This window comes from Taudactylus pleione, unplaced genomic scaffold, assembly GCF_031769625.1.
Source record: "Taudactylus pleione unplaced genomic scaffold, aTauple2 ptg000199l, whole genome shotgun sequence".
Lineage (NCBI taxonomy): Eukaryota > Metazoa > Chordata > Amphibia > Anura > Myobatrachidae > Taudactylus > Taudactylus pleione.
This window is the reverse complement of record NW_028284601.1, coordinates 2,660,960-2,901,113: the sequence shown is the minus strand read 5'-3', so window position 1 is coordinate 2,901,113 and position 240,154 is coordinate 2,660,960. Positions and strand designations below refer to the sequence as shown.

Sequence of the window (240,154 nt, the reverse complement as noted above, 5' to 3'; positions counted from 1 at the left end):
TATATGTGACAGGAATGAGACTGGCATCCTGCAATCAGTATCACCATTGAATGGTTCAGCTTCTCATATGTAACAAGTCCAGGATCATGTGTCAGGACCAGGTGTCACAAACCACAGCTACCCAGGTGCAATCCCCAGGCCAATGTAGCTATGTGAGATCTGGGTCAAGAATAATCACTGAAAACAGCTCCTCACTAGATATATACGACGTGTCCTCATACACTGATGCTGAAGTCACTGTGAGTGGTTTTGTTTCGTCTGCGATGCGACTAAGACGCAAACATTTTTAAAAAGTACGGTATGCTACTTCCCTTGGAGCAGCTCCGTTGCGACGGGGATCTCGCACCATATGACCTAGACTCTACATGTCTGAGGACACATCTGTGGGTCTAATTCAGAGATGTGTCTGAATTCGATATTTAAGTACATCTCCGATGTTTGCCAATCTGCCTTTATGTGCAGCCCTAGCAGTTTTTAGGAATTTTTGTGCGTAGCTGCGAAAAACTGCTCAACTACATGAACATCGGCATTGCGTGCGATATGCGGGCCTGATTCAGAGATGGCTGGTAATGCAGCCGCGGCCGCTCTCTCAATAGCGGTTTCAGTAATATGCAAATCATAAACACAGCCTTCAATTTGTGCAGGGCAGTGCGCGAGCGGTGAGATACCCACTTTCAGGCTGCATTGTGTATACATGATTTACGGTGGTTTGGGGTCTACGCTAGTTACTCTCCTCAAATCCAACTAAACATGGCCTCCGAAGCATTGGATTTACGATTGGGTGTACAGCGCACGTTCCCAGACACGCCTGTGACTCTCCCCTAACACGCCCCTTTTTGCAATCACTTTAAGGTCACCTCCCAGTATCCATCCTGATACGCCCAGGGACCGCAAACCCCTTCCCAAGTGTTAGGGATGCCGTACGCAATTGGTTTGCGTGTACGCAATAAATTTTGGAGACTTTTTGCGCATGCTTGATTGCGTAATTATCGCCCTTGTGTTCTTCTCTGAATCAAGCCCTGCGTGCGGCTCTGAATCAGGCCCACCGAGCGATAGAGAGCATATAATAAAGAGGTTTAAGGTTATGTACTAGCTGCTCAAAGGTGCTAACCTGCACTAAATGCATAGCAACCAATCAGACATTTGCTTTTATTGTCAAGCTGATTGCTGACTGGTAGTTTTATTGTCAGTGCAGAAATGTAGTTTCAGTAATGTTAATGAATAGGTGAAAGCAACAAGAGCGTTTGGTTAAGATGTTTAGGAGGTAAAGCTGAACCTGAGACGAAGGATCACACAATCTGATGTAGGTGGGATGATGGCATTGCTGACATTAATGGAACTGTCCAGGATTAAGAGTTTTAGGGCCTGAGTTAGCGGATGACGCAAATCCCGTTGCCGCTGCGTCTTTGTATGAAGCGGATTTGAGAAGATATGCTAATGTCTCAGCCGCTGGGATATGTGCAGAGCCGCCCATCTGCTGCATCTCTGATCTGTCATTTGCATACAAAGACGCACCATCGAACCTCTGAGCAACCATATGGTTTGTCAAAATGTCCGTCGGAACTAAAACGCTGGGGCCAGCACCACTGCAAAAAGGGACGCAGTTGCTTTCTGTGACATGTCCCCGAAACATTCGCAACATGCCTGCATTTGACTTGCCACTCCCACAATTGCTCACTACCTGTCAATCATCCTGCATTTGAATCCACACTACGACCGCCATTTTGAATCCATCGCAGCACAGAGTCTCCAATGCATGCGCTTTAGAAAAAACATTGTCCAACTGCGAAAACATTAGCATTGCATTCACCTCAGAATCAGGTCCTTAGGGGCCCGGTTCAAAATCTGTATAGAATGTTAAAATTAATAAACATTACAAAACTGCAGCACTACTTGTACAGTTGTGTAACCCTTCCATCCAAACCACATTGTACTGTAATTCTAGGTGATATTTATGCACTGATGATCCAGAACAATATGACTGCCTATGATGCTGTTGCTTCTCACCAAAACAGCTCCGAGGCATAGGGGTCAATCCTATTAGGAGCGAACAGGGCTGGATTAAGGGCCACCTTGGCCTGGATCTGAAAATTATCAAGGGCCTATTGTGAGAAGCAGAGGAGGTGTGGCCAGTGTTGCATGGGTGTGGTCAGCCCCATGTGGTTGTGTATACCCCCTACATTATCAGCCCCAATGTCTGACTAAATATGTAAAAGTATAACAATTACAACATTATGTGGGAAAATAGAAATACAATTTGAATACTTTTGATTTATAGGCGATCGTGTGATCATCTGGGTGGCTGGTCATTAACATGCTGTCATGATGATGGGCCTTTTTTTATGTGGAGGCCTGGACAAGGAGCTCCATCCACCTCATTGTTAATCTGGCCCTGGGTGCGAATTGCGAGTAGCGAATTTGTTTCTTGAAACTCGCAGACTTCGCAGCGAAGCGGGCTCCCGAGAATTCTCCAATCCAATTAAAAATCCCTACTCGCACTACTCGCAGCGGAGGGGTGCGAGTTGACTGCCAAATGAGATTTGCGAGAAATGCATGAAAATGTGGGGATACCATTCTGGTTCCCCCAAAATTGATAATTTTGTTAGCAGGACCGTATAGAAGTCTGTTTGTGGGCATTAGGAAGGTAATGTAGGTTTTTAAATGGTGTCAAATGGCTGATTTGTGGGGGTGGGGGGGGGGGGGGATTTATTTAAATGCAAGAAAATGATAAAAAAAAAAAACTTTTTTCGTTTAAACTCGAACGAATTAAATGAAAAATGCAAAAAAAAAAAAGTAGGAAAAAGGTTGATTTTGGGGTACTTTGAGGGCACCTTGAAAATTTTTTAAAGAAATAAGAACAATTATTTTTCAACTAAAAAATTATTGTAATTAAATTTGAGGTGCCTAAACTAATGAAAAAGTTTGATTTTGGGGTAATTTGAGGACATTTTTTTCTTTACCCCAAAAAATAACATGTAATTATTGGATTAATTAAGCTAATTGGAAACTACCAAATGCCTAATTAGTCATTAAGGGGGGTGTCCAAGGGGTTCAGCACAGTATCCCGACATTTTAACCTTAAAATAAAGATTTTCCTTTCCATCTCTCATCCTCAGGGAGGTGCGAGTGGAAAGTTGCGAATTCAGTCTGACTGATTCAGTGCGAGTTGCTAATTGAATTGCAAAGGGAATTCGCTATGCGAATTCGAAATGAAAATAGCAACTTGCAATTCGCACCTAATAGGACTGACCCCTCTACAAGACCTGGGAAGTTGTCCTGTGGTATCAGGTACCAGGGTGTTACCCACAGCTCCTTTAACTGCTTTAAATTGATCGGATTTATTGTTCCAATCCATACCCCAGATTATTATTATCCTTTATTTAAATGACGCCACAAAGGGTCCGCACAGCACCTTACAACGTACAAAAATACAGAAACAGCATGAACAATATAAGGTAAAGGTGACTTACAGTTCAAAATAGTGCAGGACATGGACAAGGGTGGCAGTAGGACAACAGAGCCCAAGGGATAGGTGCCATTGTAGGCAGTGGGGAAGGGATTATGGTAAAAGTGAGAGAAGTAAAAACACATGAGGGAAGAGGGCCCTGCTCGTGAGAGCTTACAATATAAAGAATGCCTGATAAGATTGAGATCTGGAGAATATGGAGGCCAAGGTCACACCTGAAATTCTTCATCATGTTCCTCAGGGATGTAATTATCAGACCGGCGGACGGCATGCTGCCGGTCTGAATCCCGACGCTGAAAGTCCGACATGGGAGTTAAGATACTGTAGGTGTCTAAATACAGACCTCTGTCTTAATCCCAACGACGGAATCCAGAAGGACGCCAGCCCTAACGAGGAAAGTCCGGGGCGCCCTTAGCTGTTAGCCACAGGGGGGAGTGTTAGGTTTGGGCAGCATATCGGGGTTAGGGATAGTTTTTTCTGGGGGGAAGTTAGGGTTAGGCACCACTGGGGGGGGGGGGGGGGGGCGGTTTAGGCACTAATGGGTAGGGTTAGGGTGGGGGGTGTTATGTTTAGGCAGCATATTGGGGTTAGGTTTTGGCTTACGTCTGATTTAATACAAGTCATTATCATCAGTGAAAACTTGCACCTGCGCTAACTAGGTGCAAAAGATAGGGCTTGTAATAAAGAGTTATATTTGATGACGTGCTGGTCTGAATAAGACGCAAATTTGTGAATATGCCCTTCTTAAACCCCCTTCAATACTACATACTGCCTTTCTGGTTGTAAGCGTAGGTGTGATCAAACTGCGTATGACTGTGCATTCTCATACTTGCGTGTATCAATTATCTCAGCGGGCGCACTGCGACTGTACGCAAGTATATGATAGAAGCAGGGAGAGTGCTGTAGAATGGTCTATGAATATGGATGAAGTTGGCCATTATCAAACTCCCAAGTTCCTGGGTTTATTTATTTTTTAAGTGATTTGTTAGGGAAATAGTGCAGGAGTGAAACGCGCACTGTTGAGGCTACGTTTAACCACATTTAATTATTATTATGTTTTAAGGGTCTCAGAACATCTTCAATTAAGAGACAAGAAGATATTTCTATACACAACATAAATGTTGTCATGCAGAAGTAATTACGCAGATGTGGTGTGTGACACGAGAACAGGAAAAGATGAATTATTGTTTGGTGTTTGCAGCAGACACACAGTTACTGTACAGTCACCGTTCCATCTTCCTCCTGCTATTGTCCCCGACAGATCCCTGGCAGGTGTCCCCCTCTCTATTGTGTCGGTCTTTGTCTGTGAAATGCTAGCTGCAGGGGCTCCTGCCTGCCACCTGGGTGACGATGGAAAACTGCCTGGAGCCATGGCATCAGTGTGTTATCAGGAACGCCTTGCTGTCTCCCACATACAGTTGGTTACAGAGTCATATTATGGACTTAATGGTCAGTTCTGAAGTTGTAATATTGCAAATTATGTTTCTATACATCCTAGGTCTATATTCTGCACAAGGACATCTGTTTTTACTGCATGAGTTTGGGCACCTGTTAGAAGGTTCCGGGCAGGTTGGGGTGGTTATTTGCTGAATGCTGGGTAGGCGCATTCATCTCACCATTCAGCCACGTATGGTACATGCAAAAATTAAGTCATTTGGTTTGCTGGACAAGATATCTGAGGATATCTGCTGGACAAGAGATTGTAAAGAATTTGCATTCAAAAGGGAGATCTCTGTATAGTGAGGGATTCATAGGGATAAATTTACTAAAGTGAGAGTTTTTAGAAGTGGAGATATTGCCCATTGCAACCAATCAGATTCTAGCTATTATTTTCTAGAAGGTGCTAGTTAAATGTAAAGTGGAATCTCATTGGTTGGGAATGGGTATGTAATACAGACAGCAGTCGGGTAAATATACTTTACCCTCCTCCCCTTCACCCTACCTTCTTGTAGCCTAACCCTCCCCTTTAGTTCATAAACCTAACCTCCCCTCCCCCCCCCCAAAAAAAAAAAACCTAACGCTAACCCTGCCTACACCTAACACCCCCCCTGCATCTAAATGCTAAGACATCCCTGACTTACCTTGTTCGGGCTGGCATCTGTCTGTATTCCGGCTTCGGGATCAAGATAGGCGTTGGTATTTCCACGCCTATCTTAAGTCCAGTGTCGGGCTTCCACAGTCAGGAACCCAACCGGCGGCATGCAGTCCGCCGATCCGCTAACTACATCCCTATCGGTTGCTATGGGTAACATCTCCACTTCTAAACACGCTCACTTTAGTAAATATACCCCATAGTCTTCTTCCCTCTACAGCAGGACTTTAGTTGAACATTTCTTCGGAGGTGTAATAATTGGTGCTCATACCATCAATGTGCCAAAGTTTGTAGTTTTCAAGAATATATTATACGGAATGGCATTTTTTTACCAAGGCCATTAAAACTTGTGCAATGCACTAGAGTCCCAATATCCCCTCACGTTCATTAATTAAAGACAGGAAGTTCAACCTGAGTAATATAGACTACAAATGGCAAAGTAGAAAGTATTGAAGGGGATGGACCAGAAGTGACTGCCGGCTGGACCTTCAAGTGACCTTTTTACTCTTTCCACCATCTGCAGCAGGACCGGCTATCCTCAAAAAGCAGTATGTAGGCGTACCCCATGGGTTGGCAACTCAGAAAAGGAAGCACATTTGCACAAAATTAAATATAATACAGGGATACATATTTTTCAGGTTTGTAAGGGAAAGAAAAATACATTCTTGCACTTCTAACCTACCTGTGTAGTACAACTCAAATAGTGAGATACTTGTCCAAGTAAGTCAGCTCCCCCACCAGGGACAATGTCATTTCTGTTAGGAGGAGACCTAGCACTGAATTATATGCTACATGATGGTGCGATCAGGTTTTTATATTTCTCATCAATAATCCGCTCCCCTCACGTGAACATTTTTTCCAATCCTTAATCCCAAATTACAACATTCTCAACCAGTATACAGGAAATAAAAAGACAAGACTTCATGCAATCATCTTTCTTTTGTCTATTTCTATTGTCGTTAGCTAGATCCATCACCAAATCCAGGTCACCTATTCCGCCCAATTTCCAAAACACATTGTTTCAACATAATAAAGAAGTCTACAAAACGTCAAATCTGTCTTCCGACAATTAAAAAATTTCACACGGCTGTAACAGCATTAAGTTGGATGTGGACGTGTAGACATCAGGGACGTAACTAGCTATGGGCGACCATTGCTACAGCACAGAGCGCAGCCACTCTATGGGTGGCACTGCCAACCATCCACAATCCCTGTATCTGGCTAGCAGAGTGCTGGAACAGCACCCTGCAGTCAGAAGCAGTGCCGCCTGGAGTGTCCCCTGGACGCTGCAAACGGCAGACTGCAGCCTTAACACACACCCCCCCACCCCCTCCCTGGAGCATCCTGGGAATTCTTAGGGCAGCACTGTTGTTCCGCTCTATTGTGGCCCCACCCCCCCGTGGCCTGATGTGATGAGCTGGGGGGGTGGTGCCAGCACCGGGCACCATAACTCGAAGTTACGGCACTGGTAGACGGAATTCCAGTCCATTCAGGAGGTAGACATGCGCTAAGATGCGTCAATTTCAGATGAATCTTCTGCACCTTCTCCAATGATAAATATAATGGCTGCTCTCAGAAGCTGATGCGTAGGGGTAGTGCATCCACGTAGATGTGAAGACTCAAATACGGGCGGAAATCCACTTAAATTTTGAAGCCTCTGAATCACGACCTCTGTTTGTAACAAGCTGACCTCCTTTTCCTCTCAATCATCAACCTTCCGGCAATAATGAAAATTATTACACAATCAGCCCTTTCATAGTGGTTTCTAATTCACCCACACCCTCCTGTTTGGAAGCAGACGAGGTAGGGGATGGAGAACCACTTTTTAGCACGTTACGCATTCAGTCTTTCCAAATGTCCCATCAGGTTTCCTCTTTCTGTAGTACATACTGGATACAAACTGCGCACCACACCAAGGTTTGCATTTGAGAAGCTTCTGTGCATGCATAAATTGTCCTGGAAACCCTTCTGCACATGCGTCAATGTGAGCATAGAAAGGCAGAGACAATACCATGGGTGTTGCTGGGTGGTGGCATGAAGTGAATGCAAAAAGCGCTGTTTTCTCGGACGCATAAGGCGGTATTCAATTGTTTTCGCGGTGTGGATCTCCCATCTAAAGTGATGGGAGATCGCGGTCCGCTATTCAATTGTTCCTTTTTTTCACCCTGATCGCGCCCAAAGTGGTCGGGTTCAGCCACATAGTCTTCCCCCGACCAAAGTGCTGGGCGCGATCGTGAAAAGTGCTGTTTGGGCGCCCAAACAGGTCACTTTTTGCCCATTTCAGCTTGCAGCCCCCTGGGGCTGCGAGCTGAAATGGAGCACTAGCAGCTGATCGCGAATGACAGGAGCAACAGTTGAATAGCTCCTTCGGGCGCGAAGGGGGCAAGAAACAATTGAATTCCGCCCATAGCCGCTACCACAGAGACAGGATTCAGGCAGAAACACTGAACCTGCCGTATACAGGTGCAAGTGTCGATGGTGGACAGTCTAGAACCACTGGCGGAGTTACGCCATGCAAAGGGAGCATCTCAGGGCTGACACATTCCGGCGCATGATAGTACACAAGGGAAAGGCTGGAACGAGCACTTGCATTTGGACTGACTGCTGTGCACATTAGCTATCCTTATGTCTTAATACTGTATTTTCTACACTACAAGGTAGATTTCTTCAGCACACATTCCTCCTCCAGATCATCACTTATCACCTGCAAGCCTCCTAATTGTCACTTCTATCAATTAACAACTCTCCACCTCTTGCAACAACTGCTGCCCTAAAGGTGGGTACACACTAAACAGATCTATCTACACTGAACGACCAGCATCTTGCACGATCGGCTGACATATTTGTCCTTCAGCTGTGCAGCACAGCCAATGCGATAGGTCTGAACGACGTCTATTCACAGGACAATTAGTCTGTACACGCTGACCGATGGCCAGCAGATATATTGGCCGATCAGTTGATCGGCCAGTGTGTACCCAGCTTTAATATTTCCATTCTCCTCTCCTGATCTGACAGTACCACACGACACCAAATTCTAAATATGGCCCTTGACCAAGTGGTTCCAGCTACTATTATACTCACAGGAAGGAAAACGATTGGGCAGCAAGGTTGGTGTAATGGTTAGTATTACTGCCTCACAGCACTGAGGTCTTCGGTTCAGTTTCCCCTACGGCTTTAATTGTGTGGAGTTGGTATATTCTCCCCAAGCTTTTGTGGGTTTCCTCCAGGTACTCCGGCCTCACCCCCCCCCCCCCCCCCCCCCAATCTAAAACTATACTAATAGGTTAATGGGCTTCCAACAAAAAATAACCAGACGGGCAGGGACTGATATGAATGACCGAATATACTTTGGAATATGTGTGAGCTATATTACTAATAAATAAGAGGTCTTCAAAACATTTCTTTGCAAAGTACAAGGACAATGGCTTACTGAAATATACTGAGGTCTACCACCGTTATGGAAATTGCTTGGGATACAGCCAAACATACTTCCAATCTCTCATCTCCACGCAGACCCCAAGGTGCCCTTTTGATACATTTAATGTTCTTCTCAAGCCTCTCGCATCAAACTCTCGGAAAGGTTCATATGAACTGGTAGCAAAAGAAAGGTATCCTGTTGTCTGCCCCAACCACCAACGTACGCAGATTCATTCCCTGCTCCCTCTGGCTCCTTCTCATTTGATCCCACAAATAAAGATTATGGGGCTTATTCAGATTTGGGAGCAAAGAAAAAATAAGAGTAACTTTGCACCTTGGCTTGGTAATACCATGTTGCACTGCAGGTGGAGATTTGGATTTGGGAGGGGTGTGTCCTAACTCTACTGCTGCTTCTGTCAGTCCCCACATTGGTTGCCTGCATTTTATCAAACCCACTATAAAACACTTCTGCTAACATGCAACAAAACTGCACCAAAATAAATCTCAACTTGTCATTAAGAAGTTTATTTACAAAATATGATATACATCTGGGGCCATCCTTCACCAGCAGATTAACAGAGCTCATCATGGATTCCACCACTGCCTCTATTATCCAGGACGAGGATCCCACCGCAGCCTCTATTGTACAGGATGAGGATACCACCACTGTCTCCATTATCCAGGATGAGGATCCCACCACTGCCTCTATCATCCAGGATGAGGATCCCACCACTGTCTCTATTATCCAGGATGAGGACTCCACCTCTGTCCATTGCACATCCTGATATTTTGTTCGTGCTCCTTCCAACAACCAGGTCATGTTATCTTTCTTTCATATTTCCTCTGATTGGGTCCAATGTATTTCTGTGGAGTGTAGGATGGCTTTCCTATGATGTCAGTGTTCATGAGAGGCTGCAATACCTTAGGAATAAGTACTCTGCCATCCTAAATGAAGATATAAAAATAAGAAATATGGTAAGAACTTACCCTTGTTATCTCTATTTCTACGACGTCCATAGGGTTCCACAGGATACCTTGGGGGTATAGGTGATGACGTCAGGCATCGGGGGCACCACAGAGTTAAGTTTTTCATCCTCCCAGGATGCACTAGGGTCGCTCTCCTATACCCCACCCCCGAGCCTCAGGCACTCAGTTACGTTACAAGTCATAGGCCGGAGGAGGAGAAAAGAGATAGAAGAAAGTCTAGAACACACACAAGAAATCACATTCTCACCAGAAGGAGATTGAAAAACCGCTGACCAAAACAAAGCCCATCTGCAGTACAGGTGCGACAGGGCGGGAGTCCTGTGGAACCGTATGGACTTCGTAGAAATAGGAGATAACAAGGGTAAGTTCTTACCATATCTCTTATTTTCTACTGCAGGGTCCATAGGGTATCCACAGGATACCTTGGGGATGTCCCAAAGCAGTATCCTTTAAGGGTGGGGATACTCCTGTGCTGAAAGGAGAATCCGTCGCCCAAAGGAAGCATCCTGAGAGGCGAAGGTATCAAATGCATAATACCGTACGAAAGTATGGACAGATGACCAGGTGGCTGGCTTGCAAAGCTGAACCGCTGAGGCGCCATGTCTAGCTGCCCATGAAGGACCCACAGATCTAGTGGAATGAGCCCTAACAGAAGATGTAACAAGAAGGCCTGCATGAATATAAGCTTCAGAAATAGCCAGGCAAATCCATCCTGCCAACGTTTGCTTAGTGGAAGGCCAACCCTTCTTCCGGAAGCCATAAAAGGACAAACAAAGAGTCAGACTTCCTAAAAGAAGCAGTGCAGTCAACAAAGTTTTAAGGGCCGCACCACATATAAGGTGGCCTCACCAACCGAAAGGTCCGGTAAATTAAAGGCCGGCACAATAATTTCCTCGTTGATATGGAAACTAGATGCCACCTTCGGGAAAAAACCAGGACAAGTGCGAAGCACAGCCCTGTTTCTATGAAAAATGAGAAATGGAGGTCGACATGAGAGCCCCCCCAATTCAGAGACCCTTCTGGTCGAGGCAATGGCCAGAAGGAATACAGTCTTAATCGTAAGCCATTTCAAATCCACTGAGCCCAATGGTTCAAATGGCGGTCCTTGAAGAGCCCGTAGGACCACAGCCAGATCCCCAGGCATCACAGGTGGAATAAAGGGAGGCTGAATGCGCAGCACACCTTGCATAAAGGTGCAAACATCAGGAAGCGTAGCAATCCAACGATGAAACCATACTGACAGGGCAGATACCTGCACCTTCAAAGTAGCAAGGTGAAGACCATGATCTAAGCCTGCCTGTAGGAAAGCCAATACTCTGGATAGCCTGAACACCTGAGGAGCATAGCCTCTAGGGCGACACCACTTAAAGAAAGTATGCCACACACGATGGTAAATTCTTGCAGATGAGGGTTTCCGAGATCTTAGCATGGTGTTAATTACAGAGCTGGAAAAACCCCTGGACCTCAAGAGGGCAGTCTCAATAGCCACACCGTCAAAGACTGCCGACCCAGGTCCAGATGATGACAAGGACCCTGAGATAACAGGTTCGGACGTGGAGGCAGCAGCATTGGAGTGTCTACCGAGAGACTCCGAAGGTCTGAGTACCAGTGCTGTCTGGGCCATGCTGGAGCTATCATCAGGAGTGTACAGCCTTCTTGCTTGAATTTGCCTATCACTCGAGGAAGAAGGGAGAACGGAGGAAAGAGGTACACATACTGGAAGGTCCACCTGACTGACAGGGCGTCCACTAGACAAGCCCTTGCGTCTCTTGTTCTTGACCCGAACACCGGTAGTTTGTTGTTGTGTCAGGAGGCCACGAGATCTAGTTCTGGAAGGTCCCACCTGTTCACCAGTAGCTGAAACACCTCCTGGTGAAGAGACCACTCTGCTGGATGCACATCTTGACGGCTGAGAAAGTCTGCTTCACAGTTGAGGACTCCTGGTATGAACACTGCCAATATTGCAGTGAGCTTGCCTTCCGCCCAAGCTAGAATGCGAGACACCTCTGTCAGAGCCTCCTGACGGCGGGTCCCTCCTTGGCGGTATATGTAAGCCACCGTGGTGGCTTTGTCTGACTGTACCTGCACGGGTCTTCCGTCCAGGACCTGTCTTGCTTGCTGGAGAGCCTTGTACACTGCCCGAAGTTCCAATATGTTTATTGGAAGAGCAGCTTCTGCTGACTTCCACCTTCCCTGGAAGAAGTGAAGACAGTCACTGCTCCCCAGCCTCGGAGACTGGCGTCCGTCGTCAGAAGGACCCAGTCTCCAATCCAAAAGGGGCGCACTCTGTTCAGGTGAGCCGTCTGCAGCCACCAGGCCAGAGACAGACGTACCTCCGGGGAAAGCACCATTGTCTGTGTCTTTATCCGCTGGGACAACCCATTCCATCTGGAGTGGAACTGGGCGAACTCCACAGTGTTGAACATCGACACCATGGAACCCAGTATCCTCATTGCCGAGTGAATAGACATCAGGCGACTCCGCAGGCAAATGCGAACCTTTGCCTGTAACGCAGAGATCTTTTCCTCTGTCACAAAGATCCTCTGATGTTCAAACAGATCCCATAAATGGAGCATCCTCTGTGATGGCACAAGGGAGGACTTCTTCCAAATTATCAGCCAGCCGTGATTCTGTAACACAGAGACTGTCAATTGCAGATGGCACTGAAGTTTCTCTGGAGACTCCGCCAACAACAGGAGGTTGTCCAGATAGGGTAACAAGCAAACCCCCTGCATCCACAGGTGAGCTGCCATAATTTTGGTAAACACTAGAGGCGCTGTGGCCAGACCAAAAGGCAGAGCCTGAAAATGGAAATGGTCGTTGACCACTGCAAACCTGAGGAAACGCTGGTGCGCTGAGACAATAGGGATATGCAGGTAAGCATCCTGAATATCCAGCGACACCATGAAATCCCCAGGCTCCATCGCTAAGATGATGGAACGCAGGGTCTCCATCCTGAACTGGGGAACCCTCAAAAATTTGTTGAGGGATTTGAGGTTGAGTATTGGCCGGGAGGACCCATTAGGTTTCAGTACCAGAAAAAGATTGGAGTAATACCCCAATCCCCTCTGAGACAAAGGAACCGGCACTATGACCCCAGCCTGGAGCATAGAATGCAATACCTTCTGGAACTCCAGGGCCTTGTCCTGATTGGACTGAAGACCTGTAGTGAAAAACCGTCTGGGAGGCCTCTGCCGGAAGGAGAGGGCGTACCCCTGAGAAACTACTTCTCTTACCCAAGTGTCTGATGTGGTCAGACGCCAACACTGGGCGAATTGAAGAAGTCGGCCTCCCACTTTGGGGTCCCGCAAAGAGAGGCCCACCCCGTCAGGCTGAAGGCTTGTTATCTGACTTGGGAGCCGTACGTCTGGTACTCCAGGCCTGTTTCTTCGGCTTTGCAGTTCTCTTGGCTCCTGTCTGTCTCGGAAAGGACAGTACCTTGGACTTACCCTGGGTTCGGTAAGGCTGACGAACCCGACCCTGATGGGACCGTAGCTGATGGTAAACACGCAGACTTGGCCGCCGCCAGAGTAGCCACAATTTTGTCCAGGTCAGGCCCAAACAGGACTTGTCCATTAAAAGGCAAGCATTCCAAACCCCTTTTGGAATCTGCATCCGCCTTCCAAGAAAGCAAGCATAAGGAACGGCGAGCAGCCACTGCTGCAGAGGAGATCCCTGAAGCAAGGAGACCTATATCCAAGGCTGCCTCATTAATGTATGTAGCCGAGTCTCTTAGATTACCCACTAACTCCACCTGGTCAGGTGACGAGTCAGTGTCCAGAGACTCCTCCAAGCCATCAGCCCAGTGCTCCATGGCTCTAGACACCCAGCACACGGCCATAGCCGGTCTGGACACTCCCCCAGCAAGGGAATAAATGGACTTCAGGCATATTTCAGCCTTGCGATCCGTAGCATCCTTTAAAGACATGGAGGGCATGGAGAATGTAGCACTCTCTTCACAAGGTGTGTGACATGAGAGTCCACTTGTGGAGGAGTTTCCCACTTTGAGAAATAATTATCCGCAAAAGGGTATGCAACGGCCAAACGTCTTTGAGGCTGGTACCGCTCACCCGGATTTTTCCACGCCTCCGCTAAATGGTCCACTAGCTGACCAGATAGGGGAAACACAGTAGAATAACCCTTAATATCCTTGGAGAAGGCTTATTTCGATTTAGTTACGGGGGGGGGGGGGGGGATCGTCCTCATCAATAACAAGGGCCGTACAGACTGCGCGTATAAGGCCCGGTATGTATACCTTAGACTCAGACTCCGCCTCTCTTGTACGGAAAGTCTCCTGGTCAGAAAGGTTTAATATTTCACAGTCATCAGTCGACACATCATCTTGATCATACTGTGCAGGCTGAGACGGCAGGTGTCACTTATGCGGTCGCAATGATGACTCCCCCTGTAAAACATCCGACAGGTGTTGCACCGTAGTGGATAGGAAACAAACCCACGCCGGATCTTGAGCGACCTAAGGGGGCGAGAGTGGGAGACTCTGGTGTACCACCAACTGTCTGGGGAACCCCTGTATGGGAGACGACACCATTGAGTGCTGTGAAAATCCCATCTGGGGCAACACAGGGGGCATCGCTAGCTGGCCCACAAGGGTTGTAAGTGCCTTAGCAAAACAAGCCCAGGGCGGCTCCTGCACAGGTGCAGTGACAGAAATCGGGTGTGAAATTAAAAAAAAAAAAAAAAAAAAAAAAAAAAACACGCCTCACATAGCCCCTCAGAATTTCCATCACCCTCCGCCAATGGTACTTGACATATGGTACACTTTGGCCGCAGAGGAAAATAACGTTCACTGTCAGACATGAGTGAGTGAAATGAGCTGTATGTGACACCTCACAAAAACACTTATTACCTCACTGTACAACACCCTGCAACACCGCACGGGCTTTAGCAGAGAAGAATAGGGATAGTTAAAATGAAAATGAAAGCACAGACAGCAGTACTAGCATTAAGTCACATACAATGCAGAATGACCCTGCACTATCAGCGCTGTGATCAACTACTCAGACTACAGAGCCTGGTAGGAAACAGCACTGCAGACACAGACCTTGCACTGGAAGAGAGGTATGCAGGGGGGACCCGGGACCACGATGCCACAGCTATCAGCGTCCAGCAGCGCTTGCAAAGTTAGAGAAAATGGCCGCCGGGGAGCAGAAAGGAGGCGGGCCCGGGGGAGGAGCACCTACACATAAGCCAGTCCGCGGTGGAAAGGACGTGTGCAGCGGGGGAGGCGCCGGCTGCTGTGCAGGGAAGGCACACTCCCCTGGCCTGCATTTAACCCCCAGGACGCCAGACGTTTCTGCACCACCGCAGCCCGTTATCCCAGGGGAGTAATGGAAGCGCAGGATCAGTACCTGGCTCCACGCTGCGGCCAGTCAACAGGGAGCCCCCTGCCTGGGGACTCAGGACTGTGTTGACCAGCGGGGACCCACCGCGGGACCCCGTCGCTTACCTTTCCCGTGTAGTTCCGGCCACAGTCCTGGTTACCGGGGTCACCGCTAGCTGTGACCCCAGTTACCAACCAGCATCCCCGGATCGGTAACGGCGTTCTGGTACCGGCGGGGTGGAGGAGAGACAACATGGATGTCAGTACTGACTGTCCATGCTGTACACTCAATGTGCAACCACAGCTGCCCGAAAAAAACTTCAGGGGCCTTAACAGACCCCCTCTGATACAGGTGCATTCGACTCCGGGCCAGGCCCCAACGAAAACTGAGTGCTTGAGGCTCGGGGGCGGGGTATAGGAGAGGGACCCTAGTGCATCCTGGGAGGATGAAAAAAACTTAACTCTATGGTGCCCGATGCCTGACGTCATCACCTATACCCCAAGGTACCGGTGGATACCCTATGGAGCCTACAGTAGAAAGTGAATTCGTTAGACTAGAGATTGAAATGGTAGGGGAGCTCAGGCAGTATGCAGGGGTGTGGGGGAGCTCAGGCAGGACGCAGAATCAGGGAGAGTTCAGGCAGATAACATGGGAGAGCTCAGACAGGAAGTAGGATAGGGGGTTCAGGCTACAAGCGAGAGGGGGGGGGGATGAGACACTGTATATGGGGAAGGAAGCAGGGAAGTGCTCAAACAGTAATCCCAGGGGAAGAGGCAGAGAGCGTTATAACAAAGAAGGGGTGGGGAGACTTCAGGTGTTAAACAAGGACGGGGGATGATGAAAGCTCAGGTGGGAGAGCAAGGAAGGTTAAAGGAAAGCTCAGCTTGTTAAAGCAAGGGTGGGATGAGGACAGCTCATGTGGTAAATCAGGAGGGGAAGGGGGAGGGGGAAGGGGGAGGGGGAAGGAGAGCTCAGGCAACAAAAGCAAGAAGGGGATGAGAGCAGCTGGGGTGGTAAAAGCAAAGACAGTGGATGAGGCGAGATCAGGTAGTAAAGCAATGAGGGGGATGAGAATAGCTCTGGTGGTGAAGCATGCAGAAGGATGAAGCAAAATCAGTTAAGCACAGCAAGGAGGGGGATGAGGAGGGCTCCGGGGTATGCAATCGGGAAGCCGACTGCCTAAATACCGGCAGCCGGCTTCCCGACTGTCATATCCCGGCAAGGGTGAAATGCCGGGCATCTAGATGTAGACGCCCGGCATTTCCCTGACGCCGGGAGACCGGCTTCCCGATCGTAGTGATGCCGGGCGGCCGCGAGCGGACAGCCGCGAGGGTTAGGTTTAGGGCTCCCGGGGGGGGGGGGACTTAGGGTTAGGCACCCCCCACAGGAGGGTTTGGGTTAGGCTAGGGGGAGGGAGGGTTAGGCACCCCCCACAGGAAGGTTTGGGTTAGGCTTGGGGGAGGGAGGGTTAGGCACCCCCCACAGGAGGGTTAGGGTTAAGCTAGGGGGAGGGAGGGTTAGGCACCCCCCCGGGGGGACTTAGGTTTAGGCAGCGCGGAAGGGGGTGGTTAGGCACTTTGGGGGGAGGTTAGAGTTAGGCACCCCTAAGGAGGGTTAGGGGGGTTAGGTTAGTAGATACTCACCTATCCACGATCGGGATTTCCAGCGCTGTCGGACTTCCGCTGCCGGGATCTCTGCTGATGTCGGCCTGCCGCTGCCGGGAATTTCATACCGATTCCGGTAGTAAAAGCAAGGAGGGGGATGAGGAGAGCTCTGGTAGTAAAAGCATGGAGGGGGATGAGGAGAGCTCAGGTGGTGAAGCATGGAGGGGGATGAGAAGAGCTCAGGTGGTGAAGCATGGAGGTGGATGAGGAGAGCTCTGGTGGTGAAGCATGGAGGTGGATGAGGAGAGCTCAGGTGGTGAAGCATGGAGGGGGATGAGGAGAGCTCAGGTGGTGAAGCATGGAGGGGGATGAGGAGAGCTCAGGTGGTGAAGCATGGAGGGGGATGAGAAGAGCTCAGGTGGTGAAGCATGGAGGGGGATGAGGAGAGCTCTGGTGGTGAAGCATGGAGGTGGATGAGGAGAGCTCTGGTGGTGAAGCATGGAGGTGGATGAGGAGAGCTCAGGTGGTGAAGCATGGAGGTGGATGAGGAGAGCTCAGGTGGTGAAGCATGGAGGGGGATGAGGAGAGCTCAGGTGGTGAAGCATGGAGGGGGATAAGGAGAGCTCAGGTGGTGAAGCATGGAGGGGGATGAGGAGAGCTCAGGTGGTGTAGCATGGAGGGGGATGAGGAGAGCTCAGGTGGTGTAGCATGGAGGGGGATGAGGAGAGCTCAGGTGGTGAAGCATGGGGGAAATAAGGCGAGATCAAGCGGTAAAGCAAAAAAACAGGTGAGGAAAACACATAGTTGTTTTTGGACAGACACAATAAAACAAAAAGACAAAGGAAGGTTAAAATCCTACTAAAAACATTCACCTTTAACTGGTTGGACTCCAGAATGGCAATGATAAGTCGTGGGACAGCGCAAGCTGTACCATTAACCTGCAAGAATAAAGACCATTTAGTATGAACGCTTTAAATCGCATCACCTAGTAGCAAGTGACTAATCTGTACTGTATACGTGGAAAATCACCATGGAAATATAGGAATATTAGCAATAACTGGGGAATGGCAGGGCAGGTCAGAGAAACTTACAACCCGATGAAATGGACAGAAGGGAAGCGTGTTAGAGACCAGGTTGTGTCCTGGGTCTACTGATTACCTAGATAATACTGACTGTCTCTTTAAAATAAAAATAAACATTTTTTAAAAAGCCTGCACTCGCCAAATTAGTATTTATGTATACATTATACATGCAGGCCTGATTAGTGCGAGATTATCCAGAAAACACATGGTGTATACGCACTGTGTGGGCGTGACGCAGCTCCCCGCCAGGTCTCTGGTACATGATGTTCAGCCTACGGCTTTGGTAGTCGGTGCAGTTTGATGCACTGGAAACCTTGGGGAGGAGAAACTAACGTTAGCATGAAGTGAATGCCAATGAAAACATCCCTTGTATTTAATATAACTAAGGCCGTGATTCAGCGCCCCTGCTTACACTGCTCAGTTACTACACACAGTCATGAAAATATATCACATTATAATATCACATGCATGCACACAGCAATCCTTGTAGCTAGAGCACATCCTCTAATACGTACCTCTCCGTATTTCCCTCGTCCTGGCATCCAAGCCTCTATGTCATACTTCCTGTAGGCTGGCAGCCCTAGTTCCTGAGATGGCATCTCTAGAACCCTGGCACAGAGATATAAAAAGACCATCAGAATAGCAAATGCCGGCAGACTGTCAGATACAATTCTAGGGGAGGATATATACCGCGCAGGGACAGGTGCACACAGTTATAAAGATTTACAAAGACAAAACTATTCAATCCACTGGACTACAAAGACACTCCTTGTAATGCACAGGCAGATGTCTATAAGAAAGTCAAAGGAGGCGTATTCAGTACATAAGCAAATGAATACATGGTCCCAATCACTTAGACAGCTGTAAAGAGACCAAGGTGTACATTTAATAAAGATTAGTTTTGCAAAACGTCTGAGAGCTGGATTTAAAAGGGCAATAGTAATACACACAAAATCAGGCTTGTTTTGCGTGTAGAAGTATTGCCCATTTAATACCAGCCCTAAAAAGGCTTTGAAAAAAAATAAAATAAAAATATCAGTCTTTAGTAAATATACCCCCAACTATACAAAGACAGAACTAATGAATCCATCAGGCAGTTGCAGAAATATTTGCTAGGACAGATGATAAAGCGCAGAGTACTAGATATACAGATATTCTCTGTACTACGAGAAGATCATGAATACGTAGGTTACTCACTTGAAGTGTAAGCCGAGATCAGAGAAAATCTCTTTCTGGATTTGCAGGAATTCATCCAACAACTCCTGGCTTTCATTCCCCCTCTCGTTAGCGGAGACCCCGAACATCTCAACCTGAGGAGGAAAGGAGAGTTGTGACCAATATTCAGCAGTCAGGGCTGCGGCATAACACGCCTCGCGGAGGACTGACCTTGGTAAAATGGTGCACTCGATAGAGCCCCCACGTCTCGCGCCCTGTCTCAGTCTCTGCCCTGTAACAGGTGCTGCAGCAAACAGTCCTGTTACATAATAAAAGTCATCAATACAACTCTCAGCGTACAGGACCATAGCAAACAGGGGGAAGCAGTGTAATGGCAGTGTCTGTTCCTGCATGTAGAGAGGAAGGGTGGGGTAGAACTATAGCGGGGGGCAGGATCGTGTACATCTACAAACATTTGGGAATAACAAGAGATATGGTAAGAACTTACCTTTGTTATCTCTGTTTCTACAAAGTCCATAGGGTCCACAGGGTTGACCTTGGGGTATAGGTTGGGAACCAAATCCGGGCACCACGCAGTTAAAGCTTTTAGCTCCCAGGATGCACTGGGTCCACTCTCCCTATAACCCCACCCCCAAGCCAGAGGCACCTCAGTTTGTAAGTAGCCAAAGGCCGGAGGAGGAGAGAAAAAGAGAGAGAAAACTGGAACACTCAATAACCATACTCACAGAAATGGGAGACGGAAAACCGGTGACCAGCCACACAGCCCATATGAAGCCAGGTGCGTCAGGGCGGGCGCCCTGTGGACCCTATGGACTTCGTAGAAACAGAGATAACAAAGGTAAGTTCTTACCATATCTCTTGTTTTCTACTTCAGGGTCCATAGGGGGTCCACAGGGTTGACCTTGGGGATGTCCCAAAGCAGTTCAACCAAGGGTGGGGACGCTCCTGTGCTGAGAGGAGAATCCGTCGCCAAAAAGGAAGCATCCTGAGAGGCAAAGGAAACCAATGCCTAGAACCTTAAAAAGGTGTGGACAGAAGACCACGTGGCCACCTAGTAAGGCAAAACAGCCGAGGCGCCACAGCGAGCCGCACACGAGGGTCACATGGCCCGAGAAAAAACAAGCATCAACAACAGGAAGGCCTACCCATGGGTAGGCCCCTGAGGAAGACCTACGAGGCCATCCAGCCAACATTTGGTTATAGGCCGGCCATCCTTTCCTGTGAAAACCAGAAATCTCAGACCACCAATAAGGAGTCCGATTTCCGTAAGGAACCTGAACGGATCACATAAATCCAAAGAGGCCAGACCACAGTCAATGAGGCCACACCAGCCGAGAGGACTGGGGACAGAATGGCCGTACCATAAGTTCCAGAATAATATGGAACCTGAAAACCACTAAGAAGAAACACAGGGCGAGAGCAACTCACACCCTGACATGATGCCCTCCAGAAGAGGGAGCCACATGAGAACGCTCCCAATTCAGACACTCTCCTGGTTGATATAAACACCCTGAGAGAAAGAGAGAGCCTAAGCAATAGACCATGTAATGGCTATCACAACCAGCGGTTCCATTGACTGTCCCCGGAGGTAACGAAGAACCACTACTTACTCCCAAGGAGTCCCTAGGGAGGACAAATGGAGGCATAATCAAGAAAACACTCCAAAGGATGAACTGGATACCAGAGTGGAGCAATTCCATATCTTAACCATACTGACAGTGTAGAGATCCGCACTGTCAGGAAGACCAGGCCAAGTGTGAAACCCAAGCCAGCCGGAAGGAATGCCAGAATATCTGGAAATCCTGGACACCGGAGGATTGTATCGACAGGTACAATACCATAAGATTTATGGCTGCCACAGTTTGTGGTAGGTCCCAGCAAAAGCTGATCCATGTGCTCTAATCATTCCAACGATGACAAAGCCAGGGAAGCTGTAAGACCACTGTAAGGACACAGTCAAAGACAAACGACCCAGGTCCAAGGCAAAACCAAGGACCCTGAGACAACAGGTCCGGGCAGTGAAGCATCAGGGATGGAGTATCGATGTAGAGACTCCGAAGATCCAAGTACCCCTGACATCTGGGGCAATCAGGAGCCACCAGCAGGAAAGCATCTCCGTCTCGATTGAAAACACTTCCAAAGACCTCGAGGAAGAAGGGAGACCGGAGAACACAGGTACACAAAGTGGAAGGACCACTTCACCGACAAAGAGTCGCTGAAGGTTGCTTCAGAATCCCCAGAGCTGGACTGTAACACCATAGTGTGATAAAGTCAGAAGGCCATGAGGGTCACCTCAGGGGGGCCCCCCCTGCTCACCAGGAGATGAAACCTCTCTTGGGGAAGAGACTAGTCCCCGGGATGCACGTCGTGACGGCTGAGGACTCCCGCTTCCCAATGGAGAGCTCCTGAAATGAACGCTGCCGAGATGGTCGGGAGGAGACCCTCGGACTATGTCCGAATATGTGACATACCTGTCATTGCCACCCAACGAACAGTGTTGCTAAAAAGGAAGCCACTGTCCTGACCCTGTCGGACTGAACCTTTTCAGGTTCACCGGGAAACCAGAGTTATGCCAGAGTAAGTTAATTGACAGGGTGGAATCGACAGACATCCAACTGCACTGAAAAGGATTCTGTCCATAGCAAAGAAAACCCTGGACGAGATGGCCATAGCCACCCGGACAGGGACCGACTTGCCTCCGGAGAGAGCATCATCGTTTGAACAGTTATCCGACAGAAAAAACTCGTTCCATCTGGAGATGAGCCAATTATGGAAAGGCCTGGAATGGAACTGAGCCCATTCCACCATGCATCCCAGAGTGTAAAGACATCTGTCGACTGCGCAGACAACCATGTACTCCTAATGGAAGAGTGGAGATTCCGTCTTACGCCAGAAGAATTCTCAGATTCTGAGAATCCAGCAGGGATCCTAGATGAAGAATACCCAGAGAGGGATGCAGGGAGGACTTTTTCCCCGTTGATTAAACGTCTGCACCCTGAAGAAGCCACAGTCATCCTGACCTGGCCGTAAAGTACCCCGGTGATCCCGCTAAGAGCAGGAGGCCGTCCAGGTACAGGAGCATTGGGATATACTGAACAGAAGAACTGTCAGAAAATCCAAAACGCTGGTAAACCCCTGTGGGGCTGAGGACAGTCCCAACAGGCAGAGCCCGAAAAATTGTAAGTGTTGCTGTGATACAGCAAACCTCAGCCCATGCTGAGGAAAGGTCTCTGTAAGTACCCGTAGGCACGCGTCCTGTATATCCAGTGATACCATAAAGTCCCCAGGTTCCAAACATCGTATGATGGAGCATAGGGATTTCCTCCTGAGCCCAGGTAGCTTTAGGAACTGGTTCAGGGAATTGAGACAGAGAATAGGCCAAAGAGGACCATTCAGCCACCGCACCAGAAAGAAAGCAGAACAACCAGTCCCTCACTGAGATAGTGGGGATGGCCTAATTAGCTCCGCTTACCGCAACAACTGCATAGCTTTCTGGATCTGTAAGGCCCTTGTAAAGAGGCCGCCTGAGCAAAGAGGGCGTACCCTCCTACCCACGTAGCCGCGGCAACTTGACACTAGTACCGGGCGAACTGAGAAAATCGGTATCTCCCAGTTGTAGGCCTGTCCCGTCAGGCTGAAGAGATATCCGTAGGTTCAGAAGCAGGATCGGCTGGCAGTCCAGGCCTGCTCGGTACTGGATATGTCGGCCCTTGTAGATGCCGACAGTCTACGAAGAAACAGACCTTTAGGCTGACCCAGAGGACAAAAAAGACTTAACAGACTTAGTCTGAGGCCTTGTAGTGGGCATAGCTGAAAGCGGTAAACTTGTCGTTAGTAATACTGCCAATGTTACTACAATCTTGTCAAGGTCAGGACCAAACAATATCAACCCTAAAGATGGTATCTGCACCTCTGCATTCCCAGAGCGCAGCCATAGGGTATTACGGAGGATACAGTCGCAGCCGGAACTCTGAAAGTTAGGAGACTGGTATCCAATATAGGCATTTCCACCTATGACAACTGCATATATTACGTGAGCGACCAAATACATTTGAACCCCCGACGTGTTGGAGGGGAAAAAACGTTACAAATGCATCAACCCAATATGCAATAGTATTAACCAACCATGCTATAGCCATGGTAGGATGGGTAACAACTCCTGAAAGCAAGTATACTGATTTCAGGCAGAGTTACCACCTACGGATCCAAAGAATCCGACCACGCAGGAATGGGAGGCGTAGTAACGTCTGTAATCAGACGAGTAACACGCCCATCCACCCCAGGAGGGGCTCGTGATGACCCTCAGGGAATTTGGGACAGGAGGCCAAACACTGTTGTAACACCTCCTATCTGGCAACAGCCAGAGTCCCGCTATGCGATCCACCCGCTAGTCAGCAACAGGGAACCCGAAGGCACGCAATACTGAGGGTGTATGATACAGGTGCAGGTCAACATTCACTCTAACCAGAATGGACCTGCTACCAGCCCTAAAGCAGGGATAATAATACCTGAAATAGGCTTCCCCCCGTGTAAGAGGGAAAGAGCCCCGAACAGTACCCAGTTCACGGCAGAGCCAACTGGGAAGTAACCACAGGGCGTCAACCACGCCAATTAGCGTTTCGTAGAAAACGACATCCACCCAGGGTGGCTGTTGTGGCAATCCCTGCAAGGGGAATGACAGACTATTGTGGCACCAGGGGGAATTCATATACTGCGAAAAACCCCTGCAGGGAGCGGTAGTCTGTGTCACAGGGGAAGAGTGCAAGAAGCTGCGAGATACCCTGAGATGAAAAGGGCAGTATGGTGAAGTAACCCCAAGTGAGGTACAACAATGGGGCCCGCCCGGCGATCCGCAATTGAGAGGATCCCGAGAAAACAAACCGCCCAAGGGGGTCGTGAAAGAGGCCAGCACCAGATGACGCCACATACAGAGCCCTTTATGAGTCAAATCCTCCGCACTAACACCTGCAGCACATGACTTGCAGGATAGTAAAAATGGGTGCAGTATAACGCTCTATCTCCTGGTCAGACATATCTGACCAATCTTGGTGGAAATATTAAGCAGCGCTATACTGGTCCTGACTGATGCCAAAAATTTGCTGCAGGGACCCATTTTCAGCGTATGCAACACACAGTTCCATCTAAAATATGGCAACGTGCAGCACGCAACAGTATGTGACAAACCACACAAATATTAACAAGTATATAAATGTGAGGTCTCAGAACCACCCTAAGTACAGCTGTATTAGGGCAGATAAAGAAAAGGGATAGATATACACTGACAGGTGAGAGAATAAAGTACAGTCAGCACTAGCACAAGTCACATACAATGCAGATATATACATATATACATAAACATGTCATATAATATACTGCACTATTACACTGCATTCAACTGCCCAGATTCAGTGTCTGGGAAGGCTACAGCGCTGTGTACACTGACCTGATGGTGAGGTACGCAGGGGGACTGGACCAACTGCCATCCTGAGAGATTTCTGCTGCACCACAGAGATAAAATGGCCGCTGGAGACCTCAGAGGAAGCGTGGCCCGCGGAGGAAGCAGCTCAGCGACGCCAGACTATGGATACTGAAAGGCGCGCTGAGCTGAGGGGAGGAGCCGCTGTAACAGGGAAGGCTGCCTCCCCTGGCCGGCTATTAACCCCCGGGACGCCGGCTCCCTGCACCGATCGTTAAGTCCCTGGTGGTCTAGTGGACACACGGGGTATGGGGGGCCCGCCGCCACTGCCGGCGCCTCCGGTCTGTCCCCTGAGACCGGAGGCACAGGACTGCATTTGAAATGCGCGGATCACCGCAAGCGGTGATCCGCGACCTTACCTGCTCCCCGTGGATCCGGCAGCAGTCCTGGGCACCCACAGAGTCCGGCTAGTACAGACTCTGGGGTCCCGCTGAGATCCCCAGATCTGTACTGGCGTCTCAGCGCCAGCGGGGTGACGGAGCAGCAGCTTAGACGTCCTATGGACAGTCCGACGCTGCCGCTCTGAAGAGTCCAAAGTCCATGGAAAAAACTTTGTCCCTAAAAAAATAAAATAAGCTTAGGGGCTGCTAATCAGCTCCCCCTGCGCTAACGGTGACCCGACTCCGGCCGGGCACCAACTGAAACTGAGGTGCCTCTGACTTGGGGGTGGGGTTATAGGGAGAGTGGACCCAGTGCATCCTGGGAGCTAAAAGCTTTAACTGCGTGGTGCCCGGATTTGGTTCCCAACCTATACCCCAAGGTCAACCCTGTGGACCCCCTATGGACCCTGAAGTAGAAATCTGAAGATTCAAGGTTACCATCTCTGAACACTAAGATAGCTGGGTTATGATGAATGGTCAGCAGGTCTAGAATCAGGATGTAGTTATGTGACCAAATCCGGGCGGCAGAATGCCGGCTAGGGATTCATGACAGGCGTCGAGATACCGACGCCTGTCATAATCCCGACGCCGGGGTGCATTTAGGGAGCGGGGGGGGGGGGGGGGTAATCACTAACAGGGGGAGGCTAGGGTTAGGCCCCCTTAAGGGAGGGTGAGGGTTAGGAGAGGGCGGAGGAAGAGGGGAGGGTTAGGGTTGCTTAGCTACGCTGTCGGGATTCCGTCCTGCCGGGATTTGAACCAGCGGCGAAACAGCCACCGGCATAACAATCCCATTCCCTAGAATCACAATGAGGTGCATAGAGCTCTAACGAGTTATCTGAAAAGGGAGGGGGATCAGATGGAAACTTAGCATTTGGGGGCCTATTTATCATGCTGCTGTTCCCGCATGATTAATGGCAGAATAAACGTTGCTAGTATGTAATTAGTAAGTTGAGCATAGAGATATCTCCTGCGCTCCAGCCGATAGCACGCATAGCAGCCGTAGTAGGGGGGAGGCTTTGTAACCACATTCGAGAAGTGTAGTGTTAGCCTGTTACCTTCAGTGGGATCTAGTGATCCCTCTCTGGCGGCTGGAGGAGATCCTGTTGTGCATCGCGTCTTCTTCGCATTCAGCATGCGTAGCTGGAGAGGCTCGCGATGCGTCCGAAAGCTGGAAGTGATCACTTAATGCGATCACTCTGCTTCTTACTGATCGCCAGGACGGGCTCTTATTGGAACAGGTGCCCCGGTAATTAAGGTGTCTATTCACTAAGCCTTGGTGAGGGATAAAATGGAGAAAGATAAGTCCCAGCCAATCAGTTCCTAACTGTAATTTTTCAAACACAGCCCGCAACATGGCAGTTAGGAGCTGATTGGCTGGGACTTAGCCTTGGAGAAAGATCAAATGGAGAAAGATTAGTGAATAGACCCTTAAGATTAGTACATTCCCCAGAAAAGGAAGAATCCTTATTGCTGTGATATGTGGTGACATAGAAACTTATTTTTGGGGGCTGGCTGATTTTATAAAACCCCTTGGTCTAAAATACAGTCCTAGGAAGTGTGAAACGATCTGCAGCACAATCTGTGTAGCTCTCATGCATTAAATGATCTGCAGATATAAAAAAAGTCATTGGCAGCAGATTGATGACATTGCCTGGGTATCATGGCTAAATAGAAGTAAATGTAGATTTGTGGGTGGATATAGTAATACACAACTGAGGTGGGGGAATCAGCAGCTGTACTGTAATAGTAAGACAGGATTAATGCTGCGGAATGATCTGCAGACCCTACAGAAGATAACTGCACTGTTCTAGGACTTGGCAACTAACCCAGAAAGAGCCAGTGGCTCAGTATTAGAGAACAGGATACAATGCAGCATCCTCATGGCACCTTTCCTTCCTTCCCACAGCAGACAAGGCAGTGTTCATGTATGCCCAAAGTCAGGGCGATCAGATACACAGCGCCAAGAGGAGAACCCATAGCGCCAAGGACATATATTGTCCATAGATCGCAGCTATGAGAGAAGTTGTCAGTAAAAGAACAAAAACATAAAAGCAAAGCCAGCTAAATCTGCCATATGAACGGAGGTGTAAGGTCACAGATAGCAGCTCACCTGATGGGGAGATCGGACATTTGCACTGCATGATCCATAAAGTAGCCTGTAATACAGAAGACCGTGTTATAGGACTAATACAGAAGTCGATACCGTTCAGCTTACTCCCATATTGCACTGGATGGGTTGAAGGGGACAATTGATTACGGGTCACAGGGCTCAAGAACTAACTCTCAGGATGTCATATGGAAGTCATTATTCATGAATACAGGTGTTTGTTCATGTAGTTGTTCTTAATAAAACGGTGTGGGTGGAGAGGTTAGTAAATTATAACACTTCTGGGATGACCATCGACTGTTAATTGCTGATGGTTTTGCCGAGTGCCAATGGTTCTCCAACATCGATGCAGAGTGTGACCCGATGGTCTTTTTTTTTTTTTTTTACTGGACGCTTAGCCTCGCCCCAGGCGGATGCAAAGCCCCGTCCCCGATTATCATTGGCTCGTGACCTGCTGTGTCCCCACCAGCGGTGGCCATCAAGGGGTGCAAACCATCAATGGTAATCACTGATGGTGACCATCACTGGACACCCTGCTGATGGCCATCACTATAAGACTCCCAGGAGCAGCAGTGTCATTGGTTCTATATGTACACAAGGCATGAGCATCTGCTTATATATACATAGTATTACCTGCAATGCCGACCTCCGAGGTCCCAGCCAGATGCAAGTCCGGGTGTGTAGCTGGATCCAGGCTGTAAACCTGTGAGCTGTGAGCACTGGGCTGCATACCACATCCTTCCTGGGACACAGGACAGCACAGACGTGGCAGGCAGGATGGAGGCAGCGAGAACGGGAGAAGGAGGAAGGCACATTAGGAGAGTGGTGATAGACATAGGCAGACATTGTACAGATATGGGAGGTCAGTGTGGATAGAAGCTACGTGAAGTGAACTCACAAATACTACTCCTCTCAGCATGTCCGGCACTGACATCGGGATAAATCCCTGCAGGAGACAGAAAGCAAAAGTCAATTTCAAGGAGTCCGGAGACTGGACCGGGGGGAGTGACACACTGGACTGGACCGGGGGGAGTGACACACTGGACTGGACCGGGGGGAGTGACACACTGGACTGGACCGGGGGGAGTGACACACTGGACTGGACCGGGGGGAGTGACACACTGGACTGGACCGGGGGGAGTGACACACTGGACTGGACCGGGGGGAGTGACACACTGGACTGGACCGGGGGGAGTGACACACTGGACTGGACCGGGGGGAGTGACACACTGGACTGGACCGGGGGGAGTGACACACTGGACTGGACCGGGGGGAGTGACACACTGGACTGGACCGGGGGGAGTGACACACTGGACTGGACCGGGGGGAGTGACACACTGGACTGGACCGGGGGGAGTGACACACTGGACTGGACCGGGGGGAGTGACACACTGGACTGGACCGGGGGGAGTGACACACTGGACTGGGGGGGACATGTTGGCTATGATCAGGATAGTCACAGTAAGGGTGTGAGTGTCATAAAGCAAAGAGTGATTCCCTTTACCAGTTTCACTAGTTTCTCCATCGTAAAGCTCACAAGAGCATGCTGCAGCATTGCGCCAGCTCCGCGGAGGTAATAGCAGCGGTTACCAGAGATGTGCGCGAGGCGTCTGGACAAATATGAAGGCAGAAAACAAAGTGTAAGATTCCTTTTACCCAGCGTCACAGCAACCCCATTCCTTTTATTTCTGCATCGTATCCCTTTAAATGTCGCAGCACTAACCCTTGCTGCCGCCGCTGGCCACAATCCACTTTCCCACCAGGGAATAATAATCTCCCACCATCCTGTATTCTAAACAGCGTAATTGTTGTGCATCCATAAATTTGTTGGCCATAGATACAGTAATGGTCTTAACCAACATATAAACAAACATAGGTTGCCTAGCAACATCACAGCAACAATTATGTTCTGAACAAGACATTGCGCTGACGCCCGTTCCCAGAGACAGATTAGGACACAGACAGAATTAACGTAAGACCTGTGGAAAGTGCCTGAGGCGGCCATTACATAATTAGTTAGCAGTTGGCTCACTCATTATTCAGAAGCTTCAGATGTTTACCCGCTATACATCCTATATACATGGTGTAACTGGTTACGTAGCTGGAACAGGGCTAGACGGGTTCAGCTCTGCTTTAGTACCTCTGTCTAATAATATCCAGATCTTCCCCTAGCTCCAGGTGGCCTTGGACATCGAAATCAAACTCTGGGAGAGAAAGAACAGGATTAGAATAAGATCGCCCAGTAGTAATCCCATGTATACAGCTCCACCTGCTACCTGGGCATTATTCTCCAACCCATAGAGGAAGAGGGCACCCACATGCTTTATGCTTTTATTATATAGGGAACGGCAGTGTTACCAATGTCACAATAAAATGTTACATTTTATCCTTTTATACTGATTTGGCATTGCTATATATGGCACTCCCCTGGGTGTCTAGAATAGATTTGCATATGTATCATTTTAGGCTATACCTTGCGCCATTCACTATGTACCCTGGCTCGGGTTACCTGGAGTATAACCAGCATTATGGAAGTCTAACCAACATTAAGAGGTCAGCAGATCGGCATGGCAGTGGTAAAGCATTACTATACCTCGCATCTCTGTAGGAGTGTGCAGTAAAATGAGAAATGTTGGGCGTATGTATTGGCGAGGTGCGCTGCCGCACACTTTGTCCATACATCACACTTATCTGAGCCGCACCCTATCTGTATATTACCGAGGACCATAAAAACAAGTACTTATGGTGTGCAGCATAGTGAAAAGTGAATAAAATAAATTAATGGCAATTCACCAGCTGAAGTTAAGACTGTACACAACACCAAAATATCAACTGTACACGGCCAACATATTAAATATAAGTTTGACAGTTTAGAGATTGTCCTTTCCACCCCAAAAAAACACAACAACCCTCTCTTACTAACTTTCACCCCAACATTCTCCGCCATAAGATGAACTCCCAGTCTCCATCGCTCTATTCCTCACCAGGCTTCACCCCGACAACCTCCAACACTCCAGCGTTGCTCTCATCACCAACAGGCTGGAACAGGGGGAAATGGGAATTCATTAGCTACATGGAATATTGGGCTGTAATTCAAAAATCACCAACTGTCTGACATGGTGAGATCCGGAATAGGTACAACCCCACTAAAAAAAATGAACGTGATTCAAGAGCGTTTAACTGTACTGTAAATGGAATAAACAAAATGAACATACAAGTAAGTGATATATTCTCTATCTTCCTGTATGGAGAACACCTGACTTTTATTTCTGGATAATATAGAATTGCTGATTTTGGGGCGGTCAGACTCTCACCGTATCAGGATGGGTTCTGTTTGGCAACTTCAGTGCCTCCAGGTAAAAGGATTCCTCCTGACTGGTCTCCTGCTGGTAGAGCACTGTGAGCTGCTGGCGGATCTCCTTCCCTCTGTTCCTTATTGCCAGGTACCTGGGGAGCTAAGTCACATGTGATATAATTGGTAACTACTGCCAGGCATAGCATCCTATGGTTCTCCAGCTGCTGTGATACTACAAGCCCCAGCATACCTCCTTCCAGCGCGTAACATTTATGCTTTGTAATTGCTTTCCATTACAAGAATATTATAATGCTAAATTACTTATTTAGACATCAGACATGGTTTAACGTCCCAATAAAACGTTGCTTTTGTAGAATAAACATTTTCTTTTTTACGTATTAGAATAGAGAATTGTTTGCATCCTAAGGGCGGTATCCAATTAGCCCAAAACATAGTTCTGGCGCTAATAGATTGCCGGGATTGGTGATAATAAGGGGATTATCCCCTTTTTGCTGCTTATGGTTTTTTTTTTCACCCGATCCTATTATATCCTATTATTTCGGTCAAAATGATAGGATAACTCTCCCGAAAACACATATGACCCGCGATAAGCGCACAGACCTATGCATTTCTACCATTTAGGTGAACAAACAGCACTTACCGTGGATTTTGTGTCACACATCAGGTCCAGAAAAATATCCATGATAAGTTCCGGCGTCGTGTGGCACTTCGGGGCTAATAGGATAGCACCGCCGCGATCAATTAACATAACTACATTAGCGCTGCTAATTGGATACCCCCCTAAGGCTTTGAATATAGTGTAAAAAAATATGGTCTTTCAATCAGATGTGAGAGCTTTTATAGAAAATCCCACTAATAGGGGTATTTAATATGGGAGTGAAAAGTCCGTGCTGGACTTTTCGCTCCACATCGGAGATTTTCCTGGGATAAAGTATCGGGCGCGTGCCCGCTTTATCCCCGTATTCAATATGAAACCTACGAAAACGGGAAAGTGCGAAGTGAGATCTGCGTAAAAAAATGAATTTTTCCTTGAATAAATTGTAGGGCCCCCCTAAGGCTGTAAAAACATGGGGGATCACTATGGGTACCCCTGTTTTAGCCTGCAAATGAAAGTCGGGGATTTAAATAGCCGCAGCAGGTGTTTTTTCCCGACATTGAAGAAGTGTTGCAGAAGAGCACTTAGGTTATTTTTTTCGTTTTTTTAAGTTGTCCCATCAAATTTGGGGTACATGAAAATGGGTACTAGCATATTTTTATGTACCTAAAGTAAGTTTTAAAAAAATTCTGCAACTATGCACCTGCCGCTAATAGCCTATTCTAGAAAACATCTGCTGCATAGTTGCAGAATAGCCCTGAACCTATTTCCCTATTTTTAAACACTTTTTTCGCATTTTTTTTTTTCACCCTAATTTTAAAATACATTTTTTGGGGTGTCCCTATTTTTTTTTTTTTTTTTTTACTTTTTTTGACAGTTATTTTTAAAATGTCATTCCCAGGGGTGCAGGCTATTTTTTTTTAAGCCTGCACCCCATAACCCCAATTTTGCACTTTTTTTCGCCACCTATTCAGTGGTGAAAAGTTATCCCCGTTTTTTTCCAAAGACTTTTCGAACCTGCGAAAAGTCTTTGAAATTGAATACAGTGTAAAACCAAAACTAGCGAAAATGACGTCGTTTTTTGCGAAATTATCGCAAAAAAAGACTTTTCGCTCCATATTGAATACCCCTCTATGTTCCGAATGCTAAAAATGTAACCATGAGTTCCACAGGACAGTCACCTGCATCAGTGATCGATTAACATTAACAGATTGATGGTATTGTCAGACATGGCACGGTAAACGTAACTGACACCTGCAGTGCTTTAGGATTTTTGAACATTGTCTCATATGGTGGTAAATAGGTTTTTATTTTACGGCGACATGTATAAAAATATACTTTTGAGTTGTCGTGTGCTTTAAACAAAGTAAAAAGCTATATTTAATAGCTGACTATCTGGCAAATATATCTGAGTTTGTGCACAAAGCCGATTCTAAATTTGAGGTCTTGACATGTGTGTCTAATGAGGTTTAAAGCATAGCATTAAGGGAACAAGTAACACTACAATAGACAACACAAGGAGGGCTTTGTAAGAACGTCCATTTTGTGATTTAGCACTGCAGTATCCATTTTGCACATATTCCAGGACATTTTGTGCCACTGAAATAAATATTGGGAAATAACAGAAGCCGTCAGACCAGCATCGATTTTTACAATTACAAATAGATATTTTACAGAATCATGAAGAGAATAAAAATTCTATTTTTCCACAAATTACAAGAAACATTCCAGTCACAAGAAGCACTCAGATCAAACGCACAGAGTCCGGAAGCGATCTCGGAAACACACATAAATGCACGTGTCGCACCTCCAGTATACTTAAGGTTGCCTAAAAGCAGATTATGGGCCGAATTCAGCTTTGGGAATAGAGAAAGACAGAGCAAGTAACGGTGTACCTGGACAAGCCATGTTGCAGTGCAAGGGTTGCAAATACATCATTTTTGCCATGCAGGGTAAATTCCGGCTGCTCTTGCATGTAGCCCACAAATGCTGCACGGCTTTATTCTTATACTGCAATTTAGATTTCAGTGTGGACCCCCCCCCAAAATCCTTATCTCTGCACATTGCAGTGCAGCATGGTTTTACCAAGACGCAGTTACTTGCTCTATTCCCAAAGCTGAATCAGGCCCTATGCAAGATATGTTATAGCAATCTGTGGGCCTGATTCAGAGACGGACGCTCTGAAAGAGCGCTCGCTTTGAATCAGGCTGTTTTTTTTTTTTTGACCACCCACAGCTATGCCGAGCGGCCAGGTTGATTGTTGCGATGGTCAAGCCCATCGCAACCATCAGGCTTTCGATGGTCAAGACCATCGCAACCATCAGGCTTTCGACGAGAACCTTGTGGTAGGGTCTCGTGGCCGCAAGCCCCAGAGAGCTTTCGGCTCTAAAGAGCCGGAAACTCTCCCACTGACATCACTGGTGATGTCAGTGGGGCCGCCCCCAAACGGCAAGCGTTCCATTGGGAACTCCTCTGTTTGGCCAGCCACCCCCCTGGCCTGCCCACCAAACTGGGCGAGCTGTTGCTCACCATCGACAACTCGCCCCCTTTGGTGAGAGACCCGGAGCGACGGAGCACTCGTCGCTAGCCGAGTCTCGCGCATGCGCACGATGGAGCCGGCTCCGTCGTTCGCATGCCCAGTAGGCAAACATCGACCCGGTTGCGAGTGTTCAGCGCTTGCGACCGGGTCTGAATCAAGCCCTGTGTTCAACTTTGATTTTATACCCAACTTGCTGGATCTAATGCACAACCAATATTCTAAAGTAGAAACACCTTTTGACAACATTTTGCATGCAGCAACCTTGCTTACTAGTGCAGTGTTTAATAAAGCTGTTTGGCCACAAATTTTGTAGCCCTCTATTACATATTAATCAATTTAGCTGTGGAGCAACATACACTGTTAAGCTGGCCACACATCTAAAGATTATCTGTCCAACCAGCCAACTAGTTGATTGGTTGGAATGAAAATCTGGTAAGGAATACAATCAGCAATTTGCTCCCAAACGCTGGAAAATGGACCAAAACTGTTGTTTGAACAAATAGTTTAGATCAAACATTTAACAAACTTGTCTGACGACCATTTTCATCTGTTTTCTGGCATTTAGGAGCAAATTGCTGATAATCAGTTACTCCCATACAGCTTTTCATTCCAACCAATCAACAAGTTGGCTGGTTGGATGTAAGTTGGTCTAGTGTGTGGCCAGCTTTAGGGTCGTTTACAAATTGCTGAAAATGCCGGCCCATACTGCTTTATTTGTGTGTAACTGCGTCTAATTGTCCATCTATTGTTATTGCAGAGTGCATGCCTATTTCCCGGTCTTTGGAAACACCCCTGTAACATCAGCGCCAACGTTTGGAGGGTTTGCAGATAACCTAGAAAAAAAATGTTGGAGCAAAAGTCCTCCCAGGCCACCACAAAGCAGCATTTGTACATTTCTAAATCAGCCTTTTCTTGGCAGGTCTATATCATAATACTTCATATGTATACAGGTGGTGTCCTTGTGAATCTTTGCTCAAGTTGCGTCAAACAGCCCCTCTTGGCGTGACGGCTCCCGTGAGACTCTGCTAGCGCCGGGCATCTTTTCTTTTTGCTAAAAATGCATCTGTGTCACAATGTGATGTGACTAGGAAGCACCAGCAGACTGTGCCGATTAATTTAATATGCTATAAATTGTATATCTGTGTGCGACAGTCTCTGAAACTGTACAGGAAGTGCTACAAGTCAGCCCAGTTCCGTCAAGACCACGCCAACTTCCGTTTACAGACTCAGGTGCAAATAGATATACAAGTGTCGCATATCAAATCAATCAGCAGGGTCTCCTGGTGCGTCCTAGTCACAACGCATTTTCAGAAAAAATAAATAAAAAAATACGCCCGGCGCTGAGTTGCACGGGACCTGGCAACACACCGACGCCAGGCATGTCGCGCCACGTTGAGGATAGATGTAGGACGACACATCTGTATAATGCAGCAAGACTGTCAACTTATATTTTGTAGTAGGTACCGTGCTGTGTATAAACACAAACCACAAGATCACCATCCAGCCCACCAAAGACGCACGCTATAGATGACATGAAGGATGTACTTACAGATTGCAGGCTCTGGCGATCGTGTGTTTTCTGTGGGAGAGAGACAGGATTAGGAAGCAGCCACAGGGGAGAGAGAGTCACAGTAGTTTGAATGAAAAAAATCTCATTGGATAAAGCAGAAAGTGACAAACAAAGGCCGATAGTTGAGTCAGCTCCTAGGAGTGATCTGTTTTTGGGGGTCGCGAGAGGAGGGTGGGTACAAATCGCTTCTTAACAAGGCATAAATATCTAGTCTATTTGATGCTAAAGGGAATAGTTTTTTCTTTTGTAAATTGTACAAAAAAAAAACCCCCCAATAAAATAAGTTTGATTTAAAAGAAATAAATTGTGCACAGAATAAAACAGGCTCAAATTCACCAATACAATCCCCTTTTTTCGTATATGAAAATATCAGTGACGGTGATCCACCATTACTGGGGCTTGCTGCATGAGACATAGAACATATGATCAACTAGTTCTGCTTCTGCCCAACTGCACTACAAGAAGTGTTCCTCCAACAATATACTAGTGCAGCAATACAGCGTGTTGTCACACAGACATTTGCAGCAAAACAGATGAAAAAGCTGTGCCGTGTTGTGCATTCCGCAGTGCGTGCTTGGCACCATACAACAGGATAATACTTGCTAGACATGTGTCTTAGGTGACATTCAATTAAATGAGATTCAAATGGTGATTCGGTGTGCTGGGAATAGCTGGTATTTATCACTTTCCTCTGCAATTCATTTCCTAAATCACATTGTGCAAGGGCCAATTCTCTCTATGCATGCCAAGTTTTCATGTGTGACTTATTCTTTGACACCCACGGCCAGTTCAGGGGTTGGTTAAGACCACCCAGCTTCAAATGCTGACCCTTCTCGAACAATAAAACTTGTCCAACAGGAGAGGAGGTTATTAGATCAAATACATATTTGAGGATATTCTAGCTTTTTTTTAATAATCTAACCATCAATATATAAGGAAACACAAATTAAACAATCAAAAAAAAAAATTATTATGTTTGTTTATTATTCATGTATTTTTTCACATATTTTAACCTCTCATTCCACACTTACTAATTACTCGCACACATCTATACTTTACACTGCACTACCACTCCTTTTTCCATTTTCGTGTGATGCCCTGGGGGGGTCCTGGGCTGGATGTTTTTTGGGGTGCACTGCTCCCCGGACGTGAACCCCTTAGTGTTAGGGACTGCTAGTGACAGAGAAGCCGGGGTAAGGCCTAGCAGCTTCCCATGTATTTGCAAATGCATGCAACCAATATCTCTGAAATTCTATTACCAGATAGTCTTCATATATTGTTGCTAGTACAATTCAGTGTGCTGAGGAACAATAGGGGGTTAAAAACCCCCTCTCTTTTCTACAAATTAAACAAAGTACTTTAATAAAATCTTTATGCCAGGGCCAGGTGCCCAGCGAGTCGGGACAATCCCGCACGTGGCACAGGAGTCATGGTGTTACCAGCGCTGAAGTGGAGTGCCCATCACTCCTGTGACAGTCAAGAAACCTTAATATTGCACAGGAAATAATACACCTCCATACCTCTATTTAGGTACCAAGTAAGGTTAAACAGTTTATTTCTACTTGTTCTGTTAATATAGGAGCAATAGGGCTCTAAATTGTGGGATGTTATCTGTGGGAAATAAGGGACTATCCTGAGACAATAAGGAGCCCTATTACTACCACACTATTGTTTTCAGATAATGCAATGTGCTGTACAGGGCTCAGCGCAGATATAAACTAGTAATGTCTTTATTTTGCACAGGCAACATACAGAGAACCCCATGGGAGTAAGCTGGGTACACATTATACTATATATCGCCCACGACGGATCGGAATGACCATCGTATGGTGTGTACCCTGAGAAACACCCGATTTGTTGTACAATGAATTGTGTGGTCGCATCTTCCCATCAGATGGGCTGCACATCCGATGGGCCGATGTGATGGTTGATGCGCCAGTTACATTAATCATGTAACGATATATCGCAGCATCATACAGCGGATCACGAAGTATATGGCTATACGATATATCATTGCATCCAGTTGCAGTCAGGCGAGTACCCAGCTCAAGATTCTGAATCAGTGAGATACCTGCAAGCCAGCAGAAGATTGGCTGATTGCAGGATTCATACATCCCAAATGCCCAAATTTAGGGGGGTCCCGTCACACCTGCTGAGAATGTTGGAAAGTGAAGACCCACTCATACCACACGCACCTACCATTTCTGTACATGGAATTGCAAGGGCCTTTATTAGGGGAGGGTCTTCGGGACGGTCTAGCGTGATATGGCCACACCATTTTTTGTGTACACGTCATGGCGGTGGGTAGAGTGTTCGTTCTTGGCTTTGCGATTAGGCAATAACTGCCTCTGTGCCAGTTCTTATTTGTGGGCATAATTATATTGAAAATAACCTGCATATAACCTAACTTTATACCAGGAGTTCCAGTGTGCACCTGGCTCATATATAAAACTTCCCTTTCATCTATATCAGGGGACCACTAGTGTTGTGTGAGGTCTGATAGATATAACACATATATATATATATATATATGTTATAAGGGTCCCGAACAAAACAAGTCCCTACACGGCACTACTATTTCAAAGTTGTTGTATTAAAGGTAATTAATACATATCAATACTTGCATCACATCTTCAGCATAATAAACGGTACATCCACTGCATAATGTGCAACGTGACGTTTCGGGATCAAAAGACCCCATTCTCAAGCTGCTGTGTTCTGTAAGTGATCAAATGACTGATAAACAAGAAGAAAAAGGTGTCTACTACACTTACCTATATCCTCTTCTAGCTGCGTATGTGCCAAACCCGGAGAACGGCCACGCTGTGTCGTCCGTCGGGTCTCACACCGATGACGTGAGCGTGATGCGTCAGGTAGTTGCTAGGCAACCCTGACGCTGTCTCCGGCTCCGGGATATGGCTACTAAATAACAACAATAATGGGATGACAGGGTGTATGGATACGCTAGTAATTCCTAATGCCTTGTTTTATAATACTATATGTAAGGCAAAGTAACGGCATTATGCCGGGTTAATTGCAAGAGGAAAAATATTTTATAAATGCCGAATGAGAGCCAGATAGAAGCTACCACAATGCATGGGTCATAGTAAATTAATGTGCTAGTCGAGCAAGGGTGTAAAACTGGCAAAGTAAACCGAAAAGAGGTTAATTATAATGCCTAACTAATCGGGCTGTGAAGTGTGTGTCTGACGGCTAGATGCTGCAATGGTGAAATCAACAATTAATAAAGAGACAATTGATGAAAAAAGAAAAACATTTTATATATATATATATATATATATACATATATATACACACACACACACACACACACACAGGATTGCTGAAAAAACCTCAAAAAAAGGTTCAAACTATGTCAGAAATGCTATTGTGCAAACGTCACTAATAGGCATTCCAATTGATTTTTTCGTTCAGTCCCTCCGGTTGCAGAGTATTAAGTCTATATATCCACCGCGATTCCAATCTTAGGAGGATGGTGTTCCTGTCGCCTCCTCTCTTCAAAGGGGGTACTTGATCAATTATTTGATACCTAAGCGATGAGAGGGGGTGTTGTTTCTGTTGGAAATGTTTGGCCACCGGTTGATCCATTTGTCCTCCCGTGATGGCTTTATTAATAGCTGAGCGATGGAGGGCCATGCGTTCTCTAAAAGTCCTGCTGGTCATGCCCACATAAAACAAGCCGCACGGGCACGTAATGTAATAGATGACATATCTGGATGTGCAATTGAGAACATATTTAATGTTGATGGAAACCCCCGTGTGTGGATGGTTAAAACTAGAACCGGTGATCAGATGGTTACATGTAACGCACGATGGACATCGGTAGCATCCCGGTTTCTTCACTTGGCCAAAGATGCCTGTAGGTTGGACATACTGTGTGACATCAGGTTTAACTAAAAAATCCCTTAGGTTTTTGCCCCTTTTATAGCAGGTCATAGGTCTAGTGCGCTGTAAGCTACTCAGTGAGGAATCCGTGGAAATAATGGGCCACAGTGCCTTAGTTGCCCGTGGAGTAATTGGACTGGCTGTGGAAAACAGAGTGCTCCAGATAAATCTTTCCTGCTGCTGTGCTTGATTGGATTTTTGTAAGAGGCTATGCCTGTCCATCTGTAATACTTTGGCTTGATTTTCACGCAGTAAAGATAAACTGTATCCGCGTTGTAGAAATTTATTAACCACCACTTCTAGGGCCCCCGGTAATTCTTTGGGGTCGCTAGTTATTCTGGCCACTCGTAACATCTGTGACAATGGTAGTCCCTTTTTGAGCGCTTGGGGGTGATGGCTGCTTGCTTCCAAAAGGGAATTACGGTCAGTTGTTTTATAATGCACCCTCGTGGATAATTTGCCCCCATTTAACTGTACTGTCACACCCAAAAAATTTATAGATGTTTTACTGTATGTGTAAGTAAATTTTATAGGAGATGGTAATTTGTTGATACTTTCCATCAAGAGTTGAAAGAGTTCCGGCCCTCCCTTCCATAAGATAAATAAGTCGTCTATGAAACGGGTGTACCAAACTATAGGTTGTGAAAAATCCTGTCTCTCAAAAAAGAATTGTTGTTCTTGTTGGAACATGTATATGTTCGCGTAAGAAGGGGCCACGCCGGACCCCATTGCACATCCCGATTTTTGAAGATAGTATTGTCCATTGTACATGAAATAATTCCTCACCAAAATGAGACGTAGTAATTTTAGGAAGGTATCATGATCTAGACCTAATGGTGTATCCAATTGTGAATTAAAACATCGCATTGCCTGGAGACCATCTGTGTGAGGAATAGATGTGTAAAGCGAGGAAACATCCATCGTACACATAATCACTGTATTATCCAGGTTAGTAAAATCTTCCAGTTTTTTTTAAGAATGTGGTAGTATCCTTCAAGTAGGTCCGTTGTTTAGTGACATGCGGCTGCAATAATGCGTCCAGATATTCCGCTGTTGGTTGAAACAGTGATCCCCTGGCAGAGATGATGGGTCTGCCAGGGGGGTTGGATAAGCTCTTGGGAACCGTGTATAAGATAGGCACCACAGGATGCTCTGGATGTAATGCTCTTTGTTCCTTCGCAGTTATGTGGTTGTTGTGATGGGCCTCCTCTAATATGTTGTGCAATTCCTTGGAAAACTTTGCTGTTGGATCACCTGGTAATAGTTCATGTGTGTCCTTCTGTTTCAATTGTCTTTCTATTTCGGCCTTGTAATCAGACATGTTTTGGATCACTATACTTCCTCCCTTATCGGCGGGACGTATGGTGATGGTGTTGTCATTTTTTAATGTAGTTAATGCCGCAAATTCCTGTTGGCTGAGATTCGGATATACCTTAGCTGGTGTCGCTGTGTATCTGCGAACAGAGGCCCTCATACAGAGCCGTACGCTCTGAGCAGAGCGCACGCTCTGAATGAAGGCCGGGCTCCATTTTCATGGAGCGTCCTCCTGGACGCTCGTATAGCTGTGGGTCACCACCCACAGGCTATACGAGCGTGCATTGTGATGGTCGCGATGGTCGAGACCATCGAATTTGCGAGCCGGAGCCTGTGGTTGAGGTTTTCAACCGCAAGCTCCGGAGTGATTTTGGCTCTATCAGAGCCAAAATCACTCCCACTGACATCACTAGTGATGTCAGTGGGCCGGCTTTTGACGGGAGGCGTTCCCGTGGGAACGCCCCCGTCAGGGAGGCACGCCCCTGGCACGCCCAGCAAAGGGGGCGTGCTGTCAATCAACATTGACAGCACGCCCCCTTTGATCGGACACAACGAGCGAAGGACTTTCCTTCGCTCGTCGCGTCTGGCGCATGCGCACGACGGAGCTCCCTCCGTCGTGCGCATGCTCAGTCCATAACATCGACCCACTTGCGAGCGGACAGCCGCTCGCGAGTGGGTCTGAATCAGGCCCAGAGTCATTAAGAAGACGCGTGTATGTTTTTATGGAGGAATTTTACACCCTTGCTCGACTAGCACATTAATTTACTATGACCCATGCATTGTGGTAGCTTCTATCTGGCTCTCATTCGGCATTTATAAAATATTTTTCCTCTTGCAATTAACCCGGCACAATGCCGTTACTTTGCCTTACATATAGTATTATAAAACAAGGCATTAGGAATTACTAGCGTATCCATACACCCTTGAAGGATACTACCACATTCTTAAAAAAAACTGGAAGATTTTACTAACCTGGATAATACAGTGATTATGTGTACGATGGATGTTTCCTCGCTTTACACATCTATTCCTCACACAGATGGTCTCCAGGCAATGCGATGTTTTATTTCACAATTGGATACACCATTAGGTCTAGATCATGATACCTTCCTAAAATTACTACGTCTCATTTTGGTGAGGAATTATTTCATGTACAATGGACAATACTATCTTCAAAAATCGGGATGTGCAATGGGGTCCAGCGTGGCCCCTTCTTACGCGAACATATACATGTTCCAACAAGAACAACCATGACAATTATAATAAAAAATGCATTAAGCATTAGTTCAACTGCATGGACTGTTTGTAGTAACTAACTGGCTATATGCACAAGGAGACTGTCGTTTGCTATAAGGAGAATAATTGATTGCAAAAATAAAAATTGCCAGTGACAAGTTTTGGATAAGAACTGCCTATTTGAATTATATGAGGTGTCTAATAAGACACAGGCTACTGCTTTTTATTAATCAGGAGTAAAGTCCTCACACCGTGTATACTAATCAATTATTTTGATATATATATTGCTTAATGCATTTTTTATTATAATTGTCATGGTATATACAATTAACCATTGAATTGCCGGCTTTTTATATGTGGCCAATTAATTGTTTTTTATGTCATTATAAGTATTTTAATTTTATGTGAATAAATAATTTTTGTATCTCAAACCAATCTAACAGCGCTCTCTGGTAAGGCTTTAGGCCTATTTATACCTTTCTTTTCTAGATGTATATAAAAAAGCCGCTCCCACCTCAATCAGGACCACCAATGATGCACATGTTATGTATACTGCACCTCTCCTTCTATACCAGAAGCCACCAGTGCTGTACATCACCTTTATACCATGTGCAGTAATGCACAGTACCAGTATACCCCTCTACCTCGTACCTCCACTCTAAATATCAGGGGACAGTGGGAAGTAGCACCTTACTCACAGTCATGCCTTTGACTTCGTTGGCTATCTGTACTTTTTCCTCCTCCAGTCTGTGAATGTCCAGTCTCAGCCCCTGCAGCTCTTCCCAGGAGCGGACCTGTGACATCAGGACACCCGGTGATTACAAACAATAAAATAACAGCCTCCCCTTGGCACTACTGTATGACTGGAGAGTGACACAATACACAATCCCCATATGGTCATCTTTTGATTTTCTGATTGTTTGAATAGACTCAGAGGGAGATTTAATTCACTGCGATGGGTGAACGTGCCTCACAGACTGGCAGTTATATCAGTGATAATCCGAAGCACTGCACAGAGGCACGCAGAGCAATTACCAATGTTTGGCTACCGTAACATAGGGAGGAATCGGTATTCAGCTGCCGGATCATATACAGACAGCAAAAGACCGGAGAACCCAAATCCCGACGGGGGCTGGTAAGCACACTAACCCTCCCCTCTCCCTAACCTCACCCCTAGTGCCTAACCCTAACCTCCCCTCCCCGCACCCTAAACCTCCTGGAAATGGGTTGCCTGACTCTAAGTCCCTCAGGGGGTCCCCTAAACCTAACCCTCCCCCCTGTGGCTAGAACCTAAGACACCCGGCTTACCTTCGCTCGGTATGCCGGGTGTCAGGATTTCATAGTGGGGCTAATGATAGGCGTCGGGATTTCAACGCCTATCTTTAGTCCCATGTCAGGCTTTCAGTGTCGGGATATCGGCGGGCGCTATCCTGACTACATACCCATAGGGAGATACGCAGCCATGCACTACGGCAGGACACATTGCTCAGCATAGAAAACATAACCTTAATATATACTTACTTCAAATAAATTTGTTAAACTTGTTAGGATGTTGTGCATGTAGCGTAAAGTAAAAAAAAAAAAAGATAAAAAAAATAAAAAAATTCATATTTATGTACTTACCTGTTAAATCCTTTTCTTCGATTCCATAGGGGACACAGGCTATACGCTGGGTAAAGGTTGGTGGGATGGAGTCTGGGCACCACATAGTTAATACATGAATTCCTCCACCCAGATCCAACCCCCATACCCCACCCACTTCAGTTAACAAGCCTGAAGCTAGGAGAAGGAAGACCAGCACGCACACTGAGATCCAAACACACAACAGTTGTGGACAGGAGAACAAGATGCAGAGCAAAGCCCCGCAAACCAGGTTAGTCAGGGTGGGAGCACAGTGTCCCCTACGGAATCAAAGAAAAGGATTTAACAGGTAAGCAAATAAATCTGCTTTTCTTCTTCCTCCAAAAGCTAAACCCCTAAGAAGGGGACGATCTTGAGCTGCGGTGAGAACTCTTCGTCGGAAAGCCAGGCTGCCCCAGAAGGGAGACAAGCCATTTTAGATGCTGCCACCGCAGCCACTGTCTTGTCCAATTCTGGACCAAAGAGAATATCCACCAAAAAGAAGAGAGCCTCAAGGGCCTTCTGATGGCCAAAACACTCTAGACGATATGTCGTCTGATCTGGCCGGACGACATGTCGGCAACATAGTCTAGTGTTTACACTCAATGTCACTGACATAGTCAGAGAGGGCCATGCTGCCGCGCTGTTGCTCCCGACATCAGCAAGCGTGTATGCATTAGCAGATGCCAGGAACCCTGCCGGAACCCTTGCCAGGAACGAAGCCAGAGGGCTCTCCTAGCTGACACGGAAGACGCCGACACCTTGGAAGTTAGTATACCCGTGTCTATAGCCGTCTCCCCCTAGACATGAAGACGCCTCTCGGATATGCTACACGAGAGACAAAAGCTCATTCCTGCGAGTACGTGAAGTGAGGCCATCTTCCAGGGCATCCGCCCAGCGACTGATGGTCTTGGCAACCCAAGCAGATGCCAGGGCCGGACTTGCAACTGCACCTGCATTATAATAAATAGATTTGAGAAAAGTTTCCAACTTCTGATCCGTCAGATCCTTAAGGGATGCCGTATTAGGGAGAGGAATCGTATTTTTGACAAGGCAGGCAACATGCGCATCTACCGGGGGAGCAGACTCCCATTTAGCCAGATCGGCAGCAGGCAGAGGATAAAAGGAAGTAATGCGCTTAGAAACCTGGAAGCGCCTAATAGGATGGGACCATGCATCCGCCATAAGTTCCTCAAGCTGCGCAGAGGAAGAAAACTCTGAAACGACCTTCTTTTGACGCTTAAATACTGGAGCATTGGGCATACGGGCGGCTCAGCGTCCTTGATTAGCAGCACAGATTTAACCGCTTTAATCAAAGAAACTGCATCTACTTGAGGTGGAGAATCCTCCAGAATAGAAGAGGACTCAACATCAAAGGCTACCGACAAATTTTCCTCACGGTCAGAGGAAACCTCAGAGTCTGAACCAATATCAGACAAGGGTATAGAGCCGTCCCTTCTAGAGGGCTTACGATAAGAAGTACGGTCCCTGTCCAGCATGTTTGATAGATTCTGCCACATGCGCTGAAATCTGTACTGACTACGTAAAGGACTGCATCCAAGGAGACTCTATAACAGAAGGCAGCAAAGGGGACAGCATCATACTGGAAATATGGACCACACTTGAAGGGACACCAACCAAAGGACCCAGGGGATGTGAGCCTATCCACCACCTGCAACATTACCTGGGACAGCGAGGAAACCCAGGCAGGTTCCTGGCTAGCAGGAAATGCTGAAGAAGCCACCTGCTAAGAGGTTGTAAAACAGCGAATACAGAGACCATCGTGGTCCAGGACCTGTGAAGAAAACACAGCAGAACAAGTCCTACAATTACGCAGCACAGAAGCACCCTCCTCCATGGGAGCTTTTCCCCTGGAAGACATAGTATAGAAATCCAAGGTAGTCCCCACACACCAGAGCAAGGAACAGTGATGTGCCAATAAGGGGTAGAGCAATGAATGTTAAAGCACCACAAATAGAAAAATAAGTAGGGATATGCAGAGACCTGAGACTATACAAAGTACACAAAATAGTAACACACATACAGAACATTAAATGCAATAAACACAAGGCAGTAAGTCCTCAACAAACCAGAACCAAGAGGGAGGAAGGAGCTGTATACGGTAGTATAACCTGACCGCTGAGGAATAGGAATACAGGGAGACCAGGAACCTGCACTTGGAGACGAACTGCACTAGCAGGCACTCTGAAAATGTCTGCCCAGCGTCCCTGAAGGAGGGGAGGAGGAAACACCCTGGGATGAAATGCCTCTTAAGGGATAGCACAAGGGGTGGGGGAGGAGCTAAGAGGGAGAGCCTAGCTCCCCCTTCTGGCATGGACCCCAGGGCAAATGGCCACCTACACCACGGTACCCTGGTGGTCTAGTGGGGATGCGGAGAGAACTTAGGCCCCCACAGCTAGCACCTTTGGTGTCTCACTAACTGGCGGTGAAAAGCCACAACCACACAAGCAGGGAGCAGCCTCATCTTTCCCCTACTGCGGCTTACAGCACCATCCTGTGTCTGGAGCTCCGGCCGAAGACGCTAATTCAGTCGCCAGCGCTGCGAGCGCCGGGGTGATGGAGCAGCAGCACGGGCGTCCTTCAGGACACCTAGCGCTGCTCACTCAGTAAAATTTAAAGTAAAAAATAAAGTGAAAATTATGAAGCTGTCTGCACAGCTTACACAGTGTGCCGCTGCCGCAGGTACCAACATAAAACTGAAGTGTTGGTAATCTGGGCTGAGGAAATTCAAGTATTAACTAAGTGGTGCCCAGACTCCATCCCACCAACCTATACCCAGCAAAAAGCCTGTGTCCCCTATGGAGGAAGAAGAAATGGTATAATGCAGAAGTTCTCAATCTCGGTTCTCAGGACCTCACACAGTTCACGTTTTCCAGGTCACCCAGCAGGTGCACAGGTGTATTCATTACTAACTGACACATTTTAAAACTTCCTCTGGTGGAGCTAATTATTTCACTTGTGATTCTGTGAGGAGACATGGAAAACATGCACTGTTTGGGGTCCTGAGGACAAAGTTTGAGAACCTGCGATATAATGCAGTGGTTCTCAAACTCTGTCCTCAGGACCCCACACAGTTCACCTTTTCCAGGTCACACAGCATGTGCACAGGTGTATAAATTACTCACTGACACATTTTAAAAGATCAACAGGTGGAGCTTGTGATTCTGTGAGGAAACCTGGAAATCATGCACTGCATGGGGCACTGAGGACAGAGTTTGAGAACCTGTGGTATAATGCATTCCCTACTGTGGTGAAATATACATAGTATAGGGCCAATTCAATTATTTACAATGTGTGACAGCTGTGCACTTCACAAATAAGAGCAATATTGCACATTTTACTGCATACGCTTATGGAGGTGTGGGGTAAAATGCACAATATGCCATCATTAAGAGTGTTCCCACACTGCACCAATGGCACATTGCCAGCTTTGAGATTAATTGAATTAGGTCCCTAAAGCATTCCATGCCCATATTACAGCACAGGGCTGCCAACCTAGGCTATATACAGGGCACAGAGCACAGAGGTGGCCTCCCACAGCATTAAACTTCCACAGGTAGTACATTATTCCTTATAGAACACAGGTAGCTGGTTTGTTTTGTTTGTCCGCTCTTCGACTTCACCAGTGATCAAAAGCGGAGCTTCCCGTTGGTACATGTGATGGTCAGCCTTTATAAGGTGAGTGCTCTGTGCCTGTCCCGAATGAGTCATTAACACTGAAACGTTGGAATAAGGTCTTTGCCACAGTCTTCATTTTATTATACAGGCTGCATGGTGGGCAATGGACACAGTATTTACCAGCAAGCTAAGTCATAGATATCAATATCTATCTAACTATCTCTACAGAACCGGCCCTAGGCATTGTAAGCAAATGCCTAGGGGCATTCCAGGGTCCTGTGACGCTGCCTAACCACCCCCCCTGCTGCCGCGATCGGAGCTTAGCTCCGATCTGGTAGTGCAGCGATTGGCCGGTCACGTGACTGTGAGCAGCCGCCAGGCCAGGTCAGGTCAGAATGAGCTTCTGGCCAGAAGCTCATTCTAACTCCAGTACTTTGGAGACAACATGGCCGCGGGAAGGCATACTGCACATCCCCAGATGCATCCACTCCACCCGTGGGCCTTTGCGGAGCAAACTCACGGCTCCGCCTCCCTTCTAGCCGTAATGTAGCTAGCTGGGAGAGGGGTGGGCACAGAGTGGTGTTGGCCACTGCTGCATCTGTGTGCGTTTTATATATACACACATGGTTCTGTCAAACTGGCATACTCGAGAGAAAGAGAGAGAGAAAGAGAGAGAGAGAGAGAGAGAGAGAGAGAGAGAGAGAGAGAAAGAAAGAGAGAGAAAGGGAAAGAGAGAGAGAGAAAGAGAGAAAGGGAAAGAGAAAGAGAGAGAAAGAGAAAAAGAGAAAGAGAGAAAGAGAGAGAAAATATTTGGCCATTCACATCAGTCCCTGCCCCAGTGGAGCTTACACTCTATATTCCCTACCACACATACATACTAGGGTTAATTATTGTTGTGAGCCAATAACCTACCAGTATATTTTTTACATTCCTTTATCACTCAGGACGGGAAATGACGACCCCCAGGGTCTCATGTTGCTCCCATTGCAGAGAGACCCACAGCCAGGCGCTACTGAGCATCTGTAAGCCCCTACCCCTGCTCACCACGGCCCGCAGCTCCCCCTCCTGTGGTCTCCCCGGTCTCCTCTCTCCCAGCTCCCGTTCTGCAGCGTCCAGATCCCGGCTCAGCGCTTCCATGTCCAGCTGGGGCCACGCACTGTAGCCGTCCCGCACATGCTCGTACAGCCGGCTGTGGGGACCCTGCTCCCCCTTGCTGCTCAGGGAGCGTCTCCCGGCGGGTCCCCGGTGCAAACAGCGGGCACACAGCCCAGCCAGCATGCGGGCAGCCATCACTTCGGAGTCCTGACCGGGGACACCCCGAACTGGCCAATCATACAGCCGCGGGAGTCACTGTCACCGGGGATACCCAATCAGAGACAAGAGCGCGGTGACTGGCACAGCACTGACCAATCAGAAGAGCGTATGTGTAGCTATAAGGCGGGTTAAACGGGGAAGGGGCAGTAGGAATGCAGGAACCGTAATAAGGGCGTGGCAGTAATTAGACCAATCACTCATTTTTTCAGCCTTTTGATGGGCGGGGCTTACCGCAAGTGACCAGTAAGAGTGTACGGCGATATCTCGTCGGTACGGCTAAGCCACGCCCCAGGCTCTGTGACCCGGAGGTGACTGCACATGTGTTGCTGCCTTTAAGGGAATTTCATTGCGGGGACTGCTCAAGGTGAGTGCGGGGTGCCCTCATCAGGCTGCCCCCTGCTGCTGCAATAGGGGGATGTGTTTCTACTCTTCTGCTGTCTACAGATTGGGTTTGTTTGTTTTCTATAATACAGTATTTCCCTGTACACAGCCTGATTGGCGTAGTGGTTAGCATTGCTGTCTCATAGTACTGGACTTGGGTTCAGTTCCTCCAATAAAGCACTATCTGAGGGGAGATTGCATATGGGGGGGTTCCATTCAAACACACATACATGCCTTAGTGTGTGTCCATCTGTTCGGGAATAGATACTGTAATCTCCTCTGGGACAGGGACTGATGTGAATGATGGAAATGGCTTCTGTACAGCGCTGTGGAATATGTGTGCACTCTATAGCTATGCCTAATAAATATGTGCATACAGCAATGGAGTCATGTAAGCCTCGTCATGATTTTTGCCCTTTGCAGGTAATGTCCGTCTGATCTTCGATGTCTTGTGCTGGGATACGGAATCTTGTCTCCACCGCTTGGAGATGGGGTGAGTCTGATTTTGCTCATTCTTCTGCACAATGTATGTCTGCATTCCTTTCCCAAGTTATACAGGGATGGTAGCGCAGCGGCGGCTTCATGTGTTACCCTGCGCCCTTACACTCTGCACATGCTTCGGAATGAAGAGTACGTAACTACGGCCAATGCAGAGCTGTACATAAATTGAGTCATAATGGGGTATTCTCATGTATGTTAGGTCCAGAGGCGACATGTCGGTAGAACTGCCTGTAATTACGCCTGTGTTCAGACGGATCATATGCACCCAGTGTTCTCCCCAGAAATTTTTTACAGCCGGGTGGCATCCAAAAGTAGCCGGGTGGGGGCCTTCGCAATTATGCGCACGCCGGGAAAAGGGGTATCTCCCTTACCAATCCAGCCCGACAGGTCTCAGACTGCTCCCCCACTGGCTCTCAATCAAAAGTGCCCATTATGCAGTACCCCCTGTAGTTTTCCCTGTAGTATTCCCCTTTATGCATTGCCCCCTGTAGTTTAACTTTGCCCTTATGCATTGCTCCCTGGCTGAAGTAGTGCCCCTATGTAGTGCCCCCAGACTGGTCTCTTATGCAGTGCCCCCAGGCTTAAATAGTGCCCCCAGGTTTAATAGTGTCCCTTATGCAGTGCCCCAAGACTTAAATAGTGCCCTCAGACTGGTCATTGCCCCAGCCCAGCACTTACCTTTACTTGATGGCCATGGCCACTGCCTCGCGCTGACTGGATCTAACTAGATCCAGCAGGCGTGCGGGTAGGCCCCTCACGTCGCGGATGACGTCATGACATCACCCGCGCAGTGCATCACTGGGAATGCTGGCCTCAGAAGCGATCGGAGGCTTCTTTAGCCTCCGGTCACTTCAGAGGCCAGCGTTCCTCAGCGGGGAAAAGTGCCGGGTGGCCAGCTGTTTCTGCCGGGCTATGCGTCCGCAGAACACAGTCTGAGGAGAACACTGTGCACCTCGTATAGGGCTGCTGTAAGTGCGCACTGAAGCGGTCTGGATGTAGAGATGCGCACAACTGGGGCTGATTTAGTCACATGATGCTTCGAATGCTTTACTGCGGAGGTTCCCAAACTTGGCTTTCAAGGTACCCTAGCAGTCCAGGTTTTAAGGATATCCATGTTTGACTTAATACCTCAGTCAATTTGATTAAACCACCTTTGCTTAACCATGGAGCCCTGGGACCGAGTTTAGGAACTTCTACTTTAGATTTTCCTGCGCACCTTTGGGGTACAAGGAATTATCGATAATGTTGATGGTGGAGGGCTGCTGGTCGGAATACAGAAGGATATGAACGCTGGTTCCTGGTGTTATGTATATTAATGTATTTTCTGTCATGCTGTTGTGTCTGGAGTGATTATTCATAGGTCACTGTTTGCATTCATGGTCTCTCTCTGTAGGTTCTTTCCTCTCCCGAGCTGCTCTGCCAACCTGCCCCATCCCTCCCGTCGCGGACTCCCGCAGCATGGCCACCCTGAATCAGATGCACAGAGCAGGACGGCCCAAGAAAAAGCCGACCAAATTAGGAATCTTGGGCAATAACCCTCAGCTGAAAGGGATCGTGCTGAAGACTATTATCCGTAAGCCCAAAAAACCCAACTCTGCCAACCGCAAGTGTGCCCGTGTACGGCTCAGCAACGGCAAGGAAGTAGTTGTCTTTATTCCAGGAGAAGGACACAACCTGCAGGAACACAACATAGTCCTGGTGGAGGGGGGGCGCACACAGGATCTGCCAGGGGTGAAACTTAAGGTTGTCCGGGGAAAATACGACTGTGGCCATGTGAAAAAGAAGTAATAGTACATTTTGCGCTGTTTATCACAAAGGTTATACACCATGTTCTCCTCTAGAGGGCAGTAAAGATTTTGGACTGTGGAAACTGTGCTGCAGATCACAGGGGATTAGGGGGCTTATATACAGGTAAAGGGAAGTTCGTTAAAACAGGAATGAGAACACTTGTCCACATTGTCTGATTTTTGAAGAGCTGTAGCCATAAATATCTCTGTCTCATCTGTTCTGAGTTACAAAAATAAATTGAGTTCATGTTTCTTTATTGATCTGCAGTCTGTGCGCAGGACCCACAAACCGTCCGGTATTTACTTATGAGATGCAAACATACAGTTCCCTCCTACTAGCCAGACACTTGCTTTCATTGGTTACATTGCAACCAATCTATCATAGCTGGTTGTATGCTTTGTTTCTGCACTATTATATTACCATTATATTCTATCTGTCTCTGCACTATTATACTCTATGATCTAGGCAAATGATTACATTGTCATTTAATTGAGATCAGTCTCAGTTTGCATATAGTGTACTAGGGGCCTAATTCATAGATGAACGGTAATGTGATTTTCACGCAGATCGAGTGATTGTTTACCATTGCGCATGCATAAAAGCCGCACTGTGCGTACGCAGTGATCACATTGCGTACAGAGGATTCCATTGCAGAGTGAGTGACAGACTGCCAGCGTTTGGGGTGTGGTGATGAGGGTGTGGCCTGGGAAACGCAGGCGTGTCTGTCCGTTTAAACTTCGTTACATGGGCGTGCATAAATTAGCCTCTGCGAGTGCATACGCAGCTCTGCGTGTCTGACGAGCTCCCAAGGCAGTGGCAGGTCAAGATGGCTGGCAATGTTACCGATATTTACGCAGGCATGCCTTGTCGCACGCAGGTAAGAAGGCAGCAGTGGGCGTCCTTATGCTCGGGTGATCTTTGCAGAAATTAGCAGATTTTTGCTGCTGCGCTGGGTCTGAAGTTGCAGCTGCATTAGCAGATGTCTCTGAATCAGGCCCTAGCTACTTAGGATCAGTATTTTTGCAGCAAAGGAATTGGTATAAGGTTTCATATTAAGCATAACTGTGCATGGCGCGGGTCACTTGTATCCCACCTGTCTTTTACCTTTTTACACTAGATTGTGTACTTCTCCTCCATTGTGCTACTTCTTCCTTTAGTTTTTCGTCGTAGTTCGCTTATAATGCACTAGGTACTTTGGGATTCGTGTTTTGGCACGGCTAATTTTAAGCGATTTGTGGATAGGCATATCTGTACACATCTGTATATGTAAGATCTATTGCCAGTAAACGTAAACGTAAATGTTTATTTTGGAACTGCTGTAGGTTTACGTTGGTAAAATCAAGGTAAGCACATTACAGGTAACATACAGTCTGGGGTTCTGAGAATGAGGAATTAATGTCACTAGTTTCTGGAGGAACGACAGATGCCAGATGGGAGATAGGTTGCAGCCCTCTTACACGTAGGGGAATATAGTATATTAGAGATGTGTAGGGATAGTGAAAACAACTTTTTGTGCTTTTCCTGGCAATTTACAAGGTCTTCAGTCAGTGGCAGAACATGCAAACGGAAGCCCATAGATGAGTGTGGACAGGAGGTTGGCTTTGCTGTTCTCGCCTACCGAGCTCTTTGATCGTGGGACCTTGCACCAGTAGCTATTAGAATACACAGGGCCTGATTCAGACCTGCTCGCAAGCAGGATGCTCGCAAGCGCACAGTGCTCACAAGCAGGTTGATGGTCCCCCACTGCGCACGCCGGAGCTGGCTCCGGCATGCGCGAGACCCGGCCAGTGACAGGCGTTCCGTCGCTACGTGTCTCGAACCAAAACAGGGTGGCTGTCGATTATGATTGAGAGCTCGCCCCGTTTTGGAGGCGGGCATGGGGGGTGGCTGGCCAAACGGAGGCGTTCTTGAAGGAACGCCTGCCATTTGGGGGCGGCCTCAGTAGTGAGCTTCCAGCTCTATTAGAGCCGGAAGCTCACTGGGGCTTGCGATGGACCACAAGGGTCTCGTCGCAAGCCCGACCATCACCTGGTCACCCACAGCTTAGCGAGCGGCCAGGAGGCCGGCTCACACAAAAAAAAACCGCTGCCATGATTCAGAACGAGCGCTTTGAAAGAGCGTCCGGTTCAGCTTTGCACAGATACTCATCTGGAAAGGCCCCTGTACACCCCCAAATATCAGTAACAAAAGCCTATCAAAGCCTGCGTCCATGTGTTTGTACCGAGTTTAGAACATATCTTAACAGTGCGCACGTGACCTAAGACAGAGGCGTGATAGGGGCTCGAAGATATTCGACAGTCTCAGATAACTTCATGGAACATATAGGTATGGATGTGCCAATATAATATGGTTACAGAGTACTAGGGGCCTCATTCAGCAAGGATCGCAACTGCGATTACGCACACCAGCGGCCGCTTGTTGCTTTCTGCACATGCATGGCGCGAACCAGCCACTGCGACCGGGACTGCAATCGCTGAGACCATGCAGATCCATTGCAGAGTGATTGACAGGAAGTGACCGTTTGGTGGTGTTAACGAGGGATGGGGGGGTCAGGAAAAGGTAGGTGTGTCAGTGCGTTAGAACGCCGTTACAGGGACATGCATAAATTATCCATTGCGATGCCCTACGCAGTGTGTGTACTCACTGCGTGCGACGAGGTTAGCAATTCCTGAGTAAGGTCAGAACTTGTGCAAGTGTGCGTGAGGCTGCGATTGTACTTGATGTTAACGATGGTTTCGCAAGTATTATGGATGTGTGTAAGGTAAGGTGGGCGTCCTTATGTTACGACAGCGATCGCAGAGGATTAGCGTATCGCAGTGAGACTGCGTAATCGCTATTGCATTCGCAGTTGCGATCCATAGTAAATCGGGCCCTATATGCATAGCCGCCATATGTTTTGGTGCAAAATGTCGACATAGTGAATGTCGACAATGCAGATTTGTGCTGCCAAGGTGAGTATACCTAACCGCAGCCTAACCCTAAAATTGTTTTAACAGAACAAAAATGGCTGTCGACATTCTAAACCTTATACCATATCTTGTGCATGTAAGTCACATTTATAGTGTTGCATTTATGACTCTTGTTACGAGTCAAATCGTGCTGAGAAAGGTGCCTGGCCTCTGACCTATCGTCCCACCGTCCTTTCTGAATAAGATGCTGCCAAGAGAATCGTATTGAAGACAACCTGTGTGCAGCGCTCGTACCTGTTGTTTGCAGTGTGTGTAATGCATGGTTTCGTCCCTCCCCATTTATTTCCCAATTGCCTAAGTTGATAGTGTAGGTTGTCCCGGTGTACTTAAAGAATAAATCAGAGTCTAGACCAGTGGTTCTCAAACTCTGTCCTCAGGACCCCACACAGTGCATGTTTTCCAGGTCTCCTCACAGAATCGCAAGTGAAATAATTAGCTCCACCTGTGGATCTTTTAAAATGTGTCAGTGAGTAATAACTACACCTGTGCACCTGCTGGGTGACCTGTGTGGGGTCCTGAGGACCGAGTTTGAGAACCCCTGATCTAGACTGTGAAAGTGAGTCTGTGTGACAACTATAGGGGTTTATTGAATTAGAATCTCTCGTACCACTGATGTCATGGCACAATGTAAAGGAGCGGTGCAGTGAGCACAAATCCTGCACATACAGTAGGCTTACAGCATGCATTCCTGCGCACTCCTATGGGGATGTATGTAAAATTAACAATGTAGGGTGCTGATACCTTTGTTCAAACTATCTAACATTATTTCTTCTTCGGGGTCCATAGAGCTCCACCGGGAGACATTGGGGTGTAGGTGGGACTTGGAGGACCGGACACCAACAGCAAAGCTTTCAATCCCCGGATGCTGCGGTCCTTCCCCCTATACCCCGCCAACAGCCTGAGGGCACTTCAGTTTCGTTGGTGTCCGGCAAGGAGCTGGACCACCATTATAATGGATGAAGCTTTTATTTTATGATTTAATTTATTTTATTTTCTATTTTTACTGTAACTGGCGAGCACCAGACTGCCCTCTGGACGACTGTGCTGCCGCCTCATCACCTCTCCGCGGCACCATGACACCAAGCCGTGCTAGGTCCTGCCGGCGGGGCTCCCCGGACCCCAGATTGCAGCTGGAATTCAGGGGACAGGTAAGGAGGAACCTCGTTCACGGGAACCCGCATTTTTGCGCAGTCTTACCTCCGATCTCAGGAGACAGACTGGAGGCGTTGATGTGGACACTGGTGCGCCCATGACTCCACTAGACCACCGGGGCATATAACATACTGGTGCAGGGCATATATAGAGACCAGGGGACCCGGTGGTTAATGTCAGCAAGGGGAGAAGACTCTCTCCCTGCAGCCCCTCCCCCAGTCCAGGGCGCCATTCTACTGTGGTCCTGGTGTTCCCTGGGCAGCTCCTTCCTCACCCTCCGTCCCCTCAGAGATGTGTGGCAGCCATTTTATGCAAGCAAGTCTCCGGGAACACTGGGTCCAGTCTCCCTGTATACCTCTCCCACTGGCCAGGTCATACAGCGCTATATTCTACCAGCCACTGCGCTCTGTGTAGTTGATTTTAGTGCCCATTGCAGACATGTAATGTTTTTCTGCGTTTGTATGTGACTTGTGCTAGCGCTATTCTCTATTTTCTATATTGTCAGTTTATACCTTTTCCTTTTCTACTATACCCTGACATACTAAGGTTCATTGTACCTCACGTCTCCTATATAATTGTGAGGGCTATCACATACTATATAGCGCGGTTGCACACTACACTATGCCATATTATACATACTGCAGGGTGTTCACTGTACTATCATATTGTGTATTTTATTATTTTTGTGGCTATGTCTGGCAGAGGAAAGAATAACAAGCAGCCTGATGCTGCTGCTCATACTCAGTGGGCTTAGCCACAGAGGACCTAATTCAGGATGGTCTTTGCACTAATTGCTACACAGCCCCAGGCCCCTCAGCCCCAGTGTCTCTCCCTCAGGACCCACCCTGGGCTGCCTTATCACCGATGCTGGCAAAACTTGCGGACCACATAGCAGTCCCCGTGGTAGCTGCCCCTGTGGGATGGCCACAGCAGGTACTCCCTGCAAATCCTTTCCCTCCACCACAAGTAAACGTACTGTCTACCTCAGTACAGAGTTTGGCTAATACCTTCACGGTTTATCAGCAAATGCTGCAAATAGAAAAGCCTTTACCTATTAAACCTACTAAACGTGCTGTGTTATCTTCCCATTCCACACAGTTATCTTATTCTGATCTGGCGAGGCAGAAGACGCAGACCTCTCTCACTCTGATTCCGTCTCAGAAGAAGAGGAGCCACCCTCTAAACTAAATATACCTGCTCTTGTGAGAGCTGTTAAAACTATTTTGCAAATAGAAGAGGATGAACCCGCTCCTAAGAAAAAAAACATGCACTTTTTTTAAAATGACAAAAGATTGTTTTACCAGAGTTCCCTCACTTTGACCAGCTATCTGATCACATGAGTGAAGCTTGGAATATGCCCTTTAAAAGGTTTCAAATTCCAAAACTGTTCAGTTCCTTTTACCCTCTTCCAGCTACTGATTGTAATAAATGGGAAGTTCCCCCAGCAATGGATTCTCAAGTAACACGTCTGGTTAAAAATGCCGCCTTACCCATTCATACTGCAACCTCCTTGAAGGAGACCACAGATAGAAGTATAGAGTCTATATACTCTCTTACAGGAGCTATTACTTGTCCTGCTAGGGCTACGGCCTGAGTGGCAAAAGCCATTGAGAGTTGGGCAGAGGCCCTAGAAGAGACATTTCCCTCTGATGCTCCGAGGGAACAGCTGTCCTACATATCTCACATTAGAGATGCAGCCTTCTACTTAGGTGAAGCAGCCATGGATACGGTTCTCCTGGCCTCCAGGATATCTGCCACTTCAGTAGTGACCCGCCGTATTGTTTGGTTATGTTCCTGGAAAGCAGATTCAGACTCTAAACGGGCTCTGGTGTCCCTGCCTGGGGTTCCCAGGGTGGGAGGCCGACTTCTTCAATTCGCCCAGGTATGGCATCAAACCATGTCAGATGCCTAGGTAAGGAAAGTGGTCTCCCACGGATACGCCCTCTGATTCCTGAGGTGACCCCCCCCCAGCAGTTCTTTTGCACAGGACCCAACCAAGGCCCTGCTGCTCCAAAAACTGAATTCTTTACTGAATTCAGGAGTATTTTTTCATGTCCCCTCCACACAACGGGGCAAGGGCTGTTATTCTACTCTTTTCTTAGTTCAGCAGCCCAATGGGTCTCATCGGCCGGAATCCGTATGATACGGTTCAAAGCCTGACAGTGAAGATCCCGACAGTGAAGTATTTTTTCTATTTACTAAACTAACCACCCCAACCCTCCCTTAGGGGTGCCTAACCTCCTCCCCAAGTGCCTAACCCTAACCCCCCCTTCCCCGCAGCCTAACCCTAAGTCTCCCAGGGGATGCCTAACCCTAACCTCCCGGGGGGGTGCCTAACCCTAAGTCCCCCCCCCCCCCGGGATCCCCTAACCTAACCACCTCCCCGCGCTGACTGTCCGCGCCTGGCTTAGCTTCGATTGGTAAGCCGGGTGTTGGGCTCCCGGCGTAGGTCTAATGACAGGTGTTGGAATTTGATGCCGACCAATAGACACTTGCCAGGATTCGACAGTCGGGATGCCGACGGTCAACATTTAGACCGTCGGCATCCCGACTGCATCCCCATCGGCCTATCCTCAACCTCAAATCTCTGAACAAGTTTATCAGGGTGCCCAGGTTTTGTATGGAAACCCTCCATTCCATTATCCTAGCTATGGAGCCTGGGGATTTTATGGTATCTTTAGACATTCAGGACGCTTACCTACATGTACCTTTAGCGCTTTCTCATCAACAATAGCTCCGGTTTGCTATACTACAGCAACATTACTAATTTCAGGCTCTGCCGTTCGGCCTTTCAAAGGCCCCCCAGTCTTTACCAACCTCATGGCAGTTATGGCGACCTCTCTTTGTCGTTAAGGGATCAGACTGCTCCTATAATTGGACGATCTCTTGCTGTTGGCCAGCTCCACAGAGAGACTTCACCGCCATCTACAGGTAACCATTACCTTTCTTCAAATGCATGGTTGGCTGATCAACTGGAAAAAATCTTCCCTAACACCCTATCAAAGGATGGTACATTTGAGAGCCCTCCTGGACTCTCAAGTTCAGAGAATCTTCCTAACAGCGGACAAGATTTCAGCAATCCAGCACAGACTACTCCACAATCGCCAAGTGTCAATTCACTCTGCAATGCAGTCATTGGGATCAATGGTGTCCACCTTCGACATGGTGGAGTTCACCCAGTTTCACTCCAGGCCCCTACAACACCTGATCCTCTCCAGGTGGAATAGGCTAACCCATCTGCTCAAGACCCAGATGATGAGCCTCCCACCAGAGGTTCGCCTGTCCCTAGCCTGGTGGCTACAAACTTCCCATTCGAACAAGGGTCGTCCCTTTTGGATCCCGGACTGGGCTCTCCTCTCCACGAACGCAAGCCTCCGAGGGTGGGGCGCAGTAACTGGCCAGCAGTCCTTCCAGGGCTGATAGTCCCCAGTCGAGGCAGTGTTACCAATCAACATCCTGGAACTTCAAGCCATCTACAGAGCTCTCACTCTGAGTATTCTGTAAAACAGGCCAGTACAAATACAGTTCGACAACGGCACGGCTGTGGCCTACCTCAATCACCAAGTGGGTACTCGAAATCAGTCAGCAATGACAGAAGTGTCCCGCATTCGCACATATGCTGAATGCAATCTCCCAGCCATCTCCGCTGTGTTCATCCCAGGGATTCTCAATTGGGAAGCAGATTTCCTCAGCTGTCACGACATGGATGCATGAGAATGGTCTCTACATCCAGAAGTCTTTCAGCTTCTAGTGGACAAATGGGGTCTTCCGGAAGTGGGACTCATGGCCTCAAGACAACAACAAACTTCCAATTTATGGAGCCATAACATAGGACCCCGACGCGGGCTTCACAGATGCATTGTGGGTGAAATGGAACTTCAATTTGGCATATCTCTTCACTCCAATATCCCCACTTCCTCGAGTGCTTCGAAAGTTCAGACAGGTTGGGGATACAGTCTTGTTCATAGCTCCAGCTTGGCCCAGACGTCATTGGTACTCCGATCTACAAAGGTTCTCCATAGACGTTCCTCTTCAGCTTCCTCTATGAGTAGATCTGTTGTCTTAGGGTCTATGTCTACATCCACACCTAGCCCGTCTGACTTTAATGGCGTGGCTCTTGAGACATCCCTCCTAACGGCTAAGGGTTTCTCCAGCTCTGTGGTCCAAACAATGCTCAGAGCATGTAAACTGGGATTTAATACAGAATATGGCATACATATTTCAGCCAGGATTTAACACAGAATATGGCATACATATTTCCAATGGTGTGCTCCAAGAAACTATGACCTGCAAGTCTTTAAGGTTTCTAGAATTCTTGCCTTTCAGGTTGGACTGGATCTAGGCCTCCGCCTAGCATCTCTGAAAGTGCAGGTCTCTGCTTTGTCTATCTGGTTTTAGTGCAGAATTTCTACTATACCAGAGGTTCACACCTTCATGCAAGGTGTTCTACGTATACAACCTCCCTTTGTCCCTCCTGTTGCTCCATGGGATTTGTCAGTGGTGCTCCAAGCTCTTCAAGAATGTCCATTCGAACCCCTGGAATCAGTGAATGTCAAGTGGCTCACTGGCTATAGCATCTGCTCGCAGGGTATCGGATTTAGGGGCACTTTTATGTCACTCCCCCTTTTTAATATTTCATCAGGACAGGGCTGTTCTTCGTACACGCCCAGGTTTCCTTCGCAAGGTGGTTTCTAGCTTCCACCTGCATGAGGAAATTGTGGTTACAGCATTTAATTCACTAGACCTCTCGGCAGGTGAGGCCTCGTTGGATGTGGTCCATGCTCTGAAGACCTATGTGGACTGCACTACTTTCATCAAGGAATCGGACTACCTCTTTGTCCTATATGGATTCCACAAGAAGGAATGGCCAGCTAACAAAGAGACTCTGGCCAGATGGATTTGCATGCCTATCTCACAGGCTTACACAGACTTCAGTATCTGCTCATTCTACTCGCTCTGTGAGTCCCTCGTGGGCAGCCCGGCTGAAGAGATATGCAAGGCGGCCATCTGGTCTTCTGTCCACACCTTTCTTAGGTTTTATGCCTTTGATACATTTGCCTCAGGATCCTTCTTTCGGGCATAGGGTTTCTCCTATCAGCTTAGGAGCATTCCCGCCCTTGAACAACTGCTTTGGGACATCCCCAATGTCTCCCTGTGGGCCCTGAAGAAGAAAAGGAGTGTTATGGTAAATCTTACCTTGGTTAACTCTTTCTTCGAAGTTCATTCATAGGGTCCACAGGGCACCCACCCTGACTCTCCTATGGATTTCTTCTCCTGGTCACTTGTTTCCTTCTTTGTGTGAGAGTGTGGTTCCTCAGTGTACCAGTCTTCCTCCTCTCCTATCCTGCCTTGGGCTTGTTAACAAAACTGAAGTGCCCTCAAGCTTTGGGCGGGGTATAGGGTGAAGGAGAGGAGCATCCTGGAATTGAAAAGCTTTGCTGTTGATGTCCGGTCCTCCAGCTCCCCTCTCCTTTTTTAATTGAATTGCCCCCATGGTGCGCTGTACATTATAAGGTTAAAAGTTTATTTTATGACGTGTGTGTCTTAGTTTATTGCTGTTACAGTTCGAAAACCCAGCAGTCCCACCCCAGAAAGGATGTCCCTGGCAGGTATTACCCACAATGCAGTGGGTACCAGTTCATTGGTTGGCCATTGTAATCTTGTGATGCCATCATTACGCTGTATGTGCTCATTAGCCAGGATGCAACCAAGCCTAGGAGGCGAAACGATCGTCATCTGCTGCTACACTGATTTGAAATATCACAGCTACATCTGGGATCCGAACCGCTGAAAGCTACATATGCTGAGAGGACGGTTATATCAAAAACATTAGTTAATCCTATATTACAATATCTGATCACGTACCCTTATATATATATATGCTATTTTTAAAATGCCACCGCTACCTCCGGTCAGCTAACTTTGTTATTGTATGGTATACAGGATGCATATTTTGCATTGCTTCCAACCTGGTAATTTACATCTTTGTGTGGCCACAGATAGCACCACACTGCCGGGTGCCATCTTCCTTACCTTCATATTACTTCGGGCTCTCTCATCCGGACTGCCCATTACCCGCAAAGCACTGCCAATTGGTATCGGCACGGACAGCCTGGTTCTTGTCCAGACAGCAGAAATGCCGCTACTATCTTTCACTCCCATTCGGGACCTCGCTCTGCTCGCTCATTTATCACCCTCTGCTGTCAAAGCAAGGTGGTAAGACAGTAGAAGCAGGCCGCTTACCTGATTGGATCTTGTTCACACACAGTAACATTAACTCTCCTAACCATCTTTGTTTACATTGCTCTAAAAAAACAGCTTTTTGAATATCGCGAATTAAAGTAACACTTTGTGTCCACCCATGTTTATTATGTTAATTAAAGCCCATTGGGCTCTAATTGGGTGCTCTTATGCGAGCCATGAAGAGATTGTTAATGAAGTAAACACAATTATGATATAGTATGTGTATTACAATCATTCTGCTTAAATATAGCTATTACACTGTGATTTTGAAAAAGAATTTTCCAGTGCCAGGTTGAGGGCTAATTTGAGCCTATATCACCCGATTCCTGGACAAAAACTGCCGATTATAATCAAGGGACTAAGAAGTGATATACCTAAGTTAGGGTCATATTCAATTAGAAGCGAAAAGTCCGTTTTGGCGATACTTTTTCGCCGATGATGAAAAGCGCGAAACCAGCGATGATGGCGAAAAGTCCGGCAACAGAAGTAGGGATATCGGAGGAAACAGATACGCCAGGTGAAACGTCCATTTCACCGACAGCGCGTCTACCAGACAGGCACCTGCATCTCTTGTCCTTGACCCGTAAACAGGCAACTTGTGATTGTGACGGGAGGCCATCAAGTCCAGCTCCGGCAGCCCCCACCTGTCCACGAGTAGCTGAAACACCTCTGGGTGAAGCGACCATTCCCCGGGATGCACGTCGTGACGGCTGAGGAAGTCCGCCTCCCAATTGAGGACTCCAGGAATGAAGACTGCCGAGATCGCTGGAATGTGACACTCCGCCCAAGCAAGAATGCGAGACACCTCCGACATCGCTGCCCGACTGAGAGTTCCTCCTTGGTGGTTGATGTACGCCACCGTGGTGGCGTTGTCGGACTGCACCTGAACCGCCCTTCCGTGAAGAGCGGGGCCCTGTATACTGCCCGCAGTTCCAGAATGTTGATGGGAAGAGCTTCTTCCGCGGACCAACGACCCTGAAGTGATAATGAGCCGGTCACTGCCCCCCAACTCCTTAGACTGGCATCCGTCGTGAGCAGGATCCAGTCCGGGATCCAAAAGGGGCGCCCCTCAGCAGATGAGCCGTCTGAAGCCACCAAGCCAAAGACTGCCGAACCTCCGGGGACAACACCAGCAACTGAGAGCGGATCCGGTGTGGTAACCCGTTCCATTCTGATAGAATCAGCCCCTGCAGGGGCCGGGAATGGAACTGGGCAAATTCCACCATGTCGAATGTCGACACCATAGACCCCAGAACTCTCATAGCCGAATGGACCGACAGGCGGCAACTGCTCAGGCAACTGTGTATCCGCAGCTGCAGAGAGGAGACCTTCTCCGGAGTCAGGAAGATCCTCTGCTGACGAGAATCCAGCAGGGCCCCCAAATGAACCATCCGCTGAGATGGAATCAGGGATGACTTTTTCCAATTTATCAGCCACCCGTGCGCTTGCAGGCAAGCGATTGTCAGGTGGAGATGTTGAAGCAGTACCTCCGGGGAGCTCGCCAGCAACAGGAGGTCGTCCAGATACGGCAGCAGCAGTACATTCTGGTTCCGCAGATGTGCGGCCATGACCGCCATAATCTTCGTGAACACCCGCGGTGCCGTGGTGAGACCAAAGGGTAGCGCCCGGAACTGATAGTGGTGTTGAAGGATAGCGAACCTCAGATACCTCTGGTGCGAAGGTGCTATCGGAACATGGAGGTAGGCGTCCTGGATATCCAGGGACACCATGTAATCCCCCGGTTCCATCGCCGGAATGATGGAACGTAACGTCTCCATCCTGAATTTGGGAACTCTGAGGAATTTGCTCAGAGACTTCAAGTTGAGGATAGGGCGATGAGAACCATTGGGTTTCTGCACCAGAAACAGAGAAGAATAGTACCCCATCCCTCGTTGTAATTGAGGAACGGGAACAATGACCCCTGCTTTCAGCAAGGACTCTACGGCTACTTGAATCTGTAAGGTCTTGGTCGTATCCTGAGAAGGACTGGTGCAGAAAAACTGGCGGGGTGGTCTGTGCCGAAAAGACAGGGCGTACCCCTGGGAGACCACTTCTCGAACCCAGGCATCCGTGGTGGTATCGTGCCAACACTGGGCAAACAGAAGAAGTCGGCCTCCCACTCTGGGGTCCCCCAGAGGGAGGCCCGTCCCATCAGGCAGCGGGCTTATCCTCCTGCTTGGAAGAAGGGCGCCTGGCACTCCAGGCCTGCTTCTTGGGCTTAGAAGCGGCCTTGGTCGCCGACTGCCTCGGGAAGGACTGACCTTTAGCCTTGCCCTGAACCCGAAAGGACCGAAAGGCCGAGCTCCGTACCTTGGTAGGTGCAGAAGCCGAAGGGAGGAAGGCTGACTTAGACTTAGCCAGCGTATCCACAATTTTGTCCAAGTCTGGACCAAAAAGCAACTCCCCATTAAAAGGTAAGGCCTCCAGGCTCTTTTTGGAGTCCGCGTCAGCTCTCCAAGACCTCAGCCACAAGGACCGCCGCGCCGACACAGCTGCAGCCGACACCCGAGAGGTCAGCAGGCTCGCGTCTAACGAAGCTTCCCCGATGTAGGAAGCCGTATCCCTCATTTGTCCTATCAACGCTTTCTGGATCTCCGGAGCATCTTCCGGAAAGGTATCCTCCAAGGCATTGGCCCAGCTCTCGATGGCCTTAGCCACCCAAGAGATGGCATGGACGGACGGGTCACCGCCCCCGAGAGAGAGTAAATAGACTTTAAACAAATCTCCACTTTCCTGTCCGTGGGATCTTTCAGGGAGGAGATAGACGGCAGAGGCAGCGTAGCGCTTTTAATTAAGCGGGTAATGTGGGAATCCACCGCAGGCGGAGTTTCCCACTTGCTGCAATGAGCCTCAGGAAACGGATAGTTTGAAGCCAACCATTTCTGCGGTTGGAATCTCTTGCTGGGCAACTGCCAGGCCCCTGCCATATGATCCGTTAACTGGTCTGACAGGGGAAAAACCGTCGAAGTCACCTTGGCCTTTTTAAAGTTAGGGTACTTTGACCTGGGAGCCTGCACATCCTCCTCAATATGAAGGATGGCCCGCACCGCCCTAACCAATGCCGGCACATTAATGGAGGACTTAGCCTCCACCTCCTGGGCCCTGGCATCCGAGTCAGAGTCTTCATGGATCTCTCCGTCATCCGAAGACACATCCGTGTCCGTAAACTGAGCCGCCAGTGAAGCTGGAACGGGTCGCTTGGACGCCCGTGGGGGCAAATCACTGTGCAACATAGATTGAAAGGCTGATGACGAAGCCGCCAGGCTCTGAACAGAGCTGGAGAGGACATCCATCCAGGGAGGGTGCACCGTCTGAGGATACCCCTGAAACGGCACCATGGACTGCTGCGGCACCGTGGGAGATTGCACAAAGACAGGCAAACCCGCATAAAGACCCATAGTCTGAGACCCGGGTGGAGACTGCACCAGACGTGTCACACCTGGGGAACGGGGGATGGTAGGCAACGCCCTAGAAGGGGCCGCAGTCAGGACCGCAAGCCGGTCCGCGATCGACGCCAGCACCTGCGTAAACATTGCCCACGGAGGATCCTGCGCCACCGGGGGTTTAGAGGGACCAGGCACCAGCTGGCATCGCCCGCACAGACCGTCCTGAGACAAATCCGCCCCGTCGACCCCTGCCGAACAGCGACGGCAGGAAAACAACACAGGAGCCTCGGAGCGCTCATTCTCATCAGACATGACACAAACTTTTTGCAATAAACGTGTATCACCGAAACGAGGTAAGGCGTATAACACCCACGCACTCCCAAGTATGCAACACAAACAGCCCACAATCTGGTACTGAGTAGCACACCGCTGTATGTGACGGACCTCACAAATACGTAGATCTATATAAGTGAGGTACACAGAAAGAACACCCTCCCCCACGCACCTGCGGGCCATAGGAGAAGGAAAGGGATAGGTAAAAAGCTGACAGTAAGTAGAAAAAGCACAGACAGCAGCACTAGCAAAGGTCACAAACCATGCAGGAAGTTATACTCACTGCACCTTCAGCTACAATCAACCTCCCAGATTCAGTGTCTGGGAGGGCTATAGCGCTGCGAACACTGTCCTGATCAGGGGAGAGGTACGCAGGGGGACCGGTCCACTGGAAGCCTGCCTGGGAGCTCTGCATTGCTGCCTGGGAAGATGGCCACCGGAGAGCTCTGAGGAGGAGCGGCCGAGAGAGCACAGCCCAGCGACGCCAGCACGCTTGAGAGAAGGCGCGCTGGGCTGAGGGGAGGAGCCGCTCAAGCAGGGAAGGCTGCCTCCCCTGCTAGTATGGAACCCCAGGGACGCCGTTTCCTGCCGGCCTTACACCCTGGTGGTCCAGCGGACACACGGGGTAATCCACAGAGGGGGGAGCCCGCCGCCACTACTAGCGCCGCCGGTCTGTCCCCAGAGACCGGCGGCATAAAGACTGCATAACTTCCCCCGCGCGCAGTGCTGACAGCGCTGCACGCGGCTTACCTGGCCCCTTGAGTCCGGCAGCAGTCTGTGGGAGGTCCCGGAGCCACGCTAGCACTGACTCCGGGGTCCCGCTGCGATCCCCGGATCAGTACCGGCGTCGCAGCGCCAGCGGGGCTTGTTGGAGCGGCAGCATGGACGTCCAGATGGACAGTCTTATGCTGCCACTCTGAAGATAGTAAAAAAATAAAATAATAAAATCTTCTTTAAAAAAAAAATTAAAATAAAGCTTAGGGGCTGCTTATGCAGCCCCACTGCTCCAGGGTGACCCGACTCCGGCCGGGCACCAGCTAAAACTGAGGTGCCTGTGGTCGGGGGCGGGGTATAGAGGAGGACGGACCCAAGTGCATCCTGGGAGCAGCAAAGCTTTAACTGCGTGGTGCCCGTGGATCCAGATCCAGCTATACCCCAAGGTCAACCCTGTGGACCCCCTATGGACCCTGAAGTAGAAATGTCCGCCGCGGCCATTTTCCCATCGCATGTGCACTACGGGGAAAATGGCCACCGCGGCCATTTTCCCAGTGACCTGTGCATACACTATAGACTGGAACTCCGGCGCTGGCCGCGCACAGCCGGCCGGAGAGGAGGTGGCCCGTGTCGGAGACTGCACACGGGCCCCCTCCTCTCTAGAAACGCCCCGGTCTGATAAAAAAGTATCTACTATGATTATATTACCGTTTCCTTTTTTCCGGGTGAAAGTAGAACACTAGAGGCTGAGACCCGGTGAATACTGTTTGTCTGTAAAGTCTCATTAGTTAAAAAAATATACAAAAAAAAAACCCCGTTCAGTCTCTGATTCTTCACTGGTTAAAAAGCTACTCTACTAGGCAGCAGGGAGCGTCACGTTGTGCAGATTTTTTATTACAGCATCCTCCTGGACATAGTCATAGGAAGATTTTATGATTATACATCATTGCCTTCATGTGACACATTTGTATCTAACCTTTCTTATAACAAAAGGGTAATAGTATTTACAGCATCTATCTTGAGTACAAGGAGAATTTGACCTTATGGTTATTAAGACTCTCTCCGTAACTACTTGGTGCTGACCATACAGTACACGGGTACAAGTAATCAGTCTTTTCATAGTGTGTATTTACACTAAATATTTTGCCTTGCCAATACGGCACCGCTTGATGGGACATTTACCCATACGAGTTACTATCCTAATTCTATCAAACATATATATACCTGGGTTGTATATAACGGTCTTATTATTATTTTAGTATTTTTCTTTGCATTTTTTCTAAATGTTTGATACTATAAAATTATTTGCTATTTATTTTAGTGGTGTTTATTAAAAGTTAAGTTTTCATTATACCAATTTTACATAAGTGTGCCCCCCAAACAATAGTCTTCTTTCTCCTTTGTGAATGTGCTCACAGCCTATCAGTACTGCCAAGTAGGAGCTTGCTGTGTGATCCTCTTACCTGCTGTGTGTATATGGTGGAGCCCGGCAGTGAGCATGCAGCAAGAATTTAGTTATGTTATGTCTGGACATTCCTGGGAAGCAGCCGTGCCAAGTAACGTAACTGGTTATCAGAGGTGGAAGGATGATATTTCACACCCTGCATTGCAATGGTGCATTCCGACATACCTGTCTTGGAGTTGGGAAGCAGAATAAACCACCGAGTGAAAGAGAGAGGGACTTACAGAGACAACATGAAGTTTCATAAAAAAAAAACACAATCTGACATGACAGAATTGTTCTGTATTGCCGTCTTGCAGTTGGACGTGTAAAATGCAGCAATGGCCTCACAGCACCAAGACCACCGTTTCCCTTATAGAAGAGGGTTGGAATATAACAATGACCATTTACTATTAGCAGAAAGAACATTGTTAAAAAAAAAAATATATATATATTAATAATTTTATTGTTTAAAAATAGGCAAACATCTAGCCAGTAATCTGTAAAGAGAGCGAGGCCTATAGAAAATGGTCATACGAGAACCATTACTAGTATCCGTCCTTAAGAAACGGGACCATCACGCCTCTTCCATGGCAGGAGGAGACGGCAGGGTACAGGGCTCAGTGTCTCTGCACGTCAGTGTGACTGAGGAGTTGGAGATACGAGCGCCATACCATCCTTGCCAGAACTGTGTGTCCTTTCCTTTATGCGTAAAGCTCACATAGCGCACGCCGGGTCCATAATCGCGGAACTCATGGGAAACCTGAGGAGAGAAGACAGGTCAGGTCAGGGAGCAGAGAGCACACCAGTCGCACACCATAAGCAGGAGGAGATAAGAGCATACAAGTCACACGCCATGTCACGCAGGAGCAGAGGTACTCACATGCTATATCAGGTATAAACAGAGAGTAAGAGAGAAGGCAGAAAGTCTCACTACACCGAAAGGAGAAGAACATACAAGTCACATCACTGGCAGGAGAAGGGTGACTTAGAGATAAAGGACATTGGGAAGATCACAGCATAGGATACAGGAGATATAGATAATATATCTATATATTCTCTATATATTACCACTGCCTAACATACGGTTGCTGAAGACCAGCAGATTTTGCATTAGAGCATTGAGTTCCCCCCAGAACAGACCTGTTGATATTTTGTGTCATTCCACTGAGGGATGGGCTCAGGTTTCTCCTTATATTCCCAGATCACCGTTTTCCTGTCGACTGCAAGGAGCTGGACTTTCAGTTCATAGATACAGCCGCAGTCCCGTCGCCCAGCATACCTGGGAGAAAAACATTGGGAAGCCAACACCAGCCGTAAATCTCTTAACACATGCTCAGTGATCATTAGTTTTTTTTATTCTGCTTATTTACAGCAGGTGACGCCTTTCATGTATCTATAGGTTTGACGTCGATGGCAACCAGCATCATACAATTACAGCTTATTTTATTTATTAGTATTTATTTCTATACTGGCAGAATATTCTGTGGCACTTTACAATTGGGAACATAACAGTAATAAAACAAGACTAGAATTTCATCCATGAGGAGAAGTGCTGCATATTGCACACTGACCCAGACGGGTTCGGTATCCAGACTATAGACAGTTAAAAGGTCGACAATATCTAGATAGACACCACAAGTTAGACGGCAAATGGTCGATAGGGACAGGGTCAAAATGTCAACACACAAATGGTCGACACTTTTTTTTTTTTGTTAGGCCCTGATGGTTAGGGACAGGCACCAGGGAGGGTTAGGCACTAGAAGGGACGGGTAGAAAAGAAAAAAAAAAAAAAAGTGTCAACCTTTTGACCCTGTTGACAATTTGTAACAGCCGACCTATTGCCTGTCTGGTGTCTATCGAGACATTGTCAACCATTTAACTGCATCTTTTATACCATAACCACGGGTGGACTACATGATCCAGCCACACAGGACTGTTGGCCTGAGGTCAGTCATTTGTACGAGTGGAGAAAGAGAATATAGGTGGTGGACTGTATAATGTGCAGACTGTATAGTGGGGTGTAATTGGGTAGGCTAGCTTATGGAGGTTGTGTGTGGACTGTACAGTGGGGATGTAATTGGTTAGGCTAGCTTATGGAGGTTTTGTGAATGGTTCTGGAATAGGATAAGCTGTCTGAAGAGGTGAGAATTAATGGAACGCTTGAAAGTTTGGAGACTAGAGCAAAGTCTTATTGTGCATGGGAGGGAATTTTACAGAGTGGGGGCAGCCCCCTAAAAAGTCCTGTAATCGTGAATTAGAGTATTTGCAGTGTCTTGTCTAAGATATGGGACTATTTTGGATATGTGTCTTTGATGATTTGGTTACTGTTTGAATGTGAAGAACAAAGGACATTTGGAGTCAAGAATAAAACATTAGGCCGAGATGAGGATGTTACAGAAGGACTGAGAGATGGTCTGAATGTGGGGACTGAAGGAGAGAGAGAGGATGACACTAATAGAACAGACATGAGGGACAGAAGAGGGTAACGTTGACAACAGAGCCCATTTAAAATCTAATTGTAGTGTGCAATTAACATATTCCTGCAGAAAAAAACCCACACAGGGCACAAGGTAAGATGTAATTTCGAGATATTATTAAGAACCAACCAGGAGACATTTTTGTTTAAACCTAGTTTAATGACAAAGTTTTTCTGGACCACCGTGAGCATGCTGATACAAATGGACGATGTTTTTTTTCTACTGCGCAGGCAGCATCGCACTGCACGTGTCGCGATAGTCTTGTGACGGCGGTCGGAGTTTCACGGGCGTGTCACAGCAATGGCTCCCTCAATACAAATTCCAGCGGCTGCATATATTCTTGCAACAGCATTTGCGTCCATCACTGAATTAGTCCATAGGGAATATATTTACTAAAGTGCAGGTCTTTATAAGTGGAGATGTTGCTCATAGCAACCAATCAGATTCTACTTATCATGTACTTTATCATTTATTTAGTACCTTCTAGAGGATAATATAGCTAGAATTTCTTTGCTTTGGACAACAGCTTCACTTCTAAAAACCCGCAGTTTAGTAAATCTACCCCTAGGAGTCTTGTGTATGCAACAGATGCAAAAAGCGAACTCACCAATCGGATATATGGATGACAGGCTGGTGGACGTCTAGAAAGTGTTCCCAAAGTCCTTCTCGCAAAAGGTCTATGATCTGGGTCTTCTCACACCACCTGTGGAGAGAATTGTACAGATTAAAATAGTGGACAGCTGACCTTTTAGCAACAGGCCAGCCTATTACTTACATATAAGAGGTGACAAAGCAGGTCTGGCTCTCGGCTCCTTCCAAAATGGCGTGGTTGTTTTCCACTGCCCAACCGCCTGCTCTGTGTGTGACCTGCCAGTGTTGCAGCTGTTCTGGAAAAGGAATGGAAAGTAGGGTTTACAGGTCAATCTAGTTCCCTCACATGCAGTGACCTCTGTTCTACACACGTCCACTGACTGATGTCATTCTGCTCTACACTCAGCCAATCATTCCAGCCTTCAGTCTGCCTAGGAAAGGTTACAACTAACCCTGTATTGTTAGGGTTATGTACCCAGGGATCTATATCAGGATACGAATCCAAGTATGTAATATACATTGGTCTTTTATCCCGCTTTCTTTATACTCTAAAACAGGGGTGGGCAATAAGCGGCCCTCCAGCTGTTGTTGAACTACAAATCTCAGCATGCATTGCAACATTTTTAGCATGGCCAAATAGCAAAACTGTGGCAGGGCATGCTGGGATGGATAGTTTTACAACATCTGGGGGGCCGCTTACTGCCCACATTACACTCTGAGGAAATTGCTTTAATGCAGAGAAACGCATCATTCTGCCTTGACAAAGCAGTCATCTGGCGAAACGCGCGTCAGCGTTTTATGCTGCCACCAGTCACAAGCACTATCATATGCTATAACATGTCAGATAACTAAAGATATACCTAATGATAGTCTGTATTTAATACCGATAATTTATGGGCAAATGAATGCATAGTAGCAATATGACTATGCATTACGGTGACAAGAACCGATAAACTGAGGAGACTCGGTGAAGTGTACATGTGGAACTTGAGTGAATGCTGTAAAATCGGGATCAATGGACACCCAGTTTATGTATAGTATTTTGACCACCAGTTAGTTTTGCTGAAAAAAGGATAACTACTGAATAGAAAGATACAGTTACCAAAATCCATTATAATATAATCTGCGATTGAAACATAATTGCTAAATAGTCTGCCCCAGAAATAACAGTGATTTATAGCCACAAGAATAGAAGCTACAATCTTCTGTGGGGAAGCTGATAATAAAGATGTACACATGTATCTAATAACTGTCATTTAGAGGTTATTGGATAATAGGAACACAGCACTGTGACTGTACATTATTGAAGCATTAATTCTACATAAACTGGTAGGACAATAATACAGTACGGGGGACAGTGATCTCTCCTTTATGTCCCGGGAAATAAAAAGACATTCAATTATTACCCAAAGCACTTGGTGTTACATATTATTAAAAAATTGACGTATATATTTATACACATTATAATCCACGCCCAATATTAAATTATCAATATTGGAGACACACCGAGGAGACTATACTAACAATTCCTTAGTCCTCGGTATTGTAAAATAAGATGTGAAACAGACTGGTTATAGGTGGCATTTTTAAACCACTTGAAATTTATTATTTTCTACATAAGTACAGTATACACACCTTTCTTTATATTCTTTGCTTTTAATTTGTATATATTTTTCGCCTAATTTTGGACAAGCTAATTTTTATAAAAAAAGAAATAAAAAAGTTATATTATAGAATAATTCCAGAGAATACATTTTGGACATTATAATATATTGACCCGAATAGTGCACCAGATATTGGTCTCATCTTTCTCTTCTGTTTTTCTAATTAATGCCACTTATAAGACTACCAGGGAGCACCTCCACATGTACTAAAAAATATCAGATATTAAGAGATATTGATGGAGTCTTTTTGGGTCATAGAGAATTAACATAATATCTATTCTCTGTAGTGGATATATTTTGGTCCGGGATCACCTTTGCCGTTTGTTTTCATTCTGCAGAGCTCATTTACCTGCTTCTTGGGACCACGTTGTGAACAATATCATCAACTTGCAGACCTGAAAACACAAGGTAGCGCTATACAGAGCAAACAGATCTAGAGCTCTGCGCAGCCTGCTACGCCATCTGGGGAGCATGGAGTAACTTTGGCTCTGGTGCAGCACCATATTTACACTACGTACATTGCCAGGTTTAAGACGTGCCCACTACTTACATCACTCATTGATTGACCCCTCACCTGTGCCACATGGGTTGCGCAACAAGTTGCGGGACAGTGGCCTCTTCAGACAAGCGCTCTGCCAGGAGAACTGGTGACACATATCAGCAGCTCTCAGAATTTCCGTCCTCCGCTCATGCTCACACTTCATTCTCCACAAGGAGGGCGAGTCTATCAGATACTTCCAGCGCTGGCTCACGCATTTATAATGAGCAATTAAGTCCCAGGCTGGCAAAAAGCTGAAGATCAAGAGGAGCACCTCGTCCGGAAGAGGGTCTAGATCCATTACATACAGCGGTCACTCAATTTGGAGTATTCTTGAGGCAGCTAACGATGTACAAAGTAAAGGGGGTCAGGGTTGCAGGCAGGTCCACAGTAAATTGTGACATCTTCAGTGCAAAAGCGCAATCTATAGTAGGACAAAAATACAAAATAACCCCAGTGAGTTCCATACTTCAAAGATGGATGTTGATAACAAAAAATATACTAATGTGCAATCTGCGAGATACATTGCAATCTACACAATACGCTATTTGTATGGTTTTGCACAAACACACCTATGGGTGGGATGTACTAAAGAACAAATGCGGTAAAACCTTCCGTTTTTGGGGTTTTACCGCATTTTACGTATGTATCAAAGGCTGGCCGGCATGGCTCCGATGCGGAGGGTAACGTCAGCTTTTGCTGACGTTACCCTATAGAAGCCTATGGGCTTCTACAGCATCGCGCTGGTATGAGGGATCCGATCAGATCCCTCCCATCATGCCCCGCGTCTCTCTGCGCATGCGCAGATGGACTCCCGGGTCATAAACCTGGAAGTCCACGGCGCAGCGCTGATCGCAAAGGACAGCTCTTATCGGAAGAACTGTTCTTTGTGCTGCTGATCACATATGCGTTCAGTAGGGATGGGAAACGTGGCGGGATGTACTCCGCAAGGTTAGTACATCCCGCCCTATATCATTCAATTTTTACTATGTCCGGGTTTAAAGCTGAAGAAAAACATAAAAAAAATAAAAGTACTGTAAATGCAAATTCCTGTGCATAAAAGCTACAAATACAGAACACTATTTGGAGGCATGTTTATAGAAAAAATATTTGCAGGATTTCCCCTGAAAACTCCAGCGGAGGGGGACTACAAGAGATATCGGCTGCAATTCCCCGTTTTCGGGCGCAAAAGCAGCCTCCATAGGTTTCTAAGTGGGCTGCTTAGATGCCGTACTTACCAAGCTCCGGAATGAAATAATTTCTGATTTTGGTTTGACTCGTGTTATTGGTTCACAAACCCTTTAAATGAAGATCGCATCAATATACAATGGAGGTACACACGTTGAAAATGGATCGCTGGCATAACAAAATTAAATGATTGTCGCACCCATAATACAACAAAAATAAAATACATTTATTTTTGTTGTAACATGTCTGGGGACAATTAGATGATGATGATTTTCCCTTGAATCCTCGATTATCAATCCGCTGAGACCAGGGGCGTAACTATGTATTTGAAGGCCCCATAGGAAAAGTGTATAAGGGCCCCTATGTAGCCCCCAATGGTGAAAATGTATATAACACATGTAACTTTGACAGTGAAGATGGGGCCCCCCCTCAGCTCTGGGCCCATAGCAGCCGCACCTCTTGCACCTATGGTACTTACGCCCATGGCTGATGCATTTACATTCTATTGTACAGGCTCTATTGCCACCCAGATCCATCTTGATTCGTTAAGAGATTTCTAAAGACATTAACTGATACATTGTATGTAAATATTTTGTGAACTCAAATAAGGATGCAACGTAACTCTTTCTCCAATGGGAGATTAAAGATTACAAACATTTTGCCCTTCAAGCCGAGAGGGTCTCAAATTTATATTGACATCCGATAATATGCCAATCATTACAACTTCAAGCAGACTTTGGTTTGGGGCAGTAGTGTTTGCATTTAATATAATTGTGGAGTTAAATTTTGAGGTGAAAATCGGTTAAAAGTTGCAATCAACAATCACTTTCATCCCCGTTACCATCATCAGCTGTCAGAAATTCAGTCATAACCGCGAGACAAAACCAAATGTGGCTGCATTAGACTTCTGTATGCAGAGCTGCAGGCGGTTCAGAATCAGGACCATAATGTAATAAATGTAAGGAGGCAGCGATATCCAGAAGTTTCATCAGAATGTCATTGAAACAATCGGATAGCTAGCACTCACGGATACCAACATTGGCAATTTTTCCTTGCATCCCATAGAGGTGCGTAGGAAAACGGTCGATGTTAAAGCACCATATTCTACCTTGATCGCCCTTTCAGAGACCGCCCAACTTTTGGCGATGTGCACAATGTCGAGAATTACAATAGAGGAACATTGTAGATTTGCCTGCACACCTATATGGGCTGCAAAGTAGAATCTAGGATGACGGTGGTCACAAATTGCTGTGGAAACGATCAGAACGCTGTCTCTCTCCGGACACTTAAATACACCGTTTTGCCTCTCCGGTGCCTGTCCAGGCAAGCGCTGAGATCCGCTCACGCTGCACATCGCTCCTGTCTGGTGGTGAGGTCTACTTCTGCCCCATCTGAGCAGTGTCCCTTCACTGAGTATGGAGATGGCACTCTGCAGTCACTTGCTCACAATGTGTCTCCCCAGCATGATGGTATACAAACTGCACGCCAGAGTTCCCTCCAGAACAACAGTATGGGCGCAGCCATGTTGGACTCTGTCACCTGACGCTCTTCCTCCACTCAGCTGATCGCAGCATCCAATCCCTGGGGATCCACCCCTATAAATTCCATTCCCTGACTGGCCTCCATTGCCAGTACAATGTCACTTCTTGCTGAAGATACAGCTCAGTTCTGAGCTCCTTGGGTACTCTGTATCTGAATGGTCCCAGGGCCTGATTCACTATGTATCGCTATTCTGCTTATATGTAAGAAACGCAGTTGCTAATATCGGCGGTGATATATAAAGGTTTGCATTCGCATTGTGATCGCAGTCTAACATAAGAACGTCCACTTCCCCATTCTCACAGCCATATACTTGGCCAACATCTGAGAAACAATTGGTAACATTGAGTAACATCAGACAGTTAATGAAGCCCAGACATTACTCAGGAATTGCTTACTTCAGTGCACGCTATGAGGCCTCTGGCATCACAGTGGCTAATTTATGCACGCCCCTGCAATGCCATTTAAACGCACTGGCATGCCTGCATTTGTCTGACCACCACCGTTACCACACACAAAGGGCACTTCCTGTCAATCACTCTGCCATGGGTCTGCGTATCCTCTGCGATCGCTGTCCCCATCGCAGTGGCTAGTTCGCACATGTGCACTGCGATGCATGCGCAGTACACAACAATCGCAGGGAGCGCGCAGGCTCAGCGCACATTGATTGACAGGAAGAGACCATTTAGGGGGGGTAAGTGAAACGCAGGCGTTCCAGTGCGTTTTAACACCATTACAGGGGCGAGCATAATTAAGCCCCTGCAACGGAAGATGCAGTCAGAGCTCTAGATGCACACAGGAAGCGGCCCAAATCCCGAGTGAGGTCAGGTCAACCACTATTATGCTAATGGGTTCGATGGTTCTCTATGTTACCGATGTTTTTGCTGTTGAGGTATTGCGGATGCGAGTAAAGGGAAGTGGGCGGCATTATGTAGTGGTGGGCGTCTGGTTCTTGTGCTGCAGTGTCATTGCGATTGGGTTCATTAGCATATTTTCGCAGTGGCCGGGTGCGTGCATATGCAGACTTGCGTTCCGTGCTGAATCAGGCCCTCAATGCCATCAAGTTCTTCAAATCATCAACATCGGTCTCAAATCCAGCTCTCAATCCAATTCTGCTCATTCATTCAGCATTATATATTCAGTTCCATTCCAACCTGCTGTTCAATAAAGAACTTTCTATTCCTGTTATCGCCTTCGGGCCCATCATCCACTGCTGTATCTCTACCTGCCAGTCCTGGCTCACACCACCTAAATTAATCCACGCCTCTTAAATCTCCTGTTCAGTCTCCCACGCCTGTTCCAAACCAAAACCATGTGACAAACGCCAGCTACTTGCGGCTATCGCTTTTAGTCTAATGCCCCTTAGGGGTCTATTTACTAAGCCTTGGATGGAGATAAAGTGAATGGAAATAAAGTACCAGCCAATCAGCTCCTAACTGCCACATCACAGGCTGTGTTTGAAAAATGACATTTAGTAGCCGTTTGGCTGGCACCTAATCTCCATCCAAGGCTTAGTAAAATAGACCCCTTAGGGGTCTATTTATCAAGCAGTGAAAAGTGTGGAGAAGTGGGCCACAGCAACCAATAAGCTTTCAAGTAGCATTTATCAAGTACTATAAGATAATAGGTGGAAGCTGATTGGTTGCTATGGGCAACTTCTCCACTGGTCCACTTCTCTACACTTTTCACTGCTTGATAAATAGACCCCTTAATGTCTTTATGCTCTTCTCACACACTATTTACTATGATTACAAGCAAAAAACCCAAAAAACAAAGAGGGGTTGATTCAATTAAGATTCGATGTGGGGCAGCCCATTTTGTGCTTATGGTAACCCTGACATTGTGCATTTTAATACACACTCGTACAGAGCTGTGAACTAAAATGTGTGATTTAGGGGTGATGTAGGGTGCCAGCTTTACAACAGCCCAATAGACCCTCACCCCGATTGAAGCAACCCCAGCGCATCCGACAACATTTGCGCCTGTTGTTCTTCTGGGTCACCCACACTGAAACCAGTTACACCATCCATTCCCACTAACCCCGAAGGCTTAACCCAGCTAGGAGTGGCCATCGACCATCCATGTTAGTAACCATCGATAGTCTGATGGCAATGGTGTTTTTTTTTTTTTTTACCATAGATACCACTGATGATAAAACATCTCTGCACATGCGCATAAGCCCAGTGGTTCCCAAACTGGGTGCCGTAGCACCCTGGGGTACCTCGGGGCACTTTCAGGGGTGCCACAGCTTGGTGGTCCAGGACGTAATCAAATTATTTATGTTCAAATTGATAGGCAAAACCAGTGATAGTGGCCGCCCGTCATAACATATGTGGACAAACAGAAGTGCAACCCTATCCACCACCACATAACTGACTCTAAGGGGTAAATTTACTAAGATGGGAGTTCTATTTAAGAAGTGATGTTACCCATAGCAACCAATCAGATTCCAGGTGTTATCTTCTAGAAGGTGGTAGATAAATGAGAAGTAGAATCTGATTGGTTGCTATGGGCAACATCACTTGTTATATAGAACTCCCATCTTAGTAAATTTACCCCTAAGGATGACAGGTAAGCACAATTTACTTAATATAATATTTTTTTCTGAATTTACCAATAAACTTTTGGTCTAGGGGTGCCGTGAAAACAATTCTAATAGTCTATGGCGCCATGATTCAAGAACGTTTGGGAACTACTGGCATAGCCTAAAACTGGGTACAAAACGACGTGTACCCAGCACGATGTTGTTAGCGGCAGGGCACGGCGGGGGTGCAGGCATCGACAAGTGCATACACACTTGCTCATGCCGGCAGAGACGGAATGACTGTGGGAGCCATGCATGGCCCCCGCTTGCTATATTGCCCATCGTACATGGAGGTTCGACAGGCGAAGTTGCGGACGACACGCGGGAGCGCGCATATTCAGCGACATAGCGGGTACACACTGGCCGATGTGCCAGATATGTTGTCCGATCCACCGGATCGGATGACATATTGTCTAGTGTGTACCCGGCATAACCCGTGATTAGTTCACCATCGATGGTTAGTTACAGATAATGAGAAACCATCGATGGCAGAGCCGTCAATGGTCATCACTCATCACAAAACTCAGTGTAAGGACAAGTTACAGAATTCCACAAGTAAAACAAAGTGCTGGGAGATAACGCACATGCCACTAGCGTGCAGGGAGATCAGTCACTGAGCATTAAACACATATGAAACATGCAGAGTGAAGCAGCTCACACATCATCAGCTGTTACTATGCTATGCACTATGCGCCTCATTCATCTTGGTTTGCAAGCCTGCGTTCACGCGCACCCGGTCGGTTTGCGTTCTGTGCATGCGTATGCACCGCAGTGAAACGGCAGCTGCGATCGCGAAAGCAAACGCAGCGGATACGCAAAGCCATTGAGAAATGATTGACAGGAAGAGCCGTTTGGGGGTGGAGAGGGGGGATGGTGGTAGGAATGCAGGGTGCCTGTGCGTTTGAACGCCGTTACAGGGGCGTGCATAATTAAGCTCCTGCGATGACATACGCAGCCAGAGCTCTAGATGGCGACAGGAAGAATCGCAGTTTGTAAGTCAGGTCAAGCTCAACCACAACTGTGCGTACGGGTCTGATGTTACCGAGGTTTTCGCTGACTTGCGGATGTATGTAATGGGAAGTGGGCGGCTTTATAAGCTGGTGGACGTCCTGGTATAGTGCTGCGATCGTAGTGTGATCGCATAAATTTGCAAAGAGCAGGTGCGTGCGATTGCAGTCTTGCGATCCAAGCTGAATGAGGCCCTATCAGTGCGACATACATTAGGCACTGTTAGCATCAGGCTGACATATACTGTATGTACATTACATACAGTAGCATACAGGTGCCTGCAGCATCACATGTTCCCAAACAGCCACACATGTGACGTCACTCACCACTACGACAAGCGCTGTCCCGTCATCACCTGCCGCCTCATTTGCATATACCACCCCCTGGTCACTTGAGGTGATGCACACACGCTCTGTGCACAGGACGTTGGTTTATAATAATTTATGATGCATCTTCTTCTCATTATATAGAGTTGTTCTAATCTAGAAGTTCAGGGCAGAATGTTAACAAATCCCAGAAGGAATTCTAGAGTTAAAATGGTCAAGTTTAAAAAAAAAAATAAAATGGCACATTTCCTGGGAGGTCTCTTTAAGCTGGGTACACATTAGACGATATGTGTACCCAGCGATGTGACTGGGAATTGCACAGGCGACAGGTTGGTACACATTAAACGATCCGGTGCCCGACCTCCCAATAAGGGCCAAATACAATTAGGTGCGAAAGTAGCGATCGGCAAAAAGCATTCACAGATACAAAGCTTTCGCCTCATTCGCCAGCTTGATGCGATCTTTCGCGTACTTTCTCAATGCGCGCTCCCGCTTTTCACCCTATTCAACTGCAATACGCGCAGAGACGCATATGTGTGGAAACTGCGAATGGCAAAACTAGCGAAAAGGGCAACATATTCTGTGGAAATCAGTCTGTACCCCATAAAAAGCCTAACGGACACTGGAAATCAATACAGAAGTGTAGTAACAGCCCTAATAAAAGTATTTTGGGTTCTTAAATTGAGTCAAATGGCCGATATATGCATATTTAATTTGGAAAAAATAATTGCTGTAGATAAATTGGGAGTACAATAAAATGGGTGCTAGAATATTTTTGTGTCTTTAAAGTGCAGTTTTAAAAAAAAAAATTAAAAATACACCTGCTGCAGCCTCCTGCAATCCTAAACACACCTGTCCCATCCATACAGCACCCAAATACCTGACCCAGTACTTTAAACCCATTTCCAACACTTTTTACATTTTCACCCCAAAAATTACATGTCATTATTAGGGGGAATTAAGCTAATTTAAATTTCTATAGCCTAATTAGTCATTGGGGGGAGTCAAATGGTTCTGAACAAAGGGCCTGATTCAGAGGTCGACGTTAATGCGTGCACAGCCGCACATTCCCACGCACGCAGCTGTGAAAATATACTAATGTTAGCAAAGATCACCCGAGCATAGACGCCCACTGCTGTATTTGCATGTGCGATTGCATACACGCATAAATATCAGTAACATCGAAGGACTTCGGCGTCCATTTTACCCTTGCGGCAGGTCTGACCTGCCGCAGCCTAGGGAGCTCTTCTGCCACGCAGGGCTGCGTATGCATGTGCAGTGGCTAATTTATGCACGCCCAAGAAACGGCGTTCAATCGCCCAGGCACGCCTGCGTTTCCTTAACCACCCCCCGTCAACACCCCCAAATGGCCACTTCCTGTCAATCAATCTGCAATGGGCCTCCGTGGTCTGCGGGCTCGCACAGCAGCCTTCGCGCACTGAGATGCATACGCAATGGCAAACAATCGCTCAGTCTGCGTGCAAACTGCAATAGCGTCCACCTCTGAATCAGGCCCCAAATCCCCACATTTTAAGGCAAAAATAGGGATTTTTCACATTTTATCACCTGCCTCTGTGGTGGTGAAAACTTTTTGCCGGTTTCAGCCTATAGAGTTTTTGCATCTGCGAAAACTCCGGGAATTGAATAGCGTGATACACTGGTATGCACAAAACGATCGAATCGGCGAACACTTTTCCCCTAAAGCGACTTTTCGCACCTAATTTAATTAATCCCATAGCGGATACACACTGGCCGATTGCCCGCTATGTCATCCAATGCGCCGGACAACATAACGTCTAGTGGGTAACCGGCATAACCCATCATTAGTTCACCATCGATGGTTAGTTAGAGATAATGAGAAACCATCGATGGCAGAGCAGTCACTGGTCATCATCACTCATCCCAAAACCCAGCGTGAGCCGGACAAGTTACAGAATTGCACAAGTAAAACAAAGTCCCGGGAGATAACACACATGCCACTAGCATGCAGGAAGAGGACTAAACACATATGAAACATGCAGAGTAAAGCAGCTCACACATCATCAATTATTACGATGCTATGCACCATGTGTGCGACATACATCAGGCGCTCAGTCATATGGTCACTAGTGCATATTACATAATACACGCCTGACATGTATGTAGCATCACATGTTCCCACTTCCCAGCCAGCCAGCCACACACGAGACGTCACTCACCGCTACGACAAGCACCGGCCCATCCCGGCATCACCTGCTGCTCCATTTACATACGCCCCGCCCATTGTCAGGTGACCAGATAGGCTGTCATATGCTCCGCCCAGTAGTGCGGACGCGCTGTTATATCGCTGCTGCCCTCAGCCAGCGCCACCTCCTGGTCACTTGCAGTGACACACACACGCTCTCTGTGCACAGGACGTTGGTTTTTATTTTTAATAACTTATGATGCATCTTCTTCTCATTATATAGAGTTGTTCTAATCTAGACGTCCAGGGCAGAATGTTAACAAATCCCAGAAGGAATTCTAGAGTTACCATTGGTCAAGTTTGGAGAAAAAAAAATAAAAATGGCACATTTCCTAGGAGGAATCTTTAAGCTGGGTACACATTAGACGATACGTGTACCCAGCGATGTGACGGGCAATTGCACAGGCGATGGGTCGACATATTGGGTGGCCGGTACACATTACACGATCTGTGCCCGACTGCCTGATATGTCGGCTCCAGTCGCATCCCGTTGCATGGGGTCGTCAGTCGCATTGTCAGATTGAGCTGCACGTAGGGCCGGCCTGATGATGCGACCTAACTGGGGCACATATCCCCCACATAGAGGGTACACATTAGCCGATTCTGACACTATATCGGACAGATCCTTCGGATTGGGCAAAATATTGTCTACTGCTTACTTAGAGCCGTATTCAATTTGAGCCGAGCCGCGATACTTTTCCACGTCCCGGACTTTACACCTGTTTTGTAGGCGGAAAAGTATTGCGCGCGTGCCCGCTTTACCCCGTATTCAATTTGAAAGTACGCGAAAACGGGACCCGGCGAAGCCTGAACAGGTGGAAAGTACTGTCAGATTTTGGGAAATCAGCCTGACACCCCCAAAAAGATGCTCTGACATGGGGGTTCGCTATGGTACCCAGCAATTTGGCTTGCTGAAGGTATTTGGTGTTTTTAAACTGGCTCAATAGCTGCTAAATAGCGTTTTTGTATAAGTGATGCAGAATCGTATTCAGGAGTTTTTTTTCCAGAAAATAACTTATCCCAGCAAATTTGGGGTACTTGAAAATGGGGGTCAGCATATGTAAAATTTGCTAAAGTGAAGTTGAAAAAATCGTGAAAATTCCACCTGCCGCAAGCACCTGCAATAAAAAAAACACTTGGGCCATACTTGGGGACCCCCCAGAGTCTAGTTCGCTAGTTTTTTACTTTGTCCCCCAACATTGTTATTTTACGCCCCCAAATTCAGTCATTTTTTGGGGTGTTCTTAAGTGTTTTTTTTATTTTGACACAGTTTACCTTTGGGGGACTGTCTGAAGGCTGCAGGGGGGTTCCCGCAACGTTGCACCCCAAAACCCCAATTCTGCACTTTTTTCCGCCTCCCATTCATAGCTGAAACTTTTCCGCCTATTACATTACATTGACTTTCCACCTAGGCGGAAAGTCTTTCAAATTGAATACGGAGTAAAATCAAAACAGGCGAAAATGACGTCATCGGCGAAAAGTTTCCGCCAAAAACACGCGGAAATGGCTTTTCGCCTCAAATTGAATACGGCCCTTAGCTTTAGAAACTCTACATTGCCCCCAATGTGCATTTTACCTTGCAGCCCCTTTGGATGCGCAGGAAATGTGGGACGTGAGCCTACTGCATGTACAGGATTGATGTCCACTGCGCATCACACGTACATAGCGTTGGAACGTTGTATAGTATTGACCCTTGAAACTGTCATCGAAATTAGAGTCAGCTGGCATATATGTTTAACCGCTTACCTGCGGTGGTCGCATGGTTTGCAACTGTTCCAGGCTGTACGTTCCCTGACATGGTCACAATCTATACGACCAGTCAGAAACGGCCACTGAGCGGCTGCTGGAAGATAATCTTCCAACAGCCGCCAATGATAGAGGGACCTCCTGGCTCCTCTGCATCCCTGCACCGTCCCCCAGTGCTTGCCGTGCAGCTGATCACTGCTGATTGGTCCGCATGGCAGGAACCCCAACCCGGCGGCTGCGGAGTGGGGTCTCCTGCCATGTAAAAGAATCAGCCCTCGGAGACTGGTCCTCTGAACAGGCGTCCGGGAAATGTGATGTTGCGATGTTCCGATCATCAATGGACTGATATATTGTTGACCGATATTAAAATCAATATTAGTGTTATGTGTTTAAAAAGAAAAAAATTAAATTGTTTTGGATAAGTTATACATAGATGTTCTTGACCTAATTCAATCAGAACCCCCCCCTCCCCCCAGCAATTTCTGAGTGTTTTTTGCCAAAAAGAATTGCCAGCTAAAGGGGCCTATGCATTAGCAGATAGATTGAACGACTGAACGATATATCGTTCAGTCGTTCAATTTATCTGTCATGGATAGGCCCCGAACGATGACAGATGCTCACTCCCGCAGCCGATAAATTGAATCTTTCATCTCTCCAACATGTTGGTCAATTATTGCATATCGCTGGCAGATATTAGAAATATTGTGCAGTTTATATGCTAAACGACAAAAGATATTAACAACAGCTACAGAGCTCTGCAGAGAAAAAAATCCACTCCCTGAATGATGTCAAGCAATATCGTTCATCGTTTGTCGTTTGCCAAAATCTGTCATGTACATGACATATCTTTCAGCACAGCCACCGGAATTTCAATAGATATCTTTTGTCTTTAATCTCTCAGAAATAAATCTGCTAATGGATAGGCCTCTTAAGTGGTTAAATAGAACATAGTGAGTGCACTGCTGGTTTCACTCACAAGAGGGCGACCACGTTGCATGCAGAAGGCTTTTTCTAAGCCAGTCCCCTTTGTTTTGGTTCCGGCTTGCCCAGGCTCTGTCTGTATAAAGGTCTCTATGTTCTTGCTATTCATATACAACATGACCCTGTGCTAAAGAAGCAGCTAGACCCACCATCCAGATTACTACAGCCCCGTCTCAGGTATTGCCTATCTCTCACATCATCTGTCTGCATGGCATGCAACTTGTTTACTTGTGTATTGGATTATGTCAAAGGGGTCTATTTACTAAGCAGTGTTAGTAGACAGAGTCAAAAGTGATAAGGTACCAGCCAATCAGCTCCTAACTGCCATCTCACAGGCTGTGTTTGAAAAATGACAGTTGGGAGCTGATTGGCTGGTACCTTATCACTTTTCACTCTGTCTCCTAACACTGCTTAGTAAATAGACCCCACAGTAACAAATCTTATATAGCAAATTATCTGTCCGTCTCCCCCATGGTAATCTTTGCAAGCAATTTGCACATAGGATTCAGAGATGCTACCCAAGCAAAAACAAAAGTGCACTAGAATTGGGGTGCAGTGAGGGTCCCTGGCTGTAACTCTACCTTTTGTCACTATTTTTGTTATTGCTCTGCATATATATAGTGTTGACTTACCTGCTAGCACCTATAATGAGGGTCAGCTTCAGCTGCCTCCGGGGGCCTCACTGCATTTGGGTCTACTGCATTTATCTCCAGATAAAATTATGAATTGCAGGAATTTTTCAACAGGTTTTGTTTTGTTTTGCTCCAAAATCAGGCATTTAGACCCACCTCCTACCTCCCCTTGATATAATGTGTTTGCCCCAGAAGGGGAGCTCGGCACAGAAAGCCATTGACACTAGTCATAGAGTCAGGTGCCTGCTGCAAATAGGAAGGAACCTTTGCTCTGCCATTTGCTACTGTTAATGTTTCACTTGCTGCAGTTTGGTCGCCCGTGTGTCATTACACGATAGGAAGACCTGATCTGTGTTGTGTCCACATCGTCAGCGGTGTCATTAATGTTTGTATTAGTAGGCGGCACCACAAAGGGGTAACGGGCATTGTGCGGTGGTCTGCCCATGCGTCTGAGTTGCGCTGCGCATGCGTCTAGTTTCAGTACCATCGGCGGTCACAGTGAGGATTTGGCCGCAGTGTGATTGACAGTCAGGGACTGTTTGTGGGAGGTAACGGGGGAGTATGCAGTCATTACAGTTTTACGACACCAGAATGTCTACATGGTCTGATTGTCGACATGGACATAATGTTAACATTGTGTATGTTGACAGGCACAATCAGGGCTGCCATCATAAATTCTGGGGCCCGGTACTAACAAAATAGGCAGGGCCCCCCCCAAACCCCCCAGGTATAAGGCAGAGTTGGGCAGAGTGGTGGATAATGTGGGTGGAGCTATAGCAGGGGTTTTGCCTCAATTGGTGCATAAACCAGGGATGGCTAGGTATGGGAGTGGGAGTGGGGGATGGCACAGGGCAGGGAACACTGGACAAGGGGGGGTACTGGGCTGGGAAGGGTGGACTGGGGTGGCAAAGGGCAAGGAAGGCTGGTTGGTCTAGGGGGGCAAAGGGCAGTAGGGGAGGGACAGAGAAGACAGGCAGGCTGGCTGGACATGGGGATGGGGCGCAGGGAAGACAGGTTGGCTGACTGGACTAGGAAGGGGGGTGCAGGGAAGACTGGCTGGACTGGGGGAGGGGGGAGGGGCAAGGCAGGGAAGGCTGGCTGGCTGAATGGGGGGCTGGATGCAGGAAAGACTGTCTAGCTGGACTGGGGGGAACAGTGCTGGCTGGACAAGAGAAGGGGGGGCACAGGGCAGGGTCAATATACCTGCGTTCTCCTGCCCTGAGAGAGATTGGGCCCGGCTAGCTGTGACGAGGAATGCATTGGGTGGCAGGGAGAAAGAAAGAGCATCAGCGCTGTGGAATTCAACTATGGAGTCGGACTGAAGCCGTCTGCCAGCATCCGCCCCGCTGCAGCATTTGAACTACGCAGCCGGTCACGGCCAATCACAGCTCGCAGAACGGCAGCCAATCGGGAGCGGCAAATATAGACGAGCGGGTACCCAGGTGAAATATAGAAATAGATATCATACAGGAGAAAACAGAGACAAATATAGACAAAAATACAATCCCAGAAATGAAAGACCGTATAGACATTACTGGAATAATAGATGGATAGGAGAAAAAGACCGAAGGGACACTAATAGGAGTGTGCCAAGAAGAGAGGAATTTTTTGTAAAAGATGAATGGCATATCAATTCAGAAACAAATGATTATCACCCCATCAGTACTAGGAATAGATATGAAATACTAGATGAGGATGATTTTTTAGGACGGAACAGGAGGAAATCCAGAATATTTTAGTTTTTAAAAGAAAGTTAATCAAAAGGGGAAAAAGGGGGAGGGGAGTCTCGAGGAATATTAAGAAGAGAGCTACTAATACAGAGACAAAACAGATCAATGAAATAGAAGAAACAAAAATCTTCAATTTCAGTAAACATGTACTCTCCAATGAAGAGAATGCAGTCATAAAAAAAGGATTGAAGTTTGCTCCCGATAAATTAAATAAATTCGAGACGTTCCTGGACATTCAAAAATTTACAAGGAAGTTATCTTTGAAAAGATACTTCCTTAGTCAGAAAGGAGAAACCACCTTAAACAGGGACCCTTTTAAACCTAAATCTACGTTCAATCCCACCTTCAGTAGGGGCTGTTTCGTGGAAAGCTTTAATAAAGCTGTTATAGCAGATATGGAAAAAATTAAACCCAAATGGGAAAAATCACAAAACATTAGTAAAAAAGAAAGGGAAGCCATTTCAAACTTGAGTAAAAATAGTGAGATCATAATAAAGCCAGCGGATAAGGGGGGGAGTATAATTATTATGGACAAAGAGAACTATGAAAAAGAAATACTATGGCAATTGGAAGATAGAGAGACCTATGTTATGTTACGAAGTAACCCCAGTGAACGGATTGAAAAAGATTTAAAAAATCTGTTATGTAAATATAAAATGGAAGGGGTGATTTCGGAAAAAGAAGAGAAGTATATGTATATAGAGGATCCAAGTTTGCCAGTCTTCTATGTTCTGCCAAAAATCCATAAGGATCAAACTAACCCCCCTGGGCGACCGATTGTGGCTGGAACGGGCTGTATTACAGCCGACTCATCGCACTTCATTGATTATTTTCTTCAGCCAGAGGTTATGAAAATAAAATCCCACATTAAAGACAGTATGGATGTTCTAGATAAATTGAACCCGATTATGTGGGAAGAGTTTATTTTAGTTACCGCGGATGTAAGCAGTTTATATACTGTTATAGACCACTTAAAAGGCATAGAGGTGGTGGAAAATTATTTGAGTAGAAGTGATCTGGAGGAGAAGACGATCTCATTTATTTTATATGGCATTAATTTTATTCTTAATAATAATGTTTTTTGGTATAACGGGAAATTTTCTCAACAATGTAAAGGAACTGCTATGGATACACGATTTGCCCCTTCATATGCAAATATATTTATGGGCCTATGGGAGGATCAAAACGTATGGAAAAATAATGAATTTTTAAAGAATATTCAAATTTGGTACCTTTTATAGATGATATTATTTTTATTTGGGATGGGAGTGAGGCAGAATTGGAGATTTTTTGTAAGAAGTTAAATGTAAATATATATATTTTTTTTTAATTCTTTATTTAAAGCGCTCATATAAATAAACAGACTGAGCATATAAACAGGCATGAGTGCAAATAGCCTCAACAATGAGACACATTTTCAAATATATAAAGAAAATACAATATAGATCTATATATGTAAACAAAATTAAAAGAAAATAGGGCATGGAGGGGAAGATGGGGGAGGGTGGGGGTGTAAGGAAGGGAAACAGGATTATTATAGAAATTAAAACATCTGAAAGATATTTAAAAAAAATATTAAAACAAAAACAAGGAGGAGTACCTATCTTAGGTAGTAAAGCGTATAAACAGAATGTAAATAATTTTAATATTAACCTCACATTCCAAATCAGTAACAAGGAGGTTAATTTCCTTGATTTAACTATATATATCGAGGAGGGTATATTGAAAACAAAGTAATACTTCAAACCAACGGACAGTAACTCTTATCTATCAACCAGAAGTAACCACCATCCAGGGTGGATAAGAAATTTCCCAAAAGGGCAAATACAGAGAGTTCGTAGGAATTGTACAAATATCACAGTGTTTAAAGATCAAGCCGAAAATTTAAAGAAGAAGTTTGTATCTAAAGGTTATTAAGAGCAAGTATTAAAAAATTATATTACAGACTTAACAAAGATAGAGTTGATTTGTTGAAACCCAAGGAGAAAAATAGTAGTAAATACGATGACACTAAATTACCCTTTATTACGACATATAGTAAACAATATAAGGAGATGGAAGGTATAATTGGGAAACATTGGCACCTTTTGACCAGAGACCCTTTACTACATTCAGTTATACCACAAAAACTGCAGTTTGTGTATAGGAAAGCTAGAAATTTGAAGAATAAAATAGTGAAAAGTGCCATCCCACCTAAAAGATCAGGGAGAGTTAAAACTAAAGGTTTTTTTAGGTGTGGCATGTGCTTAATGTGACGGAACCATTGTTCACAAATAAGCAAAACAGAGGAATTTAAATCCTCCACTAATAATAAAATTTATCGTATTAACGATTTTATTACATGTAATACCAAAATTTGCGTTTATTTAATTGAATGTGAGTGCGGATTACAGTATATAGGCCGCACATCTAGGCCACTAAAAGACAGGTGGGCCGAACATTTGCGCAACATCAAAAATGGAGTGGATAACAATTCACTTTCAAACCAATTTAGAGAAAGCCATAATAGATGTTGTAAAGGGTTAAAGAACGTTATTGGTATACAGTTGGTTCAAAGTCACTGGCGAAAGAAAAAAATTGATTTAAGTTTGGCTCAGGCGGAAATGAGATGGATCTATGAAGTGGGATCCATGGCTCCTAAAGGGTTAAACTTTGACTTTGAATTAACATGGTTTTTATGAAGATTATTGGTACCATTATTATATTTTTTATATTTTTAATCTTTTGGATTATTTATATATTTTATGTGTATTTATGTATATTTATATAAGCCATATCATACTACTGTATTAATAAGGAATGGTGTATATGAGGAAAATCAAAAGAAATTACACCAGACAGTTGTTTTATATCTCCCGGATTTTATGAGTAATGATCTGTTTAAAACTATGTAATATTGGTAGTAGACTGCCGAATATTGAGATATGGTATCACGTGATGAAAGGTACTATAGAGTAAAAGTACCCGGAGTGGTGCGGCTATCTACAAACAGGTCTGGAGGTCTAAGTGCCGATAGGGACATGTAAACGGAAGTATCGTGTGCTCCATTCTTTGGAACGCACGCCGGGACAAACACGTCTGAGCCATGATCGGAAGATTCAGGGATTATTAGCGGTGTGTGTTCCATTAAGATTAAATGGTGCACCCACTGTGGAGAGTGGGATTTCCGACTATTGACTCTGTGATTATAAACAGATCTCTATGTGGAACCCGGAACCGGAAGTAACGTGCGTTCCACTGAATGGAACGCACGCGACTGTATATGACATTCTAACATTAATTTCGGAGGATAAATAGATATCGTTGTAAGGATTGTATCTTCAGAAATAAAGGGATAACAATGTATTAATACTGCTGTATTGGTATATGGAAATTAGAGATAGATTGGATAGAAGGGTTAATTAACCAATGGGGATTTGGTGCAGGGTATATATTGCAGTGAAGGGAAGTGTAATACTCACACCTTGATAAAGGCTCGGAGGGAGCAGAAACGCGTTGGTTGTGAGTCCATATAAAGAGCAGCATATTACTAGGTGACATTGTGTGGAGGAAGGTGACCGAGGGGAATCGCAGAACCTATTTACCCGGGAGGTGACTGTTATACTGTAAGATAATTTTTTGCTATTCTGGGTGTGTGTTGATCTACACCCCACACTTTCTGGTACGCTGCTTTGCTGATGGATTGTATTATTTTTTAATTGTATTTAATTGAATAAACTGTGCTTCACTATTCTTGGCCTATACCTTCTTTTTGAGGTAATAAGAATATGTATATACCCTGTTGAAGAAATGGTTCCATCTTGAAAAGGCGGATTAAGTTGGAAATGTTGTAGGAGTATTCCTTGAGACCTTTTCTACTAGCAAAAAAGTATTGGAATTTGGTATTCTCCCTACACCAGAGGAGCGCAACTGACTGCAAGTACTGTATTTTTGATTGTGATTGATTAGAGGGTGTTGGTGACCATCCTCGCCGTCAGTGCAGCACCAGTGGATTTGGAGCGCAAGTTTTTTATTATTTTTATTGTGTATTGGCTGCCGTTCCGCGAGCCAATCACAGCTCACGGCTGGCTCCAGTACGTACTACATTGAAATGCCACAGCGCTGATGCTTTCTCCCTGCCCTGGCCACTGCCAGCTGCCCGGTGCATTCTTCGCCGCTGTCAGCTGGGCGCCCTCTGTCTCCGGGCCCGGTACTAGAGTCCCGGCAGTCCCCTCCTGATGGCGGCCCTGGGCACAATATCTATAGTCCATGTTAGTGTTAGGGTTAGGCTGCGGTTAGTAAATTACAATTTACTGCTCTGGGCCAGTATTCCCAGGGAGCTGAATATCGCTCAGCTGTATGATTTTTACTTATTCTCATGATCGGGGGTTCATAGTAAAATTGAGCCTATTCCTTTATGGGGGAAATTCAGTTGTGTGGGAAGTGTATATAGGGCACATACGGTACTGCCAACATCGCAAGTTTTCTCTCTCATCTCCATGGAGTCCTGGGAAAAACTGGCGTTGTCGGCAGGACACCATGTCGATATCTGTAATTGAATTCCCCTTTGTTTGTCTATCTCTGTTATGCCTAATAAGCTCTTTGTCGTACTTATCATTGCACCCCTTCTTTATTGCATTGTGATTGGGCAATCACAATGCAATAAAGCCAAGACAGCCAATCGGATTGCCATACCGATAGGGAAGGGGCTCTGCTGACAGGTCATTCCATGTCATATGATCCAATGCAAATTACCTTACCATGTACTTTCACTAGGGAAATGGAAAAATTAGTAATGTTGCCCATAGCAACCGACCATATTGTTTTATTTCGATATTCTAGATCTAGACTATAATAGAATCTGATGGCCTACATGTTCCCTTTTCCAAATAACTGGATTGTCAATACATACAAGACCAACTCCCTACAGACACCAGACTTCTGGATCTTCCTGCTTTAAAATTTGTCAAAAGAATTCACTCTGATGAGTTATAATATTACCCAAATAATAGATAATTACATTTTTTTCAATTTCCAAGCAAAAAAAAAAATCTTAACTACTTATTCTCTGTAATGCACCATTAAATGTTGCAGTCTTCAAGGTATAAGACAATTAATTAAACCAATTTCTGAAATAAACAAAAATACGCTGCCATGATTGAGCAAGTAATCATTCCTAAAATTAAAACTAATTTTTTTTCCTATTTTTGAAATCTGACTGCAAAATCAGAAATTTCTACATGTTACTATAAATAAAAATTGGTAAATAAAATATAAGATGCCAATGGCCGCGATTAAATTCAATGCGATATTGAATAGCCAGCGCACTGTTAATTAGGAGAAGGTCAGTTCAAAACTTAACCTGGGTGTTTAGTCACGAGAACCGGCATTCTCCGACTAAAGCGCCACGCTAAGCCGGAAAACATGGCACTTTTGTTGGATTTCTCCTCGCGTCCCTGGAGGGTGTAAGAAGAAATCCTTTAGCCCGACCAAACATCACGGTGAATTGAATAGCTTTGGGAGCTCCCTCCTGGGGCTATTCATCATTGCATTGAATTGAATCGCGGCCATTAAGATCTCAAATTGAAATTTGGTATGGACCATCTTAAAGCATCAAGAAATAAACACAACGTTTTTGAAAAATTTTGAACCATATGTTGCTTTTGTTGGAAATTTGTTTTTAAATGTCTGTGTCTGTGCCGATACATTAAATTATGTCCTGAACAGAATTATTTTTGTCATTTTAAAATATCTTAATCCTGAGAAAATTGGGTTTTTGTATGCTCATGAATGCACAAAATTGTGTATTTTTGCAATTTTTAAACACTTATAACTCCAATTTCAGGATTTGTAGTCAGTTCTGATTTCCCATTTAGTATAAATAGTGCAATAAAAATTCAGAGACTTAAGGTAGAATATAGCAAAATCATTAAAACTTGGATCAGTTGATGTGTGATGACCCTGACACCTCCTCGCAGAAAAAACAACCAGCGCTGGGTCAGAAGTGTGAGTCCTCTATATAGCATTCGCTAATTACATCACTTAGGGAAGTGTGAGTCCTCTATATAGCATTCGCTAATTACATCACTTAGGGAAGTGTGTGTCCTCTATATAGCATTCGCTAATTACATCACTTAGGGAAGTGTGAGTCCTCTATATAGCATTCGCTAATTACATCACTTAGGGAAGTGTGAGTCCTCTATATAGCATTCGCTAATTACATCACTTAGGGAAGTGTGTGTCCTCTATATAGCATTCGCTAATTACATCACTTAGGGAAGTGTGAGTCCTCTATATAGCATTCGCTAATTACATCACTTAGGGAAGTGTGTGTCCTCTATATAGCATTCGCTAATTACATCACTTAGGGAAGTGTGAGTCCTCTATATAGCATTCGCTAATTACATCACTTAGGGAAGTGTGTGTCCTCTATATAGCATTCGCTAATTACATCACTTAGGGAAGTGTGTGTCCTCTATATAGCATTCGCTAATTACATCACTTAGGGAAGTGTGAGTCCTCTATATAGCATTCGCTAATTACATCACTTAGGGAAGTGTGAGTCCTCTATATAGCATTCGCTAATTACATCACTTAGGGAAGTGTGTGTCCTCTATATAGCATTCGCTAATTACATCACTTAGGGAAGTGTGAGTCCTCTATATAGCATTCGCTAATTACATCACTTAGGGAAGTGTGAGTCCTCTATATAGCATTCGCTAATTACATCACTTAGGGAAGTGTGAGTCCTCTATATAGCATTCGCTAATTACATCACTTAGGGAAGTGTGAGTCCTCTATATAGCATTCGCTAATTACATCACTTAGGGAAGTGTGTGTCCTCTATATAGCATTCGCTAATTACATCACTTAGGGAAGTGTGAGTCCTCTATATAGCATTCGCTAATTACATCACTTAGGGAAGTGTGTGTCCTCTATATAGCATTCGCTAATTACATCACTTAGGGAAGTGTGAGTCCTCTATATAGCATTCGCTAATTACATCACTTAGGGAAGTGTGTGTCCTCTATATAGCATTCGCTAATTACATCACTTAGGGAAGTGTGTGTCCTCTATATAGCATTCGCTAATTACATCACTTAGGGAAGTGTGAGTCCTCTATATAGCATTCGCTAATTACATCACTTAGGGAAGTGTGAGTCCTCTATATAGCATTCGCTAATTACATCACTTAGGGAAGTGTGTGTCCTCTATATAGCATTCGCTAATTACATCACTTAGGGAAGTGTGAGTCCTCTATATAGCATTCGCTAATTACATCACTTAGGGAAGTGTGAGTCCTCTATATAGCATTCGCTAATTACATCACTTAGGGAAGTGTGAGTCCTCTATATAGCATTCGCTAATTACATCACTTAGGGAAGTGTGAGTCCTCTATATAGCATTCGCTAATTACATCACTTAGGGAAGTGTGAGTCCTCTATATAGCATTCGCTAATTACATCACTTAGGGAAGTGTGAGTCCTCTATATAGCATTCGCTAATTACATCACTTAGGGAAGTGTGAGTCCTCTATATAGCATTCGCTAATTACATCACTTAGGGAAGTGTGTGTCCTCTATATAGCATTCGCTAATTACATCACTTAGGGAAGTGTGAGTCCTCTATATAGCATTCGCTAATTACATCACTTAGGGAAGTGTGTGTCCTCTATATAGCATTCGCTAATTACATCACTTAGGGAAGTGTGTGTCCTCTATATAGCATTCGCTAATTACATCACTTAGGGAAGTGTGAGTCCTCTATATAGCATTCGCTAATTACATCACTTAGGGAAGTGTGAGTCCTCTATATAGCATTCGCTAATTACATCACTTAGGGAAGTGTGAGTCCTCTATATAGCATTCGCTAATTACATCACTTAGGGAAGTGTGAGTCCTCTATATAGCATTCGCTAATTACATCACTTAGGGAAGTGTGAGTCCTCTATATAGCATTCGCTAATTACATCACTTAGGGAAGTGTGAGTCCTCTATATAGCATTCGCTAATTACATCACTTAGGGAAGTGTGAGTCCTCTATATAGCATTCGCTAATTACATCACTTAGGGAAGTGTGAGTCCTCTATATAGCATTCGCTAATTACATCACTTAGGGAAGTGTGAGTCCTCTATATAGCATTCGCTAATTACATCACTTAGGGAAGTGTGAGTCCTCTATATAGCATTCGCTAATTACATCACTTAGGGAAGTGTTAGATTTCCTATCAGAAATCCTTATTTATGGAAGAAAAAAAAATTCAAAAACAGATGATAGCAGACACCGATAAAGGAAAGTCAAAGTAATGAAATGTAGAAGTAAATGTATTAATTATAAATATTATTACACACTGATGTCTGATTATTGTGTCATATAACATCTGTTTCTCTCAGGCAGCATGTGGAAGATTAGTCTTCTCCTATGTGTGATCATCCCCTGTGTGACCTCCGCTAACATTGCCTGGTACCAACCTGAACAGGTGCACCTGTCATACACAGGTAAATTCCAGCTACTCCGTGTGCCTGGCCAGTGCCTGTGACCATGTGTCGTGTCATGCTCTCATGCAATGGTAAGTTTAGCAGTACTGAGAAACGTCACAAAATGCTGGGACCAGGCCATCTGTTCTCAGGTACATTTCACTCCCACATGTCACCACGGTGGAAACCACCGCGTTCCAGTTCCTCAGTCCAGTGATGTAACTAGACATTTGTCTACCGCTCAGGGCTGCAAACAGCACATACTGTATTCATGTGGGGCTATAACAAGTAAAAGGGTACCTGACCATTCTGCTACTATGCTGCTACTACTCTGTGATAGCACACTCAGGGGTCTATGTACTAAGCCTTGGAGAGAGATAAAGTGGACAGAGATAAAGTACCAACCAATCAGCTCCTGTCACTTTACAGGCTGTGTTTGAAAAATGACAGTAAGGTGCTGATTGGTTGGTACTTTATCTCCGTCCACTTTATCTCTCTCCAAGGCTTAGTACATAGGGCCTGATTCAGAGGCGCAAGCTATTTGCGTGCGCTCGCTCTGAATCAGGGCGTCCCTATATTTTTTTGTCCCGGCCTCCAGGCCGCTCGCACAGCTGTGGGTGACCACCCACAGCTTGTGCGAGCGGCCTGGCGATGGTCGCGATTATCGCGACCATCAGCATTGCGAGGAGACCCTTGTGGTAGGGTCTCAGCACTCGCAATGCCAAGTGGACTTCCTGCTCTAATAGAGCCGTAAGTCCACTACTGACATCACGAGTGATGTTAGTAGGGCCACCCTCAAACGGCAGGCATTCCTTCGGGAACGCCTCCATTTGTGCAGCCACCCCCCCTACCCGCTTACAAAACGGGGCGAGCTGTCAATCAACATCGACAGCCGCCCCGTTTTGCTGCGAGCTCCGGAGCGAGTGAAGGTCTCACTCGCTCCGGGGTTCGCGCACGCACTTTGTGCACGCTGCGCATGCGCACTGGGCCACCATCGACCCACTTGCGAGCGCTATGCGCTCGCGAGCGGGTCTGAATCAGGCCCATAGACCATAGGGGGTATATTTATCAAATATCCACAATTGTTTCCGATAATTATAATTTCTTATTGCAGCTTATCACGGCAATAGTAAGATCCTGCATTACAGCATTTGGCACTTTGTAAATATGGAAAGTGAACCTTAAAGTATTTTTCTGTAATGAGTTTTCATCCTTTTGTGCAGTTTGCTTTCATAGAAACCGAATAAGCAAGTGACTGTGCATTTACATGGATGGGTCACACTGTGATATCTGCGGTGATCTGTTTATTCCTGCCCAGGTCTCCCAGGGTCTATGACTGTGACATGGACGACCTTCAGCTGGACGCCCTCTGTAGTAGAGTTTAGTCCCCAGCCAGGACCCCTCTCCTTTAACCTCACTGCTTACGGGAACAGCACCATGTTTGTGGATGGCGGCTCGATGCGCAGAAAGATGTTTATTCATCGGGTTATTCTGGAAAGCCTGAATCCTGGCCAGAGATATGGTGAGACCCGCTCAGGATAAACTGCTCTATCGCTCTACTAATTCTCTGTCATATTTTATTCCATGGTGCTCAAATACTATGGGGTCTATTAACTAAGCAGTGTTAGGAGACAGAGTGAAAAGTGATAAGGTGCCAGCCAATCAGCTCCCAACTGTCATCTCACAGGCTGTGTTTGAAAAATGACAGTTGGGAGCTGATTGGCTGGCACCTTATCACTTCCTTATCACTTTTCACTCTGTCTCCTAACACTGCTTAGTACATAGACCCCTATGTGTTTTATTTTGAGCAAGTGAAGCAATTTTCTATTATGCGCATAGACTAGATCATGCCGCCAATCCGCCATCCATTTGTGTTGCAACAGTTTGCTAGCGTTTGGTCTGAGACTTTTAATTTTAACTCCATTAATCATAACCCCTCCCCCCTTATCTATATATCTAGGAGGCTAACGCTGCTCCTCACCTCTATGGGGGGGGGGGGGGGGGGAATTCAGGTGTTTTGTGCACCAGCGGCCAGTAGATGGCGCCAACATGTTTGCAAATGATCGTACTGATATTTTTTTTCCATCATTTTGACGGAATGACGGGCTTTTAACTAGTGTGTTATATATCTCATAAGAGTAAGTGAACATTGGGGAGATGTAGCCATAACGTCTACATGGTCTGGAAGTCAACGTTCACAATGTCGATGTGGACATTATGTTGACATTAACAGCTACTTATATAGCGCAGCATATTCCATTGCACTTTACAGGTAATTGTTAGGGTTAGGGTATGGTAAGGGTTATTGTTAGGGTTAGGCTGTGGTTAGAGTAAGATTAGGGTTATTGTTAGGGTTAGGCTGTGGTTAGAGTAAGATTAGGGTTATTGTTAGGGTTAGGCTGTGGTTAGGGTAAGGTTAGGGTTATTATTAGGGTTAGGCTGTGGTTAGGGTAAGGTTAGGGTTATTGTTAGGGTTAGGCTGTGGTTAGGGTAAGGTTAGGGTTATTATTAGGGTTAGGCTGTGGTTAGGGTAAGGTTAGGGTTATTGTTAGGGTTAGGCTGTGGTTAGAGTAAGATTAGGGTTATTGTTAGGGTTAGGCTGTGGTTAGAGTAAGATTAGGGTTATTGTTAGGGTTAGGCTGTGGTTAGAGTAAGATTAGGGTTATTGTTAGGGTTAGGCTGTGATTAGAATAAGATTAGTGTTATTGTTAGGGTTAGGCTGTGGTTAGAGTAAGATTAGGGTTATTGTTAGGGTTAGGCTGTGGTTAGAGTAAGATTAGGGTTATTGTTAGGGTTAGGCTGTGGTTAGAGTAAGATTAGGGTTATTGTTAGGGTTAGGCTGTGGTTAGGGTAAGGTTAGGGTTATTATTAGGGTTAGGCTGTGGTTAGGGTAAGGTTAGGGTTATTGTTAGGGTTAGGCTGTGGTTAGAGTAAGATTAGGGTTAGGCTGTGGTTAGGGTAAGATTAGGGTTATTGTTAGGGTTAGGCTGTGATTAGAATAAGATTAGTGTTATTGTTAGGGTTAGGCTGTGGTTAGAGTAAGATTAAGGTTATTGTTAGGGTTAGGCTGTGGTTAGAGTAAGATTAGGGTTATTGTTAGGGTTAGGCTGTGGTTAGAGTAAGATTAGTGTTATTGTGACGTTTAGGCTGTGGTTAGAGTAAGATTAGGGTTATTGTGACGTTTAGGCTGTTTTTTAGAGTAAGATTAGGGTTATTGTTAGGGTTAGGCTGTGGTTAGAGTAAGATTAGGGTTATTGTTAGGCTGTGGTAAGGGTAAGGTTAGGGTTATTGTTAGGGTTAGGCTGTGGTTAGGGTAAGATTAGGGTTATTATTAGGGTTAGGCTGTGGTTAGGGTAAGGTAAGGGTTATTGTTAGGGTTAGGCTGTGGTTAGGGTAAGGTTAGGGTTATTATTAGGGTTAGGCTGTGGTTAGGGTAAGGTTAGGGTTATTTTTAGGGCTAGGCTGTGGTTAGAATAAAGTTAGGGTTATTGTTAGGGTTAGGCTGTGGTTAGAGTAAGATTAGGGTTATTGTTAGGGTTAGGCTGTGGTTAGAGTAAGATTAGGGTTATTGTTAGGGTTAGGCTGTGGTTAGAGTAAGATTAGGGTTATTGTTAGGGTTAGGCTGTGGTTAGGGTAAGGTTAGGGTTATTATTAGGGTTAGGCTGTGGTTAGAGTAAGATTAGGGTTAGGCTGTGGTTAGGGTAAGGTTAGGGATATTGTTAGGGTTAGGCTGTGGTTAGAGTAAGATTAGGGTTATTGTTAGGGTTAGGCTGTGGTTAGGGTAAGGTTAGGGTTATTGTTAGGGTAAGGCTGTGGTTAGGGTAAGGTTAGGGTTATTATTAGGGTTAGGCTGTGGTTAGGGTAAGATTAGGGTTATTGTTAGGGTTAGGCTGTGGTTAGAGTAAGATTAGTGTTATTGTGACGTTTAGGCTGTGGTTAGAGTAAGATTAGGGTTATTGTGACGTTTAGGCTGTTTTTTAGAGTAAGATTAGGGTTATTGTTAGGGTTAGGCTGTGGTTAGAGTAAGATTAGGGTTATTGTTAGGGTTAGGCTGTGGTTAGAGTAAGATTAGGGTTATTGTTAGGCTGTGGTTAGGGTAAGATTAGGGTTATTATTAGGGTTAGGCTGTGGTTAGGGTAAGATTAGGGTTAGGCTGTGGTTAGGGTAAGGTTAGGGTTATTGTTAGGGTTAGGCTGTGGTTAGAGTAAGATTAGGGTTATTGTTAGGGTTAGGCTGTGGTTAGGGTAGGGTTAGGGTTATTGTTAGGGTTAGGCTGTGGTTAGAGTAAGATTAGGGTTATTGTTAGGCTGTGGTTAGGGTAAGGTTAGGGTTATTGTTAGGGTTAGGCTGTGGCTAGGGTAAGATTAGGGTTATTATTAGGGTTAGGCTGTGGTTAGGGTAAGGTTAGGGTTATTGTTAGGGTTAGGCTGTGGTTAGGGTAAGGTTAGGGTTATTATTAGGGTTAGGCTGTGGTTAGGGTAAGATTAGTGTTATTGTGACGTTTAGGCTGTGGTTAGAGTAAGATTAGGGTTATTGTGACGTTTAGGCTGTTTTTTAGAGTAAGATTAGGGTTATTGTTAGGGTTAGGCTGTGGTTAGAGTAAGATTAGGGTTATTGTTAGGGTTAGGCTGTGGTTAGAGTAAGATTAGGGTTATTGTTAGGGTTAGGCTGTGGTTAGGGTAAGGTTAGGGTTATTATTAGGGTTAGGCTGTGGTTAGAGTAAGATTAGGGTTAGGCTGTGGTTAGGGTAAGGTTAGGGATATTGTTAGGGTTAGGCTGTGGTTAGAGTAAGATTAGGGTTATTGTTAGGGTTAGGCTGTGGTTAGGGTAAGGTTAGGGTTATTGTTAGGGTAAGGCTGTGGTTAGGGTAAGGTTAGGGTTATTATTAGGGTTAGGCTGTGGTTAGGGTAAGGTTAGGGTTATTGTTAGGGTTAGGCTGTGGTTAGAGTAAGATTAGGGTTAGGCTGTGGTTAGGGTAAGATTAGGGTTATTGTTAGGGTTAGGCTGTGATTAGAATAAGATTAGTGTTATTGTTAGGGTTAGGCTGTGGTTAGAGTAAGATTAGGGTTATTGTTAGGGTTAGGCTGTGGTTAGAGTAAGATTAGGGTTATTGTTAGGGTTAGGCTGTGGTTAGAGTAAGATTAGTGTTATTGTGACGTTTAGGCTGTGGTTAGAGTAAGATTAGGGTTATTGTGACGTTTAGGCTGTGGTTAGAGTAAGATTAGGGTTATTGTTAGGGTTAGGCTGTGGTTAGAGTAAGATTAGGGTTAGGCTGTGGTTAGGGTAAGATTAGGGTTATTGTTAGGGTTAGGCTGTGGTTAGAGTAAGATTAGGGTTACGGTTAGGGTTAGGCTGTGGTTAGAATAAGATTAGGGTTATTGTTAGGGTTAGGCTGTGGTTAGAGTAAGATTAGGGTTATTGTTAGGGTTAGGCTGTGGTTAGGGTAAGGTTAGGGTTATTATTAGGGTTAGGCTGTGGATAGAGTAAGATTAGGGTTAGGCTGTGGTTAGGGTAAGGTTAGGGATATTGTTAGGGTTAGGCTGTGGTTAGAGTAAGATTAGGGTTATTGTTAGGGTTAGGCTGTGGTTAGGGTAAGGTTAGGGTTATTGTTAGGGTAAGGCTGTGGTTAGGGTAAGGTTAGGGTTATTATTAACGTTAGGCTGTGGTTAGAGTAAGGTTAGGGTTATTGTTAGGGTTAGGCTGTGGTTAGAGTAAGATTAGGGTTAGGCTGTGGTTAGGGTAAGGTTAGGGATATTGTTAGGGTTAGGCTGTGGTTAGAGTAAGATTAGGGTTATTGTTTGGGTTAGGCTGTGATTAGAATAAGATTAGTGTTATTGTTAGGGTTAGGCTGTGGTTAGAGTAAGATTAGGGTTATTGTTAGGCTGTGGTTAGAGTAAGATTAGGGTTATTGTTAGGGTTAGGCTGTGGTTAGAGTAAGATTAGTGTTATTGTGACGTTTAGGCTGTGGTTAGAGTAAGATTAGGGTTATTGTGACGTTTAGGCTGTTTTTTAGAGTAAGATTAGGGTTATTGTTAGGGTTAGGCTGTGGTTAGAGTAAGATTAGGGTTATTGTTAGGGTTAGGCTGTGGTTAGAGTAAGATTAGGGTTATTGTTAGGGTTAGGCTGTGGTTAGGGTAAGGTTAGGGTTATTATTAGGGTTAGGCTGTGGTTAGAGTAAGATTAGGGTTAGGCTGTGGTTAGGGTAAGGTTAGGGATATTGTTAGGGTTAGGTTGTGGTTAGAGTAAGATTAGGGTTATTGTTAGGGTTAGGCTGTGGTTAGGGTAAGGTTAGGGTTATTGTTAGGGTAAGGCTGTGGTTAGGGTAAGGTTAGGGTTATTATTAGGGTTAGGCTGTGGTTAGGGTAAGGTTAGGGTTATTGTTAGGGTTAGGCTGTGGTTAGAGTAAGATTAGGGTTAGGCTGTGGTTAGGGTAAGGTTAGGGATATTGTTAGGGTTAGGCTGTGGTTAGAGTAAGATTAGGGTTATTGTTAGGGTTAGGCTGTGATTAGAATAAGATTAGTGTTATTGTTAGGGTTAGGCTGTGGTTAGAATAAGGTTAGGGTTATTGTTAGGGTGAGGCTGTGGTTAGAGTAAGATTAGGGTTATTTTTAGGGCTAGGCTGTGGTTAGAATAAAGTTAGGGTTATTGTTAGGGTTAGGCTGTGGTTAGAGTAAGATTAGGGTTATTATTAGGGTAAGGCTGTGGTTAGGGTAAGGTTAGGGTTATTATAAGGGTTAGGCTGTGGTTAGGGTAAGGTTAGGGTTATTGTTAGGGTTAGACTGTGGTTAGAGTAAGATTAGGGTTATTGCTAGGGTTAGGCTGTGGTTAGGGTAAGATTAGGGTTAGGCTGTGGTTAGGGTAAGGTTAGGGTTATTGTTAGGGTTAGGCTGTGGTTAGAGTAAGATTAGGGTTATTGTTAGGGTTAGGCTGTGATTAGAATAAGATTAGTGTTATTGTTAGGGTTAGGCTGTGGTTAGAATAAGATTAGGGTTATTGTTAGGGTTAGGCTGTGGTTAGAGTAAGATTAGGGTTATTGTTAGGGTTAGGCTGTGGTTAGAGTAAGATTAGTGTTATTGTGACGTTTAGGCTGTGGTTAGAGTAAGATTAGGGTTATTGTGACGTTTAGGCTGTTTTTTAGAGTAAGATTAGGGTTATTGTTAGGGTTAGGCTGTGGTTAGAGTAAGATTAGGGTTATTGTTAGGGTTAGGCTGTGGTTAGAGTAAGATTAGGGTTATTGTTAGGCTGTGGTTAGGGTAAGATTAGGGTTATTATTAGGGTTAGGCTGTGGTTAGGGTAAGATTAGGGTTAGGCTGTGGTTAGGGTAAGGTTAGGGTTATTGTTAGGGTTAGGCTGTGGTTAGAGTAAGATTAGGGTTATTGTTAGGGTTAGGCTGTGGTTAGGGTAGGGTTAGGGTTATTGTTAGGGTTAGGCTGTGGTTAGAGTAAGATTAGGGTTATTGTTAGGCTGTGGTTAGGGTAAGGTTAGGGTTATTGTTAGGGTTAGGCTGTGGTTAGGGTAAGATTAGGGTTATTATTAGGGTTAGGCTGTGGTTAGGGTAAGGTTAGGGATATTGTTAGGGTTAGGCTGTGCTTAGGGTAAGGTTAGGGTTATTATTAGGGTTAGGCTGTGGTTAGGGTAAGATTAGTGTTATTGTGACGTTTAGGCTGTGGTTAGAGTAAGATTAGGGTTATTGTGACGTTTAGGCTGTTTTTTAGAGTAAGATTAGGGTTATTGTTAGGGTTAGGCTGTGGTTAGAGTAAGATTAGGGTTATTGTTAGGGTTAGGCTGTGGTTAGAGTAAGATTAGGGTTATTGTTAGGGTTAGGCTGTGGTTAGGGTAAGATTAGGGTTATTATTAGGGTTAGGCTGTGGTTAGGGTAAGGTTAGGGTTATTGTTAGGGTTAGGCTGTGGTTAGGGTAAGGTTAGGGTTATTATTAGGGTTAGGCTGTGGTTAGGGTAAGGTTAGGGTTATTTTTAGGGCTAGGCTGTGGTTAGAATAAAGTTAGGGTTATTGTTAGGGTTAGGCTGTGGTTAGAGGAAGATTAGGGTTATTATTAGGGTAAGGCTGTGGTTAGGGTAAGGTTAGGGTTATTATTAGGGTTAGGCTGTGGTTAGGGTAAGGTTAGGGTTATTGTTAGGGTTAGGCTGTGGTTAGAGTAAGATTAGGGTTATTGCTAGGGTTAGGCTGTGGTTAGGGTAAGATTAGGGTTAGGCTGTGGTTAGGGTAAGGTTAGGGTTATTGTTAGGGTTAGGCTGTGGTTAGAGTAAGATTAGGGTTATTGTTAGGGTTAGGCTGTGATTAGAATAAGATTAGTGTTATTGTTAGGGTTAGGCTGTGGTTAGAATAAGGTTAGGGTTATTGTTAGGGTGAGGCTGTGGTTAGAGTAAGATTAGGGTTATTTTTAGGGCTAGGCTGTGGTTAGAATAAAGTTAGGGTTATTGTTAGGGTTAGGCTGTGGTTAGAGTAAGATTAGGGTTATTATTAGGGTAAGGCTGTGGTTAGGGTAAGGTTAGGGTTATTATTAGGGTTAGGCTGTGGTTAGGGTAAGGTTAGGGTTATTGTTAGGGTTAGGCTGTGGTTAGAGTAAGATTAGGGTTATTGCTAGGGTTAGGCTGTGGTTAGGGTAAGATTAGGGTTAGGCTGTGGTTAGGGTAAGGTTAGGGTTATTGTTAGGGTTAGGCTGTGGTTAGAGTAAGATTAGGGTTATTGTTAGGGTTAGGCTGTGATTAGAATAAGATTAGTGTTATTGTTAGGGTTAGGCTGTGGTTAGAATAAGATTAGGGTTATTGTTAGGGTTAGGCTGTGGTTAGAGTAAGATTAGGGTTATTGTTAGGGTTAGGCTGTGGTTAGAGTAAGATTAGTGTTATTGTGACATTTAGGCTGTGGTTAGAGTAAGATTAGGGTTATTGTGACGTTTAGGCTGTTTTTTAGAGTAAGATTAGGGTTATTGTTAGGGTTAGGCTGTGGTTAGAGTAAGATTAGGGTTATTGTTAGGGTTAGGCTGTGGTTAGAGTAAGATTAGGGTTATTGTTAGGCTGTGGTTAGGGTAAGATTAGGGTTATTATTAGGGTTAGGCTGTGGTTAGGGTAAGATTAGGGTTAGGCTGTGGTTAGGGTAAGGTTAGGGTTATTGTTAGGGTTAGGCTGTGGTTAGAGTAAGATTAGGGTTATTGTTAGGGTTAGGCTGTGGTTAGGGTAGGGTTAGGGTTATTGTTAGGGTTAGGCTGTGGTTAGAGTAAGATTAGGGTTATTGTTAGGCTGTGGTTAGGGTAAGGTTAGGGTTATTGTTAGGGTTAGGCTGTGGTTAGGGTAAGATTAGGGTTATTATTAGGGTTAGGCTGTGGTTAGGGTAAGGTTAGGGTTATTGTTAGGGTTAGGCTGTGGTTAGGGTAAGGTTAGGGTTATTATTAGGGTTAGGCTGTGGTTAGGGTAAGGTTAGGGTTATTTTTAGGGCTAGGCTGTGGTTAGAATAAAGTTAGGGTTATTGTTAGGGTTAGGCTGTGGTTAGAGTAAGATTAGGGTTATTATTAGGGTAAGGCTGTGGTTAGGGTAAGGTTAGGGTTATTATTAGGGTTAGGCTGTGGTTAGGGTAAGGTTAGGGTTATTGTTAGGGTTAGGCTGTGGTTAGAGTAAGATTAGGGTTATTGCTAGGGTTAGGCTGTGGTTAGGGTAAGATTAGGGTTAGGCTGTGGTTAGGGTAAGGTTAGGGTTATTGTTAGGGTTAGGCTGTGGTTAGAGTAAGATTAGGGTTATTGTTAGGGTTAGGCTGTGATTAGAATAAGATTAGTGTTATTGTTAGGGTTAGGCTGTGGTTAGAATAAGGTTAGGGTTATTGTTAGGGTGAGGCTGTGGTTAGAGTAAGATTAGGGTTATTTTTAGGGCTAGGCTGTGGTTAGAATAAAGTTAGGGTTATTGTTAGGGTTAGGCTGTGGTTAGAGTAAGATTAGGGTTATTATTAGGGTAAGGCTGTGGTTAGGGTAAGGTTAGGGTTATTATTAGGGTTAGGCTGTGGTTAGAGTAAGATTAGGGTTATTGCTAGGGTTAGGCTGTGGTTAGGGTAAGATTAGGGTTAGGCTGTGGTTAGGGTAAGATTAGGGTTAGGCTGTGGTTAGGGTAAGGTTAGGGTTATTGTTAGGGTTAGGCTGTGGTTAGAGTAAGATTAGGGTTATTGCTAGGGTTAGGCTGTGGTTAGGGTAAGATTAGGGTTATTATTAGGGTAAGGCTGTGGTTAGGGTAAGGTTAGGGTTATTATTAGGGTTAGGCTGTGGTTAGAGTAAGATTAGGGTTATTGCTAGGGTTAGGCTGTGGTTAGGGTAAGATTAGGGTTAGGCTGTGGTTAGGGTAAGGTTAGGGTTATTGTTAGGGTTAGGCTGTGGTTAGAGTAAGATTAGGGTTATTGTTAGGGTTAGGCTGTGATTAGAATAAGATTAGTGTTATTGTTAGGGTTAGGCTGTGGTTAGAATAAGATTAGGGTTATTGTTAGGGTTAGGCTGTGGTTAGAGTAAGATTAGGGATATTGTTAGGGTTAGGCTGTGCTTAGGGTAAGGTTAGGGTTATTATTAGGGTTAGGCTGTGGTTAGGGTAAGATTAGTGTTATTGTGACGTTTAGGCTGTGGTTAGAGTAAGATTAGGGTTATTGTGACGTTTAGGCTGTTTTTTAGAGTAAGATTAGGGTTATTGTTAGGGTTAGGCTGTGGTTAGAGTAAGATTAGGGTTATTGTTAGGGTTAGGCTGTGGTTAGAGTAAGATTAGGGTTATTGTTAGGGTTAGGCTGTGGTTAGGGTAAGATTAGGGTTATTATTAGGGTTAGGCTGTGGTTAGGGTAAGGTTAGGGTTATTGTTAGGGTTAGGCTGTGGTTAGGGTAAGGTTAGGGTTATTATTAGGGTTAGGCTGTGGTTAGGGTAAGGTTAGGGTTATTTTTAGGGCTAGGCTGTGGTTAGAATAAAGTTAGGGTTATTGTTAGGGTTAGGCTGTGGTTAGAGGAAGATTAGGGTTATTATTAGGGTAAGGCTGTGGTTAGGGTAAGGTTAGGGTTATTATTAGGGTTAGGCTGTGGTTAGGGTAAGGTTAGGGTTATTGTTAGGGTTAGGCTGTGGTTAGAGTAAGATTAGGGTTATTGCTAGGGTTAGGCTGTGGTTAGGGTAAGATTAGGGTTAGGCTGTGGTTAGGGTAAGGTTAGGGTTATTGTTAGGGTTAGGCTGTGGTTAGAGTAAGATTAGGGTTATTGTTAGGGTTAGGCTGTGATTAGAATAAGATTAGTGTTATTGTTAGGGTTAGGCTGTGGTTAGAATAAGGTTAGGGTTATTGTTAGGGTGAGGCTGTGGTTAGAGTAAGATTAGGGTTATTTTTAGGGCTAGGCTGTGGTTAGAATAAAGTTAGGGTTATTGTTAGGGTTAGGCTGTGGTTAGAGTAAGATTAGGGTTATTATTAGGGTAAGGCTGTGGTTAGGGTAAGGTTAGGGTTATTATTAGGGTTAGGCTGTGGTTAGGGTAAGGTTAGGGTTATTGTTAGGGTTAGGCTGTGGTTAGAGTAAGATTAGGGTTATTGCTAGGGTTAGGCTGTGGTTAGGGTAAGATTAGGGTTAGGCTGTGGTTAGGGTAAGGTTAGGGTTATTGTTAGGGTTAGGCTGTGGTTAGAGTAAGATTAGGGTTATTGTTAGGGTTAGGCTGTGATTAGAATAAGATTAGTGTTATTGTTAGGGTTAGGCTGTGGTTAGAATAAGATTAGGGTTATTGTTAGGGTTAGGCTGTGGTTAGAGTAAGATTAGGGTTATTGTTAGGGTTAGGCTGTGGTTAGAGTAAGATTAGTGTTATTGTGACATTTAGGCTGTGGTTAGAGTAAGATTAGGGTTATTGTGACGTTTAGGCTGTTTTTTAGAGTAAGATTAGGGTTATTGTTAGGGTTAGGCTGTGGTTAGAGTAAGATTAGGGTTATTGTTAGGGTTAGGCTGTGGTTAGAGTAAGATTAGGGTTATTGTTAGGCTGTGGTTAGGGTAAGATTAGGGTTATTATTAGGGTTAGGCTGTGGTTAGGGTAAGATTAGGGTTAGGCTGTGGTTAGGGTAAGGTTAGGGTTATTGTTAGGGTTAGGCTGTGGTTAGAGTAAGATTAGGGTTATTGTTAGGGTTAGGCTGTGGTTAGGGTAGGGTTAGGGTTATTGTTAGGGTTAGGCTGTGGTTAGAGTAAGATTAGGGTTATTGTTAGGCTGTGGTTAGGGTAAGGTTAGGGTTATTGTTAGGGTTAGGCTGTGGTTAGGGTAAGATTAGGGTTATTATTAGGGTTAGGCTGTGGTTAGGGTAAGGTTAGGGTTATTGTTAGGGTTAGGCTGTGGTTAGGGTAAGGTTAGGGTTATTATTAGGGTTAGGCTGTGGTTAGGGTAAGGTTAGGGTTATTTTTAGGGCTAGGCTGTGGTTAGAATAAAGTTAGGGTTATTGTTAGGGTTAGGCTGTGGTTAGAGTAAGATTAGGGTTATTATTAGGGTAAGGCTGTGGTTAGGGTAAGGTTAGGGTTATTATTAGGGTTAGGCTGTGGTTAGGGTAAGGTTAGGGTTATTGTTAGGGTTAGGCTGTGGTTAGAGTAAGATTAGGGTTATTGCTAGGGTTAGGCTGTGGTTAGGGTAAGATTAGGGTTAGGCTGTGGTTAGGGTAAGGTTAGGGTTATTGTTAGGGTTAGGCTGTGGTTAGAGTAAGATTAGGGTTATTGTTAGGGTTAGGCTGTGATTAGAATAAGATTAGTGTTATTGTTAGGGTTAGGCTGTGGTTAGAATAAGGTTAGGGTTATTGTTAGGGTGAGGCTGTGGTTAGAGTAAGATTAGGGTTATTTTTAGGGCTAGGCTGTGGTTAGAATAAAGTTAGGGTTATTGTTAGGGTTAGGCTGTGGTTAGAGTAAGATTAGGGTTATTATTAGGGTAAGGCTGTGGTTAGGGTAAGGTTAGGGTTATTATTAGGGTTAGGCTGTGGTTAGAGTAAGATTAGGGTTATTGCTAGGGTTAGGCTGTGGTTAGGGTAAGATTAGGGTTAGGCTGTGGTTAGGGTAAGATTAGGGTTAGGCTGTGGTTAGGGTAAGGTTAGGGTTATTGTTAGGGTTAGGCTGTGGTTAGAGTAAGATTAGGGTTATTGCTAGGGTTAGGCTGTGGTTAGGGTAAGATTAGGGTTATTATTAGGGTAAGGCTGTGGTTAGGGTAAGGTTAGGGTTATTATTAGGGTTAGGCTGTGGTTAGAGTAAGATTAGGGTTATTGCTAGGGTTAGGCTGTGGTTAGGGTAAGATTAGGGTTAGGCTGTGGTTAGGGTAAGGTTAGGGTTATTGTTAGGGTTAGGCTGTGGTTAGAGTAAGATTAGGGTTATTGTTAGGGTTAGGCTGTGATTAGAATAAGATTAGTGTTATTGTTAGGGTTAGGCTGTGGTTAGAATAAGATTAGGGTTATTGTTAGGGTTAGGCTGTGGTTAGAGTAAGATTAGGGTTATTGTTAGGGTTAGGCTGTGGTTAGAGTAAGATTAGTGTTATTGTGACGTTTAGGCTGTGGTTAGAGTAAGATTAGGGTTATTGTGACGTTTAGGCTGTTTTTTAGAGTAAGATTAGGGTTATTGTTAGGGTTAGGCTGTGGTTAGAGTAAGATTAGGGTTATTGTTAGGGTTAGGCTGTGGTTAGGGTAAGGTTAGGGTTATTGTTAGGGTTAGGCTGTGGTTAGGGTAAGATTAGGGTTATTATTAGGGTTAGGCTGTGGTTAGGGTAAGGTTAGGGTTATTGTTAGGGTTAGGCTGTGGTTAGGGTAAGGTTAGGGTTATTATTAGGGTTAGGCTGTGGTTAGGGTAAGGTTAGGGTTATTTTTAGGGCTAGGCTGTGGTTAGAATAAAGTTAGGGTTATTGTTAGGGTTAGGCTGTGGTTAGAGGAAGATTAGTGTTATTATTAGGGTAAGGCTGTGGTTAGGGTAAGGTTAGGGTTATTATTAGGGTTAGGCTGTGGTTAGGGTAAGATTAGGGTTATTGCTAGGGTTAGGCTGTGGTTAGGGTAAGATTAGGGTTAGGCTGTGGTTAGGGTAAGGTTAGGGTTATTGTTAGGGTTAGGCTGTGGTTAGAGTAAGATTAGGGTTATTGTTAGGGTTAGGCTGTGATTAGAATAAGATTAGTGTTATTGTTAGGGTTAGGCTGTGGTTAGAATAAGGTTAGGGTTATTGTTAGGGTGAGGCTGTGGTTAGAGTAAGATTAGGGTTATTTTTAGGGCTAGGCTGTGGTTAGAATAAAGTTAGGGTTATTGTTAGGGTTAGGCTGTGGTTAGAGTAAGATTAGGGTTATTATTAGGGTAAGGCTGTGGTTAGGGTAAGGTTAGGGTTATTATTAGGGTTAGGCTGTGGTTAGGGTAAGGTTAGGGTTATTGTTAGGGTTAGGCTGTGGTTAGAGTAAGATTAGGGTTATTGCTAGGGTTAGGCTGTGGTTAGGGTAAGATTAGGGTTAGGCTGTGGTTAGGGTAAGGTTAGGGTTATTGTTAGGGTTAGGCTGTGGTTAGAGTAAGATTAGGGTTATTGTTAGGGTTAGGCTGTGATTAGAATAAGATTAGTGTTATTGTTAGGGTTAGGCTGTGGTTAGAATAAGATTAGGGTTATTGTTAGGGTTAGGCTGTGGTTAGAGTAAGATTAGGGTTATTGTTAGGGTTAGGCTGTGGTTAGAGTAAGATTAGTGTTATTGTGACGTTTAGGCTGTGGTTAGAGTAAGATTAGGGTTATTGTGACGTTTAGGCTGTTTTTTAGAGTAAGATTAGGGTTATTGTTAGGGTTAGGCTGTGGTTAGAGTAAGATTAGGGTTATTGTTAGGGTTAGGCTGTGGTTAGAGTAAGATTAGGGTTATTGTTAGGCTGTGGTTAGGGTAAGATTAGGGTTATTATTAGGGTTAGGCTGTGGTTAGGGTAAGATTAGGGTTAGGCTGTGGTTAGGGTAAGGTTAGGGTTATTGTTAGGGTTAGGCTGTGGTTAGAGTAAGATTAGGGTTATTGTTAGGGTTAGGCTGTGGTTAGGGTAGGGTTAGGGTTAGGCTGTGGTTAGAGTAAGATTAGGGTTATTGTTAGGCTGTGGTTAGGGTAAGGTTAGGGTTATTGTTAGGGTTAGGCTGTGGTTAGGGTAAGATTAGGGTTATTATTAGGGTTAGGCTGTGGTTAGGGTAAGGTTAGGGTTATTGTTAGGGTTAGGCTGTGGTTAGGGTAAGGTTAGGGTTATTATTAGGGTTAGGCTGTGGTTAGGGTAAGGTTAGGGTTATTTTTACGGCTAGGCTGTGGTTAGAATAAAGTTAGGGTTATTGTTAGGGTTAGGCTGTGGTTAGAGTAAGATTAGGGTTATTATTAGGGTAAGGCTGTGGTTAGGGTAAGGTTAGGGTTATTATTAGGGTTAGGCTGTGGTTAGGGTTATTGTTAGGGTTAGGCTTTGGTTAGAGTAAGATTAGGGTTATTGCTAGGGTTAGGCTGTGGTTAGGGTAAGATTAGGGTTAGGCTGTGGTTAGGGTAAGGTTAGGGTTATTGTTAGGGTTAGGCTGTGGTTAGAGTAAGATTAGGGTTATTGTTAGGGTTAGGCTGTGATTAGAATAAGATTAGTGTTATTGTTAGGGTTAGGCTGTGGTTAGAATAAGGTTAGGGTTATTGTTAGGGTGAGGCTGTGGTTAGAGTAAGATTAGGGTTATTTTTAGGGCTAGGCTGTGGTTAGAATAAAGTTAGGGTTATTGTTAATGTTAGGCTGTGGTTAGAGTAAGATTAGGGTTATTATTAGGGTAAGGCTGTGGTTAGGGTAAGGTTAGGGTTATTATTAGGGTTAGGCTGTGGTTAGGGTAAGGTTAGGGTTATTGTTAGGGTTAGGCTGTGGTTAGAGTAAGATTAGGGTTATTGCTAGGGTTAGGCTGTGGTTAGGGTAAGATTAGGGTTAGGCTGTGGTTAGGGTAAGGTTAGGGTTATTATTAGGGTTAGGCTGTGGTTAGGGTAAGGTTAGGGTTATTTTTAGGGCTAGGCTGTGGTTAGAATAAAGTTAGGGTTATTGTTAGGGTTAGGCTGTGGTTAGAGTAAGATTAGGGTTATTATTAGGGTAAGGCTGTGGTTAGGGTAAGGTTAGGGTTATTATTAGGGTTAGGCTGTGGTTAGGGTTATTGTTAGGGTTAGGCTTTGGTTAGAGTAAGATTAGGGTTATTGCTAGGGTTAGGCTGTGGTTAGGGTAAGATTAGGGTTAGGCTGTGGTTAGGGTAAGGTTAGGGTTATTGTTAGGGTTAGGCTGTGGTTAGAGTAAGATTAGGGTTATTGTTAGGGTTAGGCTGTGATTAGAATAAGATTAGTGTTATTGTTAGGGTTAGGCTGTGGTTAGAATAAGGTTAGGGTTATTGTTAGGGTGAGGCTGTGGTTAGAGTAAGATTAGGGTTATTTTTAGGGCTAGGCTGTGGTTAGAATAAAGTTAGGGTTATTGTTAATGTTAGGCTGTGGTTAGAGTAAGATTAGGGTTATTATTAGGGTAAGGCTGTGGTTAGGGTAAGGTTAGGGTTATTATTAGGGTTAGGCTGTGGTTAGGGTAAGGTTAGGGTTATTGTTAGGGTTAGGCTGTGGTTAGAGTAAGATTAGGGTTATTGCTAGGGTTAGGCTGTGGTTAGGGTAAGATTAGGGTTAGGCTGTGGTTAGGGTAAGGTTAGGGTTATTGTTAGGGTTAGGCTGTGGTTAGAGTAAGATTAGGGTTATTGTTAGGGTTAGGCTGTGATTAGAATAAGATTAGTGTTATTGTTAGGGTTAGGCTGTGGTTAGAATAAGATTAGGGTTATTGTTAGGGTTAGGCTGTGGTTAGAGTAAGATTAGGGTTATTGTTAGGGTTAGGCTGTGTTTAGAGTAAGATTAGTGTTATTGTGACGTTTAGGCTGTGGTTAGAGTAAGATTATGGTTATTGTGACGTTTAGGCTGTTTTTTAGAGTAAGATTAGGGTTATTGTTAGGGTTAGGCTGTGGTTAGAGTAAGATTAGGGTTATTGTTAGGGTTAGGCTGTGGTTAGAGTAAGATTAGGGTTATTGTTAGGCTGTGGTTAGGGTAAGATTAGGGTTATTATTAGGGTTAGGCTGTGGTTAGGGTAAGATTAGGGTTAGGCTGTGGTTAGGGTAAGGTTATGGTTATTGTTAGGGTTAGGCTGTGGTTAGAGTAAGATTAGGGTTATTGTTAGGGTTAGGCTGTGGTTAGGGTAGGGTTAGGGTTATTGTTAGGGTTAGGCTGTGGTTAGAGTAAGATTAGGGTTATTGTTAGGCTGTGGTTAGGGTAAGGTTAGGGTTATTGTTAGGGTTAGGCTGTGGTTAGGGTAAGATTAGGGTTATTATTAGGGTTAGGCTGTGGTTAGGGTAAGGTTAGGGTTATTGTTAGGGTTAGGCTGTGGTTAGGGTAAGGTTAGGGTTATTATTAGGGTTAGGCTGTGGTTAGGGTAAGGTTAGGGTTATTTTTAGGGCTAGGCTGTGGTTAGAATAAAGTTAGGGTTATTGTTAGGGTTAGGCTGTGGTTAGAGTAAGATTAGGGTTATTATTAGGGTAAGGCTGTGGTTAGGGTAAGGTTAGGGTTATTGTTAGGGTTAGGCTGTGGTTAGAGTAAGATTAGGGTTATTGCTAGGGTTAGGCTGTGGTTAGGGTAAGATTAGGGTTAGGCTGTGGTTAGGGTAAGGTTAGGGTTATTGTTAGGGTTAGGCTGTGGTTAGAGTAAGATTAGGGTTATTGTTAGGGTTAGGCTGTGATTAGAATAAGATTAGTGTTATTGTTAGGGTTAGGCTGTAGTTAGAATAAGGTTAGGGTTATTGTTAGGGTGAGGCTGTGGTTAGAGTAAGATTAGGGTTATTTTTAGGGCTAGGCTGTGGTTAGAATAAAGTTAGGGTTATTGTTAGGGTTAGGCTGTGGTTAGAGTAAGATTAGGGTTATTATTAGGGTAAGGCTGTGGTTAGGGTAAGGTTAGGGTTATTATTAGGGTTAGGCTGTGGTTAGGGTAAGGTTAGGGTTATTGTTAGGGTTAGGCTGTGGTTAGAGTAAGATTAGGGTTATTGCTAGGGTTAGGCTGTGGTTAGGGTAAGATTAGGGTTAGGCTGTGGTTAGGGTAAGGTTAGGGTTATTGTTAGGGTTAGGCTGTGGTTAGAGTAAGATTAGGGTTATTGTTAGGGTTAGGCTGTGATTAGAATAAGATTAGTGTTATTGTTAGGGTTAGGCTGTGGTTAGAATAAGATTAGGGTTATTGTTAGGGTTCGGCTGTGGTTAGAGTAAGATTAGGGTTATTGTTAGGGTTAGGCTGTGGTTAGAGTAAGATTAGTGTTATTGTGACGTTTAGGCTGTGGTTAGAGTAAGATTAGGGTTATTGTGACGTTTAGGCTGTTTTTTAGAGTAAGATTAGGGTTATTGTTAGGGTTAGGCTGTGGTTAGAGTAAGATTAGGGTTATTGTTAGGGTTAGGCTGTGGTTAGAGTAAGATTAGGGTTATTGTTAGGCTGTGGTTAGGGTAAGATTAGGGTTATTATTAGGGTTAGGCTGTGGTTAGGGTAAGATTAGGGTTAGGCTGTGGTTAGGGTAAGGTTAGGGTTATTGTTAGGGTTAGGCTGTGGTTAGAGTAAGATTAGGGTTATTGTTAGGGTTAGGCTGTGGTTAGGGTAGGGTTAGGGTTATTGTTAGGGTTAGGCTGTGGTTAGAGTAAGATTAGGGTTATTGTTAGGCTGTGGTTAGGGTAAGGTTAGGGTTATTGTTAGGGTTAGGCTGTGGTTAGGGTAAGATTAGGGTTATTATTAGGGTTAGGCTGTGGTTAGGGTAAGGTTAGGGTTATTGTTAGGGTTAGGCTGTGGTTAGGGTAAGGTTAGGGTTATTATTAGGGTTAGGCTGTGGTTAGGGTAAGGTTAGGGTTATTTTTAGGGCTAGGCTGTGGTTAGAATAAAGTTAGGGTTATTGTTAGGGTTAGGCTGTGGTTAGAGTAAGATTAGGGTTACTATTAGGGTAAGGCTGTGGTTAGGGTAAGGTTAGGGTTATTATTAGGGTTAGGCTGTGGTTAGGGTAAGGTTAGGGTTATTGTTAGGGTTAGGCTGTGGTTAGAGTAAGATTAGGGTTATTGCTAGGGTTAGGCTGTGGTTAGGGTAAGATTAGGGTTAGGCTGTGGTTAGGGTAAGGTTAGGGTTATTGTTAGGGTTAGGCTGTGGTTAGAGTAAGATTAGGGTTATTGTTAGGGTTAGGCTGTGATTAGAATAAGATTAGTGTTATTGTTAGGGTTAGGCTGTGGTTAGAATAAGGTTAGGGTTATTGTTAGGGTGAGGCTGTGGTTAGAGTAAGATTAGGGTTATTTTTAGGGCTAGGCTGTGGTTAGAATAAAGTTAGGGTTATTGTTAGGGTTAGGCTGTGGTTAGAGTAAGATTAGGGTTATTATTAGGGGAAGGCTGTGGTTAGGGTAAGGTTAGGGTTATTATTAGGGTTAGGCAGTGGTTAGGGTAAGGTTAGGGTTATTGTTAGGGTTAGGCTGTGGTTAGGGTAAGATTAGGGTTATTATTAGGGTTAGGCTGTGGTTAGGGTAAGGTTAGGGTTATTGTTAGGGTTAGGCTGTGGTTAGGGTAAGGTTAGGGTTATTATTAGGGTTAGGCTGTGGTTAGGGTAAGGTTAGGGTTATTTTTAGGGCTAGGCTGTGGTTAGAATAAAGTTAGGGTTATTGTTAGGGTTAGGCTGTGGTTAGAGTAAGATTAGGGTTATTATTAGGGTAAGGCTGTGGTTAGGGTAAGGTTAGGGTTATTGTTAGGGTTAGGCTGTGGTTAGAGTAAGATTAGGGTTATTGCTAGGGTTAGGCTGTGGTTAGGGTAAGATTAGGGTTAGGCTGTGGTTAGGGTAAGGTTAGGGTTATTGTTAGGGTTAGGCTGTGGTTAGAGTAAGATTAGGGTTATTGTTAGGGTTAGGCTGTGATTAGAATAAGATTAGTGTTATTGTTAGGGTTAGGCTGTAGTTAGAATAAGGTTAGGGTTATTGTTAGGGTGAGGCTGTGGTTAGAGTAAGATTAGGGTTATTTTTAGGGCTAGGCTGTGGTTAGAATAAAGTTAGGGTTATTGTTAGGGTTAGGCTGTGGTTAGAGTAAGATTAGGGTTATTATTAGGGTAAGGCTGTGGTTAGGGTAAGGTTAGGGTTATTATTAGGGTTAGGCTGTGGTTAGGGTAAGGTTAGGGTTATTGTTAGGGTTAGGCTGTGGTTAGAGTAAGATTAGGGTTATTGCTAGGGTTAGGCTGTGGTTAGGGTAAGATTAGGGTTAGGCTGTGGTTAGGGTAAGGTTAGGGTTATTGTTAGGGTTAGGCTGTGGTTAGAGTAAGATTAGGGTTATTGTTAGGGTTAGGCTGTGATTAGAATAAGATTAGTGTTATTGTTAGGGTTAGGCTGTGGTTAGAATAAGATTAGGGTTATTGTTAGGGTTCGGCTGTGGTTAGAGTAAGATTAGGGTTATTGTTAGGGTTAGGCTGTGGTTAGAGTAAGATTAGTGTTATTGTGACGTTTAGGCTGTGGTTAGAGTAAGATTAGGGTTATTGTGACGTTTAGGCTGTTTTTTAGAGTAAGATTAGGGTTATTGTTAGGGTTAGGCTGTGGTTAGAGTAAGATTAGGGTTATTGTTAGGGTTAGGCTGTGGTTAGAGTAAGATTAGGGTTATTGTTAGGCTGTGGTTAGGGTAAGATTAGGGTTATTATTAGGGTTAGGCTGTGGTTAGGGTAAGATTAGGGTTAGGCTGTGGTTAGGGTAAGGTTAGGGTTATTGTTAGGGTTAGGCTGTGGTTAGAGTAAGATTAGGGTTATTGTTAGGGTTAGGCTGTGGTTAGGGTAGGGTTAGGGTTATTGTTAGGGTTAGGCTGTGGTTAGAGTAAGATTAGGGTTATTGTTAGGCTGTGGTTAGGGTAAGGTTAGGGTTATTGTTAGGGTTAGGCTGTGGTTAGGGTAAGATTAGGGTTATTATTAGGGTTAGGCTGTGGTTAGGGTAAGGTTAGGGTTATTGTTAGGGTTAGGCTGTGGTTAGGGTAAGGTTAGGGTTATTATTAGGGTTAGGCTGTGGTTAGGGTAAGGTTAGGGTTATTTTTAGGGCTAGGCTGTGGTTAGAATAAAGTTAGGGTTATTGTTAGGGTTAGGCTGTGGTTAGAGTAAGATTAGGGTTACTATTAGGGTAAGGCTGTGGTTAGGGTAAGGTTAGGGTTATTATTAGGGTTAGGCTGTGGTTAGGGTAAGGTTAGGGTTATTGTTAGGGTTAGGCTGTGGTTAGAGTAAGATTAGGGTTATTGCTAGGGTTAGGCTGTGGTTAGGGTAAGATTAGGGTTAGGCTGTGGTTAGGGTAAGGTTAGGGTTATTGTTAGGGTTAGGCTGTGGTTAGAGTAAGATTAGGGTTATTGTTAGGGTTAGGCTGTGATTAGAATAAGATTAGTGTTATTGTTAGGGTTAGGCTGTGGTTAGAATAAGGTTAGGGTTATTGTTAGGGTGAGGCTGTGGTTAGAGTAAGATTAGGGTTATTTTTAGGGCTAGGCTGTGGTTAGAATAAAGTTAGGGTTATTGTTAGGGTTAGGCTGTGGTTAGAGTAAGATTAGGGTTATTATTAGGGGAAGGCTGTGGTTAGGGTAAGGTTAGGGTTATTATTAGGGTTAGGCAGTGGTTAGGGTAAGGTTAGGGTTATTGTTAGGGTTAGGCTGTGGTTAGAGTAAGATTAGGGTTATTGCTAGGGTTAGGCTGTGGTTAGGGTAAGATTAGGGTTAGGCTGTGGTTAGGGTAAGGTTAGGGTTATTGTTAGGGTTAGGCTGTGGTTAGAGTAAGATTAGGGTTATTGTTAGGGTTAGGCTGTGATTAGAATAAGATTAGTGTTATTGTTAGGGTTAGGCTGTGGTTAGAATAAGATTAGGGTTATTGTTAGGGTTAGGCTGTGGTTAGAGTAAGATTAGGGTTATTGTTAGGGTTAGGCTGTGGTTACAGTAAGATTAGTGTTATTGTGACGTTTAGGCTGTGGTTAGAGTAAGATTAGGGTTATTGTGACGTTTAGGCTGTTTTTTAGAGTAAGATTAGGGTTATTGTTAGGGTTAGGCTGTGGTTAGAGTAAGATTAGGGTTATTGTTAGGGTTAGGCTGTGGTTAGAGTAAGATTAGGGTTATTGTTAGGCTGTGGTTAGGGTAAGATTAGGGTTATTATTAGGGTTAGGCTGTGGTTAGGGTAAGATTAGGGTTAGGCTGTGGTTAGGGTAAGGTTACGGTTATTGTTAGGGTTAGGCTGTGGTTAGAGTAAGATTAGGGTTATTGTTAGGGTTAGGCTGTGGTTAGGGTAGGGTTAGGGTTAGGCTGTGGTTAGAGTAAGATTAGGGTTATTGTTAGGCTGTGGTTAGGGTAAGGTTAGGGTTATTGTTAGGGTTAGGCTGTGGTTAGGGTAAGAATTGGGTTATTATTAGGGTTAGGCTGTGGTTAGGGTAAGGTTAGGGTTATTGTTAGGGTTAGGCTGTGGTTAGGGTAAGGTTAGGGTTATTATTAGGGTTAGGCTGTGGTTAGGGTAAGGTTAGGGTTATTTTTAGGGCTAGGCTGTGGTTAGAATAAAGTTAGGGTTATTGTTAGGGTTAGGCTGTGGTTAGAGTAAGATTAGGGTTATTATTAGGGTAAGGCTGTGGTTAGGGTAAGGTTAGGGTTATTATTAGGGTTAGGCTGTGGTTAGGGTAAAGTTAGGGTTATTGTTAGGGTTAGGCTGTGGTTAGAGTAAGATTAGGGTTATTGCTAGTGTTAGGCTGTGGTTAGGGTAAGATTAGGGTTAGGCTGTGGTTAGGGTAAGGTTAGGGTTATTGTTAGGGTTAGGCTGTGGTTAGAGTAAGATTAGGGTTATTGTTAGGGTTAGGCTGTGATTAGAATAAGATTAGTGTTATTGTTAGGGTTAGGCTGTGGTTAGAATAAGGTTAGGGTTATTGTTAGGGTGAGGCTGTGGTTAGAGTAAGATTAGGGTTATTTTTAGGGCTAGGCTGTGGTTAGAATAAAGTTAGGGTTATTGTTAGGGTTAGGCTGTGGTTAGAGTAAGATTAGGGTTATTATTAGGGTAAGGCTGTGGTTAGGGTAAGGTTAGGGTTATTATTAGGGTTAGGCTGTGGTTAGGGTAAGGTTAGGGTTATTGTTAGGGTTAGGCTGTGGTTAGAGTAAGATTAGGGTTATTGCTAGGGTTAGGCTGTGGTTAGAGTAAGATTAGGGTTAGGCTGTGGTTAGGGTAAGGTTAGGGTTATTGTTAGGGTTAGGCTGTGGTTAGAGTAAGATTAGGGTTATTGTTAGGGTTAGGCTGTGATTAGAATAAGATTAGTGTTATTGTTAGGGTTAGGCTGTGGTTAGAATAAGATTAGGGTTATTGTTAGGGTTAGGCTGTGGTTAGAGTAAGATTAGGGTTATTGTTAGGGTTAGGCTGTGGTTAGAGTAAGATTAGTGTTATTGTGACGTTTAGGCTGTGGTTAGAGTAAGATTAGGGTTATTGTGACGTTTAGGCTGTTTTTTAGAGTAAGATTAGGGTTATTGTTAGGGTTAGGCTGTCGTTAGAGTAAGATTAGGGTTATTGTTAGGGTTAGGCTGTGGTTAGAGTAAGATTAGGGTTATTGTTAGGCTGTGGTTAGGGTAAGATTAGGGTTATTATTAGGGTTAGGCTGTGGTTAGGGTAAGATTAGGGTTAGGCTGTGGTTAGGGTAAGGTTAGGGTTATTGTTAGGGTTAGGCTTTGGTTAGAGTAAGATTAGGGTTATTGTTAGGGTTAGGCTGTGGTTAGGGTAGGGTTAGGGTTATTGTTAGGGTTAGGCTGTGGTTAGAGTAAGATTAGGGTTATTGTTAGGCTGTGGTTAGGGTAAGGTTAGGGTTATTGTTAGGGTTAGGCTGTGGTTAGGGTAAGATTAGGGTTATTATTAGGGTTAGGCTGTGGTTAGGGTAAGGTTAGGGTTATTGTTAGGGTTAGGCTGTGGTTAGGGTAAGGTTAGGGTTATTATTAGGGTTAGGCTGTGGTTAGGGTAAGGTTAGGGTTATTTTTAGGGCTAGGCTGTGGTTAGAATAAAGTTAGGGTTATTGTTAGGGTTAGGCTGTGGTTAGAGTAAGATTAGGGTTATTATTAGGGTAAGGCTGTGGTTAGGGTAAGGTTAGGGTTATTATTAGGGTTAGGCTGTGGTTAGGGTAAGGTTAGGGTTATTGTTAGGGTTAGGCTGTGGTTAGAGTAAGATTAGGGTTATTGCTAGGGTTAGGCTGTGGTTAGGGTAAGATTAGGGTTAGGCTGTGGTTAGGGTAAGGTTAGGGTTATTGTTAGGGTTAGGCTGTGGTTAGAGTAAGATTAGGGTTATTGTTAGGGTTAGGCTGTGATTAGAATAAGATTAGTGTTATTGTTAGGGTTAGGCTGTGGTTAGAATAAGGTTAGGGTTATTGTTAGGGTGAGGCTGTGGTTAGAGTAAGATTAGGGTTATTTTTAGGGCTAGGCTGTGGTTAGAATAAAGTTAGGGTTATTGTTAGGGTTAGGCTGTGGTTAGAGTAAGATTAGGGTTATTATTAGGGTAAGGCTGTGGTTAGGGTAAGGTTAGGGTTATTATTAGGGTTAGGCTGTGGTTAGGGTAAGGTTAGGGTTATTGTTAGGGTTAGGCTGTGGTTAGAGTAAGATTAGGGTTATTGCTAGGGTTAGGCTGTGGTTAGGGTAAGATTAGGGTTAGGCTGTGGTTAGGGTAAGGTTAGGGTTATTGTTAGGGTTAGGCTGTGGTTAGAGTAAGATTAGGGTTATTGTTAGGGTTAGGCTGTGATTAGAATAAGATTAGTGTTATTGTTAGGGTTAGGCTGTGGTTAGAATAAGATTAGGGTTATTGTTAGGGTTAGGCTGTGGTTAGAGTAAGATTAGGGTTATTGTTAGGGTTAGGCTGTGGTTAGAGTAAGATTAGTGTTATTGTGACGTTTAGGCTGTGGTTAGAGTAAGATTAGGGTTATTGTGACGTTTAGGCTGTTTTTTAGAGTAAGATTAGGGTTATTGTTAGGGTTAGGCTGTGGTTAGAGTAAGATTAGGGTTATTGTTAGGGTTAGGCTGTGGTTAGAGTAAGATTAGGGTTATTGTTAGGCTGTGGTTAGGGTAAGATTAGGGTTATTATTAGGGTTAGGCTGTGGTTAGGGTAAGATTAGGGTTAGGCTGTGGTTAGGGTAAGGTTAGGGTTATTGTTAGGGTTAGGCTGTGGTTAGAGTAAGATTAGGGTTATTGTTAGGGTTAGGCTGTGGTTAGGGTAGGGTTAGGGTTAGGCTGTGGTTAGAGTAAGATTAGGGTTATTGTTAGGCTGTGGTTAGGGTAAGGTTAGGGTTATTGTTAGGGTTAGGCTGTGGTTAGGGTAAGATTAGGGTTATTATTAGGGTTAGGCTGTGGTTAGGGTAAGGTTGGGGTTATTGTTAGGGTTAGGCTGTGGTTAGGGTAAGGTTAGGGTTATTATTAGGGTTAGGCTGTGGTTAGGGTAAGGTTAGGGTTATTTTTAGGGCTAGGCTGTGGTTAGAATAAAGTTAGGGTTATTGTTAGGGTTAGGCTGTGGTTAGAGTAAGATTAGGGTTATTATTAGGGTAAGGCTGTGGTTAGGGTAAGGTTAGGGTTATTATTAGGGTTAGGCTGTGGTTAGGGTAAGGTTAGGGTTATTGTTAGGGTTAGGCTGTGGTTAGAGTAAGATTAGGGTTATTGCTAGGGTTAGGCTGTGGTTAGGGTAAGATTAGGGTTAGGCTGTGGTTAGGGTAAGGTTAGGGTTATTGTTAGGGTTAGGCTGTGGTTAGAGTAAGATTAGGGTTATTGTTAGGGTTAGGCTGTGATTAGAATAAGATTAGTGTTATTGTTAGGGTTAGGCTGTGGTTAGAATAAGGTTAGGGTTATTGTTAGGGTGAGGCTGTGGTTAGAGTAAGATTAGGGTTATTTTTAGGGCTAGGCTGTGGTTAGAATAAAGTTAGGGTTATTGTTAGGGTTAGGCTGTGGTTAGAGTAAGATTAGGGTTATTATTAGGGTAAGGCTGTGGTTAGGGTAAGGTTAGGGTTATTATTAGGGTTAGGCTGTGGTTAGGGTAAGGTTAGGGTTATTGTTAGGGTTAGGCTGTGGTTAGAGTAAGATTAGGGTTATTGCTAGGGTTAGGCTGTGGTTAGAGTAAGATTAGGGTTAGGCTGTGGTTAGGGTAAGGTTAGGGTTATTGTTAGGGTTAGGCTGTGGTTAGAGTAAGATTAGGGTTATTGTTAGGGTTAGGCTGTGATTAGAATAAGATTAGTGTTATTGTTAGGGTTAGGCTGTGGTTAGAATAAGATTAGGGTTATTGTTAGGGTTAGGTTGTGGTTAGAGTAAGATTAGGGTTATTGTTAGGGTTAGGCTGTGGTTAGAGTAAGATTAGTGTTATTGTGACGTTTAGGCTGTGGTTAGAGTAAGATTAGGGTTATTGTGACGTTTAGGCTGTTTTTTAGAGTAAGATTAGGGTTATTGTTAGGGTTAGGCTGTGGTTAGAGTAAGATTAGGGTTATTGTTAGGGTTAGGCTGTGGTTAGAGTAAGATTAGGGTTATTGTTAGGCTGTGGTTAGGGTAAGATTAGGGTTATTATTAGGGTTAGGCTGTGGTTAGGGTAAGATTAGGGTTAGGCTGTGGTTAGGGTAAGGTTAGGGTTATTGTTAGGGTTAGGCTGTGGTTAGAGTAAGATTAGGGTTATTGTTAGGGTTAGGCTGTGGTTAGGGTAGGGTTAGGGTTATTGTTAGGGTTAGGCTGTGGTTAGAGTAAGATTAGGGTTATTGTTAGGCTGTGGTTAGGGTAAGGTTACGGTTATTGTTAGGGTTAGGCTGTGGTTAGGGTAAGATTAGGGTTATTATTAGGGTTAGGCTGTGGTTAGGGTAAGGTTAGGGTTATTGTTAGGGTTAGGCTGTGGTTAGGGTAAGGTTAGGGTTATTATTAGGGTTAGGCTGTGGTTAGGGTAAGGTTAGGGTTATTTTTAGGGCTAGGCTGTGGTTAGAATAAAGTTAGGGTTATTGTTAGGGTTAGGCTGTGGTTAGAGTAAGATTAGGGTTATTATTAGGGTAAGGCTGTGGTTAGGGTAAGGTTAGGGTTATTATTAGGGTTAGGCTGTGGTTAGGGTAAGGTTAGGGTTATTGTTAGGGTTAGGCTGTGGTTAGAGTAAGATTAGGGTTATTGCTAGGGTTAGGCTGTGGTTAGGGTAAGATTAGGGTTAGGCTGTGGTTAGGGTAAGGTTAGGGTTATTGTTAGGGTTAGGCTGTGGTTAGAGTAAGATTAGGGTTATTGTTAGGGTTAGGCTGTGATTAGAATAAGATTAGTGTCATTGTTAGGGTTAGGCTGTGGTTAGAATAAGGTTAGGGTTATTGTTAGGGTGAGGCTGTGGTTAGAGTAAGATTAGGTTTATTTTTAGGGCTAGGCTGTGGTTAGAATAAAGTTAGGGTTATTGTTAGGGTTAGGCTGTGGTTAGAGTAAGATTAGGGTTATTATTAGGGTAAGGCTGTGGTTAGGGTAAGGTTAGGGTTATTATTAGGGTTAGGCTGTGGTTAGGGTAAGGTTAGGGTTATTGTTAGGGTTAGGCTGTGGTTAGAGTAAGATTAGGGTTATTGCTAGGGTTAGGCTGTGGTTAGGGTAAGATTAGGGTTAGGCTGTGGTTAGGGTAAGGTTAGGGTTATTGTTAGGGTTAGGCTGTGGTTTGAGTAAGATTAGGGTTATTGTTAGGGTTAGGCTGTGATTAGAATAAGATTAGTGTTATTGTTAGGGTTAGGCTGTGGTTAGAATAAGATTAGGGTTATTGTTAGGGTTAGGCTGTGGTTAGAGTAAGATTAGGGTTATTGTTAGGGTTAGGCTGTGATTAGAATAAGATTAGTGTTATTGTTAGGGTTAGGCTGTGGTTAGAATAAGATTAGGGTTATTGTTAGGGTTAGGCTGTGGTTAGAGTAAGATTAGGGTTATTGTTAGGGTTAGGCTGTGGTTAGAGTAAGATTAGTGTTATTGTGACGTTTAGGCTGTGGTTAGAGTAAGATTAGGGTTATTGTGACGTTTAGGCTGTTTTTTAGAGTAAGATTAGGGTTATTGTTAGGGTTAGGCTGTGGTTAGAGTAAGATTAGGGTTATTGTTAGGGTTAGGCTGTGGTTAGAGTAAGATTAGGGTTATTGTTAGGCTGTGGTTAGGGTAAGATTAGGGTTATTATTAGGGTTAGGCTGTGGTTAGGGTAAGATTAGGGTTAGGCTGTGGTTAGGGTAAGGTTAGGGTTATTGTTAGGGTTAGGCTGTGGTTAGAGTAAGATTAGGGTTATTGTTAGGGTTAGGCTGTGGTTAGGGTAGGGTTAGGGTTATTGTTAGGGTTAGGCTGTGGTTAGAGTAAGATTAGGGTTATTGTTAGGCTGTGGTTAGGGTAAGGTTAGGGTTATTGTTAGGGTTAGGCTGTGGTTAGGGTAAGATTAGGGTTATTATTAGGGTTAGGCTGTGGTTAGGGTAAGGTTAGGGTTATTGTTAGGGTTAGGCTGTGGTTAGTGTAAGGTTAGGGTTATTATTAGGGTTAGGCTGTGGTTAGGGTAAGGTTAGGGTTATTTTTAGGGCTAGGCTGTGGTTAGAATAAAGTTAGGGTTATTGTTAGGGTTAGGCTGTGGTTAGAGTAAGATTAGGGTTATTATTAGGGTAAGGCTGTGGTTAGGGTAAGGTTAGGGTTATTATTAGGGTTAGGCTGTGGTTAGGGTAAGGTTAGGGTTATTGTTAGGGTTAGGCTGTGGTTAGAGTAAGATTAGGGTTATTGCTAGGGTTAGGCTGTGGTTAGGGTAAGATTAGCGTTAGGCTGTGGTTAGGGTAAGGTTAGGGTTATTGTTAGGGTTAGGCTGTGGTTAGAGTAAGATTAGGGTTATTGTTAGGGTTAGGCTGTGATTAGAATAAGATTAGTGTTATTGTTAGGGTTAGGCTGTGGTTAGAATAAGGTTAGGGTTATTGTTAGGGTGAGGCTGTGGTTAGAGTAAGATTAGGGTTATTTTTAGGGCTAGGCTGTGGTTAGAATAAAGTTAGGGTTATTGTTAGGGTTAGGCTGTGGTTAGAGTAAGATTAGGGTTATTATTAGGGTAAGGCTGTGGTTAGGGTAAGGTTAGGGTTATTATTAGGGTTAGGCTGTGGTTAGGGTAAGGTTAGGGTTATTGTTAGGGTTAGGCTGTGGTTAGAGTAAGATTAGGGTTATTGCTAGGGTTAGGCTGTGGTTAGGGTAAGATTAGGGTTAGGCTGTGGTTAGGGTAAGGTTAGGGTTATTGTTAGGGTTAGGCTGTGGTTAGAGTAAGATTAGGGTTATTGTTAGGGTTAGGCTGTGATTAGAATTAGATTAGTGTTATTGTTAGGGTTAGGCTGTGGTTAGAATAAGATTAGGGTTATTGTTAGGGTTAGGCTGTGGTTAGAGTAAGATTAGGGTTATTGTTAGGGTTAGGCTGTGGTTAGAGTAAGATTAGTGTTATTGTGACGTTTAGGCTGTGGTTAGAGTAAGATTAGGGTTATTGTGACGTTTAGGCTGTTTTTTAGAGTAAGATTAGGGTTATTGTTAGGGTTAGGCTGTGGTTAGAGTAAGATTAGGGTTATTGTTAGGGTTAGGCTGTGGTTAGAGTAAGATTAGGGTTATTGTTAGGCTGTGGTTAGGGTAAGATTAGGGTTATTATTAGGGTTAGGCTGTGGTTAGGGTAACATTAGGGTTAGGCTGTGGTTAGGGTAAGGTTAGGGTTATTGTTAGGGTTAGGCTGTGGTTAGAGTAAGATTAGGGTTATTGTTAGGGTTAGGCTGTGGTTAGGGTAGGGTTAGGGTTAGGCTGTGGTTAGAGTAAGATTAGGGTTATTGTTAGACTGTGGTTAGGGTAAGGTTAGGGTTATTGTTAGGGTTAGGCTGTGGTTAGGGTAAGATTAGGGTTATTATTAGGGTTAGGCTGTGGTTAGGGTAAGGTTGGGGTTATTGTTAGGGTTAGGCTGTGGTTAGGGTAAGGTTAGGGTTATTATTAGGGTTAGGCTGTGGTTAGGGTAAGGTTAGGGTTATTTTTAGGGCTAGGCTGTGGTTAGAATAAAGTTAGGGTTATTGTTAGGGTTAGGCTGTGGTTAGAGTAAGATTAGGGTTATTATTAGGGTAAGGCTGTGGTTAGGGTAAGGTTAGGGTTATTATTAGGGTTAGGCTGTGGTTAGGGTAAGGTTAGGGTTATTGTTAGGGTTAGGCTGTGGTTAGAGTAAGATTAGGGTTATTGCTAGGGTTAGGCTGTGGTTAGGGTAAGATTAGGGTTAGGCTGTGGTTAGGGTAAGGTTAGGGTTATTGTTAGGGTTAGGCTGTGGTTAGAGTAAGATTAGGGTTATTGTTAGGGTTAGGCTGTGATTAGAATAAGATTAGTGTTATTGTTAGGGTTAGGCTGTGGTTAGAATAAGGTTAGGGTTATTGTTAGGGTGAGGCTGTGGTTAGAGTAAGATTAGGGTTATTTTTAGGGCTAGGCTGTGGTTAGAATAAAGTTAGGGTTATTGTTAGGGTTAGGCTGTGGTTAGAGTAAGATTAGGGTTATTATTAGGGTAAGGCTGTGGTTAGGGTAAGGTTAGGGTTATTATTAGGGTTAGGCTGTGGTTAGGGTAAGGTTAGGGTTATTGTTAGAGTTAGGCTGTGGTTAGAGTAAGATTAGGGTTATTGCTAGGGTTAGGCTGTGGTTAGAGTAAGATTAGGGTTAGGCTGTGGTTAGGGTAAGGTTAGGGTTATTGTTAGGGTTAGGCTGTGGTTAGAGTAAGATTAGGGTTATTGTTAGGGTTAGGCTGTGATTAGAATAAGATTAGTGTTATTGTTAGGGTTAGGCTGTGGTTAGAATAAGATTAGGGTTATTGTTAGGGTTAGGTTGTGGTTAGAGTAAGATTAGGGTTATTGTTAGGGTTAGGCTGTGGTTAGAGTAAGATTAGTGTTATTGTGACGTTTAGGCTGTGGTTAGAGTAAGATTAGGGTTATTGTGACGTTTAGGCTGTTTTTTAGAGTAAGATTAGGGTTATTATTAGGGTTAGGCTGTGGATAGAGTAAGATTAGGGTTATTGTTAGGGTTAGGCTGTGGTTAGAGTAAGATTAGGGTTATTGTTAGGGTTAGGCTGTGGTTAGAGTAAGATTAGGGTTATTGTTAGGCTGTGGTTAGGGTAAGATTAGGGTTATTATTAGGGTTAGGCTGTGGTTAGGGTAAGATTAGGGTTAGGCTGTGGTTAGGGTAAGGTTAGGGTTATTGTTAGGGTTAGGCTGTGGTTAGAGTAAGATTAGGGTTATTGTTAGGGTTAGGCTGTGGTTAGGGTAGGGTTAGGGTTATTGTTAGGGTTAGGCTGTGGTTAGAGTAAGATTAGGGTTATTGTTAGGCTGTGGTTAGGGTAAGGTTAGGGTTATTGTTAGGGTTAGGCTGTGGTTAGGGTAAGATTAGGGTTATTATTAGGGTTAGGCTGTGGTTAGGGTAAGGTTAGGGTTATTTTTAGGGTTAGGCTGTGGTTAGGGTAAGGTTAGGGTTATTATTAGGGTTAGGCTGTGGTTAGGGTAAGGTTAGGGTTATTTTTAGGGCTAGGCTGTGGTTAGAATAAAGTTTGGGTTATTGTTAGGGTTAGGCTGTGGTTAGGGTAAGGTTAGGGTTATTATTAGGGTTAGGCTGTGGTTAGGGTAAGGTTAGGGTTATTGTTAGGGTTAGGCTGTGGTTAGAGTAAGATTAGGGTTATTGCTAGGGTTAGGCTGTGGTTAGGGTAAGATTAGGGTTAGGCTGTGGTTAGGGTAAGGTTAGGGTTATTGTTAGGGTTAGGCTGTGGTTAGAGTAAGATTAGGGTTATTGTTAGGGTTAGGCTGTGATTAGAATAAGATTAGTGTTATTGTTAGGGTTAGGCTGTGGTTAGAATAAGGTTAGGGTTATTGTTAGGGTGAGGCTGTGGTTAGAGTAAGATTAGGGTTATTTTTAGGGCTAGGCTGTGGTTAGAATAAAGTTAGGGTTATTGTTAGGGTTAGGCTGTGGTTAGAGTAAGATTAGGGTTATTATTAGGGTAAGGCTGTGGTTAGGGTAAGGTTAGGGTTATTATTAGGGTTAGGCTGTGGTTAGGGTAAGGTTAGGGTTATTGTTAGGGTTAGGCTGTGGTTAGAGTAAGATTAGGGTTATTGCTAGGGTTAGGCTGTGGTTAGGGTAAGATTAGGGTTAGGCTGTGGTTAGGGTAAGGTTAGGGTTATTGTTAGGGTTAGGCTGTGGTTAGAGTAAGATTAGGGTTATTGTTAGGGTTAGGCTGTGATTAGAATAAGATTAGTGTTATTGTTAGGGTTAGGCTGTGGTTAGAATAAGGTTAGGGTTATTGTTAGGGTGAGGCTGTGGTTAGAGTAAGATTAGGGTTATTTTTAGGGCTAGGCTGTGGTTAGAATAAAGTTAGGGTTATTGTTAGGGTTAGGCTGTGGTTAGAGTAAGATTAGGGTTATTATTAGGGTAAGGCTGTGGTTAGGGTAAGGTTAGGGTTATTATTAGGGTTAGGCTGTGGTTAGGGTAAGGTTAGGGTTATTGTTAGGGTTAGGCTGTGGTTAGAGTAAGATTAGGGTTATTGCTAGGGTTAGGCTGTGGTTAGGGTAAGATTAGGGTTAGGCTGTGGTTAGGGTAAGGTTAGGGTTATTGTTAGGGTTAGGCTGTGGTTTGAGTAAGATTAGGGTTATTGTTAGGGTTAGGCTGTGATTAGAATAAGATTAGTGTTATTGTTAGGGTTAGGCTGTGGTTAGAATAAGATTAGGGTTATTGTTAGGGTTAGGCTGTGGTTAGAGTAAGATTAGGGTTATTGTTAGGGTTAGGCTGTGATTAGAATAAGATTAGTGTTATTGTTAGGGTTAGGCTGTGGTTAGAATAAGATTAGGGTTATTGTTAGGGTTAGGCTGTGGTTAGAGTAAGATTAGGGTTATTGTTAGGGTTAGGCTGTGGTTAGAGTAAGATTAGTGTTATTGTGACGTTTAGGCTGTGGTTAGAGTAAGATTAGGGTTATTGTGACGTTTAGGCTGTTTTTTAGAGTAAGATTAGGGTTATTGTTAGGGTTAGGCTGTGGTTAGAGTAAGATTAGGGTTATTGTTAGGGTTAGGCTGTGGTTAGAGTAAGATTAGGGTTATTGTTAGGTTGTGGTTAGGATAAGATTAGAGTTATTATTAGGGTTAGGCTGTGGTTAGGGTAAGATTAGGGTTAGGCTGTGGTTAGGGTAAGGTTAGGGTTATTGTTAGGGTTAGGCTGTGGTTAGAGTAAGATTAGGGTTATTGTTAGGGTTAGGCTGTGGTTAGGGTAGGGTTAGGGTTATTGTTAGGGTTAGGCTGTGGTTAGAGTAAGATTAGGGTTATTGTTAGGCTGTGGTTAGGGTAAGGTTAGGGTTATTGTTAGGGTTAGGCTGTGGTTAGGGTAAGATTAGGGTTATTATTAGGGTTAGGCTGTGGTTAGGGTAAGGTTAGGGTTATTGTTAGGGTTAGGCTGTGGTTAGGGTAAGGTTAGGGTTATTATTAGGGTTAGGCTGTGGTTAGGGTAAGGTTAGGGTTATTTTTAGGGCTAGGCTGTGGTTAGAATAAAGTTAGGGTTATTGTTAGGGTTAGGCTGTGGTTAGAGTAAGATTAGGGTTATTATTAGGGTAAGGCTGTGGTTAGGGTAAGGTTAGGGTTATTATTAGGGTTAGGCTGTGGTTAGGGTAAGGTTAGGGTTATTGTTAGGGTTAGGCTGTGGTTAGAGTAAGATTAGGGTTATTGCTAGGGTTAGGCTGTGGTTAGGGTAAGATTAGGGTTAGGCTGTGGTTAGGGTAAGGTTAGGGTTATTGTTAGGGTTAGGCTGTGGTTAGAGTAAGATTAGGGTTATTGTTAGGGTTAGGCTGTGATTAGAATAAGATTAGTGTTATTGTTAGGGTTAGGCTGTGGTTAGAATAAGGTTAGGGTTATTGTTAGGGTGAGGCTGTGGTTAGAGTAAGATTAGGGTTATTTTTAGGGCTAGGCTGTGGTTAGAATAAAGTTAGGTTTATTGTTAGGGTTAGGCTGTGGTTAGAGTAAGATTAGGGTTATTATTAGGGTAAGGCTGTGGTTAGGGTAAGGTTAGGGTTATTATTAGGGTTAGGCTGTGGTTAGGGTAAGGTTAGGGTTATTGTTAGGGTTAGGCTGTGGTTAGAGTAAGATTAGGGTTATTGCTAGGGTTAGGCTGTGGTTAGGGTAAGATTAGGGTTAGACTGTGGTTAGGGTAAGGTTAGGGTTATTGTTAGGGTTAGGCTGTGGTTAGAGTAAGATTAGGGTTATTGTTAGGGTTAGGCTGTGATTAGAATAAGATTAGTGTTATTGTTAGGGTTAGGCTGTGGTTAGAATAAGATTAGGGTTATTGTTAGGGTTAGGCTGTGGTTAGAGTAAGATTAGGGTTATTGTTAGGGTTAGGCTGTGGTTAGAGTAAGATTAGTGTTATTGTGACGTTTAGGCTGTGGTTAGAGTAAGATTAGGGTTATTGTGACGTTTAGGCTGTTTTTTAGAGTAAGATTAGGGTTATTGTTAGGGTTAGGCTGTGGTTAGAGTAAGATTAGGGTTATTGTTAGGGTTAGGCTGTGGTTAGAGTAAGATTAGGGTTATTGTTAGGCTGTGGTTAGGGTAAGATTAGGGTTATTATTAGGGTTAGGCTGTGGTTAGGGTAAGATTAGGGTTAGGCTGTGGTTAGGGTAAGGTTAGGGTTATTGTTAGGGTTAGGCTGTGGTTAGAGTAAGATTAGGGTTATTGTTAGGGTTAGGCTGTGGTTAGGGTAGGGTTAGGGTTATTGTTAGGGTTAGGCTGTGGTTAGAGTAAGATTAGGGTTATTGTTAGGCTGTGGTTAGGGTAAGGTTAGGGTTATTGTTAGGGTTAGGCTGTGGTTAGGGTAAGATTAGGGTTATTATTAGGGTTAGGCTGTGGTTAGGGTAAGGTTAGGGTTATTGTTAGGGTTAGGCTGTGGTTAGGGTAAGGTTAGGGTTATTATTAGGGTTAGGCTGTGGTTAGGGTAAGGTTAGGGTTATTTTTAGGGCTAGGCTGTGGTTAGAATAAAGTTAGGGTTATTGTTAGGGTTAGGCTGTGGTTAGAGTAAGATTAGTGTTATTGTGACGTTTAGGCTGTGGTTAGAGTAAGATTAGGGTTATTATTAGGGTAAGCCTGTGGTTAGGGTAAGGTTAGGGTTATTATTAGGGTTAGGCTGTGGTTAGGGTAAGGTTAGGGTTATTGTTAGGGTTAGGCTGTGGTTAGAGTAAGATTAGGGTTATTGCTAGGGTTAGGCTGTGGTTAGGGTAAGATTAGGGTTAGGCTGTGGTTAGGGTAAGGTTAGGGTTATTGTTAGGGTTAGGCTGTGGTTAGAGTAAGATTAGGGTTATTGTTAGGGTGAGGCTGTGGTTAGAGTAAGATTAGGGTTATTTTTAGGGCTAGGCTGTGGTTAGAATAAAGTTAGGGTTATTGCTAGGGTTAGGCTGTGGTTAGAGTAAGATTAGTGTTATTGTGACGTTTAGGCTGTGGTTAGAGTAAGATTATGGTTATTGTGACGTTTAGGCTGTTTTTTAGAGTAAGATTAGGGTTATTGTTAGGGTTAGGCTGTGGTTAGAGTAAGATTAGGGTTATTGTTAGGGTTAGGCTGTGGTTAGAGTAAGATTAGGGTTATTGTTAGGCTGTGGTTAGGGTAAGATTAGGGTTATTATTAGGGTTAGGCTGTGGTTAGGGTAAGATTAGGGTTAGGCTGTGGTTACGGTAAGGTTAGGGTTATTGTTAGGGTTAGGCTGTGGTTAGAGTAAGATTAGGGTTATTGTTAGGGTTAGGCTGTGGTTAGGGTAGGGTTAGGGTTATTGTTAGGGTTAGGCTGTGGTTAGAATAAGATTAGGGTTATTGTTAGGCTGTGGTTAGGGTAAGGTTAGGGTTATTGTTAGGGTTAGGCTGTGGTTAGGGTAAGATTAGGGTTATTATTAGGGTTAGGCTGTGGTTAGGGTAAGGTTAGGGTTATTGTTAGGGTTAGGCTGTGGTTAGAGTAAGATTAGGGTTATTGCTAGGGTTAGGCTGTGGTTAGGGTAAGATTAGGGTTAGGCTGTGGTTAGGGTAAGGTTAGGGTTATTGTTAGGGTTAGGCTGTGGTTAGAGTAAGATTAGGGTTATTGTTAGGGTTAGGCTGTGATTAGAATAAGATTAGTGTTATTGTTAGGGTTAGGCTGTGGTTAGAATAAGATTAGTGTTATTGTTAGGGTTAGGCTGTGGTTAGAATAAGATTAGGGTTATTGTTAGGGTTAGGCTGTGGTTAGAGAAAGATTAGGGTTATTGTTAGGGTTAGGCTGTGGTTAGAGTAAGATTAGTGTTATTGTGACGTTTAGGCTGTGGTTAGAGTAAGATTAGGGTTATTGTGACGTTTAGGCTGTTTTTTAGAGTAAGATTAGGGTTATTGTTAGGGTTAGGCTGTGGTTAGAGTAAGATTAGGGTTATTGTTAGGGTTAGGCTGTGGTTAGAGTAAGATTAGGGTTATTGTTAGGCTGTGGTTAGGGTAAGATTAGGGTTATTATTAGGGTTAGGCTGTGGTTAGGGTAAGATTAGGGTTAGGCTGTGGTTAGGGTAAGGTTAGGGTTATTGTTAGGGTTAGGCTGTGGTTAGAGTAAGATTAGGGTTATTGTTAGGGTTAGGCTGTGGTTAGGGTAGGGTTAGGGTTATTGTTATGGTTAGGCTGTGGTTAGAGTAAGATTAGGGTTATTGTTAGGCTGTGGTTAGGGTAAGGTTAGGGTTATTGTTAGGGTTAGGCTGTGGTTAGGGTAAGATTAGGGTTATTATTAGGGTTAGGCTGTGGTTAGGGTAAGGTTAGGGTTATTGCTAGGGTTAGGCTGTGGTTAGGGTAAGGTTAGGGTTATTATTAGGGTTAGGCTGTGGTTAGGGTAAGGTTATTGTTATTTTTAGGGCTAGGCTGTGGTTAGAATAAAGTTAGGGTTATTGTTAGGGTTAGGCTGTGGTTAGAGTAAGATTAGGGTTATTATTAGGGTAAGGCTGTGGTTAGGGTAAGGTTAGGGTTATTATTAGGGTTAGGCTGTGGTTAGGGTAAGGTTAGGGTTATTGTTAGGGTTAGGCTGTGGTTAGAGTAAGATTAGGGTTATTGCTAGGGTTAGGCTGTGGTTAGGGTAAGATTAGGGTTAGGCTGTGGTTAGGGTAAGGTTAGGGTTATTGTTAGGGTTAGGCTGTGGTTAGAGTAAAATTAGGGTTATTGTTAGGGTTAGGCTGTGATTAGAATAAGATTAGTGTTATTGTTAGGGTTAGGCTGTGGTTAGAATAAGGTTAGGGTTATTGTTAGGGTGAGGCTGTGGTTAGAGTAAGATTAGGGTTATTTTTAGGGCTAGGCTGTGGTTAGAATAAAGTTAGGGTTATTGTTAGGGTTAGGCTGTGGTTAGTGTAAGATTAGGGTTATTATTAGGGTAAGGCTGTGGTTAGGGTAAGGTTAGGGTTATTATTAGGGTTAGGCTGTGGTTAGGGTAAGGTTAGGGTTATTGTTAGGGTTAGGCTGTGGTTAGAGTAAGATTAGGGTTATTGCTAGGGTTAGGCTGTGGTTAGGGTAAGATTAGGGTTAGGCTGTGGTTAGGGTAAGGTTAGGGTTATTGTTAGGGTTAGGCTGTGGTTAGAGTAAGATTAGGGTTATTGTTAGGGTTAGGCTGTGATTAGAATAAGATTAGTGTTATTGTTAGGGTTAGGCTGTGGTTAGAATAAGATTAGGGTTATTGTTAGGGTTAGGCTGTGGTTAGAGTAAGATTAGGGTTATTGTTAGGGTTAGGCTGTGGTTAGAGTAAGATTAGTGTTATTGTGACGTTTAGGCTGTGGTTAGAGTAAGATTAGGGTTATTGTGACGTTTAGGCTGTTTTTTAGAGTAAGATTAGGGTTATTGTTAGGGTTAGGCTGTGGTTAGAGTAAGATTAGGGTTATTGTTAGGGTTAGGCTGTGGTTAGAGTAAGATTAGGGTTATTGTTAGGCTGTGGTTAGGGTAAGATTAGGGTTATTATTATTGTTAGGCTGTGGTTAGGGTAAGATTAGGGTTAGGCTGTGGTTAGGGTAAGGTTAGGGTTATTGTTAGGGTTAGGCTGTGGTTAGAGTAAGATTAGGGTTATTGTTAGGGTTAGGCTGTGGTTATGGTAGGGTTAGGGTTATTGTTAGGGTTAGGCTGTGGTTAGAGTAAGATTAGGGTTATTGTTAGGCTGTGGTTAGGGTAAGGTTAGGGTTATTGTTAGGGTTAGGCTGTGGTTAGGGTAAGATTAGGGTTATTATTAGGGTTAGGCTGTGGTTAGGGTAAGGTTAGGGTTATTATTAGGGTTAGGCTGTGGTTAGGGTAAGGTTAGGGTTATTTTTAGGGCTAGGCTGTGGTTAGAATAAAGTTAGGGTTATTGTTAGGGTTAGGCTGTGGTTAGAGTAAGATTAGGGTTATTATTAGGGTAAGGCTGTGGTTAGGGTAAGGTTAGGGTTATTATTAGGGTTAGGCTGTGGTTAGGGTAAGGTTAGGGTTATTGTTAGGGTTAGGCTGTGGTTAGAGTAAGATTAGGGTTATTGCTAGGGTTAGGCTGTGGTTAGGGTAAGATTAGGGTTAGGCTGTGGTTAGGGTAAGGTTAGGGTTATTGTTAGGGTTAGGCTGTGGTTAGAGTAAGATTAGGGTTATTGTTAGGGTTAGGCTGTGATTAGAATAAGATTAGTGTTATTGTTAGGGTTAGGCTGTGGTTAGAATAAGGTTAGGGTTATTGTTAGGGTGAGGCTGTGGTTAGAGTAAGATTAGGGTTATTTTTAGGGCTAGGCTGTGGTTAGAATAAAGTTAGGGTTATTGTTAGGGTTAGGCTGTGGTTAGAGTAAGATTAGGGTTGTTATTAGGGTAAGGCTGTGGTTAGGGTAAGGTTAAGGTTATTATTAGGGTTAGGCTGTGGTTAGGGTAAGGTTAGGGTTATTGTTAGGGTTAGGCTGTGGTTAGAGTAAGATTAGGGTTATTGCTAGGGTTAGGCTGTGGTTAGGGTAAGATTAGGGTTAGGCTGTGGTTAGGGTAAGGTTAGGGTTATTGTTAGGGTTAGGCTGTGGTTAGAGTAAGATTAGGGTTATTGTTAGGGTTAGGCTGTGATTAGAATAAGATTAGTGTTATTGTTAGGGTTAGGCTGTGGTTAGAATAAGATTAGGGTTATTGTTAGGGTTAGGCTGTGGTTAGAGTAAGATTAGGGTTATTGTTAGGGTTAGGCTGTGGTTAGAGTAAGATTAGTGTTATTGTGACGTTTAGGCTGTGGTTAGAGTAAGATTAGGGTTATTGTGACGTTTAGGCTGTTTTTTAGAGTAAGATTAGGGTTATTGTTAGGGTTAGGCTGTGGTTAGAGTAAGATTATGGTTATTGTTAGGCTGTGGTTAGGGTAAGATTAGGGTTATTATTAGGGTTAGGCTGTGGTTAGGGTAAGATTAGGTTTATGCTGTGGTTAGGGTAAGGTTAGGGTTATTGTTAGGGTTAGGCTGTGGTTAGAGTAAGATTAGGGTTATTGTTAGGGTTAGGCTGTGGTTAGGGTAGGGTTAGGGTTATTGTTAGGGTTAGGCTGTGGTTAGAGTAAGATTAGGGTTATTGTTAGGCTGTGGTTAGGGTAAGGTTAGGGTTATTGTTAGGGTTAGGCTGTGGTTAGGGTAAGATTAGGGTTATTATTAGGGTTAGGCTGTGGTTAGGGTAAGGTTAGGGTTATTGTTAGGGTTAGGCTGTGGTTAGGGTAAGGTTAGGGTTATTATTAGGGTTACGCTGTGGTTAGGGTAAGGTTAGGGTTATTTTTAGGGCTAGGCTGTGGTTAGAATAAAGTTAGGGTTATTTTTAGGGTTAGGCTGTGGTTAGAGTAAGATTAGGGTTATTATTAGGGTAAGGCTGTGGTTAGGGTAAGGTTAGGGTTATTATTAGGGTTAGGCTGTGGTTAGGGTAAGGTTAGGGTTATTGTTAGGGTTAGGCTGTGGTTAGAGTAAGATTAGGGTTATTGCTAGGGTTAGGCTGTGGTTAGGGTAAGATTAGGGTTAGGCTGTGGTTAGGGTAAGGTTAGGGTTATTGTTAGGGTTAGGCTGTGGTTAGAGTAAGATTAGGGTTATTGTTAGGGTTAGGCTGTGATTAGAATAAGATTAGTGTTATTGTTAGGGTTAGGCTGTGGTTAGAATAAGGTTAGGGTTATTGTTAGGGTGAGGCTGTGGTTAGAGTAAGATTAGGGTTATTTTTAGGGCTAGGCTGTGGTTAGAATAAAGTTAGGGTTATTGTTAGGGTTAGGCTGTGGTTAGAGTAAGATTAGGGTTATTATTAGGGTAAGGCTGTGGTTAGGGTAAGGTTAGGGTTATTATTAGGGTTAGGCTGTGGTTAGGGTAAGGTTAGGGTTATTGTTAGGGTTAGGCTGTGGTTAGAGTAAGATTAGGGTTAGGCTGTGGTTAGGGTAAGGTTAGGGTTATTGTTAGGGTTAGGCTGTGGTTAGAGTAAGATTAGGGTTATTGTTAGGGTTAGGCTGTGATTAGAATAAGATTAGTGTTATTGTTAGGGTTAGGCTGTGGTTAGAATAAGGTTAGGGTTATTGTTAGGGTGAGGCTGTGGTTAGAGTAAGATTAGGGTTATTTTTAGGGCTAGGCTTTGGTTAGAATAAAGTTAGGGTTATTGTTAGGGTTAGGCTGTGGTTAGAGTAAGATTAGGGTTATTATTAGGGTAAGGCTGTGGTTAGGGTAAGGTTAAGGTTATTATTAGGGTTAGGCTGTGGTTAGGGTAAGGTTAGGGTTATTGTTAGGGTTAGGCTGTGGTTAGAGTAAGATTAGGGTTATTGCTAGGGTTAGGCTGTGGTTAGGGTAAGATTAGGGTTAGGCTGTGGTTAGGGTAAGGTTAGGGTTATTGTTAGGGTTAGGCTGTGGTTAGAGTAAGATTAGGGTTATTGTTAGGGTTAGGCTGTGATTAGAATAAGATTAGTGTTATTGTTAGGGTTAGGCTGTGGTTAGAATAAGATTAGGGTTATTGTTAGGGTTAGGCTGTGGTTAGAGTAAGATTAGGGTTATTGTTAGGGTTAGGCTGTGGTTAGAGTAAGATTAGTGTTATTGTGACGTTTAGGCTGTGGTTAGAGTAAGATTAGGGTTATTGTGACGTTTAGGCTGTTTTTTAGAGTAAGATTAGGGTTATTGTTAGGGATAGGCTGTGGTTAGAGTAAGATTAGGGTTATTGTTAGGGTTAGGCTGTGGTTAGAGTAAGATTATGGTTATTGTTAGGCTGTGGTTAGGGTAAGATTAGGGTTATGATTAGGGTTAGGCTGTGGTTAGGGTAAGATTAGGTTTATGCTGTGGTTAGGGTAAGGTTAGGGTTATTGTTAGGGTTAGGCTGTGGTTAGAGTAAGATTAGGGTTATTGTTAGGGTTAGGCTGTGGTTAGTGTAGGGTTAGGGTTATTGTTAGGGTTAGGCTGTGGTTAGAGTAAGATTAGGGTTATTGTTAGGCTGTGGTTAGGGTAAGGTTAGGGTTATTGTTAGGGTTAGGCTGTGGTTAGGGTAAGATTAGGGTTATTATTAGGGTTAGGCTGTGGTTAGGGTAAGGTTAGGGTTATTGTTAGGGTTAGGCTGTGGTTAGGGTAAGGTTAGGGTTATTATTAGGGTTACGCTGTGGTTAGGGTAAGGTTAGGGTTATTTTTAGGGCTAGGCTGTGGTTAGAATAAAGTTAGGGTTATTGTTAGGGTTAGGCTGTGGTTAGAGTAAGATTAGGGTTATTATTAGGGTAAGGCTGTGGTTAGGGTAAGGTTAGGGTTATTATTAGGGTTAGGCTGTGGTTAGGGTAAGGTTAGGGTTATTGTTAGGGTTAGGCTGTGGTTAGAGTAAGATTAGGTTTATTGCTAGGGTTAGGCTGTGGTTAGGGTAAGATTAGGGTTACGCTGTGGTTAGGGTAAGGTTAGGGTTATTGTTAGGGTTAGGCTATGGTTAGAGTAAGATTAGGGTTATTGTTAGGGTTAGGCTGTGATTAGAATAAGATTAGTGTTATTGTTAGGGTTAGGCTGTGGTTAGAATAAGGTTAGGGTTATTGTTAGGGTGAGGCTGTGGTTAGAGTAAGATTAGGGTTATTTTTAGGGCTAGGCTGTGGTTAGAATAAAGTTAGGGTTATTGTTAGGCTAAGGCTGTGGTTAGAGTAAGATTATGGTTATTATTAGGGTAAGGCTGTGGTTAGGGTAAGGTTAGGGTTATTATTAGGGTTAGGCTGTGGTTAGGGTAAGGTTAGGGTTATTGTTAGGGTTAGGCTGTGGTTAGAGTAAGATTAGGGTTAGGCTGTGGTTAGGGTAAGGTTAGGGTTATTGTTAGGGTTAGGCTGTGGTTAGAGTAAGATTAGGGTTATTGTTAGGGTTAGGCTGTGATTAGAATAAGATTAGTGTTATTGTTAGGGTTAGGCTGTGGTTAGAATAAGATTAGGGTTATTGTTAGGGTTAGGCTGTGGTTAGAGTAAGATTAGGGTTATTGTTAGGGTTAGGCTGTGGTTAGAGTAAGATTAGTGTTATTGTGACGTTTAGGCTGTTTTTTAGAGTAAGATTAGGGTTATTGTTAGGGTTAGGCTGTGGTTAGAGTAAGATTAGGGTTATTGTTAGGGTTAGGCTGTGGTTAGGGTAAGATTAGGGTTATTATTAGGGTTAGGCTGTGGTTAGGGTAAGATTAGGGTTAGGCTGTGGTTAGGGTAAGGTTAGGGTTATTGTTAGGGTTAGGCTGTGGTTAGAGTAAGATTAGGGTTATTGTTAGAGTTAGGCTGTGGTTAGGGTAGGGTTAGGGTTATTGTTAGGGTTAGGCTGTGGTTAGAGTAAGATTAGGGTTATTGTTAGGCTGTGGTTAGGGTAAGGTTAGGGTTATTGTTAGGGTTAGGCTGTGGTTAGGGTAAGATTAGGGTTATTATTAGGGTTAGGCTGTGGTTAGGGTAAGGTTAGGGTTATTGTTAGGGTTAGGCTGTGGTTAGGGTAAGGTTAGGGTTATTATTAGGGTTAGGCTTTGGTTAGGGTAAGGTTAGGGTTATTTTTAGGGCTAGGCTGTGGTTAGAATAAAGTTAGGGTTATTGTTAGGGTTAGGCTTTAGTTAGAGTAAGATTAGGGTTATTATTAGGGTAAGGCTGTGGTTAGGGTAAGGTTAGGGTTATTATTAGGGTTAGGCTGTGGTTAGGTTAAGGTTAGGGTTATTGTTAGGGTTAGGCTGTGGTTAGAGTAAGATTAGGGTTATTGCTAGGGTTAGGCTGTGGTTAGGGTAAGATTAGGGTTAGGCTGTGGTTAGGGTAAGGTTAGGGTTATTGTTAGGGTTAGGCTGTGGTTAGAGTAAGATTAGGGTTATTGTTAGGGTTAGGCTGTGATTAGAATAAGATTAGTGTTATTGTTAGGGTTAGGCTGTGGTTAGAATAAGGTTAGGGTTATTGTTAGGGTGAGGCTGTGGTTAGAGTAAGATTAGGGTTATTTTTAGGGCTAGGCTGTGGTTAGAATAAAGTTAGGGTTATTGTTAGGGTTAGGCTGTGGTTAGAGTAAGATAAGGGTTATTATTAGGGTAAGGCTGTGGTTAGGGTAAGGTTAGGGTTATTATTAGGGTTAGGCTGTGGTTAGGGTAAGGTTAGGGTTATTGTTAGCGTTAGGCTGTGGTTAGAGTAAGATTAGGGTTATTGCTAGGGTTAGGCTGTGGTTAGGATAAGATTAGGGTTAGGCTGTGGTTAGGGTAAGGTTAGGGTTATTGTTAGGGTTAGGCTGTGGTTAGAGTAAGATTAGGGTTATTGTTAGGGTTAGGCTGTGATTAGAATAAGATTAGTGTTATTGTTAGGGTTAGGCTGTGGTTAGAATAAGATTAGGGTTATTGTTAGGGTTAGGCTGTGGTTAGAGTAAGATTAGGGTTATTGTTAGGGTTAGGCTGTGGTTAGAGTAAGATTAGTGTTATTGTGACGTTTAGGCTGTGGTTAGAGTAAGATTAGGGTTATTGTGACGTTTAGGCTATTTTTTAGAGTAAGATTAGGGTTATTGTTAGGGTTAGGCTGTGGTTAGAGTAAGATTAGGGTTATTGTTAGGGTTAGGCTGTGGTTAGAGTAAGATTAGGGTTATTGTTAGGCTGTGGTTAGGGTAAGATTAGGGTTATTATTAGGGTTAGGCTGTGGTTAGGGTAAGATTAGGGTTAGGCTGTGGTTAGGGTAAGGTTAGGGTTATTGTTAGGGTTAGGCTGTGGTTAGAGTAAGATTAGGGTTATTGTTAGGGTTAGGCTGTGGTTAGGGTAGGGTTAGGGTTATTGTTAGGGTTAGGCTGTGGTTAGAGTAAGATTAGGGTTATTGTTAGGCTGTGGTAAGGGTAAGGTTAGGGTTATTGTTAGGGTTAGGCTGTGGTTAGGGTAAGATTAGGGTTATTATTAGGGTTAGGCTGTGGTTAGGGTAAGGTAAGGGTTATTGTTAGGGTTAGGCTGTGGTTAGGGTAAGGTTAGGGTTATTATTAGGGTTAGGCTGTGGTTAGGGTAAGGTTAGGGTTATTTTTAGGGCTAGGCTGTGGTTAGAATAAAGTTAGGGTTATTGTTAGGGTTAGGCTGTGGTTAGAGTAAGATTAGGGTTATTATTAGGGTAAGGCTGTGGTTAGGGTAAGGTTAGGGTTATTATTAGGGTAAGGCTGTGGTTAGAGTAAGGTTAGGGTTATTATTAGGGTTAGGCTGTGGTTAGGGTAAGGTTAGGGTTATTGTTAGGGTTAGGCTGTGGTTAGAGTAAGATTAGGGTTATTGCTAGGGTTAGGCTGTGGTTAGGGTAAGATTATGGTTAGGCTGTGGTTAGGGTAAGGTTAGGGTTATTTTTAGGGCTAGGCTGTGGTTAGAATAAAGTTAGGGTTATTGTTAGGGTTAGGCTGTGGTTAGAGTAAGATTAGGGTTATTATTAGGGTAAGGCTGTGGTTAGGGTAAGGTTAGGGTTATTATTAGGGTTAGGCTGTGGTTAAGGTAAGGTTAGGGTTATTGTTAGGGTTAGGCTGTGGTTAGAGTAAGATTAGGGTTATTGCTAGGGTTAGGCTGTGGTTAGGGTAAGATTAGGGTTAGGCTGTGGTTAGGGTAAGGTTAGGGTTATTGTTAGGGTTAGGCTGTGGTTAGAGTAAGATTAGGGTTATTGTTAGGGTTAGGCTGTGATTAGAATAAGATTAGTGTTATTGTTAGGGTTAGGCTGTGGTTAGAATAAGATTAGGGTTATTGTTAGGGTTAGGCTGTGGTTAGAGTAAGATTAGGGTTATTGTTAGGGTTAGGCTGTGGTTAGAGTAAGATTAGTGTTATTGTGACGTTTAGGCTGTGGTTAGAGTAAGATTAGGGTTATTGTGACGTTTAGGCTGTTTTTTAGAGTAAGATTAGGGTTATTGTTAGGGTTAGGCTGTGGTTAGAGTAAGATTAGGGTTATTGTTAGGGTTAGGCTGTGGTTAGAGTAAGATTAGGGTTATTGTTAGGCTGTGGTTAGGGTAAGATTAGGGTTATTATTAGGGTTAGGCTGTGGTTAGGGTAAGATTAGGGTTAGGCTGTGGTTAGGGTAAGGTTAGGGTTATTGTTAGGGTTAGGCTGTGGTTAGAGTAAGATTAGGGTTATTGTTAGGGTTAGGCTGTGGTTAGGGTAGGGTTAGGGTTATTGTTAGGGTTAGGCTGTGGTTAGAGTAAGATTAGGGTTATTGTTAGGCTGTGGTTAGGGTAAGGTTAGGGTTATTGTTAGGGTTAGGCTGTGGTTAGGGTAAGATTAGGGTTATTATTAGGGTTAGGCTGTGGTTAGGGTAAGGTTAGGGTTATTGTTAGGGTTAGGCTGTGGTTAGGGTAAGGTTAGGGTTATTATTAGGGTTAGGCTGTGGTTAGGGTAAGGTTAGGGTTATTTTTAGGGCTAGGCTGTGGTTAGAATAAAGTTAGGGTTATTGTTAGGGTTAGGCTGTGGTTAGAGTAAGATTAGTGTTATTGTGACGTTTAGGCTGTGGTTAGAGTAAGATTAGGGTTATTATTAGGGTAAGGCTCTGGTTAGGGTAAGGTTAGGGTTATTATTAGGGTTAGGCTGTGGTTAGGGTAAGGTTAGGGTTATTGTTAGGGTTAGGCTGTGGTTAGAGTAAGATTAGGGTTATTGCTAGGGTTAGGCTGTGGTTAGGGTAAGATTAGGGTTAGGCTGTGGTTAGGGTAAGGTTAGGGTTATTGTTAGGGTTAGGCTGTGGTTAGAGTAAGATTAGGGTTATTGTTAGGGTTAGGCTGTGATTAGAATAAGATTAGTGTTATTGTTAGGGTTAGGCTGTGGTTAGAATAAGGTTAGGGTTATTGTTAGGGTGAGGCTGTGGTTAGAGTAAGATTAGGGTTATTTTTAGGGCTAGGCTGTGGTTAGAATAAAGTTAGGGTTATTGCTAGGGTTAGGCTGTGGTTAGAGTAAAATTAGTGTTATTGTGACGTTTAGGCTGTGGTTAGAGTAAGATTAGGGTTATTGTGACGTTTAGGCTGTTTTTTAGAGTAAGATTAGGGTTATTGTTAGGGTTAGGCTGTGGTTAGAGTAAGATTAGGGTTATTGTTAGGGTTAGGCTGTGGTTAGAGTAAGATTAGGGTTATTGTTAGGCTGTGGTTAGGGTAAGGTTAGGGTTATTATTAGGGTTAGGCTGTGGTTAGGGTAAGATCAGGGTTAGGCTGTGGTTAGGGTAAGGTTAGGGTTATTGTTAGGGTTAGGCTGTGGTTAGAGTAAGATTAGGGTTATTGTTAGGGTTAGGCTGTGGTTAGGGTAGGGTTAGGGTTATTGTTAGGGTTAGGCTGTGGTTAGAATAAGATTAGGGTTATTGTTAGGCTGTGGTTAGGGTAAGGTTAGGGTTATTGTTAGGGTTAGGCTGTGGTTAGGGTAAGATTAGGGTTATTATTAGGGTTAGGCTGTGGTTAGGGTAAGGTTAGGGTTATTGTTAGGGTTAGGCTGTGGTTAGAGTAAGATTAGGGTTATTGCTAGGGTTAGGCTGTGGTTAGGGTAAGATTAGGGTTAGGCTGTGGTTAGGGTAAGGTTAGGGTTATTGTTAGGGTTAGGCTGTGGTTAGAGTAAGATTAGGGTTATTGTTAGGGTTAGGCTGTGATTAGAATAAGATTAGTGTTATTGTTAGGGTTAGGCTGTGGTTAGAATAAGGTTAGGGTTATTGTTAGGGTGAGGCTGTGGTTAGAGTAAGATTAGGGTTATTTTTAGGGCTAGGCTGTGGTTAGAATAAAGTTAGGGTTATTGTTAGGGTTAGGCTGTGGTTAGAGTAAGATTAGTGTTATTGTGACGTTTAGGCTGTGGTTAGAGTAAGATTAGGGTTATTGTGACGTTTAGGCTGTTTTTTAGAGTAAGATTAGGGTTATTGTTAGGGTTAGGCTGTGGTTAGAGTAAGATTAGGGTTATTGTTAGGGTTAGGCTGTGGTTAGAGTAAGATTAGGGTTATTGTTAGGCTGTGGTTAGGGTAAGATTAGGGTTATTATTAGGGTTAGGCTGTGGTTAGGGTAAGGTTAGGGTTATTGTTAGGGTTAGGCTGTGGTTAGAGTAAGATTAGGGTTATTGTTAGGGTTAGGCTGTGGTTAGAGTAAGATTAGGGTTATTGTTAGGGTTAGGCTGTGGTTAGGGTAAGATTAGGGTTATTATTAGGGTTAGGCTGTGGTTAGGGTAAGGTTAGGGTTATTGTTAGGGTTAGGCTGTGGTTAGGATAGGGTTAGTGTTATTGTTAGGGTTAGGCTGTGGTTAGGGTAATATTAGGGTTATTGTTAAGGTTAGGCTGTGGTTAGGGTATGGTTAGGGTTATTGTTAGGGTTAGAGTAAGATTAGGGTTATTGTTAGGCTGCGGTTAGAGTAAGATTAGGGTTATTATTAGGGTTAGGCTGTGGTTAGGGTAGGGTTAGGCTGTGGTTAGGGTTATTATTAGGGCTAGGCTGTGGTTAGGGTAGGGTTAGGCTGTGGTTAGGGTTATTGTTAGGGTTAGGCTGTGGTTAGCTTAAGGTTAGGGTTAGGCTGCGGTTAGGGTTAGGCTGTGGTTAGGGTAGGGTTAGGGTTACTGTTAGGGTTAGAGTAAGATTAGGGTTATTGTTAGGCTGCAGTTAGAGTAAGATTAGGGTTATTGGTAGGGTTAGGGTTAGGCTGCGGTTTAGGGTTATTATTAGGGCTAGGCTGTGGTTAGGGTAGGGTTAGGCTGCGGTTAGGGTTATTGTTAGGGCTAGGCTGTGGTTAGGGTAAGATTAAGGTGATTGTTAGGGTTAGGCTGTGGTTAGGGTTATTGTTAGGGTTAGGCTTTGGTTAGGTTAAGATTAGGGTTATTGTTAGAGTAAGATTAGTGTTATTGTGACGTTTAGGCTGTGGTTAGAGTAAGATTAGGGTTATTGTGACGTTTAGGCTGTTTTTTTGAGTAAGATTAGGGTTATTATTAGGGTTAGGCTGTGGTTAGAGTAAGATTAGGGTTATTGTTAGGGTTAGGCTGTGGTTAGAGTAAGATTAGGGTTATTGTTAGGGTTAGGCTGTGGTTAGGATAAGGTTAGGGTTATTATTAGGGATAGGCTAAGGTAAGGATTATTGTTAGGGTTAGGCTGTGGTTAGGGTAAGATTAAGGTGATTGTTAGGGTTAGGCTGTGGTTAGGGTAGGGTTAGGCTGCGGTTAGGGTTATTGTTAGGGCTAGGCTGGGGTTAGGGTAAGATTAAGGTGATTGTTAGAGTTAGGCTGTGGTTAGGGTTATTGTTAGGGTTAGGCTGTGGTTAGGTTAAGATTAGGGTTATTGTTAGAGTAAGATTAGTGTTATTGTGACGTTTAGGCTGTGGTTAGAGTAAGATTAGGGATATTGTGACGTTTAGGCTGTGGTTAGCGTAAGATTAGGGTTATTGTTAGGGTTAGGCTGTGGTTAGAGTAAGATTAGGGTTATTGTTAGGGTTAGGCTGTGGTTAGGATAAGGTTAGGGTTATTATTAGGGATAGGCTAAGGTAAGGGTTATTGTTAGGGTTAGGCTGTGGTTAGGGTAGGGTTAGGATTATTGTTAGGGTTAGGCTGCGGTTAGGGTAAGGTTAAAGCTATAACAGTTGAAAAACATTGGGGGGAATTCAATTAACCACAGGGTAAATTAACTGCGCCACACAGGGAAATGCTATTTAATTAACTAGCATTTTCCCTGCGTGGTAAACCAGAGGTTACACCTTGCTAAGCTGCGGAATCAGTGGGATTCTCAGTGCGCTAACCCCCAGAGGGTGTCTTTTCTCAATGACTTTGATATTGCATTGGCTGCAATATGAAGGCATAGAGGGGTATCCAATTATCCCCAATATTTTTTAGGGTGGGCGAAAAACGAGGATTTTACACAGAGAATCCCCTTTTTTTTTTTTTCACCCTATCCTATTTGTTGAGACGAACAATTAGGATAATTCGCCTGAAAACACATAGGATCCGTGATACTGTAAGTTCTGTTTTTGTCATTACGCTGTTAAAAAAAAATGCACTGTTCAGGGATAATTTTTCGGGACACATCAGGTCCTGAAAAACAATTCCCGATAAGTGCTGGCGTCGGGCAGGACTTCAGGGATAATTGTATACCGCCCAATGTTTGGGGCTAATTGGATACCGCCCATAGCCAGCACAGGATGCGTACGAATGCTTATGTATCTGTTCCTGTTCTTTTCAGTAATTTACGTCCATTTTGCTACCAACTCTGCATCAGCCCTGATATATTTAACATATGCTGAAGGGTCTATACCCAGAAACATTATGTTGCCCAAGTAAATCTACCAATAAACACCAGGGGGCTTATGTAATAGGGTGTGACTTAAAACGCCAATCATTTTAAAGCCAAAACGATGCTGGTTTTACTTTTAAAATTATTGCCTTTTTAAAAATATGGGAAAACTCGCAGAAGTTCCCGCAGCAGCTGCAAGTTGCACCCTATTACTTAAGCCCCCAAGAATAGCACACTAATCCTGGGCACACAAGGGACCATCTGTTCAGCGAACAATACCGCTGAACGATCTCCCTTGAAATTCCCTGTGTGCTGGATGAACGATATTGTTCATACACACACCAAAGATATCATCAACGACCAACGATCGTTCTCCCATATGGAAAATGAACGATATCATCCAGACTGACCTGCATGCATGGATGATGGACGATATCGTTATCGTCCAAAAGGAGCGTGCATCATTGGTCGTTCATTGCATACACACGGAGCCAGTGGCGGAACTCCCGGAGACAATGAAGTCATTTGCTGCCAGGCTCCAGCCCTTAAGGGGGCACCTGGCTCCATTGTCCCCCGGGCCGTTCCGGGCCCTGCTATGGAGATGGAGCGCCGCTGATCGGCGCTCCACCTCCAGCGGCGTCAATACGGGGGTTGCGTTTGCACCCCCTATTTGCCAGGCGCCCGCTGAGTGTGTTACCAGCGGGTGCCCGGCTCCTTCTTTTCCCCGGCAGTAGCCGGAGGAACGGAGTTCACTCCTGAGCTCTGCTTCTGGGTCCCGCAATGCACTATGAGAGTGACGTCATGACGTCACTCCCATAGTTCCGAGGAGCGGGCGCCGGGGTCGGCAGGCAGCAGTACTGGAGCTATGTTTCAGGTAAGTATTGTTTGTTTGTTTTTTTGTATGTGTGTGATCGCTGGGGGGGGCGCTCACTACAGGGGGCATTATTGGTGGCTCACTACAGGGGGCATTAAATAACAGGTAATAAATAAATAATTACTGGGGGCTTACTACAGGGGGCATTTCTGGGAGGACTACATGGGGCATTACAGGGGCTTACTACAGGGGGCATTACGGGGGCTTTCTACAGGGGGCTTACTACAGGGGGCATTACTGGGGGCTTACTACAGGCATTACTGGGGGCTTACTACAGGAGGCATTACTGGGGGCTTTCTACAGGGGGCTTACTACAGGTGGCATTACTGGGGGCTTACTACAGGGGGCATTACTGGAGGCTTACTACTGCTGGGCACTACAGGGAGTTAACTACTGGGGGCTTTCTACTGGGGCCACTACAGGGGCCCTTACTACTGGGGCACTGCAAAGGGGACAACAACTTGAGGTACTGCATAGGGGGACCATTACTGGGGGGCACTACATAGGCAGCACTGCATAGGGGGACCTCTACAGAGGGCACTGCACAAGGGGACCACTACTGGGGGAACTGCATAGAGGGGCGGCAGCTGGGGCTGGCATAGGTGCTGGGGGGGTGGTACATTGTAATTTGGGGGGGGCACCAACATTTATCTTGCCTCCGGGCACCTGGGATGAAGTTGCGCCACTGAACGGAGCGATATGAACGATATATCATTGAACGATATTGTTATCATTCATATCATTCAAAGATATTGTCTTGTGTGTATGCACCTTAAAGGCCTGATTCAGCTTTGGGAATAGAGTAAGATATAGCAAGTAACTGTGATCCAGGACAAACCATGTTGCAATGCAAGGGGTGCAAATACATACATTTTATTTTGCATGTAGGGTAAATACTGGCTGGTTTTGCATGTAGCCCACAAATAATGCACAGCTTTATTTTTACACTGCAATTTAGATTTCAGTGTGGACACCTCCCTCCCAAATCTAATCTCTCTGCACATTTTACATCTGCCCCACCTGCAGTGCAGAATGGTTTCACCAAGATGATCAGTTACTTGCTATATCTTACTCTATTCCGAAAGCTGAATCACGCCCTAAGTTGCCAAAGTTTGAACCTTGCAGTAGGTGTCTTTGTCATAATTGGTGGATGTCATGTTGCATATTAGTTGTTGGCCAGATGTAGGTCAGGTGGCGTGGTCCTAAAGCACCACTATTCTAAGATCATGTGCAGCACTGTCCTAGGGCAGAGTTGGTATAAAATAATGACGGCTCAAATCCCGACCCTGCACCCCCGACAGATCATAATCCCGATGCCGGCTGGTAAGTATATTTAACCCTCCCCGCTCCCCCCCTAAACCCAACTCTCCCTTGGGGGTGCCTAACCCTAAGACTCTGAGGGTGGTGCCTAACCCTAAGTCCCCCCCGGTGGTGCCTAACCCTAACCCCCCCTCCCCGCACCCTAAACCTAACCCTCATGGGGGGGACCTAACCGCAACCTCCCCTCGGTGGTGTCTAACCCTAACTCCCCCTTACCCTAGCCTAAACCTAACCCTCCTGGGGGGGTGCCTAACCCTAAGTCCACCCAGGGTTGCCTAAACCTAACCCTCCGTCCACGCGGCTAACAGGACGCGACGCCCGGCTAACCTACATTTGGTTTGCCGGGTGTTGAGGTTTTCGGCGTGGGGCTAATAATAGGCGGCCTATCTTTAGTCCCATGCCGGGCTTTGTGTCGGGAATCTGGTGGCCGGCATTTTCGACCGGCGGCATCTTGACTACATCCCCTAGTGCATTTGAAAACCCCTTTGATTATGAACAGTCTTCTGGCTGGAGGTCCAGCAGCTAATGCCTGTGATGCCATGTCCCCCCAAAGTGGCGACCTGGGGTACATAAAATCCCTGAAGGGCACCGTCATGTACACGGCTCTATCTAATGTGTCTTTATGATCTCTGTGACATTTTCCTTATCACTTCTCCTGTATCTTCTCCTCTCTCCTCCCCGTCTCATGCTCATCTTCCATGTCTCTCAGTTTATCACTGCGGCAGTTCCCTTGGCTGGAGCCCCCAGTTCTATTTCCAAGCACTGAAAAGTGACCCGTCTTGGGGCCCGCGCCTGGTGGTGTTTGGGGACATGGGAAATGAGAATGCCCAGTCGTTGTCGCGGCTTCAAAAGGAGACACAGATGAACATGTATGACGCAGTACTGCATGTCGGTAGGTACTGGTATGTTATTGTGTAATGCTTGGATTAGAGAGGAAGCTTAGTGTGCTGAGGAGAATGAGGTCATGAATGATGGTTGTGGGGCCACTTTGCTGCTAGAGGTTGGCATTGGTTCATCTGGAGTGAGGATCCAGCCTTCATCAGGGAAGTAATGATCCTTGCTGTGGGACACCCACAGGTTTGGCCCAGAGATGCCCCATACCAGGAACAGCTGAGGAGGAACGGTCAGGTGTCAAAGAATGAGACATAATGACTCAGAACAGGTCAGGATGAACATTAGAGGTTAGGGGTCATAAGTAAGTGCCAAAGGTCTATGGTCTCCAGCAGACAAGGATGGCTAGGAACAAGCCCAGTCAGTAAAAAGAAGTCAAAATAGTAATACAACATAAAACAAGCCAAGTCTGTATCAGTTTATAGAAGCACAATAATACCTTTTGCTCAGGAATAGGAGGAGATGTGCTCAGGCCTTGGAGAGCGATAAAGTGGAGAGAAATAAAGTACCAGCCAATCGGCTCCTAATTGCCACGTTACAGGCTGTGTTCGAAAAATGACAGGAGCTGATTGGTTGGTACTTTATCTCTCTCCATGGTTTAGTACATCTGCCCGACAGTGTGATGCCCAGAGCTGCCATTGGGGCATCCAGAAAGGTTTACCTGCTATCTATTAGCGTAATATTACTGTACCCCCTCCCTTCTTACCAATGGCTTCTGGGCATCTTATACCAGGCATTATTGGAAAACATAAATTAAACTTTCTCCTTTTTTCCTTACCATGAGATATGTACATCTGAAGCTCTGAGCCAAAAGCTCACTTTAAGATCATTTTCCTTTGATATGAGTCCAAAATTGACTTGATCTTAGAAAATTGCTGTTGCTTGGAGAAGAGAGACATGGAAAATATTAGGAATATGTAAGTAAGGGGGTAGCTTGAGCTGGCAAGAGAAATGTTGCTGCGGGACAATATTTTGTGTAATCCAATGGGCCGAGGAGCAAGTTTGAAAGAGAAGGACTTTGCGCCTTATTCAGAGTTAGGAATAGGAGCAAAAACAGCAGCAATTTGCACCTGGAACAAACCACGTTGCCGTGCAAAGGGGGCAAATGCACTTATTATTTTACACGTAGTGACCAAATACTGGGCAGCTTTGATTTTAAAATGCAATTTAGAACTAAGGGTCTGCTTCAGCTATTGGCGCCCCTGCTGCAAATTTGTACGCATCGGCTGTGCAAAAAGATGCAAATGTCACAGCCGCAGGCATTTGTATTGAGATGCCCACCTGCAGCTTCGCAAATCTCAGCGGCTGCCTACAAGGATGCAGCATTGATCATAGATCAGCCGATAATCTGTATAACCCTATAGTCGGGCAAAATGGTTGCCTGAACTGAGATGCCAGAGCCATTTTTTTTCTGTATGGTCGGGACACGTCTGCGTTTGAACCAAAACTCCCAATACCTCCCCCCAATGCTCCCTGACTGTCAATCACACTGCGGGCAAGTACTTGCTGCGACCTCTGACGGTAATGGAAGTTGACACTTGCTCAGTAAGACTCAGACACATGCGCAGATCACAGATAATCGCTCAACTGCGTAAACATCAGTATTGTGTTCACCTCTCAATCAAGCCCTAACCTAGGACAAGCCCTATCTCAACTATTAAGGGGTACATTTACTAAAGTGAGAGTTTTAAGAAGTGGAGATGTTGCCCATAGAATCTAGCTATTATCTTCTAGAAGGTGCTAGTTAAATATTAAGTAGAATCTGATTGGTTACTATGGACAACATCTGCACTTCTAAAAACCTGCACCTTAGTAAATATAAATATACCCCTAACTCTCTGCACATTTCATATCTGCCCCTCCTGCAGTGCAACATGGTTTTACCAAGGTGCAACATGCTCATTTTTTGCCCTTACGTCTAACTTTGACTGGGGGGTGATGCATCATCTGCGTCTGTTGCATTGGCTTTCCATTAGCTAGACATCAGTATTATTGCCCAGTGTAATTAACTCATCAAGGGATGCTGCAACATCACAACCTGACAACCCATCCTACCAAGAGCTGACTGGCAGGGCTGTGTTATTTCACAAAGGTTCTGAGGATAAGGAAACCAGACAGCTTACTGATCTATGGTCATAAGATCCTGCTAAACACTTAGCAGACTTACACAGGCGGAAGAGACCAGGCTGGGCTAACTGAAGACATTGAGCATCAGCATTATGTAACGTAATATAGTTTAGGGATTGCTCACTCCCTGCTCCCTATGGGGTCTATTTACTAAGCCTTAGATGGAGGTAAAGTGAATGGAGATAAGGTACCAGCCAATCAGCTCCTAACTGCCATGTCACAGGCTGTGTTTGAAAAATGACAGGAGCTGGTTGACTGACACCTTATCACCGTCGACTTTATCACCATCCAAGGCTTAGTAAATAGACCCCTATATTTTGATTTAGCCTCTCAGGCTTGTACCCTGACCTGTTCTCATTGTTTCTATATTTGGGGGTGGATATATATCATTGTCTGGGTACACACTTGTCTTACTGCCCCTTGATGTATTTTGTTGTGTTATAGGGTTACAGGGATGTTTTATTGTCTTGCTTCAATAAATATGTATATACTGTATATTTTTAAAAGAATATAGTATAGTTCTTTGCCCAAAGGGGTGAGGCCCCGGCGAGGGCTGCATACAGCATAAATACATGACCTGTGCCACTTTGGGTCACTCAGAGACATTTTCAGGCCTCATTGTAAAGTTGGGGACAGGGCAGGAGTCAGGATGAACAAAATCCAGATACAGGCTAAAGGTAATGGTGACAGACAGACAGGGATGGCCAGGAAACAAGTCCGTAATGAGAAGCTAAAATAATAATCAGACACCCTGCATACCTCCCAACTGTCCCGCATTCAGCGGGACAGTTGAGGCCTGTTGTGTACCCCTAGTTGAGGCCTGTTGTGTACCCCTAGTGGGTGGAGTCCTGTAGTGTACCCCTATTGGAGGCCTGTAGTATACCCCTAGTTGAGGTCTGTTGTGTATCCCTAGTGGAGACCTGTAGTATATCACTAGAGAAGGCCTGTAGTATACCCCTAGTTGAGGCCTGTTGTGTACCACTAGTGGTATACCCCTAGTTGAGGTCTGTTTTGTACCCCTAGTGGGTGGAGACCTGTAGTGTACCTCTAGTGAAGGCCTGTAGTATACCAATAGTTGAGGTCTGTTGTGTACCCCTAGTGGGTGGAGGCCTATTGTGTACCCCTAGCTGAGGCCTGTTGTGTACCCCTAGTGGAGGCCTGTTGTGTATCCCTAGTGGGTGGAGACCTGTAGTGTACCTTTAGTGAAGGCCTGTAGTATACCCCTAGTTGAGGTCTGTTGTGTACCCCTAGCTGAGGCCTGTTGTGTACTCCTAGTGGAGGCCTGTTGTGTACCCCTAGTGGGTGCAGACCTGTTGTGTACCACTAGTGGTATACCCCTAGTTGAGTTTGTACCCCTAGTGGGTGGAGACCTGTAGTGTACCTCTAGTGAAGGCCTGTAGTATACCAATAGTTGAGGTCTGTTGTGTACCCCTAGTGGGTGGAGGCCTATTGTGTACCCCTAGCTGAGGCCTGTTGTGTACCCCTAGTGGAGGCCTGTTGTGTATCCCTAGTGGGTGGAGACCTGTAGTGTACCTTTAATGAAGGCCTGTAGTATACCCCTAGTTGAGGTCTGTTGTGTACCCCTAGCTGAGGCCTGTTGTGTACTCCTAGTGGAGGCCTGTTGTGTACCCCTAGTGGGTGCAGACCTGTTGTGTACCACTAGTGGGTGGAGACCTGCAGTGTACCTTTAGTGAAGGCCTGTTGTGTACCCCTAGTGGGTGGAGACCTGTAGTGTACCTTTAGTGAAGGCCATAGTGTACATTTATCTGAGGCCATTAGTGTACATTTGGTGGAGAATGCAGTGTACAGCACTAGTAGGAGCAGCGCACTACGTGCCTAGACTGCAGTATGTCATGAATGGAGAAGGTTAATGTAGTGAAGCGTGTAATGTAATTAGTTGTGTGATTGAAGCCTGAGAGTGATGTACAGCGTGGACACAATGCAGACACTTACATGGGTCTCACTCTATCTCTTGCAGGAGATTTTGCATATGATATGGACAAGGTAAAGAATCTTTACGTTTTCCTAACGCCTCCAGTCAGTAACTGAAGTACACAATTGCTGCGTACCGTGGTATGGGGTTGTGTTCAGATGCATTCATTGCATGGTGAGACACATCTTGAATGGATATGAACATTAGTGATGAATAATCTCTTTAGGACGTATTATGTAGTTACTTTATGCTGAGCACAACTCCCAGTGAGCATGGCACAGAGGCACGGTGCACACACTTACCTGAAAGCATTACATTGGGTTTAGTTAGTATTGGAGGGGTGAGCATAAGCCAAGCACCAAGTGCTGCCATCATCTCTTTTCTAATCACCTAGATCAGGGATGGGGAACCTCAGGCCTGGGGGCCATATAAGGCCCCGGAATCATTTGGTCCGGCCCTCAGAGCTTTTTTCTGCTCGCCTCATCTGGCTAGCAGGTGCCTAGAATGGCACCCTACAGCCAGAATCTGTCCTGAGGACGCTTCAGACGGTCACACTGCTGCTCTTACAGCTCCCCGGAGCATCCTCAGGATGCTCTGGGCATTGCTGTAATCACCGGCGATTGTGTTATCTCCCCCTTGTGTGACATCACACGGAAGGGGCGTGGCCTGCACCGGCCCGCGAATAATGTTATATATATCAAAATGGCCCTCTGCAGAAAAAAGGTTCCCACCCCTGACCTAGATGGAACTTTTTTAAAATTTATAGGGCATTTCTGGTACCTCTTTCCCGTGATCTCACCGTGGGCTGAAGCGATTATTATTATCTTGATTCACTAGGAGCCACAAAGAGCCTCACGCCTCAGGCACAGGTAGACTAGTAGAACAGTATGGAAAATACGGCCACTCTCATCAATAGCTGCTTCTTACAGGATGATGCTCGAGTGGGCGACGAGTTTATGCGCCAGATTGAGTCGGTGGCGGCTTATATTCCCTACATGACATGTCCTGGGAACCATGAAGAGGCATAGTGAGTATTAGTACTTGGATAATTACTCCTGTAATGTAAATTGTTCAACATTTGCTGAACAATGTTATGGACACCACAAACTGAATCGGTATAATCCCGGCACCTCTAATGTATAACGTGCGGTACAGTGTTTAAGTGTCCCAATAAAAGGTGAAGTGGCTGTTCATAATTTCCATATCAAACCTGATCACATTATCCTGCAGTCCTCATGTATGCGCACAACTCAGACTGTAATTATATAATGTCATTGTTTTGAGGAACTTGCATGGTGGATAACTTGGCACTTGTCATTGCAATTAAGTTCTGCATACAAGTCACAGATATAATGGTATCGGGTACTCAGGGCCTGATTCAGACCCGCTCGCAATTGCTTGAGCGCTCGCAAGCGGGTTGATGGAGGGCTCTGCGCATGCGCAGCGGCCAAACCGCGCGTGCGCAAGCCCCGGAGCGAGAGAGGAATTCTCTCACTCCGTGGCTCACTACCAAAGGGGCGGCTGTCGATGTTGATCGACAGCTTGCCCCGTTTTGTAGGCGTGGCGGGGGGGTGGCTTCACAAACGGAGGCGTTCCCAAGCAAACGCCTGCCGTTTGTGGGTGGCCCCACTGAGATCACCAGTGATGTCAGTGGGAGAGCTTCCGGCTCTATTAGAGCCGGAAGCTCTCTGGGGCTTGCGGCCACGAGACCCTACCACAAGGGTCTCGTCGCAAGCCCCGATGGTCTTGACCATCGCAACCATCATCCTGGCCGCTCGCAATAGCTGTGGGTGGTCACCCACAGCTAAGCGAGCGTCCAGGAGGCTGCACAAAAAAAATAAAAAAACGCCTTGATTCAGAGCGAGCGCTCTTTCAGAGCGTCCCTCTCTGAATCAGGCCCACCGTCATTACAGTTATTACCTTTTTCCCCTCCTCTCTTATTTTTTAGTAACTTCTCCAATTACCGTAACCGTTTTACCATGCCGGGAAATACAGAGGGTCTGTGGTACAGGTGAGTGGATGTATATGTTGGTACCCTATAAAATTACCCATTTGAGGTAGGTGCCATTAATATGCCCATATTTCTGCAGCTGGGATCTAGGACCTGCTCATATCATATCATTCTCCACGGAGGTGTATTTCTACCTGAAATATGGCCGAGAGCTGGTGGGGCAGCAGTATGCATGGTTGCAGAAAGACCTTCAGGTGAGATGGCCTCCAAGTCTGATTATATAAAACTGTGTTCAGCATAAGGGTTATCCTTAATAAATGGTCTGTTTAGGATACTGAAAGGTTGATTGTACTGTAGAAAAGAAAAAAAATATCCAAGCCTTGAATAAAATCTCTAAAAAGGAAGGAGACATAAAAAAATCTTTCTATATTAATTAATCATCCTGTCATATAGAAAAATCGACGCTTCCTAAACACGAACAAAATAGTAGAATCTAAAATGAACCAGCGCTATATAATAATATGGCAGGATTCAACCAATGAAAGAGATTGACATCTGTATAATTTCATTAGGTCTGTCCCATATCCTGAATGTGCGCTGGCTCCACTGTAAGGGAGACAGGACTGCAAGCTGGGGGCGGAACGGAAGGAGGGTCTTGCGGGGCAGAGTAGGGGGGAGGGCGGGTGTCGGACAGGACATAGCACATCGGGGGTGGGGGTTGAAGAGGGTAGGACGAGGGGCAGTCAGAGTTGGAGTCGGGGGCGGACAGGGGGGGCAGAATGAGGTGTCCGTATACTAGTACAATGAATATTAATCACAGATATGTAAACGCTACAGTACAATTGTATAGTAGCGAAGTAGCTGTAGGTGGCGGCAGCCGCGGAAGCCTCACTTACTGCCTTATGCTAGTGCGAGTATCTGATCAACTAATAGGGGTGTCGCTTTGATACCACACGTCCCAAAATCCCTATTTCACAGAAATCTAGATCTGGCCTGTTTGCTTCCGACTCGTAATAGGTAGGGATGTGCAGGCTCGGATAGGTTCGAGTTTGCACGTTGAGTTCGGATTTTTCCCTCCAAAAAAACGGAACTCAGAAAGAGGCTAAACGTAATCTTACATGGACGAACATCATCATTCCTGGACAAAAGTCCAGGAATGATGATGTTCGTCCATGTAAGATGACGTTTAGCCTCTTTCTGAGTTCCGTTTTTTTGGAGGGAAAAATCCGAACTCAACGTGCAAACTCGAACCTATCCGAGCCTGCACATCCCTAGTAATAGGACGTAATCTGCGCATGTGACGTAATCTGCGCATGTGCTGTATGCAGGTATTCCTTGTTTGTGTATGTGATCAAAAATCTGTAAGACTCAAAATCAGCCCCTTAGGGTGATCAAAAAATACATTATATGAAAAGAAATGAACCATAATGTACCACTAATCATATTATTATTATCATTTATTTATATGGTGCCACAAGTGTTCCGCGGCGCCTTACAAAGTACATAAACAAGTTGTATACAAGCGACTTACAGTACAATACAATACAGGACCAGGACATGGATAATATATTAACGATACTAACTTTAAACCTCTGAACAATCCTGTCTATACCTTCTAAACCTTTATACGCTCCTGCCTATACCTTCTAAGTTGACGCTATTTGCGTACGCAGTCATACAGTAAAATAAAAACCTTCAGACATTGAAATGTGTTTCCAACGCACAAAGTGTAATATTCAACATGAAAACAGTAGGTTACACGCTGTGATCTAAAGACAATTTAGCGCAAAGAAATTATACAGACCCAAGGTACAGTTATACATACACACGCGCACTGGGACCAGTTACCGGCATCCATAAGAAACCGCCATCAACAGCATCAGCATGAAGACTACAGATTGGAGTCGGTACGCACATTTATACTCTTACAGGGATAAGCAACACAATAGAAGAGTGTGGCATGGTTCCATTGGTTTCCAGTATGCGTGCATCTGTTACAGGATATTTAACAGGTTGATTCAAATGGACACAGATCAGCCTCCGACAGCCTTTTGTCTCCTTTTTCCGCCGCATGCAAATCTAAGCTGTTAATATTACAAAGTACATTTTAGTGTTTTAACTCTCTACAGTCCATAAGTTGAGAATGCATGTTGCGATCTTCTCACCGATGAAACCGGAAAGCTGTTGAGACAGAGTAGATCAGTACAACACCAAATACGGTTTGCTTATCATGTACTAAACCTTAGTTGCAGAAAACAGTCATTTCTTTACATGCTGGCATTGTGACTGGATTGAATAATAATAACCCTTTTGCGCTACGGAACTATTGCTTTAAGTGTATGTATGCAAGGGAGAACGACACTAAATAGCGTTGTGCGTCTGGGGGTCTGTGGGGTACTTAGCGAGCAACACTAGGCTGGAAAGGTATCTCTGAGTGTATGGGACTAAGTCGGTATTGGTTGTGTAGGGATCGTTATTTAAAAAGCTGAACGTGCTAATAATTAGCTATTTTGCGTTGTGCACTGTTTAACATCGCGTGTATGTGTTAATGTGAATGCAGGGAAAACACCACTAATTTGCTACTTGTCAGTGCTGTTCATATTTAAGTCTGTGGTGATTTTAATGTGTTGGAATGTCATTTTTATGTATGTCAGACACCGTCGGTATGTGTTTGGGGAAAATTGTTAAAAAGCTGGCCGTGCTACTTATTAGCAATTTTTGCGTTGTGTTTTGTGTACTATGTGGTTTTGACAAAATGGCACTGTGTGACCTATTTCTAAGATGGAGTATTGTCGCCATTCGCAAGATGGCGTAGTTCCAATCTAATTTTAAACTGATTCTGTCTCAGCCAATTATCCAGCTTCGACAATATATTGCTACATTAGCGACCATAACACCCAAATTAGCAACAGAGCATAAGCAACCAAGTGTTAGGTGCCCTAGTGGGGAGTAAGGAGTAGATGAAAGTAAAGTAAAGAGAAGCACATGAGGGTAGAGGGCCTTGCTCATAAGAGCTAACATTCTAATCATAGTGGAATAGCACGATCCTGGATATAAAGGAGGCTATGTGAGCTAAATGAGAGCCCTAATTAATTACCTCCAATGTCCCCACAAAGGTAAAATATCTTTCCACAAAGAACAGACTATTCTAATATTATTTGGTGAAACAGTGAAAGCCTCATCTATATAACAGACGCATTTTGTGTCACGCAACATTCTAAGAAAGAGCCTCCTGGATAAACTCTCCCAATGAGTCAAAATGCGTTGGTGATTACCGAAGATATTCCTTAACTCTCTTGGATAATTTAAGACATAAATGAAACAAAACCTAGCAGTAATTAGGTATAATATGGAAAAGTTTATAAGAATAAAGCAGAGCGATTCTACGTTGTTAACATGTTGTACGTTGAACAGACTTTTTCAGGTGGTTCCCCAAACCCACAAATCTAGGCACATACTGATTTTTGGATAGCAGTTCTTCCAAGAAATGTAAATATATAGTTTAGAAATGATCAGTAATATAATATTGTTAGGGTGGACATCCTCTTTCATCTATTATACATGACTTCAGACTTTTCTCTCCTACAGGAAGCCACCAGCCAGGCTCGTCGTTCTGACCGTCCTTGGATCATCACAATGGGACACCGCCCCATGTACTGCACCAATTTCGATGGTGATGACTGTGTGAAACGTGACAGCACGGTGAGAATAACATATATATATCCAAAAGAACACAGCACTCCACAGGCTCCATACAAATGTCACATAGCAGTGTCTTTATTGTCTACGTTTCAGGGCATCCGCCCTTTCATCAGGACACACTCACATACACTCACAAATGTGTGTCCTGACGAAAGGACATTAGCACCTGGGCCAGTTGCACGCTGAGTGCCGGCAGTTTTGGGACTGTATATAGATATATATATATAGATGTGCAGGCAGGTGAAAAAAGGGAGGTGGTTGGTGAAGCTGAGCAAAAATGAAGATGACATGAATGAGAAAGATATGATTGGGCAACGAAAAAAATAATTTCCCGGGTTGGAAGGGTTATGAGAGAGGACACAACAGACAATAAGACCACAGAAGGTTATTACTGTAAAAGCCTTGGCCAGGATTGTAACAGGGAAGGGACATGACGGCGTGCAAGAAGGGGCGGGGCCAGCAGCTCCAGTAAGCGCAGCGCTGACCAGTCGTCCTGAAGACACCTGGTGGGCTGCACAGACTGCAGTATGCCCGTCTAGAGCATCCACAGGTCACTCCGGACAAGACTGCACAAACAATCCTGGCTGTAGGGTGTCGTTCCAGGGACCCTTTTAGCCAGAAGTAAGTACTGAGACCCTATGAGCTCTATCTGCTCTGTTTAATGTAAAATCCTCTCCCTCCTTCTCCCCCATCTGTCTTCCCATGACATGCTGAGATCTGTGAGCCTGTCTATGACTGGCACTCAAGAAATGTTCATAAATATTATTATTATTATTATCCTTTATTTATATGGCGCCACAAGTGTTCCACAGCGCCTTACATAGTACATAAAACTAATAAGTGAACAAAAAAAACAAGTAACTTACAGTACAGTGAAAGACGTTGTATACATTGCTGCAATAGTGATTAAAACACTCACAATAAGCAGCAGGGAGTTGGCAGAGACGTGTTAGGTGCCCTTATGGGGAGTAAGGAGTAGAAGAAAGTGTAAGGAGAAGCACATGAGGGAAGAGGATTTGATGATTTAATGACATATTGTGTCTCTCGTAAGTGGCCTCAACTCGATGTGTAATTATATTGGTGACTTGTTACAGACACGGACAGGGCTACCTGGAGGACAATATCCATTGGAGGAGTTATTCTTTAAATATGGTATGTCTATACGTATGCAAATAGATGATTTACCTAGATACTTTGAAAAATCTGAAAATAACAGTGAGAGAGAAATAGTCCTCGGACCTCTGGGTCTTATTCAGACCCGCGCGGAAGCGCCTATGCACTCGCAAGCGGGTCGATGTTGAGGCCCTGCGCACGCGCAGCGGCCGCTCTGCGTGTGCGCAAGCCCCGGAGGGAGAGAGAAATTCTCTCACTCCGAGGCTCACTACAAAAGGGGCGGCTGCCGATGGTGATCGACAGCTCGCACCGTTTTGTAGGCGGGGTGGGGGGGTGGCTTCACAAACGGAGGCGTTCCCGACGGAACGCCTGCCGTTTGGGGGCGACCCCACTGACATCACTCGTGAAGTCAGTGGTGAGCTTCCGGCTCTAATAGAGCCGAAAGCTCACTGGGGCTTGCGGTAGACGAGACCCTACCACAAGGGTCTCGTCGCAAGCCCCGATGGTCGCGATGGTCTTGACCATCGCGACCATCAACCTGGCCGCTCACTAAAGTTGTGGGTGGCCACCCACAGCCTAGCGAGCGGCCAGAAAGCCGGCTCTGAACATAGAAGCGGCTGCCGCACTTGGCGAGCGGCTCTGAATGAGGTCCTCTGTGTATGTAAATAGTGCATATACTGCATTTTGTTATGCTATTATAATGCACCAGTGAATAAGGGAAGTCATTATTCATTTGTAATGTGTTTTTTTTTCTGTAAAATATGCCCCTAGTACAATACAACTGAGCTATAACTAATATTCCCAAGCATGCCGGCTTCAGGAACTTGTCAGAACTTGCTTGGAATAAGGCTGTGGTTAGTAAAAGTGAGCAATGCTTATAAGCCCACTGAGCCAATGGGAGAATTAAATGGAAAATTACAGGGGGGAAATAAATTATACTTGGGGCCAGATTCAATTAGCATTGAAGCTTTAATTAGCCTGGAAGCAGTGCCTGGGGCTATTCAATTGCAGCTCACGATTAGCCCTCAGACTACATTTAACGCAGACTTGTGTTTCCCCCATCCTGAGGCTCAAACAGAAATCTGTGGTAAGTAGGGCTTTCTGCCCTTATCGCAGCCACTGCAAATGCGTTAGCCCACAGCTCCAGGCGTTAATCCCAGAATCTAAGGGTTAACACAGTGTATTTACAGAGCAAGGAAAAGTAGCCTCTGACTTTTATGCTCCGGGCATAATAGTCAGGGTCTCCTAGCCCTTTTCCTCGCACAGTAGGTATCAAGCCAAATGGAATCCAGCTCTTAGTCAGCAATAACATTATGCCTTACCAGTTACCGTAACATATTTCCATGTTACTAATACCCCTTTTACACCAGAGCAAAAACCAGGGTTTTTGCTGGGTCTACCTAGGTCGCAGCTCAGTGTAAAGGGTCCCTGAAAAATAACTTGGGTCAAGTTACCCGGCGATCCAACCCAGGTAGCTACCAGAGTCAGACTCAGGATGGACCTGGGTAATGGTGCAGTGTAAACGGCGCAACCCGGGTTATCTGACCTGGGTCATGCCTAAAATGAGCTGATTGGTGGTTGTGGATCAGTCACCTCCCACTTTTTATGACCTCACAAGTTTAGCAGGGCAGACCCAGGTTCAGTGTGAAAATAACCCAGATCAATGGTGCTGTGTAAATGGTGTCTGACCTGGGTTGGACCCACGTCTGAAAACTCAGATCGGACCCGGGTTTTTGCTGGAAAAGATGTATAACTGATCTGCTGAGACTGGCCATTTGGAACTATTACATACTAGCAATCATCTATGCTAGAGCAGGAAATGGACATATAACCTATTCCACACGTCTTTTCTCAGGGGTGGACCTGGAGATCTGGGCACATGAGCATTCCTATGAGCGTCTGTGGCCCGTATACAACTGTACGGTGAGTCCTCCAAAACCGCCACACAGTATCCTATTATATTACTGCTCGTCATCAGAATGCAATACCATAAGATCTGTATCTGCTTCATGAGGAATGTTTAATGATCTATAATTTGTAGAGGAGCCCTCGGACAGTAAGGAGCATTCCGTGGTTTCTTCAGATGAGTAGAGAATTCTCACTTAGATCTTTCTTGCAGGTTTATAATGGATCTGCTGAGGCTCCATATACCAATCCCCAGGCTCCAGTCCACATAACCACAGGATCTGCGGTGAGAGAAACTTTGCGGGTTGCTACTTGTCTCATTATCACTGTGTGGGTTATATAATGACAAGGCCGCTTTCTAGATCACAGGAACATAAATGTACTGTGTGTTCTTAGAGTTCTTTGCTGATTAAGTACATTTCTTAGCGTTATATGCCAATTAATTAAATTTCTAAAGGTATATGCTAAATAGTTACAGTCCCTCGAGTACTATGCTGAGTAATTGCAGCTCCTAGAGTTCTATGCTGGATAATTATAGCTCCTAGAGGTCTATGCTGAGTAATTACAGCTCCTAGGGTTCTATGCTGAGTAATTACAGCCCACTAGAGTTCTATGCTGAGTAATTACAGCTCCTATAGTTCTATGCTGAGTAATTACAGCTCCTAGGGTTCTACGCTGAGTAATTACAGCTCCTAGGGTTCTATGCTGAGTAATTACAGCTCCTAGGGTTCTATGCTGAGTAATTACAGCTCCTAGGGTTCTATGCTGAGCAATTACAGCTCCTAGGGTTCTATGCTGAGCAATTACAGCTCCTAGGGTTCTACGCTGAGTAATTACAGCTCCTAGGGTTCTACGCTGAGCAATTACAGCTCCTAGGGTTCTATGCTGAGTAATTACAGCTCCTAGGGTTCTATGCTGAGCAATTACAGCTCCTAGGGTTCTATGCTGAGTAATTACAGCCCACTAGAGTTCTGTGCTGAGTAATTATAGCTCCTAGGGTTTTATGCCAATTATTACAGTTTCTAAAGTGCTTGCTGAGTAATTACAGAACCTTAAAGAGGTTCTATGCTGCGTTATTGCAGCTCCTAGGGTTCTATGTTGAGTAACTATAGCATTCTATACTGAGTAAATACATATCCTAGGGTTCTATGCTGGATAATTACAGCTCCTATAGTTCTATACTGAGTAATTACAGCTCCTAGGTTCTATGCTGAGTAATTACAGCTCCTATAGTTCAATGCTGAGTAATTACAGCTTCTAGGGTTCGTTCTATGCTGAGTAATTACAGCTCCTAGAGTTCTATGCCAATTATTACAGTTTCTGGAGTGCTTTGCTGAGTAATTACAGATCCTTGAGTTCTATGCTGCGTTATTGCAGCTCCTAGGGTTCTATGTTGAGTAACTACTGCTCCTAGCGTTCTATGCTGAGTAAATACATATCTTAGGGTTCTATCCTGGATAATTACAGCTCCTATAGTTCTATACTGAGTAATTACAGCTCCTATGGTTCTATGCTTAGTAATTACAGCTCCTAGGGTTCTATGCTGAGTAATCACAGCTCCTAGAGTTCTATGCTGAGTAATTACAGCTCCTAGGGTTTTATGACAATTATTACAGTCTCTAGAGTGCTTTGCTGAGTAATTACAGATCCTTGAGTTCTATGCTGCGTTATTGCAGCCCCTAGGCTTCTCTGTTGAGTAACTACAGCTCCTAAAGTTCTATGCTGAGTAATTACAGCTCCTAGGGTTCTATGCTGGATAATTACAGTTCCTAAAGTTCTATGCTGAGTAATTACAGCTCCTAGAGTTCTATGCTGAGTAATTACAGATCCTAGGGTTCTGTGCTGGATAACTACAGCTAGTAAAGTTGTATGCTGGATAATTACAGTTCCTAAAGTTCTATGCTGAGTAATTACAGCTCCTAGAGTTCTATGCTGGATAACTACAGCTCCTAGAGTTCTATGCTGAGTAATTACAGATTCTAGAGTTCTATGCCAAGTAATTGCAGTTCCTAGAGTTCTTCTGTGCAGAATAATTACAGTTCCTAAAGGTCTTCTTGGCTGAGTAATTAATTAAAGTTGCTGAAGTTCTTCTTTTCTGGACAATAGTGCAGCTACAGATATCTGTCTGTTCCCCCATTAATACATAGGTGTATGTCAGAAAATTAGAATAAGCCTATCATTTTCGGTGTCCAGCAGATGTCTCTCTGTGATGGACGTATGTGAGTGGGTTCAGGTTAATCTCTTAGAAGCTCACAGCAAAAGACTGCTATGCTTATGTGATTTCCTATTTCAGGGCTGTAACGAGAGGCTGGACCCCTTCTTCCCACTGCACCAGATCTGGAGCGCAGTACGGATTGAAGATTATGGCTATACACGTATTCACATAGCGAACAAGACACACATCCACATCCAGCAGGTCTCAGATGATCAGGTGAGTGTATGCCTGGGGGGTGTATGCAGGCTAAGGGCCTGGGATGGGAAATTCCAGGCAGCTCTCAAGTGGCAATTTAAGATCACAAGTATACATTCCAATATACTGCAAAAAAAAATCATATTTCTCCCACAAAATAACTTATAATCTGCTTTTGTGTTGTCCCTAGGATGGTGAGATTGTTGATGATATATGGCTGATTAAGGACAAGCGGTGAATACACAGATTCTATATTTGGATCTTCTATAGCAGCACGTCCATAACATGCCCTGAGAAATAATTATTCCCTTATTTATACTACTCTGGAATGATCACATGATGCCTATGAATCTGCTGCTGGCCTCCATATGTTATCTGTTATCTGACTCGCTGTGGTAAACATGTCTATAAGTGCTATTGTGGGGAGTAATCACAGACAGACTGCGCTGCAGGCTACACGAGGCTCTGACATTGCAGGAGACTTGTCTTGCTATTGCTTTAAAGAACCTGAACGGTGATCTGTATTCTTGGCGAGAAGCGTCCATTAAAGCTGACACTCCCCCCATTGGGAAATCCACCGCTATACATTGCTTGTAGATCTCATTTATTGCTTCAAAGAACATGGTTAATGCCAAAAGTATGTGATCTGGGTAATACCCCCACGCTACCAATGAAGTAAAAAAAATTAGGATGTTACCATGGCAACCAAAGAGCAAATGAAAACTTCTGGATACACCATAAAATTGTAAAGTCCCACCTGCAGCACTATTAGTAGTATTTGTGAAGGCAGTATGCAACTATGGCTTAATTTAATAGTGGATCCATCCCTCCTCTAGGCCCACTGTCATTACTGATACAGCCTGCATAAAACCCTATTCTTATAGCATTGATACCTGGAGACACAAATGACAATGGCACTTGGGTGAATGGCCAAGGCAGCAAGGCTTGGACTGGCCAATTAACCTACCAGGAGGTCCTTTGATGGGCCCAAATCCTAAATGGGCCATGTGGTATTCTAAGGGTTCCCAAGTGCCCTGGTTTTCCCAGTATAGACAGCATTTTTGTCCACCCAAAATCTCACAATACCTATTTTCTCATTATTTAAATTCCTGGTGAACTAAAGTCACAGGGCATGCTGGAATATATTCTATTTTGCCTTATTCCTTAAAGGAACTATGGAGTGGATGTTATGGCCTGTGCAAACTTCAGCTCACATGGCTGTTTATTTTTTTATTTTAAAATTGTGGAACCCTTATGTATAGGAAAAAGATTTGAACGCTGTGTTTGAAACCTAATATATATCATATTAATTGTGCCTTATTAGCGCGCTCCTTTACCGAAGTTTCCTGATAGCCTAGGCCTTTGCGTTCTGGCACTGGTGTCGTCTTCTGATCTTCTGCAATATGTATATCTGCTAATCACGGGATTAATGGCCATACACTGTCAGATATGTAATAGATAATAGACTACCTCCTGATTGGTGCAGAAATGTTACTTATACTCCTTTTACACAGAACAAAAACCTGGGTTATTGCTGGGTCTACTTGGGTCACAGCTCAGTGTACAAGGGTCCCTGAAAAATAACCCGGGTTAAATGACCTGGCAATCTAACCAAGGTAGCTACCAGGGTTGGACCCAGGGTGGACCTGGGTAATGGTGCAGTGTAAACGGCGCAACCCTGGTTATCCAACCTGGGTCATGCCTAAAATTTGCTGATTGTTGGCTGTGGAGCAGTCACCTCCCACTTTTTATGACATTGCAAGTTTAGCAGGGCAGACCCAGGCTCAGTGTGAACGGGGCTGAACTGAGAATAATCCAGATCGATGGTGCTGTCTGGGTCGGAACCTTGACTGAAAACCCAGGTCAGACCCGGGTTTTTGGTGGAAAAGAGGTATGAGTTACCATGGCACCAAAGGTTCCTCCCTTTATTGACAGTTTTATATCCTGGGATGATTTGATTGAAATTACTTTTTTTTTGTTTAGTCCATGTAAGTGATTTTATATTGTTATTTCATTGGAGACCATTTTTTTTTGTTGTAACCGATCAGATAAAATATTTTATTTATTTTGTGAGCGTAAGAAAAATTACAATCTCAAATTAAATGTGCTTATCCGTGATTATACCCAATTACACAAAGCTCAGATATTTACCATAAAACGAACTCGTTCTCTTGTGTATAGCGCTACTAAATATTCATGCTGTACGCACAGCAATAGTGAGTGTCGTATACAAGGCGTGACGTGGTCTGGGAAAGACGGGGTGGAGTTTAATTGCAGAACTTTTTTGTTTTAATATTGATTTTTTGAAAAAAAAACTTTATTAACATGTAATTTGCTTTTATTTTTGTGGGGGAAATTTGTTTTTAATGTTTTTTAAACCTCTGGGAATAGTGTTGGGGATCTTCTCTGCACACTAACATTATTAGGTTGATTATTTTTGGGGATGTCAGCTACCGTCAGGAGAGTGCCAGCTGATAGGGCGAGTGAATTGTCTTTCAGCTTGTTTCAAAATGGCGATTTGCTGCAACTCCTGCAATTCACTATTAACAGATAAAGGTATTTTTCTCACAACGTCATACATATAAAATTAAACAGATTATTTATTTGAATTGACATGCACCCCTAAAATGTACATAAAACTGCCATCGTATACATGCCAATTACTATTTAATATCATGATGATTTGGTTATTTACCATAATAGCCCCAATTTTTGTTTTATTGGCACTGTATGTTTTGTAAATCATTTTCTTGAATAAAATGTGTATTCCATGTATAAAAGAGCTTTGACCTGCATGTGTTGCTTGATAAAACATTGATAGTTTTTGTTTTGTGTAACAAATTGGCCACTAGGTGGCACTGTACCTTTGGAGTCAATGGCAGATAATTCTATTCTGTTGAAAAATAAAGTGCAAACAATGGCCCTGATTAAGAGCTGGACGCTCTGACAGAGCGCTTGCTCTGAATCAGGGCCAGGCCAGTTTTTTTTTAGAACGGCCTCCTGGCCGCTCGCATAGCTGTGGGTGACCACCCACAGCTATAGCGAGCGTCCAGGAAGATGGTCTTGACCATCGCGACCATCGGGCTTGTGACGAGACCCTTGTGGTAGGGTCTCGTTGCTGCAAGCCCCAGAGAGATTTCGGCTCTAACAGAGCCGAAATCTCTCCCACTGACATCGGCCCCAAACGGAGGCGTTCACATGGGAACGCCTCCGTTTGGGCAGCCACTCCCCCGGCCCGCCCACCATCGACAGCACGCCCCCTTTGGTACGAGACCCGGAGCGACGGATTGCCCGTCGCTATCCTGGTCTCGCGCATGCGCACGACGGAGCCGGCTCCGTCGTGCGCATGTGCTCTGGGCCACCATCAACCCGGTTGCGAGCGCTCAGCGCTTGCGACCGGGTCTGAATCAGGCCCAATGATCATCCAGACATTGAGAATGTTTCCTTGTTTGATAGACACAACCCCTCGGAGGAAGATGGCGCTGTGTTTGTTTGGCGGATCCATGCGGCTGTGTGGCTTGTCACCATTCTCTGCAAGCACAAGTTTGGGGATGGTAAAACACATTAAGGGAATCTATGGCAGAAGTTTGAGACTGGCATGATCACTCAACCCTGGCATGGCAGCATGTGGCAGCTTGAGGCCCTGCAAAAGTCAGATAGAGGAAGGTGGTATTGAGTAGTTGTCAAAATATAAGTACAGTATCCATGGACCAATGATCGGTCAAATCACCGGCAGTCATGCTGATCATTTAATTGCATACTATGGGCATGATTCAGTGCAGATCGCAACTGCGATTGCAATAGCCATTACGCATGCAGTCTCACTAATCCACTACATAAGGACGCCCACCTTACCTTACACACATTGGTAATACTTAGCAAGACTGCAAAACCATCGGTAACATCGAGTACCATTGCAGCCTCACGCACACTTGCACAAGCTCTGACCTTACTCAGGAATTGCTAACCTCGTCGCACACTGTGAGTACACAAGCTGCGTACGGCATAGAAATGGATAATTTATGCACGTCCCTGCAACGGAGTTCAAACGCACTGGCACGCCTGCGTTTCGATGACCCCCCCCGTCACCTCCCACAAATGGTGCTTCCTGTCAATCACTCTGCAATGGGTCTGCATAGTGACTGCGATCGCAGTCCCTATCACAGTGGAGTGTTCGTGCACTGCGATTCATACGCATGTGCAGAACACAACAGTTGGCTGATTGCGTGCGTAATCGCAGTTGCGATCCTTGCTGAATCAGGCCCAATATTAGTACTCCTAACGTAGTTTGTCTACTTGACATAATAACATATTTCCAATACTAACAATCTACAGTCAGGTGCATAAATATTGGGACATTGACAGAATTTTCATATTTTGGCCTCTATTCACCACCACAATGGCTTTGAAATGAAACAAACAAGATGTGCTTTAACTGCAGACTTTCAGATTTAATTTGAGGGTAATTACATCGAGATCAGGTGAACGGTGTAGGAATTACAACGGTTTCTATATGTGCCTCCCACTTTTTAAGGGGCCAAAAGTAATGGGACTATCAACTCAAATGCTATTTCATGGACAGGTATGGGCTATTCCCTCATTATTTCATTGTCAATTAAGTAGGTAAAAGGTCTGGAGTTGATTCTAGGTGTGACATTTGCATTTGGAATCAGTTGCTGTCGACTCTCAATATGAGATCCAAAGAGCTGTCACTATCAGTGAAGCAAGCCATCATTAGGCTGAAAAATCAAAACAAACCCATCAAAGAGATAGCAAAAACATTAGGTGTGGCCAAATCAACTGTTTGGAACATTCTTAAAAAGAAAGAACGCACCGGAGAGCTCAGCAACACCAAAAGACCCGGAAGACCACGGAAAACAACTGTGGTGGATGACAGAAGAATTATTTCCAACAGTTGGCCAAATCAAGAACACTCTCCAGGAGGTAGGTGTATATGTGTCAAAGTCAACAATCAAGAGAAAACTTCACAAGAGTGAATATAGAGGGTTCACTACAAGATGGAAACCATTGGTGAGCCACAAAAGCAGGAAGACCAGATTAGAGTTTGCCAAACAACATCTAAAAAAGCCATTACAGTTCTGGAACAACATCCTATGGACAGATGAGACAAAGATCAACTTGTACCAGAGTGATGGGAAGAGAAGAGTATGGAGAAGGAAAGGAACTGCTCATTATCCAAAACATACCACCTCATCAGTGAAGCATGGTGGTGGTAGTGTCATGGCGTGGGCATGTATGGCTGCCAATGGAACTGGTTCCCTTGTATTTATTGATGATGTGACTGCTGACAAAAGCAGCAGAATGAATTCTGAAGTGTTTCGGGCAATATTATATGCTCATATTCAGTCAAATGCTTCAGAACTCATTGGACGTTGCTTCACAGTGCAGATGGACAATGACCCGAAGCATACTGCAAAAGCAACCAAAGGGTTTTTTAAGGCTAAAAAGTGTAATGTTATGCAATGGCCAAGTCAATTTCCTGACCTGAATCCGATTGAGCATGCATTTCACTTGATGAAGACAAAACTGAAGGGAAAATGCCCCAAGAACAAGCAGGAACTGAAGACATTTGCAGTAGAGGCCTGGCAGATCATCACCAGGGATGAAACCCAGCATCTGGTGATGTCTATGCGTTCCAGACTTCAGGCTGTAATTGCCTGCAAAGGATTTGCAACAAAGTATTAAAAAGTGAAAGTTAGCTTTAGGATTGTTTAGTTTGTCCCATTACTTTTGGCCCCTTATAAAGTGGGAGGTACATATAGAAACCGTTGTAATTCCTACACCATTCACCTGATTTGGATGTAATTACCCTCAAATTAAATCTGAAAGTCTGCAGTTAAAGCACATCTTGTTTGTTTAATTTCAAAGCCATTGTGGTGAATAGAGGCCAAAATATGAAAATTCTGTCAATGTCCCAATATTTATGCACCTGACTGTATATTAGAACAAACACATTACAAGAAAGGTGGCACTGTGCAGCTGGCCATACAGACTGAATGGAGGCAGATACTGATACTTATAATTGGTATTACTTACAGCATAAGGAATAAGATAAGTAGTACAATGCAATAATGCATTCATGCAGGATAAGAACAAATACAATACCCATCATAGAGGGCAGTAGAGGTTGGTCTGTGTGTAGTTTCACTGTGACATAACAATCTCTCCACTAATCTAATCCTGATGCAGCCAATCAGCCCTCATCACCTAACATACCTTTCTGTGGGCCTGCTCCAGAGATGGACGAGATTTTCACGCAGATTGAGCGATTGTTTGCCACTGTGCGTGTGCGCAGAGAACGCACTGCGATTACGGATGCACAGAGGAAAAACGTAGGCATGTCTGACCGTTTAAACGCCGTTACATAGGCGTGCAAAAATTAGCCCCCTGCGTGTCAGGAGAGCTGCCGAGTCTGCAGCTAGTCATACCTTCTACAAGGGCAAAATGGCTGTTCGATGTGCGTCGATGTTACCGATATTCACGCAGGCAATCGACGCTTTACGCAGGTAAGAAGGTAGTAGTGGGCACCCTTCATACTTACCTGCTCTACTGACTCGGCTGGGAGCCTCCAGAAAATCATGTGCCGCTCCCGAACAGTAGGCAAGCCTCCCAGCTGGCCACTGACCCTCCGCCCCCCCCCCCCCGCCAGGCGTGATTTTTAGACAAACCGGGCGCGATCATGACAAAATGACGCAATTACCTGGCCACGCCCCCTGCTCCACCCCCTTACTAGGTAATATGCTCGGCCACACCCCCGTATGCAGCCCCATGCCTCCCTGCTTGGCCAACCTGGTTGCCCACTCCCGGAGGGAGCTGCCAGAATGTCTGCAAGCGTAGCGTCCTTATGCTCAGGTAGGCTTTGGAAGTATTTGCATATTTTCCCAGCTGCGATCCCATTAGCGTCCATCTCTGAATAGGGCTCTGTGTGAACAGTGACCAGGGGCGGATTGGGAAATGAAAGTGGCCCTGGAAAAATGTGTCAAAGAGGCCCAATGTGCGCGCGCCCAAAAAAGTGGGTGTGGCCTCGTGGAAACGGGTGTGGCCTAATGTGAAAAGCCATGCCCACAAGCCACTCCTTCTGTTTCAGTCATGCTGGGGGCATGCCCACTGCTCCAGGAGCTGATGGGCTTGTCCACAGTCCTTCTCTCCAGTGAATAAGCACAGCAAGCATGTGAATGAGCATTTTCTTACCTATATGATTTCTCTGCAACAGAGAACCTCTGAACAAATTGATCCTCCCTGGACAGGCAGTGTCTTGAGTTGGTATTTACTATTCATGCGGGAGATCCCATGGTCTGGAAGTCGCCTGTATGTGTTGCAATAAAACCAATGTCATTATCCAGATAATAAATGTGGGTTTCCCGTATCAAACAAATTTATATTAATAAAATATATTTGCTAATGTGGTACCATTTGCATCAGTAATATGATTTAATTAGAATTGTTGTCTTACTGATGATTACTGTCCCCCAGTTGTTTCTTCTAATAGTACCAGCGGTCCTACCATCCTCTACCATGTATCACACAGGACACACACTATAATGCCTCACTATATACAATATATGACAGGAGGCCCCTCTATATACACCATGTACAATGTCTGAGATGGGACAGGACAATACAAAGCTGGGAAGAGGTTCTGCAGCAGCTGAGACTCAAGGCCTCCCCCCCTTCCCCTGTTATACCTTTCGTAAAAGAAAGACGCTAATGGGCTGGAGAGAAAGAGGCTGAAGGGCTGGAGAGTATGACACTGAGGGGCAGGAAAGAGAGAGACGCCGAGGGGCAGGAGCATAAGATGCTGAGGGGCAGGAGCATAAGACGCTGAGGGGCAGGAGCATAAGACGCTGAGGGGCAGGAGAGAGAGAGGCTGAGGGGCAGGAGCATAAGACGCTGAGGGGCAGGAGCATAAGACGCTGAGGGGCAGGAGAGAGAGAGGCTGAGGGGCAGGAGAGAGAGAGGCTGAGGGGCAGGAGAGAGAGACTGAGGGCCAGGAGAGAGAGAAAGAGACTGAGGGCCAGGAGAGAGAGAGACTGAGGGGCGGGAGGGGGAGACCCAGGGGCAGGAGAGAGAGACCCAGGGGCAGGAGAGAGACACTGAGGGGACAGACACAGGGAAATCCAAAAGATTGTGTCCCCCCATCGAGGTTCTGCAGCAGCTGAGCCCCGCCACCCCCCCTTCCCCCGGAAGAGGTTCTGCAGCAGCTGAGCCCTCTCCCCCCGGTTGTACCTTTCGCTGAACAGCGCCGTTTGTTCCTGGATGTGCAGCGGTCGGGGCGCCATGCTGCGGATGTGCGGCAAGATGAGGAGCCCCGCGGAGATCACTGGCCGTAGGGCGCGACTACGGAGAGCAGCTTCTGCAGCAGCAGTAGCGTCCGGCCCAGCTAATACCACCACACAATCACCACCACCACGGCCGCCAGGCAGCATCCAATGGAAGCATACGGCAGGACAGGGGGGGAGGAGACTCCCAGGCAGCTACCCCAGCCCTGTTCTGCCTGAGTCCCTCAGGCAACCATCCCCGATTATCAACTCTCCACTCTGCCCCCTCCTTAGGCTGTGAAGTTAAAGTTTAACTTCACAGCCTGGAAAGGGGTCAGAGTGGAGAGGAGACAATTGGGCTGGCTTCCTAAGCGGCCCCGTTACTTACCCCACCTGCTGCCGCTGGCCGCGGATCCGCTGCTCTCTTTTCCGGGTGCTGGCAGAGTAGGAGACAGCTCCCTTCTCAACAGTAAAAGAAGCCCCTTCTCACGAGAAGAGGCGGGCTGCGGGCAACAGAACTCAGCCGGCTGCCTGTCATGCTAAAGCAGAGTGACAGCCGGATGACGCAATTCGGGGGGGCGGGGCCACAATTGACAAGTGGCCCCACACACCAATCGCCCCACCGGGATTCTTCCCGATAAAAGTAATGGCCAATCCGCCCCTGACAGTGACTAGAGGCTATTTTTTTTCCAGTGGTCTTGAAAATCAGAACCTGATAAATGACATATGTGTGGGTTGGATATGGGGATGTTATGCACTTGCTGGACACGGGCCTGTATATGATGGGCATTTGGACTGATGTGAACTGTATTTTATCTGTCTTTTTACGATACTATAAATGCAAAATTTTAATGTTAACATTATACACAATTATACACAATATTAACATTTTACACAACTATATGTGGAATCGGTATGAAATCGATTCCTCGCAGCGCCTGGCCGACAACAGCAGAGTTCCCGGCAGCAGAAGCCCGACAGCTCTGGAAATCCCGATCATGGATAGGTAAGTACTAACTAACCTAACCTAACCCCCTAACCCTCCTTAGGGGTGCCTAACCCTAACCTCCCTCCCAAGTGCCTAACCCTAATCCCTTCGATCGGGATGCCAGGCGCCGGTCTCCCGGTGTCGGGGAAATGTCAGGCGTCTACATCTAGACACCCGGCATTTCATCCCTTACCGGGATATGACAGTCGGGAAACCGGCTGCCGGTATACCCTATAGGTATATACTTTTACACCATGCCATGCATGTAAAGTATGTATATATTTTTCACAGTGCCAGGGTGATATGCCTGGCACACCAAAGCGGGCCATACATACAGTATGCAGCCCAATTCCCCATTCTGCTGACACAATAAAAAATGCATATCAGTGGACATCGATGCTCAGTGTCTGGTAATTCGGGAAATTCAACATGTTAAATATCCCCAACTTGACGATTCTGTCCATTTTAGGGTCCGAATCGAGGAATCGAGATTGTCCAACATGTTGGATTTCTCCGATCCCCCGACTCCAGCAGACTGGGAAATTGTCCCGATACAGGTTAAATGTATGGGCCCCATAAGTATATCTTTTGTGCAGGAAGGGTCTGTGCTATTCTTCATACTCCACACAGTTATCCACCTGGGACCTAACAAATAAACAAGGGGTCAATGTCAGTCAAGCTGGGAACACAATAGGCCGACGGCTAGGCCAGCCGGCCAATCTGCCATCATATCTGACAATTGGTAAGTGAATACACGCTTACCAATCGTTGGGTCATTGTGTCGTGATTGACGTCACAACTGGGCGGGCATTTACATGTGCCCGCCCAATTGAGCAGTCAGTTATCTGCGGCCTTTGCACCATATATTGCGCATTGACTGTGCGCACAGCCGACGCTATATGTTTGTGAACGGGATACGGTTAATATCCTGGCAGCGGGGATTCCGGCGGTCCCAATGCCGACGCCGGAATCCCGACATTTATTGGAATACCAGCGCCGGCATTCTGACTGCTGGAATCCTGAAGGTAATCCTGTACCCAACCCCTGTGGACGACATCGGGCGTATTGCGGGCGATGCTGCTGGAGCACAGGCAGTGGCATCCTAAATCGTCCCAATTTCTGCAAAATCATGCACCTCTATGGGAGCAGTATAGGAAAATGCACATTGCATCCATTGCATTGAATTGGCCCCAAAGAGATTCAATTTACTTCACTTCACTACTTCACTACATTGGTATCTGAATTTCTCAATAACAATCTTTTGACTTAGGGGTGCTGTGAATACAATGCTGATATACTAGGACTAGAGGCCCCCATACATCAGCAATTGATTGTGGCAATCGTGCAATTTACAATCGATTGTGTATAAAAATCTTTCCCTTTTTCAATCGATTGCAGAATTGCCACAATCGGTTGAAAAAGGAAAAGACTTTTATACACAATCGATTGCAAATTGCACAATTGCTGCAATCAATTGCTGATGTATGGGGGCCTTAGGGCGTCGTGATTCAATAAAGTTTGGCAACTCTGCTCTAGTGTGTACGAGATCGCCCGATCGTGTCGCTCATATGTTCAGGACAGGTCGGAGTAGTAGAAGAGTGCGTGTTACAAACGCTCAAAGTCTCGGCCAATCGGATAACAGGATCCTTATGACTGACAGCATCCTCTGTGTACCCATTGGCTGCGCCTCCCTCTTCCCGTGTCAGCGGCTCTGACCAATGATCGCGCCCTCCGCGGCGCTGGGGGGCGGGGCCGCACGCGGCGTACGGTGTTGCCGGGCAGCAGCAGGCGCAGTGGGAGTCCGGACGGAGTCCCCGGATGTTAGAGCTCAGCCTCATAGGACAACATGGCGCCCGGGGCTGGAGTACGTCGGTGAGGGGAGAGGAAGCGGAGCCTGGACCTGATACACCCGAGAGGGGGCAGGTGAGGTACAAGAGAGGGCTCCGTGCGAGTCACTGACGTCCCTGCTGGCTAATGCTCCGTTCCTGCATGTAGTGTTCTGGGGAGCTGGGATAGGCGCCCCAAGCTGATAATAAAGTGTACAGCAGGTCCATAGTCACTGCTCAGCACACTCATAGCGGGGTCTGCAGTGACCTTGGGGAGCAGCAATCCCTACTCTCCCCTCTGTACAGGGCTGGGGCATACTGCCTGTCATATGGTGGCACTGAGACCCCTGGCTTGTCACTGAGGGAGGGGGCATCATTGTATTTAGCCCATAGTCTCAGCTTTAATAAGTTGTATAGTTTATTGTAATATTATATATATTTTGTAATATATTGTTTTGTTAGAAATCCAGCTCTTTCTATATGCTACCATGCAGTCAGTACTATAAATACTGCTTTTCCACCTAAATCCAGGGTCTGACCCGAGATTTGGAACACCATTCCAAAACGGGTCAGACCCAGGACATACCCATTTTTCCCTGCGGCACCGATCCGGGTTATTCCTGGATCGGCGTAATTCACACTGCGCGTGGATGCAGTGGAAAGGGGTCTATCCACTAGGCGACCTGAAAGACTGAACGTCTAGCGTTCAGACCTTCAGGTCGCTGGGTGCGGTGCCCGCACTGAACGTCATTCAGTGCAGGAGCCCGACCACCTATCTCTGAGCATGACGAACCTGACGAGCATGTTCAGTAGATAGTTGGGATCGGCAAGGACCCAGCGTGTGCGCGCATCGCTGGTACTTGCCGGCTATCCATTACACAACTATGTTAACAATGCGACCAAAACCTCCTGTAATGGATAGGCCCCTGAACACTTCTCCCGGTGCTTGGCGATGACAAACCAGGAAGTCCCCATGCTGTAAACGTGACAATCCATTTACACTGCAGGGTTTCACGGGTCATTCCTATGTTAAACCCTTCAAGTTACCTGGTTTGGTTTGCTGGGTCACTTGACCCCGGGAATCCAACCCTGGCCCTTTGTGCATTTAGAAGCAACCTGGGTTAACCCTGCACTAACCTGGGTTTTAGCTCTGGTGTAAAAGGGGTATTAGGAGCATATTTATCACGATCCTTTCTCATAAATTTATGCAGAAACTACAATTTCTCCATGATTTTACGTATGCTGGCTATGTATCAATAGCCTAGCGCAGGAGATGTCACTTATCGCTGCAGACCACAGTCCCCATTTGTCTGATCCCTATAACCCTAGCTTCAAATAAAGCATATTCTTCCACCCTAGAAAAATATCACCATCTGCAATAAAATGGCAGCCCTTACGAGTTTATTAATACATTGCCCCCTTAGGGTGGTATCCAATTGGCCCCAATATTTTTTCAGGGGCGAAAAAAATGGGGAATTTAGCAGATAATTCTCGTTTTATTTTACACCCTATCCTATTTGTTTCGGGTGATCAAATAGGATAATTCGCCTCAAAACACATAGGTCCGTGAGCTGATAACGGATCTTGTGTGTTTTCGCCATTGCGCTGGCTAAAAAAACGGCACTTCTCGGGGGATAATTTTTCGGAACACATCAGGTTCGGAAGAAAAAAATCCCCGACAAGTGCCGGCGCCGTGTTGGACTTCAGGGCTAATTGGATAGTCCCGGGGAATCCATTAGCGGCCGAACAATGTTCTGGGCCAAATAGATACCACCCTTAAGGCCCCCACACCCGGAGCGAAATAGCGGCCGATCCAACTGTTTTAAACAATATCGCCTCTATATCGTTCCGCGTGTGGGTATGATATCGCTCGCTACGCGCTCCCGTGGCATCGTCCATCGCAGCTCCAGATCTTTCTGCATATTCAGTTGATCTGGGGGATCGACGAACGATCCCATGCAGCGCTATATGGGTGGTGGAGGGGGGCTGCCGGCATATCGGGCGGTCGGCCACCGGATCGCTCCATGTATGGGGACCACACGATATGTCGGCTGTCGGATCGCACGTCGCATCGCAAGGTGCATATTGCTCCGTGTATGGGGTCCTTTATTCTGTAAAGTGGGATATAATTATCAAGTCCTGGGCTAGTGATGGACAATCTAGGCCAGTGAAGGACACTAAGCGGCCAACTGAGCTTCCACCCACAGCCCCCTGCTCATTCCTGCTTTATTTTTGGTGGGTGTAACACTTGTGTAAAGTACCTGCTGATCTGTCATTATAGATTGGTGCCTCTGGCTTCAATTAAATGTGTTGCTTTCAGTTACTGTGCTACTGAGCTAAGTCAATGTGCGGCCCTTTTGAAGGCAAAGGCAGGTATCCACTACCCGATTGAACGATAACGACATCGTTCAATCGTGTGTTAATCGGGCACAAATCAGGCAGCTTAATGTAAACAACGACCTGATGCGCGCTCCCGCTGGTCGTTTTTGACATCTATCATCGCCTGAACATGCTGGTCAATCTGCCGAAAACAACACATTAGCCATGTTTGGGGGTGAGGCAGGGTGCCTACATTGAACGACTGATCGTTCAGTGTAGGCACAGCACAGACTGTGAAACATCTGCATGATTGCAATGTCGTGATCGTGCAGTCTTTTCACAGTCTGCTAGTGGGTCCGCACCTTTTAGAGGGCCGTCTGTGTGGATCCTGTGGCATAATGTTGGTCTAAACACCACTCTGCGCTGGCACAGTCGCAAAAGAGTTATTTATTTAAGTTATTTATATAGTTCACGCATTCCGCAGCGCTTTACAGAGAATATTTCAGTCAATGTTAGCATTGGAGGATGTAGTGGAATGCACCTTGTCATTGTAATGGCGAGATGTATTTGGAGGTGGAGGGACAACAATATTAAGAAATTGTCGAAAAGGACATCAGACTTTTTGCAGGTGCATTAATGACATCATTTTTAATAATTGAGGTTCAGGTAGACCTGAGTTACTAGGAGACATTGTAATGATCTCTGAGCAAACACACTAATTACCCTCTCCTTATCTGTTTAAAGAGGTTATCACTGTAGTTTTAGGTGTAAACAGTGGTCTGTAAATGTTACTATTTAGTATAAGCAGGAAGATATGTCTAATGATGTCCTAGTATGTGACTATAACTCGGGAAGCTGGCTTGCATCTGTACATGTCTGTGTTATATATGGGATATCTTACTCAAAATTTGTAGGGTTTTGGAAATTGATGCAAACCCTTTACTTCAATTAGTCTTGTGTCTGTTGCATAGTAGAGGTGTGAGACTGACCATGCAGATTTAGTTATTTTGGATACTGTAGTTAGCCTGGCCATACAAATATTATTTCAATGACCGCAGAAGAAAACGTGTTACAGTATATGATCACATTATGGCATGTGTGGCTGGATTTAGGTGCTGTTAAATCCGGCCATTATGTAGGAAACACTCTCAGCTCTCAAGTGCTGATAAACTTGTCTCCTCTCCCCACCCACATTGCTGTACATTCTCCTGCACCACTTGCTGGGTGGGTCCAGTGACTGATCTGTCCTCTGTTCCTGGTACATTATACTGTCTGTACAGGCTTGGTTGTTTATAATAATCATTCTTATCCTGGCAAAAAGAAAGTGGTCTCAAGAGATGAAGGGTTAAAGTGGCATTGGTCAGTGGGATTAAGGTGTGTCTGAGTCCTGAAATGGGCACAGGGTGTGGTGTCTTGATTAAGGCACAAACTAAAATCATTTCACTCTTAAACTACAGCCATGAACTTTCACATGTATCAGCCGTTATGTGGATTTGGCTGCCAAATATGAGCCGTATTCAATTTGAGTGGACCCGCGATACTTTTCCGCCTCCTGGACTTTTCACCTGTTTTGCAAGCAGAAAAGTATCGCGTGTGTCCCCGCGTATCCCCGTATTCAGTTTGAAAGTATGCGAAAACGGGACCTGGCGAAACTTAAACAAGCGGAAAGTCATGAAACAAAACAGAAAAGAAATATGCCCGCGCTCGGTTTTACCCATATCATACATACTACCAGCAGCATGGCAATATTAATGCCATAAATGTGTACAAAACAGAAAAACGTTTGCTATCGGCGCTAACAATAATATACTGCAAATTTGTGTGTGCAGCAAATAAAACAAAGGGGATTTTGTCATGATTTGATCAAAGCATTTAAGCCTGCAGCCCAGCATCAAGGGACCCCATTTTTCTGCAGGTCCCTAACACTAGCATATATGCCCAGCACATCATTACATTGCAGCTAAATGTACTCACCTCCTAGATACAGAGGGAAGCGGAAAGTCATGTCAGATTTTGGGAAATCAGCCTGACGCCCCCCTAAAAGATGCTCTTACATGGGGGTTAGCTATGGTTACCGCCGATTTGCCTTGCTGAAGGTATTTGGTGTTTTTAAACGGGCTCAATAGCTGCTAAATAGCGTTTTTGTATAAGTGGTGAAGAATAGTATTCAGGAGTTTTTTAGCTGAAAATAACTTATCCCAGCAAATTTGGGGCACGTGGAAATGGGGGCCAGCATATTTAAAAGTTGGTAAAGTTAAGTTTGAAAAATCCACCTCCCGCAAGCACCTGCAATGAAAAAAACACATGGGGCATACTTGGGGACCACCCTGGAGTCTAGTCCACTAGTTTTTTGACTTTGTCCCTTAACTTTTTTTTTTTTTTTTTCGCCTCCAAATTGAAAGTAATTTGTTTTGGGGTGTTCTTAACTCCTTTTTGTTTTTGTTTTTTTATTTTTGATGCAGTTTACCTTTAGAGGACTGTCTGAAGGCTGCAGGGGGTTCCTGCAATGTTGTACCTCAAAACCCCTATTCTGCACTTTTTTTCCGCCTGCTATTCATAGGCAAAACTTTTTCGCCTATTACATTGCGTTGACTTTCCACCCAGGCGGAAAGTCTTTCAAATTGAATACGTCGATACTTTTCCGCCTGGCGAAATGACATCATCGGCGAAACTTTTTCGCAGATTCCGGCTTTTCGCTCCAAATTGAATACTGGCCTAAGTTGTAGGGGTGTGTGTGTGTGTGTGTGTGTGTGTGTTTGTTTTTTTTATAACCCCTGTTTCCTAATTTATTCTGCAATTCTGATTTATATTGGCAACATTGGGGTAATTGAATTACGATTAGATTTCATTTGTCAGTGGCTAGACCCCGCCCCTTCAAAAAAAAAAAAAAAAGTGTGCACTAAAAGAGGTACTTAACACCAGTGGCGATGAGCTGGTCTAACTGCCCCTTTATTACAGATATGGCCTGAGCTGGCTGTGTTACAGATGAGGCAGGGACATTGCAGCGGAGCTAGTGGTAGTGTTTGTGAGTGACAGGCTGAGACAGGTGTAGCTAGACACCCAGCCTTCCACTTTCCCTAGTGTGTTCAGTCCATGGGGCGAGCTGTGACTTGCTGCAGGAACAAGTGTATCCTCCTCTACACCTGTCATTACCTGAGCTATCCAAGTCATTGCTTCAGCTCCATAAGGGAGGGAATAGGAAATTACAGTGAGTGCTTTAATGTAAATTTAGGCAACCTCTAGCTATCAGCCACCGTGGAACTACAAGTTTCATCATCCATTGTTGGCCCTTGCTTGTCACAGGTTGTCCAGAAACCAATGTCCATCGACGTATTAATAGGAAGCTTTACACTGCTGCCCAGATAATCTTTATCATGTGTGTTGGAATTATCCAAACCTAATTTACATAGACACAGCACAAAGTTGACCGTAAAAGTTAAAATGGCACAACAGAATAAAAGTGACACGTGTGCATGCACCCGATTCAGATTATCTACATGCCAGTCACTGGGACAGTAGATATTTACATCTCTAGGTATATTTACTAAAGTGCAGGTTTATAGAAGTGGAGATGTTGCCCATAGCAACCAATCAGAATCTACCTATCATTTATCTAGCACCTTCTAGAACACAGGTTCTCAAACTCAATCCTATGGACCCCCAACAGTGCATGTTTTCCAGGTCTCCTCACAGAGTCACAAGTGAAATAATTGGCTCCACCTGTGGATCTCTTAAAATGTCAATAAGTAATGAGTACACCTGTGCACCTGCTGGGTGGCCTGGAAAACGTGACCTGTGTGGGGTCCTGAGGACCGAGTTTGAGAACCACAGTTCTAGAAGATAATAGCTAGAATCTGATTGGCTGCTGTGGGCAACACCTCCACTTCTATAAACCTGCACTTTAGTAAATATACCTCCTCAAGAGCATTCTGTGGAGGATTAGAACATTTAACTGGAACTCATTTCCTTTGGATGGTCAAATAACACCATTCTGATGCTAGAGGGTTTTGAGTGCAAGGTCATTATTGTCATAGCTGCACAATGTGTTGAAAATAATTGTAATTCATTTATCTTAGTATTATTTATTGGTATCTTACTAGAAGATAGTAACCTGCCAATATGAGTAGATAAACGCAGAAGGTGCAATTGCATGCTCCAGACACGTTCTCATCCCCCAGCTGTATGCAATAGATAGAGGACACTGTCTGTGCGTGTGTGGGGGTGGCTGGTATATTGGACGCTCTCCAGGTTTCATTCCTGAGAGCCGATAATTCCCACCAATCTCTCCCATCACTCCTGTTGTAACCGTTTGTGTTGTGTTCATGGAAAAACTTTCATTGCTACTGCAAAATAATCAGCCAGCCTATGGTCACTGAGCTGCTGCCCGTCGACATTGGATATTAACAGTAGCAGTTGTCTTGGTTGACAAGTAGAAGTGACTTCTTGGAAAAGGCAGTGCCACGTGCAAGGCTGGCACACACCAGCTGTGTCAATGTGTGCATATTGTGTTGCAGACATAAAATAAAAGATACATACAACGTAGCGCTTTGTGGATGCGTCACAAAGGAGCTTTCCAGGAAAGACATTACCCTTTCATGTCCCACGTTTATTGTTAGATGGAAGACAAAAGAGACCTTGCAAGAAGCAGAGGAATACAGGAATATAGTGGGTTTATATAACCTGAATAGTCATTTGTAAGGGTCATGTTGCTTTAATAATGCTGTCTGTTAACCACTAGATCTTAGGCATGTGTCTGGTTAATCAGGGGGGGTCTGCCCAGAGATGGTCTCTGTGTCTCCTCTTACATTCCATACATAACTGCCCCATCCCCCTTGTCAGTAACCCCTTCACCCTATGTGTGTATTGAGTCAGTACATTGACACACGCAATACGCCTTGTGTCTAATCTATCCACACATGCTCTGTTCCTTGTAGCCTATTCCAATCCATGAACAAATGTTGGCAGCTGCCTGAATTCAAGTCTCTCTCCCTGTAGCACCGTAAGTGGACTCAATGGACTATGCAGACTGTGAGTGCATGAAAGCCCAACTTATTCTCCGTTTTTATACAAGCTATAAACGGGATGTCGTTGGATCCTGACAGTCAGGATGCCGATGGTCACAATACCGACAGCGGCATCCCTGCCGCAACACGGAAAGCGGCATTAACTGTCAGAACCCTAATAGATTGTGGAGGTAAGTATTCGGATAATGGGGAGATTTCGGATTAGGGGAGGGTGAGGGTTAGGCTGCAGGATGAGAGGGTTAGGGTAAGGGTTGTAATACTTATAAAAACCTGCTGGGATTCTGATCGTCAGCATCCTGGATCCCGTACGCAACCCGCTATATACCCCATGGTATTTTGCATACTCTTACATTACTACAAACTGTACAGAGCATAACGGGTGCATCGCTGGTGAGAGGATAATTAGAGGAAGACCCCTCCTGGGGGAAATCAGCCATAGTCTTCATGGTCATGAGTCTGCCTGTGTTTTCCAAAAGTCTGGCCAGTTATATTACAGGGATAGGTCAAGACTTCTGACCTCTTGGTCACACAAATACCTCTTGCTTCCCCTCTCCAGACTCCTTTTGCTGCTTTCATCAGGCCTTTGTTAGATCTTGCGTGCATCTGTGATATGACTCTTATCCATTGGCATTGGATTCGCTAACAGGGAACTACTACAGAGCAGAGTTTTCCTTTTACTACCTCCTAAACCCAGTTCATCATAATTATCAAATGTATATGGATTAGTATGTGTGTAGTCCTGTTAAGTTATTTGTCTGTAAAACATTACTGCTAGGTAAAGGCAAGCAAAATCTGATTATTTATTTAAAGCAGGGGTGGGGAACCTTTTTTCTGCCAAGGGCCATTTTGATATATATAACATTATTCGCTGGCCTGGAGCAGGCCACGCCCCCTCCATGTGATGTCGCACAGGGGCGGGGCAACAATCACCTGTGATTACAGCAATACCCGAAGCATACTGAGGATGCTCCGGGGAGCTGTAAGCAGCGGTGTGACCATCTGAAGCATCCTAAGGATTCTCCAGGCAGCACTGCTGCATAGGTTCTGGCTGCAGTGTGCCATTCTAGGCACCCTGCTAACCAGATGAGGATAGCAGAAAAAAGCTCGGAGGGCCAGACCAAATGATTCCAGGGGCCTTATATGGCCCCCGGGCCTGAGGTTCCCCATCCCTGATTTAAAGCCTTAATTGCACACATCCACTAGACGATTAAATTGAACGATATCGTTATCGTTCAAAAATCGTTTGCACATCGTTAAAATAAAAATGTCTAAAATGACCAGCGTTGCGCGCTTCCGCTGGTCGTTTAGACATCTATCATTGGGCAAATATGTTGTTATCGTCAGGTTGTTTTTCAGGTTCAGCATCTTTGCAGATGATTGATGTGCCTACACTGAACGACTGAACGTTCAGTGTAGGGACATCACAGACTGACAAACTATTGCACGATTACAATGTCGCTATCGTGCAATCGTTTTCATGTCTTTAAGTGGATGTGTGCCTTTTAATTCCATTAAAACAAATTGATGGTAATTTTAGCATCTGTCACTGCAGCAACTTATAAGGAGAACTTTGGTAAGAACTTTCCTTGTGTTTTTTTTTTTGTTTTGTTTTCAAGCTTCTAGCATGATTGTATTTCTGTACACTGTCCTGAACCACCATGGCAACCACAGTCACATGATGGAACACCCCTCTTAGCTCTGTCAGTACACAAAGGAGACAGTCATTCCAAAGTTGTACAATTATAATTTAATCTCCTCCTTTTACATAATATGCTGAGAGCTTTGTGCCTGTATATGTCTTACAGCCAGTTTGGCAACCTCAAAGGAGATTTTGAAAAGGAGATAATGGGCTCGATTCAATTGACCGCAAATTAAATGGCGCCGGGAGGGAGCTCCCGGAGCTATTCAATCTTCGCGCAGTTAGGTCGGGGAATGCCCGTTCTCCCGCCCCTCGTGCCTTAAACAGGGTGTTTAGTTGCGAGAATGGGCATTCTCCGACTAAACTTCCCGGCGCTATGCTGTTTTCCTGGTGCTAAGGGCTGAAAACAGCATCTCGCCTGTACTTCCCCCTGAATCGGTATGATATTTGATTCCCGACAAAAGCAGTGTTCCCGGCAGTGCTGGAAATCCCGATCGTCGCTAAGGTAAGTGTAAACTAACCTAACCCCCTAACCCTCCTTAGGGGTGCCTAAACCTAACCTCCCCGCCAAGTGCCTAACTCCCCCCCCCTTCCTCGCTGGCTAAACCTAAGTCCCCTGGGGGGGGTGCCTAACCCTAATCCTCCCTCCCCCTAGCCTAACCCTAACCTTCCCGGGGGGGGCCTAACCCTAAGTCCCCCCCAGGTGCCCTAAACCTAACCCTTCCCCCCTCCGCGGCTGTCCGCTCGCGGTGCCCGGCATCCCTTCGATCGGGATGCCGGGTGCCTGTCTCCCGGCTTCGGGAAAATGTCAGGCGTCTACATCTAGACGCCCACCATTTCACCCTCGCCGGGATATGACAGTCGGGAAGCCGACTGTTGATATGAAGGCAGCCGGTTTCCCGATTGTATACCTCCCCCCCCCCCCTAACCCTCCCTTAACCTTTCCCCCCCAAGTGCCTAACCCCCCCCCCCTTTCCCGCATCCTAAACCGGTCTCCCGGGGGGGGGTGCCTAACCCCAAGTCCCCCCGGGGGTGCCCAGCTTACCTTCGATCGGTATGCCGGGCTCCCGGTGTAGGTAAAATGACAGACGTTGGGATTTCGACGCCTGTCATTAGACCCTTGCCGGGATTAGACAGTCGGGATGCCAACGGTTGGCATTTAGACCGTCGGCATCCCGACTGCATACCGTTATGTAATTATGAACACTGAGGAGGTCATGATACATATTAATAATATATAATTACATGATGAAAAATTTAAAAATTGCACTTTAAATACTTTTTTTTTTTTTATTAAAATCTAAACTAAAGCCAAGCAAATAATGTATACATGGTATAGAATTGCATTATAAAGGAATCTTTTTATGGAGTTAGTAAATACTAAAAGAAATAGGGATATTTACAGGAACATATAAATATTTCAAACCTGGGCCTATCCCTGGAAACTAGGGAGCGTTGACAGCTATGCACTATGATTTGCTGAGCGCTGGCTGTGAATTGTATATTTACAAGACAAGTCAGATGAGAAGGGTCACAGTGCTCTAGATCCTGCTGCTTGTAATTCTCTTTAATCCTTTATGTGAGCAGGCAATGAAAGCAGATATATACTGACATGTGTGCAACACGACTCTCACCCCCCCCCCCTACAGTATCTCCCTTGTGCCATCCAAAACTCACTCCGCCTGTATTTCTAGAGGGCTGTGTAACACTAGTTGGATCATGTTTTGTCAGAATATACTGTATATGTGAAAATCATTTTAGTTTGGTTTTTGTAATGGACTACACCACAGCCCAGGGTATCGGGATATACCTAGCAGCTCATGTCAGTGAATAAAGTAGTCATCTAATTACTGGGCAGGGATGTAATACCCAGCTGTCAGGGAAAATAATAGTAAGTAATTTATAAAGCATGTATCTGAACTCGTTGGTGCTGAGGCAACTAGACTGTTCTCCAAATTAAAAAGAAATGGGGTTTTGGGAAATGCACCATTTTTATGTGATATTAGAAAACCTGTCTCAGAGTTTCTCCTCCTTATGTACTTTCTTTGTTGATTGTTAGACCTGGTGTTCTCAGATTGCAGAAATAAAGCAATGCACTTATGTGTGTATTTCACTGCGGCTGTCTTGTGAGTATATTGTAATCCAGCCCTCTGATAGTATCCCTCTGCCTCCTTCACCCCTCCTCCATCCCCCTCCTATGGGCTGGGGAGGAGCAGATCTTTCACGTCATGAAACTGGCTGGGACAGTGAGAGCGGGCCTGAAACTTTCCATCTAACAGCCTCAGAATCCTGTCCCTGAAGCCAGAGCCTTCTCCTCCTGGGTCTCTATGGTGTCCGGAGCTCAAAGCGATGCCAAGGGTGAGTGTTATACTGGTGGGGTGTGTGTTTGTGTGTAGCTCAGGTCATAGTTTGGGGGTTTCCTGCCTCACCCAGTGCTAGATTAGAGCCACCTGCGGAGGAGAGCATTATACTGGTGTGACAGCTCTGTGCCCTGTCATAACTTATCATTGCAGTCTCCTCTATGTGATGCTTACAGTGTCCTGTTAAGTGATGGCTTCAGCGTGTCTCTTAGATCCAGGCACTGCTTCATGTTCTGGTGAGTGTAGAGGGGGCCAGTCCACAGCTCCTCATGTAACGCTACCAATGATTTGCCAGATGTTGATATGCTTTACTGCCCCCTTAATTAGCACAGTAATTCACTCCTGCTAACCATATTATCTGTCAGCCACGCCACGGCTCCTGCGGGGCAGTATTAAGTGCAGTGCTATCTCTTCTCTAGTACTCTGCAGTATTTGTAATGTCCAAGAGGAGGACAGATACTGGAGTACTGGGCTTCTCCTGCAGCATTAGAGGAGAACACAGAGGATGGGAGCATAAGTCGGGCACTGAGCTGCCGCTTGCAGAATGCCACAATATTAGTGATGTATGTAGGATGTAATATAGTACAGAGTCTCACAGGACTGAGTACTGTTTTCTTCCCCTTCTCGGGGTATGCAGAGGATGATTATTGCTACCTCTTCTGTGGTTCTCTGCAGCAGTAGTAATGATAGTGCAATAGATACTGGAATACAGCATTACCTCTCCTGTAGTAGTAATGATGGCCTCCGGCTGATGGCTACTGCAGTACAGTTACCCTTCCTGTAGTTCTCTGCAATATTTATGATGGACAGCGGGTGACAGACTCTTGAGTACATCGTTACTTACTCCTGTAGTACTCAGCAGTATTAATTATGAACCCAGGGTGATAGATACTGGGTGCTGCATGATCTCCCGTGGGGTACTCCGCAGTATGTATTATAAACACAGGGTGCTAGATACTGGAGTACTGAATTACCTCTTCTGTAGTACTTTGCAGTATTAATGATTGACATTGAATGACAGATTCTGGTTAATGCTTCACCTCTCCTGTTGGGCTCTGCAGTATTAATAATGGATACATGGTGATAGGTACTGATACTGCATTACCTTTCATGTAGTACTTTGCTGTATTAGTGATTTTTGTTTTATTAATGGTTGACATTGGATGACAGATACTGGAGTGCAGCTTTGTCTCCCGTGGTGCTCTGTAGTATTAGTAATAATGGGCACACGTTAATAGACCGTGGAGTACAGCGTTATCTGTTCTGTAGTGCTTGCATTATGAGTTTTGATGAACACAGGCTTAGATACTATCAGGGGTATTCAATATGAAAAGTTAACCTCACCGTCTTAAGTTTTCATCACACATCGGAGCTTTTGCTGGCGAAAAAGAATCGTGCGCGGCCCCGATTATACCCGTATTCAATATGAAATCATCAAAAACGGCACCCAGCGGATGTGAAATCAGCGAAAACTTCGTTGATTTTTGGGGAAATTACCCTAACACCCCAAAAAGATGCCATGAGATGGGGGATCACTCTGGATACCCCCAATTAGCCCTGCTGAAGGTTTTTGGGGTCTTTAAACGGGCTCAATAGCTGCTATTTTGGGGATTTGGGAAGGTGGTGAAGAATAGTATTTAAGTTTTTTTTTCTGCAGAATATAAGTAGTTCCAGCAAATTTGGGGTACTTGAAAATGGGGGTGAGCATATTTAAAAGTTGCTAAAGTGAAGTTTTAAAAAACTTGAAAAAAACCACCTGCCGCAAACACCTGCAATGCAAAAAACACCTGGGGCATACTTGGGGACCCCCCTAGATTGTAGTTCGCTAGCTTTTAACTTTGTACACCACAATTTTTTTTTCCGCCCCCAAAATGAAAGCGCTTTTTTGGGGGTCCTCTGAGGTATTTTTTTTTTCATTTTTTTGAAACAGTTTACCTTTGGGGGACTGTCTGAAGGTTGCAGGGTGGTTTCCGAAATGTTGCACCCCAAAACCCCAATTCTGCACTTTTTTTCGCCATCCATTCCTTGGTGATACTTTTCCGCAGGGTTGAATGCAATATACTTTTCGCACCGGCGAAAAGTTTTCAAATTGAATACGGTGTAAAAGTAAAACCGGCGAAAATGACGTCATCCGAGCATAAACCTCGCAGAAACTGCGTTTTCGCTGCATATTGAATACCCCTATATAATGCAGTTTTGCACCTCCTGCAGTATTAATGATGTACCCATGGTTATATATACTGGTGTACAGTGTTACCTCTCCTGTGTTACTTTGCAGTATTTGTAAGGATGGTCACATGGAGAGAGATTCTGGAGTATAGTGGTCTCTCCTGTAGTACTCTGCAGTATTATTGATAGATAATGGACTATTGCGTTACCTCTCCTCTAGTACGCTGCAGTATTAATGATGGACACAAGGTAATAGATACTGGAGGTACTCAGTTACTTCTCCTGTAGACTCTGCAGTGTTAGCAATGACAGTCACAGGGTGATAAATACTAGAGTTCAGGGTTACCTGTCCTGTAGTATTCCATATTAATGATGAATACAGGATGATAGATAGTGGAGTTCTGCATTCATTCTCCAGTGGTAACCTGTATTATTATTGTATTAAATACTGGAATTCTGTATGTGTGATATATGTAGATTCTGGAGTATTGCGTTACCCGCTCCTGGTATTGATAGTAATATCACAGGGTGGTGGATCCTGGAGTACACTGCTATATCTCTACTGTGGTACTCTCCAGTATTAGTAATGAGGTACCTGGAGTGATAGATCCTGGAGTACTCTGCGGTATTGGCACAAGAGGACAGTTTTACTGGCGTTTAGTGTTGGCTCTGATGCAGATGAGATATGATAGATTCCGGAGTACAGAGCTACCACTGAGGCCTCTACAGCATTTGAATTCCTATACTCTGTATCCTGCTGAGTCCTCTGGCTCAGAGTAAGGAAGGAAGCCAGCAGTTCTTTCTGTGTGTTCAGATTGGACCATTGTTTTCAAACACTTTCTATTTTCTTGGTGGAATGTTTTTCCTCTCTGTTTTGCTACTGAAGTAACTCCGTCTTTACGTTTGTTTTTTACCTTTGTGATGGGGAAAAGCAAGGTTCCCTGCAGCCTTCCCCTTTCTCTGTGGTCCATAACTTTTCAAACAGGGTCTCCCATTCAATAACCACATTGCGAGCACCTTAGAGCACAGTGCACGCTCCTTGGGACAATATATTATACAAATGGATTGCAGCTGTCTGTCTGGACAGATCACATAATATTGCTAGGCTGTACAATCTGAGGAAAACTTTTTCATTTAAATCAACAGAGAAAATGACATCAATTTAATGCAGACTATATAGGCACCCTTGCTGCTGCAACCGACTGTAAATGTATTGTATGCTGGATGTAATGTGAGCAAGCTGTCATCTGCAGGCATCAGCCATTATCGGCTCGTAGACGCGCTTCTGCTGTATGTTACAGTGGTTTTCTCCTTCCAAACACCGCACAATGTAAACTGCCTATTTGTTCGTTATTTACAAAGTTTGACCGAAAAAAAAAAAAAATCCAATAAAATGAGATTGGCTGCTTGAGGACATGTTGGTTATTCCGCCCAGCTGATAGCCGCATTGGCGTGTTGTGTCTCATCATTGACCGACGGTGCTACATGTTGTAATGTAAACATAGCGACCCTTACATTGTGCAAATGTAAGCTGTATAATAGACGGTATCTCAGAATTAGATTGGGAGCTCTTAAGGATATGATAATTCTGTCAATTTAAAGAACGAATGCCATTACTTCAAATACACTTTTTACTCGTAGATCTATTTATTGGGTCATATTTTATTTACTTTGGTATCGTCTATGTAAGGTTTCCCATCCACCTTTTTGGAGTGGAAATCCGATATTTGTTTTCTTTTAGGATCAATGACCTCTATTATGCTGCACATCCAAACTGTTTACAATGCACCTCGCTGTAACGGGACCATGGGAGCTTGTGCCCCTGTTCATGACAAGAGACAGTGCGCATTGGGCCAGGTTCTGTATGACTGCTCTCACTTCCAGTTAATCAGTTACTAATTAGAAGGAGAGACCAGTTAAGGCTGCTGAGCCCTGTAAGGGGAATGTGGGAGTAAGCCACCCCCCCCTCTCTTCTGTTACATCACTGCTGACTGATTAACCCTACAAAGTGTGGTAATATATTCATTGTCCATCTAGAAATGAAATGCTCAATGATTACTGAAACTAGACCTTGTATTTAAATCAGCATTTTGTTTTCTCGAAGGCATATGGGCCAGTAATGAGCCACATTTTTGGGGATTACTCTTATTAAATTGGGGTTTAGTTGCCAGAGATGTAAGTATTTGTGGTGTGGAACTACACATCCCAGCATGCAGCAGTTTTAACATGGTCATAACAGCAAACCTGTGGCAGGGCATGCTGGGATGTGTAATTCCAACGCATCTGAAGTTCCACAGGTTGCCTGCCCTTGTTCTACATCTAGTGATAAGCTCTCAAAGCCTTCATCAGTAGCTCCCATCTCCTTCCTGCTTTGTTGTATGTTATAGCTTGTGACACCTGTTTAAATGGGAAGCTGACGGACGCAATCCCGACCACCGGCTCCCCGACTGTCTAATCCCAGCAAGGTACAAATGACAGGCGTCGAAATCCCGATGCCTGTCATTTTACCTATGCCGGGAGCCCGACGCCTGGCACCACGATCGAAGGTAAGCCGGGCGTGGACAGCCGCGGGGGAAAGGGTTAGGTTCAGGGCTCCTGGGAAGGGAACTTGGGGTTAGGCACGCCCCCTGGGAGGGTTAGGTTTTAGGCTAGCTAGAGGGGAATTAGCTGCCCCCCCCCTCCCCCCCCCCCAGGAGACTTAGGTTTAGGCAGCAGGGAAGGAGGGGTTAGGTTTGGGCACTGGGGGGGAGGTTAGGGTTAGGCACACCTAAGGGAGGGTTAGGGGGGGGGGGGGGGGAGATTAGGGTTACTTACCTTTAGCAGCAGTCGGGATCTTCCCCGGGCATGCGCTGTCAGTAATACACACCAATCCTGATATGCTGTTACAGAAATGGTTTTCTTCGAGAAATATATAGTTATAACTTATTAATGAGGTAATGAGTGGCCCTTTTGAAACTTGGAGGGTCTCTTTAGGGCTAGTGGCTCCTGAAGTGTATCAGGTGTCTAGATACCACTGTGGCCTCAAGGTCTTAATATTTTTTTTTCCTCAATGTACTTATGTAGGCTTGCAAGTGGTGGGGGTGGGAGGTAAGAGTATATGGCATAAGGCGGAGTGGAACGGATGTTGCTCTATAATTCTAGTTCTAGGTGGAGTTCTGATTGAGCATCAAACTCTGCCATAACCTAAGTTAATGCCTTTTCTGTGATGAGCACTTTCACTCTTCTGAAATGAGAGCTTGCATACCCTTCCATACATGTAATCTAGTCACACCTGTCTGGATGGACCTCCCTGCTGTAACACGTAACGTGGATGTTGGACAAAATTCAATATTTACATTTTTCTTAAGCTTCCTGTCCATGTAATATTCAGGAAATGTTAGGCTTGCGTGTGAGGTTTTAGATACACATGCTACAATTTTATATTTACTTGTTTCCTATATAGAACGCTGTCAAGTGAAACATGATTATGTTGGTAGTGTGGAAAACAAGCTGGCAAACATGTATATTGAACAGAACATCTCCGGAGTGTAAACCACCGTCATTATGTAATTATTATATCATATAAATATATTAGGCATGTACGGAGACCTCTGGTTATCCCTGCAGAGATGGATCTAGCTGAATCCCTAAACAGAATCCTATTGTAAATATTCTTTCAACTGCATCCTAATACAACAGATCATACCGAACAATGACTGCCATTCTCCAGCACAGCCAATAAAGTATCGTCACCAGCAATAATAGTTCCATTCACATATTGCAGAGAGATGATGCTTATTGCAATGAAAGCACCCCTCTGGTTGCAGAGAAATACCCCCAAACTGCCAACCATCATTTGTGCTCATATCGTGGTGGCCAAGATGTGGTACAGCGACAGTGTAAGTGATTGCAAGGCAGTGTTCAGTATGTGATACCTGTTTGGGCAGTCTGGCACATTTTTAGAGGAAGCATTGCTAGATTTAAGTATTTAACTAATCTATATGGGCATAAAGGTCTACAGAGACGTATCGGAGCATTTCTGATTGGACAAGTCAGTCTGTGCTATTTCTGTTCTAGAAACCAGAAGGTCTGTACTCAGGCTGTGTGTTTCTGTGCTTTCCATTATTTGTCCTATTTATTTTGGCAGTGAGCTCTGTACTCTTGGTGAGACTCCACAGCCTGCGGGCTGGTGGGGTGTGACTTTGTGTGATTGATAGATTTGTATGCATGCATCGCCTTTCTAATCTGGAATAACCAGTGTGTCACATGATGAGTGTATCGGTCACATGACCGCAAGTGGGCGACCCACGCTGTAATGTTACTAGGATGTGCCAGCACTGCTGATGCTCTGTTAAGAATAGTGTTTAGGAACCTCGCTCTGTAATGTCCCTTTTACACCAGAGCTAAAACCCAGGTTATCGCAGGGTGAACCTGGGTAGCTCCTTGGGGTAAAAGGGGACAGGGTTGGATTCCCGGGTCTAGTGACCTGGCAATCCAACCCAGGTAACTTGCAGGGTTTAACACGGGAATGGCCCGTGAAACCCTGCAGTGTAAACTGCATGATCCGGGTCACGATGACCTGGAGTGCACCGCATGCCGGCCGATTGGCTGGCTTCAGTGGCGCTTTGAGGTGACGTAATCTCCAAGCGTCCACTTCCACGCCGGATGAGCCGGGTCACTGCAGGGAATATCCTGGGTCAGCGCTGGCTAAATTTCGGGTCTGATCCGGTTTGGAACCCTGTTCTAACTTTCGGGTCAGACTTGGAATTTAGGTATAAAAGCGGTATTAGGTTCTGAGAATAGGTTTTCATATTGCACCAAGTGATGTTTCAGATAAGAACCATTAGGCCCATCTAGTCCGCCCTTTTAGGGTGGGTTGGGTTTGATTAGGGTCGGTGGCTAAAGTAGTTTAAGGGTGGTTTGGGTATTAGGGTTAGGGGTTAGTGCTAGGGTATTAGGGTTAGGTGTTAGAGTTATGCTCAGGGGTTAAGAATATTTGGGTATTAGGGTAAGGGTACATGGATAGTCACGGCCAGGTCACCGAGGTCCAGCTTTTGATTAACTGTTGTTCTCGCCTAATTTGCTTCCAGCCATAAATCTGTACCAAAGATACAGTCAGGTGCATAAATATTGGGACATTGACAGAATTTTCATATTTTGGCCTCTATTCACCACCACAATGGCTTTGAAATGAAACAAACAAGATGTGATTTAACTGCAGACTTTCAGATTTAATTTGAGGGTAATTACATCCAAATCAGGTGAACGGTGTAGGAATTACAACGGTTTCTATATGTGCCTCCCACTTTTTAAGGGTCCAAAAGTAATGGGACAAACTAAACAATCCTAAATCAAACTCACTTTTTAATACTTTTGTTGCAAATCCTTTGCAGGCAATTACAGCCTGAAGTCTGGAACGCATAGACATCATCAGATGCTGGATTTCATCCCTGGTGATGCTCTGCCAGGCCTCTACTGCAAATGTCTTCAGTTCCTGCTTGTTCTTGGGTCATTTTCCCTTCAGTTTTGTCTTCATCAAGTAAAATGCATGCTCAATCGGATTCAGGTCAGGGGATTGACTTGGCCATTGCATAACATTCCACTTTTTAGCCTTAAAAAACTCTTTGGTTGCTTTTGCAGTATGCTTCGGGTCATTGTCCATCTGCACTGTGAAGCGCCGTCCAATGAGTTCTGAAGCATTTGACTGAATATGAGCATATAATATTGCCCGAAACACTGCAGAATTCATTCTGCTGCTTTTGTCAGCAGTCACATCATCAATAAATACAAGGGAACCAGTTCCATTGGCAGCCATACATGCCCACGACATGACACTACCACCACCATGCTTCACTGATGAGGTGGTATGTTTCCTTCTCCATACTCTTCTCTTCCCATCACTCTGGTACAAGTTGGTCTTTGTCTCATCTGTCCATAGGATGTTGTTCCAGAACTGTAATGGCTTTTTTAGATGTTGTTTGGCAAACTCTAATCTGGTCTTCCTGTTTTTGTGGCTCACCAATGGTTTACATCTTGTGGTGAACCCTCTATATTCACTCTTGTGAAGTCTTCTCTTGATTGTTGACTTTGACACATATACACCTACCTCCTGGAGAGTGTTCGTGATTTGGCCAACTGTTGTGAAGGGGTTTTTCTTCACCAGGGAAATAATTCTTCTGTCATCCACCACAGTTGTTTTCATTGGTCTTCTGGGTATTTTGGTGTTGCTGAGCTCTCCGGTGCGTTCTTTCTTTTTAAGAATGTTCCAAACAGTTGATTTGGCCACACCTAATGTTTTTGCTATCTCTCTGATGGATTTGTTTTGATTTTTCAGCCTGATGATAACTTGCTTCACTGATAGTGACAGCTCTTTGGATCTCATATTGAGAGTCGACAGCAACTGATTCCAAATGCAAATGTCACACTTAGAATCAGCTCCAGACCTTTTACCTGCTTAATTGATAATGAAATAATGAGGGAATAGCCCATACCTGTCCATGAAATAGCTTTTGAGTTGATAGTCCCATTACTTTTGGCCCCTAAAAAAGTGGGAGGCACATATAGAAACCGTTGTAATTCCTACACCGTTCACCTGATTTAGATGTAATTACCCTTAAATTAAATCTGAAAGTCTGCAGTTAAAGCACATCTTGTTTGTTTCATATCAAAGCCATTGTGGTGGTGAATAGAGGCCAAAATGTGAAAATTCTGTCAATGTTCCAATATTTATGCACCTGACTGTATATAGCAGTCAAAGTGTATGTATGTGAAGGATTGAAAAAAAATCTTATTATAGTCTGTCAAATTTAATCTATTACGCTGAAAGCCTGTTTGATTGAAGCATGGGATAAGATTATCTTACTTCTACCGTGAGAGTTCTAGTTTTGTTTGATCATTCTGTCTATCATTTTTGATTTGGAACCGTTCATTTTCTGCCTTAATTTAGACTTTCTACGTCCTCTCTTTATTATGCCATATATAAAGAAGTACCCAATGCAAGTCACACACACACACACACTCACACACTATCTGTATGAGGACAAATAATTATCAGGAACTGCATTAAAAGTGATCATTCTTTGTTTTGTCGTTCTGTAATCGGCATTATCCAGGTTGAAATGGGTATTTTACTTGGACACTGGTGCGGTCATTGCACAGTAGTCTAGAAGTGTCCCGCGGTCATGGGAACAGCCTCTATTTCCACTTTACTGTGCATGAACGCTTTATGTTCTGGCTGAGAGATACAGTCCTAGTGTTCCGTCTTTGCCCTTGTTTTGTTCATGGCTAAATGCTTATGCCTCATTAGTGCATTAATAGATGTGGAAATGCATCCTCTTTGTAGGACACAATGAGCTCTGGTAACTCAACTTTATTCCTACCACAGAGTACGCATTTGTTCAATGGGGAATCATTTCAGGAAGAGTAAAGCAGCAGAACTTTTTCTAGTTACAGGGTTTGTATGCGTTTTGTGCAAACACTGCTAGTAAGGAGTAACTCCCCCATGTATCCCTTTGGCAGGGGTCCTTATGGACTGATCCCCATTATTACGTTTATGCATCCATAAGTCTCGACATTGACAACAAGCAGCGAGAGTTGCAAGCTCTCCGGGACCCAACCATTCTAACTTCTGGAAAGGTGGTATCGGAAATATAGCTTCTGAATGAACCCAGTGTTTCTCCCGTTCATTCATATGACATACGTTGTCTCTATAATGTGCATTTTACTAAGCATGATAACTCACTTTCCTATGTCTCTCTGTCTCCTTCCTCAGGTCCGCTAGCTGCTATGTTTACTAAGAAAAAGAAACGTGTTGAGATCTCGGCTCCATCTAATTTTGAGCACCGGGTGCACACCGGCTTTGACGAGCAGGAGCAAAGATTCACGGGACTCCCACGACAATGGCAGAGCCTAATAGAGGAATCTGCAAAGAGACCAAAGCCGCTGGTGGACCCGGCGTGCATCACGGCCATCAGGCATGCTCCACAAAAGGTGAGTAACCACTAACACAACCCAGAGCTTCCCCAACAGTAATGTACTTACTTGGCTTCAGACTACCAGGGGGCGATTCCATTCATTTATTGGGCGCCTTTACTAATGGGCGCCTAACGCAACAATTCAATTGTTGCACCCATTAATTAAGGCGTCCGATAAAAGAATTGAATTGTCCCTGCCAGGGATAACCTCTAACACTGGCCGGTACCATTGTGTGTTTCTAAATGAAGAAGTCTGCTTACACAAATATTCGGCCTGTTCTTCATAGCTAACGAAACTGTTTTATTATTTATATTTAATACTAATAATTCATAGTTATTAGAGGTACAGTCACATCCAGTGCTGCGCTGTCTCTGCGCTATTTATTTCTTCTATTTATTAAGTTACTTATTTAGCACACACATTACACAGCGCATTACAGGGAATAGATCATTCATTCGCATCAGTCCCTGCCCCAGTAGAACTTGCAATCTATTTTACCTATCACATGGACACACACTAGGGTGAATGTCTTATATGTGTATCAGCAGCCAATTAAACCTACCAGTATGTTTCTAGAGTGTGGGAGGAAACGCACACAAACACGGGGCGAACATACGAGCGTTTCCCTCTTTTACATTGTACTGCACACTAAGCTAGTCTAACCTGTGATCTATGTAAAGGGAACCTATTTGCTCATCATGATTTGAGAGTTGCAGGGATGATCTGTACCGGGGGTGGGGAACCTTTTTTCTGCCGACGGCCATTTTGATATATAACATTATTCGCGGGCCCGGTACAGGCCATACCCCCTCTGTGTGATGTCACACGGGGGCACAATCGCCGGTGATAACTGCAATTCCCGGAGCATCCTGAGGGTGCTCTGAGGAGCTGTAAGGGCAGCGGTGTGACCGTCTGAAGCATCTTAAGGATGCTCCAGTCAGCACTGCTGCATAGATTCTGGCTGCAGGTTGCCATTCTAGGCACCCTGCTAGCCAGGTGAGGCTAGCCGTAAAAAACTGAGGGCCAGACCAAATTATTCCTGGGGCCTTATACAGCCCCCACGCGTGAGGTTCCCCCATCCCTGGTCTATACAGATGGGTACATGGATATGTAGAAGAAATGTGGCCTAGACTCGTACGCTTTCCGAAAATATGATTTTTTTTATTGATTTTTTTAGTCGGAAATGTAGATGACATGTTTCAGTTCAGCACTAGGAATTAAAGTGGTCTCATCACGTACAGTGGTGACAGACATGTTCTGGGCTGAGATAATTGCCAGCCTGTCACTGGGGTACCAGTTATTTCCTATCACATTGCTTTGTATTGCGCTCAGTCGTTACTTGCCTACAGTTAGTAAAGCACTGCACTGCATAGCTATACCTTTGTGACATGAGGGGTAGGGATTACGGATAAGTAGAAAATGCACACCCAAACTGCTGCTCCGTCAGACGTCTGAGACGGAGGCGACGGTCGCATGGCCGCCTGGACCCAGAAATCACACTAGAGCCGCTGCAGCAGTCAGGACCCCCAGTAAGTGACCCCTGAGCCACCAGGGATGTTAGGTTAAGATTATATCATGATGATATGTCATTTGTGCAGACATGATGAATGTTGACATGGTCACTGTCGACGTACTATGCAGCATGCCTACATTTTGTCCATGTCGACCTGGTGCATGTTGATATAACCGTGGACCTAACCTACTGCACCAGCCGCTAGCAGGTCACATGGCTGCGGTGACTTTGCTAATTACAAGGTCAGCCTGTGTGATTCCGCAGTGTACTTCTTATGTTTACTTCTGCGTAGTTCAAATACTAGATAAGTGTGCACTGATTATTCTGTTTATTAAAGATCCGTCTTACAGTAATGCATTAATGTGCCTGTAATGTGTTGAATATAACCCATGTACGAAAATCTGAAGTTACTAAAATCTAAAAAAAAATGTCTCTTCCAAGAGTTACTTAATGGTTTCAAAAAGTCAACAATAAATTAATTTGTTTCTGGTTAAATTAATCACAGAATTTGTAGAAAATGCTTAATTACCAAGCTGACTTTAGGGTTTCAATTAAATTAGACTCTTTCCATCTTTGAACAACGTTTTGTTAGTGAATATAGGGCCCATGTAGAGGAAATAAGACTCTCCTGTTACCTGAAGCCGAAAGCTGCCCCTGGGGGACTCTTATCTGTTCTTAGCTCTGTTACTGTAATAATCTCAGCCTTAGGTAACTGTGGGATTCCCCGTGTTATACTGGCGACATGATTATTTACATAAGGGGTTGTCCACACCCTTATAGTGGTTTGATTAGGCGCTGAGCACCTCATTGTATTAAATCTTTATACGATGTCCCCAATGATCACACTACACCGTATGTAAGAAGATGAATGTACGGCATACTTGCAGAAGACAGTTACCTGGTGGTTGGTGAGGGACAAGACTGTATGCGATGGGTGTAGCGTCACTGAGGGGTGAGGGAATAGAGTCTGGAAACCACAGGATGAGGGTTAGGCAGCGGATGCATTAAGGTTGTGGTATACCTCAAAATTATACAAAGGTCGTACGCTCATATTGTTTATTAATGGAATCCATTTAGAGCTCACAAACCGAGGAACTGTTCATGCGCCCATGGTACGTACATTATGTCTCTGCTTCATTATATACTACAGGAATGTACAGTAGTTTGAGAGACACTTAAGAAGGTTTTTAAACCTAATGAAGAACATGCCGCACAGGAGTACACGTAAGTGTACAGTCTGAACACTGGGCTGATCATGGATACTAGGCAGGAGGACGTGCTGTATTCATTATTGTGCAGCATTCACCCTCCGCTGCTTTGTCAGCATGGTGTATCTATATAAGCAGGGGCACCAAGCAGTATTATATTATATCTATATGAGCAGGGTCACCAAGCAGTATTGTGTTAGTGTATCTATATGAGCAGGGGCACCAAGCAGTACTGTATGTTAGTGTATCTATATGAGCGGGGTCACCAAGCAGTATTGTGTGTTAGTGTATCTATATGAGCGGGGTCACCAAGCAGTATTGTGTGTTAGTGAATCTATATGAGCGGGGTCACCAAGCAGTATTGTGTGTTAGTGTATCTATATGAGCGGGGGCACCAAGCAGTATTGTGTTAGTGTATCTATATGAGCGGGGTCACCAAGCAGTATTATATTATATCTATATAAGCAGGGTCACCAAGCAGTATTGTGTGTTAGTGTATCTATATGAGCGGGGTCACCAAGCAGTATTGTGTGTTAGTGTATCTATATGAGCGGGGTCACCAAGCAGTATTATATTATATCTATATAAGCAGGGTCACCAAGCAGTATTGTGTGTTAGTGTATCTATATGAGCGGGGTCACCAAGCAGTATTATATTATATCTATATGAGCAGGGTCACCAAGCAGTATTGTGTGTTAGTGTATCTATATGAGCGGGGTCACCAAGCAGTATTATATTATATCTATATAAGCAGGGTCACCAAGCAGTATTGTGTGTTAGTGTATCTATATGAGCGGGGTCACCAAGCAGTATTATATTATATCTATATAAGCAGGGTCACCAAGCAGTATTGTGTGTTAGTGTATCTATATGAGCGGGGTCACCAAGCAGTATTATATTATATCTATATGAGCAGGGTCACCAAGCAGTATTGTGTGTTAGTGTATCTATATGAGCGGGGTCACCAAGCAGTATTATATTATATCTATATAAGCAGGGTCACCAAGCAGTATTGTGTGTTAGTGTATCTATATGAGCGGGGTCACCAAGCAGTATTATATTATATCTATATAAGCAGGGTCACCAAGCAGTATTGTGTGTTAGTGTATCTATATGAGCGGGGTCACCAAGCAGTATTGTGTGTTAGTGTATCTATATGAGCGGGGTCACCAAGCAGTATTATATTATATCTATATAAGCAGGGTCACCAAGCAGTATTGTGTGTTAGTGTATCTATATGAGCGGGGTCACCAAGCAGTATTATATTATATCTATATGAGCAGGGTCACCAAGCAGTATTGTGTGTTAGTGTATCTATATGAGCGGGGTCACCAAGCAGTATTATATTATATCTATATAAGCAGGGTCACCAAGCAGTATTGTGTGTTAGTGTATCTATATGAGCGGGGTCACCAAGCAGTATTATATTATATCTATATGAGCAGGGTCACCAAGCAGTATTGTGTGTTAGTGTATCTATATGAGCAGGGGTCACCAAGCAGTACTGTGTGTTAGTGTATCTATATGAGCAGGGTCACCAAGCAGTATTGTGTGTTAGTGTATCTATATGAGCAGGGTCACCAAGCAGTATTGTGTGTTAGTGTATCTATATGAGCAGGGTCACCAAGCAGTATTGTGTGTTAGTGTATCTATATGAGCGGGGTCACCAAGCAGTATTGTGTGTTAGTGTATCTATATGAGCGGGGTCACCAAGCAGTATTGTGTGTTAGTGTATCTATATGAGCAGGGTCACCAAGCAGTATTGTATGTTAGTGTATCTATATGAGCGGGGTCACCAAGCAGTATTGTGTGTTAGTGTATCTATATGAGCGGGGTCACCAAGCAGTATTGTGTGTTAGTGAATCTATATGAGCGGGGTCACCAAGCAGTATTGTGTGTTAGTGTATCTATATGAGCGGGGTCACCAAGCAGTATTGTGTGTTAGTGAATCTATATGAGCGGGGTCACCAAGCAGTATTATATTATATCTATATGAGCGGGGTCACCAAGCAGTATTGTGTGTTAGTGAATCTATATGAGCGGGGTCACCAAGCAGTACTGTGTGTTAGTGTATCTATATGAGCGGGGTCACCAAGCAGTACTGTGTGTTAGTGTATCTATATGAGCGGGGTCACCAAGCAGTATTGTGTGTTAGTGAATCTATATGAGCGGGGTCACCAAGCAGTATTGTGTGTTAGTGTATCTATATGAGCGGGGTCACCAAGCAGTATTGTGTGTTAGTGTATCTATATGAGCAGGGGCACCAAGCAGTACTGTGTTAGTGTATCTATATGAGCGGGGTCACCAAGCAGTATTGTGTGTTAGTGTATCTATATGAGCGGGGTCACCAAGCAGTATTGTGTGTTAGTGAATCTATATGAGCGGGGTCACCAAGCAGTATTATATTATATCTATATAAGCAGGGTCACCAAGCAGTATTGTGTGTTAGTGTATCTATATGAGCAGGGGCACCAAGCAGTATTGTGTTAGTGTATCTATATGAGCGGGGTCACCAAGCAGTATTATATTATATCTATATGAGCGGGGTCACCAAGCAGTATTATATTATATCTATATGAGCGGGGTCACCAAGCAGTATTATATTATATCTATATGAGCGGGGTCACCAAGCAGTATTATATTATATCTATATGAGCGGGGTCACCAAGCAGTATTATATTATATCTATATGAGCGGGGTCACCAAGCAGTATTGTGTGTTAGTGTATCTATATGAGCGGGGTCACCAAGCAGTATTGTGTGTTAGTGTATCTATATGAGCGGGGTCACCAAACAGTACTGTGTGTTAGTGTATCTATATGAGCAGGGTCACCAAGCAGTATTGTGTGTTAGTGTATCTATATGAGCGGGGTCACCAAGCAGTACTGTGTGCTAGTGTATCTATATGAGCGGGGTCACCAAGCAGTATTGTGTTAGTGTATCTATATGAGCGGGGTCACCAAGCAGTACTGTGTGTTAGTGTATCTATATGAGCAGGGTCACCAAGCAGTACTGTGTGTTAGTGAATCTATATGAGCGGGGTCACCAAGCAGTATTATATTATATCTATATGAGCGGGGTCACCAAGCAGTATTGTGTGTTAGTGTATCTATATGAGCGGGGTCACCAAGCAGTATTGTGTGTTAGTGTATCTATATGAGCGGGGTCACCAAGCAGTATTGTGTGTTAGTGTATCTATATGAGCGGGGTCACCAAGCAGTATTGTGTGTTAGTGTATCTATATGAGCGGGGTCACCAAGCAGTACTGTGTGTTAGTGTATCTATATGAGCAGGGTCACCAAGCAGTATTGTGTGTTAGTGTATCTATATGAGCGGGGTCACCAAGCAGTACTGTGTTAGTGTATCTATATGAGCAGGAGCACCAAGCAGTATTGTGTGTTAGTGTATCTATATGAGCGGGGTCACCAAGCAGTATTGTGTGTTAGTGAATCTATATGAGCGGGGTCACCAAGCAGTATTATATTATATCTATATGAGCGGGGTCACCAAGCAGTATTGTGTGTTAGTGTATCTATATGAGCGGGGTCACCAAGCAGTATTGTGTGTTAGTGTATCTATATGAGCGGGGTCACCAAGCAGTATTGTGTGTTAGTGTATCTATATGAGCGGGGTCACCAAGCAGTATTGTGTGTTAGTGTATCTATATGAGCGGGGTCACCAAGCAGTATTATATTATATCTATATGAGCAGGGTCACCAAGCAGTATTGTGTGTTAGTGTATCTATATGAGCGGGGTCACCAAGCAGTATTATATTATATCTATATGAGCGGGGTCACCAAGCAGTATTGTGTGTTAGTGTATCTATATGAGCGGGGTCACCAAGCAGTATTGTGTGTTAGTGTATCTATATGAGCGGGGTCACCAAGCAGTATTATATTATATCTATATGAGCGGGGTCACCAAGCAGTATTGTGTGTTAGTGTATCTATATGAGCGGGGTCACCAAGCAGTATTATATTATATCTATATGAGCAGGGTCACCAAGCAGTATTATATTATATCTATATGAGCGGGGTCACCAAGCAGTATTATATTATATCTATATGTGCGGGGTCACCAAGCAGTATTGTGTGTTTGTGTATCTATATGAGCGGGGTCACCAAGCAGTATTGTGTGTTAGTGTATCTATATGAGCGGGGTCACCAAGCAGTATTATATTATATCTATATGAGCGGGGTCACCAAGCAGTATTGTGTGTTAGTGTATCTATATGAGCGGGGTCACCAAGCAGTATTGTGTTAGTGTATCTATATGAGCAGGGTCACCAAGCAGTATTGTGTGTTAGTGTATCTATATGAGCGGGGTCACCAAGCAGTATTATATTATATCTATATGAGCGGGGTCACCAAGCAGTATTGTGTTAGTGTATCTATATGAGCAGGGTCACCAAGCAGTATTGTGTGTTAGTGTATCTATATGAGCGGGGTCACCAAGCAGTATTGTGTTAGTGTATCTATATGAGCGGGGTCACCAAGCAGTATTATATTATATCTATATGAGCGGGGTCACCAAGCAGTATTGTGTGTTAGTGTATCTATATGAGCGGGGTCACCAAGCAGTATTGTGTGTTAGTGTATCTATATGAGCGGGGTCACCAAGCAGTATTGTGTGTTAGTGTATCTATATGAGCGGGGTCACCAAGCAGTATTGTGTGTTAGTGTATCTATATGAGCGGGGTCACCAAGCAGTATTGTGTGTTAGTGTATCTATATGAGCGGGGTCACCAAGCAGTATTGTGTGTTAGTGTATCTAAATATCTTCAAGTGACAGGTAAGGATTTATAATAATTAATTTCTCTTTCATTCTTGTGAGACACTGGGGAATAGCAGCATGAGAAGCCTGGGCACTATATACCCTCTATACACCCACTGGCCTACAATAATTAATCTTTTATGGTCTAACTATTATCGTTTAAGAAATACAGATTAAACCAACACATCCTTGTCCTATGGTAAAAGGCACCTCCAGCTGCTAATTTTAATAAAGAGGATGTAATTAAACAAATATTTTGGGCATTCAAATAGAACAACTTTTATATTCTATATTTAGGGCAATGATGCAAACTTCTCTAGTTGCTTAATTTCTTAATTGCTTTCCTGATGGTTTCGTATGCACTGGCCTTGTGAGCTGACCTTTTCCACCCTTCATGATGAAGATTCAACTCTAGCTTATATATTTTACTAATACACCCCTGTATTTGTCTTCTCCTCCATCAGACTATTGTGCGTGGGAACAAGATGTCTCGAGATGGCTCCCTGGCTTGGCTCCTGGATGAGTTTGAGACTATGTCGGTCTGTCGTTCTAACTCCTTGCGGAGAGAGTCTCCTCCTTGCTACCCCAGGGAGCAGCGTGTCCATCTGGAGAATGGTGTGAGTGATGGCCGTGTTCGGCAAGTACGTGAAGATGGTGGAAGGGGGTCAGAGAGGAGCAGGACGGACCACGGAAGGGACAGGCTGAGGGAAGAACAGAAAGCGGCTCCCCAGCAGCCACGGGGACAGGAACCAAACAATAAACACCGACCACCTCCTCCAGACTATCCTAAACCATCGGAGCACAGATCCGTTCGTTCTCATGACAGGTCGGACGGGAAGAAGAACCATACTGTGAAGGATAGTGAGTATAGTGAACCAGCAGATAGGGTGGTGAGGAGAGAAAAAGAAGACAGAAGACCTAAATCGTCATACACTGGAGGACAGGATAGTCCAAAGTCACCTAGAGACAAAAGACCACTCTCTGGACCGAATATCCGTACCCCAAGTAACCCTGCCACAGAAGGGGTGGTAAAACCAACACCACAAACGGGAGGGCCTTTCCATACTTACCCACGTGCAGACACGGACCCAAACAGAGGTGCAGCTCCACAGGTGAGTGGGGAGATGATGACACAATGTTCATAGGACCAAACACAAAGAGCATATGGTGTAATCAGGTGATCCCTGCTGTGAACCGCAGGGTATGTGCCGGATTGCACCATTTTCCATGTTCAATCTGTATCATACGTGCAACAGGTAAAATGTTTGTTAAACACAAATGTACTCCAATACAGTGCAGGTGTTAATCTGTCACACTGAAAACATATTGTATCATTTATTTTCTTTGCATCTTCTTTTTGAGACATTTTGTTGCATTCACAAATACATTTGTAGAAGTACCCCTATAACTAAGACAAATAGTTAATTTTTTCTTCGGGTTCCATAGGGTCCACAGGAATTACCTTGGGGTATGTGGGAGTGATTCAGGCACCAAACGGTTACAAGCTTTAGCTCCCAGGATGCACTGGGTCTTCCTCCATATATACCCAGCCCCTGGCTACAGGCACTCAGTTTTTTGATTGGTGCGCGGTATCAGTGCACCTTGTATACAGGGGACTGCTCGGGCAGTCCCTAGCTTTGTTTTTTGTCTGATGGACGCCCGTGCTACTGCTGCTCCATCTACCCCCACCGGCGTTGCAACACCAGTGAGGGAACTGGTGATTCCGGGGGCGCCAGCGGACTATGACTAGACGCTGGGCCTGGGACTGCAGCCGGAAGACACGGTGGCGCAGGTAAGGTGGTTCCCCGCTTGTCGGGAACAACGTGGCAGTCCATTCGTCCGGCAGTGGAGACCTGCCAGAGGTCGCTGTAATGGGCAACTGGAGACGACTGCTTCTCCCACTAGACCACCGGGGCATATAAAACTGGCGCCGGGGACAGTGGTGGCAGCCATGTAAAAGCTCAGTGCGACCGGTGGATTGATACAGCCTAGGGGGAGGTAGGCTCTCCTCGGGAGCCTCTCCCAGAGCCCAAACACCAATCCAGAGATGAGGTTTTCGAGCGTCTGGTTTGCTGCTCCCTACCTCCCTTGTATATGAGATGCCCAGAGACCACTTTCAAGTGCTCTACTGTAGATGTGAATCTTAGGAAGTTTGTTCAGTCTCCCTGTATACCTCTCCTTTTGTGGCCAGGTTATACAGAGCTCAATATCCTACTATGCTCTTGTGTTTTTTGTAGTTGACTAAGAGCCTATTGCAAATATATTGTTTAACTGCATTGTATGTGACTTATGCTAGTTCTGCTGTGTGTTATACTGCCTTTTTTTATTCCTGAATGACTGTCAGTTATAACGATCACTGCTATTTCTCCTCATAACCCTATGCTACAGGTGTGTGGGTTGTTTTGGGGGTGAACACTGTCACATTGTATTACATTGCATGACATTACCTTTATGTCTAAAAGTAAGGAAAAGCAGGAGGCTAAAGCCCCTGTGCTGGTTTCATGTAAAGTCTTGTCAGGCGGGCTTGTCCCCTCAGGATTTCATATAGGATGGGTTGTGTGGTAGTTATTATAAATAGCTACCACATCACTCCAGCATACCAGCTCCTGTGCAGGAACCACTTTGGGTGTCGTCTTTGTCTCAGGTTATAGCACAGGTTGTAGACCGTTTATCTACACCCACGCCGACCCCTATCATTGGGTACCCACAGCAGCTACAACCTCCTATGCATCCTTTCTGGATAGATGTTTATGCCCACTCAAGTCCAAGTATGGCTCCGTCTTCTGCTGCATTTCAGCAAATGCTGCAAGCGGGCAGGCTGGTAGTTGCTAAAACCAGGGGGGACGGTTGATTTCTTCTTATCAGTCTGTCCAGCCTGTAGATTCTAATGCATCTTCAGAAGAGTTTGAAGACGTACAGGGCTCCTCTCAAGAGTCTCTCTCAGGAGAGGAGGACCACCTGGTAGCAGTGGATGTTCCCTCCTTGATTAGGGCAGTCAAAACTATTTTAAACATGGTTAGTGAAGATCCAGCACCTAGGAAGGCTCCGGTGTTCAAACGCCAGAAGGTCATTAAGGCTGAGTTTCCCAAATCTGAGCAACTCTCGGAACTTATGGTGGAAGCATGGAGTTCTCCTGAGAGACTATTCCATGTTACAAAGAAGGTAACTACTTTATACCCCCTTCCAGCTGGCGAATCTGCTAAATCCACCTACTGTGGATGCTCATGTGGCACATTTGGTTAAGAGCGCCACGTTGCCTATTCCATCTGCATCCTCCCTTAAGTATCCCACAGATAGAAGACTTGAGGCCTGTCTCAAATCTGTGTTTTCACTGTCAGGAGCTGTTGCCCGACCAGCCATGGCTACAGCCTGGGTGTCTAAATCCATTGAAGAATGGAAAACGGCACTGGAAAATACTCTTCCAGAGGCTTCCAGAGAGCAGCTGACCATTCTCTCCTACATCAGGGAAGCAGCCTCCTATTTGGGGGAGGCGGCATTAGACGCCGGTGTTCTGGCTTCTAAGGCATCAGCTACCTCAAGTGTTGCACGCAGAGCCCTGTGGTTAAGGGCCTGGAAAGCAGATGCAGGATCCAATAAGGCTCTGGAATCCCTGCAGTTTGCTGGAAGCATACCATTCGGCACAGAATTGGCTAAGATTGTGGCTACTCTGGCAGCTTCTAAAGCAGTCGGTCTGCCTTCAACGACTGCCCCTAAGCCTAGGCAGTCGTCATTTCGGGCCTTTTGCCCGCAAGGAAAAGCGAAAGGACAGTCTTTCTTTAGACAATCCAGTTCTCGAAGGAATACTAGACCGCAAACTTAAGAGATCTTGGGCGATCAGACGTCCGGCTTCCAAGTCGGACGACAAACCCATGACCTGATGGGGCGGGCCTCCTCCTGGGGATCCCATGATGGGAGGCCGACTTCTTCAGTTTTAGAATGCCTGGCATCAGACAGCAACATATGCCTGGGTTCGAGAAGCGGTCTCTCGAGGGTACGCCCTGACTTTCTGGAAAAGTCCCTTGCACAGGTTTTTTTGTACAGCTCCTCCTTCGGACTCTACCAAGGCCTTAGCCCTCCAGCAGGCCATTCGTTCCATACTGGGTTCAGGGGTGATAATCCCAGTTCTGTTGGATCAGTGAGAAAGGGGTTATTATTCCAATCTATTTTTGATCCAGAAGCCAAATGGGTCCCACCGGCCTATTCTGAACATTTCCAATTTCAGGTGCTGCCTTTTGGTTTGTCAACGGCCCCGTGGGTCTTTACCAAAATAATGGCAATAATGACTGCCTACCTCAGGCGTCAGGGAGTCAGAATACTGCCATACTTTGATGACCTCCTGATATTGGCACAGTCTCCAGCTGTGTTACAACATCATCTCAGACTATTGCCTGCCTACAGAGGCACGGCTGGATCATCAATTGGAAAAAGTTGTGTCTTTCTCCAGTATAGCATATGGTGCAATTAGGTGCACTCCTGGATTCTCTGGCACAGAGGATATTTCTGCCAGGAGACAAGATTTCGGCCCTTCAGTTACGGGTACGCCGATTTCTCCGCAATCACAGGGTGTCTATCCACTCAGAGATGCAGGTTCTAGGGTCCATGGTGTCAACCTTTGACATGGTGGAATATTCTCAGTTCCACTGCAACAGCTAATTCTCTGCCAGTGGAGCGGGCAGTACCAGTTAATACGGTCAGACTATCTGTCTTTCTCCAGAGGTTCGGCTTTCCCTCTCATGGTGGGGTAGACGTTTCATCTTAACAAGATTCGCCCCATTTGGATTCCAGATTGGGTATTCCGTACTACGGATGCCAGCCTCCACGGGTGCGGTGCAGTGACAGGTTGTCATACTTTTTAGGGAAGATGGTTGACCAGGAAGGGTCACCTGTCCATAAACATCCTGGAACTGTGCAGTATACAGGGCACTCGTACAGGCACAGGATATACTAAAGGGCAGACTCCAGGAGTCCTCAACTGGGAAGCGTACTTCCTAAGTCATCAGGATATACACGCGGGGGAATATGCTCTTCATCCAGATTTCTTTCAGATTCTAGTGGACAAGTGGGGACTACCAGAGGTAGACCTCATGGCCTCAGGCCACAACCTCAAGGTCTTCAGGTACAGGTCCAGAACAAGGAATCCCTCAGCCGATTTTGTGGACGCTCTAGCAGTGAAGTGGGAATTCAAGCTAGCGTATCTCTTTCCTCCGATCTCCCTCCTCCCAAGGGTCATCAGGAAGTTCAAGCAGGAGTTCAGCACAGTAATACTAATAGCCCTTGCTTGACCCAGACGCCATTGGTTCACCGACCTTCAAAGTCTCTTCATAGATACTCCATGGCCTCTTCCTCTAAGGCCGGACCTGTTGACACAGGGTCCCTGCCTGCATCCGGACCTTCCTCGTCTGTCTTTGACGGCGTGGCTCTTGAGTCTTGCATCTTAAGAGCCAACGGTTTTACTACCTCTGTGATTCAGACAATGCTTAGGGCACGAAAGCCTTCCTCTGCCCGCATCTATTACAGATTCTGGCACTCGTATTTTCATAGAGAATATGATCCTGAAGTTTTTATGGTCTCGCGAGTTCTTGCTTTTCTCCAGGCTGGGTTAGACCGGGGTCTCCGCCTGGCCACCCTGAGAGTTCAGACATCTGTACTTTCAGTTTGCTTTCAGCGAAGGATCGTCCCTCTGCCTGATGTTAGAACATTTTTTCACGTTGTTCTGAGGGTTCAGCCTCCCTTTGTCCCTCCGGTAGCTCCGTGGGATTGGTCTTTGATTCTCAGGGCTCTACAGGCTCCCCCATTTGAACCCCTGAAATCAGACCTTAAGTAGTTGACAGCGAAGACAGGTTTTTCTTCTTGCTATCTCCTCTGCCCGCAGGGACTCTGATTTTGGCAGCGCTTCCTTGTTGCTCTCCCTTTTTGATTTTTCACCAGGATAGAGCTCTTCTTCGTACTTGGTTATTATTAGGTAATCTTTTTATTTTCTTTTGCATTTCAATAATTCTCTATTCTTAGAGTGTTTCTGGTGTAAGATTGTCCTTCCTTCTCCTCTTTCCTTCTCCTGCCTTGGGCTTGGTCACAAACTGAGTGCCTGTAGCCAGAGGCGGGGTATATATGGAGGAGGACCTAGTACCTTGGTGGCTAACCTTGACACTCCAGATGTTGTGGAACTACATATCCCAGCATGCACTGCTACCATTTTGCTATTAGGGCATGCTAAAACTGTGGCAAGGCATGCTGGGATATGTAGTTCCACAACATCTGGAGTGTCAAGGTTAGCCACCACTGACCTAGTGCATCCTGGGAGCTAAAGCTTGTAACAGTTTGGTGCCTGGATCACTCCAACCACATACCCCAAGGTAATTCCTGTGGACCCTATGGACCTCGAAGAAAAAAAGCAAACAAAGATATGTTATACCATAACTCTCATTTTTTAGCAGCATGTCACTGAACTTTTTTTTTTTTTTTTTTTAATCATGTATTCTTTATTGAAAACATTTTAAATATAAACTACATAATACAAAAATCACAAATTACATAAATAAAACAATCCAAAAAAAAAAAAAAAAAAGATGTCAGTGCAATCTGTTCATACTCCATTACATCAGCAGTAAACAAAGTGTAACATATCTGTTCGCCAAGTAAAGTTTGTTGTTCGTTAAACACGTTTTGGGAAAACCACTATTTAATACGGATTAACATGGACATTGGTAATGGAAAACACCAATACATTGCATCAAAGTACTAAATAGAAAAATAAATAGTAATGGCACCAATGCAGACCCATTCGACCTGCCGGACAAATAGGGTTATACAGTCGTGGCAGTACCAATTGTTCTCTCCAAACTAGAATGACACCATCGATCCCATTTATCATAGAATTTAGACATATTATTAATGTCACTGAACGTTTACATTGTTTTAATAAAGTTCCTGTGTTTTTGTTTTCATAATATTATTTATTATTATTCTTCTTCAAAAAAAAAAAAGACTATAGAAAAGTGACAAGCTGCCGTGTGCCACACCTGTAAAGTAACAGCGTCATCTTCTATCACGGTTATCACTAAAATGAGTGCACGTTGTTATCTGCACTCTGCCATAATCCGTTCGGAGCGTCTTCTACAAATCAATTTTAAAGGGAATTTTTGGTAAACAGCAGGAATTTCTTCGGTTCTAATAAACTCTAGAAATCTAAATATACATACATACCATACATACATACATACATATGTAGACATGCACGCACATACCTCTGATACTAGGAGTTCTTTTCTATATAAAGCATGCTCTGCAAAGTGTTATTGGTTTGGTGTATTTTGTGTTGTCATTCTATGGTTCTGTTTAATGTTCGCTTCTCACCCAATTGCAGTTTAGTCTCAGATACAGCCCTGCTGTCTTTATGCAGATGAACAACAATCAATCTCTATTCTATGTCTCCCAAGGTTCAGGATTCCCGGTCGTCTGTCCCACTTGACCCTAAAAATCCAGCAAACAGAGGCTCTTCTCGGCCACCTCCAAGCCAGACCAAGCCCAAACCCCCAGAAAAACCCTCTCCGGCCAGCCTATCCCAACACAGTTCAGACCCGCAGCTTTCTCGCCCAGCACAGACACAACAGCCTTCCCAGGCTCGTTCCCCACAGAGAGAACCACAGCGGGTTTCACACGAGCAGTTCAGAGCAGCACTGCAGATGGTGGTAGACCCTGGGGACCCCAGATCCTACCTGGATAATTTCATCAAAATCGGAGAGGGCTCCACGGGGATTGTCTGCATCGCTACTATCAGGAGTTCTGGGAAGCTGGTTGCCGTCAAAAAGATGGACCTCCGCAAGCAGCAAAGGAGGGAGCTTCTGTTCAATGAGGTGAGACTTGACTCTCTTGTGTCCCACCTTAGATTATGCTGACCTCGTATGCTTTGGAACTGTGGTCTGGTCACTACAACTGGCTGTAAGTTATGTACGGGTAGATAATTTATATGCCACGTTTTCATAGACTACAATCACTTTATATATGCTCCACATAGCCACTGCACAACCAATGTCTCCAAGAAATTACATAATGGTAACATTACTACATACTCGTAATGACCTCACTTTGGTGAGGCTTCAGCATTGGCTGTTCTGTCTTGCTTACACAGTGAGGTGTACCCCAATGTAATTGCATGTTGGAGCAGGGAGAACTTAGCGGTAGACTACAGTGAAAGCTTTGAGCCTTTATGAAAGAGCTAATATAGAGCAACAATATGGGAGTTCATAAATATCTGAGGCTCATTTCTAATAAACGAGAATCTTACATTGCACATGAAGCTGTCAGTGACAGACTGGGGCTGTAATTTAGCGCAGGCATTCCTCTACAGCAGGGGTCTTCAACCTTGGCCCTCCAGCTGCTGTGGAACAACACATCCCAGCATGCACTGCCATAGTTTTATCATACTGTTCTATCAAAAAGGTGGCAGTGCATGCTGGGATGTGTAGTTCCACAGCAGCTGGAGGGCCAAGATTGAAGACCCCTGCTCTACAGCATGTGCACAAAAATAGAGGGGTGATGATGCCTCTCATGGGCGTGGCCTCACAGCATGCCCCTCCTTTCTGCATGCGGTGAAGCAGAGCGATGGGAGGTGGAGCTTCTTGGCCGGGCTCTTGCTGCCAGACAAGCCCATCAGGCCATTTGCTTTTCCGGCATTTGCAAGGCGCTATATAGGCCGTGATATCTGTAGTATAAAATGTTATGTCTTGGCTTATGAAAAATGTATTTAAACAAAATTAGAAAACCCAGCACATATGTACTTGCAGGAATTTAGCAGGCTTGCACAGTGCTCTCTGTACAGGGAAAAGATTGTGGACTGTCTTCCAAGTCTGCAACAGTTGTTATATTAATGCCCACACATGTGTGAGACCTGTACAGTGTATTCAGGGTGGGTGTGGGGCAAGGCCAATTCAGCTGTGTACTAGATCCTGTACATGAAATGCTCACAAGATGACATTTCCTTATGACATTGGAAAGAAGCGAGAAAATCTTGCATTGCTATTAGAAGACCTTTCACTGTAGATTTGTTTATACATATAGTGGGTAAAAAATAAAAATGTCAATATAACGTCAGCGATTAGGGTCTTGGTCCCCCACTTTTGGCTACTACGGCCTTCAATACACCATAGTATTCTCTTTACCAATGTCTGGAGTTATGCCGGAGGGATGTAGCACCACAAGGGTTCACTAACCTGACTGACTCAGCCAGCATTCCACAATGTCCCATTAATGTTTGTATGGTTCAGAACTGGTGACTGTATGGATAACATCCTTCTCATCCTCACTGGGCGAGCAAACACACTCTGTGGGTGGGGGGAATTATTATTCTCTAAAAATGGAGTTGAAGATGGTAACTATTTAATAGTAGTAGTACTATTGAGTAATGATGAGTATTGATCTTGCCTTGTATGGGAATGGCCACACCCAAACTATTGCTGGAGAATATGCCACAAAACATTAAGGGACCGCTGCAACCCTTCACTGTTGGAATTGACCACCCAGGGCTATAGAGGTCCTTAGATTGCTGCCGGATGATTCATCTGACGATCTCTCCTTCCTCCATTGCTCAGTAGTGTACTCCCTGTGCCCTTTGCACTAGTGACCTCACCATTGCGGTGTATACACTGTAAACAGATACCTGCTCTGTGGAGTCTAATGATGAAACTGGTTGCTTGGGTCAGAGGTGGAAATTTGCAGTCTGTTGATCTACAGGTGTTCGTCTGTTTTAGCCTTTTCCTCCATAATAATATAAGGATCTTGGAGTCCTGCAGTGATGACCTCCTCTCATTGTGGCCCTTTGCTGATGTTTCTTCCTTTCATTTCCATGCACATGTAGAAACTTGCATTTGAAAGATTAGTCAGTTCAGCTGTCTTGGTCACTGAAGCACCTGTCATATACGCCTCACCAATCACCCCTCTTTCAGAGCCACAGCAATTTTATACATGATCCTAACTATGATGGGATAAGGCTTGCTTAATAGACCTCAGTTACATAAGTGTTCCCATAATTATTTTGTCTACTACCAGTGCATGTAAAGTCTTTTGCAAACAGTGACACCTGCTGCTGGAAGTCAGAACTGCTGGGGAGAGCTGTCACTGTAGTTTGCCAGGGGAGTTATATTACTCTGTCTTAAACTGGGTACACGATGGAGCAATATCTACCCGATATGTCATTTCCGGCCGAATCGGAACAACATATCGGCCAAATCGCTCAGTGTGTACACCCAATCCGCGCACTCCCACACGTTCCGTCCTTCAATACATCGTTCTGATGTGTACCCATGGATAAGATATGTAGGCCGCCATATCGTCCGGCTACACATAGTCTGGTATGTACCCAGCATTAATGTGCTTTGTAGTTTCAAGGTACATGTAGCCATAAATTGGGGATGGAAGTCTCTACTTAAGTGTCCAACATCAAAACCGATAGACAATGATCCCAGCTATTTGTTTTTCTGTAGCATATGGACTGATCATTTCTATTCTATAGAGCAATGATTGGGGCTTCCAGTTTGAGGTACTGTTCTGTCTATGATGGCAAAATAAAAAACAGGATTTGATAAAGGAAATACTTATATGATGAAAGGCATGCTACAAGCAGAGAGGTCCTCATTACACTTTACTACAAGTCATATGACACAATCAGTGTTCTCCAGATTTGAATGGTGAGCTGACAAATCACCAAACAGAAATATTACCCCATCTGTGTCTCAAGTATTTTTCTCTGTTGCTCTAATTTTATCCCATTGAAATGCTTTTGTGGGTAGCAGTATGTAAATATTAGTTGATTGTTCCCTGTGCTTTGTAGGTGGTGATAATGCGGGATTACCAGCATGAGAACGTAGTGGAGATGTACAACAGTTACCTGGTGGGGGATGAGCTGTGGGTTGTAATGGAGTTCCTGGAAGGTGGGGCCCTAACGGACATTGTCACACACACCAGGTAAGTCTATTGAATGGCTGATTCTGTACCCTGGCCTGCAGAGCTCAGTACCCTAATGTGTCCTCCACTTCTGGGGACAGTGAGTCTTTCTTTTCCCCCCCCACTGTGAAATCATAACTTCTCCCATTGCAGGGTCTTGCTTGTTTTGACAGTGGTCTATTTTGTGGCTGATTCTCTCAGCACAGTTGTTGTTGTTGTCCGTTTTCTGCCTTTGGGTTGGCAGATAGCTTTTCCATGTCTGTTGTACAGGTTCCTCCTATTGCTTGTATCCTGTCCACTCTCTGTCAGCGTTTGTTGCTGTCCAGCTTTCCCAGTTCTCTAATAATAATAATGTTTTATCTCTCCATTGCTTTTCCTTTACCAGTTTTATCCCTCAATGCCTGGTGGCCTTATTTTCTAATGTGTCTTCTGGAATCAGACTTATTGGTTAGGATTGTCTCAATGTCTCTGACCATCTCCACATCCATGTCTCCCGGGGGCGAGTCAGTAATGGCCTCTCACTGTTTGCTTTCAGAATGAATGAGGAGCAGATTTCTGCTGTCTGTGTATCTGTACTGAAGGCTCTGTCTGTGCTTCACGCCCAGGGAGTAATTCATCGGGACATTAAGAGTGACTCTATACTGCTGACACACGATGGACGGGTAAGAAGATGACCGTGTTTGTGGGAAGATATCATTTAGTAGGGAAGCGGACTATAGGAGCTAGATGGATGGGTGTATTGTATAATGGATTTCTCTGCTTACCACATAGATATGCTTTGAAATATTATGGTTATAACCAATCTCTTCTGTCTGCAGGTGAAGCTCTCAGACTTTGGGTTCTGTGCCCAGGTCAATAAGGAGGTTCCTCGTCGAAAATCCTTGGTGGGAACTCCTTACTGGATGGCGCCAGAGCTCATCTCAAGGCTACCTTATGGGCCAGAGGTGAGGCATTGCTCTTGGCTTAGTGGTTAGAGGTTGTACTTAAAGACTTTGCGGCCTTATTGTTATTTGTCCATTTCAGGTGGATATCTGGTCTCTGGGTATCATGGTAATAGAGATGGTGGACGGAGAACCTCCCTATTTTAACGAGCCTCCACTAAAGGCCATGAAGATGATTAGGGACAATTTGCCACCGAAACTAAAAAACGTGCAGAAGGTGAGGCGCTATTTTCAGTCACATGATCTTGATGACCATATAGCTATCTGTATTTTTGAGAAAAAGCCAGGTAGTGAAAAGGTTCCTTTGTAACACTGTGCATATGAAGTAGGCTCCCAAAATTATTGAGCCCCTTCTGGCTATAACTTCTTTTTTCTAACTCTCGTCTTTTTTAGTAAAGGGGAATATGCTTTACCCACCGGTATACACCATTGACAATGACACACATGGAGCTACTGAGTACACAGTCTGGCAGCCAATAACCTAGAATCTACATCACCTTCCATCTACTCTCCAAATTCTACACGTTGTCCTTTTGGGGTACTTAACTTACTATGTAATATAGAACTACCTCTGTATGTGGTGATACAACTGAGACTACAGGTCACAGCAATGATGTCATCATCACAAATATTTCCTGTATAACAGAGATGATCTGGGACTAGCAATACCCAAATATCATCTTCCGCAGTGCCCCTGTGGATGCCGTGATTACATAACCTGCAGCAGATTTAATAAATGCTATATCAAATAAAAAAATCACCATAGTACCGGAGGTATTAATCCACCCTGATTTCCTGAAGTAGTTCAAACAAATAGATTGCATATTGCAGCAGTTGGGACCCCTCTGAGCACAGGCAGTAGACTTGAGTCTTGTTGAATGTCAAGTGATGTGCTACTGACACCTGCTGGTTGGGAACCATAATGAGTGTTCAGTATAGAGCGCGAGTCATGGGAAGGAAGAAATGTTCCTTTTCTACCTTCTCCAGAAATCTCAGTGACCTCATTTCCAGGGGGTTCAATGAAGGCAGCCAAATCCCTGGGTCTATTCAAAACAAAAAGGAAAGACGTCTGTAATTGGTCCTCTATCAAGAGATTATTTAAAATGTAACTTTTATTATATATATTAAGATAATTTGATCATTCAACCTTCTATGATTACTCAGTGTATACCATTACTACTAATGCCAACATGAGTGACTTTAAAAAAATAAAAATAGTGTATGTATGTGAATAAGAGCTAATTTTTTATATATAATACAGTTTATGGAAATCAGTGTTAATTGAAGCACCAATAATACATATGTACATAGGCGGCCGTTGTTTATTATTAGTGCAGACCTTACAGGAGTTCTGGATAAGTATATAATAGCCATGAAATAAACACTGTATCCTATTTAAAGGTTACCTTACAGCAGCTCCAGATAAATGTATAATAGTTAGAATATAAAAGCTCTATCCTATATATACAAAGTTACCTTATACAAAGTAGGAACTATAACAATCTACAGAGACACCCAATAGTGAGAAATCGCTCCAGAGTCTATTCAAAACACAATAAGTAAGTATTGTTACAATATAATTCTATTTGTATAATGTATTTGTAAAATCTTATGTGGACATATTGAAAGAGGAAAGTCCCCAGTGTTCTATATGGGATCCGGTCAGAAAGCCGATGCCGGCATCTCGAAGGGATCAAGATACCAAGGACGGCATCCCGAAGGTAAGTATGCGGGTTAGGCACCGACCGGGGGGGATTAGGCTTAGGCTGTGTGGAGGGGGTTAGGGTTAGGCACCACCAGGAAAGGTTAGGCACCACAGGGGAGGAGAGGGGGTTGTTAGGTTACTTGCCCCTGTCGGGATCTTCACCATTGGGATGCCGCTGTCAGTCTTTTGACCGCCGGTATCCCGTTCCCCGGTATATCATACCGATTCCGTTCTATATATATCATTGAGTTACACATTATACAGTATATGCCTAATATCCTTGACGAAATAGACACTAAATTAGAGGGAGCATTCCCAGTGTCCCATATCAATTGAATCTCTTTACTCTCTAGTGTAATGAATTGGGTCTCTCTGCTGATACAAACTATATGGAGTAGAAATATTGCCCAAGTATAACAGCGAGTCCTAAGAGACCCATTGGTTATTCAGCTCAACGCTATATCATTGGTGATGTTTTGATTACATGTATCTGTATACAAGCATTATAATTGATATAACTTTCCTGTAAGGTAATCACACTAACATAAAGAACTGTAACAATTTGAGGCACTCTGTTACCAGTATTGAGTATACATTAATTATGTAAGAAGGCACATATTGTTACACAGGTGATATAATTTTATTTATCACAATTTCCACTTTTAACTAATTTGCTGCTTGGTTTTAAACTATAAGATCGTATGATCACATTTGTCTTTAAAATAGACCTTTTATTATATATTGTAACACTTTCGTGATAGTGCACCAATGACAGACTTATTTCCTTTTTTGTTTTGAATTGTCCTTACACCAGTCTGTGGTAGCACCCCCTTACAGTAGTGGCAATATCTGACCTTACACCATAGAAAATAGAGGTTACATTATATTCAACTAGAATTGATTAATGGTACAACAGACATGTCTTAATGGTCCCTGGGTCTAGCGAGACATAGAGCTCCCTTTTGTTAAAGCGTGTGTTACTGTGCTCTGTTTACTGTCTCTGTTTTCCTTGTATGTAATCACATGTCTATGCCGCGAGGATCCCGATAAACGGGATGCCGTCTGCCGAATCCCGAGACAACACCAATGGTGAAATCCCGACATGACTCGGGATCCCGACAGACTGCATCCCGAACGTAGGGGCACAGCGGACAGGTGAATATCAGCCGCGGTTCACACGCGGGTGGGGGAGGGGTTTGGGTTTAGATGCCCCAGGGGGAGTTAGCGTTAGGCTCCAGGCAGGGGGGGTTAGGTTCAGGCACCACCGGGGAGTGGTTAGGCACTAAGGGAGAAGGGTTAGGTTAGTCACTTACCGGGAGGGTTAGAGTGTGGGGTAGGGAGGGCTAGTATTGGGGCCCAGCAAAGTAGGGTTAGGTGGCAAGTAGGACAGGGGAACATAACTTACCGTTCCCCTGTCTGGATTTGAACCATCACTGACAGCAGCATCCCATCCATCGGTATTTCATACCGATTCCTTCTAAAGAAAACCCCACAAATACATCATTAGTATAAAATCACTGTAATTTGTTCTAAACTAACTATGTTCGTTATGTGTGTCCAGTGCCTTGCAAAAGCATTCACCCCCTTGGCTTTTTACCTTTTTTGTTAAATTACAACCTGTAATTTTTTTTTAATCTGAATTTTATGTGATGAATCTGCACAAAATAGTCTAATTTGGTGAAGTGAAATCAGAAAAATATATATATAAAAAAGAATCTTTATAACTATAATTTTGAAAATTGGCATGTACATATGTAATCACCCCCTTTGCTAGGAAGCCCCTCAAAAGTTCTGGTGCAACCAATTACCTTCAGAAATCACATAATTAGTGAAATGAAGTCCACCTGTGTGATATCTAAGTGTCACATGATCTGTCAGTATAAACACATCTTTTCTGTAAGGCCCCAGAGGCTGCAACACCACTAAGCAAGAGGCATCACACCATGAAGACCAAGGACCTCTCCAAACAAGTCAGGGACAAAGCTGTTGAGAAGTACAATTCTCGGTTGGGTTATAACAAAATATATATCCAAATCTTTGATGATCCCCACGGAGCACCATCAAATCCATCATCATCAAATGGAAAGAACATGGTACCACAACAAACCTGCCAAGAGAGGGCCGCCCACCAAAACTCACAGACCGGGCAAGGAGGCCATTAATCAGAGAGGCAGCCCAGAGACCAAAGGTAACCCTGAAGGAGCTGCAGAGTTCCACAGCAGAGACTGGTGTATCTGTGCATGTGACCACAATAAGCCGTACACTCCATAGAGCTGGGCTTTATGGAAGAGTGGCCAGAAAAAAGCCATTACTTAGTGATAAAAATGGGAAGACGCGATTTGAGTTTGCCAAAAGGTATGTGGGCGACTCCCCAACTGTGTTGAGGAAGGTGCTTTGGTCAGATGAGTAAAATTTTACTTTTCGGCCACCAAGGAAAACGCTATGTCTGGTGCAAACCCAACACATCCCATCACCCTAAGAACACCATCCCCACAGTGAAACATGGTGGTGGCAGCATCATGCTGTGGGGATGTTTATCAGCAGCAGGGACTGGGAAACTGATTCGAGTCGAGGGAAAGATGGATCTTGCTAAATACAGGGATATTCTTGAGCAAAACCTGTTTCAATCTTCCTGTGTTTTGAGACTGGGACGGAGGTTCACCTTCCAGCACGGCAATGACCTGAAGCATACTGCTAAAGCAGGGGAAGCATTTAATTGTGTTGGAATGGCTTAGTCAAAGCCCAGATCTCAATCCAATTGAGAATCTGTGGTCAGACTTGAAGATTGTTGTTCACAAGCGGAAACCATCCAACATGAAGGAGCTGGAGCAGTTTTGCCTTGAGGAATGGGCAAAAATCCCAGGGGCAAGATGTGGCAAGCTCATAGAGACTTATCCAAAGCGACTTGCAGCTGTAATTGCCGCAAAAGGTGGCTCGACAATGTACAGCCTTTAGGGGGGTGAATAGTTATGCACACTGAAGTTTTCTGTTATGTTGTCCTAAATGTTGTTTGATTCACAATATAAAAAAAAACACAACTTCACAGTTGTAGGCATGTTCTGCGAATGAAATGATGCACACCTTCAAACAATCCATTTTAATTCCAGGTTGTGAGGCAACAAAGCATGAGAAATGCAAAGGGGGGGGGGGGTGAATACTTTTGCAAGACACTGTATATACTCTCTCAGGGGCTGTTGCCCATCCAACCATGGCTATCGCATGGGTAGCTAATGCTATTGTGTGCTGGGCGGATGCATTTGTAGACCTTTTCCCCTCAAAAACTTCTGGGGATCAGATGCCTTTTACTGCTCGCATTCAAAATGCAGTTTCATATGTTGGAGTAACAACATTTGATACCAGTCTCCTAACCTTCAGGGTTTCGGCTGCGACCGTGTCCGCCGCCATACCCTATGGCTGCGCTCATGGAAGGCAGAGGTGAACTCCAAGATAGGCCTTAAAATGGATACCCTATATTGGGGAGATCTTGTTTGGTCCTGACCTTGACAAGATTGTAGCAATGTTGGCAGTATCACTAACGGCAAAATTTCCGCCTTCAGCTACTCCCACGACAAGGCCTCGGACTAAATCTGTTAAGGTTTTTTGTCCTCAGGGACAGCCTAAAGGCCAATCTTTTTCTAGGCAGTCGGCCTCCACGAGGGCTTCCATACCCGGTACTGAGCAGACCCGGACATCCAGACACCCTGCTTCTAAACCTAAGGATAAACCTTCAGCCTGACGGGACAGGTCTTTATCTGGGGGATCCCAGAGTGAGATACCTACTTTTTCAGTTCGCCCAGTGCTGGTGTTAAGTCATCACGGATGCTTGGGTAAGAGTTGAAGTCTCTCACTGGTACGACCTCTCATTGCTCAGACGGCCTCCCCATATGTTATGCTCCTCAGGCCCTTCTTCAGACCCGAACAAGGCCATACAAATCCAGAGTCCTTGCAGTAAGCAGGGGTAATTATGCCAGCCCCACTATCGCAGTGAGGGACTGGTTTTTCTACATTCTTTCTGGTGCAGAGGCCGAATGGTCCTCATTGGCCTATCCTCTATCTCAAATCCCTGAACCAGTTTCTGAAGGTGCCTAGGCTCAGGAGGGAACCACTACGCTCCATCATCTGAGCTATGGAACCTGAGGACTTCTCATCAGCGTTAGCTCAGGTTTGCTGTGCCACAGCTACACTTCCAATTTTCGGGCTCTGCCATTTGGACTGTCCACAGCCCCACCGGGGTTTATCAGATTTATGGCTTTTATGACAGCCCACCTGTTCAGGGTATCCGACTGCTCCAGTATCTGGACGGCCTCCTGCTCTTAGCAGATCACCAAGGTACTTTAAAGCCATTTCCTGTTATCCATTACTTTCCTTCACAAGCACAAATGGTTAATCAACTGGGAAAAAAGTCCTCCCTGAATCCCTCACAGGGTATGATTCATCTGGGAGCCTTCTGGATTCTCAGAATCAGAGAATCTCTCTGGCGTCAGACAAGATCTCCACTCTTCAACTACGAGTGCGCGGATGTCTCCAGTCGACAAGTGTCATTACACTCTGTAATGCGGGTTCTGGAATCCAGGATGTCTACCTTCGAAAGGGTGGAATATGCTCAGTTCCATTCCAGGCCTTTGCAAAAAGTGATCCTCTCCAGATGGAATGAGTTTCTCCATCGGATCACTGTTCAGATAATGATGCTTTCTCCGGAGGTGTGTCTGTCTCTATCTGGGTGGCTATGGCCATCTCATCTAGGATAATCCTTACAATGGATGCCAGTCTCTGGGGCGCAGTGACCGGTCCACCCCTCTTTCGGGGCAGTTGGCAGGGCGGAATCGAAAGACGTCCAATCAACTTATTGAAATTTCAAGCTGTCTTGGGCCCTCGCTCTGGCCTAACACCTTCTTCACGGTAAACCTGTAAAGGTTCAGTCCGACAATGTCACAACAGTGACTTACTTCTAGGAGACACTCGTAGTTGGGCAGCAATGACAGGAATGTCACACATTCTGACATAGTCCAAGGGTCTCTTCCCGGCCATCTCTGCAGTGTTCATTCCGGGAGTTTTCCATTGGGAAGCGGACTTCCTCAGCCGTCACGACGTGCATCCCAGAGTCTGGTCTTTTCTCCAAGAGAGGTTTTAACTCCTAGTGAGCAGAGGGGGCCTCCCAGTGGTGGTCCTCATGGCCTCCTGACTCTAACACTGGCAGTGTGTGATAGAGTCCAGAACTAGAGGTACTGAAGCAACCTTCAGTGATGCGTTGTCAGTGAAGTGAACCTTCCACTTTGTGTACCTGTTTCCTCCGGTCTCCCTTCTTCCTTGAGGTCTTCAGAAGTTCAATCGAGACGGAGGTACTTAGATTTTCGGAATCTCTCCATCGACTCCCCGTTCCTGCTGCCTCGATATCAGGACCTGTTGTTTCAGGGTCCTTGCCTTTCCCTGGACCTGGATCATTTGTCTTTGACTGCATCCCTACTGTGGTCCTAAGGATTCTCTGGCTCTGTCATCATCAGGATATTTAGAGCGCGTAGGCCAGATTTTACTGGGATCTACCACAGAATGTGGCATACTTAATTCTTATGGTATCTTACCTGTAGCTACGATCCTCGGGTGTTTAGGTTTTCCAGAAGTTCTGGCATTCCTTCCAGCTGGCTTGGGTCTAGCCCTCCGACCTGGCCTTCCTGAAAGTGCAGGTCTCTGCACTTGTCAGTATGGTTCAGATGTGGAATTGCTCCACTCTCGGGTATCGAGACTCTCCTTCAGGGTGTTTTCTGAATTCTATCTCCCTTTATTCCCTCTAGGGGCTCCTTGGGATTTGGCAGTGGTTCTTCGTCCCCTCCTGGGGCCTCCATTTGAACCACTAGTTTTGATAGCCCTTACGTGGTTTATGGCTTAGACTCTTTGTTATGGCGTTTGCATCTGCCAGGAGAGTGTCGGAATTGGGAGCGTTCTCATGTTTCTCCCTCTTCTGGATATTTCACCAAGACAGGGTTGTGAGTCGCACTTGCCCTGTGTTTCTTCCTAAAGTGGTTTTTAAGTTCCATATTATTCAGGAACTCATTGTAACGACCTATCTGTCTCCAGTCCTCTTGGGCTGGGGTGGCCTAATTGACTGTGACTGACTGTGGTCCGGCCTCTCCGGATTTATGTGGTCCGTTCAAGTTCCTTTAGGAAATCAGACTGCTTATTTGTGGTCTATGGATTGCACAGGAAAGGATGGCTGGCCGATAAACCGACATTGGCTAGATGGCTTCATATGTCTATCTCAGGGGCCTACACATAGGAAGGCCTTTCTGGTTCTGTTGATGCTCATTCTACTTGGGCTGTGGGCGGCTCGCTGTGGCGCTTCAGCTATTCTGCCTCGCAAGGTGGCCACGTGGTCTTCTGTCCTCACCTTTCTAAGGTTCTCTGCATTGGATTCCTTTGCCTCTCAGGATGCTTCCTTTGGGCGACTGATTCTCCTCTCATCACAGGAGCATCCCCACCCTTTATAAGGACTACTTCGGGACATCCCCAAGGTCAACCCTGTGGACGCCCTATTTACCCTGAAGAAGAAAATGAGAGATATGGTAAGAACTTACCCTTGTTATCGCTTTCTTTTGAAGTCCACAGGGCACCCACCCTGACTCACCTGGCTTCATATGGGCTGTGTTACTGGTCACCGGTTTCCCGTCTCCTTCTCTGTGAGTATAGTTCTTGAGTGTCCCAGTCGTCTTTCTCTTTCTTTCCTCCTCCGGCATTTGGCTACTTACAAACTGAGGTGCCTGTGGCTTGGGAGCGGGGTTATAGGGAGAGTGGATCCTGGCAGCTGAAAGCTTTAACTGCGTGGTGCCCGTATTTGGTTCCCAACCTATACCCCAAGGTCAACCCTGTGGACCCTATGGACTTCGAAGAAAGAGAGATAACAAGGGTAAGTTCTTACCATATCTATTATTATTATTATTATCATTATTATTATTTTTTTTATCAGTTATTATAATATAACATAGTTATCATTATTTGAACTGCAAATTCTGGAGCCATTATGTTTACACTTTCCAGCTGTCACTGTTCCCGAACCGCCTTTATATGTCTTCTGTAGTAACTACCACTGCCTGGGGCCATCAGTATTATTTCCAGTAAATGGGAATGGGAAGCCCCTAAAGAAAAGTCCTGTCTAAGTTGTAACCTACTAAAATATGAGGATAAGATAACCCAACGTCCTTACTGACAACTTAACGGTAACTATATAGCTCTCACGAGTCTCCCCAAGTATTTATACTGTAAGTATTTGTGTCATTACTTTGCCGTCTTGTGCTGCTGCACATAGTAGCTGTCATATACTGTAGTTACTGTAGTTCTGGGCTGTAAATGCGAGTTCACCTTTGTGTATTGGGAAGAGGTTTATGGCCCTGCTACAGAGATGTGAAGCTGTAGAACTGAGCTGATGACCTCACACGGGGGCTGATGCAGTCTTCAGATCCTAATGGCACATTCCTGTGCTGATATGTGATCCGTTTTCTGTGTCCGCTGCACAGCTTGTAGGAAGGGGAGTGGCGTGTGTGCATGCATGTCATAGAGAGATTACTCACAGGCTTTGTAAGCAGGTCAGACATGATTATCCAGCAGCACAAACCTGTAAAGTTATTGATGATATGAATATTTTGCATTGCTTTAGACATTGTAATAGAGTTATCAGCTGAGTTTGCAGAGGTCCCCAACTAGTCTATCAACATCTCATCCGTCTTATTTAGATGTATAATCTAACCTATAACCTTGCAGAATTCATAGGGCTTGTTGTGTGTTCCTGTGCCTACCACAGACTGAGAAAGCATGACCTCTTTTCCACCAAAATCCGGGGACCAAGACCCCTTTCAAACTGCATAGCCGACTTCAGCACGGTTCACACAGCACCCGTGTGCTGTGGAACTCCTCTCCTGACATCTCCAAGTGCTGGGAAATCCGGATCTCCCCATGCTGTAATGCGGACCTGGGTTGTCCAACCCGGGTTACCCGTTTACACAGCCCCTTCAACTGTGTACTCCCAGTGACCAAACCTAGTCGCCACCTGTGTTAGGTTCCTGGGTCACTGTGGCCCTGGGTTTTTTTATTTTTAAACCCTTTTACACTGAGCCGTGACCCGGGTAGATCCAGCAATAACCCCAGGGTATCAGTGGACCTATGCGACCCCACAAAGTACGTATTTTATTTAGTCTGGGATAATTTTCTATGAATCCACTTTGGAGTTTAGTACATAGGGGTCAGATCCGTAGTCCCCATTGATAATAATGGGGACTGCAATTTGTAGCGCTAATTAACACTTTGCAGGAGATTTTTGTGGGATCGCCTGCATTGTGCCATTAGTACTTAGGAACAATACATAAAATTATGCAGAAATTGCAGTTTCTGCATAATTTGATGTAAAACACGGCTTAATGCATAGGTTCGCTTGTCATCTTCTGATGTAATGTGATTTCTGCCAGCCCTGCTGGAAGAATGCAGGTTTTGCTGATATCACTTTTGTAATGTGGAAAACACCACTCTGCTAGTAAGAGGAGAGGGGTTGGCATTTTGCCCTTTTTTCATCCATCTAAATGGATCCATCTAAATTCATTTCTGATGTAGTCAGGAAGCCGACTGTCTAAATACCGACCGCCGGCTTCCCAACTGTCTAATCCCGGCAAGGTACTAATGACACGCATTGAAATCCCGGGTTAGAGGCTCCCGGGGGGGAATTAGTGTTAGGCACCCCCCCTGGGAGGTTAGGGTTAGGCTAGGAAGGGTGGGTTAGGGTTAGGCACCCCCGGGGAGAGGTTGGGGGTTAGGCACCCCCCACGGGAGAATTAGGGCTAGTCTGCGGGGAAGGGGGGGTTAGAGTTAGGCACCCCTAAGGGACGGTTAGGGGGAAAAATAGGGTTAGTTATACTTACCTTATTAGTGATCGGGATCTTAACCTCTGCCGGGCCTCTGCAGTCTGGATTTGAACCGCTGGCGGTAATACTTACTACACCCGTTCAGTCCAGATGCCCTGTTGTGTGGTGTAATATCTCTGTGTGTATTTATTTACAATGGGGAGGAGGAAACATTCATTTATTCTGTATTTCTTCTACAGATCTCTCCCTTACTAAAGGGATTTATTGACCGGCTTCTAGTGAGAGACCCCAGCCAGCGAGCCACTGCTAATGAGCTGCTGAAGCATCCTTTCTTGACCAAGGCTGGGCCCCCATCATGCATCGTTCCACTGATGAGGCAGAATCGCATGAGATGAAGAGCAGATCTAGGGAAATTTACTATCCCCTCACACAGACCACCAAAGACTGACAAACCTGGGGGGGCGGGAAGACTTGCTTTGGCAAATCCGCCTCCTGTTCAGTATTGTACCAGGTACCCTGGATAAAAAAGACAAAAACTACTGACTGACATCATCTCCCAGAACCTTCTCAAGGTCTTCATCTCTCTGCACTCTTCTGCTCCCGGAGAGAACGTGTCTGCAGCGTCTCTGTCCAAGGTGACCCCTACAGCACCTCGCCAACGTTTTGAGTGCTCAGGTAATTTATTTGTAACCATGCACAATACAGGAACTTGAGAATTGGAGAGAAATCCAGAAATATTTGTGGACCCGTCAATCCTGATGTGTTCCACTTGGACAAAGGTTATTTTTTTGGAAATCCTTGGGCAGACGCAAGACGTGCTCCTATTCATTACCTGGGACTTAACACTGGAAAACAGACAATATGTATACTGTGGTCGGGGACAACTGGAATCCTTAGCACCGAAGGTGACTTTGGCTCCTGGAAATGTGATTCTCGTTTCTTGTGTTCTTACAGGGAGCTGTTACCAACTGAGTTAGTCAGAGACCCCATCATTGTGTGTTATCAACCCGAGGTATGCCCGCTTATTCCTACATCTGTTATTGCTCTCGGGACAGAGGGAGTTTGGGGTCTCAGTAAAGTGACTGTCCCTAGTATTTCAGAACATTTCATGATAGTTTGCACTGTACAGCGCAGTTTATTTTAATCTATCCAGAGTACCTAAAAGATGACCCGATTATGACACTAAAACAAATCTGTATAAGCAATAAGTGTAGCTTCAGAAGGAACGGTTATGTGGTAGGTCCTAATCAGATTTGCCTTTCCTGGATTCAGTATTGCACCACGATCTGCCGGCGTATAGACCGAATTTACTCTTCCATGACTGGCGGTAACTTATCTCATCACATTGCGCTCAGCGCACATCTTTCTAGGTAATGGAACCACTGTAGGCTGCACAGTTACATTCCATATTCTTGCATACGATAACCACACCATCGTAGGCGTTTCTGAAGTTTCCGGGACCTTGACAAGTTAAAAATCAATTGCAATATTAGATGCCAAGACCCCTTGATGCACTTAGGAGTACATGTACTCCTATTTCCCACTACAAATATATAGTAGCCTATTGCGAGATGGCTGTATAAAGCTATTATATGAAGATACATGCCCTATACAGTTCTAGATGATATAACTACCAAAAAATGACCTCTTGCCACATACTTTTCTATGCTATTTCCCATGTCACTCATGTTACCACTTCCAGGTGCTCCCATCTGCAACATCCTATATGGGTTGGTTATTGAGCAGCTGGTAACATACAGTAGATACGGGCTTATCTGAAGCTGGGTACACACCTGGGTGACCAGGCGTTGCGATGTAACGATATATCGCATCTCCGTGACACATTGTTACAATGGTAGTTCCGATCGGTTGCAGACAATATATCTTACTCTGTATACCCAGCTTTAGACTGGAGGAGAGTGGAGATCTCTCTTCTTGGGATTCCGACAAGTCAGGAGCTCCTATAGAGGTAGCAATGAGGTTCAAGGAGAATGTAACCTTTTCTATTCAAGCGTAATAGATTTATTTTAGAAATGACTATTTTTCTGCCAGTCCATGTGCAATGTATATCAGCGTCTTCGTTTGCGATTTTATTAGGCCAAGCATTCATTCTAGGGGAGGAAGTTTCCATTCCAATCAATAGTGCCTTACTGCCTTTTATTTGTTAATTGTCATCTCATAGTTCATTCAAATGACAATCACGACGGACCATTCGCTCAACATAATCCACAACGTGAGCAATATTTGTAGTGCCGGGAGATTGACGACCTTCCCCTCTGTCCCAGTCCCCCCCCCCCCCCCCCCCCCAAATCCTTACACGAGTGACTACTGGATATAGTTTTATATATAAATATATATTTATAAAGTGTATGTTTTGAAACACTGCGGTATTCCTGCGTTTTTGATCTGGAGACAGAAATATGCTGTGACATTGAGGGACTTGATAAGGATCTCTGCTTTTTCATTTGATTTGTACAAATAAATTCAACTGTATTTTGCATCTCTTTGGTTTTAGCAGAGCTGAAATTAGATTACCTACTAGTTTTACAAATACAATTTTGGACAAAAAAAAAAAATTGTCTGCCTCTTTTTTATGACATAATAAAATAACTGAAAAGAAATGATTTAATACTTGAGTAGAGACTCCAGCGCATTTGTGTGGCCAAATCAGAAATATCTGAACGTTGGACCTGGATAAAGCTGGCCACACATCTAAAGATTATCTGTCCAACCAGCCAACTAGTAGATTGGTTGGAGTGAAAATCTGGTAAGGATTACAATCAGCAACTTGCTCCCAGACGCTGAAAAATGGACCAAAACTGTTGTATAAACAAATAGTTTAAATCAAACATTTAACAAACTTGTCTGACGACCATTTTCATCTGTTTTCTGGCATTTAGGAGTAAGTTTCTGATCATCATTTACTCCCATTCCTTACCAGATTTTCATTCCAACCAATCAACAAGTTGGCTGGTTGGATGTAAGTTGTTCTAGTGTGTGGCCAGCTTTAGGGAGTAGCAGTGGTGTGACCAAACAATGGTTTTACATTAGTCAGACCAGATTTATCAAATGTGCCAGCTGTCGATTGGGACCTGCAATCATTATGCACCCATAAATGCTGTAATTAGGTCTAAGATAACTGGCGATACTGCAGCTTACGCCTTAAAGCCGCTGCAATTTTGTTCAGGTATTGACCTAAATATTTATATTCCTTTTTATTGTACTTTTTGGGGTTAATGCAGCGTTGAATGTGAGTTGTCTGTACTGATCCGGCACTGCTTGCACTTGCACCAACCCTATCTTTTGGTGTAAGAGATCCATTAGTAAATAGCCATATTTCCGTGTATCGCCAAGCACAGTCTTGTTTTTTGTTTTCTAACCCTAATCTTCACCCTAACGTGGAAAAAAGCTGCGGCCGCTGCATTGTAGCACTTCATATATAGATTCAGACTAAGGTGCGCACGTGTACAAGTGTCACACATCAAATCAATCGGACATGTCTAATGGTGCGTCCTAGTTGCATCGCATTCTGACGCATTTTCAGCAAAAAAAGATTCCTGTTTGCAAAATTGCATGGGAACTGGCGCGTCGAGAGGGGCTATTTGGTGTGACTGCAGCAATGATGTATGGGGACACCTCTGTAATTTCGTAGAAACTAGTGACATCACAAACATTGCAGCTTAGTAATGTACTAGAAACCAGTGACCTCATTGCTGTATGTGCCTCAGTGGTCACCGGTTCCTAGTGTATTGATGGGCTGCATTTTCATGAGTGTTTGCGTTGCTGCGTGTGTGGCTTTCCTTTCTACAAAAGCCTCCCCCACATGGACAGAAATAAGGCATTACCAGGTTACACAGCAACATATGACGCACACATACTTAAAAGGGCAAAGCCGGGACCACTGGAGGGTTGGCTGCCATTGCTGTACTGACTGCCGCTTCTTGACCCAGTACCTGCCAGACCACATGCAGTTGTGGAAGCTCTGCCTCCAATCTCCCTCTTAGCTGCTAGTAGATAACATAGAACATAGCCCTCTGGAAGTACTGGCCCAGGTTAGTGACAGTGAGCCAGTATGGTTTCTAGTATTCTATACGAAATTGCTTCAGATGAGCTTCACAAATCCAGGGAAAGGTTTCTTGCATTATAGAGGGATGCAGTCAGTAAGCCGACGGTCAAAATGCCGACCGCCGGCTTCCCGACTGTCTAATCCCGGCAGGGGTCTAATGACAGGTATCGAAATCCTGACGCCTGTCATTTTACCTACGTCGGGAGCCTGACGCCCGGCATACCGATCGAAGGTAAGCTGGGCACGGATAGCTACGGGGGAGGAGGGATAGGTTAGGGGCTTCCGGGGGGGAATTCGAGTTAGGCACTCCCCCGGGAGGGTTAGGCTAGGGTAAGTGGGGTTAGGTTTAGGCACCGCCCCAGGAAACCTAGGTTTAGGGACCCCCCCGGGAGACTTAGGTTTTAGGCTGCGGGGATGGGGGTTAGGTTTAGGCACTTGCAGGGGGGTGTTAGGGTTAGGCACCCCTAAGGGAGGGTTGGGGGGGGGGGTAGGTTAGTAATAGTTTAAATACTTACCTGTCGGGATCTTCACTGCCGGTTCCGGCATCGGGATTTGAATTTCATATCGGTCCCATTAGAGTCATGTGTGCACTGGCAGGGGAAATACATGCAGTCTATCCGTGCTAACTGCCCACAGTACCAAACGTCTCTCTATGTGATGTCCTGTAAACACTTCCTGCCGTCCTCCTCTTGTTGTTCTCTAGGACTGGGGATTAAACAGTCACATGGGCAGGACTGCGATCTGTGTCACTCTCCTGGCTAAGTAGAGGAAGTGAGCCAGTCTTGTAAATCTATCCTGTGGAATGTGAGTGCTAATTGGTCTGCAATGTTAATTATAACATGCACTGTAACAGTAATTGCATAAGCATTTGAGCATTGTATTTGGTATGCCAGTGCTAAGCGATGGACGCTTGTGGCCAAACCTGCCATATCTCTGCTAAGTCTAAGTGGCTCAAAGACAGTGGTCAGCATCTAATACATATAAGGAGAAACCTAGTCGATCATTATGGGTGGTACTATGGGACAATGAACACCACACAGCCATGTGTTTATAGCAAATGAGTCATATAATATATCTGAGGTCTGATTTTGGAGACCGTGCCTGGGTAGAAGTACTGGTAAAAATAAGGGACGATGGAGCTATGGTAAGCGGCAGGGCTGGAACCCTTTCTCTGCACTCCGATGTGCCTTTATACACGTCATGTGTCTGATGTGGTAAACCTACTCCCATGTGAGACGAGCTCTTTAACTTGTAAAAACTTATAACTGTAGGGAATCACCCCAGATGGTTTAGCTGCTCTCATGGTCACCTATTTGGTCTGAAAGTCTCACTGTCCGCTTAATCATCCTCATCCGTCCTTGCCCCAGTGCAGATTTAGTTGTGATTTTCCTATCCCTCAAACACATTTACATACGTTGGGGGACAATCATCCTACATGTACAGTATGTTTCTGGACTGTGGGAGGAAGCTCTCCCCAAGCACAAGAACATACAAAGGCTGCTCAGTCCTTGGCCTGTATACAAGCCATCAATTCTGAATCGTGAATCTCCTGGAAAATCTGTAATGATGGTTGAACAATAAAAATAATGAAGAAGAAAAATCCCTGACCATACGTTAATGTATATGTGCCTACTCTTGTTGGAATGGCTGAGAGACTCCTGAGTTTTAGGGAGTCTTCCCAGGCAAGTAGGCCGGTCTCTCACATCCTTCGCCCGGTATGCTGACGCCTGTCATTAGACATACGCCGGGAGATCGACGCCCGGCATCCCGATGAAAGGGACGCCGAGCGCGGATGGACGCAGGAGGGGAGGGGTAGGTTTAGGGTTCTCTCTCGGGGGGGGGACTTAGGGTTAGGCACCCCCCCGTGAGGTTAGGTTTAGGACAGGGGAAGGTGGGGTTAGGGGCATGCACCCCTGGGGGGAGGTTAGGGCTAGGCCCCCCCGGGGACTTAGGCGGCAGGGAAGGGGGGGTTAGGTTTAGGCACTTAGAGGGGAAATTAGGGTTAGGTACTGGGGGGGGAGGTTAGGGTTAGGCACTCCTAAGGGAGGGTTAGGGGGTAGAAATAGGTTAGTATATACTTACCTGAGGACGATCGGGATTTCCACTGCTGCCGGGATGCTGGTGTCGGGATTCCAACCATACCGATTCCCTTCACCCTTCCCTTGTGCAGTGGGTGGATCAGGGCATTATGACTTAATTTGTAGCAAATCACGTCCCTCCCCCCTGCCCCCCCTCTGTTGATTTGTGGTGCCGCTTTTAGCAGAGTCTGATTATTAAGGCAGCAATCACACTTAGAAGGTTTTTTTTTCTCTTAAATAGCAAGTTAAGTACTGCATGAATGTGTTTTCATAGCATTCCTTCAACTCCTTTTCAAAATCTCTTTGATGGTAAAAACAAGTATTGTTGCCAGACAGTCTTCTATACAGGGGGAGCAAGGAGGATGTTGTAGTGAAGCTGGGTACACACTAAAACGATGTGACTGTTCCAATTTAATAAATCCCAGGACACACGATATTGAGCATGCACACTATATTGTATCTGGGGATTGTATTCAGTGAATATTTTCTCCTGTACACACTATGGAATTATTCGTGTAGAACATTGGCAAACCAAGGAAAGATTGTACCAATATATTGTGTGGTCATGCAGGCGTGCATACTACCTACACGACTGCGCACCACATGGTTCATTGTGTAGTCGGGCGTACTCCCTACACGACTGCGCACCACATGGATCATTGTGTAGTCGTTCATACTCCCTACACGACTGCGCACCACATGGATCATTGTGTAGTCGGGCGTACTCCCTACACGACTGCGCACCACATGGATCATTGTGTAGTCGGGCGTACTCCCTACACGACTGCGCACCACATGGATCATTGTGTAGTCGGGTGTACTCCCTACATGACTGCGCACCACATGGATCATTGTGTGGTCGGGCGTACTCCCTACACGACTGCGCACCACATGGATCATTGTGTAGTCGGGTGTACTCCCTACATGACTGCGCACCACATGGATCATTGTGTGGTCGGGCGTACTCCCTACATGACTGCGCACCACATGGTTCATTGTGTAGTCGGGTGTACTCCTACACGACTGCGCACCACATGGTTCATTGTGTAGTCGGGTGTACTCCCTACATGACTGTGCGCGACATGGTTCATTGTGTAGTCGGGTGTACTCCCTACATGACTGTGCGCGACATGGTTCATTACAACGTCCCATCTGCTGCGCAGCACTTCAGATAGGACGATGCGATGAACGACGTGTGTAAATGATGGATTGGATGTACACACTATACGTTGGTTGTGCAGATTAGATAGTACCAAGATTGCACGATATATCGTATACTTTGTACCCAACTTGAAAAAGAGCTCTGAGGTGTGTTCCAAAGCATCTCTGCTCACTACATCATGAGAGATGTGATGGTCACATCACACTGGAAAATCTGCCGAGCTATCGATCAATAATAGCAGCCTGAAGAAACAAACGAAGGAAAAGAACGTTGTTAGACGGAGCTATCTGCTGGTAGTCTTTTATAAGGTGTACCTCTTGCTGATACTGGAAGGCTGCTGCAACAATACATAATGATTTAAAAGCAATGAGGTAAGCACTTTTATTGTTAGAGATTAACCTAGTAAAACTATTATACTACCTATAATACTTAATGTAATATAATACAAAAACTAAAATCATTGATGACTATTGGTAGTACTATCTAGCAGATTCTGATGGCATGTTGGTCCCCTACAGCGGTTTAAACCCCTCACATTGCAGCCATCTGTTTGCAGTACTTGATGTTTCCATTTGGGCTACTGCAGGGACAATATTCCAATATATTTAGTTTTTAAAGGGTTAAACAAATACTGATTAGTCAAACATGCTTATTGAAACCTCAGCAAGAAAGCTGCTGAGTGATGACTATAATCAGGATCAGCCTGTTTATCTGTAGGTGTGTATCAAACAAATAAGATCAGATGGATATTTTCTGGATGATGCTTTGTTGTGCTGAGAATGGGTCAGGTAATGGACAGTGGGCCTGATTCAGAGCCGGACGCCATTTGCGCTCACTCGTTCAGAAAAAGGGGCCGGCTATTTAAATTGAGCGCTCGCTCTTTGCAGTCTGTTGACGCCTCTATGTCTGAGCGAGCGAACGAAACATGCGCTCGCTATTTTGTAAAGACGCCCCCTGGCCGCTCGCATCATACGTCATCTCCGCTATTTATTTGATTAATCGAGTACATCAACAGGCGTCTGAACTGCTCGCAGTGCTTGTGGTTGGATTTTCCTACGGCTATCACTGCGAACAGTTCAGGCTAAGAAACAACCAAGTGACGTGGCCGATGACGCTGCTTTGTTAATTATGCACACCCTTAAAACGCCCGTTTTGACCGTTTGGCACGCCTGCGTTCGGATCTCTACTCCCCGTTTTCAAGCACCTTCCCGTTACCACCCACAAACGCCTCATCCTGTCACTCAAATTAGCAGGCACTCGCTATTTTGCGAGCGCTCGATTTCTAACCGCAATGACTGGTTGGCGCATGCGCATTATGACCCATACGCATGCGCAGTTGTGCGAACATCGCTCGGAGCGAACGAGCAGCCGCTTACGAGCGGCTCTGAATCAGGCCCAGTGTGTACAAGGACTACTAAACCCTTCATGGTGACTCTGCTCTGGCTGTGGCATTAGTATGGATCAGTGACCAGAAGGGCCTCCCAAATAGACTGGGGCTTAATGCACAGTACCTGGTGAAGGGGACACACATGGACAACAGGAGCCGTGCAATCAAAGCACATTGGGTGCTAGTCCATCTCATGATGAAAGTACAATAAACTTAATTTACACTTCTTCCTCCATTGCGTTTAGTGTAATGGTTGCAAGTTCAACTTCACCAGCTTCCTCAAATTCTTGACAGATGAAATAGACATAATTTTCAGTCTTTACGCCAATACCTCCTGTCTTACCTATAATGCCACAGCAGTACAAATGCAGCACATACCCGTCGATTGTTAATTCTACAGCATGTCGGTCCATTAGTTACATACAGAGGACACCTGATCCGAAGCTCCATTACACCTGGTCTTATTCCACATGGGAGACTCCTAACATGCAGCACATCCCATCACACAGGGACCCCCGCTCCCCCGCGCCCTCAATCAGGCTACATATTGCGGTCCCAGTAGCCAAGGACCCTGCCACTATGACAGATCCCTTTTAACATTTATAATTTTCTCTACTGGGCTCTTCCATTAAAATGTATGGTTACTCAGGACTCATCAGCAGGACTCCCCCCTAGTCACACTGCCATCTTACAATGGCTCCAGCTCACTATGGGAGCACTCCTCAGCGGGCTATCAAACAGGGATCCTTCATACAATTATACATGGAGGCACTTACCCTCGCATACATGGGTGTGTCTTCACTTCTCATCTCAAAGGAGGTCTCCCACTGACCTTCCACTGTACATCCAGGATTCTTCTGCAGGGGTGCCACTGTGCAGGAGCTCTCACCACTGTGCACACGCCTTATGCAAAAAGCCCCAAACCATGTGGGCTTCTTACAGGGGGCCCTTTGTCTGGGTACTGTACCCTTATAATATAATGGGGTTCTCTGTAGGTTAGCTTCTTGAGTGTTCCTCTTGCTTATAGATGGGGGGTGACTTCCCCGTTTCAAAAGTAGGCAAGTATGATATATAATCATACAGTACTTGGCTATTTGCCTGCACCTTTAGAGGATCCAGGGGTCAAGTGCAGGGGGTGATGACCCAATTCAGGTCAGTGCTTGGTGATGCAAATTGTGTTATTGTACCAAGAATTGGGACATTTGTGTCATCAATGCCACTGGCAGGGCTGTGATGACTTTATTCACATTAAGCTTATGGCCCTGCCCACTTGAAGAGAAAAGCACACTCCGGGGCAGCGAGAGAGTACAGAATAAGTGGCCCTTTAATGGCACCAATATTATCTGCAAGGTTGCATAAAATCAAATCTGAAACACAATGGCCATGATGAATAGGAAAGCGCTTAGAGCTTCTTAATGTTCTTCCAACTCGTGCTTGGTGCCAAGTGCAAGATATGACCATTGTCGTACAGCGGTTACCTGGTATATTTCAGGAAGTCATCCCTTTGAAGAGATTAGATCGTCTTTCAGGTGTTATGGTAATTACAGATCGTTGTAATCATAACAGTATGTACAGTATGTGTTGTGGATTCCAAATATTTGACATGTTCTGTGCTGTCATCCCTTAAGTCCACAACATTATACAGGTTCCAGAAGCTACTGCAGGAGGTCTGTGTTGACGGTCAGCCCTGTGGAATCTGGGCCTGATTCAGACCCGCTCGCGAGCTGGTCGATGTTGGCCAAGTTCGCTTGCGCATGCGCGAGACCTGCATAGCGACGGGCAAGCCGTTGCTATGGGTCTCGCTACAAAGGGGGCGTGCTGTTGATGTTGAGTGACAGCACGCCCCCTTTGGTGGGCGTGCCGGGGGCTTTGCTTCCCAGACGGAGACGTTCCCATGATAGAGCCAAAAGCACTCCAGGGCTTGCGGCAGATGAGACCCTACCACAAGGGTCTCGTCGCAAGCCCGATGGTCGCGATGGTCTTGACCATCGCGACCATCTTTTTGGCTGCTCGCTATAGCTGTGGGTGGTCTCCCACAGCTATGCGAGCGGCCAGGAGGCCGCTCTAAAAAAAAGAGAGGGAGGGCACCGATTCAGAGCGAGCGCTCTGAAAGAGCGTCCGGCTCTGAATCAGGCCCTCTATTCTCACTGAGACTCTCACAACCTGCAAGTAATACATTGGGGGTTTTCCTGCATGTTGCAATTTTTCTTCGATCTGGAAGATATGTTACGTCTTGTGAATGATAGTCTGTAGCGTCACTGCTATACTGTATATTTATTTATTACCAGTTATTTATATGGCGCACACATATTCCGTAGTGCTTTTACAGAGCATATTTGGCCACTCACATCAATCCCTGCCCCAGTGGAGCTTTCAATCTATATTCCCTATCACATGCGCACACACATACACACTAGGGTTACATTTTGTGTTGGGAGCCAATTAACCTACCAGTATATTTTTGGAGTGTGGGAGGAAACCAGAGCACCCAGAGGAAACCCACGCCAGCACAGGGAGAATATACAAACTGCACAGGTAGGGCCGTGGTGGTAATCGAAACCATGACCTCAGTGCTGTGAAGCAGTAATGCTACCCATTACACCGTCTGTGTGTACCCCCTGCCCTAGCCCTGGTATATAAGTGATCAGTAGACAGAACAGCTGCAATGGGTGTATGAGTTCTCACAGCCTGCTCTGCCATATCATAGAGTGGATGAGTCAGCAGGGAGGTTACACTGGCTACAATCACTGGTGCAGCTAACACATACATAGAACACACCTTCCTTTATATTGCTGCAAAGAGTTCCTCAAACAATCCTTTATAAGAGATTAGGTAATCACAACTGTAGTTTGCATAAATCTATGATCTGCAAACTTTTTTTTGTTCTAGGCATTGCCACCTAGCAACAGCGCCAATTGGTTACTTTTCCCAGACATTTTGGCTGGGTACACATTAGATGATGGTAAAGTATATTTCCCCTTCAGATTCTGTACCTGGATGTGACGTAAGTGAGGGCGGAAGTGCAGTTTTCTGCCCATACTTGTCACCAAAAGAAGAATGTTGTCCCCTCGAAGGCTCGCTACGCTCGCCACAAGATTACATTCCTCCTCTGTGCCCACGTGGATGGTAGGGAATGACGTTGGACAGTAACATGATGCCAGGGTCTATCTACGGAAGGGGATATAGCTGTAACCATTAGACGATGTGCAAACAATGTGATGATCATCCTGATTTTCCTTCATCCCCAGAACAAATAATATAGTGCGTACACACTGGGCAATCCTCCAAATTACCCAACAATATATATCTTCTATCGTTTGGGCATTAGAACGTTAAGATATAACGATAACACACCGCCTGTTTGTCCGGTTGGGCGTACACACATCACGATTTGCACAAAATCGCTAAAGATATTTCATCGGCCGTGCATGTACAGCAGATCAGAAGATGCGAGGAACCACGCATGGGAGCACGCGATAGTGCGCACACACTAGACAATGTGGACGATGTGCCATTCCAATGCGGCTCAAAGCAACAAATCGTCCAATTTATCGTCTAGTTACAGTGTTGGCTAACCTTGACACTCCAGCTGTTATGGAACTACATAACCCAGCATGCACTGCTACAGTTTTGCTATTAGGGCATGCTAAAACTGTGGCAGGGCATGCTGGGATATATAGTTCCACAACAGCTGGAGTGTCAAGGTTAGCCAACACTGGTCTAGTATGTACCCAGTCTATTATCCTTTCTTACAATCACACAGAACACAGAGCCTGGCTACGCAGGACCCTAACATTGAGCAGCCTCAATTTTTTATTTTGTTCCTTTACTTTCAAAAATAAAATTCCCTTCCAGCTAATTGGAGAGTAAAGGCAGTAAGCCTCCTGAGTAGCAGTCTCCAGAGTATTTTGCAAATGTACGTGCGGATGAGCAACTTGCATGATAGTTAGAAGAGGTAAGACTTTGAGGCAGCTTTAGATGCAGCGTCACCTAGTAAAGAGAGGCCCTTACATTGAGAAATATCAATACCAAACGCTATCATGTAACAAATGGGATGTAGTGGCCGGTCACAATCCCGACAGCGGAACGCCTGCTAGGGAGTTATGATAGGCGTCGAAATACCGACTCCTATCGTAATCCCAACGCCGGAACGCCGAGGATGACATCCCGAACGAAGGTAAGTCCGAGGCGCCCTTTGCATTAGCCGCGGGGGGTGGGAGAGAGAGTTAGGATTAGGGAGTCCAGCGGGGGTTAGGTTTGGGGGGGGGGAAAGATTAGGGTTAGGCACCCCCAGGGATAGGTTAGGGTTGGGCACCACTAAGTGAGAGTTGGGGGGGGGGGACGGACAGGGAGGTTAGGGTACTTACCTGCCTCTATCAAGATCTTGATCCTGTCGGGCGGCCGCTGTTGGGATTTGAATCGGTGGCTAAACAGTAGCCGGCATTTGAATCCCATTCTGTAACAAACATTGTATCCTGCAAGGGTAGAGGATTTAGCTGTACAATAAGGTTTTCTACAGATAATAAATAATTGCTGTATATTCTAACAAAAGGGGTAAGTGCAAGGTAAGTAGGTGAACAGGAGTCAATGTAAAGGTTTGGTTCTGTATCATCTTTTACTATGTCTAATTCTACTACATAATTCTATATAGAAGAAGAGGTCTTGGTATAACCTGTGAGAATAATTGGGTACACTTCTAGAAGTTGATAAACCATGGATATGAGAAAATTAATATAAGCTCAACTCCTCTCCTCTGCAAATGCTAAAGCTAAGAGTGGAAGCCAGTGTCTTAGTAATAGACATAATGGAGGGAAATATAAAGTGGACTGAGATAAAGTACTTACCAATCAGCTTCTAACTGTTACTCCGCAGGTTGTGTTTGAAAAAAATGACAGGAGCTGATTGGTTGGTACTTTATCCCTCTCCACTTTCTCTCTCTCCAAGGCTTAATACATAGACCCCTTACTATCTGATAAGGAAGTCGCATATTTCCAGGCAGCTCTATTGATATTAATATTATGTTCCTTTCTATGGTCTCCTGCCAAATATTCAGAGCTTCCATGCAAAGGAACGATACAATATGTTCCCCATTCTGTTGATGTAGGACATAGATGTCCTATTGACCAGAGAGGAACTAGAGCAATGTGTGTCGCCGGAGGTGAAATAGATTGAAAAGTTCTTGTCTCCGCTCTCGGTTCCAAAGTACTTCTATGAAGGACTTTCTTTCCTCCCCTGACCATTCTCCTCTCATAGCTCTGTGTTGGGAGAAACCTTCCTATCCCAGTGGAGACGCATCTGATGTTATTGTTACATCAGAGGAGGGTTTAGCACAGGCCTGTAATTTGGAATTGGCAGTGAATGCCAATTTGGAACCTCCCACATGACATGGGAGGACAGGTAAATTATGCCTGACTAGCAGTGACAGGTTTGTAAGAAGCATGAGGAGAGCCTGTGAGTTCCTGCATAGGAGAGGTACGTGGCAGACCGTGGAAGAGAGAGCTATCATTGTACCAGTTAGTGGCATTTATCAACGAGTCTTATCATTCACAACGAGTGACAAAACCTGTTGCGTATGATATTGGTGTTCCAACCAATCAGCTCCCAACTGTCATCTGTTTGAAAAATACCAGTTGGGAGCTGATTGGCTGGAGCACCACTTATCATACGCAACAAGTTTTTAACAATGATGAAATAGATTTGCTTTAACAGGCGTCCTGTGAGAAATCCATATTATTTGTATTTATTTATTTTTGTTAGCAACATACTAACTATAATATGGAGAAAAACCTGAATGATCAAAGATCAAGTTTTGCCTCAGAATCTGAGGTAAATTGGCCATCGGGTTAAGGCTGAAGGATTTCTCCTTCCCTCTGAAAAATACTTTTCTCAGATGAGGGAGTAGTGGACACTGATATAGCCTTTGCCAAGGTTTTTTATTTATCTCCATTTTAATAATATATGAGGAAAAAAAGAGTGTCAATCGGAGAGACTGAGGGGTCGGTTCAGACCCGGTCGCTAAGCTGCACTCTCTCGCTGCCAAAAGGGACCGTGTATGCAAATTCTGCAACGGCAGAGTGAACGCACGCCGGTATAAAGACGCCCACTTTCTTATTTAGCACACGTCATCTCCAGGAACTGTTTGATTAATCAGAACCATCGAGAGCCATCGGAGCAGCACGCAGCCCTTGAGGTAGACCCTACCACGCCGCAAGCACTGCGATCACTGCAGGATGAAATACACCCAAGTGACGTGTACAATGATGCTTCCATGCTAATTATGCACACCCATAAAACATGCCTGCGTTCGCAGCACCACTCCCCCGTTCACAAGCACCTTCCCCTGAACTTAAGTCCATTCCTCAGTGTAGAGATGGCCATCGATAGAACTACTGAAGGCTGATGATTTTGCCATCGATGGTAGAGATACAATGGTTTT

General features: G+C 44.9%; 5 protein-coding genes across 15 annotated transcripts; 3 read left to right on the top strand and 2 right to left on the bottom strand.

The window, feature by feature from the left end:
• Positions 1–9,479: 9,479 nt before the first annotated feature.
• SARS2 (seryl-tRNA synthetase 2, mitochondrial) lies at positions 9,480–48,254 on the bottom strand. Its single transcript, XM_088477026.1, has 16 exons — positions 47,909–48,254; positions 42,304–42,399; positions 35,129–35,158; positions 30,444–30,584; positions 30,114–30,168; positions 29,270–29,333; positions 28,634–28,739; positions 28,028–28,075; positions 27,763–27,871; positions 27,133–27,178; positions 19,377–19,464; positions 19,188–19,300; positions 18,506–18,599; positions 18,211–18,303; positions 17,781–17,846; positions 9,480–9,920 (listed from the first exon to the last, which is right to left on the bottom strand). The coding sequence occupies exons 1-16, from the start codon at positions 48,152–48,154 to the stop codon at positions 9,792–9,794; spliced, it is 1,524 nt and encodes a 507-aa protein (XP_088333152.1). The 5' UTR covers positions 48,155–48,254; the 3' UTR covers positions 9,480–9,791.
• Positions 48,255–48,431: 177 nt separating this feature from the next.
• On the top strand, positions 48,432–51,104 carry MRPS12 (mitochondrial ribosomal protein S12). Of its 2 annotated transcripts, none has more exons than XM_088477027.1 (3): positions 48,432–48,542; positions 48,983–49,052; positions 50,454–51,104. In XM_088477027.1, exons 2-3 carry the CDS (start codon positions 49,004–49,006, stop codon positions 50,846–50,848), a joined length of 444 nt encoding a protein of 147 aa, XP_088333153.1. In that variant the 5' UTR covers positions 48,432–48,542; positions 48,983–49,003; the 3' UTR covers positions 50,849–51,104. The 2 variants fall into 2 exon arrangements, with proteins under 2 accessions (XP_088333153.1, XP_088333154.1); XM_088477028.1 differs by lacking the exon at positions 48,432–48,542 and adding an exon at positions 48,547–48,627.
• Positions 51,105–67,530: 16,426 nt separating this feature from the next.
• On the bottom strand, positions 67,531–81,287 carry FBXO27 (F-box protein 27). Of its 4 annotated transcripts, none has more exons than XM_088477154.1 (6): positions 81,203–81,287; positions 72,396–72,783; positions 70,342–70,453; positions 70,174–70,269; positions 68,230–68,368; positions 67,531–67,849 (listed from the first exon to the last, which is right to left on the bottom strand). In XM_088477154.1, the coding sequence occupies exons 2-6, from the start codon at positions 72,658–72,660 to the stop codon at positions 67,664–67,666; spliced, it is 798 nt and encodes a 265-aa protein (XP_088333280.1). In that variant the 5' UTR covers positions 72,661–72,783; positions 81,203–81,287; the 3' UTR covers positions 67,531–67,663. The 4 variants fall into 4 exon arrangements, with proteins under 4 accessions (XP_088333280.1, XP_088333281.1, XP_088333283.1 ...); XM_088477155.1 differs by lacking the exon at positions 81,203–81,287 and adding an exon at positions 81,135–81,199; XM_088477157.1 differs by lacking the exon at positions 81,203–81,287 and adding an exon at positions 80,575–80,595.
• A 2,740-nt stretch (positions 81,288–84,027) lies between these two features.
• On the top strand, positions 84,028–165,316 carry ACP7 (acid phosphatase 7, tartrate resistant (putative)). Of its 6 annotated transcripts, none has more exons than XM_088477149.1 (15): positions 84,028–84,132; positions 90,074–90,232; positions 94,694–94,794; positions 96,092–96,295; positions 147,228–147,410; positions 151,515–151,540; positions 152,399–152,496; positions 153,418–153,480; positions 153,560–153,674; positions 157,009–157,122; positions 158,217–158,274; positions 160,091–160,158; positions 160,355–160,426; positions 162,434–162,571; positions 162,741–165,316. In XM_088477149.1, the coding sequence occupies exons 3-15, from the start codon at positions 94,695–94,697 to the stop codon at positions 162,786–162,788; spliced, it is 1,287 nt and encodes a 428-aa protein (XP_088333275.1). In that variant the 5' UTR covers positions 84,028–84,132; positions 90,074–90,232; position 94,694; the 3' UTR covers positions 162,789–165,316. The 6 variants fall into 6 exon arrangements, with proteins under 6 accessions (XP_088333275.1, XP_088333279.1, XP_088333274.1 ...); XM_088477153.1 differs by having other exon boundaries at positions 90,074–90,236; XM_088477148.1 differs by having other exon boundaries at positions 90,074–90,236; positions 94,690–94,794.
• Positions 165,317–173,534: 8,218 nt separating this feature from the next.
• Positions 173,535–227,612, top strand: PAK4 (p21 (RAC1) activated kinase 4). Of its 2 annotated transcripts, none has more exons than XM_088477025.1 (9): positions 173,535–173,740; positions 194,905–195,122; positions 203,066–203,713; positions 210,038–210,454; positions 213,427–213,560; positions 214,075–214,201; positions 214,358–214,483; positions 214,563–214,697; positions 225,265–227,611. In XM_088477025.1, exons 2-9 carry the CDS (start codon positions 194,919–194,921, stop codon positions 225,418–225,420), a joined length of 1,947 nt encoding a protein of 648 aa, XP_088333151.1. In that variant the 5' UTR covers positions 173,535–173,740; positions 194,905–194,918; the 3' UTR covers positions 225,421–227,611. The 2 variants fall into 2 exon arrangements, with proteins under 2 accessions (XP_088333151.1, XP_088333150.1); XM_088477024.1 differs by lacking the exon at positions 173,535–173,740 and adding an exon at positions 184,861–184,983 and having other exon boundaries at positions 225,265–227,612.
• The last annotated feature ends 12,542 nt before the right edge of the window (positions 227,613–240,154 follow it).

What these genes read in the sequence shown, in the direction of transcription:
- ACP7 (XM_088477150.1), top strand. Translation starts at nt 94,695, where the DNA reads ATGTGGAAGATTAGTCTTCTCCTATGTGTGATCATCCCCTGTGTGACC. An exon ending in TTGCATATGATATGGACAAG is followed by an intron (nt 151,541 to 152,398) that starts GTAAAGAATCTT and finishes TGCTTCTTACAG; the next exon opens with GATGATGCTCGAGTGGGCGA. An exon ending in GGCCCGTATACAACTGTACG is followed by an intron (nt 160,159 to 160,354) that starts GTGAGTCCTCCA and finishes TCTTTCTTGCAG; the next exon opens with GTTTATAATGGATCTGCTGA.
- PAK4 (XM_088477024.1), top strand. Translation starts at nt 184,953, where the DNA reads ATGGTGTCCGGAGCTCAAAGCGATGCCAAGG. An exon ending in TCAGGCATGCTCCACAAAAG is followed by an intron (nt 195,123 to 203,065) that starts GTGAGTAACCAC and finishes CTCCTCCATCAG; the next exon opens with ACTATTGTGCGTGGGAACAA. An exon ending in ACAGAGGTGCAGCTCCACAG is followed by an intron (nt 203,714 to 210,037) that starts GTGAGTGGGGAG and finishes ATGTCTCCCAAG; the next exon opens with GTTCAGGATTCCCGGTCGTC.
- SARS2 (XM_088477026.1), bottom strand. Translation starts at nt 48,154, where the DNA reads ATGGCTGCCCGCATGCTGGCTGGGCTGTGTGCCCGCTGTTTGCACCGG. An exon ending in CTCGGAGGTCGGCATTGCAG is followed by an intron (nt 27,179 to 27,762) that starts GTAATACTATGT and finishes TCTGTATTACAG; the next exon opens with GCTACTTTATGGATCATGCA. An exon ending in TGGAGTCCAACCAGTTAAAG is followed by an intron (nt 9,921 to 17,780) that starts GTGAATGTTTTT and finishes ATCTTCATTTAG; the next exon opens with GATGGCAGAGTACTTATTCC.
- MRPS12 (XM_088477027.1), top strand. Translation starts at nt 49,004, where the DNA reads ATGTCTTGTGCTGGGATACGGAATCTTGTCTCCACCGCTTGGAGATGG. An exon ending in CTCCACCGCTTGGAGATGGG is followed by an intron (nt 49,053 to 50,453) that starts GTGAGTCTGATT and finishes CTCTCTCTGTAG; the next exon opens with GTTCTTTCCTCTCCCGAGCT.
- FBXO27 (XM_088477154.1), bottom strand. Translation starts at nt 72,660, where the DNA reads ATGGATCTAGACCCTCTTCCGGACGAGGTGCTCCTCTTGATCTTCAGC. An exon ending in GCGCAACCCATGTGGCACAG is followed by an intron (nt 70,454 to 72,395) that starts GTGAGGGGTCAA and finishes TTCCTTTTCCAG; the next exon opens with AACAGCTGCAACACTGGCAG. An exon ending in ATGACACAAAATATCAACAG is followed by an intron (nt 67,850 to 68,229) that starts GTCTGTTCTGGG and finishes TTCTCTCCTCAG; the next exon opens with GTTTCCCATGAGTTCCGCGA.